The sequence below is a fragment of the Melitaea cinxia genome, chromosome 14 (assembly GCF_905220565.1).
Source record: "Melitaea cinxia chromosome 14, ilMelCinx1.1, whole genome shotgun sequence".
Taxonomy (NCBI): Eukaryota; Metazoa; Arthropoda; class Insecta; order Lepidoptera; family Nymphalidae; genus Melitaea; species Melitaea cinxia.
Genome location: NC_059407.1, coordinates 11597860 through 11881777, shown reverse-complemented (window position 1 = coordinate 11881777; position 283918 = coordinate 11597860). Strand labels below are relative to the sequence as shown.

General features: G+C 32.8%; 11 protein-coding genes, 1 long non-coding RNA gene and 1 other non-coding gene across 13 annotated transcripts; 7 read left to right on the top strand and 6 right to left on the bottom strand.

The window, feature by feature from the left end:
- The first annotated feature begins 18473 nt into the window (after nucleotides 1-18473).
- Nucleotides 18474-31203, top strand: LOC123659409 (ubiquitin carboxyl-terminal hydrolase 10-like). Its single transcript, XM_045594625.1, is given in 9 exon segments — nucleotides 18474-18616; nucleotides 19036-21104; nucleotides 21356-21551; nucleotides 22590-22827; nucleotides 23322-23432; nucleotides 24421-24588; nucleotides 25125-25332; nucleotides 25853-25985; nucleotides 26523-31203. Coding segments are annotated over 9 exon segments (3402 nt in total). The 3' UTR covers nucleotides 26659-31203.
- Nucleotides 31204-31231: 28 nt separating this feature from the next.
- On the bottom strand, nucleotides 31232-39315 carry LOC123659482 (sodium-dependent nutrient amino acid transporter 1-like). The gene is made up of 12 exons (XM_045594693.1): nucleotides 39301-39315; nucleotides 39155-39214; nucleotides 38427-38670; nucleotides 37875-38079; nucleotides 37252-37390; nucleotides 36016-36144; nucleotides 34021-34246; nucleotides 33833-33945; nucleotides 33359-33484; nucleotides 32933-33130; nucleotides 32139-32270; nucleotides 31232-31318 (listed from the first exon to the last, which is right to left on the bottom strand). The coding sequence occupies exons 1-12, from the start codon at nucleotides 39313-39315 to the stop codon at nucleotides 31295-31297; spliced, it is 1611 nt and encodes a 536-aa protein (XP_045450649.1). The 3' UTR covers nucleotides 31232-31294.
- Nucleotides 39316-41251: 1936 nt separating this feature from the next.
- On the bottom strand, nucleotides 41252-47312 carry LOC123659530 (regulation of nuclear pre-mRNA domain-containing protein 1B). The gene is made up of 6 exons (XM_045594741.1): nucleotides 47010-47312; nucleotides 46505-46741; nucleotides 44829-45055; nucleotides 43838-43946; nucleotides 42960-43135; nucleotides 41252-42139 (listed from the first exon to the last, which is right to left on the bottom strand). The coding sequence occupies exons 1-6, from the start codon at nucleotides 47158-47160 to the stop codon at nucleotides 41993-41995; spliced, it is 1047 nt and encodes a 348-aa protein (XP_045450697.1). The 5' UTR covers nucleotides 47161-47312; the 3' UTR covers nucleotides 41252-41992.
- Nucleotides 47313-48602: 1290 nt separating this feature from the next.
- Nucleotides 48603-48675, bottom strand: Trnaf-gaa. The gene has a single exon. It is a non-coding gene; the product is annotated as a tRNA-Phe (tRNA).
- A 38728-nt stretch (nucleotides 48676-87403) lies between these two features.
- Nucleotides 87404-88720, bottom strand: LOC123659408 (MATH and LRR domain-containing protein PFE0570w-like). Its single transcript, XM_045594624.1, has 2 exons — nucleotides 87884-88720; nucleotides 87404-87658 (listed from the first exon to the last, which is right to left on the bottom strand). Exons 1-2 carry the CDS (start codon nucleotides 88718-88720, stop codon nucleotides 87404-87406), a joined length of 1092 nt encoding a protein of 363 aa, XP_045450580.1.
- A 16706-nt stretch (nucleotides 88721-105426) lies between these two features.
- LOC123659407 lies at nucleotides 105427-155484 on the top strand. The gene is made up of 6 exons (XM_045594623.1): nucleotides 105427-105483; nucleotides 108286-108799; nucleotides 117664-117720; nucleotides 143263-143366; nucleotides 153642-153750; nucleotides 154518-155484. Exons 1-6 carry the CDS (start codon nucleotides 105427-105429, stop codon nucleotides 154766-154768), a joined length of 1092 nt encoding a protein of 363 aa, XP_045450579.1. The 3' UTR covers nucleotides 154769-155484.
- A 14022-nt stretch (nucleotides 155485-169506) lies between these two features.
- On the top strand, nucleotides 169507-193064 carry LOC123659734 (protein FAM135A). The gene is made up of 17 exons (XM_045594915.1): nucleotides 169507-169583; nucleotides 183765-183982; nucleotides 184892-185138; nucleotides 185561-185590; nucleotides 185935-186078; nucleotides 186264-186435; nucleotides 186718-186878; nucleotides 186975-187181; nucleotides 187256-187326; nucleotides 187648-190593; nucleotides 190681-190809; nucleotides 190904-191029; nucleotides 191155-191343; nucleotides 191432-191597; nucleotides 191832-192040; nucleotides 192330-192577; nucleotides 192669-193064. Exons 1-17 carry the CDS (start codon nucleotides 169507-169509, stop codon nucleotides 192855-192857), a joined length of 5529 nt encoding a protein of 1842 aa, XP_045450871.1. The 3' UTR covers nucleotides 192858-193064.
- A 3639-nt stretch (nucleotides 193065-196703) lies between these two features.
- LOC123659508 (CYFIP-related Rac1 interactor A) lies at nucleotides 196704-223718 on the top strand. The gene is made up of 4 exons (XM_045594720.1): nucleotides 196704-197111; nucleotides 215932-216063; nucleotides 220260-220537; nucleotides 223299-223718. Exons 1-4 carry the CDS (start codon nucleotides 196797-196799, stop codon nucleotides 223561-223563), a joined length of 990 nt encoding a protein of 329 aa, XP_045450676.1. The 5' UTR covers nucleotides 196704-196796; the 3' UTR covers nucleotides 223564-223718.
- A 3337-nt stretch (nucleotides 223719-227055) lies between these two features.
- Nucleotides 227056-229689, bottom strand: LOC123659507 (nuclear envelope phosphatase-regulatory subunit 1 homolog). Its single transcript, XM_045594719.1, has 4 exons — nucleotides 229470-229689; nucleotides 228759-228830; nucleotides 227689-227823; nucleotides 227056-227271 (listed from the first exon to the last, which is right to left on the bottom strand). The coding sequence occupies exons 1-4, from the start codon at nucleotides 229495-229497 to the stop codon at nucleotides 227126-227128; spliced, it is 381 nt and encodes a 126-aa protein (XP_045450675.1). The 5' UTR covers nucleotides 229498-229689; the 3' UTR covers nucleotides 227056-227125.
- A 5284-nt stretch (nucleotides 229690-234973) lies between these two features.
- Nucleotides 234974-241775, top strand: LOC123659492 (enoyl-CoA delta isomerase 1, mitochondrial-like). The gene is made up of 5 exons (XM_045594706.1): nucleotides 234974-235113; nucleotides 235857-236089; nucleotides 236197-236343; nucleotides 237983-238195; nucleotides 241245-241775. The coding sequence occupies exons 2-5, from the start codon at nucleotides 235862-235864 to the stop codon at nucleotides 241503-241505; spliced, it is 849 nt and encodes a 282-aa protein (XP_045450662.1). The 5' UTR covers nucleotides 234974-235113; nucleotides 235857-235861; the 3' UTR covers nucleotides 241506-241775.
- Nucleotides 241776-244656: 2881 nt separating this feature from the next.
- On the bottom strand, nucleotides 244657-252910 carry LOC123659787 (dynein regulatory complex subunit 3-like). Its single transcript, XM_045594960.1, has 9 exons — nucleotides 252811-252910; nucleotides 251322-251689; nucleotides 250288-250460; nucleotides 249819-250028; nucleotides 249568-249708; nucleotides 247814-248015; nucleotides 247078-247263; nucleotides 246606-246745; nucleotides 244657-245019 (listed from the first exon to the last, which is right to left on the bottom strand). The coding sequence occupies exons 1-9, from the start codon at nucleotides 252908-252910 to the stop codon at nucleotides 244875-244877; spliced, it is 1665 nt and encodes a 554-aa protein (XP_045450916.1). The 3' UTR covers nucleotides 244657-244874.
- A 411-nt stretch (nucleotides 252911-253321) lies between these two features.
- LOC123659738 (TOM1-like protein 2) lies at nucleotides 253322-279069 on the top strand. Its single transcript, XM_045594918.1, has 13 exons — nucleotides 253322-253446; nucleotides 253670-253917; nucleotides 256391-256498; nucleotides 258910-259005; nucleotides 259989-260090; nucleotides 260270-260416; nucleotides 260970-261127; nucleotides 262556-262629; nucleotides 262815-262877; nucleotides 263333-263435; nucleotides 263738-263822; nucleotides 267169-267228; nucleotides 278579-279069. Exons 1-13 carry the CDS (start codon nucleotides 253392-253394, stop codon nucleotides 278750-278752), a joined length of 1473 nt encoding a protein of 490 aa, XP_045450874.1. The 5' UTR covers nucleotides 253322-253391; the 3' UTR covers nucleotides 278753-279069.
- A 3061-nt stretch (nucleotides 279070-282130) lies between these two features.
- Nucleotides 282131-282939, top strand: LOC123659988. Its single transcript, XR_006744114.1, has 2 exons — nucleotides 282131-282350; nucleotides 282693-282939. It is a non-coding gene; the product is annotated as an uncharacterized LOC123659988 (long non-coding RNA).
- Nucleotides 282940-283918: the final 979 nt, after the last annotated feature.

Sequence of the window (283918 nt, the reverse complement as noted above, 5' to 3'; positions counted from 1 at the left end):
AAAGCAGTAACATATGGAGAACTGCCTATAATTATTTGGTTTGATTCCTTGTAATTGCAGTAATCTCTAAAGGTCAAAAATCTATACTTCTTGGGAACACTAAAAAGAAAGCGAGATAATAAGTCGAAATTACAGCTTAATGAAGCTCGACGACCAAGGGGCTCCTTGTGCGGTCTTAAGCAAAGATAATACGATACCATATCATGTCCCTAAACAAATAAAGCGGTAATATTAAATGCATCATCAAACCACGTTGCAACCATCGACGAAGCTGAATTATTGTTGTATACCAAATTACCAATTCCAAGTGCGGCATTAATCTCTTAAAGCTCTACCAAAAGTGCGCCTAGTACTCGTGCAGTTGCAAGACCCGTCATTGACCAATGAAATTTTTTACAGGGTCGTACGTCAGATCTTTCTGGAGTGAATTGCTTTGTTTTGTATCAGAGCTGTCCAGATATCTGACCATCTAAGGAAATGAATTCCTTCTGTCATTGACCTGGGCCTTAGTTCGAATGATCCTGCATGATAGAACGAATTTCAAATACAAAATTCTCAAATGCTTCCACTGAGTAACAATATGAATGATAAAGATACGTATCCTTTTTTTATAAACGGATATGAAAATATATTTTAAAAAAATACCTCCAGACTTTATTGTGAAGGCCTTATAAAACATAGTTTATTGCTTTGAGAAATAAAAAAAAAAACAAAGATATCAAATGAAAAAAAAAATTGAAATAGGAATGATACGTATCCTTTTTTTAAAAGGTATATAAAAATATTTAAAAAAAAATACCTCCAGACTTTATTGTAAATGCCTTATAAATCATAGTTTATTGCTTTGAGATAAGAAAAAGATATCAATATGAAAAAAAATTGAAATCTGAATGGTATTGTTAAATTCGTTGCAACCAATAATTGTTAACTTCTTACCCCCACCCCTAGTCGAAATATACTTTCGGGTTTACTTGTGTACCTTATTCGTTTCTCAGTCGTGATTTGACAGTGGCGTTCACCGAGTGCCCTTTTAGTTGTGTTGTGCCCAGGGTAGTAGATCTCGAGTATCTCCTTTGCAGCGTGATAGTGTTGTTTGTCTCTACACTTATTTGAAGGTAAGGTTTCATTTTATTCCTGAAAATATAGTCAAATTAAAAAAAAATATTAATATATTAATAATATATCGATATTATTAATATATTAATATTTTTTTTTATATCGATATTATTAGGTTATATTATATCATTCTTTACTAAAGTAATTGTGGCTATGGAGAACCTACTATCAATTCAGTATACCTATAGATTATGCAAAGATGATTCGGCAAATACAAAAACTCCAGAGTTCATCTAAAAAAAGCCTGCCAGTGTAAATTTTATCAAATCTGACAGGATAAACAGCGCTATTAAACTCACGCATCTTTGTTATTAATAATTATTATCTTGAACCGAATAATATGTTCTAGTTGTTTGTCGGTATATGTTTATTTTAAAATTATTTTCTGGCAATAGAGAAGAATAGAATCATCTAGAATCGTTTCTGGGATGGAGCTTGTATTATATATGCGAATAGCACTGTCTAAAAAGAAAACTGTTACTTTATATTCTCAGAAAAATGAATAAAAAATATTAAATGTCCATAAATTGTTAGTTATTACCATAGATCAAGTAAAAAGAATAGATAACGCACTTAGAACAAAAAAGTGAAGCCACTTTTTTAAATATGTGTGAGTGAGTGAAGTGTTGACACTTTTTAAAAAAAGTCCCTGAAAATTTTATTAAATAGGATTAAACACAATTAATTTATTATAGGTAAAATGGGTATGCGAAAATAAAAATCTGTTTATAGTTTTAAATATATTTACTCCTTTTTTGCTTCAAATTGTTAAATAAATCTATTGCAGTCATGTTTTGATTTAATGAATTATATAAATCTGTGTCAATGAAAAAAGCGTTTTTAAGTAATTGATGATTCCTCTGAAGGGCAAGTTCCTGTTTTAAAGACGTCTAACTCTTTGCTGTAATGATTTAATTTTTTTACATTTTTTTTTAAATAAAGTTCCTGTTTTTTTAACTTTTCTCTTAGTTTATGTTTTCTAGGTTTATCAAAGATTGAATCTTGGTTAACGACTTTAAGACTCATCCGGTAGGTCCTAGAACAAAAAATTCAACATTAAAATACCTAGTAGTAAGTAGTAGTATATACGTGATGGTACTCTGCGAAGTCCACGTTTCGTACCGTACATGTCAGCTTTATCAAAATGGTTTGAACAAACCACACTAGATGAGGATGGCTGTCGTTGTAGTTCATTTCAGCTCAGTCGCACAGCAGCTACCTATTCTATCTATCTCCTTTTAAAATATTCGTTGGAAACCTAAAATCATGATATTTAGTAGTAAAATATGAGTAGTTAATTCACAAATTTAAACAGACAAAAACGAGTTAAAAATTCATATTGACTTCAATTTAGGTAAAACATAAAATCACACGATAAAAAAAAAGCAATAATGATGTCCACTTTCTAGTTAAATATTTTTCTATGATTGCTTACAATTTACTTACCCGCATTTTGGGCTAATGGAAATAAAAATTACTGGTAACACTCCCTCGGTACGTCATTTCGGGGCATAGAAATTATAAGTTCCGAATAACCTCAATATTATTTTGGAATAACAAAAAATATAAAGTTTTGTATATATTTACGTGTGAAACGATATTTCTTCAGACTTTTTGTTCACTTTGGTATTGTTTTTGCACCATTTAATTACAAAAGAACGGCATTTTATAGGCAAAGTTACTGTACGAGGCCTCGTGAGATACTAACGAAAATGAGCGTAGTTTGATGCATATGTGTGCGTGAGCGCGTGTGTTTACTTGAAGGAGCCGAGTTTTGTGGCTTCACTAACAACAAAGGCCGCGCATTATCTACTTTTTTTTACTTCATCTATGGTTATTACACTGTGCAAATAGCTAAATATAGGTAGGTAGGTACTAATCGAGCAGTAATGATGTCGGTCACTTGATGAACTTTTCTAACCGTAGGTATTGCGAATCCGAGTGTTCCAGTCATTTTTAAATTTATTCCTAAGAAAATTTCGGTGTCACTAACAATGACGCTTTCGTTGTTTAGTGTCAGATTATTATTATGACATGTAGTAACATTCAATGCGAACATATTCGGTTTATTGGTGTTTAAAACCAAGTTAGTTGTTTTGAATCAGTCCCGTATTCGCATACCATCATCGGTGTTTTTCATTAAAAAAGTGATACATTCAAAGAAAGATGTACAAAGGCGGTCTTATCGCTAAGAGCGGTTTTTTCCAGAGAACATGTGGACATTGGACAGGGCGTAGAAAAAAAAAGTTGTATTTTTCACTAAAAAAAATACTTTTAATGTAAATTGGAATTCAACAATAAATTGAAAAAGAAAGAAAACGGCCTAGATGTGATCCATGTGCAACACCAATTTTTCACAAAGACAAAAATATGAGTTCTGCTTATTGCTATGTATTTTACTCGTGTTCAAAAGAGAAAAAAATATATAATACATCACTGTTTATACTAACCAGAATTGACAATGCCATTTGAGAGATTTGCAAAGGGTTTTTACTAACTTTTAAAATGTTTTTCTTTTTTAATCTATTTTTTGCTAAGGCTTTCTCACAAAGCTGACTTTTGGTGTTATAGGTAATAAAACTTCATTATTTTGCTATCGAAACAGGTCCCTTGTAGCAATAAAATTTTGTAGTACCTGAATATAATACAAAAAATAACTATCGATATAAAGCAATGCCAATAACAATAACATTGAATGCGAACACATTCGGTTTTTTGGTGTTTAAAACCAAGTTACTTGTTTTGAGTCATTCCCGTATTCGCATACCATCACCAGTGTTGTCTACGTCGTAATAGTTGTGTTTTACACCATGAAATTTAAAAATTAGTTATGTGTCATAAATTATCAGAAAACAACACAATGTCACAATTACTTTTAACTAAAAATAGACAGTCAAGAATAGATTTAAAAAATAAAGAAAAAGGTCCTAGAATTGTTCCATGCGCTACGCCAATATTTAACACAACCAAAAAATTTATTTCCGTTTATTACTAAGTATTGTACTCGTAATCAAAAGAGAAAATATACATATAATGCATCGATGTTTATACTAACGGAGAATTAAGGAGTGCAGCAATAAAATAATAACAATTAAGTTTGCAATACATGAATATAATACAAAAAAATAGCATTGTCACTTACGTATTGTATTATTTTTTATGTTGACCTCAGCTTATAGTCCAGTACTTTTAGCTTTTGAAACTAGAAAAGTATAGTAGGATGAAACCCATTATACAACGGAACACAACGCAAAAGAAAGGAAAAATAAATTACGGGCGATCTGAGGTCGAGAAGTGGTAGGTGTTGTTAAGGATAAAAAAAAAACGTTTTATCTCGATTTCTGGCTAAACTACAAGTCCTGTGGAAAAAAGATTAGCAATAAAGTTGTAGGTACTAAAAAGATCTACAACTTTTGTATTAACACTTATTTCACATACCCTTAAAATTCATGTGAAAAATTCAAAAACCAAGATTTTGGTTTTGTATTGTTATCTTTTACAAAATTCTTTTTTCTTTTTCAAAATTTAGTGAAAAATTTCCTCTTTATGTTCCAAACAAACAGTAATTTCTTTGGTTTAAAATATTTATATTTTCCCCTTATTTTGACCTCAATATCGAAAAAGCACCCTCATTTTCATTAAAAAATTCTCACGTCAAAATATCAGTTTTTTTTAAAAAAGTCAGTGGTCTTTTTTTTATAAGAAATCTCTATTTTCTGATGGCATCAAAAATATATACATTTTGACTTATTGATTTTCTGATGGTTTCAATATATATATGTTGACACCATCAGAAAATAGAGATTTCAACAAACAAAAATACCAACGACTTTTAAAAAAAAACTGATATTAGAGACTATGGTAAATGGTCCCCAAAAATGCAAAGAAATGCTCAGAAAATGAAAAGAATATTTAATCAGAGATCTACAATCTACACAAAATAAATATCTGTAAATTATGTGGTGACATGGGACACCAGGTATACCTATAGGACCGAAGTTCCGTCGTAAATATAGAAGCAACACAATTTGCAAAAAAAAAATTGTTTAATATTACCTATATTTTCTGGTTCTTGATTTTTTATTTTATTTTGTTGATTACTTTTTATTATATATAGATTTAGTACTTTAGAAAATAACAAATAACGTAAAATAAAAATAATAATAATAATAATAATTCAAATTAATAAGTGAAATAAAAACATGCGTCTTTATTTATTTTTTTCGACAGTATAAAATTACATAGATAATTTTAAAAAAAGTTTTTTTTTACCACAGGTGTTTGTCATGTGGGACCACATGACAAACACCTGCTTGCTCTGTTAAATCAGTTGAAAATGTGTAGAGAAAATTATATTTTTATGTTGGATCAAAGAAAACAAAGAGGCTATAAAAGCAAAAGTATCTAAAAACACTGCGATGTCATTTAGAGTATTTTGTGACGTATCCACATTTATAGACTTTTTATATTATGGTAATAATAATTAAACTACATTTCTCGTTTTTATCTTATATATAAAATTCTCGTGTCACAATGTTAATTAACATACTTCTCCGAAACGGCTAGACAGATTTGTATGAAATTTTGTGTGCATATCGGGTAGTTCTGAGAATCGGTCAACATCTTTTTTTCATACTCCTAAGTTATAAGGACTAAATTCGCGGCGCTTGAACAGTGTATTAACTCCTCAGCGAGAGCTATTGACGTAATAATACTAACTGAGGTTAATGTTCACATACTGCATGCAATCTTTATCAGCTTCACGGATATAAAATGCACGCGCGGTTGCGGGCGGGCCGACGGGGTAGTGGTATAATAATTAATATAAAAAATGAACATTAATTTTATATCCACGAGCATGATATAAAACACAGTGAAATCTTAATGGGATGTATAACTACACCTTCTGGCTATACGGCATCTTTGTGCTGCATATATCGCCCACAAGTAATAGTAAGCACCTGTTTTTAAAAGAACTAAACTCATTGTTGTCCGGTATGAATCGTCATCACGATCTTTATGTCTTGGGAGATATAAACATAAATCTTCGCAATGATTGTCCTGTAAAACATACGTATAAAACCGCTATGTACAATTACGGCTTAGCCTGCGGGATAACTGAATATACACGCATTGAACTGACAAAAAATGGACTTAGTTGTACTTGTATAGATCACATTTACGCGCGGTCCCGCTCACTAGGCCTGCTGCTTGATCGATCGCGCAGTGTCTGGTGCACCAAGTCGAGACACGGGTGAAAGATGAACACATTACGAGATACGACTACGACATACTTAATATAAACCTCAAAAATATAGATTGGCAACCCGTAAAAGAAATGTGTCCTTTAAAAATTTATAAAATTATAATAAATTATATTCACAATTGTCATGATAGAGTAGCAATAAAATTCAAAATCCATACTAATAAAAATAGGTTTAACAATGACTGCAATCGCATTAAATAAGGACATCACTTGTGAAAATAAGGACCAATAATTGTTCAAACAATGGTTCTCAGATCCAACAAATAAAGTATTAAAACAAAAGTACAACTTGTCTAGAAACTATGCAAATAAATTAATTAATAAAACTAAACATCAATTAATTCAAGAACACTATGGAAAATGCTAAACGAAATCGCTGGTAGATCAAAAAGTATTGCCGATATAATAATTTTAAAGGCGTTTCTAAGTAATGATTGCATAACTGATAATATTGCCAATATATTTGCAGAAAATTTGTCGACAGTGTAAAAAAAAATTGTTCCAAAGTATAATATTAGACTACTAGATAAAAATTCATATGTCTTGTCTAAAAATATATGTGACATAGATACCAAAAAGTAGCAGCTGAATCAGTTTTGAAAGAAATAAAATCATTAAACAACCACAAAGCACCAGGTAAGATAAAATCAAAGCACAAGATTATAAATACTGAAATTACAGAATCACTGTCACATTTCACGTTTAAAACAACTGTCAAACAAGGTATTTATCCTCATGAACTAAAAACTGGATTAGTAAGGCCAATACATAAAAAAAGGAAGCCAGGGTGTCACAACTATCGCCTAATTATATACTTTCTACAATAGATAAAATAGTTGAAAAAGTTATTTCAAAACCAATTCACTCCTATAAAGATCTCAATATAATAACAAATAAACAATTTAGATTTCAATCAGATAAGTTCAACCAAATTACTCTCAAATTTTACGGATAATATTTAAAATACCTCAACGCTAAAAAACACGTTCTGGTAGTGTTTATTGACTATAGTAAAGCCTTTGACACGCTAAAACATAACATTCTTATCGAGAAACTTAATCACTGTGGCATAGAGAGCCCATCAAACAATTGGTGTCAAGACTATCTTAATAATAGATCATACGTGGTAAAATTTGGCAATATCACCAGTAAAAACTTACGAGTATTAGATGGAACAGCGCAGGGATCTATACTTGGCCCATTGCATTATATAACTTATGTAAATGATGTCGTCAATCTAATATCTAACTGTGAAATTTACCAGTTTACTGACGACACCTGTCTTATAGCAGCAAATAACGATCAAGATACAGCTCTGAGAGACTTACAAACAGATTTCACCCTGTTGTCAAAGTGGTCTCATGATGTAGGACTCGTTCTAAATGCCGATAAAAAGAAACTAATGTACATCAGTTCTTCGCAAAATAGAAAATTACATAGTAATTTTAGGCTAATAGCACACAGTCACCAATGTCTACATGCTAATCTTCACAACTGTTCTTGTAAGGCGGTTGAAATAGTCAATAAGCAAAATGATCTAGGACTTTTAATTGACGATCGACCAATGGACTGAACATATTAATCACGTATGTGATAAGCTGCGTACTATATTGGCAAAAATAAATTGAATCAAAAGAAAAATCCCACATAAAATTCTATTAAACCTATATAAAGGTTTAGGCGAAACAGCTATATTTTACGGTCTGAGTAGCTGTGGTAGAACGTGTAAATCAAACCTTGATACAATATATAATTTGCAAATAAGAATTATGAAAGCTAAATACCTAAAAAATTAAAAACTTACGAAAATTATTATCACGAGCGCTTTTATTATTGTTACATAATACCAATACAAGATCAGGTTAAATACATATTACTGCTTGAGAGGTTTCATAGTGGTGAACACCAACATGTCATCAGGTGTACCTACGAAACACGTAGTGCGTCTCAAGTTGATTTAAAAGTACCGAGTTGCAATAATCTATATGGCAAACAATTACTACAATATCAAATACCAAAATTAATAAACAAAAATTAATAACGACCTACCAGCTTTACTGAAAAATGAGATTACAAAAACAAATATAAAATATAAATAAAAACAATATTTCTTATCGTTAATAAAAATAAACATTAGATAATATCGGTCAATGTAAATCACCCCGTGTGTATCTACAAGCTACTGCGACTGTATTATTTTGTGATTGATTGATTTGTAAAACTTGAAGGGTAGTTGTATAAAAATGTTGATCGTATTGTTATTGTTAAGTTGTTATAATTAATACTGTGAGCGTACGATGTCGAATGCCGGTATGCGGATAAATCAACGATGATTTTTGTCACACCGTTGAATGCTAATGTTTTTAGTTAAGATTCTTTGTATTTTAAATAAATAAATTTAAAATAAATAAATAAATAAAACACACAAATACCGCGGAACAACAACGCAACCTCGGTGACATGATGCGCCGTGCCACAGATGAAAGAAAAATTTGGGGCAATAGAATATAAGTTTCACTTTAAAAAATGTTAAAGGAAGAATCGTTTTTCTGTGGATTATCAGAAAAAATAGATCTTTTAAAGTTGAATACAAAAGGATATTTTTTAGTTTATTTTTGTTGAGTTGAATGATTTGATTTGATTTCATTTAACATCATTAAACGGGGTTAGGTTTGATTGAACTAAGTATGCCTGTGATTGCTGGGGGCGGTCACACGTAAAGATAAATGTGAAGCGGGGGTTGACCCGCTGAGATGAGGATGAGAGCCTGAGAGGTGTTGAAGGGCTGATAAGGATGATGGGCAAATGGACTTACTTGATATGCAGATGAGCGGATGATGGGGACGCAGCGGCCACACGAGTGCACTTGTTGGTACTGAGCGGATGGTATGCTCCTGGGTTGATATGCCTCTCGCGCGTATACAAGGCCACAAAGGGCTTGGGACCACACAATCTTCACTTCCACTTAATGTTGATATTTAATATCACCCGATTAGGCACCGGCCGGCAATATATTAACGATAACGAGACTAATGATCGAGAACGAGTGGAAGATCGCAAGTGCGCAACGAAAAATCTACTCACGCGTCAACGTCTTGTCGCGAATAGGGTTCGTGAGGTGGCGCTCGCGTCGAATGATTGAGCGAGCGAGTGAGCGACTTAACGAATCGATCGTCGCGCCTGAGTGGCGCGTACAATGCCGCATCCATATTTTGCGCAGCGGCATGTTTAAATATACCTTATCTATACTTTTATTCACAAAGTGACAAGGTGAAATGTTTAACAAGATCGTGGAATTAAAAAAAATATTGTTCAGTTCGTAGAGTAACAAATAATAAATTTCTAAAATAAAAGTTAAGCCTTATTACAACAGCTATCTGCTAGTGAAAGTCCCATCAAAATCGGTGCAGCCGTTTCAAAGATTAGCCGGAACAAACAGACGGACAGACAACATTTTTTAAAAAATGTAATTTTGGTATATGTACCGTGTATACATCCATATGCATTTAGTAAAAAGCGGTTATTTTAATATTACAAACAGACACTCCATATTTATTTATTTGTATAGATTAATTAAAATTTAAGGTGCAATGATTCAACGGTGACAATATATAGTGATACTTGCTCAGGTATTGAAGCCGAAACCTCCACAAATGCATTATATTTTAATGTATCACCATCTCGATACACTTCTACCACATTGGCCTCTCGGCGAATCGGAATAAATACACCTGAGAAAAACTAGGTGTACGAAAGACAAATATAGCCTAAATAATGTAATATGCTGACTGTTCTGTGTGTCGAAGACTTATTATAGCAACGAATTCACTATAAGTACCTTTTTGAACATATTTGTAAATATGTTCATCTTATTCATGGTAGTGTCAGTGTCAAGATAAGCCAAAGGAAGCCCAAAAGCACTACCTACCTTTTCTCGAAGTGCTTTATCGTTTTTATAAACTTGCATATCTTGTAGATTACAATACAATTGCTTTTTATGGCTGACCAAAAAATATTACAAGTTTAGAATAACAATATTTACAACAGGAATGTACATAATGCTCGCAAATTAAAAAAACCGACTTCAATTATATCGACAAGTAACAGAACGTAGATAGATGAAAAAATAGACAAGCAAATACGCGTTATCAAACATTACTCAGAAAGTAGTTGTCTCGATCAAATTTTAATAAAAATACAACAAGACAAGACAAGACAAACAACACCAGCAAGCGATTAAAACAAGAATCATCAAAATTGATGCACTCAGTAAAAAGTTATACCGTATCATCAGGTACTATAATATAACGTAGGTTGACGAAAAAATTTAAAAGTAAATACGCATTATTAGATATACTTCAAAATGCACTCGTCAGGTTTCAATCAAATTTGAATGGGAAATAAATGACACGCGCACCACCTTTCGAGTAAAAAAAAAAATCATCGAAATCGGCCCAGAAAAGAAACCCAGTCAAAAGTTCTAAGTTAAAATACATAAAAAAATACAATCGAATTAAGAACCTCCTCCTTTTTTGGAAGTCGATTAAAAAAGCGGCCTTAGTGCTAAAGCAGCACTCTCTTCCAGGCAACCTTTGGTAGAGGAAATTAACAAAAGGGTAGGCACACAACAGTTAATATACAAATGTAACAAATCGATACATATCAGAATGAACGAATATTTTTGTAAACCAGAGTCAAGTAGACAACAACACTCAACACGAATATTAATAACAGTAAAGAATAAATTAAGAGCTTAAGACATCAACAAACAGGGTATATTGAAAAAAAAAATATGTACACAATTATATGTGACTATCGTATAATAATAGTAATCTTTGTTGCCAATAAAGTATAAGTAGGTACAACGAAACCTATTATTCTATAGGCCTCTGCAACAAGCACAGCTTGTATCGCAGATGACCAAGCAAATAGCTATTAATAAACTAAACTATACCTACTAAACTTAAACTATAAATTTGAATCAAAAAGATATTGACGCCGTTGTTCAGACATTTTGTTCGCGAATAAAAACGAATATCTCGACGACACAATCATGAACACAACACTACGCCGCTATAGTACAGTTCCACCGAACCTACCCGCTGATTTCGAAAATGGGTCTGCGTTGCCCGCCACGCTCCTGCGCCGCCGCCGCTGCCGCCCCGCAGCCCGCAAGTTTCGAGGCAGCAGCCTTACTCATGATACTGATAGCTTTGAAGTCATCAATCCACCTTTGAATTATATCGTTTTGTCTATTCGCTATCAACGGCTACGTTCCACTTAAAGTCCGCAACGCCATCGACCACGACCGATGAAATTGCCGTTCGTAAAAACGCCGCGGGCGTTGTATGCGAATTTTATAGGTGGAGCATGGGTGAAACGCATATTTGAGCGCTGTTTGTTCGCAATAAGGCGGAACGCTAAAAGCATGCAACTGTGGGAGATTTGAGTAAATATTTCGCATAGATTGGAGTAAAATTTAATTAAACGTGGATTCCCGTGAATTCATTGTTGCGTTTTTTGACGAAAATTCATCAAGTTTTGATGACAGTCACACATGACAGTGACAGTTTTTTCGAATTCCCTCCACTTTTTGGCTAAAGCCCACTTAGCCCACCAATATTTTGTGGCCGAAGCTTGTACGATGTGGTCGAGAATAGTGATGTCATCTATAACGTCGAACGATCGCTCGCGATGACAACAGACCTTAGGTGGAACGATCCTGTCGATTTACATAGCCTAATAGTCGAATTCATTGCATAATATTTTGTTGATCGCAGAAAAAAAATTATACAACTTTAACACAAAACCTAAGACATTTTAATATAAATTGTTTAGTATAAATAACGATGACAATACAAAATTTAAAATTTAATCTACAAAATAATTTAGAAACTAAAATAAACAATTTTCTTTATGAGTTGGTTACAATTTACATATTGATGATCCGTATTACTATGGCAACATTAAAATTAAATGTAATAATTTATTGTCTATGAATCGAAATCAGCGATATTATTGGCCGCCTCGCCGTAAATTTAATGGTTCGGATTTCGTCACATCCTGTTATGTGTTGGTGACTGCACGGTCTCGACGTAGATCCAGTTCTAAGATTTTTTTATTCCACGACGCTACAGTACCTTTGCATATGTAATATTTACCAAGATATTATTCGTAATGGTGTTCTGTAAAAGGCCATGGATTTGATGAAAACGGTAAGGATTACATAGTAGCAGTATTATCCTTAAAAAAATTGTTTGGCTTTTGTTTCTTGTTTTGGTGATATTGAAACTGGCCATTACATTAGAAAAAATGTCTCTTTCCAGAATTTGTGTGCACGTGGGAGGTAAGTGTTAATAAATTTCATTATGTAGATGGGGTTCCAATATGAGTTTATACCATAAGACTCGAAAGTTTGTTGATTTGTCAATACATGGCACCCGGCAACCGAGCGTTGTTACGCCATCTTATAGTCCTCCAAATGTTCCGCACATTTGTCGGCTTTGATTTTTAACGAGAAAAAATTTAGACGCTGGTAATGCTTTAGAAGGATTGAGATGGAAGCGAATTAATAAACATTGGTTCTAGGTATGTCAATTTCACTTTTGCATTGCATCGTATTACATGACTTGACAAACCACATGTGCATAGATGGACTTGTTGTTGTTATTTAGTCGGCATCGACCCAATTGCATAATATATTTATGCTGGACAGAATGTTGCTTTTCTTTTATATATTTATAATGTCATATACGCTTTATATGTAGCTGTACGTATCTTTGAATGTATATAACCTATAAATTTGACAAATGTGATGAGGTCCAATGTTCAGTAGATTGTCATTAACGTCCTTTTTGTATAAAGTATCAAGGTTATTTTTCATAAGTTAATATATGTATAATTTATGTGTATATTATATCTATAATATAGAAATCGTCGGCTTAACTGTTTGTAAACTTGCTAACTTCTTTGTAGGTAAATTGTCAGGAGACAGAAAAAAACATCAAAAATAGTATATAACTTTAGTTTACTGAAATTTTTTTCCAAACACATAAATTCCTTTTAATGTACTTAAAATTATTTTTGATATTTTTTCACTAATCTTATTAAGAATTTTCTTAGTTTATAAAAAGCATAGTCTTACATTTTTTCATGAAATTTGCAGAAAAACTTATGTTGCCGGTTTTGTGCCTAAAGCTAACATAAAATACATCAAGATCTTGTGTTGATGACCACTCAGGCAACAACTACTGATTTTGCATATTGATGCAATAGTGCAATTCCATTGCTTTCCAGTATTCTAAAAACCTTTTAAGTAATATGTTCTAATTGATATGATTCTATTGATATTTGACTAGCTTGATGGTGCATTTTGCAGTGGCCGTCGACTTTCTACTTTAGGGGTTGTACGGTTTATTCTCACCCTGAGTCTAGATTTATAATTATATATATATATATATGTATACCTCGACAAGCTAAAACTCAAGGGAAACACGAAATATTTTAAGTTATGCAGTTTTTAATTCATCGAGGGTTTATGTTAGAAATGACACATATGCGCGTAGTTCCTGGTTTTACCCGAATACACTAAACAGAATGGTGAAATAAAATACACTTTTTGGACTCATTTTACTTATCACACAGCACTAATGTTTCATGGACTGTGATCAAAAAGTAAGGTTCAAAGTAGGTAGTTGTGCTAATTGATGCAAGTATAGTTTTGAGGGATTTCAAAGAATCAATAGGTGAATGTTATTTTATTGATTGATTTTTTTATGTAACAGTTCAACTGGTGAACATGCAAATAATAAATTTTGAAAAACTTATGTTTTGCACAATTATTTCAAGACTTATTGGCTGACAGTTTATTATAGATTCTGTAAAAACATTTTGTTAGGAATCTGAGGACCTATACAATTTTTTTGATTAAAGTTACATGTGTATGTGTGTGTGTGTGTGTGTTATAGGTAAGAGATTTTTTTTAATACTAGAGGGTTTTATATTATTGAGGTTTGAGTTATCACGGTTCTACTGTAATTAAAAAAAAAATTGTATCGATATCAGTCGGCTGCACCTTTAACACAAGCTTTAAGTTTTCCTTTTCCTAGAATCAGATGACTGTATGTCTATTAAAGATGGTTAGATAGAATAAGAATGAGAGTAGTTTATGTCAAGGCTTAGAAGTAGCATTGTTTGTTTGAAATCAAACCCCTTATTTCTTTAAAAAAGCAGCCTCCCTTTATGTTTTCAATTCAATAAAGTTTATCATATGTATGTTTATCATTATTCTTGGGTCATCATTTCCCCTTTTTTTTAAAGGCATTTCTCAATTTGATCATTTTTTAATTTTCCTACGTACTTAACAGTTAGTGCTCTCAAGATTATCAACACTTTGTTACAATTGTCTATATCATCTGTCTACTTGTAGACAATATTACCAGGTTTACCCGGTAATATTAACTTTTTAAAATATTGGTCCTACTTCTCTCCATGAACACACAATTTTTATTCCTTTTTTCTGCAATGCTTTTTCTCTAGACTCCCTTTTTCAGCTGTCCAGACTATTTTTCAATCTGAACTCCATTGTTTTGTTGTTTTTCATTAAACTTTTTTTTATTCAAAATCACAAATAATTTTACTTGACACTAAGCTATCCTGTATACTTCTACTGGATGTTAGATTATCTTTTTAGTTAATTTCAAGTTTAAACGGAAATACTTACATCATGCTGTTGTCGTTAAATTTAAAAAAAAGAAAAAAAACGTTCTACTCAAAATCTCTTCCTACTAACTTAAAATGTTAACAACCTATTGTGACATAGGCCTCCGAGTTTCCACTAAATGTTAAAAATTAAAGGAGATTTTAATAACATAAAGATTTATTAAAGAGATTGGATAGTGATTATTCTTGAATATGTATTTCATTATTTAGTATAATTAAAAAAATGGAATTAGCAGTTCACACTAATGAAAAACGGATAAGTAGTTGAGATTCCTTATAAATTTAATATGGTTTTAATGTACTCAGTGAATGTTTCAATTTTAAATTTAAAATATTTTACCATAAGCAAATTAAACCGGGATATTTTCATTTATATGTAAATGGATTATAGTTATACTTACATATTTCTTCTTAATATAAACAATATTATTAAAGTTTTAAAAAAAAACAGTAATCTAAGTATGTTAATTAATGAATAAAATATAGATTTTAGTGTAACCTAGCATATATATAATATTTTTTGTTATAGATAAATATTTGAGGATGATAAAAAACTTAAGAAAAAACTAAAGAACAGAATTCTTTTATTATAAATGTTGTTAAAAATTCAGATGATTCTGACTATATTTTAAATAATTCACCTGTGTTGTATGTAATGCTATATAATTAAATTTATTTTCTTAACACAAATAGGCGTCATGTTTTATAGTTAATTGCCAAAATCTATAAGTATAGTTCAATACAAGGATTAAAAATTAAAAAATGGATTTTAAAATTGGTTTACCTAACCAATATAAATTTTAATAAAACTCACAATTTTGATACCTTTTCTAATTTTAGAATTTACTAAATTAAGATGATTATGTTAAAAAGTATAAACGCTTGTCTTGGTGTTTTTTTTTTTTTTGTGAAATCCAACTACTCGTCTAAACTTTATATCGATTGAAATAATTCATCACATGTATTTATTATTATAACTCATATATGTGATATATTTGCACAACTATTTATGCTTTCAAAAATTTTATTTGATTTATTTATCATAATTATATATAAAGCTTTATTTATTTGAAAATCTACTTGGACAAATATAAAACCAATAGTTCAATAGCTTTATAGTGAAAAAACCTTTGAAACTTGCTTTTATGGCAAAAATAATCAAAAACCATCATATGAAGATTGAGTTATTGGTTTTTCTTTTTTAAATTTAAGTTGTGGGTGTTGTGAATGGATGTATCTTTTTCTCATATATATATATATTACAGTTGGTCTCAGTAACTAACATCGAATTTCTCTTACACAAGATCAGCTTCTGAAAATTTCTATGAAGGTTTTGGTAAATTTAAATTGTACAGATTAATGAAACTGACTGTAATATTATGCTTTAAATGTTAAATATAAACATCTAAGTGCTTTCTATCATTTGTGTTTACAAAACAAGCCTATTAAGAAGACAAAATCTTAAACAATTACCTAATTAAGGCTATAGGTCCAATTAATTAATGAATAACAATATTTAAAGTTAATTGAACAGCTGCTGTTAATGTTTATTACTAAATTAGGCTAATGATAGGTTAACATACATCATTCTACATCTTTATTAGGACAGTAAAACAGACCTCAAGTCAAATTATATTTAAATAAGTGACGTTTTTTCGTTTCACAGACTGCAAATAGAAATATCTGACAGATGAAGGAAGGAGAAATATCATATTCAAAACCTATCTATTAAATACCATTATTTTAGTCTAAGTTGTAGCCATGACATTGCCAAAAATTTAATAATTATGTAATTATTGTTCAAAAAATTATTTCATAATAAAATATAGTATATGTCCTTTCAAGATACAATAACTTATAAACACTAAATATTAGATTTTTTTTTTTAATTTAAAAATTAATAAATAATCGGTATTCTTATATTATACTAATATGTAATTTTCTCACTATTATCTTTAAAATATGTTATATTTGCAGTCATATCTCAATCTTCTTAAGAATTTAATTATCTGAAGTATATTGTTAACCAGCTAACTATATGATCTAGGAGTAATAGAGAAAAATATAGAGCAGAAAGTAGCAAATGGAAGTGTTTTAGTTGTAGTAATAATTGGCCATATTTTGGAGACATTTGATAAATAAAAGAATAATTATAACCTACCTTATACATTTATTATAAATTGTTCAGTAAAAATGAACTGTCATTTTTAAAATTAATAATTAGACCTTAAAGCTACTTCAACTAAAGTATCATATAAAATAACATATAATACATCACATCCTTAGCCATTAAAATGTTACTAGTATTTTCATTGACATAAAAATAAACAAAATTATAACAATAGCAAGCTCTAAACCGTTTGATATTTATTTTCTATATATATATATATATATATATATATATATATACATATATATATATATATATATACATATATATATATATATATATATATATATACAACTAGTTCGGTAACAAGCATGGGTCACCTGATGGTTAGCATTTACAGTATAAGCGCGTTGCCGACTCTACCCCTAATCTCCACAGGAGTCTGGTCACCTTCCTCACTCCGGGAATACAAGACTGCTTAAAAGCAATATTATTTAGGTCGAGGTACTTCCTGGGCTGCCCCAGATTTTGAACAAATACAAGAATGCTGTGCCCTACCTCAGTTGTTATGTCTAGCTTAATTACCAGGTTTTGTTCTGCAAACTCGAACCACTTTGATGTATATTTCTTAGGTTCCTTACTATAACTTACAAATCGCAGATTCAATTTATGGACTTTATAGAACATTTTATAACTCATTAAATTACTATATAGTGTCTTCTAATTTTAATAAATATGTACACTATGAAATAGATGAGACGATTAGCTCACAATATATATATATATTTGACCATGTATAAATGTTATAAGATATTAATTTATTTGAATATATTTTTGAACTTGTAATGAACACTACTTGTTGTTAATATTTTTTTCAAAGCTAATTCGTTATATAAATTTTTTTTGACATTTTTTTTTAATTTAATTTTTGAGGCTCTAACACAACCAGACCAACAATATAAATAATAAAAACACTTAAAACCTGTTGTCTATTTTATATTCTTCCATGTTGCTTTAAAACCAAATATATAAAAAAAGTAAGTAAAACTTGTGGAGTAACAATATACTCGTTCCTAAAAATAAATCAATTTATTCTATTTTATATATGTACATGGACGTTAGATGCTTTGTCTTGTATGTAAATGTATGTTGTCAGTTTATGTGAAGAAGAAAAAATATCAATCTCTGTTTCTTATTCATAAAGAAAAGTGGTATTGAAAGGGAATATTAGATATAAGAGCACTTTTGAATATATGTGCCATGTTGCAGGAATATGAGTTCCTAGACTTGTCAGATGTGAAAGAAGCGGAACTGAGCAGTTTGCAGTGTGCGCTCTTTGAGAAAAAACCTGGGACTGCATCTACAATCGCAAACGTCCGTTGGACTGATCCTGCTGTAGGCAAGTATTAAATTTAATCCTGTTAGAATTAAAAGGTCTTACAAATAACGTGAAACTCAACCAGCCACAGAGTCACATATTTGAACAAGTAAATATTAGCATTGATCCAGTATTTTAAAAAGTTAAGTGACAAGCATGTACCAGAGAATATAAATTCTACAAGAAAAACTAAAATATAGTATTCAAAGTATTTTTTTTTTTTTTAATGTAATAAATATCAAGAAGTTTGTCATTTTGTTAAGTTAGAAATTTCTTATTCTAAATGCGCAATAAAGTATTAAATAATCAAATACGTTTTTACTTATTGTCTTATAAATTTATGACATTATAATGTTGACATGTAAAAATTTTACACCTTAAATTCGGCTCTCGTGGATCAATCAGGGTTTATAAAACATCTTAGTTGTCTTTTATCCTAACAAGTTAAATGTTGGTAGATATATCATCTTGTTCATCGAGCACGGCGGGGCCACCGACCGTGTCGAGCAGCCTGGACAGCCTGTCGGGCGGCGAGTGCGAGATGGCGCCCCACTCGCCGCAGCGGAGCGCGGGAGGGCCGCCGCCCTACGTACAGCCCACCTACCCCCCGCCGCCCCCCCATCAATGGCCTGTCGCCCCTCCCAACGTGTACGTTAGCCAAGTAACAGCCAATGTTAACGTACACGGGTACATGGGGCAGTACTACCAGCCACCGCAGCCGCAATACGTTCCACAACCGCCACAACAAGTAGAAAGAAATTCGAGGAATCATAGAAGAGACCGTCGTAACAAAAGAGCTCCGTCACCGCCTCCGCCTCAACCGCCTCCGTACTATGTTCCATATTCACAGTACTATCCAGCGGCCCAAGCACAAGGTGCACCGTTGTACCATCTTCCTATGTATCAGCCCTTAGTGTATGGACCATACGCCTACCCACCATATTATCAAGAATATCCAATACCGGTCGAGGGTGACGCAGGTGATAAAGGACCCGATGAATATCAACAAGAAGTTGTCATGGAGCAAGAAGCGGTAGATGCTTATTATGCAAGTGCACATTATGCCGCTCCACAGTACGGTGCGCCAGTTGAAGGCGCCGTAGAATACATACCCCCTATGTACATACCCCCTCCGCACCCTCCGGCACCTATGCCTATTCAGCAACAACCTCCCCATCAATCCACACCACATCAATTTAATGTACACGCTAAGAATTTTGTTTTGGGACAAAATCACAACAAAACCTATACACCTGAAAAAACCCAGGAACAAAAACCTCCGTCGACAGCGACAGTAACAACGAGTGCCGCTACTAGTACTGTTGATGCGATCCCTGTTAAAGATCTTAAAATCTCTAAAGGACCAGGTAGTCCAAAACAAGAAAAACCTGTTGAAGCTACTGCATCAAAACCTGCTACTCCCTCTGAGAAAACTTCATCGACTGTAAAGAATGATGCTACTAAACCAGCTTGGGTCCCAGATAATAAACCTCAAGAGCCTCCTACCCAGATTATAAGTACAGCAAATAAAACATTACCACAGACACCTGCACCAAATACTCAAGCGATGAGTGCAAAAATACCACCTGTGCCTGGAAAAGCATTAAAAGGACCCACAGCTACAGCACCTTTTTCGACTGGCAAGCAACCACCTAAACCTGCCGTCCCTACTTCTGTCCCTTTACAACAGTCGATTTCCACTTCAAAAGCACCTTTTGGAAACAGACAAAAACGTGAAGGCAATACAAATCGATCTCCGTCAAACGAAAATGCTGAGCACGAAAAAGTAGTGCCAGTAGAACATACTAAACGAGATCCGCCATTGCCTCCCAGCAAAGCGCCAATGCCGATTTCCATTACACTGCACGCTCAGGGGCCCCCAGTTATTGTTACAAATAAATCGCCATTTGCTCACTCAAGAAAGGCCGCGGCAGCGGCAGCGGCAGTGCCTGAACCTGCCCCTGCACCTCAACTGCCTCCACCGGCTCCCACTGCATCAGATTTCCCCCCTCCCCCGACTCCAAGAAACAGAGGGGAACCAATACCCACCCCGGTTGTACAGCCTCAACCACAACCGGCGCCTGGAAAATCGTGGGCTAGTCTTTTTTCTAACAAAACAAGCAGTATAACTACAACGACTTCTTCCACCATTTCAATAGAAGAACCGTCCAGTCCTACAACTCTTTCGCCACCGGCAGTTACTAATGTCCAAAAACCGGTAGCCAAAGTACCTCCGTTTGATGCGTCCCCGTTACAAAATACTGCGGTTGAAAAGGCTCCATTACCTGCATCAAGGCCTGTTACTACAGCTGCGCCTACCGTTTCGTATTCCGAGAAAACGTCAGTAAATGCTGTGAGCAATGCTAGCCCAGCAACTCAGGCAATAAAATCGCCGTCTTCTACACCTACTAATACGGAAGTCAGAGAAGTACCTATACAAAAAGAGAGTTCACCTACAGCTCCCGTTCAACCATCGCCTTTCAGTGACGACCCAAATTCATACCGAATGGGAGGTAAATATTACACATATTTTTTTATTAAAAGTTTGTAATACAAACTAGCATAACTAATTTTAAACAAGTAAAAATGACCACTGATTATATCTTAATGATAATGGCAATATAAACTAATGTTATTAATTGGATTAATTTTTTTTATAAAAATAATATTTTTGTATATGACGTTTTCGCTAATAAATGTTATTTTTCGTCGTCTTATTTTTCAACATAATTATCTATTTATCTTTTTAAATTTCGTTTTTCAGAATTTCTCTCAAAATATCAGTTGGAGAATCGTCCTGTTTCTCTATTGCCTCGCGGCCTTACTAATCGCTCCAACTACTGTTATGTGAATGCCATCCTGCAAGCATTGATCGCTTGCCCGCCATTCTATAATATGCTGAAAGCGCTCCCGTATCAAACGCGGCGCGGAAAATCGAGCACACCTGTTATTGATTCAATGTAAGTACGATGATTTGTTCTGAATGATGTTGGTTTTGTTTAAAAAATATAAACTAAAAAATCAATTAATTACTTTTACAGTTTATTGATTACAAGCAAATTAGACCAGTACTTTAGCTTTTGAAAATTGAAAAAAGTAAAAAAAAATATAGTTGGTGAAGTTGTAAACGTGTAAAAAAAAACAGTTTATCTCGATTTCCGGCTAAACTAAAAGTCCTATGGAAAAAAAGTTCAATGGTAAAGTTGTAGGTACTGAAAAGACCTACAACTTTTGTATTTACACTTTTATTGCATAACCTTAAAATTCATGTGAAAGATTAAAAAAAAAACCTTTATGGTTTTTTATTTTTCTTTTTTTTTTGTTTACAAAATTTGGTATGAAAAATCTTTCTTTTATAATGGGTTTTATCCTACTATAAGTTTTTTTGCTTTCAAAAGCTATCTTCACTGGTTTAAATGTGAATTATTAAAAAAAATCTTTTTAACAGACAAATTTTTTTTTGGGTTGTCCCTCATAACTTTTGACCGGATGTACCAATTTTGATGATTTTTTTAAACGAAATCTGATGCTTCTCACATGACACCTGGACCACATCGTCACCTTTTATATTTGATGGAGAGATCTGACGGGTCCTTGTTGATTTAATTGAATTAAATGATTTTCTCTAATAATTTTAAATACGTTTAAATGACTATTTTTTTCGGTTATCTACATTGTATAACTTGTTGATGTAATTAAAGTAGATTTATGAAGTGAAACTTCTTTAGAATCATTGTGGTTTGTAACTCGATAAAACGAAATCGCGTCACGATAAAGAAACAAACACATAAGTGCATAGGAAAGAATGGTTACATTACACAGTAATTTATATTCTCAGTAAAAAAAAAAATCTCTCATAGGCTAATTTTCAGTAGTTTCACTTCTGCCGTGTATGAATTGCATACTCTTTTTTTTTTGTTTGTGAGCAAACACGGCTATGATTATATTATTATAAGAGCCCCGGTAGTTTCATTGGTTATATGTTGGTAACATTTCAGGGTGGAACTTTGCTACGAGTTCAGTCCCCTAGCAAGTTCAGCGCGTCGTGGACGAGGGGAGGCGGGCCCTTCAGGGACTGCGCCCGCGGTGCCAGCGGGACCCCCACTAGACGGCTCGGCAGGTCTCCGAGTATTAAGAGCCCTACGGCCCTTCCCCGGCTCACAGGAAGGCAGACAAGAGGATGCAGAAGAATTTCTCGGATGTCTCCTCAACTCACTTAATGATGAAATGCTCGAAGTAAGAAACACACCTTAATGCTTATTGAGAAATAAAATCCTAGATCCCTGACTCATATTTCAAATTTTTTCCAATATATATATAAATTAATATGAGTTGGTAATGTATTCCTCCTGGGCATAGGCCTTTTTCCATGTAGGAGAAGGGCCGGCTTAATGCAATGCTGCTGAATAACGATTGCTATCAGTCAGTCAGTTCAGCCTATTGCAGTCTACTGCTGGACATAGGCCTTCCCATTAGCGCATTTAAGAAAACAAACTCTTCTACTTTATAGTATTTGTGTAGATTTTATCATTATTGTTTATTTTTTAAAGATAAATAGTGTGATAACCATAAAGTTGTTTTTTTTTTTTTCAATAAAATTTAGCTATCTGTACAAAAGATAGTCATTTAAATGTCTAGAACAAACAGATCAGGGATAATGTTGCAGATTGAGTTATGTTTTTTCTTCTGTGTTATTAAATTTCTAAATATATGGTTTTCTTTTTTTTTAGCTTATAAAATTAGTAGAACCTGAAGAACCTAAAGACAATTACGGGAAAACAAATGGTGTTATCGCTCAAGAACAGCCTACAGAAGAAGATGATGATGATGATGAATGGAAGGTTAGTGATCATATTCAGTTATATCTTGGCTATAATTATTTTGCTTAATATAGCAAAATCTATTTTGTACGAATTTTAAAACGAAGTAATCATACATTGACATCATCAATCATACATGACTTGTCCATTACTGTGTAAAAGTTGAATCTTTATACAACTATTAAACTTAAAAGCTCTATAATTTAAATAATAATTATAAATTTTTAAGTCTTTAACAGAAGTAGTTTAAAAGAAGCAGTAAATATAGTTGCGTTCTAGTATGAAGACAAGTTTCAATCAAATTACTCAACGTAATAAAATTAGATTTAGCAGTTGTCGTCCAAGACTTTAATTCTCACTGCCGCGATCGCCTTCCACTATGAACCCGACGAATTTTGGTTTGAAAATGACAAGTTGATATTGTTAATATTAAAATGTGGTCAAAGTCGATAATATATTAATAGAGCTCTTAAATTGTGGGATTTCTATAAATTTAAATTATATTCCATTATTTCAGTATGTATTTCAGGAACTGTATGGGTCAAATTGTCTAAATTAGATATTGAGCCTTAAGAGTTTCAAAATATATAATATTACAATCATGATTCAGCATGTAATATTTCAATGCTGGGCATAGGTCTCTTTCTCTATGTAGAAGAAAGATCGTATATAATATTGATGCCTAATAGCCAAAAAGGGTTAAGCGTATAGTTGTATTCGATTCTAACTATATATATAACTCAGTTTCTCAAAAAATGTCGCTTAACCCTTTTTGGCTGTTAGGCATCGATATGTATTGTGAACGGCTTACTATCTGGCGGGTCGAACGATTGTTTGCCAATCTAATTGAATAAGAATCCTAAGAATAATGTATCCTGATGACGATCGTCACTCGTAGTAGGGAATATATCCTCCAATCCGACACAAAAAGAGAGGCCTAGGGCCAGCGGTGACACGTCGCAGTAGCAGCAGTCCTCGTATTCCGCCCACTGAACCGCCCCGTGCGCAGGTGATGGGCCCGCGCAACCGCGGCGCGGTGGAGCGGCGCTGGGCGGCGCGCCGCACGCCGCTGGCCGACATCTTCCGCGGCCGCACGCGCCTGCGCCTGCACCGCGCGCCGCACCACGACGTCACGGACGCCGTGCAGCCCTTCTTCACGCTGCAGCTCGACATCGAGGTGAGTCAACTTGAACGATCCTTATACAACAATATGATTACCCGGCAACCTGTATCTGATTTCCTTTCAATCATTCGATCAATCATTACAGCCAATACAGTCCACTGCTGCACATAGGCGTCCACAAGTTTACGCCAAAAATAACGTGAACTCATGTGTTTGCCCATAGTCACCACGCTGGGCAGGCGGGTTGGTGACCGCAGTACTGGCTTTGTCGCACCGAAGACGCTGCTGCCCGTCTTCGGCCTGTGTATTTGAAAACCAGCAGTTGGATGGTTATCCCGCCACCGGTCGGCTTTTTAAGTTCCAAGGTGGTAGCGGAACTGAGTTATCCCTTAGTCGCCTCTTACGACACCCACGGGAAGAGAGGGGGTGGCTATATTCTTTAGTACCGTAGCCACACAGTACAGTACCATAGGCACACAGTACAATACCGTAACCACACAGTACATACTGATTCCTACTGATTTCCTTTATTCGACTGAGAGTAAACAATATTCAAAGTGAAACTAAAATTTATTTTATTTTTTTAACAGCGTTCCAACACTGTGAAGGACGCTTTGGAACTTTTAGCTGGGAAGGATACACTAGAAGGCGTGTCTGATGCTTGGCAACAGCTTTCACTAGAACAGCTGCCTGTGGTATTGCTGTTACATCTCAAGTGTTTCCAGCTCGATGCCGAAGGTCACACTGCTAAAATTGTCAAGAATATCGACTTCCCGATTGATCTTAAGATTGATCCAAGTACGTATATCTCTCATAATTTAATTTATACTTTTAAATCTTAAACCTCCAATATAAGCAGAGCTAAAAATTTTGAGCTAGCTTAAATTTTAATTTAACAAGCTCGATCTGAATGACTTGATATGTATCTCAAAGTTTTAGAATCTTGATTCTTAAAAAAAATAATGAACAATTTGCAATTTTTTTGATAAAACTTAATAAAACATTTTCAGTAATAATCAAAAGAACCGATAATTTTCATCTTTGATACAATGAGATTCACAGAACTTTATTTCTACTTTTATACTCAAGTTCCTTACCAAAATATTTATAATATTTTAACTGGATTTATCATACTGGATACATTCATTCATTAAATATATGAAATAATAAATTTTACAATGATGTCACATTTATTTTTCGTCTCTGAAGTAACAACAAATTGTTACATTGTAGACAAATGAAACTGAGCAATTCTGATATTACATTTATTACACATATTAATTGACACAAAACCTAAAAATATATTTTACAATTACAGAAATAATGTCATCAAAACACACTACAAAGCAACGGCTTTATAAACTTTTTGCTGTTGTGTATCATGAAGGTGTAGAGGCTGTGAAGGGACATTACCTTACAGATACCTTCCATGGTCAAGCCGGTTGGATAAGGTAAGATTACTTTTTATTAGTATAATTAGTCATTTAGTCCAGTCAGAAAAGTGTTTTAAGCCTTTCTTCATAAACGGGTCTTCTAAAACAAGTAATTCTAAGTAAAATTTACATATTTTACAACATTTACTGCTTTGGGGTCGTCCTTTAATCACGTGATATTAATTAGCAACAAGATGACAATGCCTAAAAATCAAGTGTATTTTTATGCTATATAGATTGAAATTTTCAGTATATCTTTATTACAGGTACAATCTACTTAAATTTTGTAAAATTAAATGATGAATAATTAATGATGGTTTATATTTTTCATCTCTGCAAGTGATAAACTTTAATCACAATATATATCTTTATAAAATCTGTATAAACCCTCTAAGAAATTCTTAATGATATGATGTTTTATATTTTTCGTCTCTGAAAGTGATAAACTTTAATCACAATGTATGTGGACAATCATGACTGAGTAACCAATACAAGTTTATATGAAGTATGAATTATAGAATAAACCTACTAATTATTAATTAATTATAATTTAAGGTATGATGACTCTACTGTGACACAAGTGACGGATGCTCAAGTGTTAAAGCCGAAACCTCCGAGAATGCCTTATCTTTTAATGTATCGCAGGCACGATACACTTGTACCACATCGGCCACCTGGCAAACCGGAGTAAACAAAGAAAAACTGAGTGTAATATATGAAGTGACTTTTAAGTGAGTGTAAATAATAAGCTGACTGTGCCTGTCAATGACTTTACTGCACAACGAATTCACTATATTTAATATTAAGTACACTGTAAAATTTAATTCGAGGTTTATCTTTGTATTTTTTTAATTTTTTTTTTCTTCTAGTTTTATGCACAAATTCTTGTTTACTTTTTATTTCACGCAGCTAATGCTTTTGCCATCTCTCCTTCCTTAGTTATGTATTTTTTCCACTTTTGTGAAACTTATTTAAATTTAGTGTACATAAGGTAAGATGTATATAAATCTTTTGTATATAGTACAAAATGGATAATATTCTTTCATTCATATTTCATCACAAAATACATTGAAAAAAATTATTTCTGTCGAGTCATATAAATTTTAGAAGAGTAATGTCTGTAAATATTGTTCATGTATAGAGGTATATGTTTGAAAGTCTTGATGATTAAATTACCGGTTGATCATCATTGAAAAAAAAATGTGAAATTCAAAATTTTCTAGTTTTAAATGTATATAAGATTTGTAAATTAATAATTCTATAGAATATATTTCATGTTGCTATGTTTATCAGACTTTTAGATTTAAGGTCTTGACAATATGGAATTGTGTTATAAATTTATAAAAAAATGTAAAAAAAAAAATTAGTGTAATTTAATTTCATACATGATTATGTATACATTATCACTCTCTCAATAATACATCAAAGATTCAATGTAGATGTAAAGTACAAAGATTAAATATTGTTGTGATGGTAAAAAAGTGCACTTTTTGCTTTTATTTGACAATTATCATCGAATATTTTTTGCATTACTTTGTGCTAAAATTATAAATATATATTTTCGTGTACTGCTAATGCATGTTAATTTTATGTTAATGAATGTCAATAAGAACAAAATGTGCATTCTATACCAGATTGCATTTTAAATTATATGGAACTGTGTGAAACTGTTGGCCTAATTATCAGAGTTAGTAACTCTAGTCTTATGTTGTCTGGTGCATATTTATAGTAAAAAAAAAACTTATTACAGGTAAATTAAAAACAACGCTACATAGTTGAACTACAAAAGAAAAATACATGTTGTGTTTAACTACTAGTAGCTTATACTTATTCTGCTAATTAGGCAGACGAAACGAGCATTCGAATTAAATATTTCGTCCTAGAATAATTTATACAAATAAAGGTCAGAGTGGATTGTTCTGTTAGTGGTTATGGAATCGGTGCTTCGACGGACTGAAAGTAAGGCAGTGAGAGATGTGCCCTTGGTTTTGTGATATGGATTGTGAATGGACGATTCTACAGATTGTTTAGTTGTAAAAATAATATTGTTATATGGTGTTAAATTTAAATAGATTATATGTTATCTCGCCATTGGCCACTGAACATCTGTTTTTAATATTATTTGTAATCAACTCATAATCTTATCATTTCTTTTGGTAAAGAAACCATTTGTATTGTGTGACTGCCTAATTTTCGTTTGGGGTGTATGGAAAATAAAATATGGTTAATAATTTTAGTTTCTTTTTGTGTGATTAGTTTGGAGCAGTGCTACGTTTACGATCAAAAATCGACTTGTGTCGATTATGTTCTGGTAATGGCTGATCTCAGATAAATGTTGTTGGAATCACATTTTAATGTGTGTCGTAATTTTACTCACTAGAATATGAAGGCAATATATCCAGGCCTTGAAAATAATACTATTTTGCTAGAATCAAATTAATAATCTAATCGTGATTAATTGAGTTTGCTAATAAAATAGAGCTTTTTTACTTAAGTGTTAAAAAATGATCTAAAAAACAATTTGGCACAAGCCCAATTGTAATAAAAAATATTTAGTCTTAAACTTAGTCAATTTAAACTATTATAATAATGAAGATCGATGGAGGTATAGTTTGTAATTTTCTGGTAAAGAGTTGTTTACAACTAACGCTTTTATATGTATAATTTTGGTTGTTGTTATTCGTTTATTTGGATTTTGGGTAGCTCATAGTATAAGTTAGTGATGTAGTGGCATTATTAATATAAAAAAATCACCATTATATAAATTTTTGGAAAATGTGAAATGAAGGAAATGTGGGCCAAAACTGTATTTTAAAACAATCTATATTAAATTTTGGATTTCACAAAGTTACAGAAATGCTCTTCAATTTGTTAAAAGGAGCTCTTTTTAGAATGGAGGTAAAATATAAATTTGGTTTTGGCTTGTATCCTCTTAACTTCAATTTATTGTATTTGGTTTTAACTACCCAACGGTTCTGTGGTATGAACTGAAATGAATTATGAATTAAAATACAAATATCTAGTATTAGTTCGTTATATTTGCACAAATCGATTTTTAGTTAACATATTGTTCCTTGATATGATGCTGGCTTGTTTGCATGAATTGAATGATTGTGGAGCAAACACCAACAATAAATACAATCGCTGTTTAGACTTTGTGATATTTGATTAATCAATGCAATTTCTGTACTTCTAGATTATAGAAGTATAATATCACTGGGATTAGCAAAATAATTAAAATTGTAAATACCATGTTATGGTATAGTGAAAGTTGTAAAAATTAGTCGTTTTGCTGAAGTAAAACGGACTAAATACAAAGAATGCAAAAATATATTTATATATATTTGTAAATAATGATTAAAAATGTAGTCCATTTTGCGTAATTGCTCCTTTTGTGTGTAAGACTGAGCGAAGAGGCCCATGTTATATGTTTTAATTCCTATAAAATATTAATAAGATTTATAATAACTACAGCTGCCTTTTAGTTTTATCTGTGTTGCATATTTATTGTTACATATGTACTGGAGTTGGAATGTACCGAATTATAACCATCATATGCTTAGGGTCTATTACTGTCTTATGATTTGAAATCATACTTTAACGCAGTTTATAAGGATATTGTGTGATTATTTTTATTTACACATTGAAATAAATGTCTTAGAATTTAACTAGGTTGGACCAAAAAAGTAATTGCTTAAAACCATGAAAACTGGTTGCACAAATTTGTATCCTTCAAAAATCTTACGAATATTAAATGTTACGTAATTATATTCTGACATTCATTTTTGCAATGATCAGCGCTTGGCTGTGACATTACTTAGATTTTTTCAATATTTTAAATATGAAACAATAATGCAAAGGTATATGAATCCTGTGACTTAATTTCTTATAATTCAGTACTCGAATTAAAGCTTATATTTCTGAATTTAAGGAGACCTTTCCCCGTCATTTCAAATAGATTTTATGTAAAAATTGCTGTAAATTTTTTCCAATTTCAGTGTAGATATAATACTGTTGAAATGTAAATTAGTTTGTCATATATGAATAGTAAACGTTCCTGATATTGTTATTATTGTTTGAACTGTGAGTGAATATGAGATGATTTTATTACTAATTTTAGAATGCAGCTTTTTGTGTATTTCCTTGTGCCAATAATGGATCATAAAAAATAATGAATTTTTCATACAAAAAAAAGTAAGTGTTTATCTGTTAGTGTTACTACTATTATTGTGGATTGAATCTGATAAGGTATGGTTCTAAAATTTAAATTCTAATTTATTTTTTAAGCCTTACACTGTTTTTAAAAATGAGTGTTTAGAAACGGAAGCATATTTTTTTTTTCTATTAAACCATTGAGTAATTCTCGAGATATTTTTATGATAGATCTATTTTGATTAGTTTACGCTTATAATTTTCGAACACATGAGTTTTTCATGACAACGCTACACCGTAGCGTCTTTATATGCTAATGATAGTAAAACCATTAGAATATACATCATAGTATTCAGTAGCGACATTGAAACATCGTTTTCTAGTCTAAAACAAATCATTCGGTGCAATTTAATATATCGAAGAAAAGACTTGCAATTAAATTATACAAAATAGAATTAGAACTCCAACAATATGTAAAATTGTATCAAAATATTCATATACAAAACTGGTTATACTTTCAATGAACATCTGGCGGTCTATCTTAGGTCTTGTACATGCAGTATGCTAATTGATTATAATTATTTTTATATGAGAGGGTCGTTATTTAAGTTATGTTTAATGTTAGTTTTAAGTTCCAAGGCTGTATTAAAAAGTTTCCCAATGACTATAATTATTATAAATACATAGTTCACTATGATAGCTGTAATTTATTATGAGGAATTGTGTCATTTCTGTTATTGTGTATACCGTACAGCAGGGTTGTTAATATGAAAACAGAACAGCGAATATTTCAAATGTAAAATATTTTATGACATAATTGTGTTATCGTTTCCAAGTTACAGCTTTTGTAGAGAATGCTTACTTTCTTTTAACCTATTTGAAATGTATATAAACTACTGGGTTATAATGGATGAGGCAGAAATTAAGATCAAATTAAAATTAAATTTAAAGCATTATCCATTATAATCTGATTCCTAAGTTGTTGAAATGGATGTGTGTATGACTAATAAAATAATCCTTTATTTTGGTAACAAATTGGTGTTATGAAAATTTTGTGAATAAAAATATGGTGTCATTCTAATTATTAATTTTGTTTCAATGAAAAGACCCAAGCTTTTTTAAGTACATTTATTGTCTAGTAGGTATAACATAGTTAACAACATTAACATAAAAAACTATTTTTCGTTACTTACAATATTCTGAAACAAAAATAATTGTGTTTGCTTGCAAACGAAAAAAAAAAAACGAATTCAATTACATCGACGAGTAATACTACGTAGATCGACGAAAAAATAGTCAAGTAACTACGCGTTATCAAAGATTACTCAAAAAGTAGTTAACAGATCTCGATAAAATTTATATGTGATCACATGATGAATATCAGCTTTCGATTAAATTAAAAAAAAAATATATCAAAATCGGTACACCCAGTAAAAAGTTATTGCTGATTTTTGAGAGTTTCCCTCGATTTCTCTGGGATCCCATCATCAGATCCTGGTTTCCTTATCATGGTACCAAACTAGGGATATCCCCTTTCCAACAAAAAAAAGAATTATCAAAATCGGTACATCCAGTAGAAAGTTATGCGGTAATAATACAACGTAAGTCGACGAAAAAAGCGTCAAGTAAAAACGCATTATTAGATATAACTCGAAAAGTAGTTGTTAGATCTCAAATAAATTTAAATGAGACCAATTGACACACACCACGTTTCGATTAAAAAAAAATTGTCGAAATCGGTCTACCCGGTCAAAAGTTCTGATGTAACATACATTAAAAAAAATACAGTCGAATTGAGAACCTCCTCCTTTTTTGGAAGTCGGTTAAAATAATATATAAATAAAAAACCCCACTCAAGACTGCAGCAAATATTTTTATTACTAAGTAGTCATTTATGGTGTTCCGCGTTCATCATCTATCAATCACCTCAGGAATATTTTTGCGACATATTTTAGTTAACATATAAACAATTAGTTTTGGTCACAAATATTCAGTACATATACAATAAAAAGTACTCACCCGAACTCGAAATTTGAAAAACAGGTACAAAATTACGTAAAGGGCCACTGAAACTAAGGTAACTATGACTAGTAACCAACCAGCCATAATATCCGCTAGTGACCAAGATGCCATCCCCGATACGAACATAATCTGTAAAACGAAATGTATTTCAGCTTACTATTATATAATAATTGTGTTTGCTGGCAAACGAAAAATCCAACTTTACTTACATCGACAACTAATACAACGTAGGTAGACGAAAAAATAGTCAAGTAAATACGCAATAACAAAGATTACTCCAAAAGTTATAATCCGATCACATGATAAACATCGGCTTTCGATTAAATTAAAAATCATCAAAATCGGTACACCCAGTAAAAAGTTACTAAGGGTTTTCAAGGGTTTCCCTCGATTTCTCTGGGATCCCATCATCATATCCTTGTTTTCCTTATTATGGTAGGTACCACACTTAAGATATCTTCTTTCCAACAAAATAAGAATTATCAAAATCATACCCGAACATACGATCGAAATGAGTAACCTCCTTTTGTCGGTTGGAGTCGGTTAAAAAAATAGTTTTATTGTTTTAATTCATTAGCTTTGGAGTCTGATCCAATGGACAAAACATTTTGACTTGGTGAACTTGTTGACCCGTTAACAGCATAAAACATACCACGATAATGCATAAGTTTTGATTCAGTTAGTTTGAAATGTTCGCTGTACATGGCTTAAGTATGACTAATAATTTTTTTATTCGTTTGCCATTTGACCAATGATCCAACATTCTGTTACTACTTTATAACACTACTTACCAATAGCACAAAAGGAGTTAAAGCCCAGCAAACTCTTAAGAACACGCAAGGGTATTCTCCTACAGCAAAGTAAACATCTTCACAAAACGTGGTCTGTCCATAAATGTAGGTAATACCTAAAGCGACAAACGCCGCTATAGGCGTACGGGACTTTGAAACCGGCCACATCATTAGAAAATTTAGGATATACATTCCACCCTAAAAAAAAGTCTCGTATCATTTACGTAGGCATTCATAAAGAATTTTAAAAAATAAAATTTTGGCGGCCAAAATTAAACATGAACGCGCTAAGGTTAAATTTATAGGAAGGATCTAATTTTCTTTCATATTATTTTTTTTTGTGCAAAGGCCGAATTTATACGAAACATCTAATTTTCTTTCGTATCAATTTTTTTCTCAATAATTTATAAATGTTATTTTTTTTACCTGTGTACATATAGTAATAATACCAATGAAGCAAAACAACACGCAGATCAGTATCAGGAAAGCCCATGTGATTTTGCGTACTAAGCGTCCAGTAAATGTTGACATTATTGTTTGTACTATTATAGCCTTAAAAATATTTTGGCATGTCATTAAGTTGACAAAGTAGGTACCTATATCACGTTTTGTACTCTATATTAATCATCTCAATTATATCTATCCTTTATCTATAGTAATACCTACAACTGAAATATTTTTCATGCGGTAACGTCAAAATTTACTAAGCCGACTATTTTTTTTTTCCTATTTAATAAGATTGCTTAAGGAAAGGCTATAAAACATATGCTACAACTTTAACGACCCAATAGTAACCGCAGCCGTCAGTCTTGTAGCTATTAAAATTTGCTTTACGTGAACATCGTAACTCGACTAGCTACAATAATTTAATAAAAAATTAACTGGTTGATATTAACTCACAGTTGAGGAAATCGACAGTACGTAAAGTGTAAAAAATATAAGTGTGGACCAAAACTGATTCCCCGGGATCCTTGTTACATAATCAGCCCATAGTGTTATTGACGAAGACGAACCTACAACGAATTTTATTCAGAAATATTACAAATATTAACATTTTCTTTACATTTGTCTTATGATAGTCGAAGTACCTTTCCAAATATTAGTGTTATTATCGTAGTCTCTATACAAAGCCCCATGAGCTGCTCCAAGTGTTAGTGCACTTGCAGTAGAGCTAAGTTTTGATACTGTGAACGCGAAAATCGACGTGTTCGCGAGTCCATGTTTCTGTTTCGGACAATATGACCCGAGCATTACCAAAGTACCTTGAGACAATACCATTTGTACGAAACAATATTCTAAAGCATCGCGCCATAACTAGAATAAAATTTGAAAATTAGTAGGTTCTGGTAAATAAATAATAGCAGTATAAATTTTCATGACTTCAAACGAAACTTATATTTTTTGAGAATTAATTATTAAAAAAAATATATTATTAAACTGGCTTGCAAAATTCCCAACATTAAACTGAAGACAAAAAGAAGAACAGTAGGTATATTTTGACTAAGTCGTCGTTACATTATTTAAAATGTTTTTTGTACTAGCCATACCTACTTTATCTAGACCTTATTTATAATTAGTAACAACTTTAAGCACCGTGTAGGTACAAGCGTAGTAGTTATGTTGCAGTCAAAACTCTTAACCAGTCAAAAGCACTATTGACTAGCAAAATCAGTCAGAAGTACTTTTGACCGTTTGCTTTAGTCAATAATACTTTTGACTAAAATAACAGTTAAAAGTACTTTTGCCCAATGGAGCTGGTTAAAAGTACTTTTGACTAAATGATTCCGTCAAAAGTGGTTTTGACTGGTTGTATCAATCAAAACTCTTAAAAAGTTAAGGTGGTCGATAAAAATAACGATAAACGCACATATAAACTTTTATATTACTCGTTATTAGTGGAGAATGTGCTGATATTAGAACAAAAATGAGTGACTACGAGAGTGAGGCCCTAATGAGTGGCTTTTTGCAAGAATTTTAGCGATGGAAGATATGAAAGATAGTCATTTCAATGTGATGACAAAAAAAAAATTGAAAAGTTTGCAATGGATGTGGAAGACGCGAAATTTAATGAAAAGGAAACACCATTACAGTACAGTAGACTACAACGCTTTAACACATTGAAGTTTGTGGTATAAAAAAATTTGTTACAAACACAGAACCTGTCAAATATTTTTTGCCGGCTGAGGAAATCTACGACATTATTGATGCTGCTTATATTTCTATAGGGCATGTTGGTCGCGATAGACTTAAGAATGAAACGGCAAAAAAAGTACGCTAATGTTACAAAAGAAATGATTAATATATATTTATCAATGTGCGAAGTATGCCAAAGGAAGAAAAGCAAGAAAAGAATGGATCAGTTTTAGAAACTGATCCTGCACACTGAAATGAACAGCCGCTGTCGCCAAGTCGATCTGATTGACATGCAGTCGCAAGAAGATCGCGGGCATAAAATTTATTATGGTTTATCAGGATCATTTGACTAAATTTATTCACATCTAACGAGTTAATAGTGCTTTTGACTGACGCTTTTTTGCAGTTAAAACTACTTTTGACGGAGAGCGTCAGTCAAAAGTATTTTTAACCGCGAATTTGCAGTCAAAAGTACTAATAACCAATAATTTTCAGTCAAAACCACTTTTGACCAACTTGTCCAGTCAAAAGTACTTTTGACTGATTTCGCTAGTCAATAGTACTTTTGACTGGTTAAGAGTTCTGACTGCAACAGTTATAACTACGCTAGTAAGCGAAGTGGGTACTAGTTTTGTAACTGGCTTTTGCGCTTACAATTGCGGATTCGATTCCAGCAATCACTTGAGTTTGTTAACTCAAACTCTGAGCTGTGGCTCAGATTGTTTTTCGAATGGATATTACCTTTGATTTACTGTACGGACCCGCACCACAGGATATATTAGTGACTAGCTGTGCCACGCGGTTTCACTCGTGTTCATTTGAGGAAAAAACGTGCCGACTAAAATATTACATAGGCTTTCCTCGGCTCCTAAGATTAGCGCGTTCAAACTAACTCTTCAGCTTTATAATATTAATATAGATAAGGGTTGAGAATTTATTGAACAAATAACCTGTAAACCGTCATAGAGCACACTCCAGTCGCATTCATAGAACATTCTCGATGATCCCTTCAGTCTAATCACACCTGCGGCGCACGTCACCAGCACGAAGAAAGCAATGAGATCTTTAAACAGCACCAACTAAAAACCATAAATTTATCTTCAATTTTTTGGGTTATCTTAACGATTGTGCTATATTAATTTTTGGAACGAAGTTCCTTACGGCAGACTTGACATTTGGCTGGGCGACCGAACTGAAAAAAATGTGATACTAAAACCGTAAGAAAAATATATAACGGAAGTGACGTAATATCAGTCACACGACTGTATAATATGACGTTTGTAAAACTAAAATATTACTAGTAAACTTTTTTTAAAATTATTTATGTAATTTTATACTGTCGACAAAAATAAAATAAAGACACATGTTTTTTTATTTCACTTTATATATTTTAGTTTTAATTATTATTATTATTACTTTTTTGATTTATTTTATTTTACGGTATTTGTTATTTTCTAAAATACTAAATTTCCTAAATACATTTATGTACTTAATTAAAAACCAATCAATAAAATTAAAAAAAAAATCAAGAACTAGAAAATATATATAAAATTCAACATTTTTTTTAAATTGTGTTGCTTCTATACTATCCGAAGGAACTTCGTTCCTACCTGGTGTCCCATGACACCACATATTAAATTACGTTTTGCCTAGTCATAGTCAACTATTTACTATAATAAATAGTATGACTATATCGCTTCGCTATCGCTTTACCCTGTAAAATTCCACCGTTCTTGGGGTGTAGTGAACTCCACATGTCCTGAACCTCCACAATCTCTTCTTTAGTGGCTCCATGTAGCTGTAGTCACAGCGACCACACCCCGGGAAATCACATAGGGGGCTAAACCTCAAGAAGGGGACTACTTTTACGAACAACTGTTAATTAGTTATCAGATGACTCCCGTACTTAAAAAGTCTGAATCAATACGAGACTCTTTTTTATATTGATGCAGCAGGGTAATGCGGAAAACCCTAAAGCGCCCGTCAGAGTCCATATAGTGACTTACGGCCTTTCTGATTCATCCAGATCTTTGCCAATCGTACTGGTTTACCGGTCCATCGGACTACAAAATTAAGGACGAGTGAAGTGGACTTGCACAAACCGGTGCTGTGATCATTGCGCCAACACGTCGTCGACTATATATATGCTACGTGTGAATTAAATGCATTAAAATGGTATAACGTGCCTTTGAATAACTGTATATCCGTTTGCACGACACGAAGTAAACCAGGACCCATGATATAACGTAGTATATCGTTAGCTCAGATACCACATTACCGAGGCCACCTTGCAATCCATCGCGTTTTAGGTTTAAAATAAAATTGCTGAAATGTTTATTAGTATTTTTCATATTAGAACATAATTGTCACGACCTTAAATATCTTTAGGTTACATTTCAAAGAAGTAACGCATTCAGCCACATACGCATTCAGTAACATACCACTTTTGGGCATAGGCCTCTTTTTCCATATAGGAGAAGGATTGAAGCTTAATCCGCCACGTTGCTACACTGCGGGTTGACGGATATGTTTCCTACTATGAGTAACGATCGCTATCGGGTATTTATGATAACAACCGGGACCGACGGCTTAACGTGCTCTCCGAGACTCACAAGATCAGACATCTAAACCGGAAAGAAATATTTGTAGAAAATACCAATATATCCATCCCATGCGGGAATCGAACCCGCAAACCGTCTGTGTTTTAGCCGACTACTCGCACCACTACACCAGAGCGATTGTTCAAAAAAATAACGAAGATAATGGAAACAAGTACAAGCAATTAGGAAATATATATATATTGACTTACAAAAAGAATGACTGCGCAGGCGTTTCACTTCCTTTAGGAAGTGGTCTATGTCTGGCCGCGCATGGTGGGTAAGCGGACGCAGCGCAGTGAAGCCACGGTAAGAAGGAATGAAAGGAATGTACCACTAGCGCGAGACACCAGGCACTCACTGCCCCTAGCGCTAAGGCAGTGAATGTGCTAATTATTAGCATTGCGATACCAATACCTTAAAAGTTACGAAATTAGTAGCAATTAAAAATTTACAAAAATAATAATTAATTTCTAAAGTTTTAATTTGTAAAATGACGATTCGAAAGTGCTCTTGGAGTCTATTTGAATAAAGCTATTTTTGATTTTGATTTTTTATTGTACTAAAACCGTACATCTTCGCATATTAAGTAATTATATATAGTAATTGAAACCTTGAATGAAAAAAAAAGAAATGATAAGTTTTTAAAGTGAAACTTTTTTTACTGGACTGTGCTCGGCCATATTATTATTATTATTATTTATTTATAAATATGTACTCTGATTTTTTAATGCATTTTACTTCAACAGAAACCATTAAATTACCTCTAGCAACAGGAGCCATGTCCCAACAGTTCAGTACACCTTTCCTTGTAGCAACTCCTAAAGCGAGTTCCAGATAGAATGCGGGATACGCAAAGAATACGCTAAACACATTATATATAAAGAGAAAAGGCACTAGACGCTTGAAATCATGTATGTAAGGGTGCCACCATACTTGAACGATACCAATACAAGAGGAAATGACCAATTGCCTGTAACTTATGTTGTTCGTCCAACGGTCTTGGATCTAAGGAACATAGCACAACATTTAATATAAAAAATTTCAAGCTATTTAATTTTATGTTTGTTGTATGTACTTAATATGTGTAAAAATAAGGGTTATTGCAGGCATAATTTACAACTAACTCGATGTGTGGCTACATAGTAAAGAATATAGCCACCCCATCTCTTTCCATGGGTGTAGTTAGAGGTGACTTAGGGATAACACAGTTCCACTATCACCTCGGAACTTAAAAAGCCGACCGATGGCGGGATAACTATCCAACTGCTGGCTTTGAAATACACAGGCCGAAGACGGGAGAATACGTCTTCGGTGCGACAAAGCCAGCACTGCGGTCATTAACCCGTCTGCCCAGCGTGGTGACTATGGGAAACACATGAGTTCACGCCGTTTTTTTCGTAAGCTTGTGAAGGTTTATGTCCAGCAGTGGACTGTGATAGGCTGAAATGATGAATTCACTACTAAAATTTTATTACTTTATCGAATTTACCAAAGGCTCTTCAGTCGATACAGAATCGATAGACTCTGTCAATGTTTTGGTGTGACTACTCTGCAACGACATTAATTAAATCATTTATATAGTGTAAAAGAGGAAAATACTGTTATAATTGGATACACATAAACATTGTTATATACCAAGCTTTCGCTCATCGTTATGTCGAATCGTTATGTCGATTAATTATATGATAAATATTTTATTTTCAAAAATATTTTGTACAGATGTCAAAATTCAAATGTAGGATAGTTCATCTAATTGACTTATGATGTTGATTATTTATTTTTTGTTATCAAAACTACAGATTAACAATCGGCTAATCAGCCATTGTTTACACAGCTATTATCACTTAAATACTTAAAAAACGAGATATTTTTATAGCAATAAAATAAAAGTCTGGTCTTGTTAATATAACAAAATTTATTTTATATCGCCGATATAATTTATTTATAATAACTATGGTTCATAAGAAAGTGCACGTGCGAAATTTAATTATGATCAATAATTGTAAGTCATCTTTTACGTTTTTTATCATCACTTCATTACATAAAAGTAACAAAATACTAGTATAATTTTTACTTTTTCCGTAAAATTAATTACTTTATATCTCGCAAATAAAAAATAATTAATTTTTACTTCTACTTTTACGGAACTTATGTCAGTACCGTAGTGATAGTGATAGTGACTGTGAAATCTAAAAACCTTATAACATAATTACTTGTAAGCAAGTGCGTACCTATTTTACGATATTATTGCGCCTTTTTTAAAAGCGCAGATTCCATCAAAATTAACTATAGATTAATACACCAAGTATCAACCATCGAAAAAAAAAACCAATTACTCTATTATTTGGCTAACGAAGCTAAATAACTGAACAGAAAATGATACAAACATTTATTTTGTTTTTGACTTTACATTTCAGTCTAAGCCAGTCAGTATTTTAAAACAGTGCTTTTTTATAGCAAAAAATGTGATGAATAGCAAGGTATTACAAAAAATGGTTGAATTACTTTTTGTAAAAGCAAATTTACAAATTTTTCAAGGATGTTTAAAATGTTTTCTTTGTCAATATAAACCATATTCTGGCAGCGCACCTCTATAAACGTATCCATATTTTAAGAAAACAAAAACCAAAACCTAATACCTAAAATAAAACCAAAAAAAAAACTGTTGAGATAATGCTTGTGAGAACCTTAAAGAAAGCACAAACGTTTATTTTTTAACATCATAGTTTTGTAACAATAATTTAGTTTATATAGAGACGATATACATCTTTAAATTTCCTAAAACAACATTCATTCATCATCATCGGGTCATCGGATTCTGTTTCAGATTTTGAAGAAGATATTCGCAACTCTTTTAAAAAAAGAAAGAAAGAGAATGAAATTTTGGATTCATCCAATCAATAGACAAATATATTATTATTTTATATTATAAATAACATTATATTGTCGTATAATTTCAATTAAGTCATCCATTTTTAATTGCCAAATAAACTATTATTTTACAATTTATCTAATTAAACAAGCGATGCTGATGCGTCGTAACACAACACATTAATCTGACGTGTCGTGATGGCGCCGTTTTAGCATCCCCCGCAACCCGCTTATCTACCGCGAATCGAGATCGGTTCTGATGCGACACATCAGAAGACATCACGACATGACACAACATATAAATGTTAACGTTGTCATACAATATGTATGATACCGATTCTGTTCTGATGCGACACGACACGTCAGTCAAATATAAATCCGCCTTTATGAGGATAAATTATACTGTGTATTAAATGTAATAATATACGGATATTTGGAAAGCGTAGTCCATAAATGACTTCTAAATAATAATATGTAAAGATAATAATATTATTTCCTAATAATAAGTCACCTAAATCCTTTGCCTGTCCATTGAATGTATCAAAACCCACCATAGGAACACAACACTGAGAGCAGTACCTATTTTTCAGCTGTGATTTTCTGTAAGGTTGGAGTAATTTTCCAGAAGTACTTAATCTCCAAATTATAAACAAAATATTTCCTGTTGTGCCCCACCTCAGCAAAATATAATATGTAGGTAGGTATAGAAAGTCGATTTTTGAATGCTTTTTTTTAATGTTTAAATACAATTAAAGAATACAACAGATTTAATTTTAATCGGGTAGAAAATACGCTATAAAACTAACACGCAAAAAATATTTTGTAACAATTCTATACAATGTAAGTATGGTTTAACATAAATAATTACGAAATGCATTCCTTGACAATATAATATATTAAATGTATTAAATATTTTACTGTTATTTTTTCATAATATTAGCCTTAGAGTAAACAAAACACGCTTCTAACAATCAGTCATCAAGTTTATGTCGTAATTAGTCTAAACAAAAGACGTACGCTTTGCCATTTCTAATGATTTTTTTTATTCCATTTGTAAATAAATAAAAGTAAATTTCGTATTAGTAGTATGTACTACATAATATTAATTTAGTAAATACCTAATTGAAATAATAAACGTAGATAATGTAATTGAAAAAAAAGTTACAATTTGCTTAGTTATGTTCCATTGGAACCCGTAAACACAACCGATATTTTATTACTGCTAAAATCCTACCTGGTGAAGTCTATAGGTACAAGCTACGTGATATCTAAGCATCGGTTAACGTTTAAAATGCCTGATATTTGATAACATTTCGTACATATTTGGTGCTATAATCCTTTGTGACATTATAACTATATGATTTTAATTAGGTATATGATTATTACAATGCATTAACAAAGTTCCTACGCATATTCTAATGTTATTGCTTTCGTAAATATTTATTTTCTTTGTTACTCAAATACTGAAAAGGTCACCGGCAGAGGGCAGGGGCGCTAGACCTCCGGTGACATCTGGTAATCTTGATACATCCGGTAAATTCTCAATATGAGATTTGACCTCTGTCTTCACTTCGTATATCTTCTGGAGCTTGATGTTGTATTCCTGTAATTAATTTTTGGATGGAAAGAAATCGCTAGATAAACAATTCTATGCAAGATTTGTAATATTTGTTGGTTTTAAATTGCAACAAAAATAATTTAGTTTTAGTTTCTTTTAACAAAAACAGTTTATAAAATATTGCTATATTTTGGTTGCGTTCCACTACACGACCGCAACAATTGTAACGCCCACTCTATCGTTACACCTAAGGCCTTTGGTCGTCGCGAACGATGGATGACGTCACTTTTCGGAACTACTTTGTCCACAAGGTATAGGTGGCTCAAAGTTGGCTTTCATCAAAATGATACGATAAATTCAAATCCATGTTGAATTAAGTTTTACTTCAAGCCATGCGAAATATGTACTCACAACCCTCACAGCTGCATGTTTTTATCATGCCGCCATATTGCGAGCACATAGCGCTCAAATGTGCGTTCCACTTATAAAATTCGCCTACAACGCCTGCGGCGTCTTTACGTTAGTGCAACGGCAATTTCAGTGGTCGTGGTAGATGGCGATGCGGGCCTTTAGTGGAACGCACTCTTTATCTCTTGCGATTTTAATTTAAAATTTAATATTTCGTTATAACTCGGCGTTTAATTTTTTTAATTTACTTTAATGTCTTTTATAATCAAATCAGTAATATTTTTTCAGTATTCCCGAGACCTTGATTGCTGTAAAGTATCTGAAACATTGGGCATTTAAAAAAACTTAATAAACCGCGATAAAATAAGAAAAAGTTGTTTCATCATAATAAGTTCAGTAATTTTAACCTAAAAATAGCACACATTGACGTAATGAAAAGAAAAATTATATTTCTTACCTCTAGCTTAGCCTCAGCCTTCTTCGCAAGCTCACGCTGTGCTTGCTCAAAGTCTCTCAACATAGCGGCAACTTTCCTCCGTTTCTCTAACTCTTCAGAAAGTCTGAGATTATATTCAGCAAGTAATTCAACAGCTGAGTTGACAACGGCGCTTAGACTTACGGCAGATTCTTTGTCTATAAGAAAATTTTACAGGTGATTAAATAACTAAATAAATAATATAAATTTAAAAGTTATTTTTTAGTATTCATATTGTGTAAATATCATCTATTTGCCATAAATTTCTATGTTTTATAAATATCATATTGTTAGAACATTTAAAAGCGCTACGCGTGTATCTAATAAAATTGTTAAATCTTAATTGTAATTATTTATTACTTATTTTTATATTCTATAAAATAATAAAAATGGAGGAATTAGACAAAAAATATATATAACTAAATATGAGTAATAACCATTGTATTACTTGAAATAAAATGACGAGTGTCCTTAAAACTACAATAAAATTGACAAGTACAGATATATTATTTTGAAGTATATTGGTTGTTTGATAAAATTAGACTCACTTTTATTTAAAAATAATAAGGAAATTAATCTTGTACTCTCAGTAACAAAAACTATGAATGACAATAATTCATATATTTTATTTAAAAAAAACAAACACATAATAATAAAACATTATTAGATATAGTATTCGGAAACTACTTAATATACAAAAGATCAGAATTTAGGAAAACATAAGGTATTTATTATTTTTTATAAATGAAACAATGAAGTCGGATAAGTATTTATTATATTTTTTTTATAATGTGGTACATATTCTACAATTGTTCTGTGAATGAGTGCACAATAGGATAATATCTCTATGTACCAATTACCTTCTAACTTAGACAATAATTGCACTTCCGAAACTTCTGGAGGTAATGATGCAATTCTCTCTCTAACTGCTTCATCACTTGAGGCACTCGATTCCAACTCTAGCAATGCCTGAAATAATTATACATATAAGTTAGTCTTTACTATTTATCTATTCATATTGATTCTATATATAAAAATTAATTGTCTCATTTCTTACATGTTATTTTATTACCAAGCTGCTGAGTTCTACGATGAATTTTAGTATAGAAATAGTTGCAAATGTCTACTAGTACGACCACTCTAGAATAGTGGTGCATGTTCCGTGTCGGCGGCGCCTAAACACCGACGGCCGCGGGTTCGATTCCCGCTTATTAGTGAATATTTGTGAGTATACAAATATTTATTTAGGGTCTGGTTGTTAGTCCTTGTGTGTGTTCCCACCGTGCCTCAGAGAGCACGTTAAGCTGTCGGTCCCGGTTGTTATCATGTACACCTGATAGCGATTGTTACTTATAGTAGGGAATATATCCGCCAACCTGCATTGGAGCCGCGTGGTGGATTAGGCTCTGATACTTCTCCTACATGGGGAAAGAGGCCTATGCCCAGCAGTGGGATATAACAGTACTAGTAGTACAAAGGGAAAAAATAGAATTTTCGCAAAAACATAAACTTCAAAATATTTTTTTTAAACTTTCATGGTCATTATGAACTTTTTTTACATCTATGGGACTTAAAGAGTTTGCTATTTTAGATTGTTATTTAGTCACCTGTGACCATGGCGTCTGCAAAGTCGCCGAAGTATCGAGAACTTCAAAATAACAATCAAGGTTCAGTCCCTTACAATCAAGTGTTCATAACTTTAAAAATAAATTTACTGAACTTAATCTGCCCGTAACATTATACTGATGGGCAGACCTCTCTTTCCTTATAGGAAGATCAGAGCTTAATCATATTGCTACATTTCGGACCGTAAGTAATAAACTGAAATCAAAATATTTTAGTTCTTTATACCTTTATAAGTTCCTCGGGCTCAGGAGGGTCACCTGGTGAGGTCTTTGGGCTGACAGATGAATTTCTGTCGTTATGGCTCTCTGAAATTGACTTAGACTCGCTACGCCGTCTCTCTTTCTTTTCTCTCGATTTTTCCTCTAGCTTTGGCTTTTTGTCAGTCTCCTTTATATCTGCATCGGTTGTTTTTCGCTTGGTTGCAGTACTGAGTTCTTCATCATTTGGATCAACTGTAAAGTCGTAAAAGTTTTGTAAGTTTTTCTAGAGACATATGAGGAAATGCATATACAATTTACTACTACACTGTTACTAGTGGAGTTGTACTAGTAAGTAAAAGCTTACTAGTACAACTAAATTAATCATGGTAGTTTAATAACTAAAACCTCTGGAAATTATATTTTTTTAGCAAATAGTAAAGACAATAATTGTGTTTGCAGGCAAATGAAGAAAAACTGACTTCAATTATATCGACAAGTAATACAACGAAGATAGACGAGAAAATTGTCAAGTAAATACGCATTATCAAATGCGTAATTTCGAGAGTTTCCCTCGATTTCTCTGGGATCCCATCATTAGATCCTGGTTTTCTTATTATGGTACCAAACTAGGGATATCTCCTTTCCAACAAAAAAAGAATTATCAAAATGGGTGCATAAACGACGAAGTTATCCCCGAACATATATATATATGTTCGGCGATAGGCTGAATTGTGTGTGTATATATATATATATATATATACACACACACACAATTCAGCCATTAGACAGCATTAGCCATTTACACAGGATTAGAAATGAGACTATCCGCGAGAGAACGAAAGTAACCGACATAGCCCTCAGAATTAGCAAGTTGAAGTGGCAGTGGGCTGGTCATCTGTGTCGCAGGACCGATGGCCGTTAGAGTAGACGGGTCCTAGAGTGGAGACCGTGTCTTGGCAAACGCAGTGTGGGACGTCCTCTGGCCCGTTGGACCGACGATCTACGTAAGATTGCCGGTGTAGGCTGGATGAGAATTGCGGAGGACCGGGATGTGTGGCGCGAACTTGGGGAGGCCTATGTCCAGCAGTGGACTGCGATAGGCTGAATTGTGTGTGTGTGTATATATATATATATATATATATATATATATATATATATATATATATATATATATATATACATACATACACGGTCGAATTCAGTAACCTCCTCCTTTTTTTGAAGTCGGTTAAAAAATATCTTCATCCATTTGTGAGCTACGGAGCCACAGACAGACAAACAGAGAAGTCAAACTTATAACTCCCCTATTTTTGTTTCGGGGTTTAACTAAATATACCAAAAATAAAAATAAAACATAAACTTCTTCAACTTAATGGCTGGAACAAGAATATTATGTTGGGGTCCAGAAACACAACTAGCACATGAGCACAAACGCACCGATCAATCGTGATAAACTGTATTGGCTAAAAAAATGTCTTTTTCATGCACCGGCCAAGACCTGTGACCGCTATCACTTCACTACTACACCATGGAATGACATTATATAGCCTAGGTTACTTCAAAAACTTTTATTTTTGTATAGTGGAGATATTAGGTCACTTGTTTGAGACTTTGATACATAAAAACATCTTATCTTGTTTTTTTATAAAGTTAAAATTTAATAATTATTTTACTTTGCGTAGTGTATAAATATGTACTCACCAATTGTTTTGAACTCTTGTATCCTCTCTGGTTCATACACGCCCCTTTCTTGCCAAATATTTAATATCCTATGCAGGGAATGCTTGGTTTTAGTGTTTATCCCTGTTTTAGCCATGTGTTTCAACGCATCAGTAAGGACATTGCCAAACTCTTTTCCATATTCAGGTCCTTTCTTTTTACTATTTTGTATTACGTCATTCGCCAGGTACATGAATGTAAGTTGCTTGCTATCTTTAGCTAAAATATAGTAATTTAGGTTATGTTTTGTGGATTCCATTTGATGTTACATAATTGGGAATGATGATTCATTTAATAATGTAGTATCAAAATACAAAACAACAGCTTTACTTTTTTTTAATTATATGTATGTACAATTGTTGTAACTAAAACTAACTTAAGACTAAATCTTATTGGACTTTTAACAAAATATTTTTTGGCCATAATAATAAAATTATATTTATTAGTAACACACGTTAATCTAAGTTGTTATATTTATAAAACTGACCTTTTAGCATCTCTTTAAACCATGTTTTAACGATAGCGGCGTGGTGTTTTCTGTGATGAATGAGCCAAAGAGACAATGTTTGTATACTTTGTTGGCTAGGGTTTAACTCTTGCAGTTTGCGTATTAACGCATTTTCAGTAAATCCAGACATTGCCTGACAACAATTAATTCGCTACCTAATTATAGACAGCACCAAGAAACGTACGACTTTTTCGGGTTTGCAATCGCTCCTTGACATTGACGACGACATATGACGTTCGTTAATTTGTTTTTACACCGCCATTTTCGAAACAATGAAGTTGCTAGACTTAAAAATAGCAAAAACAAGGTAACAAAAATCAAAATATTCTTATTTGTGAAGTGAACTCAGTGGGCTAGGTTATCTTGAATTTTCTAAAAGACTTTCTTTCAATACAAATTTAAGGTTTTTTGCTTAATATTTAATTTTAAAGGCAGTTTACGAAATAAACTTTTGAGTTGTATCTTTTTTCACAATTACTAAGTGTTTAACTATGTAATAAATGGTATTTATACAGTTGAATTACTTTTCACCTGTGGCTTCTCTTTGTGTAAACTCCAGAATAATGATCCTAGCGGAATGTTATTTAAATAAAAGTTAAAGATATTTTTTATCACTTTTTCCCCAATTCAAATTATGTGTACAAATTTACCAAAAGTTTGTTGTTGTCGGGATCTTGTATATATACTTAATCACTTTGAAAACTCTGATAGCGCGATGTAGCATACGTCAGTTTTCTCTAATTACGTAGTTTGTAGTCGTTCGTATTTCGCGCGATAGATGTCACCACAGATTAAATTAAGCTCTGATCCTTCTCCTACACGGGGAAAAGAGGCCTATGCCCAGCACTGGGATATTACAGGCTGAAACCTAATAGACACTAAGCAAGTATTAATGATATACTGAGGTGATGTACATACACACAGATACTGGGAATTAAAACGGTCTTGTTGACGTAACGTCTGTTAAAACCCATACCTCATAACACCTCAAAAGTCAGCACTGTGCGAATTTCCGGCCGCTAGTGTCGGGTAACGAAAAGCATTTTAGGAAGATACTGAGCGAGACAGCCCTAAACGATGCCACGTCTAGAAATGGTGACGCTTGGTTTGGTCAGCGGTATCTGACAGACTACCACCTCAGTTGCAGAAGGCATTAGTATCTATTGTGGTAAAATATAGCAAGTATATGTAGCTTAATTTTTCGAATAAGAGGAACAACTTTTTCATAAATATTAACATAATGGTGAAAAAAAAATGTTTTTAATAACTACACAAGAACAATATTAAAATACCAAAAAGGGTTATTCGGTAAAAAAAAAAATCGCAAAATATTTTAAGCCTCTATAATCAAGGTATAATACAGGGGACATAGTTAATTATTAATGTTTTAGCAGATGTACTAGTAAGAGTAGGTTACCAATTGGTTTTGTAATTTATCAAATACGATAGTTAACAAATTTTATGTAATTGATAAAAACCATAAAACACTATAATATTGTTATATATAAATTAGTTACATAAAGGCAAAAAACTAGTTTAATATACTTGTAATATAATAATAAAAAAAGTTTCTGCCGAAACCCGGGATTGAACCGGGGACCTTTAGATCTTCAGTCTAACGCTCTCCCAACTGAGCTATTTCGGCTACATATTACATTACTAAATTACAAATAAGATTCTACAATTTTTTTTTTATTATATATTTATTTTTATGTAATGCTTAAAATTTTCATTATTGTTCGTAAAATAAATTTAAATGAGTAAAATTGAATTATCAACATAATGTATATGTTAAATAAGTTTGAAAAAATTGATTACTAATTATTGTGATAAATAAGGTTGATAAGACATACATCATTAATTAATTAATTGTGCAACATTTTTAAAATATAAAATCCAAATAAAATATTAAAAGGTCTCGTTAACCAATGTACATTTAATATATTTAGGAGAACCGATTTTGGCCAAAGCAAAAAAGATTTTTTCCAAAGCAAAGCAAAAATATTTTTACAATTTTTGTCTGTCTGTTGGTACTTCGTTTCGTTTCCACTAAAATTTGCTAAACTGCTATAGATGCGATTTTACAGAGTAGTTAGTCATCTAACATTAGATAAATTTGTAGGTAATTTTCATCTTGACACATCGTCTAGAAATATAATTATTACTCTAAAAGCAATTGTAGTAACCACAGGAACACAACACTACATTAGGACACTATTTTTTGGCTATGACTTTCTGAACAGGTTAATTGATTATTTCAGTTCATAATTAACAATGTGTTTACTTTAAAGCTAGTGTTAGTACAGAATGTATGTACCTAAAGAAAAGTTTTACAACATACGTCTTTTTTAACAACAACAAATATTAGTTTTCTATTTATTATTCTACCACTCTAAACAGGTACTAAACTAAAAGACTCATCGTCATCATCATTTCAGCCTATTGCAGTCCACTACTCGACATAGGCCTCCACAAATTCACGCCAAAATTGGCGTGAAATCATGTGTTTTGCCCATAGTCACCAAGCTGGGCAGGCGGGTTGACTGTGGGTAAAACACTTAACTAAACTAAGAGACTATTATGCTCTTTTTACGTGTAAAAGGTCCAAAAAATTTATAAATTAAGTTTCTTTTTACTTATCTTTATGTTTTTGATCATTATAAATTAATGTTGTCACCAGGTACCTAACACGTAAAATATTTTATTTGAGATCAATGATCCTACCTATAATCGATATTCATAGACTAATGATCCTGATACTTGAGATACGTTTTATTGTAGACTGCCCAGACGAACTTCGTTCTGTCAAAAGTTAATAGTAAATATTATTTTTCTTTCATTTTTTTAAAATGTATTAAATCCTTCCGTGAGTCATAATGAATATACAAAAAAAAAAAAAAAAAATGAGCCGAATTTATCGAACCATTCTCGAGTTATGCGTTATAGCAACATTCATTTTAATTTATATAGATTTAAAAGAGTATTTATAGATTTTAACTGAGGTAGGGCACAGCAGGAATTTCCTGCTCAAAATACGGAGCAGCCCGACTGGGGTAGTACCTCGACCTTATAGAAGATCACAGTAAAATAATACTGTTTTCAAGCAGTATTGTGTTCCTGTTGGTGAGTAAGGTGACCAGAGCTCCTGGGGGGATTGGGGATTGGGTCGGCAACGCGTTTGCGATGCTTCTGGTATTGCAGGTCTATAAGCTACGGTAATCGCTTACCATCAGGTGAGCCGTACGCTTGTTTGCCGACCTAGTGACATAAAAAAAAAGAAACATACATTCAATTATTTTATTTTTTAAATTTGATTAACTTATTAAAAATTTTAACTTTTTAGAGGCCAATAACACTTTGAGGCTGTACTATAGCAAGTAGTCTTATTAAAAATAATTATAACACAAAAATAATTACACAACAAGATACGAAGAATTTTTTAAATTTTATTAAATAAAATTAAGAAGATATAACAAATAACGACAAAATAAACAAATAAATCTTTACAAAAATATACATAATATACATTAAAAGAATTTGATAAGATCCTTATATAATTTAACTTTCTAATAAGATGTATGAAAAATGAACAGAAATAATAAAACTTTTTATAATACTTTATAAACTTTTACGACAATGACTAGTTTTAATGCATTTAAATACATTACTTATGTAAGTAATAGATGCTTAAAATATTTATCAATTATTAATAACATTCAAAACATTTAACATAATTATTGTGTTTGCTCGCTAATGTAAAAAAAACCGACCTTAATTACCTACATTGACAAGTAATATGACGTAGGTAGTCAATATAACAATGATTTAAATACGCATTATTAGGGATAACTCAGAAAGTATTTACATGTCAAATTTGGATCATATTTGCTACATTACAAGCACCAGCTTTCGAATAAAAAAGAATCATCAAAAACAGTCCAATAATATAGTCGAATTGAGAACGTCCTCCTTTTTTGAAGTCAGTTAAAAATTAATGAAGAGCTCCTAGTGATTATCGCTGACTTGTTTACCCTGTTAACAAAGCGAGAATCAACAAGATCTTTCTCTGCGACCACGCGCCTGCGCCGGCGCAGCCTCATCTCAGTAAGCACACTTTTCAAAGGCCGCACCGCACGCGCCTTCCTACCGCGGCCGCTTGCACGTGAAAATGAAATCGAGCTTCTAAATTAAAATACTTTTTTTGAATTTAATATTTTTCCTTCTAATTTTTCTACGCTAAGTTACTAGTGGCCAGTCCTTTTTAAAATATATATTTTTTAATTATTAGTGAATTCAAAATGATTTTCTTAAATAAAGTACCCAGTGTTTTTATCGTCGTTTCTTTGGTTTTACTTGCCAATGCTCAAAAACAATCGAATAATCTACGAGACGTCGGTAAGTTTAACATAAATTATTTTACATATATATATATATTTTTAATGTTTTGAAATGCTTTGCTTAAAAAGTTTTTTGTATTTTTACGATTCAATGAAAATGCGTAGGATTAAACAATTTTATTTGGATGGTATAAAACTATAAATATGCGTAACAAAATAACTATTAAGTAAAGATGTTAAGGTTGTATATTAATTAATTTGAATATTAAACATTTGAGACATTCCATTTTTTGTATATTAAACATTTTGTAGAGTAATAAATTTAAGAATATCTCGTTAACCAACAGTTAGGTTAATCATTAATAACATCAATGACCTATCTTTAAGATTTCATACGTTAAAACAAAAATAACTTATTTATTTCTGTTAGGTGCATGTATAATTTACGCTTTTGTAAAAACAATATATAATTATTTTCCTAAAAATAATACATGGTTAAAAATATCAATATAACAACATAAGTAAAGGCCCCTAAAAGTTAAACGTACTGATTATTAGTTTTATTGAATATTACTTACATATAAATATAAAATCAATATATGAATACAAACTCCTTCTGTCTACAGCCACAGTAAAAAAAATTATAGTTTAAAAAAACTAAATAACCACGTTTTTATAGCTAATCGAACTAAAGAGTAAAAAAAAAATAATTACAAAGAGTTTATATTACAGTAGTAGAAGATAGAACAATCAATCATAATTAATTACTTCAAAATAAAATTATAAGAAATTTTAAGTTATTAAGAGAATAATTCAATTCAGAGTAAAAAACGTAGGGTGCATTTTACTATATTTTCATAACGTTTTACTGTTTTTATACCTCTCCGCACATAGATAGTTGCAAGTAGAATAATTGTTACATTTAATATATCAAGCACGCCACGCTTTTTAACCGACTTCCAAAAAAGGAGGAGGTTCTCAATAAATCTCAATCAAAATCTCAAAAAAAATATATTTTTTTTGTGTATGTTACATCAGAACTTTTGACTGTGTGGACCGATTTCGACAAATTTTGTTTTAATCGAAAGGTGGTGTGTGTCAATTGGTCCCATTTAAATTTATTTGAGATCTAACAACTACTTTTCGAGTTATATCTAATAATGCGTTTTTACTTGACGCTTTTTTCGTCGACCTACGTTGTATTATACCGCATAACTTTTTACTAGATGTACCGATTATGATATTTCTTTTTTTGTTCGAAAGGGGATATCCCTAGTTTGGTACCGTGATAAGGAAACCAGGATCTGACAATGGGATACCAGAGAAATCGAGGGAAACTCTCGAAAATCCGCAATAACTTTTTATTGGGTGTACCGATTTTGATAATTTTTAATTTTATCGATAGCGAATGTTTATCATGTGGTCACATTTAAATTTTATCGAGATCTGATAACTACTTTTTGAGTAATCTTTGATAACGCGTAGTTACTTGACTATTTTTTCGTCGATCTACGTTGTATTACTCGTCGATGTAATTGAAGTCGGTTTTTTTTTCGTTTGCGAGCAAACACAATTATTACTGTGAATTATTAATCTAAACAATAAAATAATAACTATTCCGCGCGGAGTGAAGCCACGAACTTACTCCACGCGTAGCGGGCGGGAAACAGGTAGTAAGGAATAAACAAGGTAAAAATTAAATAAAAATTATTAAAAATTAAATAAAATAAAATGAAACTAGCCTGAAAAAGTATCTGCCTCCGTTGTTCTGTGCTGAGTGCCCGAGCGAAAGAGTAAGTCCGAAAATGCAGGCATGCGCAGATCGTGTGCAAGCTTTATCTCTCTTACCTACAGAGGATCCACTAAAGAATTTATTAATCCTGGCGGTCCTAATAAGGATATTGGGAAACTATTTGTATTGTATTATTGCATTGTCATACACATACATACATACATACATGCATACATACATACAACCCAAGCTAATAAAAGCGTGGTAATAAAAATGTATAACTTAAAAGACGTTTAATTAAATAAAGAAATAGACAAGAAGTTGAAAATTTCAATTCTGAAACAGGTGTTAAAATATCATGATCGAATAAAACGCAATATTATATAATTCATGGCGGTTATTATGCACATGAACGCATGTTATTATTTTGTTTCGGATTGCTGCCGGCCAATATCACTTTTACTTTTAGTGACACAACTGAAAGTGATTTCTCTCTCGAAAACGAGTTAATGTCTGGTACAAATATGTTTATCTATCTGTATAACAAAATACTGTTATATTTTTATGGTTTTAGATAATTTATTTATTTTATATATTTCAATCTATATATTTTTTTTCGTTGTACGTTTAAATAGCTGTTCTGATTTGGGTTCATATAAAGTAAATATTATTCATAATCGGAAAATTATTTCGTACTTTTGTGATTTTTATCCTTTTAGAAACAAATTAACAAAAAATAATTGTTTCAATAGCGTGTCTTTTTAGAAAACAAAAGCAAATATGGCGGTTTTCAAAACGATATGGAATTTTTAGGTAAATCACTCGTAAAAATATAATATAATTAATTATGAATATCATTATCATTGTAATGTTCCTTAAGATATTAAATGTTAGCTACCAAATATATTCAATGTAATCGTTTAACTTGTTTAGTTACATCATTCAAAGAAAACTAAAAGTTGACAAAAAAATGACAACGACTAGAAGCGGTCACCTTACAAGAAATTTGTTGTTAGTTTACTTCTTTTTGTTATAAAATTATAAAATTTACTTTTTGTTACAAAATTATTAAATATAAAGATACTTGAATAGTTAGTCTAAAGGGAAACATTTAATAAATTATTCATATTATATTAATCATTTACAAAACATTAAATTTATCCCCCATTATAATTTTTCCATTAGGCTTTAAAATTTAATCTATCGTAAACACTTCAAATTGTTAAATATACACATAGTTATAGTTATTATAATACTGTCATTAATAATGAAACTATAAACAAAAAAATATATATAATGGTTGTGAACGACGTGGCGCAGTATTCATGTAATAACTATGTCATATAATAACTAGTTAAAAAACGAATTTAGAGACTAAAAATATATATTTGTCATAGGAAATTTTTCCACGTGTCTAATATCTAACTCTCGTGTCTTTATTAAAAGCGCATTTACACATAAAACTACAGAATTAATTATATATATTAATTAATAGAAACCTTCACAAGGTGAAATGTATCTTTTTATTTTATGGAAGATAGGGTCGTAAATTATTTTGCCAGACATATAATTTTTAACATTTTTACGAAACAGGTAAACTTTTGTATTTTAAGTTTTATTATTATTTTTTTGTTTTAATATACATCATTAGTATAAATCTATCGAATGTATCACCACATTCTGATGATGTTTTTGTGCACATTTTGTTTTGTCATAATTATATTATTGATAAAATGGTTCTGATGTAATAGTAATGAAATTTCAAATAAAAGCCAAGGTTGTGGTGTCGATTCTCATATTTGCACTTATTTATAAATATTAGTTTGTCTTTTTGTCCATGTAGGACTTCTCGCCGTACTTCGGAGATCACGTACAACCTACATTGTTAACGTAAACATAAATTAACCAATTACTAGATAGGGATCGTTTCTCATAGTAGAAATTTACGCCAATTCGCGGTAGAACATCAGCATCATTCAGGTAGCCTTGTTCCACAAGATTTAAATGCAGAAAATCCTGTAATTCAGCAGCTCCACCCACAAATTCTTAATAGTCCTATGCATTATAAATGTTCGTAGTTAGTCTTTCTAGTCGTTATCTTAGAAGTATATTCCGAGAATGCGCTGAAAGCGGCGGTAACGAAGGCAACTCACTTGTGATGCTCCCGGTCTTGTGTCTACAGACTAAGGAAACAATTTTCTTATCAGACGGACAGTACCTTTGTTTCCCAGAGAACAGAAAAAAGTTCGATATGCTTTTTTTATTCTCTTTTTGTTTTGTGAAGAGTTTTTTTTTGTATTTTGTCTTATCTGTGATCAAACGTTCTGATAATAAAAAACGTATCAGCAGAACTCAAATATATACACTAAAAAATATTTCAATGTATTATTTACTCTATGTTTTAATTAAAAAATAACAGTAACAGGACAAAAAAAGGCTGAAAAGGCAAATAATGTTTTTAAGATTTAGTTACAAAGAACTTTAAAATAAATAATGAAGTATACCTACGATATAGGTACTTTTTTAATGTTTTGCTATTAATAGATCGAGAATTTTATTAAAAACTTTTGTTGTATGTTTTACCTGTCATATTGTGGTTAACAAAAAATATCGATTGTTCATTAAGTAATCTATCTATATAAATAAAAATAAAAATTAATGTTGCTAAGCGCATAACTCAAAAACGGCTCGACCAATTCGGCTAATTTTTTTTTGTATGTTCCTAAAGGTTTTAATACTTAAAAAAATATATATATTTTTACTATTAACTTTTGGCACAACGAAGTCTGTTCGGGCAGCTAGTAATGTATTAAAATTAATATTTTTAGCAATGAGATTAAAAAATAACTGCTTACCCTCTTAGCCGATGAAATTTAAAGCTGCTTTGATGTCTGTGATACTCGAGTAGTCTAAACCCTACCAGTTGAGAGTTAGTTTAAAGGATTAGTCTAATTATCCTAATGGCACACATTGTCATTGCATTACATTCGTGAATATCTGACGTGTTAACATATCGTACGCAATACATGTACACTTGAGCGTGGGATTATTATAATTAGGCTACATAGTCAATGGGAATTAATGACATTACAATCACTCTAATAATGCGTCACACGTGTCAAATGTACTATACTAAGTAATAACGGAAACTTCCACAGTACAGGAGATAATTTATAATGCTATTTTTTTATAAAACTGGCTCACCTGGTGGTAACCCATTACCATAGATGCCTGCAATACCAAAAGTATCGCAAGCGCGTTGCCGACTTTACCCCCAATCAAAGAGCTCTACTAACCTTAATACCTTACTCACCAAACTAACACAACACCGCTCGAAAGTAGTATTATTTAGCTGTGATCTTCTGTGAGGTTGAGGTACTTACCTAGTCGGGCTGCTCCAGGTTTTGAGTAGGATTTTTCCTGCTGCGCCCGACCTCAGTTACCTCCTCTTTTTTTTCAAATATTATTCCACTATTACAACAACATTTGAGAGTAAACTAGTTTGTAATATAATATTTACTTGAAAATATTTTTAAAGGAAATTGAATTGGTTCCAATCTTAAGTAGAAGCATTATTTTTTTTTAAATTAATTAAATTTGGACTTGAATACCTTAAAAATTACGCCTAGAACTGACTCTAGACTGCAAAATACTAGTGGGTCACCACATGTTTTTATTAAAAATAATTATAAAATGTAATGGTTGAACGTAATTAACTACGTAGACAAGATATTAAATTTTTATGCTGTTTTTACTGACGAATAATTTGTGTTTCAAAAAAAAAATCGATTTCAATTACATCGACAAGTAATACAACGTAAGTAGATGAATAAAATTAACAAACGCACTAGTCGTCACTACGATTCTAGAGGGTTCTCCTCGATTTTTTTGGGATTCCTTACCATGGTACCAACTTGAGATATCTCCTTACCAACAAAAAAAGAATTATCAAAATCGCTTTATAAACGATAAAGTTATCCTCGAACATACATACATATATATATATATATATATACACACATACATATATATATATATATATATATATATATATAATAAAAATCTGTCCACCCGTTTCGGAGGACTATTTTAACTAACAATGTGACACGAGAATTTTATATAATAGATATATATATATATATACGGTCGAATTGAATAACGCCCTCCTTTTTTAAAGTCGGTTAAAAAGACAACAATTCGCTTTGACTTATAATCTAACATTAATACAGATGACGCTATGAACATAGAATGTGATACATACCAGGCGCATTTTAGCGCAAGAATCAAAACAAATTATTTAAAGATATAGCAAATAATATCCCAATTAAGTTTTGTATTATATATTTTAATAGCGATTAAATTTTACGGCAGAAAATATAGTTGGTCTAATCGGTTTGAAGGTTACTGTTAATCAATAATCGGTAGTAGACTAAGCGTTGATAAAATAGTTACGTGATTGTTAATTCTGAACTGATCGTGAGACATGAAAATGGACATCGCTAATGTAAAACAATATATTCTTAAACCAAATTAATATAGAATAATTCTATTATTTTTATTCATTTTATTTACTGAGACTTACGGGTGTAACAAGCGTTGGAATTTTAAGTTCACATATACTAATTAATAAATTTATTAATCTAACTAATTAATATTATCTTATTTTAAAAAATTCTACTAAATTGTTCTTTATTTAATGTCGTTGAGGCAGTAATTTAAATTTAAATATAGGTGTCTCCAAAATATGTTTCAAATGGATAATATTTTTGTTACCGTTGTTATGCAATAAGATATTTATTTCAAATTGGAATATCATTTAAAAATGTATGTATATTTGTTAATCAGACCATTTAATATTTTGTAAAATAAGTTTAAAAGACAATTATTACACAAGTGAAGACTAAATTGCATCATACAATTATTATTTTATGAAAGTCGCCCTACAACCAGACCGTAACACGATAACAGTCAACTTGGCTCATATGTATGAATACATGACGAAAAACTTTTCCTTTGTTTTAGGTTAAGACTTGCTGTTTAGGCAAAATGTGTGGAAATGTCAAAAAAGTATCACACGATTGTTCGATCAAAAATTATTTTACCGTGTCCTATAATGGGACGCATCAGAGACGAGGGGATAATTTTGATACATTTCAAATAGTCGACAATCGCTAAATAATATCTATTGTCTATGAGCCCGTTCGAATTGCGCATATACGACGTGAAATCACGATTTATAATTCTTATCAACAACTCAGACATGAGACACGACACAAATGTAAAACACAATTCAATCAAGTTAATTAAGCAGGATACCATAGCTTGATTGAAATTAAAAATATAAAAAAAAAACATTATTTACTCGTACCAATATTAGGACTTAAGTGGTGTAGTATTTTATAACGAAATGCTATCAAACCGGTAGAAAGTCAGCCTTAGTTTACACTTTACACACATTGGCAATGATTTGTGATGAGAACAGATATACCAGGTCACGGCCGTTATGTTGGGTAACGTGATTTGTAAGGGACAATTATAGACTCACTATTAAATATATTGTTGGTACTTGGTATCTTCTTCTAAGCCTATTATTAAAAAGATGTTTTTGAGCATGTAGCGTACGAAAGATAGAAATACATACTTGGGATAATCACTGTCTAAAGAATTCCATGCAGCCATACAACATACTGTATTTCTGGAGGAGGTTCTCAATTCAACTGTATTTTTATGTGTGTTTGTTACTTTATAACTTTTTGCTAAGTGTACTATTTTTTAGTCGAAAGCTGGCAATTGTCATGTGGTCCAATATCGAACTCTGACCAGTTATTTGTGAGGTATCCTTAATAATACGTACGTATTTGTTGTTCGAATACCCACGTTGCATTACTTGACGTACATTGAAGTCGGTTTTTGAAGTGAAACTTCAAAAAAATTAATAGCCATAGTTGATTGAGTAAAATTTCTTTAAACTTAAAAAGAACTTAAATAAATGAATAAATCAATAATATAACACAAAAGACGATACGATTAAAATGCTCACAACATCATTGCATAGTATATATATATAAAACCAAGTCACTTCCCGCTGTCTGTATGCTTAGATTTTTTAAACAGCGCAACGATTTTGATGCAGTTTTCTTTATTAAATAGAGTGATTCCAGAGGAAGGTTTATATGTATAAAATATGCATAACATAGTTGAAAAACACTGAGTTTTAGAGGTTTCTAATGTGATGTCGTAAATAAACAATTGTTTTGCGCTCACATTGCAAATATTTATTTTATATTTTATATTTTTGGTATCAGCATTGCACCCGTGCGGAGCCGGGTCGGGTCGCTAGTTGTTTATAGTTTTAAGGAGCTATTTCATCAGTAGTGGACAACGCTATTTGACAGATGACGGTATCCTATTAATACGCTATCCTATTGAGACGATAACGCTATTTGATAGATAAAAGTTTTTAACGTATTATTATTTTTCTCCATCGAATTCCACTGTATATAAATATATGAGATATTTCTATTCGCAAATATGTAACAAAAACTTGTACTTTATTAATTGAGACCAAACAGGTCCTAATGGCCTATTCTACCTCCTGCTATAAAAGTTTAATCGTAACTTATTTGGAGGATAACTTTTATCCACAACTAGTAAAACAGGCCCTAAGCATTATAGGTATATCTTTTGTGTCATAAAAAATATTGTTTTCAATCTAAGAAGATTGTTAAAGTTTCTTTGGTTGAATGAACATATGTTACCATGTGGAGTGAAATATTTAATCCTCTTTAGATAAAAAAGCTTGTAAAATAAGTAGCTTGAATATTGTACTCTTAACAACTCAAGTTGACACTTTAACGGAATTTAAGGAAAAAACTATCTTGCTGACGTAATCGTTCAGATATTATTGTTGAAATAGAGAAAGTCACAGAAATGAGTTGTCATAACGAATAATAAAACTTGCATCTAAAACGTAATATTTTGTATCCACACGTATTTAATTAATTATACCTATATATTTATATCTCATGTTTTTTTTTTGTTTCAATACTTAGTTTTCACTTCTCAGTATAGATCGGAAAAATTTTCATTATCTTGTTAGTAACGTAGATATTTAACTAAAACAAGGAGGCAGGTAATTACAAAATTATTTAGCAATGTGACTGATGTGACTCACGGCTTCATAAGCATTCATTTTAATTTTTAGCAGTTTACAACACTCGTTGATATGATTTTTATAACTCATAAGATGTGGTTTGTAAATATTTTTCATAATTCCTTAGTAAACAGTTTGATTAACATTAAAGTGATAATAACTTAAAAATTAGAACAACAATTAACATCCATATCCGCGTAATAATATCACAGTATCGCGGGACTTAGCACTTCAGACCAACTGTCTATTATACATCAACACTTATTTCTTTAAATTGTTACAATAAAATGGTTTACTCCATCTCCTATTCACATATTTTAAGCAAAAACTTAAAAAAAAAGAGAAAAAAAATTGTTTACGAAGTTTATAATTTTGTGACCCGGAAGATTAAAATAAAAACCGTAATGTGGAGGTACAAGAACTGTATTAATAAAGTCAAACACTCGAAATTATCTTTACATAATACACGAAATGGTATAAATCGATCGGGTCACCGCATGCAGGTATCGTATTCGTTTCCACACAATATCACATGTCAAGGACCTCGCAATGACATTATATTTATGAGGTTTATATTGCAGTATTGTATGACCTTCATACACACGTAAAAATATATATTATAAGCCTTCTCTTCTAGTGTTTACATCTAAAATTATTCATATAAATTCCTGACTAAAAACAAATTTACCTTAGATATAATGAGGTATATGTAACTGTGTTAAATTCTCGATTCAAGTAATTTTAACTTATGTTTTTATTGTTCTTAACGAGAAAAAAGTAAATTGTTAACGTTAAATATTACTGAGAATAGCAGTAAAATATAATTATACCTATAAGTTATTTGTTTAAAAACATATTATAGAAAGATTTAATTACGACTCTACCACCAGATGTGCTATAAATATTCAAAACTAGTGACCGGTTTAATAAAACTTCGATAAAAAAGATAGTCAAAGTTCGAAAGTTTTTTATAAATTACATCAATACTACATAATAGGGATCAATATCCTAAACGGCATGCTACTGAGCATAAAAGTAAAGTGATGAGTTATTGCTGATAGAAATTATAAAGAGTATTGACCGTAAAATATACACGAATAAAATAATTTATTTACGGACTCCACTGGCTTTACAAGTTTCCATTCGCTTTTTATTGCTTAAATGACTTTTTATTTGCTTAATGTCCCGTGGTAAATTAGGATGAAGAAAGCTACCACAGATTAAAAATACGTATTACACAGATACTTTGATGTCCGAATGTTATTAATAAAAATAATGACAGGTAAATATGCATACCTTTTGACATATATATTATATGTCATAAATACATTAATTAAATTACTAACAAAACAAGATGCAACCAAAAATATATACCCACGAAATAAGATTTGTTTTTCAATTTAAAAAAGATAAATGTCAGTTGTAACGAAAAAAGAATATAGAATCAACAACATTTTTACCAATATGTTTAGTAATATGTTCTAGGTAACAGATTTCTACAAAATATCAGTATATATTTAGTTGTTATAAGAAAACAAATCAAAACTGATTGAATAAAAAAATTACAACGGAAAAATAATATAAATAAAACAAAAAATGCGTAAAAATCTTAAAATCAATGAATTGTAAAGATGTTATTAAATGCGGTTGTTTACGATTTAAAAATAATTCTTGTAAAGTTATTTATGCTTATTAACAAATTTGTACAACGCAATTTTTTTTTTATTTCATTAAATCACTTATGAATATAACTTAACTCATTAAGTTATTTTTTATGCCGTCTCATTTACTGATTCTTTTTTTTTGCACTTGAGTTTTAATACTATTAAACGTGATTATATGTGTATATTGTTTGTCAAAAATACTCGAAAATAACGATTATTATATATCCATAAATACTTTTAGAAACTAAAATAACTAAAAATTTCGCTATGGCTAGGGCAAAAATAAAAGACAGAAAAAGTAAAAAACTTCAATGTTATTTATTGACGTTTTTTGGTTGGAATTCATTCTTTCTATGTTAAATTTTAACTCTAATAAGGATTGTAAAATGTATAATGTAAAGAAAAAAAAGAAATGATATTGGACTCTATAAAAAAGACCTCTTAAAATTCACCCTAAAGGAAGTTTAATAAAAAGCGTTTCGATCTTTACTTTATACTAAATAGACAATAATTGATGACACCAAACACTGACATGTGCACGTTATGTGTAGTTTCAAAGTTCTAATGGCTCTACCTTCAAAATGAGATACGCATACGATAATTGGCTTGTTGGTATCGTGATTGTTATCGAACTTTTATCGGGAACATAGCTTTTGCTACAATCGCACATCAATAAAGCGTAGAAAATGTTTGAATATTTAAAACGGTCAACTTAGTAACGAATATTATTTTTTAGTTAAGTAAACTAAAAAGGAAAATACACAAACATGCATAAAAAATTATATGTATAATATATCTATAATATAAAAATGAGTCGCTGAATGTGTTGCTAAGCGCAAAACTCGAGAACGGTTGGACCGATTTCGCTAATTCTTTTTTTAAAATATTCCTTGAAGTACGAGGATGGTTCTTACGGCGAGAAAAATTCTAAAAAAAAAATTTAAATTTCCTGAAAAACTCTAAAAACAACACTTTTCTATACTCCCATACAATAGATTTGTGATAATACTTAAAAGTCAATTTGAACTTTAATACCATACGATAAAGTTTGTGTTAGGCGATACGAAGTTCGCCGGGTCAGCTAGTATAAAATGAAAATGGATCACCCAAATGTAAAACACGCATACCTTTCATATAACTGTACCAAATCGGATACATCATTTTAGTTCGTTATTTGTTCGTAATCGGTTCCGTACAAAATAAAAGGAAATTTAAATAAATCACTCGATCAATTTACGTAAAAAAAATTGTTGTGGTAAGAAATAGGTATAATAAAAAGGTCAGCTAATTTTTTGTAAATATTTTTGATTACGTCGAAGTATACGTACTTATAAGGAAAGTCTGTTTATTAAAAATTAACAAAATAATTAATTTTAATCTAATATTGTATCATTTTTAGCTACAAAAAAATTATTTTGCTACTGTTGCATTGCCAACATTCAATGAATTACCCTTTTTATTAAATAATTTATTCAAAATTGTTGCAACAATATTATAAATCGTTGAGAAATTTGAAGGATATTTTATGCGATCGGAAAGCGAAAGCATGTAACGATTTAGCAAGTACTTGTAACTCAGGTTTGTGGATTGATAGCTAGGGTTCCGTAGATGTCAGTGTGAATTTTACGTATAATGTTATGTAAGTGTGTTTTTTCTCAAACTAAAAAAACCGACTTCAATTTACATCGATATGTAATGCTATATTTAGATATAAACATATATAAAAAAATCTCGTGTCCCAATGTTAGTTACAATACTCCCACGAAACGGTTGGACCGATTTTTATGAACTTTTGTGTGCATATCGGGTTGGTCTGAGAATCAGCCAACATCTATTTTTTGTACCCCTAAGTTATAAGGGGGTTAATAGCATATATGGCAAAACGACGTTTGCGGGGTCAGCTAGTATAATCATCAAAATCAATACATCCAGTAAAAAGTTAGGAGCTAACACCGTAAATAACTAAATCGAATTGAGAACTTTCTCATTTTTTTGAAGTCGGTTAGTAAAATATAGTTATTTTAAGTAGCTCTACTTATATCTGACTAATACAAAAATATAACAAAATCAGGATCCAATAACATATATAGCCATACTTAAGAATTCTAGCTTTGGTCAAGGAACTCTAAACATACGTGTCAACTGTCAACAACACGTTAAAATTAAGAAGGTCGCAGCACGAGTGAAAGTTATAAAGCATCCTACTAAATTTTTTAAACAAAAAATACTATCTATAGATAGGCATCTATGTACAATAAAAATGTTTGCAGTTTTGTTGATAATGTAAACTACACTAGCCACTAGTTTTTTGCAAGTGACTTTTATTTGCATAGAAATTTCCGTATTATCCCATTTGCTATCAAAATGAACGTAATGCCCTTTTTTTGTAACCTTTTGCACAGATAACACGCTCGACGGTTCTATAATTTTACTTCATTTTTTTTTTTAATTAGAACTATAGTAGTTTTCGAGTTCAGCGCGTTAAATTGAATAAAGTTTCATACCATATTTATAATATTAGTATAGTTAATATAATAATTGCTTATTACTATAATAAATTATAGTAATAAAACAATCTATATATAGTAAATATAACAATAAATTGCAAAATAACTTTCGTATGGTAGCAAATTCAGTGAATTGCTGCAGTGCAGTATAGTTTTACATTTTTGCGGAGTAAGCATGCCTACCGTTATTTTTGAGTTAAGTTCAACCTTGCATAGCATCAAAAATATTCGTGAAAATTCTCGAAGTTATATCTTAAAATAACTAGCAATTTATATAGCTTAGCGAGTATCAATGCTACACTAAAATGTGACTATTATCCCTAATATTACTAAGACACATAGGCTTACTATTTCTTATTTAGACATTCTCACTGGATCAGAAATTAGCCGGTAAAACTGCGAGACCCAACTAGTCAAGTTATAATATTTATAAAACTAATTATCAAACTCAATAAAATATTCTTAAACTCAACGTCGACTATTTACGTTGATTACAAATCATTATTAAATAACTTCTGCCAGTGGCGTAGCGTAGTGGGGGCGGGGGGGGCGGCCCGCCCCGGGCGGCACTTTTTAGGGGGCGGCAAAATAGAACAACACTTAAATAATAAAAACAATTAGTAAATACTAGCGGCCCGGTACGTGCTTCGCTACGTATAAAGTGAAATAATAAAAAATATTACATCAAATTCACTTATTAATACAAAAAAAAAAAATTAATTGCTAGGCTATTTTAAAACTTAATCCAAAACATTTGGATAAACAGTATTTTTTGTTTTTCTATTCTGAGAAGCAATAGTCGAAGACTATTTCGTAGTCCACAAATGCCATACACAGCGGCTGATTATATTCTTCTGTCTTTTGTATAATCTACCGAACAGTATGGATGTGGTCTATAGTGCTGTAGTCATTTCGAATCCCCGCTGCTCCGGTAGTTGGAATTCGTCGAGTCTTCTGGCGAGACGATTCGTAACAACACTCGAAAACAGCTTATAGATATGGCTTAGAAGTGAGATCGATGTGTAATTCTTTGACAGAGATTTGTCACCTCTCTTAAAGAACAGCACCAAACATACTACTGGACCACACCTCTGGCGTGGTACCTCGGTGGGTGACAGCGTGAAAGAGTCTCGCCAAGACTTTTAGGGCAGGTCGCCCTGTGGCTTTAAGTAGCTCAGTCGTAACTACGTCATCCCTATTCTGCTCAATCAGAGTAGCAATTTCTCTCGTATTTGAGCAGTGGAGGTATTGGCGTACAAGTTTTCGTATCTTCTTGGAAAGAGCCCTCTGTTCTGGCGAAGCTGCTTGAGCAATGAGCAACTCGCGCCTCCGCCACATTAGATCCAAGGCTTCGGAGAGAGTTGGACTGCTTTGTTGACTTCGTCGGCGGAAAGTGCCTACGACCTAGTGTACACACCGTCTTCACCACGTTGTCGGTCATGTCTTCCACGTTGCCAGTAGTTTCCAGCGAATCGAATCGGTTTTGAAGTTCCCATTGAAACTGCTCGGAGCCACATAGTAATTGGGGCAGCGTACGTCGGAGAGTAGATTTCACTAAGCGGGCCCGCTCTTTTCGGAGGTATATATTTAAAGTGCTCCGCAATAGCCGGTGGTTACTGCCAGTGTTAAACCAATTAACCAAGGAGACATCTCTGAATATATGCCTTTTATCCGCTATGATGAATCTATCTCGTTCCTCATCATAGTGTTGGAGTTTTGCCATGTAGGTACACCGCCTTTGGGGCTTCTTCTCAAAAAATTGAATTCATCAAGAAGAGCCCCTCTGACTCGTAGTAGTTGACGAGCATCTGCCTCCTGCGATTCCTGTGCCCCTACCCGTGTGGTCCGATCCTCGATTCGTCGCGGTCTTGTATTCCCACTTTAGCATTGAAGTCTCCCATAACAACGTTGTAGAAGGCCGAAGTAGTCCCATATGGCCCTAGTAATATCGTCATACAAGGCTTCGACTTCATTGTCAGATTGTGCTGAGGTCGGCGCATAGAGCTGTATCACATCTAGGGAGTACCTGTCAGTGAGTTTAAGTACAAGGTACGCTACCCGGTTCGACACATTGCTGACTTCCACAACGTTGTTAGTGAGAGTTTTGTGGACCAGAAAATCGACGCCACCTTGGGAAAGCCCATCACCTTCACGGAAGCAGAACAAGTGCCCGGAGTCCAGGATCATCGTGTCTTCGCCCTCTCTTCAAACTTCAGACAACCCCAGTATACTTCACTTAAGTTTAAGTTTAAGACTCGATTTTACTTCCAGTTCGGTAAGGTTGTGGTCCAGCCGTAACATGCCTCCATTATACGTAACCGGTACGTAGTACCTGTAGTTTTGAGTGGCAGCCTCCCGTATCCCGGTGATCCTCAGCACCCTCCGCCCCACCGTTACCGCGGCCGCTGCTGTAGCCGGGAATAGTGGGGCTATCGAGAACTGAGGGCCTAAAATTCTACCGCGAACTCATGAGGGTTTTTGCCCATAGTCACTACGCTGGGCAGGCGGGTTAGTGACCGCAGGGCTAGCTTTGTCGCACCGAAGACGCTGCTGCTCGTCTTCGGTTGTGTATTTAAAAAGCTAGCTGTAGGATGGCTATACCGCCATCGGTCGGCTTCACTAGTTCCACAGTGGTATTGGAACTTTGCTATTTCATATTATTAACTAGCTGACCCGGCAAACGTTGTTTTGCCAATAAACTATCTACTATAATATAAGTGTGCGGGGATTTACTTATAAACGAAAGCGTTGTAGACAATGAAAGTATGCTTTATTTAGTGCACAGAAAAATTAAAATAATACGTATAACAGTCACTACTACGATCGGTACACAAATAAAACAAAAAAAAACAATGGCCGAAAACAGTATAGTGAGTAAGACAGGAGACCGGCTTTATTGTCATCCCCGTGATGTTTGCTGGATGAGAGGTGACAACGTAATGTAGACCTCTAGCGGGGATAACTGATCGATTGATAGTTATCGACCGGCGAAGGCAGGAGATCAAATTGAATTGAGAAAAAAATCACAAATAAAGGAAATTATTAAAAATAATAAAAAATAAAAATTGCGATGGAAAAATAGGGCTTGATCGTAGAAAGGTTGAAAATTAAGAGTAATATAATTTTTTTTATTCTAAGTCATGACAAAATAAATATAAAAATCCTGCCAAAAAAAATAAAGTTTAAAGTAAAGTAGAGTAAGTTTAAGTAACCTACGTTTTAAGTAACAAATAAAATATAGGGGTTGATCGTAGAAGGTTGAAAATTTAGGGTTGTATGTATTTTTTAATGATGTATCATAAAAAAATAAAAATATAAATAATTCATCTAAAAATAAAAAAATATAAAAAAATTAGGGGTTGGACTACAGTTAACATTTAGGGGGATGAAAAATAGATGTTGTTCGATTCTCAGACCTACCCAATATGCACACAAAACTTCATGAGAATCGGTCTAGCCTTTCGGAGGAGTTTAACTACAAACACCGACACGAGAATTTTATATATTAGATTAATTTATTTATTTTACATGAAATAGTATGTCTTAATAATGATCACTAATCTAATAAAATCTAATAAGTACTATTAATTATTTTGTATTGTTATTTAATTGATTGAAATTTTGATTTGGGCAAATTGAGATAAGGATTGATGAATTTTGCATGGAATTAAATAAAGCTTTATCATCATTATTATTATTATTGGAACTTTTCTATCCCTTAGTCACCTCTTACGACACCCACGGGATGAAAGGGGGTGGCTAAATTCTATATGTCGTAGCCACTCAGCTAAGTAAGTTTTAGTATACTTTAAATTGAAATACCTAAATAACGGGGCGGCAAAATTTTCTTCCGCCCCGGGCGGCCGACAACCACGCTACGCCACTGACTTCTGCATTCCACACACATAAGTTTAAAAAACGAGCCTATCAAATTTATCAATCGTAAATTAATATCAAGTAACTAACTTCCTGAATTGTATCGAAGATTCCACAATATTAATAGATATTCGTATTTTCTTGAACCAGTCTTAGCATCTTAGGCCATCGTTATTTGTTTGCGATGTTTGTCTGACAGATAACAAATTATAAACTCGTTTGATATAATTAGGGATTCTTCACCGACTTTAACCTTTCGTTAAATGTATTACGAAATCTAACACGCACTTGTACCTAAATTTAATGTGTGGGCATCGAGGTGTTGGTTCACAAATGCGTGTTTATCTATACAAATAAATAAAATTGAAGTGCCTGTTTGTAATATAAAAATAACCGCTTTTTACTAAATGCATTTGGATGTATACACTGTACTTATGTATACCAAGACAATTTTTACAATTCATGTCTGTCTGTCTGTTTGTTCCGGCTAATCTCTGAAACGGCTGGACCGATTTTGACTAAGGCTACTTTTGTTTTAGTTTATTTATTTTGTAACTCTACGATATGAACAATATTTTTTTTTAATTTCACGCATACGAAGTCGCGGGCACAGCTAGTCTATCTATAAAAATGAATAGTATGTACGTGCATAACTCTCGAACGACTGTACCTAATCGAAATTTTTTTTTTTTTTTTTTGTTGTGTGTTGGTATTGTTAGGGCGAGATTTGTATGAAAGAAAATTAGAAATGGTTCTATTCACGAAAACAAAAATATATCGGCGCGCTTAGCTTATTTTAATTACAAAAATATATATGGTTTTTGTGGTCACATTCCGGCATGACCGATTTTTATGAAATTTTTGTGTGAATATTTAATGGGAATTTTTATTTTTTATTTTTATTTTGGTTTGGCTTAAAGGTTTTCCGTGTTTAAATTTACAAATATTTCGACAAGATATAGGCAAACAGTAAGAAATTATAGTTATGCGGACATTTAAGCTAAGGAGATTACTCAAAAATAAGTAAATCGGTATAAAATAAATATAAGATTACGAATAGTAAAATAACAATAAATATGTTCCTTTTACTTAATATACCTACGAATTAATGAACATCGCTGAAAAAAATTAATCAATTTATTAATTAATTATTTAATAGTACTTTGTGCTATTTTAAATGACTAAAAACTGACATTTTGAGTTCAGCATTTGGTATTATCATACTCAACTGAATCATCTAGATGCCGTAGTAGGTATAGTCAAGATGATGTGATCTTAAATAATTAGCGTTTTAAAGTTACAACCTTAATTATAGTTCGATCAGCAGCTTACAATTTTATGACGTAGCGTGTAATTATATAATAGTTTTCATCTCACGATTTTGACATTGACTTTCAAATATAATAAAATAATTGCGACATTTTCATGTAACGCGTCTCTTACAATTTAAAATATGGAATATGATAATATCATCAGAAATAGTAATAGCCAGAAGTAGATAAATTTCATATAATATAAAGACGCAATTAATATGTATTAATTTATCTTAAAGACAATCAGTTTTGATTTATATAATATACAAAAATCTATACATATAATAAAATGGTAGGAAAGTCAAAACTGTACATTGAATATTTTTATAAAAGAATACTTGGGGTGTGATCTACAATCGATACCGAAGCCGAAAATATAGTTTTTAAAATTTTTGTCTGTTTGTCTGTTTGTCTGTATGTATGGCCGGGATAAACTCAAAAACTACTGCATGGATTTACTTCAAATTTATCACGAATATTATTAGGAAGTCGTGTCAATATATAGGCTACATATTATCACGCCATCGCCTACAGGGAACGAGCAGTTCACCTTTATTTCTTCAACGCATTCTGTAACAACGTGTAATCTAACGACGTATATTTTAATGTTGTTATTATTATGTTAATAACCATGCTATAAGCTAGCTTTACACTATAAATAAAGACGTTATGTAGTATATTTAGTATCAGCATTGCACCCATGCGAAGCCGGGCGGGTCGCTAGTATTAAATAAAAACATTACATACACATATCTTTACAATTTACAAATTCTTAAGGCAAGTGCAATACATTTTAATTTATTTAAAATCAACATAATATCAAAGTAAAAAGAAAAGAAAACATTATGAAAGGGTACCTACTGGTCCAACTTAAGATCTATAATGTTAATATCCTTTTTCTTTATAATGCAGATTATTTCTTGAGTTAAATTTAATACAAATAAAAAGTAATTTTTAACTAATAAATTGACTTACAATATTTAAATATTTTCTTATAGTGTTTAATCAAATAAACCACTATGTAATTTTTATTATATTTATTTAAATGATACAAACGAAAAATTTCAATTAATCACATGTTAATAAATAATTAATACCTAAATGTCACGATATTTATTTAATGATACTAATTAAAAAAGGCTAGGCTGTAAGTAAAAAAAAAACTATTTCGCTTTATCATTACATGTCGGACTAATATTAAGGGCCTAAGAGTTCTAGACGAATCGATTACACCTTGATCGGTAGCTAGGCAACCTGGTTCAGTCATACCAAAATCAAATTTAAATTTATGATCGTCATATATGTATGTAGAAGTACCACGGCCAATTTAACTATGATCGAGAATTTTAGAATGGAACTACGTAATTAGCACTTTTTGATAGTAGGTGAAATACTACAACAACTATCTTTCAAAATGTTATAATGAAAAATAATATTCTTTAGTTCCTTTAAAAAAGTATAGAGAAGGTTTGTAATTCACATTTGATGGCAAATATTATACTAGCATAGTAACCTGTTCTGAAACAGTTAATTGCAGAGGAAGCCAAACAGGCATTACGAGTTTTCTTACAGTACTTAGACGGTCATGTTATGATATAAAAATAACAGAACTTTTTAGAAGCTTAATATTTAATGTTAAAGGTTAAATGAAGCGATTTACCGACAGTAGGATTTTTATCTACTTATATGTCAAAAACTTGTAAGCCATGTTTCGGACTAACTATTAATCAAGCATTAAAAATTGTATGTCTCACATAAAATTAGAATTATTTAGAAAAAAAATATTTACAATGTGGCAATTAGTGTAGAATTATAAATTCAAATACAAAATATTACGTTTAAAAATATCACATACATTAACATGTATATTTAGTTAATAAATAAACATGATATTACGAAGTATTAATAATCTTCAAATATTCTTCGTTCCATCATTGTATCATTTTAATGTGTGTATGAAGTTATTACATTATCATTACATGCATTACGATCTCTTTACGAAATCATTTTAAACGAATAGGGTAGATTGAACTAGATGCCCGCTTAATTGCGACTGGCTCGAAATGAAAACGCGATATATAAAATACTAGCTGCTGACAGTGGCTTTGTCCGCATGAAAGTCAATTATAAGAATATTTACCTGAATAAATTTTCATTTGTGGTTCGAGTGATGTTCTTAACTTAAATAACTATGTTTGCTAGCAAACGAAAACGACCTACTTCAATTACATCGAAAATGTACAAATATAACGTAAGTAGACGAAAAAAATCAACAAACACGTAGTCGCCACTACGATTTTCGAAGGTTCACCTCGATTTATCTGGGACTCCATCATCAGATCCTGGTTTCCTTATCATGGTACCACCCTTTGGATATCTCCTTTCCAAAAAAAAAAGAATCATCAAAGTCGGTTCATAAACGACGAAGTTATCCGCGAACACACACACATATTATTATTATTATTATTTATTGCAACAGTCGTCTTTTCATGGCGATAAAAAACGGCATAACAAATTAATAAATTATTTATAGTTAATTTAACTAAGGTTTTAGAGATTGTTATATACGCAGTAGGTACAGGCTTTAAAATGCTGAGTATCCTTTTACATATCTGTTTTACTTGTTAAGCCAAATTTATTGAGAAAATTATATAACTATGGTAATTAGTTATATAAAAACGTTTATTAGCTTAAAACTAACTTTTAATAAAATATTTTTTTTAACATTATTATGATTAAGTTCATAATTACTTACTTAACCTTTCACAAGCTAGTTTTGCTATACTGAAGTATTTGCTCTATTCTGCTCTCAGGAGTAATACATTATGCATAAAACTATTCGAAAATCATTATGCGAAATCATCGAATAAAATTATGCGAAAATCAATATAAAAAAATAACAGAAACTTTTTCGATAAATATGACTAAATAAATAAACATACGTTTTTCCTCTTTTGTTATTATTTTTATCATTGCGGTATTTGTGAGATGATTATTATGTGGGGGAGATTTGTAAGTATATTTTACATAACTTTTTGAAAAATATATAAAAATAATGTGGTTCTACGTTCATCACTGGGCTTATATAATTGTTACTTACTTAAACCATTTTTACCTCGTAATACCTCCCGCTATTTGTTTATATAATTTTGTAATAAGCAGTACAACTCAACATCACCTCTTACATACATCAGTAGTTCACAATTTACAACCTTGACAAATGTCAATTATTTGATCATTATCATAAAAAAAATCGATACAATATTTTGAAGATTATTTGCAACCACTATTTTTAAGTAATTCTTCTGATAATTTTGCAATTACTGTAATTAAAATTAACTTTTATCACACTAATATTATAAACATTAATGGCTTGTCGAATAAGAAAAACGAACGTGCGAAATAAATGCCATAATATTACGAATGCCTCGACAATTTAGGATCATTGATATGTCGTTATAAACGTTTTAGTTTGAATTTAATTGTTAATATTAATTTTTTTCTAGCAATATCTAAGTATAATAATCGTTGGTATAGTCATAACATTGATTTGCAAATCCGTTAAAACCGTTTATATTACTATTAATATAAACGATTTTTGTATGATATTATTTAAATTTATTTTTTACTATATATAGTTATAGAGTAAAATATATATGTATGTATAAGTATATTTTATAAAATATTTGCAAATTTTTTTAACGATTTCTGATTGCATTTTGTATCTACTTAATTATATTTGTACGTTTTTTAGTGTAGTGTAGTGTCTTAGTGTAAGTGTTTATCTGGTCATGATTATATTATAGTAAGTATATAAATATTTTATTTCAATGAAAAAAAAAAAACAAATATCAATAAATATAATATAATATATATAATAAATTTTACTTTTTGTTAGCAAACAAAAAATGAAGATTTTAGTGCCTATTTGCTTGATCTTGTTCAAACATCTTTTAGAAGCTATATCATGTATTTAACTAAAGCCTGATTGCAAAACTTAAATAAGAAAACGTGATAGTTATGTAATTCTTAAAGACATAAGTGTGACCTATATTTAACGAATAAAATAAATAAATTTCGTTCTTCTTCGTATTTCTTAAAAATACTCGGTAATTATTTGATTGCAAAAGTAAATATGGTAACCAGTTTGCAGATTTTACGTAAGTCAAATACTATCAAATTAGTGGTAAACGAATCTAGACCACGTTCACAGCGAACATTGCTTTCAATTACACCCTGACTGAGGCAGATTATCAGTGTCTACACTGTATTTTGAAAGCAGAATAATATATTTTGAAATTAGCTAAATTGGGTTTTAGGTGAAACTATCTGAAATATTTTAATAGGTGTTTCTGTTCTGCTTGATATTCCACTGATATCCGTTTGCTTGCCTCACACCATCTCTACACTCCGCGCCAACTTGTACTCGACTACTATAGAGTATATTCAGTACTCTCAACCATGTTATGGTACACAGGTGATTATTGCAATTTGTGAGTAACGCTAGCTTACTTACAAATTGCAATAATTAAATAATTAATTTACTTTTACTAGCTTCTGACTTTTTTACTCACACTCTATATATACCTATCTCTTTGTACAAGATAAAATAGTTGTTTAAACAGTAAATTAGACACCTTAATATCATACAACTAATAAAGAATTTTTGAAGTACAATATTGAAAGATTTTATTCGTTCCAGTAATTAGAGGTCAAATGAATTTTTGAATGAACCATTTTCTTGGTAACATACCTACTATAAACATCATATATCCATCATTGCTACGACCAAGGTTTGAACCTGTTAGTCTAGTTATTGTGTGTTGTGACGACTGCACCAGCTCATCTTGAAAATGATTACATTACGTATTAGTATCATCCCGTTCTTAAAGGAAATTGAGCAATAATATTGCAATGTTTCAACGTGCTTATTAGCCGACATAAACCGTATGTTACACTGCATTATAATGAAAATTATTTCACTATCTTTTGATCTGATCACAAATCTTCATGTAATAATAGCAAACGTTCGAAATGTTAACAAATAAACGAAATTATTTTAGAGTGAAATTATTGTTTATTTCTGTAAAATAATTTGTGTATTTTATGGTAGCAACAAGCAAAAAAGTAAAAGGATAACTTTATAATAAATTATCATCTCGACCCGTATATATATTTACATCAGAAGTGTCAATGGTTTGGTTGCTAAATTAAAGAAGGGAAGTAAGGGATCTAAATATGGAAACAGAAAGTGGGATGATTTACGGCTCACTGACTTTATGAAACACTGATATGCTCGATATTTCTAATTTAGGCTTTTTTGTAACAGTTTAGTCATGGGGTTAGCTATACCTGTGTGGATTGTAGTTAACTACCTGAAGATAGTATCTACGATAATATATACGTAGGTATGTTACCAAGAAAATGGTTCATTCAAAAATTCATTTGACCTCTAATTACTGGAACGAATAAAATCTTTCAATATTGTACTTCAAAAATTCTTTATTAGTTGTATGATATTAAGGTGTCTAATTTACTGTTTAAACAACTATTTTTTCTTGTACAAAGAGATTGGACTGAAAACATACTAAAATTAAACACAAACGCCCGGAGTCCAGACTTATCTGATGATCTGACTAATCTGGACTCCGGGCGTTTGTGTTTAATTTTAGTATGTTTTCAGTCAAATAAGTTTTAATTATATCTTATTAGGTGATAGTTTTAAGGCATTTATTGTTATTAAAACTTTCGTTTTCTGTTTTGATTAATTAATAAATACGTGTATAATATGTGTTTGCTGTGTGGTTACGGCATTAAAGAATATAGCCACACCCTCTCTTCCCGTGGGTGTCGTAAAAGGCGACTAAGGGATAACACAGTTCCACTACCACCTGGAAACTTAAACAGCCGACCAATGACGGGATAACCAATCCAACTGCTGGCTTTGAAATACACGGACGACGACGGGCAGCGTCTTCGGTGCGACAAAGCCAGCCCTGCGGTCACTAATCCGCCTGCCCAGCGTGGTGACTATGGCAAAACGCAAGAGTTCACTCCATTTTTGGTGCGAACTTGTGGAGCCCTATGTCCAGTAGTGGACTGCGAAAGGCTGATGTGATGATGTATAATATGTGTTTATATTCTTTGTTTGGTGGTCATAAAAATTGTTTGAATGGTGAAAGCAGGATAAGCAAAATCACTTTCACATTAATAAAATTAAAAAGTAAAAGGCTTAGAACCAAATCCCAAAAGTAAATGAATTAATCCAACTGTAGATAGGTACAGTCCTAATACGGAAATGCAAATTGACGCTAAATATTGGTGCATAAGTACTCTTAAAACTGCGTATCACTGAGAATAATTATGTAATGATTCACTTTTCGTGTTTGTGTAAAACTTGAATTATTACAAGCGAACAGCAATCGGTACATGTTTAAAAATATGTTATTTTTCATATTATGTTGTTGACGCAAATATTAATAGTCGTAGTCTAGTCACACGGTAAATAGTATGTTCTAAAAACTACTGCGATTTTTGATTAATATATTTAATCGAACTTTTAATGGCACAATATTCACTATGAGCGTTCATTTATTAATAATAATGGATTTCTAAAAGATACCGCGCTTACTCGGATATTTTTTTAAATAATCAAAACGCTTGGTAATATGTCAATCTTATCAGTATCGAATCTTACAAGGATATATATTTTAATAAATTTAATTACACTTTTTTTAACTTTAATTTACAAAAAGATACTGTAGTCTTCTAATAATTCCGCCAATGCGCATTTCAGTAGTTAGAGTAGGTACGTAGCGTTGCAAATTACAATAATCACTACATAGTGTAAAACAAAGTCGCTTCCCGGTGTCTGTATGCTTAAATCTTTAAAACTGAGTTTCGGATTTTAATGCGGTTTATTTAGTAAGTTCAGTGATTCCAGAGGAAGGTTTATATATGTATAATACATACAGAATATAGTGGAGGAAGACTGATAGTTTTAGAGATTTCTAATGTGATGTCGTAAATGAACACATTTTTTGCGCATATATTATACATTATGTTTATTTTATATTTTATATTTAATATCAACATTGCACCCGTGCAAAGCCAGGATGGGTCGCTAGTAATTACAATAAATTTCTCTTAGTTCATAGTAATAGTCTAAAATAGACAATTGTGTCAAACGAAAGTATTACCTATAAGCGTAATTGCACGCTTTAGTAAAGGACATATACCTATTATGTTAAATGGTTGTTAGAGGTTTATATATATATATATATATATATATATATATATATATATATATATATATATGCATTTTAAATGATGATCTTGTCCTAAGTTTTGCTGTATGCAAATTCTAGGGGACAACTTAGATTCAGTTTGAACGTTTCTACGCCGATATGAACATAGATAACAACTTGTTACGTGCCATAGCTAGCACGGAAAATGGTCTATTCCAGAATAAGGAACATTACACTTTAAATGCTATCAAATAAGGTACAAAATCATATGATATAATATAATATTAAGTTGCACAGAGATTGGGACCAGAGAAACGTTTCGCGCTTACGATGCTTTTGTACATCGGTTGTTTCTATATCGATTTTTATATAGCTCTTTAAGCACGCAGAGGGTAGTCTAATTTGAAATTGTAATGAGTTTGATTGGATTTCTTTTCTGTCATATTAAAGTTAATTTATTCGAGTCTGATAAAATTTAATAACCGAATTGTGAATATAACCTCCAAATTTACCATAAACTGCAAAAGTAATAATTGTTATTGTAAAAAGTATCTACACACATCCTAAAAATATTTAGTTTTACGGGGTCTTTTTTTCTTTTATATATAGCACCTATTTTTTGATAACGTCGAACCCACTGCTGTATTTTTGGTTATTACAATTCATTAGACACCTCTCGAAGTTTTTTTTTTAAATTTTAAGGCTTTCGCTACTAAAATTACACTAGATTGTTATTATTTTAGATTATGACCAAATCACGATATAATTTAAAGAAAAGAAACAATATCTAAAAATGAAATACCGACCAGATGAAACTTTTCTAATAGCTGAATACTAATAGTTGTAACTATTCAATGTTTTTATATAGTAGGTAATACAAGGGGACTATTTTTAGTAACAAATGTATTTACTGACTTTATTTAATGTACTTACGCAAAATTAGGACAACGAACATACAAATCATAATTTAAATGATTGAAAAAAGAATGTCAAATTAATATAGGAATTCGTAATCGAATAACATTTTCGTAAGAATTTGTTAGAATGTACAATACGAGTATAACAAAGTCCATTATGGTGTCATAGTACTGTCAATATATTGCATGGTGAGGGAAAACAATTTTAAGTCAGCCGTAACACGCTTAGTTGTAAACAGAGGGTTTACGCAACTCGGAGTTGTGACCAAAGTAGGACAAGCCAGGAAGCTTGCAGTCCTCTTACCATAATAATTTATCCTATACTATATGATGTTAGTGCATTCCGAAAGTCCTAAGCAGTAGAACTTAGGAATGACGAAATATTACCCATTTTTGATATAACTAGATTTATATATATATATATATATTTTTTTTTTTTTTTTTTTTTTTTCTTTCAGCTGAATATAATTATTTGCCACTTAAGTATAACTTACGATTACACTGTTAATGATGAGATGGAGAGATGTAGTAAGTTTTGATATACATAGAATCGCAGTTTTCTTACAAATATAACGCAGAAAAAGCAAAGTATTCGAATTACGAAATGTTAACGTATACAGAAATCAGATAAACAAACTAAAATCACTTATATTTCTATGTACGGAGTATAAAGAAAGACACGATGAAGGGGTAGAGTTGACACACAATGACACAATGCATCCTTTCTGTGTCAGCTACAGGCACCATAATAACTTGAAATAGCACGCTGCGATGAATCGGCCTGTGCCTCCTATGGATCTTTTTTCTTCCTGTAGTTTTATGCTTTAGACACTGTGTGTGACCTTAAATGATATGATAATGAGTAATAAGATTACAACTTTTAAGTTGTAATTTGTTTCTAAATTAATACCTCTAAAAATCTCCTGTACTGAATGAATGATAAATCGCTTAAAAATGTTTTAGAATTAGAAATCTATAAAATGTGAAGTCAACGTGGATTTTATAAATACTACTAATTAACTTACTAACTTCTTAAAGTGGACGAGAAGCCATAATCGCTAGCTTCACTTAGTATACATATACAAGTGTAGTTTTTAGTTCAAAGAGATATATTATAGAATAAGTATCTATATATATCTAGGCTAAAGATCATCGGTCTGTGTTGTATAGGCTTAGTTGATTATGATAAATTCATAATTAATCATAGTATTGAAATTAACAAATGATTAGTTAAAGTAATCAAGTAATTAGTTTTAATGATTAATTAATATTTTATAATATTAATAAGTTTTCTACTTACATGTTGAAATATTTTATATTCTTGAAGATATGTAGAAAATACTAAATATAATACGAGTATAATTTTTATATAAAACCTCATCAGTTCAGAATTTCTTTCTCGCTTCAGCCTGTTTCCCACTACTGGGCATAGGCCTCTTTCCCCATGTAGGGGAAGGATCAGAGCTTAATCCTTTTTTATTATACTTATTTCTTTCTCATATTTATGATAATAATTTTACTTACAAACCTCTGTTATCAGGTTTTTCAGGTCAGGTTGTTCAGGTCAAGTTTGTTTGTTTGATTAAACGATCTACTAGTTCGAATTGGTAAAATTATATTTGTGTTGGATAGCCCATTTACCGTGGAAATTAGATTTTCGTATCGCTTTTTGGAACTATTTTTAAGTATATGAGAATCTTTATTAAATCAGTTCTTATTATCTTGTATTTTATGTACATTAATGCCTTACCTTAGATTTCCGCAAAATAGATAATTTTATTTCTATTAACTTAATGACAGACGTGTTCATAACTCAAAAAATGTAACAATATGATATTTTGCAATAAAAAGTTCAGACACCTAGATAAATATGTTGCGTTGTTTCTTTTGCACTTCTAACATTTGTTTTTATAATTTAGACAGACATTTAGGCAAGGCGTAATATGCGTAAATCTAAAATTATTTTTAATCTAACATATTATTATCAAATCAGGACGACCTTTTGTTAAGTTGCGTATAAATTTAAGTATTTCAAAAGCATCTATCACATCAATCTTACTAACGTCACTCGAGGCAAACGTTTTCCATTTCAATAACATAAACTGCAATATGCAAATCGTAATAGTTCGCATGTTAAATTCTCAATTTGAACATCTGCCGATCTTTTCGAGCGTTTATTTCCTCTTACGGAATTAGACCTTAAACTTTTCATAACTAAAATTCTTAGTAACAAAATAATATTGCTATTGGGTATACGGCGCGCGTATCGCCTGTATTTAAATTAAACATTAATATAGACGTCAATTTTGTATTTACCAATTATATTTTGTTGTAATTACATCTATAGCACGGCGTACAGCTTTTGCGTATAGTAGTTTAGGAATTTATATACATATATAATACTAGCTTTTACCCGCGGCTTCGCGCAAAACTTTATGAAAGCGTAACAAACAAACAACCAACCAAATATCTACATAGGTGTAGTGGAACTAGGCACAAAATAGCCAGCTTAAAAAAGTAAGTTAAAAATTGGCGTATTATTTTTCATTTTCTAAGGCTTTTTTGATTTAGTTTCCTGGTCATCGAAAATTACAACAAGGTTCGTTATTAAAAGATATTACTGAAAGAGACATATAATAATGACGTAAGCCTAAATGATAAGATACGTCATTACTATACATGAAATTTTAAACTCTATTAGGTATAAATAATATCGTTATCAATAAGCAGATAAAGACGGCAATAGAAGTAGTAAGATCGATCTGCAAGCGAAACTAATCTTTATCACCTTTAAATCTGCAAGCGGCATTCAACCTTAGGGGGGTAGATTTCGCATAATTAGATGTCAATGAAAAAATTACACTTACACGCTGTGTGTAATAAAATACCGACTTCCAATTACATCGACAAGTATTACAACGTAAGTAAACGAAAAAAATAGTTAAGTATATACACGCTATCAAAGATTACTCAAAAAGTAGTCATCAGATCTCGATCAAATTTAAATAGGACCACACGACAAGCAAAAGTTTTCAATTAAAACAAGAATTTTCAGTGAAAAGTTATGCTTTATAATACAATCTAGGTCGACGAAAAAATAGTAAAGTAAAAACGCATTATTACGTATAACTCAGAAAGTTCTTATCAGATCTCAATTAAATTTAATTGGGACCACATGACACACAGCACCTTTTGATTAAAAAAAAATCTTTGAAATCGGTTCATCCAGTCAAAAGTTCTGAGGTATATGATTTTTTACTACTACATCTTAGTGATTCGTTACCACTGACAAACAAATTTTATTTAGGGTAGGTAAAGAAATTTCTCCACCTTGCACAGCTACGTAACTGAGTTTCAAAAGTACTTAAAATGTTAAATACTTATTTATTTTTCAAATATTAAATATCTAAAGTACTATTATAAAACACCATAAATATGTTTCTTAACCATTTAGTACCCACGTAAAACGATAAAAAATGTAATAAAACTGTACAAAAAATCACACATGATGAATAAGCTTCTTTGCTTTACGTTCGCGCAAACAAACAAAAATTTAGTTTTAAGCCAGACATTACACTAAACATAAATTTCGTGTTACATAATATATAAGGTAATCCCGTAGTTATCGTATTTTATGTTACGGACTATACTACAAGCGTTATCAGAATTAACGACACCAGTACACGGTCTACTTACTCCCAACAATGGTCGCAGGCTCAGAGACGGACTCAATATTATATTATACTTTGATAACTTATATTCTATTATATTGCTTATACATCTGGGGTGGCAAACAGGCGTATGGTTGACCTGATGGTAAGCGGTTACCGTAGTTTCTTCTTCAGGAGGTCTGCTACTAATAGACCACTAATAGACTAACTCACAGGATAATAGTAATATAGTACTTTTTTTTACAACTAGGTCGGCAAATAAGCGTACGGCTCACCTGATGGTAAATGATTACCGTACTAGCTCATAGACGCCTTCAACACCAGAAGCATTGCAAGCGCGTTGCCGACCCTGTCCCCAATCGTCCTAATGAGCCCTGGTAACCTTACTCACCACAGGAACAAAACACTGGTTAAAAACAGTATTATTTAGCTGTGATCTTGTGTAAGGTTGGGGTACTTCCCCAGTCGGGCTACTCCAGATTTTAAGCAAGAATATTGCTGCTATTTTCCACCACTGCACACCAAATTTTGAGAGTTACATCTCCTGCTATGCCCCACCTCAATAATATGGCTGATTGACTAAAGAAGAAATAAACTCTTTATTGATGATTCAGCTGCATAAATCATAATTAAACCATTACATAAAATGGCTGGTCGTCTAAATCTTCAATTTTAATATATATCTAAAGCAATAGAATAAACTGTTTAAAGTTACAAACTAATAATTTCGCTCGTGTAACTTGTTATATTTTAAAACTTATTTTTAAGTATAACTCATAAATTAATAAATGTACCTTCGTACATTTACGATGCAAATACTTTAATAAAACTATTAGTGTAAACCTACATGAGCTGACAAATAACGTATTTGATTATTTCATAGTAATCATGTTTGTATATGCGTGTATTTGCCATTGACACGTAGGCATTACTATTGAAAAGTTTTAACATATGCATATTTTGGGTATCTGCTTACCATTATCCGTAATATTTCAAGCACCAATTACGGTCAACACTTGAAAAACTATTAATCTACGTGAAAAAATTGGTTGTCTTTATTTTTGGCTAAATTTGTAAATGCAGTAAAGTTTTTAGTGTAGGAAAGTTGATATTGGATATTTTGAGCAATATGTCACTGTTAGTGATTGCTTAATTGTTATCGAATTCGGTAAGCAACCTAATCGAGGTAAACTTGTTTTATTAATAGTTACTAGAAATAACATTTTGATAGATTCCTTGTGTATTCTATTTGAATATGTTAAAAATACAACGTTAATAACAACCCATACCACCGCCTGTTCCTAAGACAACTAACTTAATGGCGTATGCGTAACACCAGAGTGATATCCTTTTTTTTTTGGAATAAATATACCTATAGATCATAGACATATTAATAAATTATATCAGACTTGGAGCAGGAAGCGAACTAGCCATTTAAATTCAAAAAGGAATTCGATGTAAATATTGCTATTTTCGTACGAGTTACTCAATCGATAACGGAAAAACTGGAGTACATATCAGGGACAAAGTAAAAGTCGCCTTCGTAGTCGTTCAACTCGCACTCAATTTTAAAAGGTCGAAGATTATATTCCGAGTTCCGTTTATTATAAAACTTGTGATTACAAATGAATCGCATTAAGAGCACTACGCTTTCTGAAAGAATGCGATCGAAATTATATCTCATATGCCAAACAAAATTATACTTACTGGTATTTAGGTACTCTATAAAATTTCATAATGTCACTCAACTGTAATCATGAGTATTTATAAAATACATGTTCTACATTCTGAGTGACTTGTAAATTCTAGTAGTAAAAGGGTCTTAGAAATTTTATAAATCGTTATTTAGTGGACAGTAAAATTATAAGTGGCTGAGGATAAAAAAGAAAGATGCTTTATTTTTAACAGAAAGTTAATAAACGTATTTTGCAGTTTGTTCCATAATTGAACCATTTTAAGGTGAAATTAGTTCATTAAAGCGTATAAATATATTATAATATTTCTAAGTAGCTGCAAAAATACTTTTTTTTTTAAAGTTTAAACCGTTTGTAAAATTATACACAAAAAATAATTTTGCCGAATTGGTCGAGCCATTCTCGAGCTTATGCGCTTAGCAACATTCATTTTTATTTATATAGATTCATCATTACAGCCTATACAGTCCACTGCTGGACATAGGCCTCCACAAGTTTACGCCAAAAATAACGTGAACTCATGTGTTTTGCCCATAGTCACCACGCTGGGCAGGCGGGTTGGTGACCCCAGGGCTGGCTTTGTCGCACCAAAGACGCTGCTGCCCGTCTTCGGCCTGTGTATTTCGAAGCCAGCAGTTGGATGGCCATCCCGCCACCGGTTGGCCTTTCAAACTCCTAGGTGGTAGCGGAACTGTGTTATCCCTTAGTCGCCTCTTACGACACCCACGGGAAGAGAGGGGGTGGCTATATTCTTGAGAGTACCGTAGCCACACAGTTTATATAGATTACCTACTATTTGGGTTTTTGACAAGTATGATATACAAACTTTTTTACGGAGTCAGTATTAAGAAATTGTAAAAAAATATTAAGGCCTGCGAGTTTCAAAGCAGTTAGTAGCAAAATCTTAATTGATATATTAAAAAACTGGTCTTTATTATTTAATAGAAAAAGCGTAGGAATGTGCACTTCTTTACAGAACCAGTATTTAAATTGCAGGATAATATGTACATAATTCTTATTTTATTCAGTATCCAACGTACAATTGTCATATCATTGTACCTTCAAGGTCGGCAGTGCATACACAATGTCAAGGACTTGTTTATTAATTGTACAAACAGGATCGACGAGCTATTAGGCTTGAACATTACCTTGGAAGGTTGTTGAGATGAATAGCGCCCCTATTATACTTCAGCCATATAGTAAGTTGTAAAATCATTATAGAATATCACAGCTAAAAGCAGTGTTGTATTTCTATGGTGGGTAGGATGAACAGGGCTCCTGGGGATGGTCAGGAGTAAGGTCGGCAACAAGCTTGCGATGCTTCTGGTGTTACAAGCGTCTATAGGTGAACCGTACGCTTGTTTGCCAACCTAGTAATATAAAAAAATTACTTGCTAGTTTCTAAAATATTTTTTTACTATTGCGTACAGAGCTAATATTAAAGCCTTTTTATAATGTCTATAAAAATATAACATCACATTGTTTTGCCACACACACAACGAAAAGACAGAGAATGAAAAATTCTGCCCAATATTTACAGCGCTCACTGAGCATCTTTGTCAATATCTCAAAATACTTGGTAACGTCATAAAATTCTTTACAACGACGTAAATAATTAAAAATAGTTCTGCAACATTTTATCAACTGCCACAATTTTGAGATGAAAAAAATCTTCAATATAAAACTAAAAAACGTCGTAAGTTCGTTTACTTCAAAGCATCACTAGTCTCAAGAATTATTTAGATCAATTGAAAAAACATTATTACATACGATTACTATGTATTTATTGAGAAAGAATAAAGAATAATAACAAGCTCTGGAAGTGGAAAAGTTACTTTTAATAGTAATGAAACTACGCAAGGTTTCTTCTTTCATAATTAAAAATCATCTTATACTTGAGTAGCTTAATTTGAGCTCATTAATTTGAGGAAATAACGTACTAAAATTTTATAAAGCCTTCGTCGATAAATGGACTATCTGACACAAAAAGATTTTTTTCAATTCGTACCAGTTGAAATAAGTGCGTTCAGACAAACAAACAAACACACTCATCAGCTTTATAATATCAAATATAGATTGACATCAATGAACGCCGTGATTAAATAATTGTAAGGGTCATCACATACCTTTACATTAGCACACTGGTCAGCCGATTTCCTTTCCCCTTCCGGTCTTACCGATCTCGATGTGAATTGACCCTAATTCAGTTAAAGTGGAAAGCTGAGACGGCAAATAGGACGATCGATTCTATTGCAATTTATGCGATTCTCTCCCTCTTTGAATTTAAATACAAGCTTCCACACAACTGGCTCTGAAGCAGAGTAAGCACAATATATACATACTGTATTGTATTGTGACAAATTACATTTTTGCTGTTTATCTATTATCTATAAAACAAGTTTTTTTTTTTAATTTTTACGATATTTAATTGATATGGAACCTATTAAAGATCTTAAAATACACACTCGCCAAAAATTATAGTATCTTATACGACTACTATAACTAGAAATTACAAATGTTAGACTTACATATATTACATACATTTTCGACATTGCAAATCGATTTTTCGATTTATTTTTTCGTATTGTTACTTGTAAATTACTACTCGTTAACGAATGTAATTTTCGCTCTTCATAATAACACGCATTTTAACTACCAGACACTTTCTCCATACGGAAACCGGATCGAGTATCAATAGAATGTTACAAATACCAATTTCGAACAGAATAAGTGCCCTCCCCGACGCGGCACTAGTATCTGACGTACTTTTTAATGCAAATATCATTTGAAAGTAGGCTGTATATAATAACAATTTATAACAATACGAGTATGTTAACAATGTATCAGGAAATAGGCGCATTTAAATATTTAACAAATTATTTAGTTTATTAATGCCAATGTAAAACAAATATGAGTTTTAATTTTAATATATTGCTAAGTAAAAATACAAGTATATTTAAACATATTCAAGTTATGTAATTTTGTATATATGTAAATAAAAACACTTCCTGGATGACATTTCAAATGCAAGTCGCTCAGTATTTACAAGCATAATATTTAGTTATATAAAAACTTTAGCTACTCATATTGCAAATTATATTAAAACAACAGTCGGTGATAAAAAAAGCATGCATATGGCGAATAAAGCAGAAATTTGCAAAACAGTAGTTGTTACAATACTTGCGAATTCTAAAAAAAGATAATTCGTTTACACCTTATAGAATAGATTAGCTGCTCCACCTGCGATTTCATTTATGATTGTCATCCCTTCCTATAAATTGAATTATTTACTTCAGCTTGATATTCCAGGTTATAGTAGAACTACAATCAAATCGTATAAAAGTCAAATTTATTACATTTAATATTATTTCGATATAATCGTTGCTTTTATTATCCGCCTGCTTGTGCCAAGCAACGTTGTTGTGTATAACCAACGTGATGAATCAGGCTCTCTTTTTAAAAATAGGATAAGATGTAAAAACATGTACGCAAATGTGAAACATGTACACATAATTTGAATTCAATCATTTCAATCATTGCATCAATCGTAGATGGAGAGAGCATTAGTAAACATTTAAATATAGAAAAAAAATTGTAAAAATTTTAAACTAAAAATAAATAAAAACATCTTAAATATACAGGAAAGTAAATTGTTTCCATATTACTAAAAAAACAAAGATTTTTAAGGGATTTTAGCTTTGGATTACAAATTTAATAATTATTCTTCATGTATTTAATGGGTATTGATTAAGTATATGCATAATGCGTAAAATCACATTCGAAATCAAAATCTGTCACTGAGTACATTGACAGTACATTTCTCACATATTTTCTTTCTATAAAAACAGAAACACTGCTTTCACTTGTCTATTAAGATGATCCGTGTGATGTATAATTTTAACTATCTATCGACAAACTATTTACACAAGTTGCTAGAAAAAATCAAGTCATCAATATTTTAATAAGTTAACGCTCATTAAATTTTCGACATAATTACTATCGTTTTTTATATGAATAATGGCAATAAAAAAAGGTTAGCTTTGCTTAAAATTTGATTGTTTCTTTTAATAACGTTATTAGGTACTTAACAACACATAATTTTATTGATTTTTTTCGTACTGTACAAAAATTACTTCGAATAATACCATTAAAAATAATAAATTATTTTGTGATATATATTTAAAAACACCGGTCACAAAATAACGAAACTCCGTAATTTAAAACAAAACAAATTTGACAAAAACTATAAAAGTAAATGTGATTTAAATATTATTTACACTTGTAGTGTATTGCTTCACTTTTTCTTGATACATCCGATGTTTTTCTTCTAACGACCTTAAAGCAGTAGAAGGCCTCACACCACTAACATTTACCATAAAATTTATTTGTAACGGAGAAGCTTCTTCATTATGTTTTGAGTCTGTGGTTGACTTTTTTACCTTAGAATTAGGTTTTAGCTTTGAGCTGCGATCTCCAGCAGTTTCTTTCATATAGGGATCTTTTGCTGATTTTGTATTCTTTCGATCCATGGCAACATTAATTTTTAATAGTTTTACTTTTTTACTATTTTCACTATCATTTTTATATTCATTATTTTCTAATGCCTCCTTTTTTTCTCGAGGTTTTTGAACATCAGCCGACTTTGACTTTGTATGGCATATTTTTTTAATAAAAGATGTATTTTCTTGTGCACTTTTTTTGACTAGGTAAGAAGAATTATTTTTATTATCTTTTTGACGTACTTTTGTTGTTGGAAGACGTCTTGTAGTAGAAGCTTCCCTTTCAGGTTTTTCATCTCGAACTTCCTTTTTGTAAATTCTTAAACGATTTTCCATCCTAACTTTTTCAGAATATCTTTGAAGGCTTCTAGCTCTTTCTAATCTAGGTTTTATCGTTTCCATATCCGCTCCTAAGCCGCCTAAATGTACATTTTGGATGGGAGAAATTATCTTAGTTTTTAGTCGCCGACGTGGCGCAGACACTTCTGATACACTTCTTAAGTTGTTATCATTTACACTATCGGGAAATTTCGATACATCTTCTTCAAGGTTTAACACTTCATCAAAAGATTGTTCCAGATATTGTTGAAGCTCCTGTTTCATTAATTTGTCATAATATATTTCGTTATAAGATTCAGTGTTATAAAAATCATTGGAATGATTGTAAGATTCGTTTCCTATACTCTCTCTTTCAGTATCACCAAACTCTGGAGATAATGACCGGATTTCATTATTATTTATTTTATTCTGTGTTTCAGTACAATTCGATGTAAATTGCTTTCGAAAAATGTCTAAATAAGAAGTTCTCCGCGTTCTACGTGAGTCTTTGTTAACCAAATAATTTGCAACTTCATTAACTTCTTTTTGAGATTTGCAATTTTGTTTCATACATTTATCATCGCCTTGATTTTGTTTCTTTTTTCTTTTAGGAACTTTAATAAGTACGTCCCTTTCATAAAGTGGTACCAGTATGGTATCCACATTATCTTCAATCGATTTTTGTTTTAATAATTCCCTTTTGACGTCAAATTCCAGACTGTCTAAAGAAATATTAGAACTGGATCGTGATTTATTATCCATGATTAATGATTTACCCAATTAGCAGTACTCCCCACGGAAATTAATAACAATGACATAATTAAAAGATGATGTTTGACAATGGATCTATCAAAAGTCATATTTTAACTGTTTACGTTAAAAAAAGTTTGTAAATGGATAACAATTTAAAACGAACTTATTCATCAATAGTAGTGTATTTTATAATACGCTATATTACGTAACATTTTTTTTTACAATAACTCTTGTTAAAAAGAAATATATAAGTTAATTAATTCATCGATTTTAATATTAATTATCGTACATTAATTATAAGTTTCCGATACTTAATAAATATTTATACTTTTATTTTATTTTTTACAAATAAAATAACATAGATAAAAACAAATCAATTATTAAATATATAATAATATGATATTCAATCCTAAAATGCAAACTAATTTAAATATTTACATGTTGGTACTAAAATGATACTAAAAGTTAATTGTGTATGTACAATTGTACACTTCCTTTCTAATTTGATCATTATTAATAAGAAATTAAAATTAATTTAAAAAAAAATAATATTAGTCTTCGTATGTATATCTATTATACCACAATTTAACGATATTACAAATTTCATTCCAACTCATTTCGTAGAAGTTTTTTGCCCTTTCTTCTCTAGACTTGCCAGCGCAGTCTTGTCAGCAATGTGCAATGATTATGGATCTAATCTAGTATAATATTTTTAGTAAGATTCGTAATCTTGAAAACGTATTTCTTCATCATCTTTTTCTATTTAGCCTCATTGTCATATGACATCAATCTTTTTGAACGCAAATAATAATAATAATTTGGAATGTTGTGCCTACCATCATTTCGGTACATTTATACTTGCTCGTACATATCAAGAAAATTTTAAAAGACTCTTTTTTACCCCTTAAAATTAATACATTTTTTTTTATTGAACATCATTAGATAACAGCATGTTTTCAGATTTAATGGCGTCATTAGATACTCAAGCTACAATCAGGGCGTGAAGCAAACCAGAGAAGCGAAACGGCGCGTGATCTTGCATTCCAAATGTAATTCCCTTCGTCAATCTATGCAGAGTTAAAGCATTGTTCCGACTTGGACGAAAGCCAGATTCTAAGAACAACAAATCTGCATAAATCTCAAAAGCTCGCAAGCGACTATGACCCTAATTGTCTGCGAATGAAATATTGTTTTTCAATTCTAAATTATTATATTATCTTTACTGTATACATTTCAAGTTCTGACAGGACGATTTATGCTCGCGAGTAAGCGAAAACTTCATAAAAACGGTAGTACAAATGAATCGTTAATTGCTTATCTCGTTAGGGAATGAGCTCAGTTTTTAAGTATCTGCTATGTAATTTTTACCAAAAAAAATGTATGAAAATGTAAATTTAGATAAATTGTTTTCTTTCCTTCATTTAGTCTATGTCGCGACCTTTGTTCAGCTGCTTTTTAAGTATTAAATCAGAACGATAAAAAATTAATCACTATGCTGCTCCATTTTAGGTGTTTTGTATGAAACCATGATTTTTTAATTGTCATTGTCTATAATCCCCCGACACGGAAGATAATCCTGAGTGCAAGGCGCTTACATAAAAAAATGTATGTATTATTTAACACTATTAAAATATTCAGAGCAAATTTGTCAGAAAAATTATACATAAATTCTAGAAACATTATCACAAGGATCTTTAAGAACGTGACATAATTATGGCAAATTTTACTTGACATTTAATAAAAAAAAAATTCCATTTTCCATATTTTAATATAAATATCACATTAGCCTATATGTTAACTGGTCTAGTTTAAAAATACAATGTGATTTATATTATTGACTTTTGATGAATATAAATCAGTCAGATTCTAAGGTCAAATAATCTTTACCGGTGTCGAGACATACTTAAATACCGACATAAATAAATTAATTAAAAATTATATATTTAGTCAAAATCAATAGATATAACTGGAACATTTTAAACTAATTTTGTCTTGAGACAACAAATACTACTAGATATTATTTTAGTTAATTATATTATTATTATAAAAAAAATTATATTGAAATAAATTATAATTTTGTTTGCGTTTCTATCTAATAACAAATAAAGTAATATTAATTAAGAACATTAATTTAACAATTTAAAATGAACTGAAAGAACACTTTTTGCTTAAAATATAAGTGAATACTTTTCCCGGCATACTTATAAATAAATGATTAATTAAAATCAAAAAGAATATAACGTCCACTCCAATTATAATTTTGAAGGGCCATTTAGATTAAGTACTAAGGACTAACTACATTTAGATTACGAGCTTAACGATATACAAAAACGGTCAAATCTTATGTCATTACGAAGTACATGTTCAACATTAGTTTATCTGAATCACTCGCCAACATAGCGATCTATGGCCGCGAAGTCTCTCTGGTTTCACTTTTGAATCTTTTTCCTTTTAAATAAATTTTCATTCGTCACACGTCCATTTTTTTTGCTTAACGATTAAAATTAATATCTACAGTTATAAGCGACAGTAAAATATGTTATTTCCTGCACTGCGAGAAAATGTATCGTCTACATTTCAGCATGCACTTAGCCTAAAGGTAACATACCGATTAACATGATTGTAATTATTACAAGGGTTTCCTGTCTGCCTATCGACCCTAAATACCACCCAAAGGTCAGAAATACAACGCATGAAACGTGAACACGCATCTTGTCACTTGATTGTAATAAATGTTACAATACTGTTACATTGTGTAGGTTTATCGTATACTGTGTGAAAACAACAAAAGTATTAATAATCACAGAAATATGCGTCATTGCGTATTGTAGACATGCGCTTACACAGCCAAAGACTTCCTAAAGCCTGAACGAGGTACTTGTAGAAAGTAGAAGATTTTTTCTTTTTTTTTATTTGATTTTTTCTTATTTTGAATTCAATCAAAAACCACGAAGTACCTAATTTTATATAGTGGTTGTCTTCAAATTTAAAATGTTTTGGAATTAAATTAATGACTTTCAAACCAAATCCGCTATAATTTTAATTCAAAAAAATCATAGTTTTAAATTTGTCTCTATTTTAAAAAGTAGAGTAATGCTAACAATATTTTTTTCATATGTTCGTAGTCTATATAGTTTACGAATATAAGACTGGTGATGAACGGTGACTTATTTAGAAAGTGCCGTATCATGAAATAATATTTTTTTCACTATATATTTTTGTATTACACTAAAAGCTCCAATACGATGTTCTCTTTTCATACTGTAGTTATAGCTTAGTAAACCACGCTATTTCATACAGTGTGGCAGATATGTATATAAATTAAAAAATTTCTTCCGAAATTGTTTTCGAGAATGGAAAGTTCAGAGGTGTGAGGAAGATACAACTTGGACAACTCCAAATGCGACAAAATCACTTAAAATTCAGTAAAAGTTAAATTATCCTAAAAGGTACATACCTTCGAAGTAAATTGCAATAAATTCGTTCCAATCTCATCATAAGTCTGTGCTATTCCACATATAATAATTTTTGACTTCTTCATATATTTATTTCACTTTTTTAACCCTCGTATAAAACTACTTGTTAATAATTGTAAAATAAAAACTACTATGAAGTTAACGTGTGTTCGTGATAAGGTATTGTTTTCTTATAGTCTTCTTTTTTAGTTATTAATATTTGTGAGGTTAAAATATAGAGTGGGCATAACAACGCACTCTTGAACATATTATTAAGATAAGGTTACTAGTTTGCCTCATCCAATTTAAATGATGTAACATCAAGCCTTACTAACCAAACCTATCTGATCATCTATTATTCATTAATTAATTATCATTGATATTTGAAACGATTATAATATTATACAACCGTTTAAAATAAGTCAATTTTTGTTCAAAATCTGCGAAATTAGTATGTAGTACGATAAAATTTATGAATAAATTAGATATCCTTATATATATAACGTCAAATTAACCGTAACAATAGCTTTGTTGCAGAAATATTAAAATTAAAAATCGCGTGTTGTAATTATATAAAGCAATCCATCTAAAATTCAGGAATGGGGATGATATTTTTATATGAAAATTTTAACGACTAATATCATGTTTACTTTATCAGTTGTTACACTTTTCCGTAACAACAATAATTTCAAAGTTAGAAAAACAACAATAATAAAATTACTTTAAGCAAAAAATTATTTATATTAATAGGCACGGATACATGAGTTCACGCCAAAAATGGCGTGAACTCATGTGTTTTGCCCATAGTCACCACGCTGGGCAGGCGGGTTGGTGACCGCAGGGCTGGCTTTGTCGCACTGAAGACGCTGCTGCCCGTCTTCGACCAGTGTATTTCAAAGTCAGCAGTTGAATGGTTATCCCGCCATCGGTCGGCTTTTTAAGTTCCAAGGTAATAGTGGAACTGTGTTACCCCTTAGTCGCCTCTTACGACATCCACGGGAAGAGAGGGGGTGGCTATATTCTTTGATGCCGTAACCGCACAGCAATTATAGATATTATATCTGAGAAATTCGGACAATAAACCGTAGATTTCATGGACAAAATTACGATAAAAACAATTTAATAAATAAGACAAAATATTTCGAGTGCTTATGTATTTATATGCGCCTGTTTTAGGTGACTTTAAATATTACTTTTAAAACGACGCGGAAGAACGGATGATTTATAGCATAAAAAAACGAAGCAGAATTTACGAGGCACGTCCATTTTTATGTACATTTTTATTTTATTTATTTATCATGTCTAGTATAGATAAATTCAGCCAAGCTAACTAATTTAGGGTATGTTATATCTGAACACATTAGGCAACAAATGTAGGTCAAGGTAATAATTGGTGCTAATTTGGTGACAATGCTCCTTGCGTTACGAATGTTGTAGGTCAGAAGATTTTATCAACACTTATATACAAAAAGCATTTGTCAGTAAATTGTAAAGCGTATTTTCAGTCACGTGAAGATATTTAGGTTAGCGTAATTTAATCAATAGGATCGTTTTAAATCTTTAACACTTAACGGGAAGGATTTTTGGAAATTCTAAATAATTCTGGCTTCTTCCCTTTCAATTATCATAAATTGGGGTATGAGTGTTCAGTAATTTTAAAAATTGTAATCATTAAACTATATATTTAGACCTTTATGTAAAAATTGCCTTGGCGATTTTTTATTTTTAAACTATTTTCGTTTACTACTTAGATTTTGTACAAAATTTTATATTTCAAGGGATCCTAAAAGTAAAGAAATCGATATTTGATGATTTGTCACTTAAGTCGGTCAATAATTTTCCTCCTTATTTTATAATTTTCATTTCTCGTTTAAAAACTTAGAATTTAGCTTACATCGTATACAAATTTATTTCAATAGATCTCCCCAATTTTTAAAGGAGGTCAAAAGACGTAGGTTCATGTAATATATTGGAGTGTTTTGGATACACTGCAAGTTCAAGTTCAAGCTATTACTGGTCTGCATGCTCTCATACCATCAAGTACCTAAACACTTGTATCAGTATTTTAAAAAATTCTATCCTACTTTTTGTTTTTGTACGTGGTCTAGGAATATAAAACGTAGTATTAAACAAGCTATATAGGATAGCTTCAGCCTGTAATATACCACCTTTGGGCATAGGCCTCTTGTCCCATGTAGGAGAAGGAACAGAGCTTAATCCACCACACTTCTACACTGCGTGTTGACAGATATAATACTATGAGTAACACGCTATCAGGTGTACATGATAACAACAGGGACCGACAGCTTAATGTGCTCTCCGATGTACGGCGGGGAGACCCACAAGGACTGCACAGACCACGGCAAATATCTGTATGGCCAATAGAAATGTTTGTCCTATGCGGAGATCATACCCGCAACCGACAACGCAACAGCCACAAACCATTACTGTGACCGTTGCGCCAACGCGTCGTCAGCTATGTAGAATAAGACAATATATTTGACCATGTATTGTCTATTCTGAAACAGTTTACAATATTCCAACAAATAGGTACAAGGTTTTACTCCAGTGAACTGAATACCTTACCTTACTAAATAAGATATTAAAAATGTATTCAAATTTTTATTATTTTTATTCACACAGTCTTTCGAAAATGCAATTTTAGTATATTTTTATCGTGTTAATGTCATTTATGCGTGATGGCTTAACATTAAAACTAGTATAATAATTATGTCGTCTATGCGATTACATGACTGTTATAATAATAATGATTAATACTCACGTTGTCCGTTTAAACCGACTACAATTTGCAACAGATGCTACCACCAAAAGTTCAAGTTTGATAACATTTAATCTTGCTTGCACAACTAAAGCTATGAATTGTATTGAGTAACGTAACTAGATTTTAATAGTAGCCTTTTTGAAACTTAATTGTTTTAGCTACTGATACAACAAGAAATATCGTTTTCTTTTCAATAATTAATTAAGAATTAATAAAACCGTAATAAAAGGTAATGTTTTTTATTCTAAAGTAAGGATTTTGTTTGTACTCGTATTATAACATGTATCTTTGGATACAATATACCCATAAATAAATATAATAGGTATATGATTTTTTTAAATTATTAATAAATTAATTAAATCACGCTCCTAAAAACACAAAAATAATAATTATAAGATAAGAAAGATCGTGTCAATAATATTATTTACATAAATGGAGATATTGGATATTTAATATGTGTTAGAATGATAAAAAATGAAAATATATACATGATGCAACTATTTTGGTTCCGTCCTCGCTCTGAATTTATATTTGCATTTTTAAATTTTTTATTTCAAATCTCATTGTTCTGAACAACAATAAAATATTTTCAATTACTTAAAAACAGCAATTTTATATTTTTATTGACAACAATTTTACTATAAATATATAGGTTATTTTTCACAATATTGTTGTATTTATAACACTAATAATATAATTAAGCAAACTTAACTTTTGTTCCTTTTGTTGTTATAATATTAACTTTTACAAATACTATAGTTTGATTGATATGCACATTTATCAGAATAAATTATTAAAAGAATACGATTATAATAACATTTTTAGTCGTCATTATTCAAGCGAGATCTGTATAACTCCAGCCGGCCTAGCATGCATACAACGAGATATCTCTTGACGAGAGAGAGAGATAATGTCTACATCGAGTATTTTCTCGATTACCCTAACATGCGCACTACGAGAGACAAAATTCTCTTCCGAAGACTTCGCCTTGTCGAGTAGAGAAACATTATCAACCATAATCACAACTGAATATCATTCTTATTTCTTATGTCGTAAAGTTGAATTTACAAGGTTATTGACCAATTTCAAACGAGTGACACATGTTTTATTTAACAATGTTCTCGGCCTTTTGGCTAAGATAAAAAGTGTATATCTAATTTAAAAAATCTAATATGGAAAATAAAACGGCGTAAGTAAATGAATTTAATATGTAAAACAATATGCTCGTGTTGTGCTTTATATCTTGTCGCACATTAGATAATTGTAATTCTATCACGCATTGTTTGTTTGTTATTTATTTTTTTTTTGAATTTTTAAAATTTTTTGAATTTTTGAATTTTTTTTTTTGATTATTGATTTTACTTTTATTCTATTTAATTTTATTTTTAGTTATTGATTTTTTTAATATAATTTTGTTTTGTTTTTTATTCTGAATGTTGTCTTGTCTTGTTGTACTAACCCAATATGGACTTATACTTTGGTCTGAAATAAAGTATTATTATTATTATTATTATTTAGAATAAGAAGCAACAGGGCGCAAATACGTTTTTGTGTCATTATATGGCACACTTCACTCGACTTTTCGCATTTCCCGCTCTTCGTATACCGAAATTATATAATTATAATAGGGAAACGCCATGGTATACAAAAAATAGGCACCCGGTTTTATTTATTTTTTATTTATCGTCTTTCTCGTCGATAATATTGAAGACGAGAAGTTTCTCTTCCTAAAACGACAAAATTCGACAAAATTACGATGTCATGTTAGCTTCCGTAGAGATAAATATCACAGATCACTAAAATTTAATGATTATCTCTTCTTGACGTAACGAGAAGAGTATCGCGTGCACGCATGTTAGCTACTGTAGACATAGAGAGATAATACGAGAAAAGGGGTAGACAAAATTTTGTCGTGGCGCGCATGCTAGGCCTGCAGTACATAACGAATTGCAGTCGTTCAAATACAATTTCGATTCGATTTAGCGACTGAACTTGACCTACTATATGCAAACTAAGCTTTATAGAACAATAGTATATGTAAACTTGATACATGTAACTATGTAATTGGGAATATAAACTTAATTTGAATATGCATAAGGTACAAATCTATTTGTTTATGGCATTCTCTGAGGCCTTTGTATGTAATGTTCGTCGTGAGCACGATGATTGGAATCGTAAACTATCAAATAGTAATGATACACGTAGCATGAATTACCCCCATTCATATTTTCATTCATTCAATGTTATCCGATAATGTTAAAAATGATAGTAATTTTTATTTATTTGAATTAATATTTTCCGATTCTTGTCTGCAGAATTAACATTCAATAAAAAAAGTAATAAGTTACATTTGTTAATCTATGATTCAAAAGCACTCGAAGTCTACTTGAATAAAGTAAATTAGTTCGTATTTTAGGTACTCTTATACATATATGATAAATTAATTTCATGTTCTTTAGAAACTATGCCTTGAATAGTATTATTTAATAACACATTTTAAACTTCATTAATCGCTTCAAATCCTTAAATAAAGTTTTTATGGAACCTCATTAGAGAACTATGTGTGCTGGATTGCAGCGCGATTTTCTTCTATTGTGCAATAATAAATTCTTAATCAAAATAAACCAATATCATGTATAATTATATAAATATACATAAAACATATCAAGGATTTATCTTAATTGCTTTATTAGTAGAGGACATTTTTAATATATTCTGTGAAGCGATTTTGCTCAGTTGTATTAATAGGCGCTTATGACGAGAAAGCAAAACGAACGTTATTAAATTCAAGTACATATTAATAGTTTTTAAATTGTTTCTTATATAAAATGGATTTGTGTATGTAATAGCTTCTTAATTGCAACTACTATTTAACATTTAAACAACTACTATTACATATTAAAACCAGTGGACGTACCTAAATCAACATTTCTCAAAATATACAGTTGCGATTATAGTATAAGTTGTCTCATGGTGTTTTTAACCGACTTCCAAAAAATTTATACATCAGAATTATTTATCAGTATTTTACATCAGAACTTTTGACCGGGTAGACCGATTTCGACAAATTTTGTTTTAATCGAAAGGTGGTGTGTGCCAATTGGTCCCATTTAAATTTATTTGAGATCTAACAACTACTTTTCGAGTTATATCTAATAATGCGTTTTTACTTGACGCTTTTTTCGTCGACCTACGTTTTATTATATCACATAACTTTTTACTGGATGTACCGATTTTGATAATTCTTTTTTCGTTGGAAAGGGGATATCTCTAGTTTGGTACCATGATAAGGAAACCAGGATCTGATGATGGAATCCCAGAGAAATCGAGGGAAACTCTCGAAAATCCGCAATAACTTTTTACTGGGTGTACCGATTTTGATAATTTTTAATTTAATCAAAAGCTGATGTTTATCATGTGGTTACATATAAATTTTATCAAGATCTGATAACTACTTTTTGAGTAATCTTTGATAACGCGTAGTTACTTGATTATTTTTTCGTCGATCTACGTTGTATTAATCTTCGATGTAATTGAAGTCGGTTTTTTTTTCGTTTGTGAGCAAACACAATTATTATTATTTATATGTGTAGTTTACATGTGCAGTTATTTCACATATGGACGTGAACTGCACATGTAAACTCAGTCATACTTGGCCATGTTGGAATTGTTTTCATTGATTACAAATTAGGTGTTCCACTGGCCTAACTTCGTCCAGTATCAGTTGTCTGCATAATTGTGTATTACACGTATAAACGATACATGCATATATGCAAAGGTATATGTACAAGTACAGATGATGCATTCATGCATATAATATGTTGGTTTCGAATTATACGTTGTTTATCATCTTTTTTTGTTTTTAAAGATTCGTCTATTTTTGAAAATAATATAACCCTCCTAATTAATTTAGCATTAAGATTATTAAGTCACATCCGAAAAACAACAACAATTTACGGACTAAACACGCGTTCTATTTGATAATTATTTTTATACATATTATAAAATATTTTATAATTTGCATTTCCTATTAATTATCCTGTTATTTGTAACAATTATTCATTTTTAAATTTATGATACTATTTAAGTAAAAATGAAAGTGTAATTTAATGATATTTTTTAGCTTCGTCATTGTAAAAACAGGGTTTGTTGACTACATAATGTTGTATGGCAAGGTTGTATGGCTTTTCTTGAGTAAAAAGAAAATTAAAACAAAACCACATGCATAAACAAAAAAAAAAAATGCTTATAAAAAAATTTCGCCGGGTCGGCTAGTAAAAAAATCTGTATGTTTATTATGTATCATGCGCTGTGTGTATAATAACTTAAGAAACTTATTATACGTGTAGGCTGACTTGTCACCCTTTAAGGTAAGTACTAAATATATGAAGATGTAATTTTTACTTAAAAGGTTTACTTTTAAGCAATCAGGATTAATATTAAATTATTTTAAAGAGTTATTATTAGTTCTGAATATAATTGAAACTTAATACTCGTTATGATATAAAGATCTTAACGAATAGGGTGATAAAATATACTTAAATTGGTAGATATATGTGATTGGAATGTCGGTTAAATTGAATAAATCATTTGCTAAATTTTAATTTTAAAAGTTCTTACTTTGACTGGTTTTGTAAGTAATTTGAAATTTTTTTCATTAATGATGTTGATTCTGAAAAAGGATATTTCGATAGAGAATAAACTTATTTACTTTTTTCGATTCTTTTAATTATTTTAATATAAACATAGCTCGTAATTAATCTATAAACATAAAAAAATTGGTCTGCTCCTAAGATAGGCAACTTAATTTCAGTATTTTAGGTGTCACATTAATTATTACTTACAATAAACTCGGACTCGTAGCGGGAATCATCACTAAAACCCTGGAACAGAAAGTAGGATCACTTCCAAGTATGCCATAGTCACATATTCATAATTGGGAATATTTAATTCTGCGTCGAACAAAATACCTATAGTTAAAATAGATGATCCTTGAACTTGTACCGGAATTTTCTTAACATTCACCATTTCACTCAAAACCCACAAAGTGACATTTCTGTTTATTGCTCGTCTCAAACATGTTATAATACGATGTTTTACAGTTTAAAATAATCCACAGTAAAAAAATACTTTCAATAAAAAAAAGTGAACTTAAAATTAATGTATTCAAACTTAGCACGTCAGCTATCTACATTATGTTATATACTTATATAGATATGAAACATTGTAAGTAATATCATTTACACTTTCAAATTAATATTGTGGGGTGTCGTAAATGTATCTGCTGCATCGCATCAGTGGTCGGCCGATGTTGTTTATAATGTACTCAACGTGAGATATGCGTGAACATGACTGTAATTTGTGTAGGATTGTCTTGAGGGCTTTGTTTTGTGACTAATTTGAAATCGAAATCCATTACGTAAAATAGTAATACAATACATTTAATGTTAACAATAGAAGCAATGAGTGTATTTTTTTATAAAAGAATAAAATAACAATTCAACTTGCGAAAAAATATCCCTTGTGATTAGGCTTTCTTAAAAGATCGTCAATGACACTAAAATCTATATAAATAAATAAAATTGAGTGTCTGTTTGTAATATTAAAATAAACGCTTTTTACTCAATACATATGGATGTATACACGATACATATACCAAAATAACATTTTTTACAATTTTTGTCTGTCTGTCTGTATGTCTGTTTGTTCCGGCTAATCTCTGAATTAGCTGGACCAATTTTGACGGGACGGGACATCTGACGTAGTAAGAAATAACTTAGGCTGCTTTTATTTTAGAAATTTATGTATTTTATAACTCTGCGAACTGAACAATAACTTTTTTGTTTGAATTCCACGCGGACGAAGTCGCGGCGGACACAGCTAGTAAATAATAAAATAAAAATCATATTACGTTACGATTGAATACTAAATTTTTTTTTTTTTTTTTTTCTTTATTAAATCATACAAGTACACAAAATGTTTACAAAAGCATCACTTATTGTTAACATCATATTTATTAATACATTTTTAGGCTAACTCACCTTTACAAACATATACGTTGAACCACAAAAAGTAATTATAACATATTTACACAAAAAACACTTCACATGTATGAGTAGTACAATTAGTACCTAATTTTAGGTATGTGCCGTTTGTAAAACGTTGCACATTTTTAAAATTTACACTTAATACTTATTACACTTAGAAAATGAGTGTAAAAATAAAAAATAAAGAATAGATTTACAAAAATATATGTACTTATTAGTTTACAATTTTATAATAGAAATAAAAATAAATCAATGTGGGTATGTAGAAATATTTACTGAGCTTTGGATCGACATACGCAACGCAAGCCGGTCGCTTGTTGATTCATTTAGTTATGATTCATCAAGAAAGTAGTGATGTGGTAACCTGTACCTGTTGTATGTATCGATATATGGTAATGTTCGAAGTTTGCTACGACAAATCGATGAGACCAGAATATTAGGGTGACCTGGGATTTTATTTTTATAGAAATTGCGAGATATTTTAAGTATATAATTTTTTAAACTTGGATAACTAATATGTTTATGTAATCTTTTGAGGTTAGTCCGAAATGGGGTATTATAGGCAATTTTAATAGCTTTATTTTGAATGGTTTGTAATTTATTGTATTTTGACTCTGGTATACTACACCAAACAGGAGCAGCGTATGTTAAGCATGGTCTTACCAACATTGAGTACATTTTCATCTTAGTGGACGAGCTAATTTTTGTCTTTCTGTTAAATATGGGCCGTAGTGCGTTTATAGCCTTGACACCCTTAAGAACCAGATTATCGGTGTTTTTACTCCAGTTAACTTTGTCGTCAATTATTGTACCAAGATATTTGACTTGACGACTCCAAGGGATGATATGATCATTTATTTTAATTTTCTTAGATGGTACCGAACGTCGTCTAGAGAACATTATACATTCAGTTTTATTGGAGTTTAACTTTAGCTTCCACTTGGTAAAGAAGTCACTGAGTAGATCAATGGAAAGTTGTAGCCGACCGATCACCAAATCACAATCCTCCGATGTTGTATATGATGCTGTGTCATCAGCATAAATAGCGAGTTGTGTATGTGGCTGTTTGGGGATATCGTTTATATACAGTGAAAAGAGGTATGGACCCAAAATTGAGCCCTGAGGTACACCAGCTGGTATATGTTTAAGAGAAGATCTATGATCGCCAATGGCTACCGAAAACGAACGGTTGACCAGATATGACTGAACCAGTTTTACAAGTCCTGTTGGAACATTGTACATTAATAGCTTATGCAATAGTCCTTCATGCCACACCGTATCAAATGCCTTCTCAATATCTAATAAGACCATACCAGTACACTTCTTTTGATTCAAACCATGAGTTATTTGTTCACTTACTCTAGCTAATTGTTGCGTGGTCGAATGATTACGACGAAAACCAAACTGTTCCGATATAAGTAAATGATCCGTGAATTTTCGAAGGTGCATTAGGATTACTGATTCAAACAATTTGCCAAGGCTAGGTAGTAAACTAATGGGTCTATAACTTTTAGGACAGGAATCGCTTTTTGCCGGTTTTTTAATTGGTATCATTTTTGCGGTTTTCCAAGAAGATGGATAACCCAATATTAAACATCCATTAAATATTTTGGTTAGTAAGACAAGACCTTTTTGTGATATATTTTTTAGCAGGTAGTTTGTCAAATCATCTATACCAGGGGCCTTACGAGATTTGAGTTTGCTAAGTAATCTCTTTATTTGTGATGGCGTAACTAGTTTCTCAGGTATAAAGTTAAGGGTAGATTCGAGACCCTTGACGGACTCAGCAACTCTGTGTTCAGTTTCGGAGTCACTGTACCAAGACTTTGTAAGGTTCATGTTTTCCAGGAATACATCTGCCAGCACTTCGCACTGTTCTTGTGTGGTGGAAGTAGTGTGACTATTGCTTATTTTCAATGGAGGTATGACATTTGGTCTAGGGTTAATTGATTTGACAAATCTCCAAAGATCGGATGAGGGATTATCTACGCTTGCTAATTTCCTGTCCCAGAGGCTATCATTAAACTCCTTTATTTTATTGTCGATTATATATTGCAAGTTATTAAATTTAGATAAGAGATATCGTCTTAATCCATTGTTGTCTGCCTTGAGAGAAGCTCTGCGGCAAGCATTCTTGAATTTAATTAGTTTTCGTATGTAACGAGGAAGCGAGATTTTACCGTAAGCTTTAGTTACAGGAATACTAAAATTACGGGCATTGATAAGGGTGTTAGACAAATGTTCTATGTTGTAATCTATTTCAGACACAGATTTGAATGGTAAATTATCAAGAGTGATATTTTGATTGATATAATTTCTATAATTATTCCAATTAGCCTTAGTATAGTTAAATGCGAGGTGAGATTTGCGAGTGTAGTTACTATTAATCATAAAGAAGACAGGAAGATGGTTCGATGATAAGGAGGTGTAGGCTTTTACTTCAGATATATCTTGAACGCCTTTAACCACGATTACGTCTGGTGTTGATTGGCTGTATAAAGCATTATAATGAACTAAAGTTGGAGTGTTAGGTGCAAAGATGTCATATTCATTGTTAATCATATGATTAAATAAAATATCGCCATGCAAATTCGCCGCAGAACAGTTCCAGTAAGGATGCTTTGTATTTAAATCACCCATTAGAACCACTGAAGTATAAGAATTCATTATAGCATCCAGGTCACTACACAACAACGGGAGGTTCGGAGACTGATAAGCAGCAATAAAGGTCACCTGGCCACAAGAAAGCTGTAACTGTAGTCCTATGCACTCTAGATTGTTTATTTGGGGGATTTTTATTGGAGTATGAGGAATATCGGTCTTTATTAAAATGGCCACCCCCTGCCCCCTCCCTTCGTCTGTCTTGTCCTGTCGGTAACAATGAAACCCAGGTGTTTTAAGATTAACATTGGGTGATATTCTGGTCTCGCATAAGGCAATAATGTCTATTTTAAGAGTACTTACCAAATCCCAGAGCTCAGTAATCTTTCTACGAATGCCATCAGCATTCCAAACTAGTAGGCGTAATGTATTCGCACTAAACATATTGACCTAGATGGGTTAGGATAAGAATAACCTTATCCATCATGTTCGTACATGCGACAAATTCATTTTTAATTGATTTAATTGCCTTAAAAATTATTAGCATATCTAAGGTTGCTTGATCATCTTTATTGGAGAATTGAGTACCAGTGGGATGTTTTTGGTTCTTTAAGGCTGCTACTTCATTCCAGGGGCGACCATCAACGTGTCCACCTATCAATGATTTAGGTAAAATTTTGGTAGTTTGAGATTTTAAATTTTTCTCCTGGATAAATCGAAGGTAGTTCATTCGTACACTGCACTGTCGATAATTTGCAGGATGACTTTCTCCACAATTACAACACTGAGCTGGTTGTGTGCGATCCTTTTTTGGGCAGTCATTAGTAAGATGTTGTTCCTTACATTTGACACACCGGGGAGTAAGATTGCAGTTCTTCGATGAGTGTCCAAATCCCTGGCAACGAAAACATTGAGTTCCGTATAGGTTTTTAGATTGGTATTTACGTATTTGAATTACACAATTGCTAATGTATTTTATTTGCTTGAAGCGCTTAATATCACTACCAGGAGGGAGTTGAACAAAATAAGGTGGACATGTGGTATTACTTCCATTCGGTGTTTTCATTTTGCGAACAATGACATCAGCAAACCCAAGAGCGTTGAGCTCTTCCTGTAAGTACGGCTCAACGTAAGCTGGTAGTCCAAAAATCACTGCTTTAGAAGTTCTCTCATCTTTGCGTGAGAAAGTGTGGTAGGGAACATTTTCCGACTTGAGACCCTTTTTAACGGCTTCGTGACTTTCTGGGGAGTAACAACAAACTGCAACTCTGTTATTGCCTCTATATTGTAAATGAAAGGTTGTGCTATATCTACTGATAAGAACCCGAATATCTTCGTGACTCCATTCTTTTTTGAGTTCTATTACAATAGGTGGGGTCTTATGTATATTCTTACGGGCAGTAGTAGCATCTTGAAGTCGTTTGTTTGGGTTATCTGCCGATGAGTTATTGGTTTCCAAAGGGGTGAACCGATTTGTGGTGTTTGTTGGGACCGATGCATTTGCTTCCGCCGGACGTGCAGGTCTCTTTGGTATTTCTCAATGCGAGGTGTCACTGGGAAAATCGTTAGGTCGTTTCCCAAGTGAATTCGATCTTTGCAGAAAACGCTCCATGATAACAATAACCTAATCAAAAGTATCGATATCGAGGAGCGTGTTTCCCATCACTAAATTTTTGTCATGTCATTTTTGTTTTTCACTAAATTGTTTTTGTGAAAAATAAAACACAAGTTCTTTAAATTCGAATTGCCTATTTCTAAATGACAATTAACATATTTTTGTAATTTTTGTCATAACCGTTATTTTATTCGCATAATTTTATATTTCGCAAAATGCGTGTTTTTGCGAACATGATGGATGTCGATAGGCTTACTGTACAACACCTATTAGTAAGCCTAACAACTTTCCCATGCGGTTTTCTCTCCACGATTCCCAAACCCGTAGTCAGTCAGTCAGTCAGTCAGTTCAGCCTATTGCAGTCCACTGCTGAACTATGTGCCTTCCCAAGTTCGCCGTAAACCCGTACTAATCTTGTCTATATATAAAAATGAATGTTTGTCTGTTTATCCTTTACAGAATCGTAAACTATGTATTTTATTATGTCATGATCTTCAGCAAAGTGTTGTGCATGAGCCCACACAGGTTTCTGAGTTGGTACGACCAAAAAAAAAGAGTAGCAACGCGCAGGGTACATCTAGTTCAAAATAAAAACTAACCTATTTTCTAGTCTAAATTTCCAGTTATCTATGTATCAACTCTGGTTGTTATTAACTTAGTTACTTTCGGCAGAAAGAGTACGTAACGAATTTTCATCCTTACATACAACTATTAATAGATTCAGCTAATATTTTTTTTAAAGAAACACACATTTCTTGATTTTTAATCAATCAAATAAACATTTTTCTTTTTAGTTTGTTCTTTAACTTTTTTAACATACATGTTTAACCAGAACTGCAAAATAATAATTATTACTTATTATTAATTAACGAAATATTTGAGATATGTGTGAACCTTCATTATACGTATGTCTTCGAAAAACACTTTAAATTAATTGAGAAAGTCAAACTAGTAATTAAAATAGGTTTAGCTATTTTGCAGTATATCAGTTTAAAAAAAATCATACAAATATTAGTATTGATATAGAAAATTCCTCGCGTTGTATTACATTTTTTTTAAATTAATTTTATGATTTTTTTAATTAATTAATATTCTTTTATGAGGTTTCGTTTTGCTGTTTTCATTTGCATTTTGTTATAAATATACAATAAAAACGCTTTATAGATATTCATGCATGTGTGTGCGTGCGTGCGTGCGTGTGTGTGTGTGTGTGTGTGTGTGTGTGTGTGTGTGTGTGTGTGTGTGTGTGTGTGTGTGTGTGTGTGTGTGTGTTGAGTGTATTTTTATAGTTGTACGCCAGGTGCCATTCAAGAAAAAAATTGCGATATATATCGAGAAGGATGTCGCATATCCTATGTGATTGCGATAAGATATCGCTGTGTTGTTCAGCGGAAATTGATCTTGACATTTTCATGCAGTTTTTATATGATCTTAAATTTTACAAAATAAGTAATTTACATTCAATATTAAGACAACCGCTCTGGTATAGTCGTGAGTGTGCCGTGTCGGCGTCGCCTAAACACCGACGGTCGCGGGTTCGAGTCCCACTCGGATATTTGTGTTTATACAAATATCTATTACCGGTCTAGTTGTTTGTCCTCTACAATCTCCCCAGCGTGCCTCGGAGAGCACGTTAAGCTGTCGGTCCCGGTAGTTGTCATATATATATATATATATATATATATATATATATATATATATATATATATATATAATATCCTACATATTACAGGCTGGAGCGATTCAATTAAAATTTAATTATACACAAGTTTGACCCTTAAAACGGAGGTATGTACTATAAATGTCACGATATTGTCAAAAAAATGTACACATGATCTATAAAACAACATTCTCGCGGTAAGGTACATTCAATATCTATTTTACATTAACACAAAACAAAAAAAAACACTTCACACTCAACGGCCCCGGTAAGATTTTCTCCCATGTCGGGGGTTCAGAAACATACAAGGCATAAACTCAAACGCCCAGACCACGACAAACATCTATATGGCCAATACAAATGTCTGTCGTGAGCGGGGATCGAACCAGCTGTGAGCACTGCGCCGACGCGTCATCAACTTAAAATCTTTCATTAATAAGCCTCTGTTTTAAACTAAAAATAATGTCTAACTAAATTTATCAAACAAATTATGAACCCAAAAGATATCTAACACCAATTTGCAAAATATTTCGATTTATTTTGTCTCTTGAAACGACTCAAAATAGCGGGATACAACGGTTTGCGCGATGACTAATTGGAACATTAGCTCGTCTCAATAACTATAAATTAGATTTAAAGACAGACTAATAACAGCCAATGTATCTATTTCATAAATCTTAAAGAGCACACGATGCTTTAATTTCGCATTGTGAAGCAATATAGAAGTTTAATTTATTTCTATCATAAGATCACAATTTTTTATTTGATTGCCGATTTATAATGAAAATGAATTTTTAAACGTGTTCTGCAAATCTGTACATCAATATGCGTTGCTCGTAATAATTAATTACATAGATTATCAAAATTGATAGAGCTGTTAGTGCTAAATTTTTATTAAAATGTCTATTGCTATAATGTATCTACATCTGTATAGTAGCAGCAACCTTCAATTTTATTTTTATTCAACGGTTAAGGGCGGATGATTTCGGACAATATGATGTACAAAACTTAAATGTATTAAGCACTTCCTTACATGCCTATTATTATTCGGATTACTTAAACACTAGCTTCCATACATTCAATATGCTATAACAAGCAATCTGATAAGCCACTATTGTTCTTGTTATACAGTTGTAACAATGGCATTGTAGCATTCTTTTTGGAGCAGTACAACATATGACAAAGCAAGAGTTATGATGTTGGCCTATAATTGGAAAGTCGCCGCAACTTCTTTATCTGAATAGAATATCAATGTTCAGTTCAGTTCTGCGTATTATAAATAGACATTGTACGGAGGTGAAATTTAACGAAATGAAAATCTTAAATAATTTTTTAATATTTTTTTAACTACTGTATTATTTTGGTTAGTTTTTATCTCAAAAAGACAAGCTTTCAAAACCCCTTGCGAATGTAGGGAGAATACGGGGAAGCAGATAAAAATGACGTCAAACTCGTTTTAAAATTTAACCTCCGAACGATATACTTGATTGGTTTTCGCGCTGTCATTTTTATCTGTTATTCTCCTTTCTCCACAGACCCTCACGAGCTGGCGAGGCAGAACGTTATCACCAAGCAGATCTTAGAAGCTTTTATTCAGAAGAAGCTGGGACTAGCTAGCACTAATGTTAAAGCACCTTCAATCTTTGATATTCTACCAGTAAAAAAGATAGAAGACAGACCAATAAGACAGTCAAACAATCGTAACCTAAAAAAAATACCATCAGAAATAGTAGAGGATATACCTGAAGATGAAGAAATACCAGAAGAGTCAGAAATGTCAGATGATTCAGAGCTACCAGAAGATATGGCAGAAAATTCAGACGTTCCAGAGAATTTCGAATTGCCGGAAATATCCGTCCAAGATTATGGAGAGGACGACAACTTGCAAAGCGTCGAGAGTGAACAAGTAGACTCCGTTTACTCCGAAGGTAATCTATTATTTGAGCATGCTACTTATTCAAGTTGAAACCTTTTCCTTTCAATATTATTAGATCCTTAGTTATGACAAAGAAATTTGCTCAAATGGATCGTGGCTACTTTTTAAATAAACTTAAACACACATAATAAGGTGAACGATGAATTTTTGTTATGAAATAGTAAATTACGTATAAATTCAAACAATGCTTATGTATAAAAGCACATGTTTGGTGTGTTTATGAATATATTTATTAAGATTGTAAACAACACAAACCTCAAGTGTTACGCCAAATTAGTGTTCTAAAAACTAAGATAAATATTAATTACTGGCAAATATTTGTCTGATGGTGTCTAATATTACTCAAGTGCTAATCGAGAGTTGACCCATGGTGTTTATCTAATTGCGCATATGCACGCTTGTCATTTTAATAAATACTTACAAAGCGCGGATTCAGTTTGGTAACGTTGCAAAATACTAATTATAGTACAACGAATATTAAATGCGACGAAACCGAAAAACGAGGTTTTGATTGTAGTATTTCAAAATCAGAATATTAACTTATGTATTATTTATTTTCTATAAATAAATTACTATTATTCAATAATAAGTAGGTACTCTGTGGTACAACATAAGGTTCAATTTCCGACTTAAGTCTAAACCCGATTTATATTTATTAATATTTATAATTACTAAATACTTCTGTTACAAAAATATGTATATTAGTCTTAGGATGAACGACCGTGTATGTTAAAGATATTCATGTAGTTCATATAAACGGATAATTTTAAATATTAATAACCAACTACAAATTAAAATAAAAAAATTGTAGTGTATGCAATTTACTGGAAGAGACAAATTAAGCAGCTGACATTTCTCGCTTTTATAATCTGACGTTAACTTTACGCCTATTGAACCACCTTCGTAGTACAAATTACAAGATTCCATCTTCTACTTTATATTTTTCAAATGAAAGTTTTAATTATCTATTTCCTCGGTAATTCTGTTACGAAAACATATCAATCAATTTTACTTATATGTATTTATTATTAACTGTTAATTCTAGTATTATAAAGAGATAAAAAATAGTCAATAAAATTTGCTGTCTACTCTCTAGGAATCAAACGGTACAAAAACTAGGCTATAAAACATCCGGCTATAACTCATGTAGACATCAATAACAATAAATATCAAGGTAACATCGTGTGAAACATTATGAATTTGACGATATCACATAATGAATGCCCAAATACGTACATTATCTACATTTAACAGAAGAGTACCTGGGTGACCGAGCTTAGCTCGGTATTTTTTAGTCACTTCAGCCTATCGCAGTCCACTGCTGGACATAGGCCTCCCCAAGTTCGCGCCACACATCCCGGTCTTCCGCAATCCTCATCCAGCCTACACCGGCAATCTTACGTAGATCGTCGGTCCAACGGGCCGGAGGACGTCCCACACTGCGTTTGCCAAGACGCGGTCTCCACTCTAGGACCCGTCTACTCCAACGGCCATCGGTCCTGCGACACAGATGACCAGCCCACTGCCACTTCAACTTGCTAATTCTGTGGGCTATGTCGGTTACCTTCGTTCTCTCGCGGATAGTCTCATTTCTAATCCTGTCTTTGAGAGAGACCCCAAGCATAGCCCGTTCCATTGCACGTTGAGCGACTTTAAACTTGTGGACCAGTCCCTTGGTCAGTGTCCACGTCTCGGCTCCGTATGTTAACACAGGCAGGACGCATTGCTCGAAAACTTTTGTCTTCAAGCATTGCGGAATCTTCGAAGTGAAGACTCGACGGAGTCTGCCAAACGCCGCCCAGCCCAACCGAATCCTCCTATCGGCCTCCTTCTCGAAGTTGTTGCGGCCTAGTTGGATAGTATGGCCTAGGTAAATATAATCCTGAACAACCTCGAGAAGGGTACCATCGACCGATACCGGTATCGGTATGACTTGGTTGTTAAACATAACTTTCGTCTTATCCAAGTTCATACAGAGACCGAACCGTCGGGAGGACTCGTTTAGGCCGGCCAGCATTTGGCCTAACTCATCCAGCGTCTCCGCAAAGATGACAATATCGTCGGCGAAACGAAGGTGAGAGATGAATTCACCGTTGACGTTGATGCCCCGTTCCCCCCAATCCAAGGTCTTAAAAACATCCTCTAGCGCAGTGGTAAACAGTTTCGGTTATATTACATCCCCCTGTCTTACCCCGCGCCGGAGGGAAATAGGTCTTGTTCTTTGGTCATTGACATGAACGGTCATCGTCGCCGCGTCGTACATAGATTTTAGTACCTCGATATATCGCCAGTCGATATGACATCTCCGCAGAGAGTCCAGGACAGCCCAGGTCTCGACGGAGTCGAAGGCTTTCTCGTAGTCCACAAATGCCATACACAGCGGTTGATTATATTCTTCCGTCTTTTGGATAATCTGCCGAACAGTATGGATGTGGTCCACGGTGCTGTAGCCATTTCGAAACCCAGCCTGCTCTGGTGGTTGGAATTCGTCGAGTCTTCTGGCGAGACGATTCGTAACAACCCTCGAAAACAGCTTATAGACGTGGCTCAGAAGTGAGATCGGTCTGTAATTTTTTAACAGAGACTTATCGCCTCTCTTAAAGAACAGCACCACCACACTCCTGGACCACGCCTCCGGCGTGGTACCTCGGTGGATGACGGCGTTAAATAGTCTTGCCAAGGCTTTCAGGACAGGTCGCCCTGCGGCTTTAAGGAGTTCAGTGGTAACTCCGTCATCCCCCGGGGCCCTCCCGTTTTTAAGCTGCCCGAGCGCTGCACCAATCTCATCCTCTTCGAAGTCCGGGATACACTCCGAATAATGGCGCAACAATGGTGCCCGTGGATCTTCGGTGTCCCAAGTCGCAGGCTTGCGTGCGCTCGACGAGTACAGCTGTCCATAAAAATTCTTAACCTCTTCTCGGACCTGAGGGCGAGAGCAGACGGTTCTGCCATCTGCTGTTTTAAGCTTCGCAAGAAGGCTTCTCCCCAATGGTCTTTGGAAAACTTTGGACCCCCTATTCTGCTCAATCAGAGTAGCAACCTCTCTCGTATTTGAGCAGCGGAGGTCTCGGCGAATAATTTTCCGTACCCTCTTGGAAAGAGCCCTCTGTTCTGGCGAAGCAGCCGGCAACTCGCGCCTCTGCCGCATCAGATCCAAGGCTTCGGGAGAAAGTTTGGACTGCTTCGTTGGCTTTGTTGGTGGAAAGTGCCTGCGACCCAGTGTACACACCGTCTTCACCACGTTGTCGGTTATCTCGTCCACGTCGCTAGTAGTTTCCAGCGAATCGAATCGGTTTTGGAGTTCCAACTGAAACTGCTCGGAGCCACATAGTATTTGGGGCAGCGTAGGTCGGAGAGTAGATTTCATCAAGCGGGTCCGCTCCTTTCGGAGACATATATTCAGAGTGCCCCGTACTAGCCGGTGGTCGCTGCCGGTGTTAAACCTGTTAACCACTGAGACATCTCTGAATATATGCCGGTATTTTTTAGTAAGTCGTGTTTTTTGGAAATCATATTTAAATACGAATTACATATTTATAAAATATGAATAATATTTTTTTACCGACAATAATAAAAAATACAAATAAATATAAAAGATCAAAAATAAAAAAATAATTAAAAAATAATAATGACAAAATATGAATAATATTTTTCGATTTTACCGAGATGATAATAAAAAATAAGAACTTGCTATTTAAATAAAAAATAATGAGTGCAATTAGAAAAAAAAAGAAAAAATGATAACCGATCTGGAAATTTGAAGATTTGAACCGTGGTCTTTTCGGTTGATCGCGACTGGCCGATTTTCCACCTGAGCTATTACAACTTAATCCTCGTTCTCCTTAGTATCTATGGGACCGCTTTTCTTTCTCTTACGATGATGATTCTCCGTGCAGATCTCTTAAGCGTTCTCTTCTTCAGATGCCCACCCACCGTACCGATTTTATTCTTACTCCTTTACTGTACATTCCATTAGACTTTGGAATTTCCTACCATATGAAATTTGCGATTGCAAAACACTATCGCTATTTAAGAAAAGAGTGAGAAAATTCAACCTTAATCAATCCTAGTCTAAAATCAATTTAGTTTAGTGTACGGATTTGAATATATTATCGTATGTATTAGTTATGTATCGTATATGTGTATGCGTGTATGTATAAGTATAAGTATCGTATTATTTGTATCTACGTGTGTATACATTATTATGTATTTGTGCATTTATATATTGTATAATTATGTATTTATTATATATTATATTTTTATTCTCAATATGTTTAGATTGTACACGCTAATTTTGCGACTGTTTTATAAGTTTCCTGTGGTAGGACTACTGGAAGAGATTCCATCATGGGATAAGTAGTGCCTTTGTACCAGTATTGTTTATAAGAGCTATATCCTTTTGCTATCCTAGTGTAAATAAATTGTTAAATAAATAAAAAAGATATTGTAGCCATTTTTTACTGTCTAAAAACTGGGATAAAACGACATTTTTTAAAAATAAATCCTATCTAAATTTATTTATCTTCCCCGAAATCCCCTGCATACTAAATTATATATATATTCAAGAATTGCTCGTTTAATAGTATTAGATATAAATTTGTTATAGAAATCTAAATTAGATATTACCATAATATTTAATTTATTGCGAGATTACACGTGAACCGTATAATTGAAACGTAATTCTTATATTTTTAAACGTAATTCTTATAATTTACATAATTATTCGTCTAATTTAGTTTGAACCTTGACACTATGTCAAATTAGCTATAAATCAAGAATATTATTATGACATTAATTTATTTTTGACATATCTAAAATTATATTATTATTAAAGAACATGCGTACGTACTTAGCACATCCACGGACAAGGATCAGTAGCAAGAAATATTTACCTAAAACTTTTAATAAGTATTCTATACTATATTAAATAGGATTTTGTTCGTTTACGGTTTAAAATTTCGTGTATTGTGGTATATATATCATAGACGGGCTTTTTTTTTTCGAAGTGTAGAGTTCTGTTGGCCCTAGCGGCCTTTACAGCGTCACCGGTGAGAGGGGCCGGGTACTATAGACACCGGCCGCGAAGGAAGAAGGGGAGCCCTCTGGGAGGGCTCGGGGAAAAACGCACGCCCTAAGGGTGTCTCCTAGCGAGATCGCACCTCGGCTTAGAGCGTCGTCGGAGTGGAGGAGGCGCTATACGGAGCGCTGAGACGGCTTACAGACGGTCTGCTACGCGCCTAGGCGCGTGCGAGCCGTCAGAACGCAGGGACCTCGCCCTCGCCAGCGGAGGCGGTGTGTGTGTGTCCTTTGTGTAGTGGTGTATATGGTGTTAAGCGCCGTGATCCTATCGTCAGGGTCGGTTAAGACGTGCATGGGACGTCTTTGTATTGTCTGAAAGTTACCTTTACCTACGTATTTGCAAGCCTCTGCTACAAGAGAGTTTAGGTGACTGCGCGCCTTCTCAAAATACGCCGTAGCGAGTATTTTGAGGTGCTTAGCGATCGAATCAATCTTAAGGTCGCGATGTAAGTCGACGTTACGCACGTACCGCGGCGAGTACGTGGCAGTGCGCAGAAACTTGTTCTGTATGATTAGACGCAATAACGCTCATCCATAGGCTCCAGCCTATGGATGAGTGTCGGCTCCATAAGAGCGAAGACAAGGCACGTGTAGGTCATAAAAGGTCGTACGCAGGCCTTGTATAATGTCGTCTTATTTCTAAGAGACATTTTACTCCTCCCGCATAACAGCGTGAGCAATCGACCTAGTACGAACGCTACCTTGTTTCGGACCCGGTTAATGTGGACTGTGAACGAAAGTTTACTGTCGAGAATGACGCCTAGGTACTTTGTTTCCTTTAGTCAAGGAATCGGAGTGCCTCATAGGGTTATGGTCCCGGGTCGACCTTTTGTCCAGAAGACGCGCCTGGTGTATTTAACAAAGTGCACTGCTGCACTCTTTTCGGGATTTACTTCGATTCTCCATTTCCTAAACCACTCGCCGAGGGCGGTGGCCGCGCATTGGAGTCGAGAAGTTGCCGGTCGCGAAGATGGCCGTGTCATCGGCGAATATGGCCAGCTTGGTGGCTTTATTTTTAGGAATCGGGATGTCATTCGTGTACAACGAATTTAGAAGTGGTCAGAGCACCGAGCCCTGAGGAACTCCGGCGCGGATAGGACGGGGCGAAGACAGAGTGCCATCGACCCGATATCGAAAAGTGCGCTTTGACAAGAAGTCTCGTATGATGCGCACGAGATTATCGGGCAGTTCTAATGGATAGAGCCGTATATACGGCTTCTCACTTCTACGGCTTCTAATCATATATTATTATAATCATTTTGCACGGTGAAAAGCAATGATTGTTCTCTTGATAAAGCTCCAGTCAGGTGTAAGAGGAAACGTGGATACTGGGAGTGTGTTTTACACTTCTAGCGGTTTCTATCAGAACGTCGATGAAACTGGTATTGAAAGTGGGTTCGATGTCAGCCGTGTTAATTATTACTTATTAGTTATTGTTAAATAAGCTGAAAAATTATTATAACTGCGTGAATATTTTTTTTAATTAATAAATACGTATTTTTTTACCTTGCTCTATTTTTCTATAAGAATAATAATAATCAATTACATATAAAAACGATAATGAACCATTATATAAATATTTAAATAAATAACGAACAAATCTTGTATTTTGATAAATGTCACGGAATAATGGGTCACTAAAATAATCCAGAAACATACTTAATTCTACTCATGTATATTAAAATTTAATTCCTATTAAAAATTGCCGATTCCTATTTAAATATTACGAAACATTTCCTTTAATATCTATTCAGAATATTCAAAATACAATTAATTATCATTTCTCTGATAAGTATGGAAATATAAGATAAGGAATATTTTTTTTTACAAATACATAAAGATTAATTAAAATTATTCATTAATTATAAAACGGGATATTAACCGTGTTTTTTTATTTTCATTTTGCGGAGCTCGATATTTCGATATTAGCTACGAATGTCTTGTTCACGATACTGAGTCCGTAAAGAGAATATGGACAGTAAGTAGCTTTGAAATTGAAGACAAACAAAAATAAGCTAAAAGAAAAACAAAAAAAATCCAAAACAAGTAAAGATTGTTTTAATAGATAGTTCTATTGATGAAATTTAAAAAAAAGGAAATTTCGTGCTTGAAATGTGGAGCATCCCGACTGGGATAATACATCGATCAATAACATATATAGCAAAACAACGTTTATGGGGTCAGCTTGTATATATATATTAGTTTATATGTAGTAGATAGTATATACATTTATAAAGAAATCAAGTATTAAGTATCTAATAACGTTTTAGTTATTTGAAAACATTATAGAAAAGTCTAAACAACGATTTAAAATATTTGATCGTTGTTACTAATAAATGCCGCAAACGTCACGAAAAATCACACTTCATGGAATATCTCCTGATTTCCCGACGGGTAAAAAAATTCTCATAATGGCGACAGCTTTCAACAAACTCGACTTGTGCGGCTTGGAAGTGAAAAAATGTAAAAAAGGAGCATCGTTAGAGCTTTGACCCGTTTTCGAGCTGCCTCAGATATTCCGCTACAAAAATTTTCCTCAAAGATTTCTTTGAATTTATCCACCTAACAATATCACAGCTTAATTTTGTATGCGACGAAAACGTCATTGAAAAATTACGTTCAGAAATATTTGAGGCTAAATTTAATTATAATTTAATTAATCTTCTGATGACATTTCATAACGTGAAATAAGAATAAATTTTCGCTTCGAAGAAAAATTCGCTACAAGTAGAAAATAGCTTTAATAGTTTAAATAATAGCTTTAATAATAGTGTTTTTAATAAGCGTACATTTATAATACTTTCTTCTTTATTATTTTATTATTCCAGTGGAAACACATAACGAAAATAAAATTTAAAATTTCAGTCAAATTATAATTAGACTAATATTAAACACAATGATAATGAGAACTTTTTTCATCAAATATTTTCTTTAAAAAGATTGTCAAAGAAAAGGGATTTGTGTTTGTGATCGGTGTGTATGCATGTGTGTCCGTTTCTACGATCCCTTAAAATTACTAAACAGACAACGCCGACTACAGATCTCCCTGCATCCTACATTTCAGTTTATTTAACGCTTACATCCCGCTAACTAGCTTATATCCGCGGCTTCGCCCGCATTGATTTTTTTAATAAAAATATCGTATATTACTTCTAATACCTCTAAGAATATGTGTACAAAGTTTCATGATGATCGATTTAGTAGTTTTCGCGTGAAAGAGTAACAAACAAACTTACATTCACATTTATAATATTAGTAGAGATATAAAGACAGAAAAAAATAACAAAAAATATAGGAAAATTCCAAACAGCTGAAACTATAGTCAATTGGATTGGATATTGACGTGGCCGTCGATAATACAATGCATCGGTATTACAGTACTCAGGGTTGGGACTTCATTACTGGACTGCTAGATGACGTTCAAGTAGCTAGATTTTGAGATTTTTTGACAAACAATTTTTTTATTTTTCGTTAAATATATTTTTTGTTTCATAAAAAGTAACCTATGTTATTTCTAATACCTCCAAGAATATGTGTACAAAGTTTTATGAAGATCGGTTGAGTAGTTTTCGCGTGAAAGCGTAACAAAAAACTTACGTTCACATTTACAATATTGTAGGGAAGTAGGGATTTTAATTTTTTACAACTAAAAATTACATAAACTTTAGGTTTTATTGTCCGCAGTCAGTTCTTTTTTCTATTTTTATTGTGAATTTTTATTAATAATTTCTAACTATACCAGCCTTATTATTTAACATTTTTGTCTTGTTGTTTCAGGTAGGAGCAAAAAGTATACAAGTCAGTTAATTGAAGGCGAATCGGAACCTTATAATCGTAAGAAAATTATACTAAAACCTCCTTCGATTGGCAATCTGTACCATCATTTTATTTTTCATATTTTTATGTCAACACACTTTTTGATGCACTTTTCTTTTTTTCATCAACATCTTGTTCACCATCCTCGTTACTTCTTTTAAGTTTTCCTTCACCATTCGATTAAAACAAAAAAATTGAAAAAAAAAACATTAGGGAAGTTTTAAGATCTTCTTTTTAATTTGATTTCGTCTAAAGCATCTCCGATAGCTCACCTCAACTCGACAAATTAATGCGTACTCTAGTAATATTTTGGTCTAGTAGAAAACCTTAGACTGTATAGACCAATACTGTCTACAAAATAATAAATAAATATAGTTTGAGAGTACCTACGCATTACTGTGTCAAAATTAAGTGTAATAAACTGACACATCAGTCATAACTATATCACATTTGTTATATGTGACATTTTAACTTATAACCACAAAATACACAATAAATAGCAGAGCATTTAAGTGATTAGTTTATTTATAGAAGCATATTATGTTACACGCAATTTATTAATGTTAAAGTTGCAGCTACTGTTTTTTATACAAGTTTTTTTACCGTTTTTGTCAATTTGTTATATCTAATATATAAAATTCTCGTGTCGCAGTATTTGTAGTTAAACTCCTACGAAATGGCTAGAGCGATTCTCATGAAATTTTGTGTGCATATTGGGTAGGTCTGAGAATCGAACAACATCTATTTTTCATCCCCCTAAATGTTAAGGGTAGTCAACCCCTAATTTTTTTTTTAATTTTTAGATAAATTATTTATTCTTTATTTTATTATGATTTGGCGTTGAAAAATACATACAACCCTAAATTTTCACGCTTCTACCACCCTTCTACCCTATTTTTAAATAGCGTTTAGCGGCAAGACAATGTTGGCCGAGTCAGGTATTACTATATTAAAAAAATAAGTGCGTGGAGAAAAGCATAGTAAGTTTAATTATAATTATAGACAAAAGGAATGTATTTTAAAACACATGTTTAATAATAATATATTAATTTCCTACGTTTGAAATAATTGTGTTTGCTCGCAAACGAATACACCGAAACGCACCGTAGATCGACGAAAAAATAGTCAAGTAACTACGCGTTATCAAAGATTACTCACAAAGTAGTTATCAGATCTCGATAAAATTTAAATGTGACCACATGAAAAACATCAGATTTCGATTAAATTAAAAATTATCAAAATCAGTACACCCAGTAAAAAGTTATTGCGGATTTTCGAGAGTTTCCCTCGGTTTCTCTAGGATCCCATCATCAGATCCTAGTTTCCTAGTTAGTACCAAACTAGGGATATCTACTTTCCAACAAGAAAAGAATTATCGAAATCAGTACATCCAGTAGAAAGTTATGCGGTATAATACAACGTAGGTCGACGAAAAAAGCGTCAAGTAAAAACGCATTATTAGATATAACTCGAAAAGTAGTTGTTAGATCTCAACTAAATTTAAATGAGATCAAATGACATACACCACCTTTCGATTGAAAAAAAATTGTCGAATTCAGTCCACCCAGTCAAAAGTTCTGAAGTAACATACATTAAAAAAAATACAGTCGAATTGAGAACCTCCTCCTTTTTTGGAAGTCGGTAAATAAGTACATTTTTATGTAGATAAGTATAATCGTAGAAAAAAAATTTAGAATTATTATAACATGTATATCAATTTTTTTTAATATTATATATTAATATATTTATATTTAAATGAGGACATTTACTTATTGATCCATTTACACACTAAACCACATATTAAATTTATTTCCACAAAAAAAAATATAAATAAATTATTTGCGACTTTTACATCATATAATATGTTAAATACGTACAATATGGTACGAATAATTAATAAGATAAGCAAAAAATAATTTAATATTGATGAGTGACACATCCTGTTCTAAATGTTTTAAAAGCAATCTGATAAATACATCAAATATTAACAGACATAAATCTCGTCTAAAAATAATAATTAACGGCGCATCTTTATTATAATTAGCTAAGTTAATATGTAGATTGGAATCATATTTAATGAGATGTTTTGGATTTAATAAGTATTAATAGCTTTTATTGACAATCATATCCGCTTGTTCAGTGTCATGTCAAGTTAAATAGTTACACTTAAACTAAGAATCAAATATCACATGTTTCCATATAATTTTTGGTAAATTCATCTCCTGAATAATTTTAATTAATAAACTATTTAATAATATTGCATGTAGTAATGACTAACAAGTCAATATGTCTTGAATGTTAATTTAAAGCTATGTAGAATATTATTCTATTCATTATTGTGGTAAATATGTTTTGATCTTTCATGTAGATGGTCTTAATAGAAACGTCAAATTCATTAATATGCTTATCACTAATGGCCTAGAAAGATACATATATAAGAAATCAAACAATGCCGACACATTATATATTTATTTATTTATTAATTCCTTGTTGCATCCCAATAAAATACAATATTGTAATAGAAACAAAACAAGTAATTTAGGAATGAAACGCACAGAATTGCATTAAAACACGCTATTATAGTGAAGTGTCGCTGTGGCTATAGCAGTTAGAATATAGCCTCTCCCTCTCTTCCCGTGGGCGTCGTAAGAGGAGATTAAGGGACAACACAGTTCCACTACCTTGAAACTTAAAATGCCAACCGCGATGGCGGGATAACCATCCAATTGCGACTTTGAAATACACAGGCCGAAGACGGGCAGCAGCGTTTTCGACAAAGCCAGCCCTGCGGTCACCAACCCGCCTGCCCAGCGTGTTCACGCCATTTTTAGCACGAACTTATGGCGGCCTATGTCCAGCAGTGGACTGCGATAGGCTGAAATGATGATGATGATGATGATGATGACTTTAACAGCGTATATAATTAAGCTATAATTCATTTCCTGGAGATAAATAAAAAAAAATGAACTCACGCGTGATTTTCTTTTAAGTTCGTTGGAAATAAAATCGAAATATTCAACGGGTATTCTTTGAAGACAACGTCTGTAATTCAAAGTTCATTAAAGGTACTCTATAGAACATGGCGAAATTAACTAACCAGTTCTAGTTGGGTCGTCAGTGACATTTGCGCCGGACCATTTAACCCAAGGTTATAGATCCACGCATTTTGCATTTGATTGCACCATATCGGACTATTTCGTGAAGCTATAAGTATATAGATTAGCTATGGAAAGGTCATAACCTTTACTACTGTATTATAGTACACATTAACAAATTTTTAATAATAATAGCCGATTAAAAATATTAAGTTTTGTATCAAGTTGTGTTTTGTGTTGTATGTTAGCGAAATAGTTCAAATGATCTAAAATTGATTATATTTATTGTCAATAGTGGATAGCAACACTGAATAATATCTTAGTATGTAATAAGGTAATTCTAGTTCTTTTCGTATTTTATTTAAAAAAAAGTAACAGTATTGACTACAGGAAACACTTGTACTGTGCACTTTTTTTTCATCGATAAATGGATGAGGGTTGGATGGATGGACCTATGTTACCCTTGCATATCATGTATACAAATAAATGGAATTGGAATGTCTCTTTGTAATATTAAAAAACCCACTTTTACTAAAAGTGTTGATCTTGTACGGTACATATACCAATATAGGTAACAATTTTTTACAGTTTTTGTCTGTCTGTCTGTCTGTTTGTTCCGGCTAATCTCTGCAAGGACTGGACCGACATTGATGGGACTTTCACTGATAGATAGCTGATGTAATAAGGAGTAACTTAAGCTTTTATATTAGAAACTAGCCGACCCGTGCCCTTCGTTGGGCGTTAATTATTATTATATTAACCAAATAACATACTTTAAAGAACAAATTTTATAGCACTTAAATAAATAATATGTTGCTCCCGTGTACTTATTATTTTAAATTACAGAACCAAATAACATATTTTAAAGAACACATTTTATAGCACTTAAATAAATAATATGTTGCTCCAACGCCATTTATCAAAAATCGAGAAAACGTCGTCGATAGACTAAAATAAGACTAAACTAATAACGTCGAAAGACTAACAAATTGTTTTCTAATAGCGATAGATGGCTCTAGTTTATTTACCATTTTGATATTATATTTTAATCTTTTTCTTCTTTACTGATTTTTTTGTTCAATTACAATTTAATATACCCTATGTCACTCCTGAATAGTGTAGCTTTCTGTTAGTGAAAGAATTTTCATGATCGGATCAGTATTTGCGAAGATTACCCCCTACATACTCGTACAAACAAAGTTATAAACTTTATCTCTTTATAATATTAGTATAGATATATTTATTTTATAACTGCGGTATTTTGTTCTATTCCATTCTGTTCTAGTCTGTTCTATTCTGTTCTATTCTGTTCTATCCTGTTCTATCCTGTTCTATTCTGTTCTATTCTGTTCTGTTCTGTTCTGCTCTGTTCTATTCTGCTCTGTTCTATTCTGCTCTATTCTGTTCTGATCTATTCTGTTATATTCTGTTCTATTCTGTTCTATTCTATTCTATTCTGTTCTATTCTGTTCTATTCTGTTCTATTCTGTTCTATTCTGTTCTATTCTGTTCTATTCTGTTCTATTCTGTTCTATTCTGTTCAATTCTGTTCTATTCTGTTCTATTCTGTTCTATTCTGTTCTATTCTGTTCAATTCTGTTCTATTCTGTTCTATTCTGTTCTATTCTGTTCTATTCAGTTCTATTCTATTCTGTTCTATTCTGTTCTATTCTGTTCTATTCTGTTCTATTCTGTTCTATTCTGTTCTATTCTGTTCTATTCTGTTCGATTCTACTCGATTCTACTCGAATCTACTTGAATCTATCTTATTCTATTAATTAATCTAGACCAATAAATAAAATTGGAGTATTTTATTTAATACATATGGATGTATACACGGCAAAAATACCCGAATGTTTTTTTACAATTTTTGTCCGTCTATCTGTCTGTCTATTTGTTCCGGTTAATCTCTGAAACGGCTGAACCGATTTTGATGGGACTATCACTGGTAGACAGCGGATGTAATAAGGAGTAACTTAAACTACTTTTATTTTAGAAATTTATTTATTTTACAACACAGCGAACTTAACAATAACTTTTTGTTACATTCCACGTGGACAAAGTTGCGGGCACTAGCTGTGCCCGCAACTGAGCTGTGCTGTTTTTATAATATTATATTAAAAATAATGAAAAGATTAATTAAATATACATCTAATTTAATTGATTATTTAAAAAAAAATAAATAACATTGAGTATTTTTTCTATGTTACTATGATCAATTGGGTTTATCAATCATGACATAAAAAAAACACTTCAAGACAACACGATTTTAGTATTAAGTCTATTATTTATTTGTATTTAAATACAATGTTTTTCTATTTCGATTGTTTTAACTATCTTAGAACTTTAGACAAAAAAATATATTAGGTATTTGTTAGTTGTATTGTCTTGATTATATTTCATAAACATCAAGGCAGCTTTATTCAATGTTATTTTATTAGACGTTGTTATATTTGAGTTGTAAAGACTCATTGATGACTCCTTGATATAGTATAATTGATGTTGAAGTCAACTTCAACCGTCTTTAACAAGTATCATCCTCATATATTTTATAAGTGGTACTTATGAACAAAAAATTGTTCGGTAGACCTTAAGCTTAATAGAGCTATGGAAACAGAAAATTAGACATCTTCATATAATGAAAAGAAAGTTTTTTTTACTGGTTGTCTAAGATCCGAACTTTAGTATTTTAAAGGTAAATTGTGAAAGGGTTGAAAAGAAGATTCCTGGCCAGGCTTATATTTGGCAACCGTCATTCAAACCAGACTTTTAGCATGCAGCCCTATGTCATCGTATTTGTAATGAAACAGTGCTCATTTTTATATTAGACTTATTTATCAAACATTAGGGTGAAAGTAACTAGAACAATATAATACATTAATATACCCGCTTATATCTGCCACAAAGTAGTTATGTCGCGAATTCATGGCGGTTTTCATGGTCTCAGTAGTTATGACAGGAAACTAATACTGGTAGACAACCTAACGTTTGCATTTTTACAGGCTTGACGCTGTCGGTAGGTATTAAAACTATTGTTTAAACTCGTAAATATACCTGCCTGGCCAGGATTTTTTCAGTCAACCCTTTCGCTTTTTTTTCTAATATATTCAAATAAATAAAAAATAATTTTCATCCGTCAAGCAGATGGGTGAAGTGCTGGTTCAGATTTCTTACTATGGGTATAACATTTTCATTATTGTTCTGTTAACGTTTGTCAAAACTTGTTCTTGTCAATTGATAGCTTATATCAGACTATTGCAAATTATTTCTATATGTTACAAAAGGTTTGTCAACGGGTACAAAAGGCAGTTGCATTTCCGTTGAAATCGTAACGATTACCATAAAAGATACAACGTTTACAAACTGTATTGCCATTTCAAGGTTGGTAACTACTGGTACATTTGTAGTTTTATTTTTTAACCAAGACTCGTTGAAAATACAAACACCGAGCGTGCATACTAAAAAACGATAAATAAATAAAATATTGGTTTAACAGCTCCTAGACTCGAGACCTTGTACTTTATAAATGGTGAGCAGAACATTGCTCTTAGTGGAATGCTTTAAGAACACTAAACTATACAACTGACCGGATAAATTACGTACGATGTGAATTTATTTATAGAAACAGGCGATTAAACTGCACACCCGCTTTATGCTCGTAAAAAACAGTCGTTCAGTCGTTGTCCTAGCCGTTGAAAATTAAAAAAAATAAAAGATAGAACAAAAATAACCTTTTTTTGAATTAGCTGAAGCGAACTGTAAAACCCCGTCCTAATATTACAAAAACGATACGTTTTATTTACGAACCGTTTACGTGCTCTACAGAATAAAGTTTAGAAATCTATAAATACTAGACCCGACACAAATACTTGTTTAAACGCAGATATCCTTTCTGAGTGGGAAATACCAGAGCGCTGTAATTGTACAAAATAAGTGAGAAAATGTTACTAAAATTAATTGAAATAATATAAGCATTTTATATAAATTTACTGAGATACGGCACAGTAGGATATAATATACTGCTTAAAATCTGGAGCAGCCCATCTGGAGATGCACTCTAACCTTGCAGAAGATAACAGCTAAAAATACTGCTCACAAGTATTCCTGTGATGAGTAAGGTGACCAGAACTCTTAGAGAGGAGGGTCAGGGTTAGAGTTGGCAATGCGATCTAAGGAGCTAAGCGTCTAAAGGATACGGTGGCCGAACATCAGGTATTAATTTCGCCGTTTTGGCGACCTAGTTGTATAAAAAAGGCATTTTATCCAAGTTTCCGTACATTGCAAATTCCTTATACCTACTAAAAATGTTTAAATGTAGCCGCTATGATATTTCACAAAAAGTGTAATTTGTAATTAAGTAAATTATGAAGTTGTTACAATGGGATGATAAAATGTAAAAATAATACCGATGAACCTGAAACTGTTCCTTATAATTTTATTATTTTACATAGCAAAATTATGAATATTAAGACTAATTAATTACGTATTTGCTTCAGCTGCTATATTAAAAAAAATCGTATTACTACAAAAACCAATGTATTCGATATGATTCAAAAAACGAATCTAAGTGAATCTTGTAAAATTCCTTAATTATATTCTTAATAAGTGTCCATATTTTCTTCTCTAATTTGCGTTATAAAATCATGAACAGTTGTAAATATACTTAGTATTTTTTTCATTCTTTTTTTTTCGTAAAGCATCGTAATAAAATAAAAGCGCCTAACTTTTTTCTGTTGCAATATTTAAAGGTTTTTTATAGTTTATTTATGGCATGTATATTTGCAGTCAACTTTTTATAAATTAACGTATGTGTATGGGTAAATTGAGCCGTTTGTTGCGGTGAAGTCCTTGAATATACTAGAACTCTCAATGTATACGGGTTACGGAGTGGTTTTGAAGTTTTTTTCTTCCAGACTGAATATAAACAGGTTAGCAACTTAATAAGTCAAAGAGAGTACCTATACTTGTAGGATGATAAAAAGTTCAAGCTTCATGTATGAACATGACAAATTCAAATATTTTTGTTTGAAATAAATTACTATAATGGTTTGAATAAAATACTCTAATGAATAAAATGTCACTTTTATAAAGTACTAGCTGTGCCCGCGAGTTCGTTCGGGTGGAGTTTAACAAAAAATTTATTGCTCAGGTAACAGAGTTATAAAATAAATAAATTTCTAAAATAAAAGTGGCCTAAGTTATTACTTATTACATCAGCTATCTGCCAGTGAAAATCCAGTTAAAATCGGTCCAGCCGTTTCAGAGATTAGCCGGATCAAACAGACAGACAGACAGACAAAAATTGTAACGTACCGCGTATATATACATGTATTGACGCCGCGTTGGCGCAACGGTTACGGCCATTGATTGTACCTGTTGCGCTGGCGGTTGCGGGTTCGATCCCTGCACATGACAAACATTTGTATTGGCCATACAGGTGTTTGTGCAGACTCGTCTCGGGTCTCCCCACCGTGCCTCGGAGGGCACGTTAAGCCGTCGGTCCCAATTGTTAACATGTACACCTGATAGCGATCGTTACTCATAGTAGGGAATATATCCGCCAACCCGCATTGGAACAGTGTGGTGGATTAAGCTCTGATCCTTCTCTTGGGGATAGAGGCCTATGCTCAGTAGTGGGATATTACAGGCTGAAGCGTGAAGCGTATATATACATATGCATATAATAGTAAAAAGCGGTTACTTTAATATTACAAACAGACACTCCAATTTTATTTACTTGTATAGATTATACGATTAGTCACGATTGATATTACGAACATAAAATAAATAAATATTATAGAAACTTGTTATACTCAAATATGATCGTTTTCTGTCGTACGAACTCATAGACTTGAAGATCATTATCGAGGCTTATAAAATAAGATCTCTCTATCTATTTTGTAGTAAGCCTTTTAAGACACAGACAATACTATTTTGTCATTGGATAAAATACTTTTGAATAGCTTAAACTAGGCCATACAAATTTTTTACAAATTTATTAATGTAAACAAGTATTTATTAATGTAAACAAAGATTTGCCGTGGGTTACGGCAGTAAGAATATAGCCACCCCCTCTCTTCTCGTAGGTGTCGAAAGAGGCGACTAAGGGATAACACAGTTCCACTACCACCTTGGAACTTAAAAAGCCAACCGATGGCGAGATAACTGTTGGCTTTGAAATACACAGCCCGAAGACGGGTAGCAGCGTCTATATATAATACTGCAAAATAATTAATATACTATTAACTTTTGACAGAACGAAGTTTGTCCGGGCGGCTAGTATCGAATATTTTCATAAATCGAATATATTATATACCAATTCTTATATATCTACTTCTTATATAAATACTTGGTTATAAATTACGCACCTAACGTACGTATAGCTTCCGAACATCTGCACAATTACATTATTATTTACCTAGTTTTTTTTTGTTTTTTTTTTAGTTTACCTTATTGTTATAAATTTCTGTAAAAGAAAATTTAGAAAAATATTCAAATATTCACGAAAACTATGGCGGTATGAAGTTCGCCAGGTCAGCTAGTTTTATATATAAAGAATCATTCTTAGTGCTATGTCTTAGCTAATGTTTCGAAACGCATTGTTGCCTTCGACACGATTACGCATGTCTGGAATCCGATTACGATTCCGGAAACGGAAAAATGTTTTATCATACACGAATACCACCATAAATTCCATAAAGCTTATTGTTATATGACCTTAAGAAACAAAGGAATAAGTCTACAAAGGTCAAAAATACATATGACAGAAAATGTATCTCAAAATTTATCGCTTACCTCGTTCGACAATTGAAATATTTTTCTTTTATACGATTTCCGGGGATAATAAGTTAAAAATAAACTTTTTGCCTTAAAAGGAACGAAGTATTAAAAGAAATACATTATTTCATCGAACGAGATTGTCTTTTTATATTGCACTATATATTTTTGCTTGGCATTTTTTACCTTTAGTAGTTTAGTAGTAAGTAGTATAATAATCAGTAATTGTTTTATCAACTTTCTCCTTTTCTCCATGATGTAATGATTGTTGTACCGTCAAATAAGAGTTTCACAATAATTTTTTCTCGTAGAACATGAAGATGAAAAGGATTTTTTTTAATAAAAAATAAATGATGTCAAATTTATAATTCCCTACCACACCGAAGCGTGTATCGCGTTCATACGTACATTAAAGCGTATAATATACATCCTCTTGCCCATCTATGTACTGCACAGATGGCAAGCGTTCAGATTTTACGTCCAGTACGTATTATTATTTTTAAAAACAATAGATGAGACGTAAGAGTGGAATCTTAACATAACCTTTCTCTTTTGATTATTACTTAAGCAATATTTTTCACACAAGGCATAAAATTTTTCTATTGACTATTTTAATATGCGTAAAAACGTAATTTTACAGATTTGTCATACACATGAAACACTCATTAGAATCTGCGCATACGCATGTAAAAAACTAAGCAATAACAACCTTGAAAAGGTCAGTAGGAATGAAACATTTATGTGAAGATTTGCGTTTGCGACATCTTCACTATAAACCGCTTGACCGCAAAAATGCGGCTTTCAAACTGAAGGTTACATAAAAGCTTTGCTTATTTTATCATTATTAATGCTTAGTAGAACCGCAACCAACGCGGCGCACACGCGTACAACGTAGCGCGCTCGTTCGCGTCTTAAATTATATTATATATATAATTTTTTATATACAATTTTTATTTGTGTTTACAATTTCACCGCTGTCTCTGTGTCTAATGAGGTTGACTGTGTACATTTGACCCATTTTTCATATTTTAGTTTTATGTTTGTAAGTTACTTTGCTTTTTTTAAATTACTTAAGGACGAAACTTACTAAATATAAATTTTTTGACTTGGCCTTGATTTAAGTGACAGGAGCAGATATTGTTATGTTACATATTTAGTGACGTCATCAAATTGATTAAACTCTGGTAGGAATTTCTTTCAACTTGAAATTTTTGAAGATACATTTACAAGTATATTTTTGATATATTTTTTTTTTAATTAAAACATGAAAACTGATGTACTGTTTACAGTTATTCTAATGATAGTAACATGTTGTTATTAAAATAGTCTTACTTAAGTATAAATTAACAGACTTGTCAGGACATTACATAACATTTAGCTTACAACACCAACGTCTGATTGAACATAATTCCTATGAGATTAAATTGTATATACTATTTACTGCATATAACGAAATCTAAATCATAAAATTTTCCCTAGCTACAGAGATTCATCAAATCTTTTTGTTTATTTTATAAATTTCTAAAATCAAAATCTATTTGTGTCTAAAATTTTTTAAAATTACTACAAATTTATTTCAAGGTATAAAATACTAGACGAATTGAGTGATTTCACCTGTATTTAAACTGATTGTTCCATGTATTGCTACCGTAAACTAGGTAATGGTTTATACAACTTGTCCACTAAAGTGATATGCTATCATGTGGGATGGGTCGTAACCTATTTTAACTAACAGTCTTTTACGCCAAAGCAGAGCAAAAAGCTGAAGGTCTATAAATACATAGAGATTTAATATCCTTAAGAGATTCCAGCAAAAAAGTATCAATAAAATATGAACGAATCTTTTAAGCTGTTAACATATATATTTGCAAGACAGCATAACAAAGTTGCTTTTAGAGTAAATCTTAGTTGTGATATCTACATGTTATTTTATGATATCTGTATATTTAGAACGTAAAATTGATACAAATAAAAGGATGTTCCACACAAATATGAATATAAACCAACCTTGGACAGAGGTTAATTAATGTAAACTAAAATGTCACAAAGGTATATAATTAACATTGCCGGTTTTTTTACAAATAATTTTTATGTCGTTAAGAGGAAATTTTATTGAACTCAGATTTCGGAATGGTATTTTTTATTCATTATTTTTTATTATAATTTAAAATGTCACAAAAATAAACCATAACGTTAATAATTAAATAATTTACATGAGTGCTGAAACATTTATTAATTGGTAATAACTTAAACTTTTTTGTTAATTGTTTGTATTTATTTTAATTATGTTCTCGTGTAAGTGATGTAATTGTCTTTATGAGAATAAATAATGTTTATACCTAAACATTTAAAGAACATAATTATAGTAAAATTGAGGAATTAACAAATAAAAAAAAAAGAATGAAACCAAAACGGTAATATTTTATCTGTTTTCAAAACTTATTATGATTAATTTTTTTATAAAATATCAACAAAGGTCACAGAGTAATCTTGACAATATAAAAGTAAAAGGATTATTGGTACACGCTGCATTGAAACATACATTGAACTTAATATTTTCAATGAAATTTTAGAATTTGTTGTATGTTTGTAAATGCATCTTTTTATGTAAAAATTTCCAGGTAGTTTTTTTTGTACAAAAATAAGTTACTACCTGCTTAAGATAGGTCAAGGTCATAAGATGATTATTAGCATGTCTTTTAAGACAATCCTTTTTTTATAACCCAGTAGTAACAAGTTTATTAGGAATAATAAATACATTGAAACCTTACTTATTATTCTGTTTTGTTTAAAACATGAAATTTATTTATTTATTTAATTTATATAATCGTCGTCTGTAAAATACCTATTGTGCGCCTTCTAGGATGCTGTGATTTATTTTAAACTAATTTTATTTACGTTTTCATATAATAATAAAAATATCAATTATATTAATACCCGTTATGCTATGTTATGCCATGCCATGCTACCAACATTTTTTATAGACATGAGTTATGTGTAAAAAAAACACTATCAGTAGCTCATTTCATGTATATTTAAAATGTGCAATATAGCTAAAAAGAAAAATTTATACATATTATTAGATTCACAAAAGAATAGCCTGGATAGCCTTTTTATTCAGTGATTATATAAAATAAATGTACATTACGACTTGTGGAATAGTTTTTACTAACGTCACTCCGATAAACTATTAGTCGCCTGGGCATTGTCGTAAATTTCTCTCTAACTCGTTCAAGTTTTTAATAATAAAATGTTGATGTTTCTTGACTGCTAACTTTTTATTCTACTGTTTTGCCTCATTAAACTTTTAGCATGTATATTTTATTCTGGTATCTGTTACACATATATACATAGATACATATTGTACTCAAACAGGTACGTTAGCAAATAACAATATGAAAATATTTTAAAGGTAAAATAATTATATATCAAACTTAAATAATTTAATAACATAGATTTATTAAAGTTCTGATCATATAGATAGATACATTCCTGAACTAGATGGCCCGCGTGTTTACTTGTTATTAGTTACTCCTCCACTCCCACCTAGTTGTAGTGAAATTATTTCTATGCATATTACATCAAACTAACTCTTAAAATTTATTCAAAATTTCAAACCGCATCAGTACATTTTAAGATTGATAGTTCACTTATTGTAACATGAAAAAGTCGACCTTATGTAATTGAATAATGTGCAGAAGATCTTTATGATATTAAAGAGTTCAATAGACTTTGACGTAGGTAAGTGTTAACACAGAATTTTCGAGCCCACATTCCTGAATACTAAGTACTAACACTTCCAATCTATGAAGGCGTGTCAGGTATCAGGCAGCGCAAGAACTTGAATGTTTTCATACTAATAACGTATTCATACGTGGCTATGAGGCCATGATTGGCATTAATGTTACGTAACAAGCACGTTTGAGGTCTATACGAAGTAAATTCGTGAGAAATCCCAATTTCCTCTGGAACCGATACAAGCGCCGCGTCGGTTGGTCGACGGGAAATTAATATAACTAGATAAGTTAGACGCATGAACCTAGAAATAGTTCATTGCCCATTTTCCCTACCCATCTCTTGGGCATAAAATAAACAATTTTTTTCATATAACATAATCATGTAAACTCTTACATTTTGATTTTTATTAATTAGAATAACTATATTAATACAGTGACATAATAATTTAATTCTAATAATTTAACAACTCAAATATGTATTGAAAACAATATAATACGTTAACTTTTAGTCCTAAACTAATAGCTTTGGTGTCTTTGGGGATTTTGTCTAATTTCTTTTCATCATCATCATTACAGCCTATACAGTCCACTGCTGGACATAGGCCTCCACAAGTTTACGCCACAAATAACGTGAACTCATGTGTTTTGCCCATAGTCACCACGCTGGGCAGGCGGGTTGGTGACCGCAGTACTGGCTTTGTCACACCGAAGACGCTGCTGCCCGAATTCGGCCTGTGTATTTCGAAGCCAGCAGTTGGATGGTTATCCCGCCATCGGTCGGCTTCTTAAGTTCCAAGGTGGTTGTGGAACCTTGTTATCCCTTAGTCGCCTCTTACGACACCCACGGGAAGAGAGGGGGTGGCTAAATTCTTTAGTGCCGTAGCCACACAGCACCTAATTTCTTTTATTCCATTATAAATACGTGTAGAGCGAATAAAAAAAAGGATAAGAGCTGTCTTAAACTTTCGACTAGACTAAGTAATATAGTATTTACATGTAGTGCAGTATTAGAGCATGAATAATACTGCAAATAAATTGCACAGGTGGTACAGATAAAATAAGAACATACATATATTTTAAAAGAATTCTTTTTGTCATGAGAATAATTGACATACCTTCAAAACTTTCGTATACGTTAGGTATTATAAAGAAAAAAGCTATCCTACATTATACTATAAGAAATTTAAAAAATGCCTAGCAAATAAATCAAGGCCCTTTATAAATCATATGTTTCTTTCGCGTTAACAACGTTTATCATACTTACTTTATGAAACAGATGGACCTTCAATAAGAACGAAACCTTAAGATTTTACGGTTTTGATAAAAGCTGACCGGAATCACGGATTACTTATGGACCGAAACAGAGATTACTCGGAAGAACAAAACACCGATTACAAAATAGATTACAAAGATTACATTTTGTTTACAATGTTTAACATAATTATAATACATTAAACTTTAATAAGTACCAATTAAGTTACAGATTATATAATCTTAATTCTTTTGAAATTAAATTTAAAAAATCATCATCATCATCATCATCATGATAATGAACGTTTATCGTACCTACTTTATGAAACAGATGGACCTTCAATAAGAACAAAACCTTAAGATTTTACGGTTTTGATAAAGCTGACCGGAATCACGGATTACTTATGGACCGAAACAAAGATTACTCGGAAGAACAAAACACCGATTACAAGATAGATTACAAAGATTACATTTTGTTACAATGTTTAGCATAGTTATAATACATTAAACTTTAATAAGTACCAATTAAGTTACAGATTATATAATATTAATTCTTTTGGAATTCATTTTAAAAAATAATCTTTTTTAATTTAAAATAATTGTGTTCAAAAACATCTTTCGTATACTATAAAATCCTCCAGATTATTAAAGAATAAAAACACAAAGAATTAAATTTATCGTATTATGATATTTATAGCTTTATAAAGTAAAAAATATTATAATAAAATTTATTAAGTTTCTAATTACATTAATGTCACTTGGAGTATTCTATTAAAGTAAAAACCATTAAAGACAGGAAAATTATATAATGTGAATAAAATTTAATACATTTCGTTTGTCTGAGATCGACAGCCTAATAAGAGTTTAAGAAACAATTACTTTTATTGTGTAAAATTAACTATGTCGTTCAATAACTGTCTTGAAATAAAATGTAGACGCAATTAATAATAAATAATCTGTATACGCAATTGGCCGAGTCATAAAAATACATAAATTTTTATACGATTACCATTACGCACGACATCGAAGACAGATATATACTCATAAAGAATCAAAATTAATAAATATAGTAGGTGCTGCCTATATTTACCGAGATGAGCTCGCGAAGATTTTACTAAAGATACTTTATAATAAATGTAAGGCCGTCATCATCCACTGAGAGCAACAGAAAGCAGATATTTATCTCTTTATATTTTATGTCAGTCAGATATCGATAAAGCTTAATCACACGTTGTGATTGTATTCGCACTTTATTTACGCCAATTTTAAACTGATATAATAAAAAGGTCAATATATTTTTATCGATTTTACGTTCCGTCCACTCGTTAAATTTAAGTATACGGTTACGCGACGTTTAAAAACTATTAAATGATTTTGCAAAACAATTACAGTGTTATTAATTGGTATTTATCGCATGAGGACGCTGGAGGGAAGACACTGCTGCCTGTCTTAGGCCTGTATATGTCAAAGCCAGCAGTTAGATGGTTATCTCGCAACTGTTCGGCTTTTTAAGTTACAAGGTGGTAGTGGAACTGTGTTATCCCTTAGTCGCCTCTTTCGACACCCACGGGAAGAGAGGGAATGGCTATATTCTTTAATGCCATAACCACACAGCAGTTTTAGAAATGCTGGTCTGAAGTTAAACTATTGTAAAAAAGGCACGCCGTATAGTAATAAAAAAATTATGCAGTACAAATAGCATTAGCAACTTAGAGCCTGTGGATGTTGTTAATATAATTAAAAAAAAAAAAACAGAAGTTAATATTGTATCCGCTAACTAGGAATGTAGTAGTGTGGCATAATAAGGCTTAACATATATTTTATTTGTATAATAAAGTTCATCAATGCCGTTTAGATTATATTTCAAACTTCTGAAAATATAAGACTATTAGAATACTATTTTATATTTATAGATGTACTACGCTGTGTAGTACGAAATCACAAAAAAGCGAATAATATTTGAACGATGAAAATATTCACGGCTCCAAATTGTTTGGTAAATAATGTGGCGTCATCTTTCGCGCGACATACAAACTACGAACTAAGAACTGACGTATCCTACATCACGATATCAAAGTTATCAGTGCGATGGAGTATATAATATACAAGAACCCAACAAAATCCATCGGGGGCAGTAGCCCACCAGACAACACCCGTCTGGTATGAGGATCCTCCCTTTGCGATGATGGACGAGGAACACTTCACACTCTGTTCCTTGCACCCTCAAAATAAAAATAAAAACCTTTGCACCAGTAAGATTTTTAAAAGCCATTAATTTAAGTTTTAACTTTCAAGATCCTGCAAGAATTTTATTTACTGAATGAATTAGTAATACGTAATTACCAAAAAGTTAAAAATTTTAGCAATTAAAATATTAACTGCTCTAAATACAAGTGTTAAATGTATGCAATAATGTTAATGTAAAACGTAACTAAGGAAATGAAAGCAGTTGAGCGATGATGTCATTCGATACAAAGTTATTGCAATAGTAAATATACCGCGTTTGATATTGTAAGAATTAATAAATAAGTGTTTCTCTCTTATAGTAATAATAATTAGTAGACATTGCCTTCTAAAATTAATTCTGATAAACTTTATATACATAACTGTGTTACGTATAGCTATCATAAGGATTACCAATGGTCAATTGTTTGATGACGTAAAATTGCTATACAAACCAGTAGTTATACCATTTTCTATGCAGAGTTTATAGCAATATCATAGATATCTTAAAGGGGCTGATAGACGTACGAACTTAAAGAACGCGGTTTTTAAGATCGCGAACTTACTCGGCTCACCATCGATGACACACGTGAAGCTTACTCATTCTGTATTGCGATGTCGTCGACAGAAGAAGCTTTGTGTTATTTAGGAATTGTATCGTATTACATTTTAAAAACCAAAGAAAAGACGAAGTTCGGAAATAATTCATTTTGAGTAATTTCTCAATCAAAAGTAATACAATAAAAGTATTACAAATTCACTACGAGCGTTGTGCATCCACGGACTGGCGATACATAATTGTGTTTGCTCGCAAGCGAAGAAAAAAAACGACTTCAATTACATCGACCGGTAACACATCCTAGGTAGACGAAAAAACAGTCGAGTAAATACGCAATTATTAGAAATAGCTCAAAAATTACTTCTTAGATCGCAATCAAATTGACCACACGACCCACCACCTTTCGATTAAAAAAAATCATGGAAATCGGTCCACCGAGTCAAAACTTCTGAGATAACATACACAAAAAAGTACAATCGAATTGAGAACCTCCTCTCTTTTTTGAAAGTCGGTTAAAAATGGTGGCTTGTGGCTCGCAGTGCTGCCACACGTACGAGCGGAGGCGGGTTACGAGCAAAAATTCAAAATTGTTGGATCGCCAACGAACTTACTCAGCGGTTTTAAAGTACGCGTACTTAGGGTGACACACTAGCGAAAAAGGTCGTCGAGCCACAAGCTCGCGAACTTACACGTCTATCACCCCCTTAAGGTATCCACACTAATATTATAAAGAGGTAAAGTATCTAACTTTGTTTGGTTGTAGGGAGCAATATTCGCAAATACTAATCCGATCACGAAAATTCTTTCACTAACAAAAAGTTACATTATTCAGAAGTAACATGTGCTATATTTTATTATGATTGAATAAAAACTTTAGTGAATAATCTTATACACAAAATTCTCGTGTGACACGAGAATTTTTATTAAGAAATTTTATTATTAGTTACAATACTCCTCCGAAACGGCTGGACTGATTTTTATGAAATTTTGTGTGCATATCGGGTAGGTCTAAGAATCGGCCAACATCTATTTTTATACACCTAAGTTATAAGAGGGGGGGGGGGGGAAGAATTACTAACATATAGGGCAAAACAACGTTTGCGGGATCAGCTAGTTTTGAAATAAAAAAACAGCATTCAAAAACTTTATATGTGACCCTTGTTATTTATTTCTATTCATCATTACAGCCTATACAGTCCACTGCTGGACATAGGCCTCCACAAGTTTACGCCAAAAATAACGTGAACTCATGTGTTTTGCCCATAGTCACCACGCTGGGCAGGCGGGTTGGTGACCGAAGTACTCTGGCTTTGTCGGACCAAAGACGCTATTTCTATTGTTGTGTCAAATTTAGTTAGTATTATACATATTTTTATTTAGCATGCCTGCATTTTTTACTCTTTGATCCCATAACAAATCTCAATTCTTCTATTGCGTGTCATCTTTACGAAATGTTCATCAAATTACGTTCATCGTGTTGTAAATAAAACAAGATTGTACAATATACAATTATGGTAATAAAAAACAAACTAAAAATTAACATTTTAGAAAGGTTGCAAAAATTAAGAAATGTTGATCTATTTTATCATATGCAGAAATGAAACACAAATAACTTACGTCGTGTGTTACCGTATCTAAGATTCCTAGGAAAATCTTTATTATTTAGTTAGGATTTGTAAGAATAATGAGCTTTAATTTCCAGCGACAAAGTAAAAAAAGCCCCTAATTAAAAAAACCCTAAGCCCAAATGATATCACTACAATTTTTAGATGCCGAATGAGATCTAAGTATTTTTTTCGTTGATTGATTTATGCGAGATATACCAGTAAAAGAGACATGCCCATATGCAATTTGATGTATATCAAACGACGTCTACATAAAACTAGTGAACATATCAAAATTGAATAGTTTGTCACTGTAATTATATTATATTATAATTAAATCTAACTAGACTGCTACCGTGACCACACTGATTAGTTTTCTTCATGTCTTCTTAAATGGCATACGAGTCACATCAATGTATTTACTTGGTCACAACTAAGAGCCATCAAACAAAATTGAGTTTAATTTAACAACTATAACATATTTTTTGCAACTTTAAAACTTTAAAGTAATTTCTTCTTAGAAATAATATTCTTTTTATTTAGGTCAACCATATTAGCAAATAAATAGTGCTAAAAGTGCGCCCGGAACAATTTAACAGTTAACAAAAATAGTTCTATAGTGAAGTGTAAAGTGTACAAATAAAATGTTCCAACGACAATATATACCCGTTCTATTACTCGTGATGAGCTACATAGCCGACACCAAGACTGTTAACTACCAGCCACCTCTCAACAATTTCGTTGGGAAATCAGGTAAGCAATATGAATTAACGGCTATTTTCTACAGTATTATTTGCTTAATCAAACATAAACAATTTCTGTCAAGATTACCTATAGTAATCGCTATTAAATTTTAAAACTATTCAGAACATAGTTATTGTATTATGATATCATTGGATCGTCTGATACACACCGTTTTTCCTTGTGACTCCATAGCCCTAAAAAGAACAACTACACAGTTTTGCATCCGTAACTCGTATTTTAATATTTTCATCTTAGCTTTACTCAAACGAAATATTCCTATTCTTGAAATAGCCCCGGAGTTCATCAGACTACCGCAACAAACAAACAACCTTGCCCACTCTATTACATTTTTTTTTATTCGAGATCGGTAAGCGATTACCGTAGCTTATAGACGTCTGCAATACCAAAAGCATCGCAAGTGCGTTGCGGACTTTATACCCCATTCCCCACAGGAGCTCTGGTCACATTACTCACCAACAGGAACATAAAACTGCTTGAAAACAGTATTATTTAGCTGTGATTTTCTGCAAGGTCGCGGTACTACCCTAGTCGAGCTGTTCCATATTTTGGACAGAAAATTTCATGCTGTGCCCTCAGTTAATTATATGAGTGATAAACATATAAAGTCGTATCAATTTTGAGTAGTTGAGAATTTTTACAACTACTTTTAATCATGAAATGTTTAATTACTTAATCTTGCATAATAATTATTATATAACTAGCAATACCCGTGCGAATTCGCACTAAATAAGTAAAAAAATTACCGACCGTCAATCATGTTGATGTTGTTTCGAAATTGAAGCCGTTATGTATATAATTTTAATAATTAATTAATTTACAAAAACAAAAGCAATAAATATTTTTTTTGTTGATTTGTGTGTTTTTTTAGTGTTGGAGCAAGCAATTATCTATAAAATGATATATAATTTATGTGGAGTAATTGTGAGGTTATTTTCTGAAAAAGGAGGCAAACATCTTGAACCTTAGCGTATTAATATATATGATTATGATTTATCATATAACTGTCACGTCAAGACATTTTTTGTTTTATGTTCTAAAACTATTAAACGAAATATAATTTAAGTAAATAAAAAATGTAAAATAAAGTATATTTATACTTAATACATATTTGACATTACAAAACATTAAAGGATACTAAAATTTAAAAATTACATGCACTTATGATAAATGAGCGAATTAAAGACAATAAGTGAATGCACGGTAATGGACAATGTACTTCAAAATCAATTTAAAGAAAAGTTTTAATGGGTACCAAATTACATCGATTTGCATTAAAAGACACGTTTAAAACAATGAATACGGAAAACGGTTATACCTTTGGATTAATAATGACATGCTATACTTGTACTTAAAGATTATATTTACTTTTTTAATATGGTATTATATTACAGTCAGTAGGTGGAGTAGAATTATATGATGTCAGTAAGTACTCTTTTCGTTATCGATTTAAAAATGATTATTCCAACCTATTTTAGGTTCACCAATTTTATTTAAACTTACTTATGGTAACGCTTAAATTATGAGACAATCTTGACATAGTACCTATCAGTTTTGTTTTCTTTATAAACAACACAAAATTTTACGCGTCCGTAATTGTTGTGTAAATAAAATAAGTTATCTTACATAAGCACCTTGAGCTCCTAAGTCTACTAATTTCTTGCAAAGGTTTAAGTAAATAATGAAGTAACAATGTTATATAAACTTGGAGTACAGAGCCACGCTCAGATTGAGACACGTGACCACGTATTTGGACAAATAGCACATGTTAATACGATCGTGTCTACCTCATTGACAACATACTTAACTTTTACGCAATGCAATATTTAACCTTCTGTTATATTGACCTTACACGGCTATCAAGGTTAGGTCAAATAATTTCAAAAATTTCTTCCTATAAAGTAAAATTTATGATAAACAAGATTGAATAAAATACATTTTGGTAAATTATTTATTTGTTTTCATTTTTGTACTGTATATGTATTCTTTGACATAAATAAAAAATATTTCGTGTCAACAGATATCAATGTCATAATGTTTATGAGGTACTATATAATACAGACAGCTTTAAAAAGTTACACAAGTACAGCTCATTTGAGTCGAAATGTGATATTTTATAGCCTATAGTCTTATATATATATATATATATATATATATATATATATATATATATATATATATATATATATATATATATATATATATGTATATATATGTACGGTCGAATTGAGTAACCTCCTCCTTTTTTTTGAAGTCGGTTAATAAAGGTTTCGAATCGACAAGATATATCCACAATATTCTGATAATGGCGTATTTTAGATTTTAGAACTGTAGGATATTGTCAGTAATGAAAAAGGTTTGATATATATCATCTCTTTAGCCTATCGCAGTCCACTGCTGGACATAGGTCTCCACAAGTTCGCGCCACTAATGTCGGGAACTCGTGTGTGTTGCCCATAGTCACCACGCTGTGCAGGCGGGTTAGTGACCGTAGGGCTGACTTTGTCGCACCGAAGACGCTGCTGCCCGTCTTCGGCCTGTGTATTTCAAAGCCATCAAAGTTATTCCGCCATCGGTCAGCTTTATTCGTACCAAGATGGTAGTGGAACTGTGTTATCCCTTAGTCGCCTTTTACGACACCCACGGGAAGAGAAGGGGTAGCTATATTCTTTACTGTCGTAGCCACAGAGCAGAGGAAGACTATAGTCTATATAATATTTTAGTACCTCTTTTCTCAAATTAACGCGGGTGAAACCGCGGGTCACAGTTAGTGTTAATGTAAATCGTAATTGTATATATACAATTGAATACAGGCAACACACATACGACAACATTGAAAATCTGTACACATAGGTATACAAACACATTTCGTAGTACCTTTGCTCATAATATTATAACGTTTATTTCAAATCGCGGTTATTTTAAACAAATAATTGTGTTTGCTCACAAACGAAAAAAAAACCGACTTCAATTACATCGACGAGTAATACAACGTAGATCGACGAAAAAATAGTCAAGTAACTACGCGTTATCAAAGATTACTCAAAAAGTAGTTATCAGATTTCGATAAAATTTATATGTGACCACATGATAAATATCAGCTTTCGATTAAATTAAAAATTATCAAAATCGGTACACCCAGTAAAAAGTTATTCCGGATTTTCGAGAGTTTCCCTCGATTTCTCTGGGATCTCAATATCAGATCCTGGTTTCCTTATCATGGTACCAAACTAGGGATATCTCCTTTCCAACAAAAAAAGAATGATCAAAATCGGTAGTCCAGTAGAAAGTTATGCGGTATAATACAACGTAGGTCGACGAAAAAAGCGTCAAGTAAAAACGCATTATTAGATATAGCTCGAAAAGTAGTTGTTAGATCTCAAATAAATTTAAATGGGACTAATTGGCACACACCACCTTTCGATTAAAACAAAATTTGTCGAAATCGGTCTACCCGGTCAAAAGTTCTGATGTAACAAACATAAAAAAAAAAAAAAAAAATACAGTCGAATTGAGAACCTCCTCCTTTTTTGGAAGTCGGTTAAAAACAATAAAATAAGTAGGAGTGTTTAAGTATAAATATATATTACTATTATAGGAACTGTTACACAACAATATAAATAAATTGAACTTTATTGATATTTAAATATGTAAATACGAGTATTCATTCTATTCGTATGATTTGTGATTGTTGATGTGACTTTAGGCTTCGGCCTTTTCTCATTGAATCCTCATTACTCAATCATACCACCCGATTGACCAACCTCCAATATAGGTACGGTGAAATTCTCAGATGTCATAAAAATACTTTTGTTTTCTTTTTCGTCATGTCACGTTTATTATGTAATATACAATTAAATCAATACGTGAATGAAAAGAAGAAACACCAGTTACTCATTCACGTAATCTACCCAAGATTTAATCTTAAAATTTTTAAGGTAATCTGATACTCATTCTGAGATGAAACATCGAAAAACGCTTTTACAAACATAAAAATTAAATTAAGGATAACTGAACTCGTAGAAAATAAGACGGATATAATTATGAAATATTAGTAGGAACAACAATGTGACTTTCCCTTGTTTGATTCATAACTGCTTTATTGTCATCTGGTAGTTGACACACTTCGATTCACCAAAATTCGGTTCTCATCTTAGTCATTTTAGTAGAATACGTATTTCGTCATTTTTCTAGAACTATCGATCCGGTTTCATCAACTATTCAAAAAAAAAAGTATTTTTCCGAATTCCATAAATTAATATAATAGTAATTGTTTACAGTGTTAGTTTATAGATACAATCAATATCTATACGGTGGCTGGCACCTAGTGCAATATATTATGTATTTCATCCCACCGACTTAAGAAATGAAGGATAGCAGAGGGTACTAAGAGCTCACACCCTTCAATAAACTTTTCAATATAATACGTTTGAACGAGTATATACGTAAATATAGAGGTTTGACTACCCGCACATAAAGCTTCTTTACTTTTTAAATTTTTTGTTTTATTAAAAAAAAGAGTAGTTATTTTTTGAGATGGAAATTTAATTTAATTTAGCGACAAATGCTAATTAATGGCTTAAGGCTACCAAAGTTTTCACTGAAAATGCTTAATACATTGATTACCAATAACGTCACCGTAACGTCCGCTTCTAAAACACAAGTGTCTACTGTGTGTAATAATAGATATTTAATTGCAAGTTTAACTTCTTACAATATATTCGAAACCCTCATATTTCACCAGACAAGCGACATCACTAGATTATTTCTCAAAATGATCTTCGCGTTACTTAAAATAATCTGTAGTAATCTACTTCTTTTCTTTTTTTGGATCTGATGATACTTTAATACTTTTGTAGCTTTGGCATTCAATTACAATAAAAGCAGCAACGTAGGCCGCAAGTCGCTTATGTGTCTAAGTCGACTAAAAACTACGTCGGCATCTTCAGCCTCTAGTTTTTCTTTATTTATTCATATAATTATATTAACTCCGATTTTGATACATTTTATAGGGAGACAAAAAATGTACGTGTTAATTTTATTGCTGATAATTATGTGTGTCATAATATCTATCATATTCTAAATTTGCTTGGAACACCTTAATTTAACGCACTATTACATTTGAGTTAGACTAAAAAAGTAGACTCTGTACTCTGAGTTTAATTAGAAAACGTACTATACACTTTAGTAAAAGAACTGGTATCTCGAATATGTGAAATTTCACGAGAACTTGAAGAAGCGTATGTCCAGCAGTGTATTTTGATAGGAGAGAGCAAGGGAGCGTCATTGAGTACTATTTTTTAAATTAAGAACTGTATGCATATTAACTTCTGACATTTGCGTTGAAATTTCTGCCGTAATGTGACTAAAGATAATCATTCTAACGCCATAACAGCACCACAATGTTACTAACCTTTGACGTATTATATTTGGAAATATTTTGACATAATAGATACTATTTCATTATCATCGCACATGTAACATTTCTAATTAATATCACGAATGTAAATAAATTACGACACCTGTTTAATGCATGATATTTTACTTTCCAGAATGTTCAAGTTGCGGCGATGGCGACGAGCTAGGCGTAACGCGGTGGACGATGCCTCTTCTTAAATCTGGAGAAAAAAGATATTACCTAGGAATATTCTTTAAGGTAAACATTTTTTAATATCATATCAAAAATCGACCGTTCTAGCACGGATCGAACCTGCATCTCCGACTGACCGTGTCGGTGCTCTAGCCAATTAAGTTATGGAACGATGTATCCGCTAGATCGAAATTTTTGATCCGATGATTTTATATTCGCTTAGCGACCTTTATGGTAGAGGTAAAGGCGATTCTTTAAGGTGATTTCATTTAATATTATGATACGTAATGCAAATATGAATTATGTTTATTAACAGGCAAGAAAATTGCAAGAATGTCGCAATTGACAATCACAAATATATCGTTGACAACATAATGGTTACTTTGTCTACTAATTCAATCGTGACATTGTACAGATAATACGGCCCTGAAAGTCTCTTTATATATTGAAATCAATATCTACGTAGATAAAAGTTAATAAAGTTAAAATTTAATTAATATTGTAATCTATATAAATAAGTGGTTAGTCAAAGGCTAATTTTGATAGTTTTAAAAAATCTAAATAGAATTTGATAAAACACAATTGAAAAATATATTAAACTTGAGGAAAACCATTACAAGCTTAGCATGTAGTAGACATGCTAGTAGGCTATTCCTAACTTTTCTTAATTTTTTATTAATTCATTCCTTTAGTAGATATTTACTAAAAGCGATGCGAATTAAACCCTAAATATAATCAATTTACAAATGTGTTTTGCGTTCAAATATTTTTTCCTTTAGCTAATACGGAACTAAAAATACAGTCGATATATTAAAATTTCATTACAAATTTTCGACTTGTATATTTGGTTCGAAACTACGTATATGACCTGATCATAAATAAAAGAAAAATACATTGACATTTGAAATAATGCTAGTCCGAAGCCAGTGCTGTGTGGCTACGGCACTAAAGAATTTAGCCACCCCCTCTCTTCCCGTGGGTGTCGTAAGAGGCGACTAAGGGATAACAAGGTTCCACAACCACCTTGGAACTTAAGAAGCCGACCGATGGCGGGATAACCATCCAACTGCTGGCTTTGAAATACACAGGCCGAAGACGGGCAGCAGCGTCTTCGGTGCGACAAAGCCAGTACTGCGGTCACCAACCCGCCTGCCCAGCGTGGTGACTATGGGCAAAACACATGAGTTCACGTTATTTTTGGCGTAAACTAGTGGAGGCCTATGTCCAGCAGTGGACTGTATAGGCTGTAATGATAGTCCGAAGCCTCCGAGTTGTAACTCATCTTAAGTGTTGTAATCGTTAGTAGTAGATAAATTTAAAAGATTACAGTTTTCATTGTTCATACATTCTCATATATTTGGCCCGGAAGTTTTTTGACCTCGTTTTCTTAACGTCCTGTATTAAATAATAACGTGGCCATTGTACAAATTTTATGACGTACTTTGTAATGATTCACTAAAAACTTAAACTTATTTTAATGTTGATCAAATACATATTGCCAAAGCGTTTATTTATGCTACTAAGTTTTAAAAAATTAGTATGTTTAGGCTTTTTGATTTTTTGGTTTATTTTTCCCTCTTACTGTTCATAATCGATTTATTCGGCTTTCTTGCGTATTAGTGTAGCTAAAAATTGTGATATTTGGGTTAAAAGATTCATAAGAATATAACACTCAATAACCATAAAAATTAATAACACGCGTGTAATGTCATTGAGTAAGACGTCACAAGTTATGCATTGCGCGTACACATCACAAGTCGCGTGTTTTGATCGATTAGCAGCTTTCTCTTTTGAACGAAACATTTCGAACGAAAAATGCTTCTGGTCCTACAACAATGGATAGATGACTTTTGTAATATCACTATAATGTAATCTAAATTTATAATCTCTTATTTACTGACAGGTAATAAATAAAATATTATTGATTTCATTGACGCTAATTGATATTTTAATAAATATTTTAATGCATGTTACGATTAATAGTTCTATTTTTATAGCATATGCAACAATTGAATTATATCTCCAATAAATTATATTATTCATACTATGAGAAGAATTATTCTCATTAACAAAAATTTTTCATTGGTTCTTAATTACGAAACTTTTATAATTAAAGGGAAAGTTTTATCAAAAACATACTTTGTACGTTTTATTTTTTTATTATATATTTCTTAACTTAATTATTAAAAAATTGAAAATATTATGTTCCGGAGAATGAGAATATATACACGAAAATATATGTGTGGGACACGAAAAAGTTCTTGTTACATATGCACTTTAAATTATAATTTTAGAAATAATAATACATATTAAAATATTGCGTCTCTACGAGTATAGACAATTAATGCTAAAGATTAAAAATGTAATCTTCAGGCTCTTAAAACGTAAATATTTCCGCCCTTACAAATCATAAATTTTCATACAACACAAAATTAGCTTCTCTCGTTGAATCGGATGTAATTTGATGCTGGAAAATGTTACGGAAACTATAGACACAAAATTGAATACCTCTACACTTGTAAATTTAAATTAATCTATGGTATTATATTATAGTTATTTATTTTAACGGGAAAGGATATTAAGTATGGCAACTTTTCATTTCTTTTTTATTGTATTTATTACAGTTGGCAGTACTTACGGCCCTTAAATGGACGGATCGATGGAAGTCAAGTGATGGTTAATAATTAAAACAATTGATTAGCATAACTAGTTTACAACTAGTGCTTATCTTATAGCTTGAATATTTGCTTATAAATATATAAATGTCCTAGAGATGGGCATAACAAATAAAAAGAGGTTTTATTATAAGAGAAAGTGTAGATCTAAATCGGATTATAACTAAAAAATCTAAAATCTAACGTTACTTTATAATTACCAGATCATTTGTAGCCTATAGTAGGTAACGATCGCTATCAAGTATTTATGATAACAAAGCCAGTAAAATGGTTTACGAAATCTGCAAAGCACGAAGGGAAAACCTGCTAGAAATTTCTCTTTACCAGACCAAAAACATATAATTGTAGAGGTAACAAATATATGTTCTGAATGCGAGTCAAACCTGCGACCGCCCGCGTTAATAGAACTTTTGCTACTACTTACGATCATCTCTATATTTAGAACCCATTTTAAAACTTTCCATCGTTTCTTTTAGCTTTCACACTCTGATAAAAAGTACATACACACTACAACATCTTGGTATCTTTATTATATAACACTAATAATAACTTTAAAAACCTGACACTATCTGATATACGTGAATCATACCGCTAACGTGGTTTGATAAGCTCTGAAGAATGAAGACAAAGTAGAACTTGTGTCGCTTTTCTTACGACAAAATAAATGATCAAACAAACCACATTTCATAGTAACGAAAATGTTAAAAAACTAGATTTATAAAAATATTTCGTTGTATGCTAACTTTCACCACGTCCGTCCACTATGCCTCGAAGATTTCTTAAAGCCTACGGTCCTTGTTAACAATAACATCTGATAGCGAACGTTACTCTCTGTAGTAGTGTCTCTGTAATGTAGTGGATTAAGTTTCAACCTATCTCTTATCTTCAAGAACTCTTTGTCTAACAGCGGACAACTTTCGGGTTGTATCATTTACGCTTTACTCGAAAGTATATTGAATGCTGTCTTTGTTCGCAACACATAAGATACGTTGAATATCGATATATAATGAATAAAATATATTTTAATGATACTAATTTTCGTTTTCTTTTATTAAAAATATATTTGTGAGCAAAATACTAAATGGTAAGTCGGTTGGAATAACAATCATAACGAAACAAGCAAAAAGGCGATAGTGCATGTAAAATACTTAATACATTATTAACAACGAAATAATAAAAATACGACCAGTTAATGGTCACAGAACAAATTAGGATTCGCACGCCTCGCGTATGATCAAAACATACAATACTTACAAGTATGTCTTATTTTCTTTATGCTATTTTAAAATATTTCCCTAAATTGACGTATTATTGAACCGCCTATATTGACGTAATTAACGTAATATTGACGTAATTTACCTATTAAATACATATATATATATATATATATATATATATATATATATATATATATATATATATATATATATATATATATATTGTTATTAAATATGTGCAATTACATAAGTTTTCATTCTTTGTAATGCAGTAAATACTGAGATAAGGTCGTTTATACAAACAAAAAACTATTCTATATTTGTTATATTATTACAACACTCTATTCTCACATACTCAGTGATACGACTAAGTATTTATTAAATATATACTATATGAATATGTATAAAAATCCTTAATATATAATTTTCACATGAGAATACGATGTTTAGTTTTGATGTTGAAAAAAACGGCATTGTTTCTAATTCATATTCCATAAATATATTTTTCCGTATAAAATTACATTGACATGCATATTACAGAAGTAAATGATATTTATTTACTGGAATTGAACATTACATTTCATAACAGAAAGCCAACGCAATCAGTGGGTAATCTTGAGGACCCGAGAAAATTGTTCTTACTCTAATCGGTTGATCTCAAAGAAGTTGTACTGCAGGAGAATATTACAGAATTTTCATTAATGATGGAGCTTAATTTTGGTTTCAACTTGTAATTATAATTACTTTTGTTTATAGATTGAATTGCTAGCGTTAAAATTAGGTCTTATTGGAATAGTTTATTTAATTAAACGTTAAAAGGTCTTTCAAATAAATAAAATATGAAAAAATATTCTATGCACAATCACATAATGCGTCTTGGCAAATGCAGCGTGGGACGTTCTTCGGCCCGTTGGACCGACGATCTACTTAAAATTGCCGCTGTAGGCTGGATGAGGATTGCGGAAAACCGGGATGTCTGGCGCGAACTTGGGGAGGCCTATATGTCCAGCAGTGGACTGCAATAGGCTGAACTAACTGAGTGACTGACTGACTGACAATCACATAAATCTAATCTACTTTAAAAAGTCAGAAGAGCAAGATCACACAGTAAATGATAAGATAGGTGAGATAGTGGAACACCTAGTGCATTTATTTCTAACCCCTAACTTTAATAGGAAAAGAGGCTTTTGTCAAGCAATAGAACATATACACTGTGGTACATACGTATTGACATTATTTTAAAGAAATTACGAAATAAAATTACGTAAGACGTTAAACATTAAGTAACAATAGTGTTCAATTACGTCGTTTATTATTTAAACGTAATTAATGAAGTTATGAAAATACACCACTTCATGCACTGTGTAAGATTTTATTAGTATTTTTATTCTCTTTTTATTCTCATTATTCTGTTTACTTTGAACCAGTTGCAAGTAATGTTATCATAAATCAGTATGTAAAGCTATTTCGAAACTAAATTTGCAATACAATTAGCTTTGTTTTCGAAATACATCATCTAGACAATGAATTTCCTAATTCCTATCGCAATAGATTCTAAGACTTTTATTTATGTTATCCATCTACATACGAAAATATAATTTAAAACATTTTTGAGGATGTTTGTGGATTGTAAATTTTATAGAATGGAGTAATTAATTCAGTAGCCTATAGCAATTCAGTAACGAGTTAATGCTTTGCATCTTTATCGAAAAGTTCCCACTAACAGCCGGAGTTTATCTATTGGAAAGACTTCTATAGTTCACAAACAAGTATAATTCTACACTAAATTTACATATTTTAATGTCATTTCTTATTGTTTTGTATGTATTACATATTTTTGCCATTTAAATAACATCATATCGTGTGATAATGAAGTGTATGCCTTTCACTGTGGTTACTGCTTCTGCAACTCTCAATTGTAAAACCTTTTGTCTTTCTCGTTTGGAATGTTAAGATTCCTTTTATATTTTGTGATAATCATATAGGACCTCTATCTTTTTTTTAATTTTGAATGAGCCTTAAAGAATTCTCGTATGAACCCTTTTCTACAAAATGTTCATTAAAACCCGTTTAAAATTTCACACCGCTATTTTAACGAGTTTAATTTATGTCAAATCATTATTTCTTTCAGTACAAAGTAAGTCGACAATCTAATTCCCATAAATACTTAAGCAATTTTTATATAAAACATTCTTCCAACCTATAAATAAATGTAAAACAATGCTTAAAATAAGTGAGTAGGTACTATTCCGTCATCGACCAAAACCGTGGCATGCCATGACTGACCGACAACTATGAAAATAATTAGCGCGTAACAAATTTAATACAGAAGAATAAAAATATGAAAATATAAAACTAATAAGCAATATTTAAGTAAATGTATATTTTTGTATTGTCATTATAGCCGCATAACGGGCCAAAGTTGAAGTGGTAAATATGCAAATTTTTGTTAAAGTTGGCACACTGTACGATCACGATACAATTATCGTGATCGTCAAGTTGCTTCGAAAGTTGTCATTTTACACTTGATAACTCATAAATATTATACAATATAACTCATGTATAATACCTTCATGCAAGTTTTAATCGAAAAACTTTTAAATTATCATATAATCGTGTTTTAATTACTGACGCTTTTTCGATATTTTCATATAAAGTTTTAGTTACATTAGTTAATAATAGAAAACTATTATGAATACGTATGACACGAGTGCCTTAGAATTAGACAAACATTTGAAAAACAATCACCACTACAACAACAGATACAAAGAAATGTTGACCACTGATCTACCATGGTAGGTACTCACATAAAAACGCGAATAATATGAGGGTGCTTTAATATTATTTCCTTTTTTTAAATTTCGAACGTAAATAAAAAAAAAGTTATTTTTGTATTACTTAAAACAATTAAAGTCGTTATAGATCCAAAACTGTGAGAAATGTGTGTAGCGCGTAAACCTGTGACGTATGTATAAATCTAAGAAAAAGAATATCGTATTTAAACTTTAAGAGAGATAAGAGTTTTGGATTACGCAGTGTTTGTAACTTGATTCATTCCAATTGAATTCAATAAATGTTGACTATCATCAATGGGTATGTAAATGTCAAAGTTAATTATGACGTGTCTACGTTTTTGTAAATTTACTGAAAGAACCCTTGTTTTATTCATATTCAGGGCATTAATACATGATCAGTTGAGAATCTACTTTCATTGATTTTTTTATCTCCCGACACCACACATCTCATAGGTATTACACCAACTGAAACAGTGTACACGATATGTTCACAGATATCACCTAACACTGCATTATAATTACCGGTATAAATGTAAAAAAAAAAACTTTTGCCTTAAATATAAAAACAAAGTTTTCTAATTGCAGAAAGCGGATGTCAAAGTGTAAAAAAAAACCATTGTGAGTTCAAATAACTTTCATTTTCGTCACTGTGATCGCGTAATTGCGAAATTTTAATGACATGAGAAATGAGGATTGTATTAAATATTTCAAATTATTTTAAACGTCTGTACCTACTGCTGCGATTAATCATGTAATAAATATTTTAATATGTCTTTATATTATTTTAATATCTCTTATATATAAAATTCTCGTGTCACAATGTTAGTTACAATACTCCTCCAGGAGCGATTTTTATGAAATTTAGTATACATATCGGGTAGGCCTAAGAATCGGCCACCATCTATTTTTCATCCACCTAAGTAGAGGGGGATTAAGGGGGTTAATAACATATATGGCAAAACAACGTTTGCGGGGTCAGCTACTAATATATATTCATATTATTACACAGAAAATGCGTGGTTTTGATCAAAGAAGCGATTATGATGACTTCTACTTTAAACATGCCACATATGCATCAACAAGGGTACAAGCCTCTTATGTCTTTGATACTGTTGGTTTCTTAATTTTTTAATTATCGGAAGGCTTACTCTATAGAATTAACACAGACACATGTCTGGTGTTATTAAGTATTCAATAAATAATTTAATACATGATAAATATCCATGTTCATTTTATTAAGTAGAGAGAATTTTTGTCTTCTTACTTTTGTTACTTCATTCATCATAAGAACGCTTAATTCTGTAGAAGAAACATATACAGATATAACATATAATGTAATTAATTAATATTTAAGTAAAAACGCTTCACACTCAACGGCTCCCAGTAGGATTTGCTCCTGTGTCGGGGGTCCGGAAACACACACAATACACAAGCACAAACACCCAGACCACGACAAGCATCTATATGACCAATACTAATGTTTGTAATTAGCGGGGATCGTCCCCGCGATGATAGCCAGCGCAACACGTCGTCAAAAAATTAAAACAAATATTATAGCGTGTGAACCCAGGATTTTCGTCTACTTAAAAATACTATCGTTTCATCAAGTCGGTTTAATCAATCAAAACAAAGAACACAACTATAAATAATAAATATTATATATACCTAGATCTATATATGTATATATAAATAATGTAACCATGAACAATATCAAACAAACGTTTACTATTTTTAAGCTATTAAACGTTTTCAATGAAGATTGATGATTCATAAGTACATTCGTGAAAATGACTGTTAGTTTCTACCTTGAATCGTAATGAATACGTATGGTATTTGACCTTTATATTTAGATATATTTTCGGAGAAGAATGCAGAACTTTGCTTCGTACGAAAACGTGACAATTCAATCGTGTGAAGTTAATTAATTCATAAAACAAACAACGCGTAATATTCTGTTGCCTAATTTAAAACACTAAATATTGTTTTATTTAATGTAAACTATTAACTTAATTGCACCGTAACATTATATATAATAATTAAGAGTAAAATATTTAAAAAATATAATTATTTTTAAATATGGGCAAAATATGTTTATATTTATTTTTTGGTAACGAACAACATAAGTACACTTTATATCACAAGCTATAATTAAGCTAAAGCTGGTTTTCCTTCTATAAAATTTATACTTATTTAGGGCTAAGCTGAAAATAATTTTACCGATAAATTAGGAACTTAATTTCTTAAACGAAATAAAAAACATGAGATTTATCTATAATTCAGAATATAAGTAGTTATATAATAAGTAGTCATCGTTCGACGGTTATTTCATCTTATTAAATATTATTATTACACTTCTATCCATTTGTAAATGTAATTTGTAAAAATCTAGAAAGTGGTAACAAATTACTCGAAAATTATTTTAGTTTTTAAAATATTACAGTATTATTATTTACGTAAAAATTATCATAAATAATAAATCATAACTGTTCATTCTTTTAAGTTTAATACATAAGTCTCCCCTTCTAATCTGCATGTGTTTGTCATTACTTAATCATTTATTTTTATGCACATTTTAAAAATTATGTAGTGTAATTAATACAGCACCGTATTTTATGCAACTAATAAGTACATTCTTTGCGAAGTATTTTAGATAATCTATACCACTTCAACTTGATGAAATTCTATAGCCAATCAACTTGCAATAAGTCTAGTGTCTAAAACAGGTTGCACACTACACGTGTTATCTTTCACACTAATATAGTTGTTAAAACGATGCACTAGAGCGTATTATGGCACGATATGGTTATATCAGCTGACAACATTAGTCGCACATATTAAGCACTCGTTGAAACATGAGACCCACTTTCCCAGCCTGTGACAGGAGACGATTTGATATTTATTAAAATACAAGCAAAATGCTACGACTTTACCCTGTATATTTATGCTATTTGGACAATTATTCTTAACGTTTATATTAGTAGACTAATAACGTAGCGCTTAGTAACTAATTTTATTATACTGTATGGAACTAAAAACTTAGAAATACTTACACTTACACGGCACTTACTGGGTATAGTTTACTCAAATTATTTATTTTAAATTTTATTTTAAATTAAATTTAGTAACAAAGATAACATATTTGTATACCAAATGACTTGACCAAGAAATAAATAAAAATAATGTAATAAAGTAATTAAATTTGTTGAGTAAAATTATCTCGTCGATCTCGCAACCAGAACTATTTATCGCATATACGATACTAGTATACGATGCTTTAATGCGATGTCTTTCGCAAGGAAAAATTCTTACCTCTAATTAATCTGTTTTATATCGATTGAAATAACATACTTAAACAAGTAGGGGTTACCTTTCTTGATGTATGTCGACATATTTGGCACACTCTGTACCTGTAGCGTAAACAGGCTAAATGAATCCATAATATGTGACATAAATTAACAAAGTAACATCAACGATTAGATGATGTAATTATCAAATAATGTCGTACAGTTTTAAAGTTTAATTATAAAGCCTATAAATCAATAGGGAAGAATAGTTCTACCGATTTTTCCAGGCAAATTCCTTTCATTAATATATCAGCCAAATTATAAAAAAAAAAATTAAACTATTTTCAAAACAAACTATTCTTTTTTCCAGGCAAATTGGTTCAAAGCTCAACAATACTGCAGATTCCACGGCATGCACCTGGCTTCGGTCTCGACACAAGAAGAAAACGACCGGCTAGAGAAATACGTCAGAGAGTCGGGTATTAACCAATAACTATTATAGCGAACTTCGTACCACCTTGTATTTTTTAAATATAATAATTATATATGTATATCGAAATAAAATATAGCCTATATTTTAAAATGGACAAAATTACATATCTGTGCAAAATTGAATTTAAATTGGTTAAGTAGCTTAGGAGTCCATCGCGGACAAATAACGTGACGTGTTGTGTATTTATATACATATAAAAATCTTTTTAATGTTTCCCCGATAAAGCATTACCTCTTATACTATTAAGAGGACGATATGAACACACTGCTTTGCGCTGCTGCTGCATATACATAAGTTAAATTTGAAAGTCCATCAATAAAAAACACCCCAATCACGAATGAAACAAATAAAATTTGTTTCCAAAAATCTCAATACATATCAATTCCAATATAAATGCTATTTAATAAAGCTTTCAATAACTTGCAACTTTGTGTAATAAACAACCTTTGGATCAAGGAGAAAAATACTAAAGTTCCGTAAAAGATTTTATTTCATTTTATAACAACCAATTAATTATATGTATTTTCCGTTGGTTATTTATTTATAATTAATATATATTACAAATAAACATTATAATTAATATTATAAATAAATAACCGATGGCACAGTAGCCATTTAAGATCTTTTTTTATTCTATTTGTTAAAATTTATTCTAAAATCTTTTGAACGATATAGCCAAAAAATTGTTAAAGGGACTTAAAATAACTTTTGGACTGTTGATAAAATATATTATTTATTTTTTTCAAATTCCAGGTTACGGTCGCGAACACTTTTGGACATCAGGTACAGACTTGGCTGAAGAAGGCAACTTTTTCTGGATGGCCAACGGCAGGCCCCTCACCTTCGTCAATTGGAACGCCGGCGAGCCCAACAACTTCAGATACGAGAACGGTGAAGAAGAAAACTGCCTAGAATTATGGAACAGAGACGACAAGGGTCTGAAATGGAACGACTCACCTTGCTCCTTCGAAACATACTTTATTTGCGAAGTTCGAACTGATTAATGAACAAATTTAACATTGCATCAAAGGCACAATTTAAATTTTATTTCGAAAGCCTTTAGTACTAAATGAAGGTCACAATTAATGCAATAAAATATCTACAATTCTTTATATAAAATATTTTTATGATGTGCAATCAATACTTATCTGTACAATCTTATAAATAGTACATACGGATATCGTTAGTACAATTCCGTCGATATTTTAGATTCATTGAATTCTCATATTCGTGTCGAATGCAATGTTATGCTAGTAAACGCTTGCTTTGTTGTGATACCGACATAGTGTGCTAGAATTTCGATTTCTTTATTTTTATATAATAATATTTAATTTTCTAACAAAAGGAAAAATTCTACAAAGAATTTGGTCAGTAGACGTTAAAAAAATCGCTTGTTAATTATTTTCAATATTGGAAATTATCTGGAAGGTTGCGTCAATAAAATAAACTTATTTATTTTATAATATTTACTATGTACGAAATTAAGTTGAAGTACAATATAATTATGTTATGTTAGAAAAAAATTGGAATCAAAAAAATGTTATTTCGTTCATATGAAACGATCACTGCCTAATGATCTATAAGAATAAATCTCTAAACCTAGAGTTCAACGGGATGCGTATGTGTCCATAGTCAAACGTAGTAGGTTAAATACAATAGTTACCTTAGAAATATTTGTATAAATAGACGTAAGTACCAACAATAAATAAGATTACTGTTATATTGTCTTTTGATTTTATCCTTCAAGCAATTAAATCTACAGTGAAAGTAAGTTTACAAAAACTTTTAACTACTTGCAGTGAATAAAAGGACAAACAAAAAATATTATGCAGGCCTTAAAAGTCCCTTCCTACTTTGAGTGACTAATAATCCTAAACCTAGCCTAATTAGGACTACATAATTTTGACACTATTTTCATTGTTATATTTATTTTCTCTTTGTTTAAAACAACGTTAAGATTAGTTTAACACAAATACTTAAAAATCTGTGCCACTCCCTCTCTTCCCGTGGGTGTCATAAGAGGCGATTAAGGGATAACACAGTTCCACTACCACCTTGGAACTTAAAAAGCCGACCGATGGCGGGATAACCATCCTGCTGCTGGCTTTGAAATACACAGGCCGAAGGTGGGCGGCAGCGTCTTCGGTGCGACAAAGGCCCTGCGGTCACCAACCCGCCTGCCCAACGTGGTGACTATAGGCAAAATACACGAGTTCACGTCATTTTTGCCGCGGACCCGAGGATGCCTGTGTCCAGCAGTGGACTGCGATAGGCTGAAGCGAAGTGAAATGACTTAAAAATCAAATTAAATTTTTTTAAAGATCACTTCCTAATCGAGATTTCACGAATTGAACCTAGCTATCTTAGTCTTTAAAAATTTTAGTTATTGTTAATATGTAGCTACTACATATTTGAAAATAGAAATTGCAAAAAAGAATCCCAAAGAAACTCACAATCAGTAGGTACTCTTCTTATTTAAAAAAAAAAACTGTCTAGCACTATAAACTTTTAGTCACGTTTCACTTTAAACATAGCTCCACAAAAATAGCATAATTATCAAAAATATAATCTTGAACCGAAAAATATAACTGAGATTCCAAAAATTTCACATCCTCGTTCTATTAACACATTGCACCTAAGGAAACCTCCTGACGCTTTCCTAGTCAAGTAAACAGACCTGCGTGAGCCTCAGGCGGTCACTTTGGAATGCAGCAAAGCACACATGATAATACAGTTCCGCTTTTGGAAGATGTATAATAAAGAGCTGTAGTCCCAGTGTCGCTTTGACCTTTTATTTTCATCTAACACTTGCAGGTTCGTCACGAGTGCTACTTTACATCATCAAGAACCCTCGACCTATCTAATCTTTAGACATTAATCTAGATACTCTCCATCCAAGAGCACTTCGGTCCCAAATAAATTTCTCATTCTTCTTAGCATCAAAAAAATTAAGTAGTTGGAATTTTAAATATATTAAATTAATATATATATATATATATATATATATATACATATTTAATTGTTTGCGAATTACTTTATAATAAAAACGAAGTTTAATGAAATATATGTTTTAAATTGAAAGATTTTTGTATATAATATACCTTAGTATAATATAGCAACTATAAACCTATCTAAATATTTGAATTCTCATTAGGCATAGTCAATTAACTGAGTATTTGTTAAAATAACCTGCTAAATTAATTTTAGTACTTTCAAGAAATGAATTAAAAATGTAAAATCTAAATGATATGAACGCAGTGCCCCATAAGAGAAAGCTACGTACGAAGCTATACAATTTTATTTGAATTGGATTCAATCCAGAAAGTAATCTTCTTTTAGTTATTTTTCGAAGAGAAATAGTGAAGGCAAGATTAATTTAATTATAGGAAGTCTTTTTTTCTCGTTTTATAAAAATAAAAGTCTTGTAGTTTTAAAAACAATCTCAAATGCTTCTCTTTATATGCATTGAAGTGTCGTCGAGATCTTAGCTTTAAGTAAATTACATTTATTCAAAAATGTTTAAATTACATTTTTTTAATTATTATTATTATTATAACATTATATATATTTATAATTCACAAGTAATAAAGAGACAACACTTTTTATAATAATACTAGCTGCACCCTGCTTTATGCCGAACTTCAGAACCTTGGAAATTGGAAGAATAAATTATTCTTCTTTCTTTGCACGTAAATAAATATCAGAAGAAAATCAGTGTCTAATAATTTAGACCTAAATGTTAGTCCTACAGTAAAAAAAAGTTAGACTTAGGGGATACTGAAACTGTGAAAACTTTAACCAATTTCGGTCAGTTTTTGCGTAACTTATATACGGAAATACAGTACTATTCTCCTGGCTTCCACTCCTATATTTATCAAGATGTCTGCTATTAGTTTTTCTTTCTTATGTACTTTTTTTTATACAGACATCACTTTTTATAATTTAATTGTGTTTTACACACAGCGCGAAGTATTTTTAATACACTTTAATAAGACAAAACATGACTGAAATTTTGTGGAAACCTTCTGAAACACAATTTAAGATATTTTAAAAATAGACACTTAATAAATTAAAAAAAAATTGTTTTCGATATTTTCTTATAAACGTCATAACGTTTGTTTTAAATATCTCTTACCTCTGTAACGTCATCCAGTTACAATTTATAATGTACTTGTAAGAAAAGCATAAAATAATAATGTTACATTACCTTGTAACTTATTACATTAAGGGTAACGTAAATCTCCATTGTAAGTGATTTTAATTTAAGATAATCATATTGTAGACAAAATTTAAAGTAAGAATGATGATAATTTTTATTCGAAATCCTTAAACAACAAGTATCGTTAGCCAGACATTATATTTTTCTTTTATTATGTTATAGTTCCAGAAAAATATAGTCTTCATCAATTAAGTAGGTATACAACCATAGATCATTAATTATACGAATAAATAAATTATAAATGCAACTTACATACATTTCATAATGAAAAAAATGGACGGCATTTTTCCTAGCAATTACTTCCTATTATAAAGAGTTAGTGACTAACTACTTTTTTATTCAAGTTTAATATTCAGTTATTTCATTATGATCATCAAAATTAAAACCAGCATTTGAAAAAATGAATAGTGTACCACCTTTTCAAACATAATAAAATCCTTTCATTACGTATTCTTTAGAACTAGTTATAACAGAGTTATTAAACGTTAAAACCTAGATAATATTGATTAAGCTCTCTGCTCCCAACTTATTACACAGGTTGTTGGAGCGTGAAATGTAGCATCACACTGCACTTTGGTTTAGCTTTTAATTACTATATTCCTGTCTTATAATATTACAAAGTAATCCAATTTATATACCTATATATGCATTGCTATTTCCACTAGACAATATTAAATTACTAAAAGATAAAAAGATAGAGGATTAAAACTATAGAAAACTATTGTTGTCTAACAAGAAAATTCAATAAAATGTTAAGCTTTAAAAATGTAAACATTAAATAAAATAAAACAATCTGTTACCGAAACTAAAATGTATGTAGTCCTATGGTAATGGTACAAAGTTATAATATAAAGTATTATGTTCTCAAATTAAAGCAATTGATACATCCTCAAGATCAGTTACAAACCGCACTTCCCAATATCTGCATTTCAATCAAACTCACAAGTTGGTACTTTTAATATCGCCTCGACATACCGCATTCATTCTAAAGCCACTCCATGAGCCCTAAATGCGACATTTTATAAAAAAAGTATTATCTTTATAGTAAATAACATGAATGGAACACACTCTATTTTATGATATTTAAAGATATTTTTGAGTATATTCTGCATCTATATTTTGTATTATAGTTTCTATATCGTCTATTGTAAAAGTTAATTGTATCTTATGCGTATTTTTATTGTAGCCAGAAACGAAAACCATTTTATTTATGTAATAGCTGACCCAACAAACGTTGTTTTGCCATATATATTATTAGCTGCTACCCGCGATTTCGTCTACGCAGGATTAGTAAGTACTTCGAGTAGATTATTATCTTCTTAATATCTATCTTTATACCAAATTCATCAAAATTGGTTCTGCGACATAAAAATCAATTTGTTACTACCAAATGTGCATTAGAAATATATTATCAATTTTTATTGTATTTATGGTTCACTTTTTTTTGCGATAATTGCTTACTCATAAAAGATAGATATATGCTATGAGGACTTTTTTTAGGACTAATTAATCTAAACATTTCTCTTCCACATTATATGGTAAAACCGGGAGAGATGCCGCAGTGGGATAGATGCTTCATGTTCTAAAAACCTAACATCCCGAACTCACAAATAAAAATTAATCGCATAAGTAGGAGTCGAAGTCACCCCGTACCTCAGATATCCACAGATATTCGTGTGGCAAGGACACGTTTGGATCGTGTGTGTAAATGTCTCCGTGGCGAAATTTACAAACACGTCAAAGTTTTAAAGGTTAGTATTTAAGGTTGTATAATTTTATAAATAGTAATAAATTCCGTTATATTTTTTATCACGTCTATATACTGGGTCATTGAGTCTGCATATAGTTGTAAATAGATGCTATTTTGTTTATAATTTATTTAAAAAATACGTGGGCATCTATCCCAATCACAAAGGATAGTTGCCCTGATTTTTTGAGGTATAGGTTAGGGTGCCCTTAGGGCATCTATCCCTTCATTCACCATATACAGAGTAAGTTTATATGTATAATTATTATGTTCTTGGACTATAGAAAACCTTACAGTCAGCTTTCGATGAGAAAGTATGATTGTGCAATGTGCATGTTGACACTTGATATGAATATTTTAGACCAACAATTAAGAATTTATACTTTTGTTGAATAAATGCTTGTAAAATTTAATTAAATTTATATATATATATATATATATATATATATATCATGTTGAAACTTAAGAATTTATATTTTAGTTAAACAAAAGCTCTAAAAATTTAATTAGGTATAGTAATCTGTGTGATTTAAAAATTATATTCTAATTATAACAATTAAAAGATATAAAAAACACAAATTTTTTTTCATTACTATGGCCCATGTTTCTTGGAGACATTCGATGTTTTAGGAGTAGAACTACCTTACATTTGGTTTGGGTTTTTCGTTTACACGGTTTAAAGGGCATCTATCCTACTCACTATTTTCATGGTGGGGCAACTATCCATATAGGTAGGCATCTATCCTCAAAAAAAAGGGTTCACGAAAAGCTAATTTCTGCTTAATCTGCATTGGCTAGGTTGAAAAAAAATAGTCATAATTCAACATAAAGGATTGAGCTAGCTACATTAATAAAAATTATTCGTATAAAAATCATATTTTTAAAATTAAGTTGCTATTTCAAAAAGTGAGGCATCTATCCCGGTTTTACCCTATACGTGTAAACTCTACAGTTTTTGCAGTGCACGCTAGAATAGCTCGCAGTTGGCAGATTTTTTCCGACTTACTTGACAATTATCGTTATATTTTGGTTAATTCACACACAATCTTTAAAAATTATAGCCTATGTGTCATTCTAATGTATAAGATATTGTTATAGTAAACTTTCATTAAAATCCATTCGGTAGTTTTTGCATGAAAGAGGAACAAGCATCCATACATCCATACATACAAACTTTCGCGTTTATAATATTAGTAGGATTTTTACAATAAAACTATAACGGGTAAAACTATGGACATTGAACATAAATTATATATTATTGATTAATTGAAATAATTTTGTAGAGCTACCATATTTACCAATAATTGATTGCATATATAAATTCATATTATGGGCTAGAGAATATTGGATATTCTTAATCCCGAAATCTAGCACAGTTCCTTTGGGAGTAGAAAATTGAAATGTTTCCTCAGATGTAATTTATCAACTTTAAAGTAATATTTAAAAAATTGTCCTGTAAATATTTTACGGTTATGGCTGTGCCAGAAATTATAAACATCGTGACCCACATTATTGACTCGAAAACCGGAGTATAAAGAAACATTCAGGTAGAGATTTAGAAAATGTAGTACGTAATTTTATTTTGATGTGTTTTTGGGAATAGAGAACGAAGTCGTGCATAAAAGTAGTAAAATAATAAAAACCACACAAAGGTATGTTTAAATAAATTTCATAACATCCTGTTGGTATTTTATCAATGTTTAACTTAAACGCAAGCCCTGATAGTGTAATAAATTCATTGAAGTAAATGTAGTTTCAAAGTCCAATAACGGTTACGACGTACTCCTAATATTCGAAATGTATTTATAGACAATTTCCTGAAACCGAATTCAATCCGATACTAAATTCAGGCGGCCACGGCAAGGCTAAGTTAGAGTTTAAATTATGGTAGCAAAGTTGTTGATTCACAACTTCGTGGATTTATTGCTAATTGTTTTTTCTTTGGTGGTCTTATATAATATAAAATTCTCGTGTCACTATGCTAGTTAAAATACTCCTTCGAAACGGCTGGCCCGATTTTTATGAAATTTTGTGTGCATATCGGGTAGGTCTAAAAATCGGCCAACATCTATTCCTCCTTCTTCATACTCCTAATTTATAAGTGAGGGGGGTTAAGGGGATTAATAACATATATGTCAAAATAACGTTTTCGAGGTCAACTAGTAATTAAATAAAAACACTTTTTGTCAATGATTTGTCAAAATTTTCTAAAGAAACTTAAAATGAAGTATTTCACATAAATCGGAGTCGATACGTGTCGAATTCAGTAAACCAGATTAACCGACATAGCTCAAGATGCCATGCAGCTCACGTGATAATAGATGGAGAACATGTACTTCAAAGAAAGTCACAGAAATTTTAAGATGTGACATGACAATAAGGCAATACATACTGGCATGCCAAGAAGCGCAGCATCAGCTGATTAAGTCTGTCAGCATTAAGTTTCGAAAAATTGGAATATTCGAAATTTATTCAATGTTAGACTTAGGTTTTCTGTTCAAACCAGGGTTCAACGGTAAAAGAAAAAAATATATATGACAACGAATAAATCTGCTGACCACGATAACGTCGCAAAATAATAATCAATATTTTTTTGTGTTGTAAATATGTAGTTACAATATTGTAAAATTTCATTTTTTTTTAAATATTTTGAGTAATTTGATTTACAGAATCTTGATACTAATGAACGAGATGTGTAAAAAACCGTGTTAAAATATCATGTTGTTAAAATCTTATCAACGCTAATCTATTTCCGAAATTCGTTCCAACGACATTACGTTTAAAGTGTTAGCTAAATTCTAATTTCGTTCTTAATACGCCTAAATGTAGTATTAAAAAACATTTAACGTTTTATATTTTGTAGTCATATTATTTTTTCAGTATAAAGCTATTGAGTTGAAAGCTATTGAGTTGAAAGCTATTATTATAAGTAATGAGCTTATTTATTTTATTTTATTAAAACTTTATCATATACAAAAAAAGAAGATACAATTTAGAACCATTAGATACAAAAACAAATACATAAGTATGCAAAGGCAGCCTTATAACTCATAGCGATCTCTTCCATGAAAATAGTATAGGAGAAATGTGTCGGCAATAGTGCGCAATCAATAACGTAAATTTATGACACATAATGAAATCAATAATAAATAATAAGCTTTTTTAAATTTAATTAATTTTTAAATAAATTTAATTTTTTTATTAAAATTTTCACTCTTTTGCAGAGTATAAGTATATAAATAATTTGTGCAAAAGGGTGAAAATGTTTAAAACTCTGAAATAAAAATGATTATTCTGTTACTGCTCCATTACTGGCAAGCTTAAAGCGAGTAGCTATAAAAAATAAACGATGCTGTAAATACAAACATTTTTTATACCTGAAAAATGTTATAGCGCTTGTTATATATTTAAAGCTACATACAATGGTGGTGGTTAAATTCAAGCATCTGCATAGTAATTTTTACGACATAGTTTCGTACTCGTGACTCTTTAACTCGAAATGACGCAGAGTAATACAGCGTTCTCAATCACCGTTCATTTACGAGAAAACTTAATTTTTTCATTTGTTAGCATTTTGTATTTTTAAAAACACTCAAAATGTGTTTTTTTTAAAGTCTCACTGTTTTAAAAATTTATAATATAACATAATTTGTCACGTTACTCACGTTACTCACTGCGCTCCTAATTTTTCCCGCTTCTCATTTTAAAATTATTATTTAACAAATGGACACAAAATTTCGACCAGAGAACCTTGAATTTTATTGTATGAACACGTACTTAATTTTAACCTGAACAAACTCAGTCTATCTATCGACTGCATGGTTGTTACTTTAAAAAGGCATGTTCGCTTCAATTTCAGTGTACATTTTGTTCTCATACCCTTTTTAGCTCTTCACGAACGCAACGTCAATGCATCGTTTTCAGTGCGCTTTGAGATGCATTGTAATGTCGGGTTGCATGACCTACTAGCAAAGATTGCAAGTTGAACGAAAATTGTATCCAAGTCCTATATTACTGAAGTCTGTTGAAAATATTAAAATATTGATACACTCAATCCTACTTCATAGCTAGATACAATATTTGATCGGTTTCAAAATATTGATTTAAAAAACCGAAAAAATATGTTATAACAATCCAATTTCTTCTTTTTTATAATATCTTACTTCCGGTATAATTCATTTCTATTTTATAAAAATAAGACAAATAATAATAGATCAAGCGGACTCTGCATTTTATAGATTTTAGAGGAATTTTTTGCCGCTTAATATCTAAATTAGTATCTCGATACGAAATCTGCACGTTAAGAACCAAGTAAAAACAACACACAGATTACAAATCATTAACATCCACTTTTAGAGGCGCTACTAAAAGTTGATGTTAATAATATCTTTACTAATTTCTTAAATAGAGCAACAAAGTTCCTTAAAAAAAATCTCATCAAATTCTCTGAAATTCAATATGCAATTACAATTAATCAACTTTTTTGTAGTTACAGAGTTTTTCAAGTACTAACGCTCACTTTTTAGCCTATACAACCTGTTATTTTAAATGAAAAGCTTAAAATTGTAACAAAGAGCCGTATAGGTAAAGATTACAAAGAGAAGAAGACTACAATAGTCCTATAATTATGACAGTAAGAAAACCTAAAGAAGTACAATAAAATATATCAAATCTGAACTTACAATTAATACGATTAAACAGATACATAAAATGTGAACGACCTGAACATAGCTTTCTCCGTGGTAATATGGTAAGAATCCAATAAAATAAATTTCATTTACATTAATAATTAATTATAGGTAAATGTGTATAATTTTTATTTGAAATGGTTTTATAAATTGACTATAAAATATCTAAATTTTTAAAATAAAAATTATAAATCGTCTAAAATTATAATGTAATATAACTATAAAAATACGTAATATAAACGCTTAGCACTACTTACAAAAATAAAAAATAAGCTTAAGTATAAAGTATTACGAGTAGTATAATAGTAGTTTGTGGAAAATGTAATAATGTCGTATATAAAAGTGTAAAGTGTCACTTCCGCAAAGGCTTATGGCGATAAGAGGATTCTACCGTAAGCGGTCATGTCACTGCAGTAAGTCGTGAGCTAATTTATATTCAAGTAAGAATAAAACTTTATCGATTTAACTTTATTGTTAAAGCCTTTATAGTTACTGCTTTAAGGACTCCCGACTACCTTTGAAACAATAAGACCAATGCATCCGCAAGCTTATCTGTTCCCGCTCGGGTAACAAGAATAAAATAAATAAAAAATACACTAAATTAACAATTGAAAATTTTAATATGCTTTGACAATATTGCACACAATTAATAATCACAAATTGATATATAATATAAAAAATCTTCTTTTTTAAACATAGATTTCTCTATAACGTTCTTAAATATTATTTTCTTCGTAAATCAAAAACTATCTATTAGGTTTTTACCTATGAAATTGCCGTTTCGTCGTACTGGCTATTTCAAAACTAAAAAAAATCGCTAAGAACTCGAATTTCAAATTATTTTTATTTTTAAAATATAGTTCTATTTTTATAATTAGTCATTTGTTTAGTGGTTAGCGTTCTGTTTACATCTCATTTGTACGTTTTTCGTCATCATGGATATGTTAAAAATTCGAGTGATTATTGAGTACAAGTTTCGTCGTGGTAGCAAAGCGACAGAAGCAGCACGCAACAGCAACGACGTTTACGATGCGAACACTACTAACGATCGTACCACCCGTTATTGGTTTGCTCATATCGTTCCGGAAATTTTGACCTAAGAAATGAACCACGTGGTCGGCCGAAAATGTTGGTCGACAATGACAAATTAAAGGCGATTGTGGAGACAGCTGAATTGAATAAAAACAATATTGGTCCGCCGACGCCGCGTTGGCGCAACGGTCACAGCCATGGATTGTGCCGGTTGCGCTGGCGGTTGCGGGTTCGATCCCCGCACATGACATTTGTATTGGCCATACAGGTGTTTGCTGTGGTCTGGGAGTCTGTGCAGTCCTTGTGGGCCTCCCCACCATGCTTCGGAGAGCACGTTCCCGGAGAGCCGTTGGTCCCGTTTGTTATCATGTACACCTGATAGCGATCATTACTCATAGTAGGGAATATATCCGCCAACCCGCATTGGAGCAGCGTGGTGTATTAAGCTCTTATCCTTCCCTAAATTGGGAAAGAGGCCTATACCCAGTAGTGGGATATTACAGGCTGAAGCGAATATTAGTCTATTTGCGTCAAATTGGCAAGGTAAAGAAGCTCGACAAATGGGTGTCTCACGAATTGAATGAACGCCAGCGCGAAATACATATCGAGACGTGCCTTGCACTACTCAAAAGACACACAAACGAAGGCATATTGAATCGCATTTTTACTTGTGACAAAAAATGGATTCTATTCGACATTCACAACCGTTCAGCTAGTTGGTTAGATTCTGGTTCAGTACCTAAACAATGCTCTAAACGAAAAATGACCCCTAAAAAAGTTATAGTGACTGTTTGATGGTCTAGCGCCAGTGTAATTCATCACAGCTTCTTACCAAATGGCATGAGCACTACTGCAGATGTTTACTGTGAAGAACTAAGCACAATAATGAGGAAGCTCACACGTCTCCAACCAGCTTTGGTCAATCGCTCGGCTCCGCTACTCCTGCACAACAACGCGCGACCTTATAATGCACAACAGACGGTCTCCAAGTTACAAGAGCTGAGTATGGAAGTTCTCCGTCATCCACCGTACTCACCAGTACTCTAGTTATGTACTCTAAATTTATCTACTCTATGGATATTTTACACATAAGCATGAAAACCAAGACTTGCTGGCTGCAAGTAAGTGCCAGTAACAAAACAAAATTATTATTTCGGAGTAAATCGGACTAATTTAACAAGAATGGCAGCGGACACTGTATTTATATGTAGTCCTAGCTTGGAAATTTATTCTCGTTAAGAGTGATAGTTATGTCATATTCATTAGTACACAAATATATGTGCAATTGTGCATGATATCACTTTATTAAATATAGGCATCATTGATTACTATCCACTGACGCACAGTGGACAGCATGGCAGAATTAGGTCTTATCTTCTACTACTGAAGCACTACTAAGGACGCATTGGTGATGAAGGTGATGAAGGACGCATTGGTGGTGAAGGAGATCTGGGGTGAGCAAATTTATTTGTAGAAGGTCGCAAAATTTTGAAAAATTGATATTCGGGCCAAAAACACAGAATGATGGAAAATAATAAGATTTGATGGTACAACTGCATGCGCTAAATTAAAAAATATATAAGTATATCTCGTACTTCATTAAGTATTTTTAGTAAAACATAAACAAATATAAAAGTTTAACACGAAATCATAAGGTACATTTCAAGAATTTTTAAGAACATAACAATTTTCTTTTTTTTTTTTAGATTACAACACTTCGTATTGTCAATAAAATATTCTTTAGTGGGAATTGAGTTTACTATCTTACAATATGCAAGGCTGTTTTCTAACTTCAAGATTTCCACTAACTACGTCATCAAGCATTTGTTCTAGTTTAACTATTTGTCACATTAACACAAATTTAATAAGGAGCTTAACATTAGTTATTTAGAGAAAACTTTGTATTATTCTATCTTTAAAAGAAAATTACCTACATAAAATAAATATTTTTTTATACTCGTATTTTCTATCAAATGTAAATCATCTTTGAGTTAAAAACAAATATCATGAAAACAAAATAATAGATATAACAAATTCGACTAATTAAACATTGTCAAACATTAAAATACTTTAAATCTTAGGATGTAAATCATACAATAGATGCGATATGAGGCGTTATCATTTGCAACGGTAGCAATATGCTGAGTGGTAGTTCCTATTGTCATTCGAGGAACGAGCGCCATTGTCGCTTTGGCGTCTTGCAAACGATGTACATACTCACATTATTGTGCTCCCGCTAACCTACTTGCTATTCGACAACCCATTTTGACTTCCTCGAATGAAAGAGTAAGTATTGTTGTAACAAAATTTTCGTATTCTGATCAAATGAGAAATTTTGTCACTATGTGTTTAGAGTAGTTTTATTTGTGGACGTATAAGGTGACACGCTAAGACGTAGCTTTTGAGTAGTTAGTTGCTCCAACTAAACGAAAAGATGTATACGATCCAAGATCCTAATCAGATCTCAATCAATCTAGGATCAGTACTATTTCCAGTGGCGAATTTTTTCATGGTTGATGATGATGACAAATATCATTAATATCATCTACATCTGCCTAGAAGCAACATGTTCAAATATTTATCTGCCTTTTTAAAAGAAGATTACCCAATAATTGGACATTTAGAGAATAGTACTCATAATACAGACAAGGTGCAAGAAGATTAAGCAAATCAAACAACTAAAATAAAACCAACGAGTAAATACCTAACAATATGGAGATTCAAATATAAACAATATTATAAAGCGAGACATGCTTGTAATATTATTATAATGAATGCATATTAAGCTCTTAATGGATATTTATCAAGAGCTGGTAAATGATGCTCCGAAAAGTCAAACGTGCGTTAATTCTAAATAATACTTCAGGCATATTTTACATAACTGAATTGTTAATATGCGTGACGTAAGTTAAATAATTTACGAATAAATTTGTGGTTCAATATAGCAATGTGTATCTATAATAAATACAAACATAGTCTGATATAGTTTCGTTTTTATAATTTAGATCAAGACTGAAGGAAACATTTCAATAGTATGAGATTACGCGTACGTTTTAATATAAGTAGTATATATAAGATTTATCTTGATTCGGAATCCCTCAACGTTCCTTGAACCCACGAATATCGATCAACTAAATATTGACCTATGACCTTTACAACGATTGAAATCTTTCGTCCCGAATCCGGCTTGTATTTGCCTCGTTGCTGGATATTTCTAATCGGAGCCAGTACATAGTAAGTATCATGATATATATTTATCACGATACTTTCTAAGTTATCGCCAGTAAATATTTTAATTTTTCTATTTTTTACACTGAAACAGCTGCTATGCTGCATATGATTAAAAGACGAATTTAACGTTTCATGTATTTTTCTTTCTCGTATTAAAACATTGCGATTTAATACAAAATAAATAAAATTATGCTTTGCAGTTATTTTATTCCTTGCTTCTTTATATATTGCACGTGAAAAAAAAATAACTGGCTTATTTTTTCTACTGACTATCAGCAAGTGCGGCAAAGGTTAACGTCGTCAGGTACCGTGGCGCACGCGGCCGCCCCCTGACCTTTAAAGCCTCCTCCCGCGGGAGGTAATCCCTCCGCATTACCACGCGACATATCTCGGAAAGTGTTTCATAGCATCGTCGAGTGTGGATTAGCTTATATTGCGAGCGCACCTGTCCTAGGTAGGCAGGCGGCGCGCACTACTGCAGGCCGGTTCGACGCCGCGACACGGCGCCGCGCGACGTCGCTCAGCGGCGCGCATGCGCTCTCGCGCCCACTGAAAAATGAATTCCCTTTTCCCGCACTGTAGACCGCACGCTCGCCATCGCCGCCGTGTGTCGCTATTTTCGCGGCGATATTTGGACCGCGCCCGGGCCGCGACCGTTTGCGGGGTGTGGTCTTGTGTCGCTGTGCTGTGCGAAAGCCGATGCGGTGAATTGTGCAAAGAATGCGCCCCGAGAGCCCCGTAGGGCTCCGGCCGGTGCGTTCGGGCTGCTAGCGGCCGCGGCATGGCGCGCCGCGCCGCCCGCGCCCGCGCCTCCACACTCGAACCATGAGCGACCTGCAGGCCACCTTCGAGTTCTCCGTGGAACTTTACAAGTTCTACAATGTCGATCTCTTTCAAAGAGGGTAAGTTTTACTTACTGAATTAAACGTACTTGACATTAACAGCTGAACATAGGACCCTTGGCTTAGATAATAATTGATAAGAACCTTATTTGATTTTCCACTATGCTATCCACTGCTATTTTATGTATAGAACTTATAATCAAAATTAATCCTTTATATCAAGACATTTATTTTATTATGTTACTAGTTGTAAACTGAAAATTTAAAGAGAAATTTACTATAATATATAACATCCAATGTATAAGGAAGCTTTTCTATATTTTGTATTTTTATTTTAATCTTACTTTATTCAACTTGTGAAACTCTGATTTGTAATAACATTTTATTGTAAAACCAAAACGCAATAAAAAATTTAAACCATTGTGATTAGTTTCAAAAGACTGAAGATTTAATTAAGTATTAAGAACACCTTCCAGAAAGTCTTATCTAAATCCAATATATAAAGTAAAATAATAGATCATCCCAGTGATGTACGAGTGACGTCAACCTAGTTGCAGGTTACATAATGAAGTACGAAGTACATAGCTCCGTAGTAAAAACTATTGATACAACAGTGGAAAACCTTCGAAGATTTTGATGAAAATAAGACAAGTTATATTATATTTCTACAAAACTTGCTAATTAGTTATAACTAAAATTATAAAACTTAATAAATCACAATTGCTTCTGAACCTATTTCTTAAAAAATATTTGAAATAATAATATGGCAGATTTTTTCTTTAAAATGGGACACAATAAATATATACGACATAATTATATAAGGTTATTTTTCTGTGATTTCGTTAAGAATACATTTTTTTATTAATTAAACAATTTTGAACATTGAATTATAAAGTTACAACAGAGTTAATTTTTGTTTACTCAAAAGAATAAGTTCAGCTAATGTTGGTTTGTCGTCTACTTTAACAGTATAAAAAGTTCAGGATTTATATATAGCGAAAAGTGAAATAAAAAAAAAAAACTTAACCAAACATAGTCGTATTAACTTTTAACTACTTTCCCTGAGTTGCAGTTATCAACAGTTATGACGTGAACTGGCACAACTAGTTAGATCTATCCGTTGAGAATCACTCAACTTATAAGTTTATTAGTTTTAACGACATCACGTTTAGATGGTATTAACACAGTCATTAGTATCAAAAGAAATAAGCTTATAATAAACTAATAGGAAAATTGTCTTTTCCCTTGACTGTACACTTATTATTTTGAGGAAAAAGAATATTATTATATCAGTCGGCTGTTACCAATTACCTATTAAACATAGTTTGCCCTAAATATTGTTACAAAGAAAAAAATTTTTTTTTTCTCTTGCACGTAACATTTATTACTATTACATTGTGTTAGTTAACATTAATACAAAACTATTAAAAATATATAAAGCTTAATCGAAGTGGTCTCCATTGGCTGCCATACAGTCCTTTAAACGTTGAGGCCAGTTATGGATAGAAGCACGCACTCTTTCTATGGGAAAACTCTTGACTGCCAATCGTATGGATTGTTTTAGGGACTCCATATTATCATGGCATTTAAATCAAGCCATACTCTCTGAAACTAACCATAAATCATAATCCAACAGATTCAAATCGGAACTAGATGACAGACAGTCTTTAGCTCTTTTGGACTTAGGAACGTTGCTTTAACCAAGATCGGGTGGTTCAAGCTTTATGACCCGGAGCCGAGTCTGGCTGAAAGAACCATTCTAGTTTATTGAACATAGTGTTGTTAAGGGGCTTAATTACCTTCTCAAGAATGGAATCTTGATACACTTGTGCCGATGTTTTGATATGTTTTTCTCAAAAATATGGCTCATTCACTCCTTAATAGCTAACACCCCACCAAACCATCACTGAAGTCGAATAATGCCTACGTTGTACTCTGTTGACTAATCGGAAAGCATCCTTAGAGATTTGACCATAAATACGGTCATTTTATTTGTTAAAATATTGCTCAATTGTAAAAGAAAATTTCTCATGCGTAAACAAAATTTTTCTGTGACCTCCCTTTAAAGACCGCTTGAGCAGTTGTTTTGATTTTACCACCCTATTTTTTTATATATTATCTGTTAAAAAATGATCAGTGCGTCTCTTATAGGCTGCAAGTCCCAAGTCATCTTTTAAAACAAATACGTGACATAATTCTAGGTGCTATCTTCATCTCCCGAGATAAAATCTTTTGCTTTCGGACAGGATTTCTTCGAATTCTTTTCCTTAGTGCTTTGATCGCCTTTATCGTACGAACACTAACATGGACGGCCAGATTTTTTTCTGTCACAGACAGGGAGACTTCATTGTACACAAACATTTGACTAATACCAAGCATATGGAGAGTTTTAAAAATTGTATTTGGCTCCATACCTACTTGTAATAATGTGTAATGCAACGTGTAAAGAGATTCGGTTCTCTTTATCACCCTATTCCATTTTAGTATCACAAAATATTTTACAATGTACTGGCGCGAAAATCAGTAAACACAATGAACAATCATATAAAAATGACAGATTCCAAATTCAAGTGTAATATTTTGTTTATTTTTAATTGTAACATTATGTGTGGCCAGACTATGAATGTATGTGTAATTTATTTATATGTATGTTTATCGAAAAAAAAAAATATATATACAGCTATACCAGTCGGCTGTTAACTATAACACAAGCATTAATTTGTTTACTTTAGGAACAGACAACCGTACCGTGCTGTAGATATTTATTATTATTATTATATCGCGAAAGTATAACATATTTCATTACTCTAATGGATATTCAAAATTACATCGAAAAATACATCTTATTTCCCAACTTTATTTACTATATCGATAACATTACTAAGATTTTCACAAAAATTCTATTATACCCGTGATTTGAGTACATTTTCCTACGATCATAAATAATTCATGGCGGTGAAACGGGGTTGCCGATTGCAGTTATCAAGCTTCAGGGAAGCATTTTATTATGTTATGGGAAGAATATTATAAAAGACACATAAAAATGTGACAATGTGTAATATATATACATAATGGTTGTGAAAAACCCTGAACAAAACAAAGATTAACATAACATATTATGATAACATCATCGTAATCTAAAATATAACCTTTCAGTTTCGGGATTCATTTTATACAATTTTTGTATTTTATCCTTCTTCGCGTCATCTTCACATCTATCACATCTTCACTTTTCAACCAACTTTATGCGAAATTGAGGCAAATACCTAAACTGAAACCGCTCAGTTGTAAAATATAATCTAACATAATCATATGTAACAGATGGCTGCAAGCCACATCGTAGCTAGCACGGCTGAGTTTTTAAGTCATAAAAATCTTTAAAATTCATCTTGTAATAAGGAATAAAAAGGAAAATTTATTAAAGTAGTTGTAAAAAAAATATTCTCCCTTATTTCTAGTTTTGGTTCAAAGTGACTTCCATATTCTTCTCTTTTATTAATGGAAATATACATCTTTTTAAAAAGAATTCCATTTTTCCATTTTAGTAATTTATATACAGTGACATTATTTGCCAGTTTTTTGCCGACGACGTTGTTCTTGTCGGAGATAATGACCTTGAGGTACAGAGCAAACTGGGAAAATGGCAGGAAAGACTGGAGGGCGCGGGATTGAGAATGAGTAGATCTAAAACCGAGAACTTATTCTGCAATTTCAGCGGCTTGTCCGGTTTTTCTCATATTGCCTTGGATGGTATATCCCTACCAGTCTGCTCCGACTTCCGGTACCTTGGGTCATTCATACAAAATGACGGCAATGTAGACCGTGACGTGAAAAATAGAATAAATGCGGGATGGATGAAATGGCGACAGGTCTCTGGAACAGCTTGTGATCCACGAATGCCCCTTAAACTTAAGGGGAAAATCTATAAAACGATCATAAGACCTGTCGTAATGTATGGATCAGAATGTTGGGCAATAAAAGTGACGGATAAAAGAAGAGTGCACGCAGCCGAGATGAGAATTCTAAGATGGATGTGTGGAGTGACGAGGAAAGATCGGATTAGAAATGAGTATATAAGGGCATATTTGAAAGTAGCACCCGTAACGGAGAAAATGAGGAGCAATAGGTTAGCGTGGCATATAATGAGGAGGGATGAATGCTATGTTGGTAAAAGAATGTTAGGGTTGAATGTCGAAGGACGAAGAGCGATCGACAAACCAAAAAAGCGATGGATGGATTGTGTGAGAGAAGATATGAGAAAGAAAGGAGTAAGCGCTGAAGTGACAAATTATAGAGAGGAATGGAAGAGGAAAACATGTTGTGCCGACCCTAATTAAATGGGATAAGGGCAGGAAGATGATGATGATACAGTGACATAATGGAAATAATATCAAAAACTAAAAATGGAATCGTCACATTTAAAAACATTCTTTTAGCAGCACTGCAATATACAAAAAAGGTAGTCCTCATTTATTTAGTTATAAAACAGACCTCTCTCACTCGATACTCGTTAATTTTGTTTTACGGTGTTAAACTTCTAACTTGAGCTTAAAAACTATTTCATTTCATTATTATTTCCAGTTTAAAAGCTTGTTTAATATGTACTCAATAATTATTTTCGGAAAAGCAATAATTCATTTTCGATCCCGCACTCTCCCTGGTTAGCTGTTCAGGTTTGTAGCGCCTAATTGGTTACACCCACCTATTGATTAACACGACCCCGATATTATAACTAACAACAGGTTGTATACTGTGGTTACTTTAAAGCTATATTAAGATTAGGTTTATGTTATTGTGTAATTAGTGTTAACAATTACTGGTGATCCTAAATAAATAAATAAAAAAAAATAAAAAAAATAAAGTAAATACTTAGCAAATCGGATCTGAACTAAAGAAATTAAACATATTTTCTTTTTTAACCGAGTTCAAAAAAAGGAGGAGGTTACTCAATTCGACCGTATATATATTTTTTTATGTATGTTCGGGGATAACTCTGTCATTTATGAACCAATTTTGATAATTCTTGTTTTGTTGGAAAGGAGATATCCCTAGTTTAGTATCACGATAAGGAAACCAGTATCTGATGATGGAATCCCAGAGAAATCGAGGGAAACTCTCGAAAAGCCGCATAACTTTTTACTGCACCGATTTTGATGATTTTTAATTTAATCGAAAGCCGATGCTTATCATGTGGTCACATTTAAATTTCATTGCGATCTGATTACAACTTTTGGAGTAATCTTTGATAATGCGTATTTACTCGACAATTTTTTTTCTTCCTACGTTGTTAATTGGAGGCGGTTTTTCTTCGTTTGCCTGCAAACACAATTATAGAGCATATATACCCGATAATTAATAATACTCCATAATCAATAATTTTATTCAAAACAAACCCTGCATTCTTTTATAAAATTAGTACCTAGTTAAATAAATAGTTAGTATGAGTAGTATTAGGTGCTTCGTATATCTGTGGTTATATTTTTCTATCAAAGAAAAGTGTTTTACCAGATAGATGACTTATAATAATTGTGTTTGATGTCCCACAAAAAAAAAAAAAAAAACAATCAACTTACATCGACGACTATACTAGAATACACATTAATAGGGATAACTAAAAAACTAATTAAAATCACTAATCACGATCTCTCACGATCTAGATCACGCTTAAATTTAAATGGGACCACACGACAAGTACCAGCTTTTAAATAACAAAGAATCATCAAAATCGATACACCTAGTAAAAAGTTATCAGTCAGTCAGTCAGTCAGCTCAGCCTATTGCAGTCCACTGCGGGACATAGGCCTCCCCAAATACGCGCCAAATATCCCGGTTTTCCGCAATCCTTTTTTTTACGTGGGGAAAATCCATCATGGACACCCTCCAGCGTGGGGTCGCCAGAAGGTTATTTCAGACTCCTACTGACTAAAAACCACCACGTGTGAGCAGTCGTCCGCCTGGGTGGGGCGAGATGGGGTCGCGCTAGCATTCGCCACCTCGCCCCGGGGTTTTCCGCAATCCTCATCCAGCCTACACCGGCAATCTTACGCAGATCGTCAGTCCAAAGGGCCGGAGGACGTCCCATACTGCGTTTGCCAAGACGTGGTCTCCACTCCAGGACTCGTCTGCTCCAACGACCATCGATCCTGCGGCACAGATGGCCAGCCCACTGCCACTTTAACGTGCTAAGTCTGTGGCTGTAAAAAGTTATAATATAAATAATAAAGCAAAAAGCAACGCACATAAAAAAAACAATCGAACTGAAAACCACCACCTTTTTGAATACGGTTATGAAATAAAACATTCACAGGTTATTATGAAATCATATTAATTTACACCAAAAATGCTTAATCAGGTCGAGTAGTACAGTAACTATATTCTGACTTCATCTACGCAAATTATTAAACTTGTCTTACTGACCGACCTGAAAAAGATTAAAAGGCTAAAGTACCCTCTAGGTCATAGGTTCAGCGTGGCTGATCTGAGGCTAGACGTCTCGACCAATTTCAACGAATTATTTATCGAACTGTGGAAGTCATTAAATTCATTAGTAGACATGTAATAGGCACAATAATAGCTTATTACGAGTAACAAACACGTTATTTATTTATTTCCAAACAAATTAAAAATAGAAAGTGTCAGAGTTTTAACTTGAGAACTAAGGTTTTTTCATACAAAGGTTCAACTACATAAACCAATGCAATGCAAAAGGTAAAAAAAAAATATTTTTTTTATAAAAAAAAAGATTTTTAACACAACCAAATAAAGAGGCAATACGTTAGTTACGTAAATGAACGTTACATTAAGTTATATCACATTTCCTCGAGTTATTATCCTAATTAGTTAAATTGGCGAGGTGAAACAGGGTTTTCGCACAATTTGCGACGAAGGGTTTATTAGTGAAATGTTTTCATTGACGGTTGGTGACTCACTTTGTACGAGGGCACCGGAAACAGGGACTAGATTGGTCTGTATTGCTTAGGGAAAGAGTGTTCTGTACAAATCATATTCGCCCCTGCATTTAATATTAATGAACTTCCTGTTGCTATTACTATCAAGACCCTAAGTCTACGGGGGATATAGTGTCCTCTATAAATATTACATATCACACTGTGGCACCATAGTGAAGCTATTATGACCATCGAATCAGTAAAATTTTAAAACTATCTAAGGGAGCAATTATGATGTCAACGACTACGATTGATACTTATCGATCATTGACACAATTGAGCTCGTACACTAAAGCTCCTTAACGAGGAATAACCTACTTCCTATGAGTTCTTAGAATTCCTAGCATAAGCGTAGTAGACATCATATTTGTAACTATTAAATTATTAAAAAATATTTTATCACTATTTATGTCGTTGTAGCTTAGAAATCATAAACTTTTATATTTGAATAAGAATATTTATTTGATTCATCATTTCAGCCTATTGCAATGAACTGCTGGACATGGGCCTCCACAAGTTTGTGCCAATAATGGCGCGAACTCATTTGTGTTGCCCATAGTTACCACGCTGGGCAGGCGGGTTGGTGACCGCATAGCTGGCTTTGTCGCACCGAAGACGCTGCTAGCCTGCTAGCTGCGGCCTGTGTATTTCAAAGCCAGCAGTTGGATGGTTATTCCGCCATCGGTCGGTTTTATAAGTTCCAAGGTGGTAGTGGAACTGTGTTGTCCCTTAGTCGCCTCTTACGACACCCACAGGAAGAAAGGGGGTGGCTATATTCTTTAATGCCCTAGCCACACAGCGCATTAATTATTTGATTATGTAACGGTATTTAACTTTAAAATTTTCGTTATTAGTAATTTTGTACACATCTCACCTACGCATATTATCGTTCATTTAATTAACCTAAATTAAATTAATGCGTATGAAAGCTCACTATTGTCATCCTATGGACTTAATAATAATTTTGAGGACGTATAATATTAATTTCATTGAGCATTAAACGTTGCGTACGAATCGCGACCATTAATAAAATAGAACCTAAGAAAACAAACGCGTCTCTTTCTTTTTATAACACCAGTGGGAAACTAAAATGAATAAAACATTTTAATAGTATATTTACTCGTATGCATTTCTGTTTTCATAAAAGAGAGGAATTCAATAAAGCTGAAAACAATGGTTTAAGTTTTTTGTTGCTATCAAAAAAATATTTTTAAACTAACCTTTCGAATGTGATCCGTTAGCTAGTAAAATACCTAACCAAAAATAAACATTGGTAATCGTGAATAACAATGAGATCGTACAGCCTCTATAGAGATAGGGTGCTAGATAAAAACTGGCAAAACTACAAACACAAATCTAACCGCATTGACGCATGTTCTAAGCTTGTGAGGATAACAAATAATAGCGGTTACGTACGTTTCAGTCACATTGAAGGTAAGGATTACGGAGTTAAAATAGATCTATGCTCATTGACTTATCTTTGACAACATACTAATACGAGAATGAAAATGATGATGAATGAATAATGAATGTCTGTATTAACTAGTATTTATATCACTCAAATTTGAAAAAGATTAATATAACAAAATCTTACCGATTGAAACTAAAATAGATAATATTCATGTTTTATAATCATTTTTGTTGATTTATTTTGTATCTACTTGTATTAGATAACAATTACTTTGTATTTATATTACTATATATATTCTAATAAATAACCAAAATTGTTTTAAAAATATTATAGAAAAACATATGCAATGTAATGTGTGTGTGTAACAAATTAAGTATAAATTAAATATTTAGATGTAATAACCTAAATAACAAGCTCAATAAAATTTATTTCAACAGCTCTTTCCAGAATCACAAAATAATCACTTTCTTGTAATTTTATATTGAGAATTTTAGTTTCTTTTAACATTATACATATTTACAATACACAACTTAAGAACTAAATATTACAGATAGTTTTGGTACAAATCATGTCCACGAGAATAGCATAGACCAGGTATACATATATAGCATAAGTATACATATATATCATAAGTATACATATACTCCGACAAAGCCCACATGATTAGCAAGTTGAAGTGGTAGTGGGCTGGTCATCTGTGTCGCAAGACCGATGGCCGTTGGAGCAGACGGGACATGGAGTGGAAACTGCGTCTTGGCAAACGCAGTGTGGGAAGTCCTCCAGCCCGTTGGACCGACGATCTACGTAAGATTGCCGGTGTAGGCTGGATGAGGATTGCGCAAAATCGAGATGTTTGGCGCGAACTTTGGGAGGCCTATGTCCAGCAGTGGACTGCAATAGGCTGAACTGATGATGATGATGTAGGCGTGGAATTGTGCCAAGAATGCTGGCAGTATTTTCCCGTTGAATCGATATGCCGATTCTCTGGGCAAAAAATGCACCAGCCCTCTTGTCACCAGTGGAGACAATAAGGCGAGGAATTATCTCGTGTAAACATTTTTTTTTGCTTATTTTTGATGCAACCCCCACGCCCCTCGGAGCTTACGTAATACTTGAAAGACCCTTAATAAACTAATCATCAAATTATATCAACAAAGTCTCTACAAGCTATCCAAAGAAGAAATAGTTTCCGCATATCCTTCTGTATTTGGTATACAGATAAAACACGCCCAAAACGCATACCTACACTTTCTCTAAAATTAAATATTTCATGAGAGCTAGTTTCAGCAGGAATTATTCTTTTCTTTTGGGACCATTAAATATTACATCTCACAAAATACTGCGATACACTTACCCACTCCTTATAAAAATATTTTCTTTAAACAAATATTAAAATATTTCGGTCTTCTCGTCGTATTATTCTGACATATATTTTACGTTTTATATCAAATCTTTGTATGAAGTTAACTTGAGATTGTCACTTTCTTTAGTCTCGTGTCTTCATGTCTCATGTTGCAAGATACCTTGAACTATATACGTAAATAAACCGTTTAAAATATAAGTGATTTTTTAGTTATGTGTAGGTGCCAATGAACGCTCGCTCACTGAACCTTAATACATCAGGCTGCCAACAGATTTGTTACTCTTGCCGACATGTGGTTTTAAATATTTAGCTCAGACGTGGAGATCAACTACCTACGATATATACATTAACGATTAGTTTGTTATTGGTTTTCGCGTTAAAGCTATTCAATTCTGGTAAAAAAATAAACGCTTCATAACGCTTAACACTCAACGGCCCCCAGTAGGATTTACTCCTGTGTCGGGGGTCCGGATTTTTTTTTAAATTTATTTATCAAATAAACAATACTATACTTATTCATTATAAATAACATTAAAAAACCACGCAGGTTTATGACAATGCTATTTAGTAATAACCAATGAACCAATATATATATATATATATATATATATATAATAATTACATATTTACCCACCCTCCTATTAGAAGCAAGCTGAAAACTCAAATAAAAAGATGCGCACAACCAAATATATCAAGTCACAGTAGTATCAAGAAAATAATTTTTAAGTTTATTTTTTAAATTAATTGGTGTACCTAATACTTTCAATCAATTTTGAATAAGCTGTTGTTCGCTCACCATATGTGTTGTGTATGCGCCTAGTAATCTATAACCGGGTTTTAAATACACATTATATACAAGCGCAAACGCCCAAACCACGACAAATATCTAAACAGCCTATACAAATATCTGTCGTGGGCGGGGATCGAACCCGCGACCGCCAGCGCAACAGCCAGTGTTGTGACTGCAGCGATAACGCGTCGTCAAAAAATACTCGATATACGCTAAAATTCCAAAAATTTAGAACACTGCACGATGCTTTCTGGTCTAGTCAATTCAAGTATCTTATTGATTTATTCCTAAGATGCATGTTTTGGAAAACATTCAAAACGACAAACTACAACTCTCCTCCTGTTTGAATCTCTTTATCTCTATACTCCACAATTACGTTTACAAGCTAGTACAATGCAATATATTTTATTATGGTTATTTAAAGTTACGTATTAATAATATTCCTATAAAAAGTAATAACAGCAGAAAACTACCTAGTTTAAGAAAAAAAAAACTGAAAATTTTATGTATCTCAAAACTTATTCCTTTTAGATTGAAATAAATGTACCCCACGATGGAATATGTTTTTTTTTTACATTATAAAAGATGAATAATATCTCACATAGTAAAAATCAAAAATATATTCATCTAAGAATCTGAAAAGTCATAATAAAAATATATAAATAAACATTCAGAAAATATTGAGGAAACTAAATTATTAGGTTTAGTTATTCGAAATATTTCTTTAGCAATTTAGCTTTCCAAGTCTATTAACTCAAATAATGTCACATGCCAAAAAAGAAGAGCATACAAACATTCCACGACATATTTAACCTATTAAATATTATGTCTTAGTTGTGAACCATCAAATTGACTACTTCCGGAAGTTATTTACCTGTTTTGGGTCGGTGCCAATTCAACAATTCCATGCATTATGTATTGCTTAATATATGAATAGAATAAGGAAGTGGCGTGCAGTATTACATAGCTTTGGAGCCGCAGCAAAATTAATTCGTTTCATGATGATATCGTTTAATCTAATAAAGGTAACCGTAATTGTCAAACTGTCAACCATTATTATATCAATGATCGACCATTACCAATGTATTGTCAAACTAAACTTGGATTCCTATTCCTTGTAGGTTCTGTTTCATCCAGAATTTTATTTATAGGACTGCTTTTATTCTACCACTCTACCACCGCCATCTATATTACCATTAATCATATAAAGTTGTTATCTTTTTACCCATGTATAAACATGTAAGTAGTCAAAAATATCCACCAACCCGCCAATGCGGATGAACAGCGTGATGGATTAACTTTCGATCAGCTGTGGGATATTACAGATTAAGGATTATCGTAGGTAAGAAAGAACATAAAATACCAATAAAACAAATGATGAAGCAGTTTTATAGTCCTCTTGAATATAGATATAACGGGGGTCGGCAACGCGTTTACGATGCTCCTGGTGTTGGGTCTTGTAGGCGTCTACAGGCTATGGTAACCTTACTTACTTACTATCAGGTGAGCCATACGCTTGTTTGCCGACCTAGATGTATAAAAAAATGTAAGGTTTTACAAATATTATTTTTTTTTATAAGGATACACATCTTGTATGAAATGTAAATAAATGTTACCATTTTAAATACAATACAATAATTTATTGTCTTTTTTATTATAGCGTCTCGTATTATTTTCTCCAAACGATTACGGGAACCAACGCGGGTACACGTCAAACATCTATCACGTCATCTATCACGTCGTCACGTGTGGATTGATCGAAATACATATTTGTTTATATATATATATATATATATATATATATATATATATATATATATATATAGTTACATATCTGTACATTCTTAAAGACCCTTAATTCCCTGAAACTAAACGAATTCAACTATTGACACATGCTTTACCAGTAATACACCGACTCATTAATAGTTTCTAATACAAGAAATTTATGACTTCGAAAAATTCCAGGCTACACGCATCGCTACGTCTTTTTAACTTAATGACAAATTGTAAGAGCGCAATAGCCTCAAGCGAACTGTTCGGTATTATAGCAATACCGGACACTTAGGTAGATTTATAGGATCAGGTCTAAGGCGAATCCAGGGGGTCATGGGGGTCATGACCTCCCCCTGGGCTGGGTAGATGGACCACTAATTAAAATTCTTTAAACAATATTTTTATATATTTTTTGTCACAATATAGATATTTTTAAGTACTTACATACATTAATAAAATTCCTACTTTTTACCTGTATCTATTATTATCAAAATTAAATTCTAACTTCGTCGGTCGGTCCGTACAGCCGTGATTTCATTAACGTTTGATTATATTCAGACTGGTTTACGTTCATATGTACCTTTGAACGATGTAATAGAATAAAATATTCAAAGGGGTAAGTGGAGAAAGCTTGCGCACACACTTTCAAAATATGGGGTGTACAGAATTAAAATTAAAGAAAACAGTAAGAAAACCAAATATAGACCCATACATACATACATATATATACCTAATCTAAATCTCTGAAACGGCTCCAACGATTTCATAAAACTTAATATGCGGGGGATTTCGGGGGCGATAAATCGATATAGCTAGGATTCATTTTTAGAAAATGTCGTTTTATCACTGTTTTTAGAACGAACGAAATTGATAAAGTTGTAATAGCTCAGGTGGGAAATTGGCCGGTCGGGATCGATCGAAAAGACCACGGTTCAAATCCCCATGTCTCCAGATCGATTATTTTTTCTTTTTTTTTTTGTCTAATTGCACTCATTCATGATTTTTTATTTAAATAATGAGTTCATATTTTTTTTATTATGATGTCGGTAAAATCGGAAAACATTATTCATATTTTATCAATATGTAATTCATATTTATTATGATTTCCAAAAAACACGATTTACCATTTACCTACTAAAAATACCGAGCGTATTACATAAAAAGATATTAATACACTACATATAATATCAAATGTACCTACAAATAGTAGTGATCGGTGACGAAGTGGACGACAGTAATTTCAGTCTTAAGTAGTAATTCCTAATCTTCTTTTTGGAACGAAGTTCCTTACGGCAGACTTGACATTTGGCTGGGCGAGCGAATTGAAAAAAATGTGATAGTAAAACCGTAAGAAAAATATATAACGGAAGTAAGACGTAATATCAGTCAAACGACTGTATAATGTGACGTTTGTAAAACTAAAATATTACTAGTAAACTTTTTTAAAATTATTTATGTAATTTTATACTGTCAACAAAAATAAATAAAGCTATGTTTTTTTATTTCACTTAATAGTTTGAATTATTATTATTATTTTGTTTGATTTATTTTATTTTACGGTATTTGTTATTTTCTAAAATACTAAATTTCCTAAATCCTTTTATGTACTTCATTAAAAACCAATCAACAAAATTTTAAAAAAAATCAAGAACTAGAAAATATATATAAAATTCAAATTTTTTTTTCAATTTGTGTTGCTTCTATACTATCCGAAGGAACTTCGTTCCTACCTGGTGTACCATGACACCACATAATTTTTAAAAGATTCCAGTTATGTTTCCACCATAACCGTACAGCCTCAATGCAAAAAGACTTGCTATAGACGTCAGTAGAGTGATCACAGACTTTCAAAGTGAGATTTTCACTAGAACGGATGATAGAGGGACAGAAAATCAAGATTTTTAATTTCATGTGCTATGATTTCATGTGTCAGACTTTTTTTTTTCTTCTTTCAAAGACTATACCAAGTGCGCGTGGGATTACGCGTGTCACCTAAGGTGCCGGTAAACATCGAGGCGACGGTGTCGAGTGGCAATGGTGCCGCTAGGACCGGCAGACCTGCTGCTAATTCATCCCTCATCGGTGGCCTCGCTGCTTCTCGAGCCTTCCAAATTATGTACAGAAATGAAGAAGTCACATTACGAGACATCGTGCATTTTAGAGCTCATCTGCTAGGTAAAGCATATTAGTGTTATAAGCATTCATTTTAAGTACCTAATAATTAATTTACTAGAAAAATTGAATCAAAATATGTCTTATCTATAAAAAATTGCTGTCGCTAACTTAATAAAACGGTTTTAACACGAACAATATTGTCACAGTTTTTCAACCTATATTAGAATTTGTAAAAGTTGTTTGATATTTAATCATGTTAGGTAGAAAAAAAAAACATGAGAGTATTTAGGTGTTGTTGGAAAAATCATAAAATGGAATCGGTTAAAGGATTAAAACATACGATCTACTCTTGCAAGACTTTTTGGTGAATTATGTGAAATATAATATTAAAACTTTGGCAGAGTTAACTATATGATTTCTCAACATGTAACCTAGGCTCCACGTTTAAAAAATATATCTACAATCAAAAAACGTTTAAAAACAAATCAAAACTCTTTAAAGTCTTCACAAAATCGACCTTAGTACCTTAAAGATAAACTAAAATACAAAATATTTTAGAAACAAATCGGTAAATTTGGTAAATTAGATTTTAAAATATTGACAACACATCAGATTTTATCATTTTTTTTATAAAAATATACTAACTATATTGCTCTTGTATATAAAAAGATATTTAGCAAAATTAGAGATGAAACCAAGACAACTTATAGCATCGTTGGAAGTTTGCCAAGATACTGACCCAATATGCAGTAAATGTTCTAATTTCTAAGTTTTACTGGTATTAAAGAACTTTTTTCTAAGGTATGATATAGATCAAGCATCAGACTTAAATTTAGTTCTATACTCGAATTACTTATTCAATTCACTTAAAATTGTATCACTTAAAACAATTAATTAATTTAGCGCTAGCATTGTGATAAATTTATTTGATTAATGTAAATTATAACGTTTTAATGTATTTGGTTTTAGTTGATAGCCGTAACCTAAAAGAGTCCCTGGAACGGGCAGAATGGAGCCTTGGCGTGGAGCTGTGGTGCAGCGAGGGAGCACAATCGAGTACACTCTCGCCTGTATCCTGTCGCGTACTAAAGCTACACTTTCAGCCATCACAAGGCCTGCACTACCACCTGCCAGTGCTTTTCGACTACTTTCACCTATCTGCCGTTTCCGTTACCATCCACGCAAGCTTAGTAGCCCTACATCAACCATATATCAAGTAAGTTACATCAAATTTTACTAATGTAGTACGGCTATAATTTATCATATGTATGTATAACTTTAATTTTTGTATGACTCTTTCCTTAATAATTTAAAATTTCAAATAAGCACAGATAATTGCACTGCCTTTGCGCAGGACAATGTTAGCTGGCCATCCTAAACCTGTTTTTTCCCCGTGCCATTAAAATAAACATTAAATGCAAAACAAAAAACACAATGAAATCTCAGGTGACGCCTATACAGTTTTACATGTGCGACGCGTGAAACAACAGTCTCAAATTACAGTAGAACGCAATCTTAAGTGGATTTCTGCTACAGTAACTTCACTACCTTGGAGTGGTCTTTTGACATATATTATAACATTTGACATAAACTCTTCTCAGACAAAACAAAATTCATTTGTTACATGTCTTTATTTAGGAAAAGCATCATGCATTACGTACAAAGTTGGTAAGTAGTAGATTTTATAAATTAATGCACTTGTTCCTCACAGCACTATTTTGTCCAGCTTAGATCTTCCTACAAATAACCAATAATTTTAGTAAGTTTGAAGAACAGAACATTTTGTACGTGAACCTACCTGACGTAAAAATTGTTACCGTTTTAATGTAATTCACTAAACTTGACTAATTTTAGTTATAATATAATACATCATATTAGATAGATCTCTAGAATAGTTTGAATGATATAAATATAGATACAGAATTAGATCAGCTCATTTGTAATGCTTAGTTCATAAAGTTAATAGCAGAAGCCACTTTTAATACGAGAACAAGTTGTTATTTTGATTCCAGCACACCCCGTTCTAGCAAACAATGGGGCAAATTGATGAAAAGTGCAGGATCAAATTTTAACGCTTCGGGAAGCTTAGAAAATATTCTCTTCGGATCGAGTGGGAAATGTACCGGCGGGAATTCTAGCAAAATAGCACATGCCAGGTATCGTATTACAGTCAGATGTGGTGAAAAATTTATAACTTGTTTTAAGGTAGACTCTAGAATTTATTGAAAATTAAAATTAACTAAACATTTTTACATATTAGATCTTAAGAACACCACCACATTTTGATAATTTTCTAAAAAAATTATTTACAAATAATTTTCATAACGTAACACAATTTCAGACAAGTGCATGCAGAAGTTTGTGGTATTCTGCTTGGGTCCCTTGAGGGCTTGCAAAGTGCGTTAACTGTATGCGGCTCGACCGGAGTGTTATTGACTCCTGAAGAATCTTCGTCCAATTCCATTGTTGGTGAAGTCGCACAAAGGATAAAAGATTTAAGCGACATAGGCAAGGTAGATTGTGTTATATTTATCGAAATCCAATTTTAAAATGTAGAATTAACATGTTATGTTGATTCGTTGAATAAAATATAATAATTAAATTGTGTTAAAAACATATGATAGTCGTTTTTATTTCATATATAAAAATAAGTAATCGGAAAGAGCGGATACTGTGATTAGAGATTACATTTAAATGATCTTTTACAGCAATAAAATATTAGTAATATCACTAAAAAAAATTAAAAGTTTAAATAGTCCTATAATTTATGAAAGGAAATATAAAATTATTTTCAGAAATCAGAAGCCGGGGAAGAAGAAGAATGGGCAATGGGAGCGGCACATGACATTGCAAGACTTTGTGCTGAGGTGACGCTTAGATGGCGAGCTTTTTTACATCACACCTCAGACCGCCCTCATGTTCACCACGCCCTAGCCGCAAGACATCATGCATTACGGTATAACTTCAATCTTATTACTATTTCGAAACACTTAAAAAAGATTATTTAGTAAGCGTCGTAAAAACTCTTATTATACTTTCATTTTTTTTTTAGAATCAAACGGTTCTCAGAATGCTTCTTTGTACTAGACAATCCTCGCCATTCGCTTGCTGGCTGTTATGACAGTAATTACCAGTCATATCAAAGCGTAGGAGAAGCTGTAAGAAGGTCACGCTATCTTGCGTTACTGCCTCCACTGCCAGTACACTGTATTGCGCTTGATGGTGACCCTCACATCATGCCCATTATATTTGAAGACAGGTAAATAAATGTTATGATGAATATAAATATTTCCTTAAATTCATCATGAGTTTAAAAATTTTTTAATCGCGCAGATATCAAGACACTGCTGAATTTGCAAGAAGACGTTCATTTTTAAATTCTAACGCCAATAAGTCTGGTAGTGGTAAGTACACAATCTAATATGATTTAGTAATTTTAATTTGATTCGATCATTAAAAAAAATATTAGATAATTTGAACAATATTAAGGTACTATATATACTATAAGGCATAGTAGTACTATTTGGCATTAGACAGTAGAATCACACTTGGTGCACAAGTTCTAATATTAACAGATGTGTTACATATGACTTCATGACTATGACTACTAGATTTCAAAGTTTAGCTAAACATCAGTAGCTAACCAACTACTTTTTTTTTTTGCTCGTCTATTATTACAGAAGTATAAATTGTTTCAATCATCAAACATTTTTTTTTTATTTCAGATCCCTTTCTTTGTCCAGATCCGACTGGAGAAGACTGCGCTTGTAGTGTAAGTTCAATAATGGATTCGAGAAGACCTTCATCTGAAGCTTCCAGAGTAACGCTTACACTGCCTAAAACAATTATAGATGTGCTTGACCCTCAGTTTAAGAGTCCCAAAGCGGGTACCAGTGTAGTTCAAGCTACATTAACTTTAGCTCCTCAAAAATCTGCCCGAGGCTCTCCAAAACGAACGTTAGTAAAACAAAACGTGGTGGAAATGAACAAAGCGCATAACAAGCAATTAGAATTAACTGGAAGAAACAGGTACATAGTACAGAATAACCAAATAAGTGAAATTCAGTTACCGCCTAATAATGTATTTGCATCATGTTCAATTCAGCAAGGTCAACAAATGTCTAGATACTCAGCTTCTACATTATTGGATTTAAATTCAAACAAAGGTAATGTTAATATTTCTCAATCAGGAAAAGACAAAGCTGACTCTGATCAAGTTTTTGTACAAAAGCATGAAATTAGAAGTGGTGTTAGTACTTTACCAGCAAGACATAGCAAATCTTTAGATCAATTGAAAGTTTCACAAATGGCACCACTAAGTGTACAACCATTAACAAAAAATGTTAAAAATAGTTCTAATACATCAGTAAATTATCAAAAAACATATAAATCTCCACAATCTATAAAACCTACAACTCTACCTAGAAGCGTTACTACTACAGCTTATCCTACAAACACGACAACCCGATGTGGATCTAAAGGAGATGATTACAGAAGAAACATAAATGAATTTAGAGAAAAATATAAAAATCCATGTAATTCAAATGTTCCCGGAAACAATGAAGTATTTCATAATGTACTTAAGTATGATAGTACAATTAAAGGAAATACGAACCAAATTTATGGTTACGCTTTCGGTAATCAGGGTAATTTGCAAGCGAATAACGTTATTCGTAATCCTTTAGAATTTCAAAGAGGCTATAGTGTAAATTTGCCCCGTCCTATGTTGCCTCCTCGTAATTCTTATCCACCAGTTAGTGGAAAGACTCAAGTGACTGATCAAAGTAATCTAGTTTCTAATAAACACGTTCATAGATCTAACTCTACGCATGTATTTCAACAAAATATTGATAGCCAGCAAATGGATATTGAAGCAGCTCGAAATCAATTAAGGCATGAGCTAAACTATTATTTACAAAAAGGTGACTGGAGTTACGACTTTAATACTGGTAGTCTTATTCAAAACTACCAGAAGAAATCTAGTAAAAGTAGTGATGATAGTGGTTTTGTAATGACTTTAGATAGAAGTAGTGATGGAACATCGAAATCAACTTACTCAAAGACACCACCATCAACTCCTCATTCTAGTTTACCTTCCGTAAGGCATAAAAAGAGTCGATCTAAAGATACAAAACTTAATAATAGTGGGAAAGAAAGTGCAAAAATTAATTCCAGTCGAGATTCATTAAGTAGCCACCAATCAATTAAATCAAGAGATAGTAAATCCGATCGACATACGCCAAAATCTGATCGTAGTACCCCTAAATCAGATAGAGGTACTCCTAAATCTGGCAAAACGACGCCAAAATCTGGGGGAATTACGCCAAGATCTGGTTTAGCAACTCCAAAATCAGGTAGAGCTACCCCTAAATCTGGAGGTACTACACCCAAGAGTGGAAGATCTAGCGGTAAACCAGAAAAACGTACCAAACATAAAGCTTCCGAAAAAATGACACAGCTTATGTCAGAAGCTGCATCATCTTCAAGCGATGAAAGTGTACCATTCGAACTAAGAAGATTGGAATCATCAACGAGCGTTCCATATAGTTTAGATCATGGATCAGAATTAAGACATTGCAGAAGTGCTGCATCAATTATAGAGGAACCTAACCTAAATAATACTTTTGGTTCTGAGTCATTGCCAAATTTGGCTCCACCACCTGCTTTCGAATCTCCGCCATTAGATATTACTGATAAAGATTTTAAAATATTGCCTCCCGAAAATTTTCTTAACAAAGAAGATAAACAAAGCAGAAGTTCTACATCAAGTTTGAGTGAACAAAGTGGTTGGGTCTCAAGTGGTAGAAGTTCAGGTCCATCTTCTCCAGACAATGTTAGCTGTCAATTGACTCAAAATTACCCTCCTTCTAGTAGCACGAATGTTTCAAAAGTTCCTGGTAAAAAATATGAAGATACTGATGAAACGCGTAAAAAACACGGTGAAAAAATAAGCGATTTTAAAAGAACCATTCTTAACGGTGAACAGCTACGAGAGCGCTTACTCAAATTAGCAGTCAAAGCCGTTCAAAGTAGTTCTACGGAAAAGATTGAATGCTGTGATAAAGAAATTTGCGAAGAATGTACGATTTGTAGCGATTCCATTTGTACTGATAGCCAATGTGAATATAACAAAATGATACACAGAGACGGAATCGATGCAGGTTGTAATTCAGATACTTGTACAGCAAGTTGTTTCCAACAGTATTCTGACTCTAATGCAGCCAAAATCAATCAAAGGCACAATTCATTTAGTGCCATTCAAGGCAGTACATACAGTTCCGTTAATAAAAGTTCTAATGAAGGTACTGTTAAAAAATCTCAGACAGTCAGCGATAACTTACATCCTTATATTCGGAAAGAAATTCCACCAAAAGCGCAACCTCCTCAACCAATTGCTGAAAAATCTAATCCCATAGATAAGATTAAATTAAGAGATAGAATAGAATATACGGAAAAATTAATAGCGGCAGAAATACTTAGTCTTGCGGTAGATCGTTCATGCAAAAGTCACAAAACTGTTGGTCCTGCCACAGCTGCGCAAAAATACCAAGGTAAAGCAAAATCAGAAGTAGACTTAAGCCAACATAGTGGTGAAAACGATTACGACCACTTACCTCCACCGAAGCAGTTTAGAGATGCACCTCCACCACCCGACGAATTTAAGGTAAACATTAAATCATTTTTAGTTTTTATATTTGTTACAAATTAAAACAGATATTTTCATTTCAGGAATTCATAACTTTGTTACTTGTAATTACAGGATCCACCTTCAAAATCTCCAATGTTGAGCAGACAAAGTAGTAAGTCCTCAACACCGTCAAAAAAAAGAACATCTGGCCAACCTACGACGTTGCAACTAGATAATCCTCTTTATCACGTATGCGAAGGTGTTTATTTTATTTTTTATTTTTTTATCTTTCAGTGATTCAATAAACTTATGCTTATTTTGTGACTTAAACTAACCCATGGCTGTTGATCCAGGAATTTTAGAGAGGCGAAAATTAAGACCCCATCAATCCATGAATACTACTACTACATCTACTACCAGTACACTGAATAAAAGTCAGAGTACTGGTGAATTAGCTAGCAGAAACGAAAATGGTAAAGGTAGGAAGTAATACAAGATAAAGCAAATATCAAATATATTAATACTAACAAAAGTATTTACGTACTATTTGTCTGAGTTATTTCTATAAATAAAACGTTAAATTTAACACAATTGTTTGTTTCAGAACAACGTCAGAGCAATTTCATTAGCATTTTTGGGTTAGCTGAATCGGAACGACTATTCGTTAAATGTAGGGAAGAATTTAGACAAAGTGTTAAGTACCCAGGAGCAATATATTCCGATTTTCCACCGGTTGAAAATTCCCTACCCTATTTCCACATTAGTGACGAATATAGGATGTTTAATCCAGAAGGTTCATGTCACTTTTTATTAACTATAAAAATTATCAGTTGTGATTATCTAGTCGAAAGTTATTTATAATTGTAATATTTATATTTCAGGTTTACACCTTATTATATGCGTGCATGGATTGGATGGCAATGCCGCAGATTTACGATTGGTCAAAACATATTTGGAATTAGGCTTACCGGGAGCTCGTTTAGATTTTCTCATGTCTGAGAGGAATCAAGGTGACACATTTTCGGACTTTGATACAATGACAGACAGGTTTGACTTATTTTTTAATATTTCTAATAATCATTTTGAGATAATAATTACTAATATTGGGTTGTCTGGAAAAAATGGCTAAATAATATAAGGAATGGCTAATAGTAATAGTTCACCCATTGTACTTCGCAGTCTGTAAATGATTTTAAATGTTTATTGTTTAAAATGTAGTTGTGATGTTCAATAAAGTATAAATAAATAAATATATAAAATAAATATTTTTTTGTTTTAAAGGTTGGTCCAAGAAATCATGACACACATACAAAATTCAAGCGAGCCAGCTAGGATAAGTTTTGTAGGTCATTCCTTGGGCACTATAATTATAAGATCAGCTCTAGCAAGACCACAAATGAAACCATTCTTGGGAAAATTACACACATTCCTATCCCTTAGTGGTCCTCACTTGGGAACATTATATAATTCTAGTGGCCTTGTTAATGCAGGCAAGTATTCTAAAACTTTTCTAGAATGATATAAATTATTGGAATATATTAAAATACATACATTCATGCATATAATCACGTCTCTTTCCCGTAGGCAGGGACCACTTCTTTCCCCTTGCTACGATCCTTACGTACTTGTTTCGTTTCGGCCACTTTCATTATTCCCTTCATACATGATCTAATTGGATTTAATGCAATGAATAATAATAAAAATAAATTATAATTTAAATATAATTTATTTAAATTTGATTATTTTTAATATTTTATTACATTTTGCTACATGTTCTAGGTATGTGGTTTATGCAAAAGTGGAAGAAATCCGGTTCTTTACTCCAACTCTCTCTTCGTGATGCTTCGGATCCTAGAAGATCGTTCCTGTACCGACTGAGTGAACGAAGTCAACTACATCAGTTCAAACACATTTTACTATGCGGTTCAGGACAGGATAGATACGTACCGCTACATTCTGCAAGGCTTGAACTTTGTAAGGCTGCTGCAAAAGATACTTCATTGTTGGGACAAGCTTATAGGGAAATGGTATGAAACAAATTAGAATATTTTGGTTTAGCTCATTATTGGTTATCTTGTAATTAATTCAATTTTGTAATGTGGGTTTAATTTACTTCAGGTACACAACATGGTTTCACCACTAGCAGCTCGAGCATCGTCTGTCTCCGTTGTCCGTTATGATGTGCAACATGCTCTCCCTCACACCGCTAGCGCACTGGTCGGTCGCGCGGCACACATCGCGGCATTGGATTCTGATCTCTTTATAGAAAAGTTCCTCCTTGTCTCAGCTCTTAAGTATTTTCGATAAATAACAGGACGAAATTATAATTAACACTTCAAGCACCTACATCCTAACAACATATGGAAGATGCCTTCAACTCATAATCTGATGGCAAAAAAGAAAAATCTGTTCTTGAAATTCTTTTATAATCATTATAATAATCAAGTCTTATTGTAGATACTAATTTTTGGATTCAAATTGCAACAATATAATAAAGACTAACATTGAATTGGCTATAAAATATTTTCATGAACCAATTTTCTTTTACATGACTATACAATTTTATAGACGAGTGTACAGCCGTTACATACCTACCATTTTTATTTAAGCTTGAATACTTTAAGATGTTAATTCTTCGTTTATAATCGCTATTGGTGCTACTACCAGTGCACAGCATTTAAATTTACTACCAGCAGTAAACCTAGACTATGAGGCATTTTTATGCATTACTTTCGATTAACAAAAGTACGCGTATCGCAGAAATTTTATTTTACAATTATTGGACACATCGATCCAAGAGTAACTCCCATATATTGATAAACTTTAGATATTTTATTGCTTGACTTCTATTCAACACGTATTACAAAAACATGCTATTCAGGCTTTCGCATTTCACTAGCATTTACTTAAAAAATAATATTAAAAAACAACATTTGACACTTTATAAATTTCAAAACTCAACACATTTTCAGCTCATAACTCGTACGTTAACTTTATCTAGTAAAATATATTTGAGAATTATCACCTACTAAGAACGATAAATTGAATTGATCTCCTGATTAAAAACGCTTATGTACGGTTACTTGTATTTGGTAAAAGTGTGATAAGAGACCGTGTTACTGCAATTCGTAAACTATACAGAAGATAAAAATAATTGCAGTTTTAATATTATATTAGGTTAAGACGGATCTTTACACCAATTAATTAAGACTTTCGATTTAGCAAATGTAGATAACGTAGATGTTATTTGTATTAGAAATTTACTAATTGTTGTACATGAACACTGAACAGTGCCCGTATGTTTCATAAGAATGTTGTGTGCTTCTGGAATGCTAAGCCCGCGAACTTGTTTTACGTTTGCTATTTCACGTTTTTTTTTTTTTTTCATCACTAAGTATATATGCTTTCAGAACAATTTTTTCCTTGAATAAGTTCAACGAATGGAAAAAAGATCACAAATAACTAATTTGCTGTTTCTATATATTTCAAAATATCAAGAATAACTATTTTATAGACTCTAGTAGCTACGTTTTATTTACGTACATTTCACGCAGGTCCTAGTTATGGTAAAAGTTACTTTCAGAAATATTGTTCCTATCAATTTATTGAAAAGATTATCCGCAAACATCTCATTCATTATTATAATTTTTCACAGCCTTAAACCAACAATTATATTCGATAACCACTCATAAATAACTTAGACATATATTGTGTTATAACTTGCACAAACAGACACTGGGTTGTGTCAGTGTGAGTTAAGTTTTGAACTCGGAAGGAATTTATTGGATTTTTAAGCACTTTTGTAAGTATTTTTTTTTTTTATGTATTAAGCTAATTTTACTTGGAATATTAATTAAGAGAATAATCTGGCAGGGCCTTATTACAATATAAGGACAGGCCGTAGCCTTAAGTCAGGAAGTAAATTAGAATAAAGGTGTAAATTATCGAATGTTAGACTGATCTTTAAAAATATACGGTAATGATAAGTTTAATAGATTATCTTCTGTTATTTATAGAAATCATGATTTGATAAAACTGTTGTTAATATCTTGCTCTGTCCATTTTTTTCTATTTATTAATCTGTAGGTAAAGTTTTATACAGGGGCTTGAAATTCTAGTTTCGAATTTGTTTTTAATTATAGATTAGTACGACAACGACATGATCAAAATTATTATATTTCTTTTTTATATATAAATATCCAAGTCCCCTAAATATATCAGTTGATTAATACAATTATAACCTTCACTCTACATTTAATTACGTCAGAATTTTGAATGTGTTGTTGTTGCACATAAATCAATAATACTGAATAATGAATATATTATAGAGTAATACCTCAATATTGCTCATGGGCATGCTTGAAAAAAAATATTGATCTAATGTAGTAGAAGTATCAGAACGAGAGTAAATTTTGTAAATAGGAAATCTAAATTTTATTTGTAAAATACATTAATATGTTTGATGGCAATGTGTCGATGTTATACAATTATGATAAAATAAATAAATAATGCCTGAAACCTCACTGCACTTTATTATTTTTTTTAAGACTCATATAATTATTTAAAAAAAAGCTTAATTTGTCTTGTAACCAGATGACATATCGATCGACATGGTATTGTAATAATCACTTCAATATATTAAAGAAATAGCACGGACGCGGAGCACGAAGAATTTCGTACAATGACCTTTTTGCCTACTGTTCTCAAAATTTTACATAAAGTACGAAACTTTAAAAAATCGGTAGAGTTTAGAATTGGAATATCTTAGAACTCGTTGTTTACACACTACACTAAATCTATGCTGTCTGTCCGTGGATCGGTCTAGTCACAGAATATTTTTTGTTTAATCATAGAAAATAACTTAAATATAAGTTATAAGTATATATACATATATATAAATAAAAGTTAGTGTATATATTACTATGTGTACAATTTGGTGGCTATACTTTGTATATGCAAAAAAATCATAGATCTGTTGCTGTGTGAAAAAAGACACCAATAAGCACACATTCGCATTTAATATAAGTATTGTTAACTTTTGACTTAAATTAAAAATGAAAAACGATGAATCTTGTGACTTAAATTTGGTAAAAAAAAAGTAAAAAGGTTGACAAACTGTGAATACGACTGTCTTACACCTATGTGAGCGCAACGGCAATATGTTTATACGCGAGCGACAAACGAAACTCGTTCGTTACCTATAACACAATCATTAAGTTGCTTACCTTAGGAACAGGCGATCGTGTGTGTATTTTGTAAGATAAGATATAATATTCTTGAGATTATCACCAGTTTTATAAGTACTGGTCAGCAATACAGACATATATAATATAATTTTATATAATTATATAAAAATAACCGTAAGTATTCGAATAATTATAAGCTGTCGCTTAAACGTAACAGGCTTCAGTTATTTTTGTCGTTTGGCTTAACTAAGAATTCATTTCAATTTATATATTATAAAACTGCCATGGAGTTATTGTCTTTATAATGTTTAAATATTTATGATACACGTATCTAATAATAAAGGTTTAACTTACCCGAATATAAATCAATACATCATTTATGTCAAGACTTATATAGAAGAGACAAGAGACAAAAAAGTATGTAGTTAACAATTGATTTTGTTATTATTATGAATTTTTAATTAAACGTTCAACAAAAAATTTTCTTCTAAACAAATCTCGCGCCAAACAATTTAACAGATAATGCAATCACATCAGAACTACCAACTTAATGCAAAGAAAAAATCATAAGAATATAAATACACATGGGGCACATATATCGTTTACTAATGATTGTTAATATAAAATGTTAAATAGACCTTGATAAACAGATTTCAAGTTTCGCATTTAGAAAATAAATAAAACGAATAAAATTCTAATGGCGTGGTGATTTCTTAATCAAAAAATTACGGTAAATAACTATCACAACACTATTGTGGGCGAGTGGTATTCCTTTGCATCCGTCAATGTCAATTCAGTTGGTTGGGCTTTATCTGTGTCGAACGTTGGTAGTGTATTAGGCGAGTTGTATTTTAATTTAAAAAAAAATATATTAACAACTGAAACTGAAATGAAATAAAGTGTGAGTGTACATAACAAATAATTAGGTGGTCTTGTTCATTATTTTTACATATAAATAATACCGTTTATTTATAATCCGAAATTACTAGGCAATGCAGTCGATGCTATCCGGGAGGTATTTATAATAAATAAATTTAAATTGTGATTGAAATCAATCGAAATGGGAAAGCTTCTGAGTCTGTTGGCCCGGGACGATTCAAACTGTTGTTCTTCGCCGCGATACGACATATTCTTAGATTTTGAGAATGCTGCTCCCACGGACACGGAACGCGATGTTTATGAGGAGGTACAGAGAGTTCTTTTGGATTCAGACAAAATTTTAGAAGAAATACAGTGTTATAAAGGAGCTGGTAAGGAAATACGAGAAGCGATTGCTGATCCCTCGACCATTACCCAAGAAAGGGCTTGGCGCGCTGTAAAGCCTCTAGTGGACAAACTGCTCAGATTTTATAATCATTCGTTAGAATTGAAGCGGGTAAGCTATTTTATTTTTCAGTTTTATATAGTTTTTCTGAATTTTTTTTTTACGGTACAATCTACCTATCTACATTTTTTTTCTGATATCTATTTAATCTCGTTATTATTATGATTGTACTCCGTTTTAATTGCTTCTAAATTTAATTAATTTTGTTAATCCATTTCATCTCTGGAATAAAAAAAAATTAATAAATATATGTAAAAAAAAATGTTTATAAACTGATATGTAAAGTGCTATTACTGCTTACTGCTATTTTAAGTTTATCCTTATCAGTTGTGATTAATGAAGTCACAAACATAGATAACACTTTCCAAAAGATATTTGTGCTATCAAGTAGGTGACAACTTCCTGATGCACATACGTAAAACAATATTACTATTTTATTTAAATAAAAAATAAGTATGCTAAGAAGGTTTTACTTTAAAAATACCTAGCTTGCAGTGGTACAATAATATTTATTATAATTTTTATGCAAGTATTTTTACATAACATTTTATTTAATGAACAGTTTTATATACATAAGTAACATTTTTATGTCTAAACTAATATTATAAATTTGTTTTTTATTTCTTTATTTTTTTTGTAAAGGTATAAATCTAAAAAACCACTGAACTAATTTTTATGGAAAAATTCTCTGTCATACACTACGTTATCACTGAGTGATGTAGGGTAAACCTTAAGGGAGACAATGGAACAGCCAAAATGAATAATAATTTCTATTTTACTAGTTTAGAAAAGAATAAACAAAAGTAAAAAGCATTAGTACATTTATTTTTAAGATGATGTTTCAAATACTAGTAGAGATGAGGGGTGTTAACTCATCCGCTACTGAATGGCACTAGAATGTAATGTTGGAAAATAGCAAAAGGTTACCACACACACTTGTATGCGAGAGAATCACCATCTTAGTGCATGTAATGATAATATATAAATAAAAATTAATGTTGCTAAGCGCATAACTTGAAAATGGCTAATTATTATTTTATATGTTCCTTAAGGCCATGGAAGGTTTTAGTATTAACTAAAAAAATAAAAATTAAAGAAAAAAAATTTTAAAAAAATTAATTTTTACTATTAACTTTTGACACAACGAAGACTGTCTGGGCAGCTAGTATTAAATAATTTCATAAATTTTCTATTTTAACTACTGCACATGTAATGTAGAATTTCTTTTATAATACCGCTTTATTTCATTTTATGATAAGTCAAAAATACAAACAGAAAGATATCATAAAAAGCACAGTTGAGATCCTTTAAGATTTTCTTGTTAGATGACTCTTATTAGATGTGACATTGATAGTGTACATTTATTTATTATTTAGGCATAATTAAATTTATTATTATGTACTGAACGTGCTATATATTATATATATTACACTTTAAATTTTAAAACTAAAATATTTTGCAGTAATGTAGTATATCAGTAGGGAGTGTAATGGTACTATAGTACAGATAAGCGGAGTACTTATTTCCCAGACTATCTTTATTCTAAATTCTTATAATCGTAATAGATAGACAGTTGAAATTGTGTATGTAATGTAAATTATTAAAGCTATTTTTATGTCGAACAATATCAATAAATAGTATGTTTGTAAAAAATATCTTTATCGACGTTTTGCACTGCATTCTTCACAAACTAGTGTTGCCATACATTATTAAACACTGACATGGTACCCCCATTTAGAAGGCATAAATTTTTATACTATATTTCGTAAAAAATAAGAAATACAATAAACATTTGTACCTAAACTTTCAATACCTAACTACAAACTATGATTCGTATAATTTACCTACATTACTTCGGTAAATATGTAAATAATAGATTGAAAAATAATACTTAGTTATTTAATTTTGAAGAAAATCATCATCAACGATGAAATCTCTAAAGATGTCTGAAATAAATACCTAAATAAAAAATCGAAGTATTTACATTCGGTTCTCGAATTTCATATTCTCTACCAATGCTAATATTATCGAAAATAAAACACAGCTGTGGTAAAAAGGGTATCATAATCGCAGTATTAAAATTTATTTACCGATAGGTACTCGTATTAAATACAGTCGGAAATTGCCCGCAACCGAGGACGCATTGCAGTACAATAGACGATGTTACGCTAAACAATGAAACTTTAAAATGTTTTGAACCTGACACCCGAATGCATTACCTATTATTTTACCTTTACATGTCTGAATCGATTATTATATTATTTTGAATTCGTCTGCAATTATTTCTATTTATTTAAAAGTTTTCATACGCTCCTTAAACGTATTACGAGTTATGATATTCGGTATATTTAATACATATCGTTTTATATAGTACACTTACTAATAAATACATTTTCAATAACTTTATATAATAAATATGGAAATGTTTAAATTGCCTCGTTTTATTGTTGTTACTAAATGATACATTCACCTTTTAAAAATACTGTTTCGTCCTCAATTTTTACATTTAAATGTTATAACATGTACTTCCATTGCAAGTAAGTGCTTTACATCTACACACACATGTTTTAGATAAAAAAACGGGGACAGAAATAAAACAAGCAGCCAAAAGTTGTAGTGTGGTAAAGCCCCAATCCTGCCCAGTGTTAAAATGTGAACATTTCGAGTTAGTCAATATTCGTTACTATCATAGTAATAAGTATAACGAAAGTATCTAGTATCTACTATCTCTAGTACGAAGAGTAGAGTTAGCCAGTTAATTTAATCTCACTAATCCAGAATAATCTCTACTCATAACTCAATTTCATGATGACTTACAGCAACAATGTTTTCCATTAGATAAGCTGTTTATAGGCTATAGGCTATAAAAGATCACGATATGAGTGATCGTGATAGTGCAATAAACGTGAAAGCGGGAGTAACTGAGAGTCACACAAAATATCTGTAATACGTTTTTTTTTTGGTCATCGCCCTAATGTTGTACTTACTGCTGACTACTTGTATAACATTCTTACAAATCCCTTCTTTTACGACTTTCATATAACTAAGCAAAAAATACCTTAAATTGGTAGTTCTGATGTTTCCAAAATTGATCTTATTTTCCTTCATATATGAATGTGAAACCTGTTATTAGAGGGTGTGCACTGTCGCTATAGAATGCACGACTGTATCCCATGTTTAACTATATGGCAATCATTCAATCAAACACAACGTATGGAAGCCGCGTGAGAATTTAAATAACGCGCATCGTAGCCTTTGTGGATAGTGGAATATTTCGTTTTCCTACAACAAATGACGCAGAAAATTACCGCCTCCGACATATGGGTGTCACATTACAGCGATAGGATATATACGAGAGAGATGTGTACAATAATATCTATTATATTTTTAAATAGTTGTGTTAAATATTTGTTTAAGAGCCTAACTAAAGATGTATTATATATATTTTTTTTTTAATATCTTTATTTTGGCTCCATAACATACAAATGGTACTGGTTTTCATTACTGTTTCTATATAATAATATTTTTTCATATTGACTTTCGTTTCCGTGGATATTTGGGGACAAAAACTAGCCTAAATGAATCTCTATCTGTGCCTAATTTTACCCAAAGAATTTAGCCATTTTGATTGAACACAAACACATCCATCCCAACTGTTCGCATTTATAATAATAGTAACATAAACAATTTTGTGTTTATATATTGACAATAACTATTTCTAATGGATGAATTTTATGAGGTCAGCTTATTTTATAATTTTATTACAAAATGTAACCTCCGTTGTAAATAACAGAACATAATCTTATCTCGGGTATTCACTTATAAATATACAATGACTTGATAACTATTGTATACATTTTATCACGGACGATTGAACATTGAGATATTTTCGTAATGCTCAAAAATATAACGAGTACCTACGTCTTCGTGAAACATGCGTGGATATAGAAAATATACAACTTGCTCGTATACAGTAATAAAATATGTGTTAATAAACAACAATTGCTGTAGGCATAGTTATTTCCCTGATATAAACGGCAATTATCATGTTAATTATTGTCGTCTTACTAAGCGGTCTCAATCTTGCACTCGGCTAATAAGAATGAATAAGTAAATGATTAGAGATGTACCGACTAGTCGGTAAAGCCACCATCCAGCGACTATCATACACGGCGACTATTCGGCAAAGAGCGCCAACTTTCTGCTTCTTACTTTGTATATATTTCTCAGTACGTAGAGGGAATTACATTAAATAAAATGCTTGATTGTTTATTAATATTTCTATTTTATAATAAGTCTTACACATTTTGAAATGTAAAGCAAAGCAAGATTTCCTTAAGTAAACAGGTTTCGAAAATTACTTGCTTGTAAAGAAGCTGTGTGGCTACGGCACTAAAGAATTTAGCCACCCCCTCTCTTCCCGTGGGTGTCGTAAGAGGCGACTAAGGGATAACAAGGTTCCACAACCACCTTGGAACTTAAGAAGCCGACCGATGGCGGGATAACCATCCAACTGCTGGCTTTGAAATACACAGGCCGAAGACGGGCAGCAGCGTCTTCGGTGCGACAAAGCCAGTACTGCGGTCACCAACCCGCCTGCCCAGCGTGGTGACTATGGGCAAAACACATGAGTTCACGTTATTTTTGACGTAAACTTGTGGAGGCCTATTTCCAGCAGTGGACTGTATAGGCTGTAATGATGAAAGAAAACTTAATTAGTATCATAAATTAATAAACAAAAGAACATAATATCTTCTTATATTCAGTAAACATTTATAATTATTTATGTTATTTGTCTCGAAAAGCTGTTGTTTATATCTTGAATTCAACAATGTAGCCAGAGTAAAGACTTTGTTATGGTCCACGTCGAACCTACTCCTTAAATCATTTCCCAGCAGTAATTTCACGTCCATGACTTCTTTGTTTTCATAATTTTTTTTTTTTTGACTTCTCTAACATACTGACCTCTGATGACACTGAAGTTTACGGAGTAGGCACTGTTGTAGGTAGTTCTACTTGGGTTTCGACTGAAACGAGTCGTCTTTGATCGTTGATAGCGAACCACCTAAGTGAGGTATCAGGATTGGATGTCGGTATTTAAAATGGTTGTTCATACTTGTAGTTTTTGCTATTTTTCTTGCCTACCATGACAAATTATCATTTGGCATTGGTTACACTTAACTTTACGGACACTACTTTCCAATAGTACAAAAAACGTCCACTCATGAGATTTTCTTTTTGACAGTTGAATTAAATTTTAATTGAGCTATTTCACTTTAATGAACAATAACAATATTATATATTATATATTTATCTCTACAAATGATAAATGCTATATATTAGTTGACAGGTATTTGAACGTGAGTGACTGTATTCGATCTTTTTTATCTTAAAGTACGGTTTTATCTTAATGATACAACAAAATTTAAGGAAATCTGATTGATCTTTATTGAAAAATAGGTTATATAACATATTACTTAGCATATAGTTTTTCTCGTGTAAATTCGTCTTCTACAAATAAATAAAAACGTAGAAATAGACGCTTCTCCTACATAAGGGAATAGGCCTATGCCTAGCATTGGGATATTAATGGGGGCTGAAACGTAGCGCGTCTAAGGCAACAATCAATTAAGTACTCAAAAATTTATTTATTGAATTAGAAATTTAATAATGTTTTTTGAAAGTACTGGCGGACATAAAAATTCTTAGATACTATTATTAAATTAAATTTATTGTTATTAATTTTGTCATTTCTTGTATGAAATACCTATCACAATGTCATACTAATATTATGAAGTCTAATTTTAACTAGTTATGCACTAGAAACTTTATTTATTGAAGTACGTTAAAGATACGATATCATACTGTGAGTCAAAATGACAGACGAGTAACCACAAATGTTAAGGCGCTCTAAACCGCTCGTGACATCTAGTGTTACGACTTACGAGTAATAATTAATACTTGACAAGGTTTCAAAGTGGCCTTTATACAATCTTCCAACTACTTTTCTTATGTTTCATATAGTAATAGACAGGGTAAGTTATTTTTCTATTTATAGTAATATTGTCAGCCAGTCAGTCAGTCAGTTAGTTCAGCCTATTTTACAGTCCACTGCTGGACATAGGCCTCCCTAAGTTCGCGCCAGACATCCCGGTCTTCCGCAATCCTCATCCAGCCTACACCAGCAATCTTCCGTAGATCGTCGGTCCAACGGGCCGGAGGACGTCCCACACATCGTTTGCCAAGACGCAGTCTCCACTCGAGAACTCATCTGCTCCAGCGGCCATCGGTCCTGCGACACAGATGACCAGCCGTCTATGTCCGTTACTTTCGTTCTCTCGCGAATAGTTTCATTTCTAATCCTATCTTTGAGAGAAACAATAGTAATATTGTGATATAAGTAATTAGCTCTTATTCTTTATATTACTAATCTATTCATTGATTTGGATTCAATGGGTTTTAATAGTGCCAAAAAGTGAAGTAATTTCGCGAATGTCACGTAGAATGGAGAAGACTTAATATTAGTTTATCTAGCTCAATTACAGCATTTAAAAATCACACAAAAATTACGTCAGAATGATGGCCGTTAATATAGTAGATGAAGTTCATTTCAAATATTTCTTTTATTTTACCCAACAATATCATAGTGTTAGAGAATTTTTAACTTGCCACTATTTTTAATTGTGTTAGAAAACAATGGTCCGCATAAATGCACCTTGTTTTATTCAAAATTTAGTCACATCAAAAGCTCGCATCCATTACGGATCGCAAGATAATAAACGTCACATAAATTGATATAGGTTTGCAGGCTTTAATTAAAATCTATTCGAATGTTTTGTTTCAACTCATTGCATTGATAAAGAAAGAGACATGGAGACCGATTTCGAAGTATAGAGCTCAACAATACCAAGCATGAACGTTGAATAAAGTAACCTTATTAGTCGAGTTATTCCAATGACTTCGACCACGTGCAATTTATAAACATGAAATCATTATGGGTCAGAGCGTTTTTGAAATGTCAGAATGTACAAGTATCTTTACAAAAATGCATTTTAATATTTCTTAATTTAAAGTTTGGATTTACAAATATGTAAAATTCTCGGTACCTTAACATTTTTTTTAAGATCTAGTAAAATATGCTGAAAAAATACATTAATTGATTTAAGACCTTTTCTAAATGTAAGATTTATTTGTATCTATTAATTTTTGTTTAAAAAATGGTAGTATAATTATGTTCTATAATTTATTGTGACATAATAAATACTATATACCTACTCGTATAAGAATTTTACTCAAACCTGTGACGTGTCTACCACACAACAGAGTCATTGTAATAGTATTCCTTTAGCACCGATTAGGGACCGCCCTAAAACCGAACAGCTTATTGACTCACCAAGTAGTCCAATTGTTGTAGACGTATTTCTTGAAGTTTATTTTTAAGATTTACGTCAACTGGTCATAGTTACGTCCATCTTCCTACCAACCGTGCGTCCTTAATTTGTATATATATATATCCCCGTTTTTTGAGGCTTTGCATAGATACTAATTATTGCTCTATGCACTCAAAACAAAGATAATATACAAAACTAAATAATGGTAACTTTTTTATGTTCTAAAACGACACAAAATGACACATTTCTTTGTGGATGGGCGATTAGGGTCTACATCAATGTTTAGGATAATATGTATCCACTATTATAAATCGTGTAATTTTTTTTAAGTCCTTAAGTACATAATTATACCGCATCCATATCTACCTTAGCACACCTTGGGATCGATCGTTTGACAGATATTAACATGTGAGGTGTTATAAGTTTTGATATTTAACACTGAAAAATACTCTGCTATTTTTAATGGGATAATCTGCAATCACTTATTTTATATTGTCACCTACATATTAAAGGCAAGAAACAAGAAAAATAACGCTCACAATAACAAGAGATAGCAAAATTCTTGCAAATTGATTAGATATCGATCACATAAGAATACCACTGTTCACGCTGTACTGCCGTTCTAGGATAGAAAGTACTGTTACACGTGTATTGTATTTAGCACAATGTAAATTATTGTGTTGTAAAATTAAAAGCGATATGTCTTCCAAGACATTTTTTACAACAACAAAAATAAATTAGTTCTTTATAATACTAGGAGACTCAGAAGACAGTTCAACAAGATAATCTGTCGCGCAATTTAACTTTTAAGTTTTAATTTAAAAAATATTTAAAAAGAAAATTTATAAATTGTAAAACTTTAAAACTTACTTTTAATTTAACTTGTACTATCTGCCTTTAAAGTCTATTTATTTATTAAAACAACCAATAGTTTGTTTCCAATCTTTACGCCTACAATTTCCTACAGTTATTATAACAAATGGTAAATAATAGTAATTATAATATAAAACATGCAACATGATATGTCTTTTGACATATCGTTATTTCATAGGTAACTAAACTAGTAAGACACCATTTCCGAATACCGCAACTCTTATTTTTGTTTAAACTTGCACTTGTCATCAAATGTCAAAAGAGTTAATCCGAATGCCAGCTGGTCTCAAGAATCCCATTCAGTTTGTAAAAAAGGCAGGTGCGCGTATACACCTTGACAATTGTAGATAGCAACTTTTAATAAAATAAAACTGGTTCTTGTAGCATCTGTTTCTATGACTTAAGCTGTTACAAGCTGCTTCTTTTTTTTTTTTTATGTCACTAGGTCGGCAAACAAGCGTACGGCTCACCTGATGGTAAGCGATTACCGTAGCTTATAGACGCCTGCAACACCACAAGCATCGCAAGCGCGTTGCCGACCCAATCCCCAATCCCCCCAGGAGCTCTGGTCACCTTACTCACCAACAGGAACACAATACTGCTTGAAAACAGTATTATTTAGCTGTGGTCTTCTGTAAGGTCGAGGTACTTCCCCAGTCGGGCTGATCCATATTTTGAGCAGGAAATTCCTGCTGTGCCCTACCTCAGTTAAAAGCTTCGCTCGAGTATTTGTCACAACCGAAATACAAAAAACCTACATATATGCATTTTCAGAATTCCTATATCCAAAATCCATTCCTATATGTAAACAATGCTGCACAACTTGCTTCCAAATCCAATTCCAGTTTTGGTTAGCCTTTATTAGTCAGTCCTTAAAATATATAAATTATTGATTAAAACAAGACTCCTAGTAGTAGTAATCGTATTTGACTGCGGAGTTTCTTACCGATTCTTCTCTGCAGAATCTACATTCCGAATCGGTGGTAGCTTCACTTTTAAAAAATAATAATTTATTTTTAAAGTTTTAATTTGTAAAATGACGATTCGAAAGTGCTCTTGGAGCCTATTTGAATAAAGCTATTTTTTTATTTTGATTTTGATTTTGACTTTTTCCGTTTTTCGTAACTGAAAACAATTAATACCTAATTTGTAGTAATTCGTTAAACGTTTTATTTTAGGTATATGCCTTCTATATGATTATGTGTGTTTATGTTATTTATATATAGTTTTAGATTTTTAACAAATTTCGGCGACAAATGGTACAGGGTAATGTTTTCTTAAAGGTATCTACAACATAAGTTTATTTGGTGTACCAACATTCTAATTGTTCAATAAATAAATAAATAATAACCTTCAAAAGCTTAGACACAAAAATATTATTGTTATTTATTATTTATCGTTTTAGGTATACAAATAGATAATGGAAGTTTAAAAACGAATAATTTAAAAGGCCTCAAAAGTCGTATTAATTTTTTTTTTATAATTTTCGCGTCACATCGTATAGGAACGACTATACGTCGTATATGAACGACTATTAGTCAAACGTACGCTTCAGCCTGTAATATTCCACTGTTATAGTTATAGGCCTGTTTCTCCATGTAGGAGAAGGATCTGAGCTTAATCCACCACGCTGCTTCAATGCGGGTTGGCGGATATATTCCCTACTATGAGTAACGATCGCTATCTGATGTACGTAATAACAAGCGGGACCGACGGCTTAACGTACACTCCGAGGCACAGTGGGGAGACCCACAAGGACAAGGACAAACACCCAGACCACGGCAAACATCTGTATAGTCAAAACAAATCTTTGTCATGTGCGGGGTTCGAACCCGCAACCGCCAGCGCAACAACCACAAACCAGTGTCACACCGCTGCACCAACGCGGCAATCAGTCAAACGTAATAATGATTAATTAGAATGGAAGGTTTTTACTTTGTTTGACGTATGATATTTTTATTATTATAGTTTCAGAAGAAAACTAAAAGATATTCAAAAAGTATTGTTTATTTCGAAAACTTTGTCACTTTTTCGTGTTTGTATTACTAAAACTTTAGCAAATATTTCACATTACTAATTGTTTACTTGGTCATACGAAACTTCATCGATAATAATAGCGCTTATTCACAATATTACTGTTATTAAGTTGGATTATTAAAATAAACACAAGTTGTTACATAAATATGATAAACTGAAAACAGTCGAATGACCTCAATTTCATATGTAACGTAAATAAATCGTAGACCGCATATCATTATTGAGTTTATTAAATGTAGTCTTAAACTAGACAACGCCGGTGTTCTAGTGCATCTAACCGCGCCACAATGGATATCAAATTGAAACCCGCTTCTATTATGACGTGCGACCTTTCAAAGCTATCATATGCAACTTGAAATTCAACTTGGGACAACACATTTTTCTCTAAACGAGATTTAGGTCAACACTGTTATCTTCATTAAACGCGAATGATGATGAAACGTTTATTTCGTAACCTTTTTAATTAAAATTTTATACAAACTACGGGTTTGAAATATAACTATTATGTATTTTATGTCCACTAGCTGTACGCTGCGCGCGTTGCTACGTTTTTTTGTTTTTTGGTCGTACCAACTGAGAAACCTTTCTGTGCTCATGCACAACACAGTGCTGAAGATCGTGACATGATCAAATGCAAAGCTTACGATTCTATAAAGGACATACAGACAAACATTCATTTTTATATATGTAGATTATTTACATACATAAATGAGTGAGACGCTTATTACTAATAAAAATGTATCTCAAATTTAAACTGAGTTGAGAATTATAGTTATTGATATGTTTTTGGAATTCATTTCATTATAATTTATAGCTTAAAATGCCCTTAATAAACAGACTAATCAAATGAGAACTGAGGTTTGTATTTTTATTTCAACTGGAACGATAACCTAAAAAATATGAGATATGTTCATTCAAAGGTACAAACTGTTACACTTCATATTATTGATAAAATTATTATGTATATTCAAGTACTAAGGTACCTCGTTGCATGCACTAACACAAATTATTATTATTATTGTTGCCATTTTTCCTTCATATACCGTAGGTATATTTTCGTATCAGAAATTTATATTCGTATGCAAATTTTCTTGCACCTTTTCTAGACTTTCGTTCGTTCTTATCGTTATAATATGATTGGCGCTCTTTTGTCTTTCAAATAAAGGACTGTATATCCGAGACAATCCCCTCTCTTGCCGTGGGTGTCGTAAGAGGCAACTAAGGGTAACGCAGTTCCACTACCTCCTTGGAACTTAAAAAGCCGACCGATGGCGGGATAACCATCCAACTGTTGGCTTTGAAACACATAGACCAAAAACGGGCAGCAGCATCTTCGGTGCGACAAAGCCAGCCCTGCGGTCACCAACCCGCCTGCCCAGCGTGCTGACTATGGGCAAAAGTTCACGCCATTTTTGGCGCAAGCTTGTGGAGGCCTATGTCCAGCAGTGGACTGCAATAGACTGATGTGTATCGCACGACATAATATTATGAATGAAAGAATTATTATAAATTATTATTTATTTGTTATTATTTTTTTATTGTATAGGTATTTAAGTATGTATATCTAAAATTAATTAAATACTTCCCTTTAGGATAAAACTTTGAATTCCTGTACGAAATTATAATAAAAACGAATTCGAAACGAATTTCATTTTATTTTAAAATTTTCCTCGTGAATGTTATTATTCCTTAATAGCAACGTGGATTACATATAAACGCGAGTATAGCTCAGACATGTTTGATAAAAAGCATATCGGTACAAAAAGATATTCCTCACTCGTTGAGCACTGGATCGTGAGGTGGAACCAAATTAATGGTGCATGCGGTACGTTGCACTCAGTATACTTTCTGCCCGTTCAATAATTGCATTCTGTCGCAAACCTTGCACTTACTTAAATTAAGTAAGTGGTTTAAGTAGTGACTTATATGCAACTTCAAATAATCGCCCTGTTCGATGTAGTACATAAAAATCACCGGTTTCGTTAAAAGAAAATTCTTTGTTTCTTTTCAGTCGACTTCAAAATCTATCTACTATCTACGGCTATCAATTCGACTGTATGTTTTATGTGTGTTACCTCAGAAGTTATTAATGCTTTTTACTGGGTGGACTGATTTAGATGATACTTTTTTTAATCGATCGCTAGTGCTTGTCATGTGGTCCCATTTAAATTAAATTGAGTTGTTACAAGTATTTTTTGAGTAATCTCTAATAATTCGTATTTACTTGACTAGTTTTTCGTCTACCTACGTTGAATTGCTTGATTTTTGTTCACAATTATAAATCTACCGTATGTATATTTTCGCCTGATTTGAACTTTTTACTTTATATAAAAATCTACGTAAAAAATAAAGCTACGTAAAGAATTTTTAAAAAAAAATCGATATATGGATAAAAAAAATGTATATATGTAGGTACCAAGTTCACGAGGTCTTCTAATTAGTATACTTATAAATAAAATTGTAACGGCATTGTACCATCAGCCAAAAGTTGAAATCGAATTTAAGGTAACATTTATCCTGAAAATGCACTAAACTTGGAACATAAATTATGAAATACCAAAGAAGGAAAGAAGGAAACGATATAAAAATATATTATTATAATACATCACAATATAAGTAAACATTATTTCAATTATTGCGACAAAGGAACAGGCATGAGTTATCATCTTACATCTAAATTATAGCACAAATCTTGTAATTGAACGACAAATGGTGTTAATTTAATAAGCGAGTGCAATATAGCTCGGGAGCCAACCGAATTTATCTTCCTTTCAATTTCATAGTAATTAACTGATGTGCTTTATTGAGGTCGTAATAGTTTGAGACTAAATAAAAAAGAGCAAATTTTCTCATAACTCCATCAACAGTTTTTAACTGACTTCAAAAAAGGAAGGGGTAATCGGTTCGTCTGTATTTGCTTGTTTTATTTCATATTTGTTAATGAGTATATCGATTATGTTGTTTTTTTTAACCAAAACCTGGTGCTTGTCGTGTGGTTTCATTTAAATTTGATCGTGATTAAGGAGTACTTTTTGAGATATCCCTAAAACTACTATTACGTTGTATTGCTGTCGATATAAATTAAAGTGATGTTTTTTTTCGTTTGCAAGCCAAATATAAGATTATTTGTATTATAGTTTTTAATACAGTTCAAATAGTTTAAAAAATCAAACACTAATTAACAGTTAGCGCCTGGTCTATACAATCTTATCAGTTCAGTTGCACATGCATAACGCTTTTTATAGCGCAGTTAATTAATACATTATGTTAATTTAACTGTAAACTTGGCCGCATAATCTATGAAGCGCCTAATGTAATCAATGTAACACAACACCTACTATAAATTAAATCACGATACTCATGTATGTTTTAAATGCGCGAACAGTCACATTATCAAGTAATGGGTATGCCTTTTCGTAAATAATTTATTGCGTTAATAACGAATTTTGGGTAGTCTTTAACTATCCCAAAAGTAGGTATATGGACAAAGGACTCTATTGTACTCACTCCACTGAGAATCATATCACTATATGTCTCAATTATCTTTAAAAATACATATAAAGCACTCCAATGTAATTCTACGTGTGGGAGCAAAGTATACACACATTAAGAGGTAAGTAAAGTATAATTCGATAAGTAACAATGAGTCCTAATCAAACAAGTCGCCCCCAAAAGCAAGCAACTTACAGTAATATCCCAACTTTATTTTGTCGGACACGTGTTCGCCTCGCCTTGATACCATTTACGGAATATTACGTCATCTGAAACGAATCCCACTTTATCCTTTACTGTGTTTAGGGTTACGAGACCAATAAAAACCTACTTCGACGTACAATATGACTTACAAGAAAAAGACTACCGTAACATAGAAAGCGTTTACGTTACTGAATACTGAATGAGTAATGAAAGTTGAAATTTTTCAAGATAATTATTTTATTGTAAAATTTTATTTCAAACCAATACATTGATTACGAAATTTAAAATGTGTTTAACCTTACTCGAATACAAAATCGCTTATAAATCCCTCACAAAATGTTGAAATCTCTCTAATTTGCAAGCCCTGATGGCTTTGGGATGTCAGTACGAAAACAACCGCAGACACGTGACTCACTTCGGTTTGTGATTCACCACATTTTATATAAAGCATACAATCGTTGCGGGAACTACATTGTATGCGTAAATAATATCACCAACTTCAGGTAAACAAATACACAACAAAGTTATGCTTTCGATATTATGATATTATTTATTGGATTTTATACCATTCAAAGCAGATAAATTTTTTATCGGAAAATATTTATTTCATTTTATCAGTGTTAGTAATTTTAGATTTATCTTTGTATCAAGACGTGACAAAAGAACTGAGTTTTGTTCCCTTTTTATGACACACATAATTCTGTATAAATAATAAAAAAAGGATTTCATATTTCACAAATTAATATTCTTCTTTAGATTTTTTTTTTTTTTATGATATTTATAACAATGGAATATTATTATTAAAAAACAGTACCCAGACCCGGGAACATAATTAAAGGAGGTCCTTTGGTTTTTTTTTCAACCAATGTTAATAACGCGGCACGTCTCGTACAGGCAAAATTATTAAAATCTTTTTAATTAGACGAAGTCATAATCCGCGGAGATACCTAAAGTCCCTTTTGTGCCTTACAATGGTTTGCGTCTCATCTTATCGTTAGTCTTCTACTAAAACTAGATGTCTCACGTCAGACTTTTTCTAGGTCCAAATAATAGGTCGATAAGAGTGATGAATTTATCTTCAACTTATCGACACAACGACTATGAAGACTTAATAAAGAAGTCTGTCACTTTTATACTGATTTGTTTTTCAAAAAATATATATTATTGATAGATATTTAAAGAATGAAAGAAAAGTGAGATTTCTGATATGATTCCAAAACGTTCTAGTTTTTATGAATTGGATCAGATCGCCATCAAAATATGTATTTTAACTTTTAATAGGACTTGGAACTTTAATATTAAAGGTAAAGTTTTAAATAATTATATTTCCTACGTCATAACATTCTTGTTTTAATTTACTTACCTTGTACCTGCTAATTAATGTACTATTGTACTGCAACGACTAAAAATCGCTTGGCAAAAGCGTGTATTCTGATGATAAAGCTTAATCCTCCTACCGCGGTTTGTTTAATATATGTAATAAAACTTTTTTAATACCTTATTGAGTATCTTTATAACATAACAACAGTTTACAATATGGCACTTTATAATTCTTATTTTTATTTTTTTTTTTGCATATATATGTTTTACGAATCTTTGTCTATAAATGTCTGAATAGCAAATGAAATCCGATTCAGGATATGGAAGAGAGCTAATAGAAATAATTGCTTATCCGCGCTCCTGTTGCAATTGGAACCTAATCGACTAAACAACGGCTACTTCCTATGCAGAGGTTATGCAAACGGTTCTGATTCCACAAACGTTTTACATTCATGCCACTAGAACTTCATTTAAGTCTTCGATACATTATTCCACTAGCCAACGAAGAGGCCAATAAATTTGTTTAAATCAAGTTCAATACATTTAAAAAAAATATTTTAAGCTTTATCCAACGTTTAAAGTTTATTGTAAAAACATGGCCCAGTAATGAGAATATATTTCGCTGACAGCGAATTGGCAATCGACCAAACAAAATCTTTTAGTACTCCCAAGTTGTTAAAATCTACTTCGCTTCCGGCTTCCGGTGGTTTTGTCCGGATCGAATACGTACCAGCGCACAAAAGAATCGAAATAAACTCAATTCGCAGCGACGTACAAGGAAGCAAGAAAATTAGTTTTTTTTATAAAACAAAATAGACAAATCAATTGGTTAACCTTAACACTTAAAATTTCATGCATCAAATAAAACTAGTGGTCACCTAGTGGTCGAAATTCGACCATAATTAATTTAATATGTGCGTGTGTGTGTCAAATACATGGTAGTGTGTGTTTTGTGTAATGTTTTTTTTATGTTATTGATTTAATATATTTTATGTATAATTTAAAAAAAAAATAGGATTCTGTACTCCTCTATATAAACTATAAGGGTGCGAAATTTAATACTCCTCCGTCCGTGCAATTTTCGTAAAAATGGTATAACAAAGTTTTTGCTTCACGTATTAATATACATTCACGTGATGACGTTTAATGTTCACACTCAAAATAAGTACCTAGCTACCATCAATCAATTGGGTGTAAACACCCTTTTTTTTTCAAGAATTTTATATTAGTGTGAATAATTTCTTTGCATTAGCGAATTTTAAACAAAACGTGGTTTTGGTGAACGACATGAAACAGACGTTATGATAGTGTATCGCTCTTCAAATCAAAAACCAGTTAAACGAGACCTCTAACCGCAAACCTTGTAAAATTTTAAAAAGTATTGATCATTCTTATTATCATGTTAAGTACCTAATACCTACGATCTTCTGATAGATTCTTTTATTTACTTACTTAGTGACAACGAATATTTACATATATATATAAAATATTGTATACAATTATGGGTCATATAAAACCCAACAGGAAAATAACAATAAATTCAATATGGGCATTTATTGCTGATTAGGTTCATATTTTATTTAGTTTCGTGACGTTCCTCTTAAAATGTGGGGCATTTTTGTTATTATTTATTTAATAAAATCTTAGTATTAGCTAACAACTGTTTCCGTTCGTCAGTTCATTCAACCGTCACCAGAAATTACCGAACGGCCTCACGTCACAGTTCGCGTACTTTATTGAAATAACACCTACCACCTACCTGGTACACCACGAACAATATGTCATTTGGCGAAGCCGTCTCAAATATTAATTTGGTTCCGACAGAACTTTGCTTAATCCGAAGCGTATTGAATTTGACACCTAACGGAGTGAAACGTGTATTCTTACTTGATGGTCGTAGGTATTATAATTTGAAAATTCACTATTTTTGGACGAATTTTGTTTTGTTTGTAGTAATGTTTCTCGCCTTTTTGGACGTTTGTAATGTAATCACTTTGTTTACAATGACTCGTAGAAAATTGGTTCTCACTTTAGATACTCGTATTGTGTAGGGCAATCGAGAGCCCAAGTGCACATACACTTGATTCGGGATCACAGGCAGAATTTGTCTAAAAAAAAATAAAAATTAGTTTCAATTAAATAAACTTCATGTTAATTCTATAAATATTGTGTACTTTGGTTATTTCCTAATTTCAACGTAAATACGAAAAATATTTAAAATTCAATTGTGTTTTATTTCCATCAGAATATAAAAATATAACATTTTATTATTGTTATCATCGTCTTAAAACAGCTATGGAGTAACAATCAGATACATCCACCAAAAAAAAAAATGGAAGTGATGGTCGGTAATTTCAATATATTTGTTTTTTCAAGTGCTTGTAGTTATTTACACGAAACTAAAACACAAACAAATAATTTTAAAAATGTTGTCTTTTTGTTTTTCTGGGCTAATCTCCTGAACGCTGAACCGATTTTTATGGGACTTTCTCTGGAAAATGTAGGTTGTGGAGCAATAAATTTAAATTTAATTGTTGGATAGCCCATATACCGCGGGAGGCTTTAGATTATTTTTTCTTAAATTAACGCGGGTGAAATCGCGGGGCACAGCTAGTGCCAAAATTATTCCTGTTACCCGAGGAAGCGTAACAAAAAAGTAATTTTGGACAGAGTAGGTATAAAAAATTAAAAACGACATACTGCGGCAATGACATAAAGCGGTCATTCGAAACTCAAAGCTATTAGACCACCGACCGTATATTTTTACGTTGCGCTAATGATATATTTATTGTTTGCCCTCAGACGTAATATATTACGACAAATCAGATTGATTTTAATTACTAATATTCCCATTTTATATGTTTTTAATTTGACAATTTTGTAAAATAAGTTTATCCTCGTAATTTGCTTTATTTATACATTGCTATGGGATTTTTGATGTTTTGTATCAAAACTTTGCTTTTTATAAATTTTACATATAAACACAGAACGTGAGAGGTAAGAAGTTTAATACCGAACTAGATGATATTCAAGCTGACCGAATCCCGAGCATGAATATTAAAATTTCCATCTTGTCTGAACACAGCTTGTTATACTGTCTCTGCTTATTATCTTCTGCCGACAACAATGTTTTTAATTATTTGCATGACTTTATCCTTGACAAATGTAAAAAGGGAAGGATATTAGAATATGAAAGGGATAATAGATATAATACGTATTACATACTGAATAGAATAGAAAAACAAAATCATGAATAGTTTCGTCTGTCTGAATAAGTTTTCGTCCTAGATGAAATTAAGAAGAAAGAAATATAGTACAGAAATTATGTATAAAATTAACCTCAATTAAACTTTAGGAATCTGTAAAACAAAATGTAGGGTATAAATTATTTGTGAGTGATTAATTTAATTTATAATAAACTTTTAGACAATCTTTTTGGACAATTCATAATGTTCGCAGGCAAAGTCGCGTAAAAATTTGTCTAATGGAAACTTCTATTTTGATGTAAAAAACTTGAAAGCGTATGTAATAGTTAAATTATATTTACCTTACAGGTAGTACCTCGCCTTCTGGGCTCATTAGTGGGAGGATCGATGAGTCCCACACAACATCTGGAACAGCAACAGGCTTTAGTTAAACAATTCGCAGAGATATTAGAATTTGTGCTGAAATTCGACGAACACAAAGTAAGTACCATAATCCAAAACGTTATTCGACCGAAATCAACAACAAAGAAAACAATTGGGTGGTAAAAATTTGACCCAATTTTTGTCCGACATACTCGTATGGAGAGTTTTCGAAGGCGAGACAATGTCTAGCCTAGATCTAAAGAACTATAAACATACATTTATACTATGTTTGCTAAAAAAAAAAACGCTTTCTTTAATAATATTACTAATGCAAATAATTGTGTTTGCTTGCAAAAGAAAATAAAACGAAATAACCACTCAAATAAGAATTTTTACGGATAACTCAAAAAGAACCTACGTGTCAGATCTCGATCACGTTTAAAAGGGACCACATGGACAGCACCAGCTTTCAATTAAAAAAAGAATCATCAAAATCGGTACACCCAGTAAAATTTTATGACACATAAACTCCATAAAGGCCTTTCTGATTATCATTCGAACTATGTACCGCCGATTAATAGTTAGTATTATTATTATTTGGTATAGAAAGTCTTGGAAGTCTCAAAAGTACGTATCAGTATTTTTCTTTCAAATTATAAAAGGAGTGAATATAAAGTTGCAAGCAATTTATGTCTTACACAATGTCTTTTAAAATATGCCGCCAATTAAGATCCTCCTCTAAAAAGTACAGAGTTGGTGTAATATTGCTTTGAAATGTTGAGAATGGATATTTATATGTTTTCTTTGATCAAAGTATAAATAAAAGGAGTAATAAATTATAAAGACGCAAAGAATTTGCCTTACACACACTCAATGGTCTTTTTAAAGATATAAATAAAATAATCGATAAGGTACCTATTATTATTATGTGATGAAAGGTGACCTTTTATGGTAAGCAGTAAGTCTAGCTATCCGTGAATCAGTTGAAGGAATCTAAAGCCTTTTCCAATTCAGTCTCGGACTTGAACAGACAATGGACTATTGGATTGAATCGATAACAGGATCGAATCCCGCCTGACCTTTGACTACACCCAGTTGTTTTGATCATATTTATTAAAATAATAGTATTTATATGCTTGACGTGACTTAATTCAATAAACTTTGTGTAAAAGTAATTAAGTTTTTTTAAGTAATTTAGTTTCCTGTTTGAAGAACAAGATTATTAGAGTTGTTAATACTATTAAAAGTGTAATTACACGCTACAATTGTGTATTAATTACAATATCAATTAATAAGTTGCCATTTATGTTCAAAAATTAAATGTTCTCTACCCTCCTTGACGATGTTAGATTTCGTAATATGCTAGTATTAATATGTCTATATGAAATGTATGTACGCGTATAACTTCCGTGCGACTACACCAAATCGGATAAAACTTTTTTTCGTCTTCGTTATGATCAGGGCAAAGTTTGTAAAGGAAATTTTAAAAAATAATTGATGTTTACGAAAATAATATGGTGGTGTCTACAGTGTTTGCCGAGTCAGCTAGTATTCAATACTAATGATATTATGAAAGTAATGTCATAAATATGACGATTAATATAACGTCATCCATCGCATGCTATGACAGATCAAAAACAATTGCGCTACGCTAAGTAATGCATGGATAAATAAATAAAAAATCCCTAGTAGTTTAGTCATCAACTAGACTTAATTATATACATATACTTTATATGTATTACATAATATGCCTGCCCAACGTGGTGACTATGGATAAAACACATGAGTTCGTGCCATTTTTTGGCGCAACCTTGTGGAGGCTTATGTTCAGCAGTGGACTGCGATAGGCTGCAGTGAATATGTCTATTTTATATTTGTTTATTTAAATAAAACTGGCACTGTTTCTTTGATAATAGTTGTGACTTTTTCTGCCCATCCCAAATCTACAATTTATCTGACAGATAAGGAAGGACTCGACATTGACAAATTAATAGGTACATAGAAGCATTGCAAAGTGGCTTTCCACACACGTAATATTTTGAACGTAGTACTTATTTACAACCCATACGATAGAAATTTGCAAGATTTTATTCTACTATTTTATCGAACTTATTCTTGTAACATCTAAACATAGCAGATTACATTTTTGTAATACTATTTGTAATACTGTTTGTTTTAATTATGTAAACCGCGATCGAGAAACCCAAGGTACTACTACCTGACTATTACCTACCTACTAGATAAAACCTATGGAACTCTAAAAACGTCTAATAGTACCTAAATTTATCTTTAATTGCCACAACACGAACTAAAGTGAACAACAAAATAAATTAATTAATTAATTTTCATTATTTTAAACTCTCTTTACGTAACAAAATTAACTGTTTGTTAATATTACTCATAATCTGCTGTTAGTCATCTATCAGATCGCTGACGTTGAGAATTCCGTATCTATACTAATATAACATAAAAAAAGAGAAAAATATATTTGTTAATTATATCGACTTAATTATAAAGAGTAAATATTAGATTTTTTTGTTGGTTTATAATGGATATACTCAAAAAATACTGAACTGATTTTAAAAATTCTTTCACCACGATAACGTTGTCACTGAAAGGCTATTTTTAACAAGAGAAAAACTACATCCAAAATTGTATAATCCACGCGATCAAAGTCGCTATCTAGTAATTTTGAAAAGGTTTATATTATGGAACACCTGAACCGATTCAAATATCTACTATTAGAAAGTAACATAAGCTTTGGAACCACTACTACCACGCCACTACTGATAGTAACAGTTGCAATTAATTTTCAAGTGCGTGAAACCGGGAGGGAAGTCCAATATTCAATATTATAGTAGAAAGCTAGCTTTGACCTCGGCCCACTGAGCTGACTCATTCCTCTTCATAGGATTGTTTATTTACTTTATTTAAGTGATAAATTAGTACGTTACAAAATTAGCCTCGTTTTTTTGAATTATAATAGCGATTTGTTTGGGGATTGAAATTATAAATACAGTTTTTAGCTTTAAATACAGATTAAAGCTTAATTCACCACGCTGCTCCACTGCGGGTTGGCAGATAGGTTCCCTACTATAAAATATATATATATATATATATATATATATATATATATATATATATATATATATATATATATATTTAGAAAAGCGTTCACATAACATGATACCTTTGTTGGAAAGTAAGTGTTTTACCTGTGTCAAGATGTCCCACTCTTTCACATACTTATTAAATAAAAAAAACTTAACATTATCATAATTTAATCACAAAAGACAAAAAAAAGAGTTTATTTATGCATGTTTCTGTGTGTGTATAAGTGTGTGGGTGTGTGCGTGTGCGTGGGCGTGGTCATGGGCGCGCGCGCGTGTGTATGTGTGTGTGTGTGTGTGTGTGTTTGGTATATTTTTAGCATAGCTCTTTTGTAGGGAATCGGTAAGATTTACCGTACATAACCTTTAACAACGCCCTTTGACTACGTACTATGAGTAACGATCGCTATCAGATATTTATGGTAACAAATGGGACCGACGCCTTAACGTGCTCTCCGAGGCACGTTGAGGAGATCCACAAGGACAGATATCCAAATTTACAGTTGTACAACGTGTACAAATACAAATATCGAACCTACAAACCGTCGATGTCTTAGGCGACTACACGCACCACTACACCACAGCGGTTGTACGAAGTATAGAATAGCGTGCATTGCTGGACCTTCTCGGTAAAATGTACCTAATCGATAAGGATATCGATGATAAATGAGATGAGATGTTTATAGTGATCCTGCTTTCTGCTCCGAAAGTTGTGGGTTCGATTCCCACCCCGAGTCTGGGTGTAATTTAAATATTTATTTATATATGTATTATTTATAAGTATGTTTATGGAAAAAAATGTATGTAGCTACACCAGTCGGCTGTAGTCTATAACACAAGCATTAAGTTGCTTACTTTAGGAACAGACGACAGTGTGTTTATTGTGTAGATATTTATTTAATTTAATTATTATGGTATGATAATAATTTAAATTTGCTTATAATGCTTACTAGGAATACGGATAACCAGTAAATATAAATCCACTTTAAATTTAATTTGAGGTTTTAATAAAAATTCTAAAATTTATTATATAAAAATACTATTTGGCTATGAATTGTATTATATGCTTAATTTTTGTCTATATAGTCAAGACTCGGTATTAAAATATACAATTAAAGGGTTTTTTAAAAGAAAACATTCGCGTACTCATAAAGTATAACATACATTTTTCACAAACCGTCATAAATATTTTCCTTTGTTCAGATGAAGACGCCTGCCATTCAAAACGACTTCAGCTATTACAGAAGAATCGTATCCCGCAGTGGTCTCATAAACGCGGAATTACCGCCCGGCGAGGAACCTCACATAGGCGCTGAGGTCGCAAACCGGATGTCGCTATTCTATGCACAAGCGACGCCCATGTTGAAAGTACTATCTGAAGCTACGAGCCAGTTCGTCAACGACAATCAACAAGACTTAGAAAATACTACAGAAACCCTTAGCACTATGGCAAAAGTCTGTCTGAGAATGTTAGAAAATCCGTGAGTATTTTTTTCGTATTTATATTTTGAAATCAAAATCATACATTATCAAGACAGGTTGATTAAGTTGACAGTCACTTTAAAATTTATTTATTTCGAAATGTTATAATATATAATATTTTATAATATATATAGTCTGGCTAACGAAAGTAGATACTCGATTTTTTTGTCTATTTTTTTTAAATGGCTACACTGTAGGGTCTGTAGGCTTTCCACCATCGGGTATATTACCTCTTTAATTTGGGAATATCTAGCGGAAACCTACTGAGATTTAAATATAAATATAAAACCAATTCAAAACCTTACTTAACCCAATTACTACGTCTGAAAACACAATTAGAATTTAGGACTATAAATACTCGGCAACATAAATCTTGTTATAAAAATTGACACATTTCGGCGATTTTAACAGATTGGGAAGAATCGGAATCAGAGTATGGTAATAGCTTCGAAAAAAAAGAAAAAAAAACACAAATAAACAAGATAGCGCGTCTTTAAAGTTGCCAGGATGTGGTTTTTTTTTAAAATGCCGCGTTTTTTCAGTATCTACTTTTATTAGCCAGAACTATACCTATGTTTACAGTTTACAACGTACACGAAAAAAACACCTAAAACAAAAAAAGTAAAACAGAAGTTAAATGGAATTATTTGTGTTTATTAAATTGTGCTAATACATAACATATTTTATAAGTGATAAATTACGGAACTATCTCTATTACTAATATGAGTATTACTAAATTCTTAATATAATGATTCAAGGTTAAGATTTTAATAAAAAAGTTTTATGAAAATGCACAGAATGCACGTGAATATTATTCGTCGTCATTGCGACAAGGGCGAATTCATTATATTAGTCGATTATTCCTGGGGTCGTTCGACACATGATACCAGCTCGCACCCGACGAACGCTAATGAAATAATGATAAATCAAATGTCACTCACATCGCACTTAATGTCTCCCCTTTCGATTTACGTCTATTTACTTCCTTATTACCGATGTTGTTTGTGACATCATACATTTTATTGTGTAAAGTTACCACGTTTTATTCTATTGTTATCTTTGTCTAAGTATAATTCTAATATTTCCTAATTAGTGCAAATTATTCCTAAAACGCTCAATTTATTTCTAAGCTACTCTATTTTTATAATTTTATCGGATTATATTTTTGACTTATATTTAATTATGGTCTCATATAATTATGTATATGTAGTATATGATACTAGAATTGAAATTTCTCTTCCTAATTCCATTGAAGCCGTGATATATTGTATTTTCAAATTCTAACGGAATCATTGGTAGAATTAAATTTGATTTGCAAATATACAACCGTAGCACTCATTCATAAAGTCTTATATCGGGTAGCTTTGTTTATCGTAAACCGATCCTAAGTTTTAGGACGTAATGCACTGGTCATTCTCTGACGTACGACCGCTATCCGCTTCCTTATCAGACGTATTCGGTTGATATTATGCGACACATGCTAACATCATTCACAGAAAGTCCAAGCTAATGTAACATCTATTGGCTCACAACAAAACACATAAATGCCTGCATATTTTTATTCACTTAGCCCGTTTAATGCCCAGAGTAGCCCAATATATCGACCGCGCCATTGAAAGTGACAATAGCATCATGTGCCTTGAATGATAAAGACATTGTTAGGATTTTAGAACACATTTATTAAAATATAATGTTCAGTTAGTTTTTTAGTGACTCATATTAAATCTTTACTGATCAGAGAAATGTTAAATAGATTTATTTGGCACATGTTTCTTATTTCATAAAAAACATATTATTAAATTTTCTAAAAATTTTGTAAAATTTGTCATCCTAATTATTTGTGAACCGAAAATTGTTTATTTAATGCAATATTTTGTATTGTAGGTTGTTGAATATAACACTACGTATTCTATATTCTGGTAAATAAAGATTTTTTTTTTTATTTACATTAATTATGATGTAGAAAAATATTTCTAGATATTCACACATAACACTCCATCACGGAGAAAGAGGCCCAGCAGTGGGATGTTACAGGCTGAATCGTAAATACACACAATATTACTATGAAGCGAGATATAATAAAATCAACGCAATTTGTCGCTAGTTCTTGACTATTTATTTATCTGTATGAATACGAAATACTTCAACTGGAATATTTAGAGCACCGTTGAGTGAACATTGAGTTCCTTATATAATTGAAGTGGAATACTCTATACAACTGTTTTATGAATAACATTCTATTTCAAATAAAAGATTTTCCGACAGTCTTATAGAAATATCGTGAAGGTCCTTTTGAGGTTAAATCATTAATATTAAAATGATATCAAAACACATACATACAAAATATGCACAAAACGTGCTCTTTACATACATCAAAGACATGGTTTATGCATTTATTCCGTGGACGGTCTCTGACGACCCAAACGCGCGTTTATACATAGTTTTATTGTGCAGTAAACTCAAATACTTGTTTGTTCAACGTAACACGGGAACCCATTACTATTTATTTATTTACATCAGGTACGCGAACTTTATCTGGAAATACGTTCGCTACAGTAAGTTCGTAAGGAAGTACGGATATAATTACCACTATTCGGGTCGTCATAACAAATGGAAGCATTACGCGATTTTAGATTAATAAAATAGGTTAATGTAACCCGTAAACCTGTTTTTTATCTAATGTTCCTCGTACTCATTGTAGGAAATAGATAACAAACGCCAGAACAGAAATATAATTAACATTTAAACTATTATTTTCAGAAAACTTGTTGCCCAATTCAGTCGTGAAGAGACATCGCTATTGGTCCTTCGAGTCATGGTAGGGTTAATCATACTTTACGACTGGGTGCACCCATCGGGGGCATTTTGCCGTTCGTCATCAGTAGACGTCAAGGGTTGCGTGAAGTTCCTTCAACAGCAACCCCCTCCCAAAGCGGAGCCTCTTTTAAACGCCCTGAGATACACAACCAAGCATCTAAACAGTCAGTCGACGCCTAAGAACATACGGGCCCTTCTGGCTGCGTGAGGACACCACTCAAGCCTTGCATGTTGCTGTGGGGAATGATGTGACAATAAAAACGTGGGGATTTCTCATCGGCATTTATTTTGCTTGTTTATTATCGTGTTGGTTGTAGCGTGGTCTTGGAAAAGAAATAAACTATCTAAAGGATTGTTTTGTAATACGTGTTTCGATATTCGCCAAATATACTAAAAATATTTATAATAGACGTAGCTAAGGTAAATAAAAACTTTTTATACTACAAATTTTTGAAGTGCATTAAATAGGTTAAAATTTATTCAAATTTAAGATTTTTGTCTATTGCTAAATGAAAATAATATTAATAATAATGACAGAAAAATAGCTACGTCTTTTATATTTATAGATAAAAATCAAGTCATCTGAAATAAAATAAAAACCCACCCCAAAAGGAACGTATATTATAGAGATCAAGTTACAACAAACTGCGTTACTATGTAAGTAGTAGTTAGATTTGAATGTTGTAGTTAATGTAATGATTAATGTAAGATATATTCTATGAATACATTTTATTAAATAGGTGTTCGACTCTAAACTTTAAAAAAAATCCTAGCTTTTTAAATTTTAATTTCTCTTTATATACGAGCTACTCTGGCAACGTACTTCTGCATAACCGTCCAATACTAATTTTCTTAGTCCTAAAAAACGTCGATAAATTGAAACATTAATACTGACTGTCGCATACGACTAAATAATCAATCGCATATGAAAACGAAGTGTCTTTCTCGTAGAATTTTTTTCATCGTAAATTATAGCTGTGGCGCACGTGAAACGATCATACAGAACAAGTCTGTCAAAGAAGCTCGTCTCTTAAAAAATTTAAAAATGGCTAAGTTCTTTTACGTGGAACGTGATCTATAACACCTATAGAACCACCCATTTAAAGAAACGCAGTTAGGAGTCGAACACTATATGATTTTATGAAATTTTAAGGCCCAAAAATATATCAGTGAAAATTTCGTGATGTACATAGATTACCTCAAAACGATAAATGCGTAAAATGATTTTCAGAAATATTTAACTAGTGTCTCTTCATAAACTATTATAACTAATATAAAAAGTGATGAAAAATATTATAATATGTGTATTTACGTGGTAAATAGAAGCACTCTATTAGATAAATCCAGTTAGGAAAAGCTTTAAAAGCGAACTGCATTACAATTATTTTTGAGAAATCTTTCCCTTACCCCACACATGTGCAAGGTTAGTTACGTAGATATATGTGTATGTATGTCACAACAAAAACAGAATTTATAAACTCACTTGTAAGTTAGATAATAAACCTTAAAACTAAACAAAGATTTACATTCAATGAAAAGAAACTGCCTTGAAATTAAGAACATTGTTTAACATAAAAAATAGTGATTAGGTCCGTTTGACTTTTCAATACATATTTTTGAAAATCGAACACCAAGTAAAACATTGATTATGACCACAGAATTGACAGACAAACTTATAAAGTTTTAGCCACAGATATAAAATTTAATTATAAAGTAAAGCAAATGAAAATATAGTAACAACACTAAAATTTTAAGTAGGTACCCTGCCATCAACGAGAAATATTATAACAGCTTTTAAACAGAAATCAACAAAAAATGTATCAGATGAAATATGTCTTCTAGACTGGAAAAGACTGAAATTCTACACTGACTCAAATACTCCATGAAAAAAATATTGCTTGATAAAAAATTTGTACTACATACAATGTAAACATAATTGTATAAACAGTAACGCATGTTAGTTACGAAGTAATGATATAGAACAGTAATCTTGTCCGAGTCAAGAAAAAATATAATTTAAATAACGCCTTTCAAGATTTAATTTTAAGACTATTGTTAAGAAATAGATTTATGCATGTACCATGTACCACTGCCTTGATGTTATGTATCAAAGTACTTTTAAAAGGAATTTTATATATGTTTTACTATTATGTAAAAATTGGCATAAGAGATAACTATTAAGCATACCATTTTTAGGAGTAATTACATTTTTAAAAAACATATACAACATATAATTATACGGATTACAATTTCTAAATAATAACGTAAATTGTCTGTAAAACAATACAAAGTTACAAAATGCTACTCACGCTCAAATATTAAAGTGTGGACATGTCTGTTATATTCTTTAGTATGTGTTGAAATTTCCTTTGCGAGTCTTCCACGCTATTCCTAACTTATATTGCACAATTTACTACATTTAACTAAAGAGATATTTCTAAATACTTACATATACAATTTTACTCTAAGTAGTTTTATTTAAGAAAACGTAGGTAAAAGCTTTAACGCACATTTACGGTGAACTCATGCTGTGGTGAGTTCTTACAAAATTATTTGATTTCTGTGTGTTCTTTTGGAAAAGCTCATTAATGTTGCAATTTTCGAATTTAATTTTCACATTGGTGCAAGAGAGAATTGTCGGGACGGGCCATATAGCGTAGATATTTATATATAATATATAACTTTTCTTATGGTATTATAACGTTCATTTATTTTCTTCAGTATCTGCGCTCAAGTGACGTACGTAAAGGCCTTACATAAATGAGTTCAATGTACTATAACGCGCAAAATGACCCAACGCTACGTTTCAACTCTGAACCAATGTGAACAGAACCTTATACTTTAAAATGCATATTAAATTAGTGTAGGACATTAAGTATTAAAATATTCTTAATTATATACTATTAGAAGAATTAGTTATATTAATTGCACAGTTAGCACAATATTGTTATTTATGTAATATTGATAGTATTGTTGAGATAATTATCTTCGTGGTTCGTTATTTAATGTTGTAATACCTATGCCTTTCTGCGTTCGCATTTATAAGGAATTGATTTGAAACCCTTACTGATTTAATGACTATAACCACTGCCCACGTTAAATACTTTCATTTTTCAAATATCTTAATGATTTTTTATAACTATTCGTAATACTAGTATGTAGATTAGAAGTAAAAAAATTGAGGCGAAAATGTTGGTTTTTCGAAATTAGCAAAATATGTATAGATAAATGAAATAGATTAAATATATTTTAATCAGTTGTTGTATTTCAAGGCTATTTATAATTATGAAGAAAGAGTTCCTCGCCTCTATTAATATATCTCTGTTTTGCATCTAACTCATATTTCAATATTTTCAAAGTTGCTATTTGTCTGTAAAGAGTAAAATGATAAAACAAAAACTAATTATTAATTATTCATATATATCGCGTACGATTGAATAGTTATTTCTGAAATGTTGCTTAATAATGTGATCTGTTAAAATTTGAATTAATTTATCTTTTAGCAGAATATATCTAGGAAAATATGTAGAAGCATTATGTAGTCTAACTGTTATTCTTTATTAATGAATGGATTAAGTCAATTGTGTTTAACTAATAATTGTTTAGGATGTGTATGATAAACCTATTTTCTTAGTTATCATTTATTTATAATATAAATACACCAAAGTTATAAAATTATAAATAATAAACAATTAGTCCCTCATATTGTGTTTTATTTATAAACAATTTTTGTTAACAGTAATAATATTTACAAGAAAATTATATTTAAATTAATTATTAGCGGGTCTAGGCTTTAGGATAAGTTTCCCAGTTTCATCGCAAGACATGTTGAAATCATTGAGAACTGATCTTGTCCGCGCTGTTATAATGCTTGGTGCTATCACTCTCCTATGTACTCCCATCATAAACAATAGAACTGAAAAAAAATATATAAAAAAAATTACACCATGGATCATTTCTCACAAGACCAAATACATCAAATTTTATTTATTTAAATCAAGATAACGTACTGTACTAAAACTAAATTTGTTATCAACTTTGCACACTAGTTTTACAAAAAATTAAAAGTATCTATAATATGTATAAGACATGATACATAATTTATTGGTTAATTTGACACAATAGAACCACGCATGTTCCTAAAATTTTCCAATAACTGTGGAATTAAGCTTCATATGAAGAAAAACTCTATAATTTTTTCAGATTAATGAATTCCAACAGCGTCAGAGTAGCATGGATAATTTTAAGTAAAACTTGTGCAGGCTACTTTATAGTAAGATATGGTAGCTCAAGAAATAGTATAACTATTATTACATATTTACGTAAAGCTTACCTAAAAATGTAGAAGTTAAAGCAAAGAACGGATGGTTCCACAGCGATTGTGTTAAAGATACAACTGGTGTGAGAGGGTCAGTTAGCCAGTGCCATGCGGCAATCGCTGTGCACACAGACACAACAGCCAGGAGAACTAAACAAAATATACAGAATTTATTTAAATTATTAATATACACGTATTTCATATACAGTCAACCGGGGTAACATTGACAGATCATGACTACATTTTTTTAGCTAACTTTGAGAATGTTAAATATGAGACAAGAGTTAATTTAATATGTGCTCTCAGGTTGGTTTTCATACTCTCAAGTTATTTAACGGCTATACAAATCATAATATGTATCAAAACTGGCCATTTTGTTATCTGTCAAAGTTATTACCCCTTTATGGGTAACTTTGACACAGATGAGATTTTAAGATAGTAGCAAAATTTTCGAGTTATCTAAAAAGTTTACCACTGAATAAAAAACACAAAAATTGCTTGCAGAACGTTTAGCAAAGTTTTTGACATTAACTTCGTTTGATAGCTTTTTTTTTCAGAGTTCATTTAAAAAGTTTGTTATGTAAAAAAAAATTATAAATTTAATTTTACGCACTAAATGTGGACCACGTAAAAAATTAAAAATAATTTTGCAATTTGACTGTCAAAGTTACCCCTGTCAATCAAAGTTATCCCGAGTGACCATACTTTCATTATGCATATTAAGGTTGAATATAAGATAACGTTATAAGGCTTTAAATTGGCCTTTTGCCTTATCTAAATAGTTGTACAAAAAAGCTTCAGAGAATATTTTTTTTTATACAATATCTGTTCCTAAGATAAGCAAAATAGTGCTTACTGTGTTTTAGGTACAGCTGACAAATATAGCTAATTTTTTTACACATGTACATTTATGAAATACATTATATAAATAAATACTTATATTACACCCAGACGTGGGGTAGAAATTGAATCCGTACCCTCTGAGCAGAAAGCAGGATCACTGCAAACTGCACAAATGGGCTTGTTAAAATTCATACAAACATCTTAAAAATTGAAATTATTAAATAATATTATTTATAACTTACTTCTCCACCTCATAGTAGCTGGCTGAAGACATGCTATTACTTCTGTCAAACGCCGTTCAAAAGCCTTCAAGTCTGTAAGAATGGCTTGTAATATTAGAAATAACACATTAGTATATACATGACAATCTTTAAATAAATATCATAACATTATCCATGATTACGATATAATGCTAAAATGTAAATATTTAAAATTACATATTTGTTAATATTTATTAAGAAATTAAAGGGACTGATTTAAAAGTCGAAAAAATAGCCTACAAATTTTATACAAATTGATAAATGAAATCTATATATATAAGAATTTTTACATGCAGTGTGTAAAAATTTCCTCTGTTATCGAAATTAAAATAACAAATAATATTAAAAAAATTAAGTCAGTTGCTACTTAGGAAATTACTTTCATTTAAAACTACAATTTAGTAACTAATTATTATTTGAAAAACAAAGATAAAAAAACAAAGATGTATAATATTGTTATATATAGGGAGAAAGTGAACTAATAGTAGATACTGAAAAAAAAAGAAACAAAAGAAAAGGTAATTCTTTTTAATAAAATAGCTATGCAATTGTAAAATCTTTTTATTAATGATCAAACATTCATTATATTTATTTATTATGTTTCTTACAAATAATCATAAAACGAAACACGAATTACTTTTATGACCAAATTTTTGTTATTTGCACATTTTATAAATGCAAAATAATACTTACCATCACAAGCTGTTTGTTCTAAAGACATTTTGCATTATCTCTAAAAATCTATGTATAATTCGTCATATCATATTACTTATTTAACTAAATTAATACATATTATTTATAACATAATACATTATTATAGCTATTAGATACCCGCATACAAATTCTATTATAATTTAACATTGAATGATTGAAGTATGAAGTCGCGTCACAGACGGTATACTTACTGTACTCTGTGGTCACAGACATGTCACAGATATGTATATAGGTGACAGAACTAGGCATGTCGATCTGAAATCGATTCCTCGGACCAAATAAATCGATTTTTAATCGATTTATTTGGTCCGCTTTTGTTTGAAAAAAAAATAAGAATCAATGTTCAATAAATCAATATAACTATGTTTTCTTTTTTTTTTGTTGTTAATGATACGACGTTAGACATCGTGCATTCGTTCCAGTTCCAGATTTGCAAAATGTTGATAATTCGGATACTGAAATAGTTGCTTCTTCTACTTTCTCTACATCAGTCTTAAAACAGCAAACATTGACTTCTTGCTTAACAAATAGAAAACCATTTGGAGGTAAGGCATGAAATCGAAATCTTTTTTGAATTCATTTTCATTAAAGTGAGATGCATACAAGATCGATTATTATGATTTTTTTATTAATTTTCAGATAATGGTGTTCAGTAACCAATGCAATAGTCTTCATGATAGCAAAGGAGCCCTTGCCTCTGAATACTATGAAAAAACAGGATTTAATTATTTAATGAAAGTAGTAACACCGCTATAAAAAGTTCCGCCACAAAAACAATTACCCACATGATTAACGATAAATATGAAATTCTTTCGACACAACTTAAATTAAAAATACAAGAAGTAGAAGCACTGTCTTTAACTGCAGGTGTTCACTTCAGCAAATCGCAGTAAACTGCTGGACATAGGCCTCCACAAGTTCGCGTCAAACATGGCGTGAACTAATGTGTGTTTCCCATAGTCACCACGCTGGGAAGGCGGGTTGGTGACCGTAATAAAAAAAAAAATAAAAAAAAATATCAATATATATCGTATCGATATTTTAAAAAAGTATCGATATATACTGAATAAAAATATCGATATTTCGATATATCATTGTATATCTGAATTGTATATATATTGTTACGAATACGCAAGGAAACTAGCGCCATCTAGTGGCAACCATTGAAACCACACAAAGACAGCGATAGCATGAAACTCTCTACTCAATACTAGATGGCGTTAGAGGAACTACTGTGGAACTATATAGAAGTATAGTCTCGAAAACCGGGTACGAGGTGAGCGAGTACAGTTCAGTTTGAGCGGTCTTCGAGGCGACTTCAAGAGTGAAAACTAGTGATCAAGAGTGGTACTAGCGAAACCTACGACATTGGCTATGACATAGGATATTGTTAGTGCTTAGTGTTTGAACCTAGTGCTTTGTGTTGGACCTAGAGCTTGTGAATAAAGTCTTGAAAAGAGTCAGCAGGTCTTTCTCTCCAAATCATTCGAACCCTAACACGTAACAACTGGTGTCGGAAGTGAGATTTGGAGATGCCATTGACAAGACTTTAACAAGACTTCAAGGACGTCAAGGGCGTCAGGACAAGGGCGCAACGAGCTGCGGAGGCCACACCTACTGGGGACCAAGCTCCGCCCACCGTGGACCAAGCCCCACTGACCCCGCCTATCATGCCCCGCCCACTGACCACGCCCACCAGGCCCCGCCCACTCGGGCTCAAGCCCCGCCCACCCAGAGTCAGGCCCCGCCCACTCAGAGTCAGGCCCCGCCCACTCGGAGTCAGGCACCGCCCACTCGGACTCGGGCCCCGCCCACTCGGGTTCAGGCCCCGCCCACTTTGTCTCAAGCCCCGCCCACCGGGCCCGCCCACCTTACCACGCCCACCAGTGACACCGTAACTTCTACAGACTCTCAAGTGGCTCTTCAATTAGGAAGTTTAATTAAATTAATGGAACTGCAAAGGGCTGAAATTCGTGCTTTGCAAGAATCACAAGAGCAACAAAGGGTTGAAATTCGTAATGCTTTGCAAGAATCACAAGAGCAAACAAGTTTCAAATTGCAAGAATCACAAGAGCAGCAAAGGGTTGAAATTCGTAGTGCTTTGCAAGAATCACAAGAGCAAACAAGTTTCAAATTGCAAGAATTACAAGAGCAACAAAAAGAGCTCCAAGAAAAAACGCTTTGGGCTGTAAAAGATGTTAGTGACGCGGTGACTAAGCTTCGAAAAGATGTCGACGTAGTGGAAGAACGAGTTACCGGGTTAGGATTGGATGTTGAAAATGTGAAAACCGGCCTCACTGAATTACAGAAGAAAGTAGTGCGCCTTGAAACCACGGGAGCCGCGGTGTCTAGTGGAAGTGCCGGAGTGGCGCAAGGACCAAAAGTGAAAGTGCCTCCATACGATGGCACTACTTCGTGGAACGCTTATCGTCGACAATTCCAGACTGGTGCTACTGCCAACGGATGGACGGAAGAACAATGCCTGACCGCTCTCACTGTTGCGCTCAGGGGGCAAGCTTTGTCGGTTCTGGAAGCACTGCCACATACGGAAAATGGGTTCCAAGACTTGATGGAGGCACTTGAATCCCGATACGGGGATCGACATCTGGAGCACGTGTTCCGTGCCCAACTGCATGACAGAGTTCAACGCCCAGGAGAAGGACTACAACAATGGGCGTCGGAAATCGAAAAACTCGTCAGGAAGTCATACCCAGGAGCCGACGCCAAGATAGTAAACACGAATATTGTTCAAGCATTTGTCGACGGAATCAAAGACCTGGAGGTCAGAGCTGCAGTGAGGCTTCGTCACCACACCTCGTTAAAGGAAGCATTGGCGCATGCTTTGGAGGTCGAGGCTGTTCGCCTTGACATACGGCAGACCCCTAAGATCCGCGAGGTCTCTGAGGAAGTCAAGGTAGTTAAGGCTCCTAAGAAGAAAAGTTCTGGAGTCATGTGCTACAAATGCGGCGAGAGGGGCCATCTTCAGCTCAACTGTCCGCAAAAGAAGACCCAGATAGCAAGGATGAAAAGGATCGAGGAACAAATAGAGGAGCTGACGAAGCAAAGGGCTTCGCCTCCTGCCCGGGATCAAGAGTATGACTTCAAGGCGGAACACCGCAGCGGAAAAATGCATGGGAATGCCGACGCACTCTCACGAAGGCCGTGTTCGGAAGACTGCAAACATTGTGTTAAGCAAGAATCTAATGAAGTAACATTAAAGCTAACAAGAACAATTCCTTTGGGTATCTGGGAGAGTGATGCTATGAGGGAAGCTCAAGAAAGAGATGACGACCTTCGGCACATCATTACATGGAAGAAACGGGGTGACGTAAAACCAATCTGGAGTGAGGTTGCACCCACTGGTGCTGTCACTAAGGCGTACTGGGCTCAATGGGACAGTCTGATACTTCAAAACGGAATACTCTACCGGAAATGGGAGAAAACTAACGGCAGAGAGTTCCACTTTCAGATAATTGTCCCAAGAACGAGAGTACCAGATGTTCTCCGTGAAATACATGATGGCGTATCAGGAGGTCATCTAGGTGTCAAGAGGACGTTAACAAAAGTGCGAGAACGATTCTACTGGTTGCATTGTCGAGATGATGTACAGGATTGGTGCCGCAAATGTACTACTTGCGCTGCTGTAAAAGGACCACAGACCAGGAGCCGTGGAAATCTGCGGTTGTATAACGTCGGTGCACCGTGGGAACGAATTGCAGTTGACGTAGCGGGGCCATTTCCTGTAACAGAATCGGGAAACAAGTATTTTATGGTCGTCATGGACTACTTCACCAAATGGCCCGAAGTGTTCGCCATACCAAACCAAGAAGCTACAACAGTCGCTTCTAAGTTAGTCGAAGAAGTGATATGTCGCTTTGGCGTGCCTCTAGAAATTCATTCCGATCAGGGCAGGAACTTCGAATCGCAAGTATTCCAGGAAGTGTGCAGAATTTTGGGCATGCATAAGACGAGGACCACCGCGTACCATCCACAGTCTGATGGAATGGTTGAGAGATTTAACCAGACCCTTGAGAGGTATTTAGCGGAATTGGTAGACGACAAACAAAAAGATTGGGACAAGTATATACCGCTCTTCCTTCTGTCGTACCGAACCGCCGAGGAACCAAATACCGTACAAGACTATGTCAGTGATTTAAGGGAAAAAATGCGCTATATACACGCCTTGGTTCGGGAAAATGGTTTACAGTCAAGTGAGAACATGAAAACCCGATACGACCGGAAATCGAACACGAGCGGCTTCAAGGAAGGGTCACTGGTGTGGCTGCATAACCCAACCCGCCGGAAAGGGAAATCTCCAAAGTTGCAGACCAAGTGGGACGGTCCATACAAAGTGGTTACCCGACTGAATGATGTGACTTACAAGATTCAAAAGCAACCAAGAGGGACATTCAAAGTGGTACACATAGACCGTCTGGCGCGTTACCATGGCAGTAACAACGATGCTCGGGACGAGCATCTCTAAGAGGGGAGTAGTGTTACGAATACGCAAGGAAACTAGCGCCATCTAGCGGCAACCATTGAAACCACACAAAGACAGCGATAGCATGAAACTCTCTACTCAATACTAGATGGCGTTAGAGGAACTACTGTGGAACTATATAGAAGTATAGTCTCGAAAACCGGGTACGTGCGCGAACTTTCCAGAATAATCTGGGCCTCGTCTCGGCCGATATAAATAGCCGCATGGAGGCGAGCGAGTACAGTTCAGTTTGAGCGATCTTCGAGGCGACTTCAAGAGTGAAAACTAGTGATCAAGAGTGGTACTAGCGAAACCTACGACATTGGCTACGACATAGGACATTGTTAGTGCTTAGTGTTTGAGCCTAGTGCTTTGTGTTGGACCTAGTGCTTGTGAATAAAGTCTTGAAAAGAGTCAGCAGGTCTTTCTCTCCAAATCCTTCGAACCCTAACACGTAACAATATTATTGTATATATGAATTATATATTATTACTAGCTGCTGTGCCCGCGACTTCGTCCGCGTGGAATTTAACAAAAAAGTTATTGTTCAGTTCGCAGTTATAAAAAAAAAAATCTAAAATAAAAGTAGCCTAAGTTACACCTTATTACACCAGCTATCTGCTAGTGAAAGTCCCGTCAAAATCGGTCCAGCTTAATGAACATGTACGCACACGTTACACCATAGATTAGCATTAGATTCACACTTTGGTATTTGATCACACTTAAATTAAGTCTAAAGAAACTACCCATAGACATGTTTTTTGGTTGCGTTCACAAACTACACTACTGTTACAGTTATTCATTTACAGATAAAACGGACCATATGTTGAAATAAAAGTAGAATACATAATTCATTTAAAATATAATATAATTAAAAAAATATATATACTTCGATATTCAAAAATAAATATCGATTATCGATATTTTGAAATTAAAAATATCGCCAATATTTATCGATATTTTTTTTTAAAAATATCGATATTTCGATATATAGATATTTGGTGCCCTTCCCTAAAACACTGACACTGTGTCAAAGTCCAACTTTTTTACTCATAAATTTGTTATAAATTGTTAAGCAGTTTACTAAATTAATAATTAATATTTTAAATTCACACATTCAACTTGGTGGTATAATAAATAAAGGTATTGTAGAAATGATTAATACTTTTGTCACTGCTTATCTTTTTTTTTAATATATACAAACAATTCTTAATGATCGTATTAAAAAAAATAAGTATGTGAATAATAGAAAACCAAATATATATATATATATATATATATATATATATATATATATATATATATATATATATATATATATGTGTGTGTGTGTGTGTTTTGTATTGTATTTTTATTGTATTTATTATTTACGAAGTAATATGAATATTAAATGGTGTGTTGGTAATGAGTAAAGTGCGTTGTTTTTAAAATATATAATATTTGTATGACCTAATTAAAACCTTTTATTTTGTTTTTTGTAGTTATTTCTATCATTTATTAATTTTTTTCCAATTCATTCTATATTAAAATGCTAATTATTACCAACAAATAATCTCACTGTCAATCTTCACTTTCTTTTTTTATTTTCCATCTATATTATTTGCCTAGTAGGTATTGTTTTAATTTATATTAAAGCTTGGTTTAATATTTCTTATAATAATAAACATCTATAGACATTGTATAATAAAGTTATGGGACTTTGATGTCAAGACCACACAGTGATAAAACTTTGTGGATATTTTTGTTTAGCTTTTACAACATATCTATTATTGATAAAAAATATAATAATGCTGATGTCAAATATTTTTTTCATCTTAAAATTCACTCCTCATATCTTAATATTTAAAAGAGTTAAATAATTATTATGTATTGATTTCTAATTTTAGATAAAATGTTTTTACGTACAATTGTCAACAATGCCAAGCGCTTGGCTCCTAACATCAGAGGCATGGCTAGTCAAGGTCCATTAGTTGATTTAACAGTTGACAACGATGGAGTAGCCATCTTGACAATGCAGAGACCACCAGTCAACAGTCTCAACCTAGATTTGCTTAAAGAATTAAGTAACTCTCTCGATGAAGTCGCAAGAAATAAGAATACAGGATTAATTTTAACATCAGTAAGTATCTATAGATAGCGATTTGATACAAACTGACGTCATTGTACACAGATTAAATTAATATCTATATAATTAAAGATATTTTAAAACTATATTTAAATTTTTAGTCATCATCAACAGTATTTTCAGCAGGACTCGACATTATGGAAATGTATAAACCTGATATGAAAAGAGCAGAACAATTCTGGACAACATTGCAAGACGTTTGGCTTAAACTATTTGGTTCAAATTTTGTGACTGCAGCAGCTATTAATGTGAGTATGTTTTGTTAATATTTTTATCATGCAATCGGCTGGTTGGCCATGAGCAAATGTGGTGTCGGTCCATCTTGTGTAGGCACTCACATTGAAGTTCAGCCCTTTAGTGTGTTACAGCTAATCATCTTCATTGTCAAATATGTCCCGTCGCTTTTTCAGAAGGTGATTACTTTCAGGTATCGTCAGCTAACCCTAGGTGTTTCTGCAGTCTTGTTTTATAACTAAGACAAGAGAAAACTACTTTACTACAGTTCATGGAGTTCCGAGGTTTTGAGGAATCATGGCGCGTTCGACATCTTCCATAGTATGCCATTGTGCACTCTTTGTAGTACCATCCAATTAGACTCCCCACAATTGTATGCCATAGGTCCAAATCGACTTCAGAACGGTTTTATAGATGAGCAGCTAGTTGTCGATGCTCAGCTTTTATTTTCGACCCATAAGTCAATGGAGATCCTTAACCTTTGTCTTAAGATTGCATATCCCTTTTTGTTAGTATATGTTGGTGAGCCTTCAATCTAGATGCATGCTTCTTCCACACTGTGACCTGGCAGTGTCACAGTGTAGAAGCTGTGTCCCATTTATGGTGTCCGGTTGACAGTTCTTCTTGGGAAGAGTGAATGTAACCCGTATGGATTTGGTGGCGCTAGCAGACGTTCTCCACCTGTCTAATTGTTGTTCTAGCTCTTTAAGAGAGTTCTGGATTATAGAAGACGACTCGATCGGACTTTCACTCAACGCTAATACAGATGAAACATCCGCGAAGGTTGCAACAGTAATGCCTGTGCCCTGTAGTAACTCCGATGTTTATATCGTTTACAAAACTGGTCCTAGGAGCCGGAGCCTTACAGTACGCCTGCAGATAATTCGTAGAATTTGGATTTGGGATCGTTCTCTCTCACCTGAAATATCCTATCTGAAATGTATGATTTCAGTACTCCAAAGAAAGGGTGAGGCATCAATGATATTCTTTTGCACAGCAGCCCCTTGTGCCAAACTCTATCAAAGGCCTGTTGATTAAAAAGTGATTTAAATATGATTTAAGACAAACGTGTAGAGAGTCAACTATTCCATACCCACATAATTTTTCTGACAATGTATTATGACATACTCTGTCGAAGACATTCAAGAAGTCTGTGTAGATACCATCTACTTGCATTTGTTTGTCCATTGTCATCGTAATAGAACGATCACTAAACTATTTATTAATCTCATCCAGCGAACTTCGTGCCGTAATATTTATATATGGGTATTTAAAAAAAATTATACACATTTGTTCTGACACTAAAATACAATAAAAAAGCATTATCCAATTCAATGCAGTCGTTCGAAAGTTACGCGCGTTCATACATTTTTGCAATTCATTTTTATATAGATAGAAACACTAAATACTTGTCAAAAACACTAGATATTTGTCAGAATGCCTAGATTTTATTAGTTTTTTTCTGCAGTTCCAGATATAGAGATAATATATAGATATATATATTTTATGGCCTATGACATTCTGCAATGAACGATCCCTCGAAGCGAACACGAAGCACGAAGAATGCTACAACGGTTCTATGAACACATTTAAGGAGCAAGCAAAATCTATTTTTTTCACATTTTAATTAAATTCAAATCACTTTTGTTTCAGGGACATGCTCCTGCAGGTGGATGTTTATTGGCTATGTCATGTGAATACCGTGTAATGGTTAGCGGAAAATTCACTATCGGACTCAATGAAACAGCTTTAGGTATCGTTGCTCCAACATGGTTTATGGACACCATGTGTCACACCATACCCGTGCGGGAGGCGGAGTATGCGCTCACAACTGCCCGGATGTTTACAGTAGATGAGGCTCTAAAGGTATTAACTTATATTTTAATATACAAGCTGATTCTGCCGACTGCATACCACCATATTGTAAGTCGATTCAGTAGTATAAACTCGATACTGATACTCGAATACTGTTCGCAGATTTGGGCTATAATGTACAATATAGGTAGATTTTTTTATCGGACGTTAAATTTTTGTTATTTCTGACTTTACCTTAATTCTGATGCTGCGGTAAGTGTACTCATGCTCCGTACTGCGACTATCACGCGTTATTTTCGAACAAATTTACGTAAAAACGATCTTTACTGCAAGATCAAAATACGATACGAACTGACCTTTAACGGCTGACAAATCGACACTTTGAAACAAAATAACGCGTCAGACATAATATTTTAATAAAATTAGTAGCTAGCTAGCATTGCGTGCTAGAATATAGGTTTAGAAATTCGAAAAATACCCAAAACCGAATTGGAGCACCCCACTGTCCACGTGGTCTTGGTCTGCCCTACCCCTAGAGTGTTTTTTTTTAAGCCGGAGGCGCGGAGGAAGGGCAGCCCTCGCCCGCCGTGCGAAAGCGCGCGAACGAATGCGTAGTCTCCGCTGCGCAACGGAACATGAGTGAGCGTGCTTTCGCACGGCGGCGGGCGGAAGGGCTGCACTTCCCGCAGCGCCGGAGCCAAGCGTTACTCTAACCTCAAAGGTTACAGTGAGGTTTAACAAAAATTTAATCTCCGATAAAAAATCTACCTATATTGTATATAATAACCCAGATTTGGAATCCTCAATGTGTTGTATATATCAATAGGTTAGAAACAATCCAGCGTAAATTTATGAGATATCTTCAGTTCAAGTCTAACAAGTATGACGAATGTTATGAACATAGATGCAAATCATTATCATCATCATTACAGCCTATACAGTCCACTGCTGGACATAGGCCTCCACAAGTTTACGTCAAAAATAACGTGAACTCATGTGTTTTGCCCATAGTCACCACGCTGGGCAGGCGGGTTGGTGACCGCAGTACTGGCTTTGTCGCACCAAAGACGCTGCTGCCCGTCTTCGGCCTGTGTATTTCAAAGCCAGCAGTTGGATGGTTATCCCGCCATCGGTCGGCTTCTTAAGTTCCAAGATAGTTGTGGAACCTTGTTATCCCTTAGTCGCCTCTTACGACACCCACGGGAAGAGAGGGGGTGGCTAAATTCTTTAGTGCCGTAGCCACACAGCACATAGATCCAAAAGACATCATATATTACCGCTGCATGAAAGGCGTAAAATAGCAGACATTACATCATTGACCAGGATAGTTCAAAATGAATTAAATCCTCCCGATCTTCTTAGTAAAATTTACGTAAAAGTGCCTAAACGATCCTTAAGACATTTCCTCAACTACTTACATGCGCCGCGTTGGCGCAACGGTCACAGCCATGGATTCTGCCTATTGCGCTGGCGGTTGCGGGTTCGATCCCCGCACATGACAAACATTTGTATTGGCCATACAGGTGTTTTCCATGGTCTGGGTGTTTGTGTAGTCCTTGTGGGTCTCCCCACCGTGCCTCGGAGAGCACGTTAAGCAGTCGGTCCCAGTTGTTATCATGTACCCCTGATAGCGATCGTAACCCATAGTAGGGAATATATCCGCCAACCCGCATTGGAGCAGCGTGGTGGATTAAGCTCTGATCCTTCTCCTACATGGAGAAAGAGGCCTATGCCCAGTAGTGGGATATTACAGGCTGAAGTGAATTTACATGTGCCTAATGGCTCGGCAATTTATAGGCAAAACTCCTTTCTTTTGACGTCCGCAGATCAAATGAATAAGCTGAATGACTTCCCCGACTTTGACCTATTTAACACTTCTGTCAAAACAATTAGAACGAAACTGGCAAGACACTGGTTCGATATGATATCATAAACCTCTTTTCCTTATTTTAAGTTCATGTATTGTGTGTATAGTTAATTTCATGATGGATTTTTTTAAAATCGTCTTAATCAAATAATAGATTTTTCCTTGCGAAAGCAACTAAATGGTGCTTAGATATTTCCTTTTTTTTTAAGCAATTGTTAAAATGTATCACTGTATGCTTTCCTGATAAAATAAATAAATGAAGAGCTCTTTTCCAAATTAATGCAAGGCATTTTGGGCACAAAATTACTAATAACTGTGTTTGCAGGCAAACGAAGAAAAACCCACTTCAATTATATCGACAAGTAATACAACGTAGGTAGACGAAAAAATAGTCAAGTAAATACGCATTATCAAAGATTACTCCAAAAGTTGTAATCAGATCTCGATGAAATTTAAATATGACCACATGATAAACATCGGCTTTCGATTAAATTAAAAATCGTCAAAATCGGTAAGCCAGTAAAAAGTTACGCGGATTTTCGAGAGTTTCCCTCGATTTCTCTGAGATCCCATCATCAGATCCTGGTTTCCTTATCATGGTACCAAACTAGGAATATCTCCTTTAAAAAAAAACAATTATCAAAATCGGTTCATAAACAACGGAGTTATCCCCGAACATACATAAAAAAATAAAAAAATATACATTCGAAATTGAGTAACCTCCTCCGTTTTTTGAAGTCGGATAAAAATAAGCAAGGATTTTTTTATTAATTTTTAATTTAATATTCGTTATATAAGTATTGGTTCCCTTTTTTGGTTCACCTTAGTCGATTTAAAAGCAAGAACTTACAGCATAATTTGAATCTCGAAAATACCAAGAAGAAATTTAAATCTTTGTCGGATCGCATTATTTTTTATGGCTATTGTTATAGCTTTATATTGGGATTAATAAAGTATTTTTTATATTGAAAGCCACTAATTCAAAAAAAGAAAAAGAAAGTATCACTGTTCTCCAAAATATTTAAGTTTTTATTATGTCACCTGATAAACATTTTTGAATATCATATCAAAATCGTACATATGTCACCTGATTTTGATATATTCGGAAACATGATTATATCTCATTGTCTCTAATAAAATTAACGTTTTTGTTTTCATGAAACGGCAAACATAATGTATTTAAGTAAAAGATACCTATTATTTGACAATCTAATTATAAATATTTTATTTCAGGTTGGGCTCGTTGATGAGGTTGCGACTGACAAAGCCGATGCCATTTCGAAGTGTAAAGATTTTATTGAGAAGTTTGACAATATTCCATCATTAGCTAGAGCCGTAACAAAACAGAGAATACGGCAGGGAGCGATTGAGAGACTTCAAAAAAATCGCAAAGCTGATCTCGAAGATTTCTTACATTACCTCAATCAACCTAAAATTCAACAAAGTCTCGAAATGTATATCCAGATGCTGAAAATGAAATCGTCAAAAAATTAAGGATTTAATAAATTTAAGAAAAAATACGGTGTCAATTATGTCTGTGTAATAATCGTCTTAATAGAAGTCAAAGTTTAAAAAAAAGCGGCAGCTAATTTAATGAAAATTGTATAGTTTCTAAAGCAATGACCCTTCTCCTACATGGAGAAAGAGGCCGATGCTCAGCGAAGAATGTTACAGGCTGAATTGTGTGAATTGTACAGTGCATTTTCATACTAAGATAATTATTGTGGTTTTTCCTAAAAAAGAAAAAGTAAAAAGAAGAATGGATGTAATTTCTTATAATTTTGGGATGAGTGCATCAAATGTTCATCATAAGTACATCAAAGTGTTCATCACTTCAGCCTATTGCAGTCTCCACAAATTCCCGCCAAAAACGGTGTGAACTCATGTGTTTTGCCCATAGTCACCACGCTGGGCAGGCGGGTTGGTGATCGCAGGCCTGCCTTATTCCAGACGCTGCTACCCGTCTTCGGCCTGTGTAAGAAAAGATTATTAATATAAAGTAATTTTACAAAAAAGAACTGTTATTTTCCTTATTAATAACTAGCTTTTACCCGCGGCTTCGCTCGCATTGAATTTATACATATATATTATAAAAAGTATCCTCTATATATACTTCTAATCAGAGGCGGCTCGTCCTAAAGAGCGCTGGTGCTGTGCACTCCCACTCCAGAAAACCTATATTTCTTTTATATTAAATAGGGGAACACCGGGCAAGATGGGGTAGTTAAGGTTTAAAGCTCCAGAAATCGTAGGGGTTCATGGTTTCATAATCATATTTATTCTTAATCAGGCTTGTAGTTATCAATCTTACATATTAAATTGAAATCAGGAACACAGCACCACAGAATTGTTAATAATATAACAAAATGTAAAATATGACATATCACCCCATCATGCCCGATAGGTCGGGTAAGATGGGGTGGGCCTAATGGGCAAGATGGGGTATAGCCATTCTCTCGACTATTCAGGAGTGCAAAACTCGCAAATGAATGTTGCTTCGGCATCATTATCATCCACCCCTGCGCAGCCATAATGTAACCATTTACCACAAGAAGAATAAGCAATCCAACCTTTCTTGGAGTCGAAATATAACCTTGTAGAATATAGGCATGGAGTGTTTTCGGTTTCAACATCACTCTTTTCAGAAGACGACTCTATAATACGTTTCTTTGGATTATATTTCTTTGCGGCTTTAGTCTTGAAATAGGTTTTGTTTCTCTTGCTTTTTCTGTTTTCGCTCCTTTTTTCTCTGTCTGATTTCCTTGTTTTGCTTTTTTAACTTTTCTGTCACATTTTTTTTTAAATAAATTCTTCTAACTTAACTCTAACTACTTCTGTTTATAGGAAGAGGTTATTATAGTAGTTTTACCGCGATTTTCATCACTTTTAATGTCTTCTTGGTCACTAGAAGAGGCAATAGTTGCTTTAGGCTGGCTAATGCACTAAATTAGGCCAATAAGAAAATCTAGGGGAAGGACTCAAATTTAAATATGTGTTAATTTCAGTTGTACTAGGTGTCACAACTGTTTCAACAGTAGCGGGATCTGTAACAACAACTGCAGTGCTCGTTGCTGTTGTTGTAAGAGGTGCTGCCACAGTATCTACAGTTAAAAAAACCCGCTTTCTATGTCTAGTAAATAATCCATCAAGCTCATCCTCTTCTTCTTCTTTTTGCGAGAATACTGGTACCGAAAGGTACCTTTACATTCTTTTTTAGCCTTTTTTACCTTTCATTCCAATGTAAGTTGTGGGACTAAGAAAGACTTTGCAGCCAACATATATCCCATTTCTCGCTTCAAAACAACTTCTATCGCCTTATTCAGTGCTTCCCTTGACCGTTTTCCTCTTCCTGAATTTTTTTTATAAGCATATATGACTTTTTTTTAAATATAAACCATCCTAAAACAATATATAAAAAAATATAAATAGTCAAAATCGTGTTAGGCGAGATAGGGTATCAGACACCCCATCTTGCCCGTTGATTCGTTTCAAAACTGGCTGGAACTGGAGTACTCGTGTGACTAAAAGCTGACGTGGCGGCCAGTAGCGAGATGGCAGAGTGAATGAGATTGATCAATTTAAATCACCTGAAAAGCCTGATGCCCCGTCTTGCCCACCACCCCGTCTTGCCCACCACCCCGTCTTGCCCACCACCCCGTCTTGCCCGGTGTTCCCCTACTATACTACATTATTTCTATTTAAATATGCCTATACAATAGTGTATTATTATATTACGTAGATTTGGCATGAAATGGCAATCAAAGGAAGTTAAGCGTAACAAACAAACTTTTAATCACATTTGTAATAATAATTAATATATCAGGGATAAGGATATACAAGATGTTCGACCCCTAATTGCTCTCTTTCTAATGGTTAAGTTTCTGGAAACGAACTTTTTCTCGTAGAATGTTTTTTATTGTAAATTATAGTCGTACGCTCACAAAAGATATTATGCGGATCCAATATCCGAACGACATATCAAAGTAGCTCTTTTAGTTTTATTAAAAACAAAGTCAAATTTAAAAATGGGCTAGCTTTTTTTTGTCACGTGTGACGTGGTCTATTACACCTAAAGTAATCTTCATTTGAAGAAACGCAGTTAGAAGTCGAACGTCTTATATTAAAACTCATCACCCAAGAGAGCCGCAGTTTTCGGATCAACAGTGTCAGTCATACTCATCTGCATATTCTGTTCCTGTTTCTTTTAATTTCGTTGCTGAAAATTAATTCCTCATTCAGACAAACGTTTTTTTTTTTTTTTAATGTAACTAGGTCGGCAAACAAGCGTACGGCTCACCTGATAGTAAGCGATTACCTCAGCTTGTCCGCAACACCAGAAGCATCGCAAACGCGTTGCCAATCCAATTTCCCCCAGGAGCTCTGGTGACCTTACTCACCAACAGGAACACAACACTGCTTGAAAACAGCTTTATTTAGCTGTGGTCTTCTGTAAGGTCGAGGTACTATCTCAGTCGGGCTGCTCCATATTTTGAATAATGTGAAATACTAATTAATTTAAAAATAGACAAGAAAAATAAATGATAAAAAAAAAAATAAGAAGTAATTTAAATGCTGAGCGATAATGATTTATATGGTAAGTGTATTTTTTATTTATCTTTCTTAGTTCTAAAAAAATACACACATGTATGCTAATTTAGTTCAAAACTAAATTTAATTTTTGTTCAATACATATTTCGTACTACATTCGATGAACAATTATTAATTTAAAAGTTAACGAAAATAAGTAGAAACCGTTTTTTCTAGAAATAATTTCCTAAGGTATGTATACATGTTTGTAGAAAGTATTTTCACAAAATAAAAAAGAACGTTATCAGGTATCTTTTTAAATAATGTATATTAATACTAAAAGTCGTCGCCCAAGAGAGCCGCTGTTTCTGGATCAACGGTCTCAGTCATACTCATCTGCATATCCGTCCATTCTTCACGTTGGTTGTCTATGTAGTAATATATTTCTAATATTCTGTCTCTGTTTCTTTTAATTTCATTGCTGAAAAATAGTTCTTCATTAAAAAAACGTGGAATATTCATTTTAAAATAGATAAGAAAATGCATATAACATATTATCATCATCATTCCAGCCTATTGCTGTCCACTGCTGGACATAGGCCTCCACAAGTTCGCACCAAAAATGCGTGAACTCATGTGTTCTGCCCATAGTCACCACGCTGGGCAGGCGGGTATATAACATAAGATTTAAGAATTAATTTGAATGACGAACTAGGAAACGAAACATTAGCGCCACTGTCGCAACACAGGCTGTTGTGCTAGCAGTCACAGCTTCGATCCCCGCACATGGCATACATTTGTATTTGCCAACCAGATATTTACCGTGATCTGGGTGTTTGTGCTTGTGTTTTCTGGACCTCGACACTGGAGTAAATCCTAGTATCACATCCACTGAGGCATTATTTATTATTATTTTTTCATTCATCATAGAAATAAATAACTAAAAATTAGCAAATATGAATTCTTAATGAATATTCACAAGTACCTATTTTTGCTATATTCGCTAAATTTTAATCGTTGTTTGAATGTAGAACAAATTTAACTTTAAATTTAAGCACAGGCCTTTCGTTTGAAAATAGATAAGAAAAAACTGGTTTTTAAAGAAATAGGTAGATAATTGAAATTTACGAACAATTAGATAAGCAAAGTTTTTGACAAAATTAATTGTCTTTAAGAACCAATTGTACTTACTAACGCCAGTTTGGATTCAAATTAGTATCACAATCGCTTAAATGCCACTTGACTGAAAATTATCAATAAATAATAATGACTGGAGCTTAATCCAACTCTGCTCAAGTACCTACTTATTGTCAATTATACACGTCGCAGTAATTCTCCCAAGGCCAATATATTCCTCTTTACAGCCACCACAAGACATTTTTTTTAACTAATTTATTCACTAATGAGGTAAAACACAGCAGATATAACCCGCTTAAAATCTGGAGCAACCCGTCTGGAAAGGTACCTCAAGCTTGCAGAAGGTTGCAGGCAAATAATACTGCTCTCAAGTAGTGTTGTGTTCTTGTGGTGAGTAAGAAAGGTTACTAGATCTCCTGGAGAGGATCGGTAGTAGGGTCGGCAACGCGCATGCAATGCTTCAGACATTGCAGGCGTCTATAGGCCACGGTAAGCGATTACCATCAGGTGGGCCGTACGCTTGTTTGTCGACCTAGTCGTATCATCACTTCAGCCTATCGCAATCCACTACTGGACATAGGCCTCCACATGTTCATGCCAAAAACGGCGTGAACATATGTGTTTTGCCCATAGTCACCACGCTGGGCAGGTGGGTTGGTGACCACAGGGCTGGCTTTGTCGCACTGAAGACGCTGCACGTCTTCTGTGCCCGTCTTCGGCCTGTGTATTTCAAAGCCAGCATTTGTATGGTTGTCCCGCCATTGATCGGCTTTTTATGTGGCAAGGTGGAAGTAGAACTGTGTTATCCCTTAGTCGTCTCTTACGACACCCACGGGAAGAGAGGGGGTGGCTATATTCTTTATTGCAATAACCACACATCAGTTGTATAAAAAATATTACTGATAACAGTTTAAACATTTGATTACTTACTCATTAGTGCTTTTAATAAGTTCATCACGCCAGTTATTTGCACGAGTCATAAGCAGGTCTTCCCGCGCGTCGATAAATCGCATGTGGTTGTCTGATGATTGCGCAACTAAGTTCATCATTTGATCCCTGTCCATCATCACCTATTAGGTATGAGACAGAAAAATTAAATTTTTATGAATTGGGCTCTATATAAAAAGGTTAATTTCATACATTTCCATGTCATAATGATATTGTGAGATTCCAGTATTTTTACTTTTGGTGTACCTACTATTCATTTTAGAATTAATTTAGGTTCCAAAACATTCGTAAAGTTACTTAAAATAATATTATATGTAGGTACTTATTTTAACGGTAAAATAGTATATTAAAATTCTCCTGGCAAAGCTAAATCTTTAAACACTAAATAAAATATTTTTCGAAATCGAACCTCTTATCCGACGTTTCAGAAAATTTTAATATCATTATCAATTACCTCGAAAAGTTCGGGGGGTACATCCCCTAACATTATTTTATTGCCAAGTAGCTTCGAAAGAGCTTCAAACTGTCGCATAGACCACATGCCTTCATGCTCGCGCCACGCACCGAATGCGTTCCGCGATACTTCTAGAAGCTTCGTTATCATTTCTGTCATATTCACTGCAAATTGTACTCGAGATTCCTACGAGTAAAATGTAATATTTAATTGGCGTAAATATCTACAAGAATATCATTTGTTTTAAAAAATGATAAAAAGTGAGATCTCTCTCTCTATCTAGCAGCTCATAAATAAACATTATTTTTAAAAAACTTCAAATTGTTTTTAATAATTAAGAAGATACTTAATAACATAGTTATTTAATGTGAACAAACGAATTCACTAAAGGTCTTGCTAATGAATTATCAAAGCAAGGAATAACACGTATATTTTTGTCAAATGCTTACTCTAAAGAAAGAGCGTTCAAAAGATTCTATATATCTTCATCCCATGTGTCACTACTTACACTTACACACTCATCATCATTATTTCAGCCTATTGCAGTCCATTGCTGGACATAGGCCTCCACAAGTTCGCGCCAAAAATGGCATGAACTCATGTGTGTTGCCCATAGTCACCACGCTGTGCAGGCGGGTTGGTTACCGCAGGGCTGGCTTTGTCGCACCTAAGACGCTGCTGCCCCTCTATGGCCTATGTAATTCAAAGCACTACTTACTATTAACTAAACACTCACCTCGCACTGCTCATACAACTGCATCTCGATGGTCATCAATTTTTTCCATAAGTCATAGATGATGTCGTTAAAAGCTTCGCCCGCGTCTAAGATGTCCGGCTCCAGTTGTTCTAAAGTTACTTGCTTACTCATGAATTTACTTATTATTTCGTTCATTTGGGAAATCAACGGTTTTTTCTTTTGCTCAAACTCCTCCACAACACTAATTGTAAAATACATACTTTTGAGGTTAGTGGAAAAGGTGTAGGAGACTGTTGTGTGGACGATCGCGATTTCGATCCCCGCTCATGACAAATGTTTGTACCTCATGCAAATATTTTTGTAATCTGGGCGCTGATATTTGTATTTGTTTCAAGATCATCGATACAACATCTTGTCCTTTTATTTTGTTACATTTTGTGGAATACTTACAATACATGTTTTAATATAGATATGTATGTAAGTAGGTATTAACAAAAATGCATAAGTAAATTGTGTAGCATTATTGTAAATAACAAGGTGATAAATTTTTAACTCGAGTAACAAATTACACCAAACCGGACTAAAAATCAAATAATAATATCTACCAAATAAAAATTAAAAAAGGAACAAATAAGGATTTGTTAAAACCTTAATTATAAACGCAAACAAATCTCATCAATTCTGTTGGATCACAATAAAATTGTTAAGCAACAAATCGTCAATTTATGTAATACTAGCTGTGCCCGCGGCTTCGCCCGCGTTGAAATCAGTGTGTCACAAAGTTTTCCCGGCAAAGTTCCAGTGAAACTCTCATCAAAATCGGCTTAGCCGTTCCGTAAACCTTCCTCTTGAAGCCCTCTCTCCATTGGTGAAACCGTAAACCGTTCAGTAGATTTTGAGGGAATCGATTACATACACTTTTGGGAACTTTGTTTTATAATTCACTAACTGTTGCCCACGATCAAGTCCGCGTGAAGCGCGCGTCGCGTCGAACAAAATGGTTCGTTGAAGTCGTCAGAATTGTGGTATGAAATAATGTAGTAATAATATAGTATTGTAGTGTAAATATGTTTAAAATATTGCATGTAATTTAGTTTTTAATATGGCTCTACGTAAATATATGCCAACGAATAAATTCAAATCACTCAAAAATATAGGACTTTCATACAAAATTCCAACCCCCGTTTTACCCCCTTAGGAGTCGAGTTTCGTAAAATCCATTCTTAGCGGTAGTTTACGCCCTATAAGGAGTCTACCTGCTAAATTTAAATTTTTTAGGTGTTATAGTCTCAGATATTTCGTGATCAGTGGGTTAACCTACTATCCCCCGTTTTAACCCCAAAAAGAGTAGATTTCTAAAGATACATTATTTGGACACCTTCTCACCATCTATAGAGCATATATTTTAAATTTCAAGTCTCTTACTTCAAAAACATAGGACTTTCATATAAACTTCCAACCCCCGTTTTACCCCCTTAGGGGTCAAATTTCGTAAAATCCGTTCTTAGCGGATGCCTACGTCTTATAAGGAACCTACCTGCCAAATTTCAAGTTTGTAGGTGTTATAGTTTCGGAGATTTCGTGATGAGTGAGTGACTTTTCGCTTTTATATATATTATAGATTATAGATATAGATTATAGATATAGATTATAGATATAGATTATAGATTATAGATATAGATAGATTATAACAGGATACGAAAGCTTTTTACTAAATTTTAATGTTCAACAAATTCAAAAAACGATTGATTTTTGTATTGTCTAAACAATATTTATATTGAACCTATACATACTTTTTACTTTTCATAACGCTTTCTTCTAAAGCATTATCTACTAAATCTTTAAACAGCCTGATTTCATTCTGCCTCAAATTGTATGCCTCTTGCGCAAATTCTACCAGACCAGCCATCGTCTCAACGTATTGCTCTTTGTACCTAGCAAAAATATTTCTACTATGTCAATTTATAAATATTAGCTTTTGCAAAACTTATTAAAATATTTTATTTTCAAATTTTAATAGAATTATTAAATCAGTAAGGCGTACTGTTCATAAAAACCCAGCAATTCTCCACCGACTTTAAGCAACAATGATCCATCTGGATCTTTCTCGAACATGGAATCCAACAGCTCAGGACCACTCAAATATTCCACAAAAGACATCGCATAGAATCTGACTTTTGCTTCATAATCCTCTTTCGCTAATCTTTCTTTTTCAGCACTTTCATCTGCTTCATCCAACTTACGCAGTAATCCTCTAGAAAAGAGCATGCAACGAATGCCGGTTAGTAAAATTTCGGTACGTTTGGTTTAATCTAGGCACAGCAATAATTATTTATTATAATTATTGTAAGAATTTGCTCTTATGCCTATTGGTTGCACACTACAGTTCCACATTAGAGCAAATAATGTGTAGAACGGAGTAACTAAAAATGAGCTACTTGATAATATATGTTAGTAGTCTTACATTTTCTGTGAAAAAATATAAAATATACATTATTCTGTTGAAAAAATACCGGAATAATGCTCTTCCTTTCTCCCGTTCCTCTTCTGTGACTAATTTATAATCAAGAAAGGTGACACGAGTGAGAGCTGATTTTAAAAACTCATTTGTCATTGGATCATCGCAACAAGGATTGCCCTTAAAACTCACAGAACGTAGTTTACGAAATCTTCTCATATAAGCCATCTAAAATTTAATTTTTTTTAAATTCATTTGATAAATTGATAACTAATATACACCATGCTATTTAACTTCTGTTTATATAGAAATACATTTGGGCATACCATAGCCGAAATTGTAAGTGAAGAAAATGAAAATGAGGAAATTACATTTCATTACTAACTTATTTTAAAATCGACAAAGGCAGCTTCCATAAGCTATGTAGACTGGTCCAAGGGGGGGGAGGTTAGGTTTGAATGCTACGCTGAGTTACATAACGGGGGGGGAGGGGTCGGTAGGAGGTTAGCTACGTAGGTTTTTTCACATGATTTTTTTTGTAAAATAAAGTAACTGTTCAATAATTTTGTTCGAAACATGGATATTCACGGATGAACAAGAGTGACTAAGCCCACCAGTTAGAGTGCTTATAAATATAAAAAATATATAAATATGTTAAGCTAAAATTATTATTATTTCTTTAAAATTACTTTTTTTTTTATTTAATGTAAAGTAAAAATCAGAAAACCTTGCGAAAAAAACACGTTCCCGGGGCAGGAAGGGTCGGAAAGGAAAAGCTAGGTTAGGCTACATGAGCGGAAGGACGTGTCTAAGAAGGGCTGAAATACGACCACGTGGTTTATGGACACTCCTAAACTTAAAAACAAAACGTTTGATGATTTATAGGTAAAAAGGATATAAATAATCAACTTAACTATAAAATTCAGGAGACTCTGTCACTGATTCGGCATTCAAACTAGGCTATTTCGAAAAATTAAAAAAAAAAACTATTTTATAGCTAAGTCACTGAAATTTTATTTTTGTATTTTTGCTTATATTTATAGTAGGTAAACAAATTAAGTTACTCATACAAATAGTATTGTTCTGTACCTCTTTGTAATCTTCAATTAAATTATCACCAATACTAAACACCAAAAGGTTTTCTAGTGTTTCCATGTTTTCGAGTTTCCTAATCTTATTATGAAACAATGTCAATACTTCGAGGTTTACTAGATTATCTATATTTTCAATTTTTTCAATTTTATTAAAGGATAAGTCTAATTCATTCAGTCCGGTTAACTGTTCTAGATTTTCAATTTTTTCAATTAAATTGTGTGCCAAAGTTAACTTTCTTAGCGATTTTAACATCCAAAGATGGTCAATTCTTAAAATATGCTGAAATTCAAGTCTAACAACTTGAGCTTCGTCTAAATGAACACCTTCCTCGGCGAACAAGCGTCCTGCCTCCTCTTTCGGACCTTAAATATAAAAAAAATATGTATGCACAGAAAACTTAAAATCTCTCTAAAGTCGGAGAGGTCAATGCTTACTGCTTATTCTGCTTGGCAAAAGCCAAAAATTGGGGACTAATTCACCAGACGCCACTTAGGTACCACTTACCTATTTACTTTAATTGTTGAACTTACTTTGAATTTTCCCGCGATTTACTATAAATTTTTTAAGCAAGGGTCGTGTTCGTGGGTATAGTGTAAATCTCATAAACTTCATAAAAAACATTAGAATAATGCAGACTAAATTCTCATGCCGAGGTATGAGAGGCAAGGTTTATTAAAAGAATAGCTAGCCCAGTAATAAGTCTGCAAAATTAAAGAACCAAACATTTTATGAACTTGCCATCATCGTGAATCATATAGGTAAATATTGAGTGGGGTACGTATGATAAATACACACACAAAAAATCTTAATAAATTAAAGATAAAAAATATTTTAAAAAACAACATCTTTTTTATATGCCCTAAAAATAATAAAATAAACTTTTCCTTTAATGTTTTTACTACCAACATAATTATAACGTTTTTATACAGTTTATATGATATAAAAACTTGAGAGAATGTGTGTGTTAGAGAAAAATGATGAGTAAATTTTTACGATGCGCTAAATACACTATTATTTTAAAAACGCAAAATGTTTTGAAAATTTAACCAATATATCGATAGATATATCGATATTTATCTTCGAATATCGATATCGATATTGATATTTTAATAAATATCGATACATCGATAATTTTTTTACTTTTACATCCCTAATTCATCCCTATATAGTTTGACACTTACATACTAACATACATTGCAAATTAAATAAAAGTTTTTAATTATGAACAACCATAATATGTTTCTCTGTGATTACATTATCGTGATTTTTTATTTTTTATTTTTTTTTTACATTACAATTTAAACAGAAAATACATTTAGTATTTTATACAGACAACAACTTAAAATTGTTGTTTAACTTAAAATATAGGCTATATTTTATTTCGATTAATGACCGTGAGTAACCACGGGGCACAGCTAGTATTGAATAAAAATATAGTTTACTAAATAATTATGACATATAAATATATTCAATATATCCATACCATATTCCAAAATACATCGCGTTAACATAGCATTATCAATAACGCCGGGCTCAATATCAGGATGAATTATGAGACTATTCAGTGATTTCTTCTCAGACATTTCAATTTTATTACTTTTTAATTAAAATGGTATCTTAATTACTTTTTAACGTATGGTTAATAAGATCTAAGGAATCTTATAACTATTCAGATTTTTGAGTGCTTTGTTTTAGAGTTGCTAAGATACAAAGTGTATTTTTGTTTGAATTTTAGCTGTACCTATGTATCTTAATATAAGCAATTATTTATGTCCTCATTTAACCTTTTTCTTAATGTATACGTAATTTGTACTTAAAATGATTTGATTAATTAAATGACCTTAATGTTATGTTTTACGTCGTATCAACCTTAATTATTCATTCGAGTTTTTGTTGCATAATATTAAATAATGCGTATCGCTTTGTAATATTGCTGCGTAAAGCCAAACGTCTATTTTGACTTTTGACAGTACAGACTTTCACAGATTACGTTTTTTTACTACTATCTGGGTGACAAGTGAAATCGGTGTAATTATTTATTTATAATAGGATTACTTTACAAAAATGTCGTTTTTCGGAGTAGGGAATCCTTTTGCTACGCCGGTTGGGCAAAAAATAGGTAATTCAGATTCAAATATCTATAAATGCAAAGATGTTAGGGTTTTACTCTTACTTGTGACTTATTTCCTTTCGTTTTGTTGCGCATTAAGAAACAAAATTTCTCTTTGTCATCAAAGAATTGTCTGTGTTGGATCCAGTATTAGTCTTAAAATTTTTATTTTGTGTTCAAATGTTCAATCAATATTAAGTTGTTATTTCCAAAGTGCTTTAAAATATTTCAGAACAAGCTACAGATGGATCACTCCCGTCGGAAAATTGGGCTCTTAACATGGAAATATGTGATATTATTAATAGTAGTACAGATGGGCCTAAGGATGCCATAAAGGCTATTCGTAAAAGATTAACCCAAAGCGCTGGAAAGAACTACACCATAGTTATGTACACATTAACTGTGCTCGAAACCTGTGTGAAAAATTGTGGAAAGAGTTTTCACGTGCTAGTTTGCAGCAAGGAATTCATTTCTGAACTGGTAAGTTAATTAAGTTCATCTTATAACAATTCGTTTATTAATTAATAATACATGAATCACAATGAAAAGTCGAAAACAGACAACTGTTTGTTAATGTTCAAATGCTAAAAATTAGGGAATACATGATAAAAAGTTTGTATTAAAAGTAGTATAATTTTGTAGTGGATTGTAGCAATTTTCTTACTTTATTAACCTTGTAATGTCATTGGAACAGAACAAGACTTATAGAAAGTTATTATTGTTTTTTTTGTTTTTTTTTTTTTTTATTATATCTGTATATTTTATAGTACATTATGTTTCCTTGTAATTATGTTATTAATTTACTACAATACATACAAGTAAAATTTAAATTATGTATATTATATTTTTCATCTTATTTATAACTCATAAATATGAAAACAGTGCCAAATCCTTTTCATATCATTTATCATACCAAGGTAGTTACTTATCTGACAATGTGTCATTCACACGATAGTTTCATTGTCTGACTATATTGAAGTATTGGGCTGTGAAATATTAAAATTTAATGATAGTTATGTTTCTTAATATATGTCTGTGCCTCCTGTGATGAGTGATATAAGTCAAGTTATACCCCTTTTGTGATTTTAACTTGGGCATTATTAGACAAAAATAATGAATTTTGTTGTCTAATTTAAAAATAATAATTTCAGTTTAGTTTTCTATATAACAGGTACACTGCGCTATGGTTATTGCCTGCTTTAATTATAAAATTTGTTGTTATAAATAAAATATATTTAATTTCATAAATTACTTTATGTACACTAATGTTGTAACATTCTACTTATGTTTCCAATACTTGACATAATTACTACTGTTATAGCACAGACAACAAAACACTCAATTTAAGCAATTTCACATGATGGTATAATATCCACATCGATATTGTAAAATCTCATTATAACATCGCGCGCATGCGCGCAGCTGCGCTCTCATTGGTTAGATTTTAATGGCGGCAAAATCACTGTGACAATACACTTATGCGTGAATTTAATTTAATAAATTAAAAGTTAAAAATGGATAGCGACGATGATATTTGTACGCCTCCGGATATTCTAGAATTGGCAACAAAATTAACTCACAATCTTTTGCCAGAAAAATCTAGAAAATTATATGAAAATTAACATTAACTTTCAGAATTGTACCATCCAAAATTTGAACAATTATTATAAACAAACTATTGTCAGCTTTTACTCTTGTTGTTTGATTAATTGCATTAGTGAAGATAAAGTAGTGTATGCAACTGCATATAACACGGGTATTAAAACACTCGTTACTATTATGAAACTCGCTGCGCTCGTTTCATAAACTCACACTCGTGTTTTAATACCCTTCATTATATGACAGTTGCATAAACTACTATTATAACATTTTTTTTTAAATATAAATATGAATAAAATACAATAACCAAATGTCAAATAAATTGAATAAAATTAAAAGAATATTTTTTATATGAAATATTTATTTATACAAGTGTAAAAGTAAATGAATATACAAAATAATATTAAAGATGTTGAACAACATATATTAAGGTGTTTCGTATTATTGTAAGAATGATGTCAACATTTATAGTGCTATTTAATACATTGGACTTGTTTTAAAAATGCTAATTCAGATATTAACATAGCACTGTCCATGAAGTGATTGTATTAATTAATACAAATGTTTATAGGCAAATAAATTTAGTTAAAAATGTATTGTGCAGTAAGATTTGTTACTTTTATTGCTTTGAATATCACAATATATAAAATACATATCAGTCTAATTTAAGAAATTATTTTGCGTTACTAAACTTGTTTATCAAGGAAGACTGTTAAATATAATATAAATTATATAACACATAAATGTCAGTGAAACTGTATAGGTCATCACAAAAAGTTATAAGTACTGGCCATTTGTCATCTGTTTTTTTTAACCATCCTACAATAGTAAAAATAATAATAATAAGCAGTAGATGGATCACTGGAGCCACACTGTATATGTCCTACAATAGATCTACCAAAAGTAAAAAGTTCTGATTGCAGATAATTGCATATTAAAAAAAAAATCTTTTATAAACAACCAGTACACCTGGCAAACTTTTGTACTGCCTTATTTTTTTTTAGTTTATGAGTCCATCACGGACAAACAACGTGACGTGTAATTTATATATTTTACGATTAATAAAATACAATAATGAAAACATTTAATAAGTTACTATTAACTTTACACAAACATTTCTTTGTTAGGGAGTCAGAGTACAATTTTTTTTTATTTTTCTTTATAGTTCAAAGCCAATAATATTTAATATTGCATATTTTAATAATACTAGAGATTTTACTGTGAATATTTTCATACTAGAATGAATAACAAACAATCACTCTACTGCTTTTAAAATAAAGCAAGGCTATAGAAGTCATCTTTTTTTAAATGAAAAAATAAATACAATCTACATTATAACTTTTTTGTGATTCAGGTAAAACTTATTGGGCCTAAAAACGATCCACCGACAGTGGTACAAGAGAAGGTGCTTAGTCTCATCCAATGCTGGGCTGACGCATTCCAAAACCAACCTGAATTACAAGTAAGCGATATTTTATAATAGCTTTTAATATCAAAAGATATTTGCATAGCTGGCACTTTTACAGACCGTTAGAAAATTGTATGGTACAAAAGATACAGTATAATAATTATTTCAACATCTAGTATAATTAACACAATTTCTATGTGTAATACTGATATTGTAGAAATGTAGCCAAACTTGATCTACTAGTTTTGCTGAACAGTATATGATTTTAATAATTGTATGCTGGATGATATGTCATGAATATAATTATAATATACATATAGTTGTAGTAGTCGTTAAAAATATTTCATAAAAATAATTTTAAAATAGTGTTGTAGTAATACCTACCAACAGAATTGTTAGTGGCAATCAAAATGAAAATTTCGATAAGATAACTGGAGTAAAGAGGTAAAAGTATCAAAATAAAAATATTGTTTTACTTAATTATATTATGAATGTGATTAGTAATAACATTTTGAGTTATTTGTACATAATCACATTGTTGTCTGAATTTTATTTAATGGCAATCACTAAATTTTTACCAGTTTTTTAACCGACTTCAAAAAAGGAGAATGTTACTTAATTCGACCGTATATATATATATATTTATTTATTTTATGTATGTTTGGGGATAACTTCGTCGTCTATGAACCGATTTTAATAAATTCTTTTTTCGTTGTAAAAATAAATTAGGATTTTTTAAAAATTTTTTTTTATTTATGAAGAAAACAAACAGCTTGTAATTACACATATGATTCTTACAAACTAGAAAATTCGTAAGCCAATTAGGTTTTCACTTATTACGTCTGACAAATATTAATTGGGCAAACTTTAAAATTGTACAAAAAATACAAATTTATTTTTTTTATTTTTTGAACACATCATTATATTCGATACAAAAATTACAGTAACAGTATTTTGTGACAATCACAGTTCATTTTAATTGCTTGATGACAATTTTAAATATATTAGGTTTTAAATAAAAAATGTTTAGCATATTATAATTATCATTATAGTCTACAGGCCCTAACGACAAATCGATTCAAAGCATAATTGGTTCTGCAGAATGGAATAGCAAATGTATAAGTTCGGTTTGATCGCGGATTATATTCAAAACAATTGAAGGATATTTCATTTAATAAATATGGTGAATCAATTTGGTTATTATCTTATACAGAAAAATGATATCACGGTGTTCACGTCAAGGGCTATTAATGTTCTAGGTGGAGATGTCTTAAACTTATATTTGAGTAGCTTACAGATAGGATCTGAAATCCCTCGAAAATCGTAGTGACGACTAGTGCGTTTGTTAATTTTTTTCGTCTACTTACATTGTATTACTTGTCGATGTAATTGAAGTCGGTTTTTTTTTTCGTTTGCGAGCAAACACAATTATAAGGTATTTTTTTTCCACCTTAGTAATAAGCTTACTAATGTTGTGATGTAATACTTATATTACATCAATTACAATAAAAAATGTCCCATTTATAACATTATGGTTATTATGTTAAATATTGGTCGAAGGGATTAATGAGCCCTATTAAATGCCGTCCATAGATGGCGATAATGACAATTAACACTGAGTGACTAATTTAGGTTATTTATAACAAACGTATCCTTGACTTTAGAGGTCAAAAGTAAGTTGATCTGTAAGGTCCTGTTACACCACAGAAGACGGTTCCTAACGGATAAAAGTTTATTATATATTCTTTTTCATCATCTAGTTCCACTGTGTTTATGACATATTTTTAATCACAATTGTTAATCTACCGCCAAGTTGCACGAAACAAAATTAAAATTTAAGTAGAGATTAAACTAATTTAATCACAAGAATTTCATACAATTCGTGCAATTAAATTAGTTTAATCACTACTTAAATTTTAATTTCTTTTCGTGCAACTCGGCGTAAAAGTTGTAGTTTCTTAACTGAGACGAAACAGGTCCTAATGTCCATTCTACCTCCGGCTGTTAAAGTCTATTCGTAACTTATGTGAAGGATAAACTTTATCCATAACTAATAAAACAGGCCGTAAGAGTCACTCTTTATGTCCACACTGCGGTGCCATCTCGCTCGGTCTTGGGCTATCAGCTTAATCTCAAGCCAGGAAAGCCTGATATTCTTCATCTCCGTGGTGACGGAGCGATACCACGTTTGCTTGGGGCGGCGACGTTTCCTTTTTCCTTGAGGAGTCCACTCTAAGGCCTGCTCGGTATGTGAGAGTCCCTTTGGAGGGTGTGACCGATCCATACCCATTTACGTCGCTTTATCTGGTGGCCGATTGGAGTCTCTTTGCAAAGTTTCACTACGTGGTCGTTTAATATTTTTTCGGGCCACCAGATGCCAATGATCTGTAGGCCGTATATATACTAGGTTTTAATTGTATATTGTGTAAGTACTGTTGGAAGTTAAATGTTAATTTTATTTTCAGGGAGTAGGTCAAGTGTACAATGAGTTACGTACCAAAGGTGTCGAGTTCCCCATGACCGATTTAGACGCTATGGCGCCTATTTTTACGCCTCAAAGGGTAAGAGTTATTAAAAATACTATACTAATATTATAAAGTTGAAAAGTTTGTTTACTTGTTATTTAAACAAGCTAATCTCGGGATCTGCTCGTTAGAATTGAAAAAATATTTTTGTGTTGCATATGACGCTTCGACGAGTTTGAGCTGAGCTATAATAAAAAAAATGTTACGAAAACGGGAAAAAATATTCTTTTTTGAGAGCTTTCATTTCGTGCGATGCGTAAACGGTGAAAGCTACCCAAAAATTATGTGCGACGGAGTCGATCGCAACTCAAAATTCTAAAAAAGAGGTGATTTGTGAATTACATTATTGTTACCCAAACATGTGAATCCTTATGAAAAATACTCCATCAACAAGGCAATTATATGAAGATAAACTTTGTCTTTCATAGAATTTAATTTGGTCGCAGAATTTAGGCAATAATGTAATATCAAAAGAAACGACACGGCGTCGCGCCGCGCGCTTTGTAAAGTCGCCCGAGTTGTACAGCAATGGTTTATAAATAATTAGTACAAAACCGAAGAGCACAGCTAGTTTTAAATAAAAATAAATTTTATTGTTTTTATTACTTAGGTGTTTTAATTTAAGCCTTCATCGCGAATGACTTTGTCAATGTGTTTGTTGCTTGTTGGTGTAGTTGGCAATGACCCTGATTTCCGTTCTAGCGTTGTGTATATTACATAAAATACTGGAATAAGTTGGAAAATATATGTATTGTTATTATTTTTTTCAATTGTTAATGTTACGAAAATAAAAAGAATATCGTTATTTGTCTGAACTGGATGTGACAAGAGACATTCGTTTTTGAAGAAAGTTGTTACACAACACATATCTATGAATTTCTTTCTTTTTGGCTGCTGCCAATCAAAATAAAAAGATAGTGTAATAAGTAGGTTGGTGTGTAAAAGATAGTAAAAGAAAGAAACCGTTTCTTATGTTTTTTTTTTCATGATTAGAAATATAGATATAATTTAACTAACAGAGTGTACCAGACGGAGGTGAAGCCATTGTTGGATCACCTCAGCGCGCTGCCAACCTGCAGAACTCGCCCAGTCGGCCCACGCAGGAACAGATTACTGGCACGGTAATATTTTTTTTGAAGTAAAACTTTTTTACGCACGCTTGACTTGGTGTGTAAGCTACTGAGCTACTGAGCGAGAGGTGCGAGCAAACATTTTCTTTCTCTCTTTCTCTCATAGCCAGTTACCATGCGTATGTCTAAGACACAGTGCAGGCCTAAAGCACACTGATTTTTTCTTCAAGGTGACGCTCTCAGAGAGTCAGACTAGCAAGCTACGCGCCGACCTGTCAGTGGTGGAGGGCAACATGGCGGTCATGAACGACATGCTCACCGAGCTCACGGCTCAGCCCTACCATAAGCACCATGACGCAGACGTCGAGCTACTTAATGTAAGTGCTCACCATTACTATACTTGTTTTATATAACTAGGTCGGCAAACAACCGTATGGCTCACCGGATAGTAAGAGACGTATATAAGCATCGCAAGTGCGTTGTCGACCCAACCCTCGACCCTACCCAGGAGCTCTGGCCACCTTACTGACTATAGGAACACTGCACTGCACACTGCTTGAATATAGTATTATTAAGCTGTGATTTTCTGTTAGATTGAGTTACTTTCTCAATCGAGCTGCTTCAGATTTTGACCAGAATATATCCTGTTCTCAATAAAAATTTTAAACTACTTTTATTTCTTATCTCTGATATTTTTTTTAAACCTGAAGATCCTAAAAGTTTATTGTTGTGTTCCTGTGGTGCGTAACGCAGAGCTCCCAGGGATTGGCGTTGGGGTTTGGCACCTCGCTTGCGATGCTCCTGGTATTGCAGACACCGATAACCGCTTACCATCATTTGGGCCACACGCCGACCTACTTATTTGAAAAAAAAACCTAGCGTGAAAGTTTTCACTCGTATTTAACAACATTGTGTTGTGGTCGTGTTCAGGAGCTGGCGGACACCCTGAAGGCCATGCAGACCCGCGTGGCGGAGCTGGTGGCGCGGCTGGCGGGCGAGAGCGCGCTCACCGCCGAGCTGCTGCTCACCAACGACCGCCTGCACAACCTGCTGCTGCGCCACTCGCGCTTCCTCAACAACAGGTACGCGTCACTGCGGCTGGCGGGCGAGAGCGCGCTCACCGCCGAGCTGCTGCTCACCAACGACCGCCTGCACAACCTGCTGCTGCGCCACTCGCGCTTCCTCAACAACAGGTACGCGTCACTGCGGCTGGCGGGCGAGAGCGCGCTCACCGCCGAGCTGCTGCTCACCAACGACCGCCTGCACAACCTGCTGCTGCGCCACTCGCGCTTCCTCAACAACAGGTACGCGTCACTGCGGCTGGCGGGCGAGAGCGCGCTCACCGCCGAGCTGCTGCTCACCAACGACCGCCTGCACAACCTGCTGCTGCGCCACTCGCGCTTCCTCAACAACAGGTACGCGTCACTGCGGCTGGCGGGCGAGAGCGCGCTCACCGCCGAGCTGCTGCTCACCAACGACCGCCTGCACAACCTGCTGCTGCGCCACTCGCGCTTCCTCAACAACAGGTACGCGTCACTGCGGCTGGCGGGCGAGAGCGCGCTCACCGCCGAGCTGCTGCTCACCAACGACCGCCTGCACAACCTGCTGCTGCGCCACTCGCGCTTCCTCAACAACAGGTACGCGTCACTGCGGCTGGCGGGCGAGAGCGCGCTCACCGCCGAGCTGCTGCTCACCAACGACCGCCTGCACAACCTGCTGCTGCGCCACTCGCGCTTCCTCAACAACAGGTACGCGTCACTGCGGCTGGCGGGCGAGAGCGCGCTCACCGCCGAGCTGCTGCTCACCAACGACCGCCTGCACAACCTGCTGCTGCGCCACTCGCGCTTCCTCAACAACAGGTACGCGTCACTGCGGCTGGCGGGCGAGAGCGCGCTCACCGCCGAGCTGCTGCTCACCAACGACCGCCTGCACAACCTGCTGCTGCGCCACTCGCGCTTCCTCAACAACAGGTACGCGTCACTGCGGCTGGCGGGCGAGAGCGCGCTCACCGCCGAGCTGCTGCTCACCAACGACCGCCTGCACAACCTGCTGCTGCGCCACTCGCGCTTCCTCAACAACAGGTACGTGTCACTGCGCCACTCGCGCTTGCTCAACAACAGGTACGTGCCACTGCGCCACTCGCGCTTCCTCAACAACAGGTACGTGTCACTGCGCCACTCGCGCTTGCTCAACAACAGGTACGTGTCACTGCGCCACTCGCGCTTGCTCAACAACAGGTACGTGTCACTGCGCCACTCGCGCTTGCTCAACAACAGGTACGTGCCACTGCGCCACTCGCGCTTCCTCAACAACAGGTACGTGTCACTGCGCCACTCGCGCTTGCTCAACAACAGGTACGTGCCACTGCGCCACTCGCGCTTCCTCAACAACCGGTACGTGTCACTGCGCCACTCGCGCTTCCTCAACAACAGGTACGTGTCACTGCGCCACTCGCGCTTATTTATGTATGTTTTTATTTACAAAATCGTGTAGTTGTTGCTATAAACTGTTTTCAGAATTGCCGCAACAGGCGGAGCAACTCCGTCCGCCATCTTGGGAGCTGCTATGGGTGTTCCGGGTACTACTTCGCGTAAGATTCTGATTTTTTTATTTCATATTAAAATAATTTACATAGAAATAATGTCATCTGATCAGATTCTAATTAAAATTAAATTTCATAAAAAATTATGTAATAACAACACCATTGTCTAGAAGTCATGATAGTGTTTTTTTTTTTTTTGTATACGAGTTTTATTTAAAAACTTATAATTTTAGCTAAGAAAGAAGATGATGCTCTCATCGATCTAAGTGACGACGTACCAGATGTAGCTAAACTCTGTAAGTATACAACAATGTACACGAAGTAATAAAATTATATGTTACACCGGTAATCTAAGTTTTAACTTTAAAAAAATATATCTTAAAAGTTAAAATAAGTAAATTTTAATAAGTATTTGTGTTTGTACTCAAACAAAAAAATACTGACTTCAAATAGGTATTATAAAACTTCAAATAGGTATGGTAAATTAAAAATCTCCTTGTCAAGTGATGCTCAAATTTAAATGTAATTATATAAAGTATCAAAATCAGAACACCCAGTAACTATTGGGAGTTAAAATAAAAATAGTTCGGAAATAAAACGAGAACCTTTTTTTAAGTCTTTTTTCAGTATGAAAATTGGTTTAAATAGTAAATAACATAATTTATACATATCATAATGTTTATATATTAACTACATTATTATTTTGGGTTAAAAATTTACTTATTATACTCATGCTTATTTGAATTTTTAGCTGTGAAAGACGAGCAGGCAGACAAATCTCCGAGCAGTTCCAAGGACGAATTCGACATGTTCGCGCAGTCGCGGAACGTCACCTATGAGAGCGCTAAGTCTGGGTACGTTGAAAAATAATTTAAAATTAATACAGTACTATGTTAAAAATTACTTGTTCCTTAATATAGTTTAAAAGCCAAAAAAAATTGTCTGTCTGTATCTGTATTGTTAATTTTCTTTATAAAATTAATATATTTTGTATGTAATATTTTGTCCTTTGAAAAAACATTACATTTGAAATATTCAAGGAATTAACCAGTGGACAGCGGAGTCTTAGTAATACTTGAAATGTAGATATTATTCTACAAATTGCTGTCGGTCGTACAATTATATGATATCATTGGTGTATACGAATGTTACGCAGAGGTAGCAGCTACGCCGACAACGCGGAAGAGCCGGCCAGCGGCGGACTGGCGGCCGCCGTGCAGCTGCGCCCCACCGCCGCGCTCGTGAGTACCGCCCGCACGCGCGCCACACACCACACGCCACACACCACACGCCACACACCACACGCCACACACCACACGCCACACGCCACACGCCACACGCCACACGCCACACGCCACACACCACACGCCACACGCCACACGCCACACGCCACACACCACACGCCACACGCCACACACCACACGCCACACATTACACCACACACAACACATCACACCACACACAACACATCACACCACAACACCACACATCACACCACCACACCACACGCCAACACACCACACGCCACCACACCACACGCCACCACACCACACGCCACACATCACACACCACACACCACACATCACACCACACACAACACATCGCACACCACACACAACACACCATACACCACACACAACACACACACACATATATACACATCGCTGGGCAGCTGCGCCCCACCGCCGCGCTTTGTACATAATGGTTTCCCCGACCAAATACCCCACGCAAACATGCAGCTTGTCAAACACATTAAATATAATATTTCTTGTACAATTATATTATATTATAATTATATTATATACTCGTAGTAAAATAGTATGGACATACGAAAAAAGAACTTGATTAAACGGTGAAAGATTAAAAAATATTATACATTATCTCTGATTAATTCATTGTCGTTACAACCAGTACTTTCACAATGAGGATCCGTAAGGTTTTTAGGTGAGAATGCAGATTTATAGAGCCAAGAAATCCTTACAACAGGACAAAAATTTTTGTTCTATGACAAAAAATGACGAAGTTATAATCAAATTACTAGCGGAGTTCACTAACCGACCGGTGCGGTAGCTGTGACGTCACTGTGACGGTCCATGCCAGTTAGCCGTAAGGCGCGCAGGTTTTTTCATTTAATTTTATCTTTAAATCAAATTAAGTGTCCAATTTGTTTCTAATTCACCTTTCTAACTATCTATAAGTAGTGTATAGTACCTAAAAGTACAAATACCTCTTTTAAAAAGCCCGAAAAAGTCATTTTTATGTGCCGAAGGACCCAAAATCACGTAAAAAAAATTATGTCGTTGTGAAAAGAGATGATAAAACTAAAACTTTTGCCCAGACTACAGGGCATTTCGATGTAAATATCTATATAACTATACCTACGTATTATTTAGTTGATATGAAAAAAAATGGTACCTAGTATTACGTTTAGTGTAATTAAGTATTCTATGATTTATAAGCTTGCTGTATTAATAAAAACATAACTACTTACTTTTTTTGAGTTTTATGGATAAATCTACTCACCTATTCGCCCGTTCCGATTTCTACATAATATTCCAAAGTCAAAACAATGACAGGGACGTACTCAAGTAAAATAAGCAAAAAAGCATAAGATGATATTTTTTAATTATTAACACAACCAACCAAGAAGACATGAAAAATTTCATAAAGTTTAAGTTGGTTGTAACGTCAAAAAAATAAAATTAACAGGTCCGATTTTAAGTAAAGACAAGATATAGAATATTTTGAAAGAGTTTTAAGACAAGATATTATACACGAATACCTGTCGTTGCATCCTCATAAAACACAAGCAGTGCAGCTTAATATGAAACTAAAAATGAGAACTAAATCTAATAATACGCCAATCAAATGGAAACAACGCATAGTAAAAAAGAAAGAAATCCCTATAAATCTTGATACAAACGTTAGCTTTACAATCAGCAACTCAAACTCCAGTGACATTTCTCGTTATTTTGGTGTTCAATCTAGTGATAACAATTAGGTTAAAATGTCATACACGACCTGATTACGTAAAAATGAACGAAAACAACATAGGCCTCCATGAGTTCGCGCCAAAAATGGCGTGAACTCATGTGTTTTCATGTGGGCAGGCGGGTTGGTGACCGCAGGGCTGGCTTTATCTGTTAGGCTCAGCCTGTGTATTTCAAAGCCAGCAGTTGGATGGCTATCCCGCCATCGGTCGGCTTTTTAAGTTCCAAGGTGGTAAGGGAACTGTGTTACCCCTTAGTCGCCTCTTACGACACCCACGGGAAGAGAGGGGGTGGTTATATTCTTACTGTCGTAACCACACAGCAAACAAACAATATACTATAGACATTTTATTCATAAGTTTTGAATACCTCCCTGTAGCTATACTTTACATGAATGTATTGGTAAAGTACAAGAATGAATTATTCTTACACCTACCTACTACACACGGCTTAGATTATGTAGATCTAAAGATTACTAATAAGTACATACTTTAAAACGTTGGTGCATTGGAGCAGCGTGGTGGATTAGGCTCTGATCCTTCTCCTACATGGGGAAAGAGGCTTATTTCCCAGCAGTGGGATATTACAGGCCGAAGCGTTATACACGTTTGACGTTATTTATGAGTTCTGAATACCACCGTGCTATATTTTACGATCATTTTTTCTTACACCTGCCTACTGCTAACGTCTTAGACCTAAAGATTACTAATAAGTATCTACGTACGTAGATAAATAAGATTTCTAACCACGGATTTCAGCGCTGGTAAACTTACAATGATTACTTTAGGTAATCAAGTACCATGAAAGAATCTACTTTTGAGCTTGCACAAAACCAGCTTCTACTTTATAAGTACTCATATTAGGTACGTTTTACACTTAAATATCACAAAATTTCAAGCTATTTATTTATAACAACAGTTTTTTTTAAATAAATTGCAAATAAAATGACCAACCACCGCTCCGCCGACTGCGCTCGGACCGACAAAGTGACGTCACACGCATTCCGCGTAAACAGACTTGGCGGCAGGAACTGCACAATGTTTATTACTTAATAATTTGTATCTTGGTAAGTAATAGTCCGATTTGGATGATTCAAAAAGAAATATCATTCTTATGTCATAGAGAAAAACGTGGATACTAGTTCTATTGAATTTGCTATAACTTTACTGATCCTCATTACATATTTTTTTCTCCTAACCACCGTAAAACTGGGTTGTCTGGAAGAAATGGCTAATTAGCCGTAGTCCGCCCATTGTACTTCACTGTCTGTAACTATCTTTATGCTTTGTTTGTAATATATTTGTGGTGTACAATAAAGTATAAAATAAAATAAATAAATAAAACTGATTATTCACTAAGCGTAAAGATTTATAAAAAATAATAGAAAGAAGTTTTACTTCCGAGTGTCAGATATGCGAATTGGTGCTACTGCTGTCTACTCTTAGCTTCGTACGGCAAAAAATGACAATAAGTAATAAGAATCGATTGTGTTTATGACCTATGATGATATTTATTTATTTTTTTATAGATGCTTTATTTGTTCCCGATTTATTTATATATGTATATGTATTTATTTTTATTTATTTGGTGTTGACAGCCGACTGGAATGGATCAGAGAGAGTTCGATGAGATATCAGCTTGGTTAGCGCAGGAGAAGGTGACTTTTGTTTTATTTCACTTTATTTTGACCCCTATTTGCACCATTTTTTTGTTTGTATTTTTATCTTTTTTTTTCAAACAGAATAAGTTGCAGTCACAGTCTAGTTTATGTAAAACAAAGGATGTGAATATGTAAAAATATTTAATATTTTCTAGGTAATGTTGAAAGTAAATACTTGCTATAAATAATAAGCTTTGAAGTACGTTACGTAGCACTGGCTCTCGCTACTTAGCACATATTGTGTTGTGGCTCTTAAATATTTGCTTTTATTTAATTCTGACTTGGGGTAATTTTTTTAAAACAAATCACTTCTGGCGAAGTTAATTTCTTGTCAAGCTTTATTGGTCTATAATACAAACAAATTATTGTATGTTATGAAAAAAGTTGAAACACCCAAAGTTGAGGTAATAAAACACTGCATTTTTATGATTGTTGTTATTCAAACTGTAGTATTCGACTACTGGCCATAAGGTAAAAATGATTGATCTAGGCTTGACTGATTTTGTGGTCATTTATACAAAATTTATGGAATTAAAACATATACAAAAGTCAATATGCCTTTTGTATTTCTTAAATCATTCTAGTTTGTTTTTTTTTTTTTTCTTTTGATTTGGTGCGATAATCAAATCTTCTATTTACACAGAATTTTATTATTAAATTTTAAACTTACCTAGGCTCACATGAATTTTCATTTTCTAAATGTATATGCTGTCGTAATCTATGCATATAATAAAATGGTAAGAAAGTCAAAACTGTACATTGAATATTTTTTAAAAGAATACTTGGGGTGTGATCTACAATCGATACCGAAGCCAAAAATATAGTTTTTAGAATTTTTGTCTGTTTGTCTGTATGTATGTTCAGGATAAACTTAAAAAGTACCACATGGATTTACTTCAAATTTGGCACGAATATTATTAAGAAGTCGGGTCAACATATAGGCTACATATTATCACGCTATCACCTATGGGGAACGAGCGGTGAACCTTTATTTCTTCAACGCATTCTGTAACAACGCGTAATCTAACGACGCATATTTGAACGTTGTTATTATGTTAATAACCATGCTATAAGCTAGCTTCATACTATAAATAAAGACATTCTGTAGTATATTTAGTATCAGCGTTGCACACGTGCGAAGCCGGGGCGTGTCGCTAGTATATTCTAAATGTAAAATAACATCAGTTTGAATTGCTGTGTGGCTACGGCACTAAAGAATTTAGCCACTCCCTCTCTTCCCGTGGGTGTCGTAAGAGGCGACTAAGGGATAAACAAGGTTCCACAACCATCTTGGAACTTGTGCTGTGTGGCTACGGCACCAAAGAATATAGCCTCCCCCCTCTCTTCCCGTGGGTGTCGTAAGAGGCGACTAAGGGAAAGCACAGTTCCACTACCACCTTGGAACTCAGCCCAAGCTAAGGTGTAAAGACAATCGTGCCGATAGCTGAATGGCAGCAGGGCGTAAGATGTTGTCGCAAACGATTTCCCTTGGAGCACCAGGCGCCACTTCATTGTACAGTTTTAAAGTCGCCTTACCTCACATGCCGGCTCTGTGTTGGTGGACTTCTATTTCCGAGCATTCTCGTGGGATTCAAATGGATGTTTTAACTAAAATTAATAAAAAAGTAGAAGAGATAGAAGAAGTTTACAAAGCAGCAGATGTACCAATGGATACACCATTGTCTGGTGCAGCTGCTGAAAATGTAGAAGGAACAAAATTGGGGTTGGCAGAGACTGCTAGCTTCATCACAGAACGTGACGAAATGATAGCCAGGGAGGACCTGATGATCGAGGAGATTCGCGACATTTTGAAGTCTACACTCGACTTGATAAAGATCAAAAGAACAGTACCGACCGAAGTTACTAATAAAGTTAAAGGGACTTACACATTGCTTCTTACTTCCTTAGTACATCGAAAGGAGTGGAAAAGTGCTCAACGGAGGATTGCGCTAGAGGAACGGAAGATGAGAACAAATCTTCAAGAGCAAATACAAGAGAAAGAACTCCTACTACAACAAGCTGCGAAAAGGACTCCAACGAGGATAACAAATCAAAAGAAGCGGCCAGCGACGAGCCCTCCCGAGGGACCAGAAGAGGACGTCTCTATTGATCAGGAGGGGAACTTTAGTCTTGTTACGCGTAAGAAAAGGAAAAAATTACGCCTCACCCCAGGTCTGGTTCAGACGCAAGAGAATGAACAAGAGCCGCAAAATCAGAGGGTTAGCTTAGACAAAGTTAAGAGAAAGAAGAAAAGGAAAAAGAAGAAGGAAAACAGCGACGGAGATGAAGCTGTAACAGTGGAACGAGCAGGACTAGGAAACAGCATATCAGGAGGACCAGGGTCTACATGGACAACGGTAACCAAAAAGACCAAAAAGTCCAAGATGCGACATCGACCGGAGGCGGTACTGATCACTCCTGATGAATCAAGATCATCTGGCGAAGTTTTGAAGGCTCTACGGTCGAATCTCTGCCTGGAGGATCACGCCATATGTGTTAGATCAGTTAGAACAGCGAGGAGGGGTGGACTTCTTATCGAGTTTGAGGGATCTGTTAAAGATCGCTCTACTCTTGGTAAGAGGATCACTGAGGCAGCCGGCGGAAGTGTTGAGGTGCGACATCTCATCCCAACCACTACACAGTTGTAATTGACGGGTTAGACGCCGCGACGACAGTGGACGAGGTGAAGGCGTCCCTGGCACAAGCTCTTGGCACCGAAGTTGAACAGCTCAAAGTTAATATAACTAAACCAAATAAATGGGGAGGTGTTCGCGCTTTCATCGAGGCGGGACTCACGGATGCTTCCACTTTGGAAACGTTGGGAAAGGTCAAGGTGGGTTGGTTGATCTGCCGAATTCGGCGCTGGGAGCGCCTGGACCGGTGTTACCGTTGCCATGGACCAGGCCATATGGCTGGCACATGTAAGGCGGAAGTTGATAGGAGTGGACTCTGCTGGCGCTGTGGGCAGGCGGACCACCAGTCGAGGGCTTGTACTAACCCACCGAGCTGTCATCTCTGTGCTGCGTTAGGAGACGGGCGCTCAACAGATCACATGACGGGCTCTGGACGTTGTGCGTCGTATCGTGAGGTATTAAAAAAGAAAAATGGCTAAGGTGTTGCAGATTAATTTACAACGATGCAGACTGGCTCTTGATCTGCTTCTGGCGTGGAATTGTGAGTTTCGAGCGGATATTGTTCTGGTTTCAGAACAATACCACGCTGTATCTGGACCAAATTGGTTATGTGACCCCTCGGGGACGGCAGCTAACTGGATTCCGGAGCTAGAGCGTTTTTCAACCAAAGACAACGGCTCGAGAGACGGCATTGTATGGGTGGTTACGCCAGTGGCGACCTTTGTGTCATGTTATTTCACCCCCAACGAGCCTATCACTGATTTCCGAAAGAGAGTTGATGATCTCGAACGAGTTGTCCGTCACCTTGAGGGAGAAATCGTGATAGGTGGTGACTTCAATGCAAAATCGGTTGCATGGGGCATGGATTACAGTGATACTCGAGGAAATGAACTCCTGGACATGATGGCGGGTCTTGATCTTGTCATTGTTAATAGGGGAATTGTTCTTACTTTCCGGAGATATGGTGTACGTGGGTCAATTTTAGATCTTACTTTCGCTACTCAACGGATGGCTGGAATGATCTCGGATTGGGCTGTTCTGGAAGAGTATACAGCAAGCGATCATCAATACATTTCCTATTTGGTCCATAATCAGAAGGGGAAATCCTCGATTGTGCCGGAGCGTCGAGTGAAGCGGAATGGATGGAGAATATATATATTCTTTATTGCACTTAAAATTTTTGTACAGATATTAATATACAAATTTTGTTAGCAACGGTGGACTTATCTCTAAAAGAGATCTCTTCCAGCCAACCTGTGATAGTGAGAACTAATGTTATATAGCAGGCCAAGAAAGTGCAGTAATGTAGATATATACAGATTCTTAAAAATAAAAATAAAAAGCTAATTAAATAATATTCTAACAGCATACAATATATGTATATATATTATTTATATATACGCTACATTTACATACTATATACATATACACACTACTACTTATAAAGATCATACACATAAATATTACATATATATCTACATAAAATACACATATAATATACATATTATACAATACACAATAAAAGTAAACATTAATGAAAAGATATTTATGGATTCATTTGAGCGAGGAAGTATTGTTTTAGCTTCTTTTTGAAGGTATAGATAGAAGGACTAAGCTGGATATATTTAGGAAGTTTGTTCCAGAGCGATGCACCATATACCGAAAAAGAATGCAAGCGAAATTTTGTGTTGCTTTTCGGTATGTCGAGCATTGTAGTGATGCAAGACCGCCTAGAACGTGTGGGAGAAGGGAGAATTTGGAAACGAGAACGCAGGTATGCAGGAGAATTAGGATCGTGGAGTATTCTGTAGAGGAACGTCATGATGTGCATATCACGGCGAAGGCGGATTGGGAGCCATTTAAGTTGAGCACGAAAGTTAGATATGTGGTCATACTTACGTAAGCCAAAAATAAAGCGAATAGCAAGGTTTTGAAGACGCTCTAGTTTGTTCAGTTGCTCCGCAGTCGCATCTAAGTAGCACACATCAGCGTAGTCAAGTATAGGGAGAAGAAGCGATTGCGCAAGCATAACTTTGGTTGAAAAAGGGAGAAAGAATTGAAGGCGTTTGAGAGAGTGGAAAGCGTGATGCATACGTTTGCTGACTTCATTGATATGAGCCACCCAGGTCATGTTACAATCCATTATTAGACCCAAATTTTTCACTTTATTAGAATAAGGGATTGTAACACTAGATAGCTGAACCTTAGGTATTGAATTCCAGTCAATTTTGCATGTCAGTCTGCTACTGCCAAAAATTATACTTTGAGATTTGAGAGGATTGATGATAAGGCCGAAAGTATTAGCCCACGACTGAATTTCAACTAGGTCCGAATTTAGAGCACCAATAGCTTCATGCAACTCAGTCAGCTCAAAGTGTCGATATAACTGTAAATCATCCGCATACAGATGGTAGGGAGAAGAAATTACTTTGGATATATTATTAATGAAGATTGAGAAAAGTAGAGGGGAAAGTACGCCGCCTTGGGGTACACCAGCAGTGAGATCTATCCAATCCGATGATGTATCGTTGGTTTTCACGCACTGCTGGCGTCCGAAAAGGTAAGAATGAAACCAGTCTAAAACAGTAGGAGAAATGTTGACCGCTCGGAGAGTTCCAATTAGTATATCTGGGTCAACAGAGTTGAAAGCACTGCTAAAGTCAAGAAGGACCATTGCAGTGAGCTTGGTGTTATCCATTGCACCACGAATATCCTCCGCGACATTCAGCAGCGCTCCAACTGTGCTGTGTGAGGAACGGAAGCCAGACTGATAGGGGCATAGCAGATTATTACTAGTTAAATAGGAGTATAGTTGTTGGTGTACCAATGATTCTATGACTTTTGATAGTATAGGAAGGATCGATATAGGGCGATATTGGGAAAGACTATTAGGATTAGAGGTTTTTGGCAGTGGAATGACAAATGCTTTCTTCCATAACAACGGGAAGACACTGCTCGTAAGTGAGAAATTTATTATGTGAGTGATCACAGGAGCAATGTCATCCAGTATGGGAAGAAGCATGTCAAGACTGAGGTGATCACTCCCAATGGCTTTCGTGGAAATCGAGCGGACACATTTCTTTATATCATCTACAGCGACTGATTTGAAGACGAATGGAGGTAGGTTAGGGGTAGCAAGATTTAATAAGAATGAAAGAGTAGCAGATTTTATGTTAGAATCTAAAGTTATGGGTGGAGTGGTAAAATGAGAATTTAAAGCATTAAGATCCACAGAACTTTGACAAGCTTCTGTGGCCTTGCCCACACCCAGTAACCGGAGGAATCTCCAAACTTGCGTTTGATTGAGATCCTGAATCGAGGAGTGAATATAGCGACGTTTGGCATCCCTACACATTCTGTTGCAGACGTTACGTAATTTTTTATACGCATCAAGGTTTTTGGCCGTTGGTTCCCTTTTGTTCCTAGATTTGGCCTTATCCCGTTTAACCATGACCCTTTTGATCTCAGGTGAAAGCCATGGAGCGGGACCATGTTTCATGCGCACCGGCCTAACGGGAGCGTGCTTGTCGTACAATCTAATCAGTTCAGCAGTTAAGGAGTTTACCATGCTATCGATGTTATTTAACATCAATATTGCTGTCCAATCGATGTTTTTAACATCTTCTCTCAAACGTTCCAGGTCCATATGCTTGAAATTGCGTTGAAGCAAGACCTTGCCTCTAACCTTTGGAGGACGCACTTTGTAAGCGAGGTAAATTAGGTCATGATACGAGAAGGGTGCAGTCATTTGACCATACGAAACAGAAAGAGCAGGTTGAGAGACAGAGATCAAGTCAATAAGAGAAGGCCGACTGTTAGGAAAGTAGTGAGTAGGTAATTGCATGGGAAGAATATGCATGTTCACTGAAGATGTCAAATTATTTAACGCTTGTGTTCTGGAGTCATTTTTTAATAGACATGTATTTAGGTCACCCATACAAATTATATCACTGTATTTAGGAGCCAGACTCATTAGAATATCTTCCAACTCCGAGAAATAATTGACTTTGTCGCTAGGGCAGTACAAAACCCCAAGAAGTACCCTTTTATGGCGTATAACTAATTCCAGAAAAAGGTATTCAAGGGTACCGGATGTAATTGAGTTGGAATAGGAAACAACACTGGCCTGAATGTTGCTGCGAAGGTAAATACCCACGCCACCTCCACCCTGACCAATGCGATCGTTACGAAAAAGTTGAAATCCGGGCAGTGAGCAGCTAGTCGAAGGGAGGGAAGGTTTAAGCCAGGTTTCAGATATAAGTATACAGTCGACCACGCCGGTGCCAAAAGATGCGAGAAAGTCTGAGTAATGAGCATGAATGCTCTGCGCGTTAATATGCACTACGCTGAGAAGGTTAGAATTTTTTGGAAAAACCTTAAAAAGTTTACCCTCAAGAGTATCTTGGTCCGAAAGTGAATAGTTTAAGCTATTACCAGTACTTTCAAAGTCATCCGAAGAGGAACAAGAAAAGTATTCATCATAATCCATAACACTATAATTATCTCAAATATATAATAATATAACCTATAAATAAATATATAATAATGAAATGTAACAATAAAATATAATAGCAAGATATAACAAAAAATAAATTATACTAAATCAATACTAAAATAATAATAATAAATAAAAATAACAGCAATAATAAGAAATTGCACTATTTAAACAAAAATATATACATCATTCCCATGCACAAATTGACTGCAAAAGAAAACCAGTTACATTTTTTAAAATACAAAGAAAAAAAAAGGATAAGAATTATTAAATCATTAAAAGAACACAGATTACCAGTTGATATGTACGCAGGGTAGTAAATAAAATAGTGTTCTTAACATACGTCAATAAGCAGAGTATAACATCGCTATATATGTTAAATATTTTATAAGCACAAGTTGAATCTGTGCATAGAAAGCATTGACATTACCTCAATGACAGTAGTAATCAAAACACTAACTTTTTGACAATTGACATTTGACACAATATTAAATTAAGTTTATGAAAAAAGAGAAACAACTGATTATAAGTACAGAATCAAATGAAAAAGTTATAATTTAGTTTGAAGCTACCCTGCAAACGTAATTATTATTCGATACGTATACACTATAAACCGATCAAATCAAAAAGATGTAAACAAAGATAAATATGATAGTTTTAATCAGTTTTAGCGAATTGTGTCATCAGCTGTTTGAGTTCCGACTGCGAAGTTACCTTAGCTCGGGACTTATTTGGGAGAAGAATGATCACGACACCGTCTGCAGACCAGCATTTCCTCATTCCAAAGTGACTACGAGCAGCAGTGAATAGATCTTGTCGGGACTTTGTCAAAAATTCCGTTATAGTTATTTTGGTGCCCTTTAAGAAAGTCTTTGCCCTCCACACCATGGAGCGTGCTTGCATATTCGTGAATCGCACAAGAATAGGCCTGGCAGATTCTCTCTTTACACCCAATCTGTGACAGGTCTCAATTGTGTCAGGATTTAAATCTGATAGCGTCATTTGTTTAGTTAAGACCTGTACAATCTTCTCGGAGATATTTTCATCCTTCTCCTCCTTGATGCCATGAAAGAGAAGAATCTTCCTACGGGAATGAGTCTCCAATCGGTCCACTCCACTCGCAACCAGCTCCAATTGAGACTTCAACAAACCAAGTGACTTCCAAATAAAAGTCTTGAATGTGTAGAACTCCGCAGCTAAAGCCTTTACAGTTGGATTAGGAGCACTTGAACTAGAAGGAAGGAGGTTTTTTTCAAACTCAGCCATTCTGGCATCAAACATAGAGGACATCTCTTCAAAGTTCTTCGCTAGTTGTTCAACTGAGGAATCCATAATGTGTTAAGGAAATATTGTTTGTGAGTAAGTACACAGTCAACTTAAGCACTGGATAAGTAAACCTTAGTACATCTGAGGCATAAATATTTTAAAATTTAATAAAAACCGAGGAGCCACTTAAACACGTCTGTACGCTTTTATGTCTACCCGCCGAAAAAAAAGATATAGAATATCGAGAATGGACGAAGGTGCTTTCCAACAAGCAGTCTCTGACAGGATCAAGACCTATCCAGAGCTACCCACAGAGTCGCAGGAGGGGGTAGAGAAGTACGTCGGTCGATCGATGGATGTTATCGTTGCAGGGTGCGATGCTGCGATGCCTCGCCGTTCCACATGCCCACACAGGAAGCCAGTTTACTGGTGGACCGCTGAAATCGCGCTGATTAGGACTGAGTGCTTGCGTCTTCGGAGACAAGCTCAGAGATCGCGAAGACGAGGTACTGGTCAACAGAAGAACGACGAGTACAATGCGGCGAAAAAGCGGCTCGTCATTGCTATAAAGGAGAGCAAGGGGAGGTGCTGGAAGGCAATTTGCAAAGAAGTGGATGACGACCTGTGGGGAAATGGCTACCGTATTGTCACTCAAAAATTTATGGGTCGCAGACCCGTAGCACCCATGGAACCCCAGGCGATGAAGGAAATAGTAGAAGCTCTATTTCCTGACCGCGATGACCGGGTTTACGTTCAGACTGTGATACCTGATGACGAGTGCCCACCTTTTTCAGCAGTGGAGCTGCGGGAGGTGGTTAGGTGCCTTAAGGGAGGTAAGGCCCCGGGTCCAGACGGTGTTCCCGTTGAAGCATATAAGGTTCTTATGAAGCGGCATGAAAAATTGCTTCTTGATACCTACAACGCCTGCATCACGGCTGGGGTCTTCCCGAAAAGATGGAAGCTGCAGCGATTAGTCTTATTGGACAAAGGAAAAGGTTCTCCCTACACACCTTCATCATATAGACCACTTTGCATGCTTGATGTCGCAGGAAAGATTTTTGAGAGCCTCATAAGAAATCGACTGAGGAGGGAAGTGGCTGATGTGGGGGGACTAGCTGAAAACCAGCACGGCTTTCGACCGAATCGCAGCACCATTGGTGCCATTTCTGAAGCGCTTTCATTCGCCAGACGGGCTTGGACAGGTAACCATCGGACCCGCCCAGTGTGTATAATGATGACGTTCGACGTCAAAAATGCTTTTAATTCGGCAAGATGGCCAGATATAATGAAAGCGCTTCACAAATTAGGTTTTTCAAATTACCTCATTAGGATCTTAGACGATTATCTACGTGATCGTTTTTTGATATATGAGACTACGATGGGAGAAATGAGGATGAAGCTGAGAGGGGGAGCGGCTCAGGGTTCGGTCCTAGGACCAGAACTTTGGATCATCCTTTATGATGCTCTCCTCCGCCTAAAGTTACCAGATGAGGTGATTCTGGAGGGGTTTGCTGACGATGTGGCAGCACTGATACTTGCACGTTCATATGAGACCGCGCAAAAATTGGCCAGCCTAGTCGCTACGGAAGTAAACGCGTGGTTAAATGAACACGGTATGGCTTTGGCCAAAGCGAAGACTGAGGTGGTAGTACTTACAGCTCAGAGGTGGTTTCCGACTCCCTTTCGCGCACTTGTCGTGGATCAGCACATTGAAAGCAGAGGGTCCCTGAAATACCTCGGAGTTACGATCGACTCGAAACTTACGTTTAGAGATCAGGTTGTTCGTGCTGCCACCAAAGCGGCAAAGGCGGTGGCAAGCCTCTCCCGACTAATGCCAAATATCGGGGGACCAAGAAGTAGCCGTAGAAAATTGCTTATGAGTGTTTCAAGCTCAATAATGCTCTACGGAGCAGAAGTCTGGTCTGAGGCACTCAAAGTTGAGAAAAACCGTAGACAACTTTCATCTGTACAACGTAGAGGAGCGCTAAGGATAGCCTGTGCCTATCGAACGGTTTCTGAGGATGCAGCCCTAGTCATTGCGGGTGTGATTCCAATTGACCTTTTGGTGTTCGAGAGGAGACGCATTTGGGATGCTCGGAGGGATGGCCGCGGACCTTTATTAGATGTTAGGACCCGGGAACGCGAGGAAACGCTGAATTTTTGGCAGGAGCGTTGGGACGCCAGTGAAAAGGGAAGGTGGACGTACCGTATTATTAAACGGGTCCGTGACTGGATGCTGCGTAGGCAGGGGGAACTGGATTACTACTTAACCCAGTTTCTTATCAGGACATGGACAGTTTAACGAGTACTTGCATCGTATGGGGATCCGAAGCGATCCATACTGTCAGTACTGTCCGGGACACATAGATTCCGCCGAGCACACCTTCTTTGACTGTCGCCGCTGGTCTGAAATGCGGCTACGTTATCAGAATGAGAAGGAAATGCCTGATAGGGCAGAAGTAGTCATTCCATGGATGATGGCGACGAGTGACAATTGGCAAAGAATGTCGGAGTATGTGAGAGTGGTCCTGCAGGAGAAGAAAAAAGAGGAGAAATAGGAATCGGGGGACATGCCGTTATAAAACCGGCAGGGTGGAGTACCAAACACCTCGAAGTAATGCTAACGCGGTTCCGGGGTGTTGGTTACTAAAGCAAGAGAGGAGGGTTTTAGTGGGTAAAAATCCTACACTACCTACCAACAATAGCCAAAAGGTGTCTTTTGAAGATTTACCTCCTCTCATTATAAAAAAAAAAAAAAAAAAATCAGTTTGAATTATTATTTAACTATATGTCTCTTGAAACGCCTTTAAGAAACATAACTTTACAATCGTAGATGTGAGCGAGAAAATAAAGTACTTCTGGTAGTAAATCTGGTTTTTTTTAAATCAAAAACTCATTAAATTTTAACATATTATCTTAAGTCTATCTATTAAATATATGTATAATTTTTCAGGCGGCTTCAGAAGCAAATGGAGCTCAGGAAAGCGTCACAAGCAGCGATTTTGATAAATTCCTGGCAGAGCGAGCCGCCGCCGCTGATAGCCTGCCCAGTGCTGAGAGGGGCGAAAGGGGCGCCCCTCGACACCGACAGATCAAGAAGGATGATGACTCCATGTTCGCGCTCTGATGGGCCTCCCATACTCACACACGCACTTCCCCGCTAATATTTGTTTGAGACCAACCACGCAACACACGGGCGTAGCAAGATCCATACAAAAGAAATCGACTTTTCTCTTACTATATATAAAAATATAGGGTTGCCATCATCAGCAGGAACCAGATAAACATTTTGATATCTCGGATATTTGAATTAATTTATTTCGAAAACTTCAAAAAATGACTAAGTTCAATTATTGCAATTCAATATTGGAGTTTTTAAAATAGTTTTTAAATTATCTTTTATTCTATTTAATAGAATTATTTAAACCAGAAATTTTAAAACTAGTTCCAATATTTATTGCAAAATTAATCAAACCGCAAAAAAAAACCAGCCAAGTGCGAGTCGGATACGCGCACCGACGGTTCCGTACAAAAAAAAAATATTAAAAATATTTTTAGTGTATGATGTAACTAAAAATTTATGCTTTTCGAAATTTTTTCTTTCTCTGTGCTTATAAGACGGTGCTTCGTAACAAATTTCAAGATTCTGAGTTCACGGGAAGTAGGTTTTGAGTCCCTTGCGAGTGTCGAAAATTTGCAACATAAATAGCTGTATATTTTGATTGCTTTGGCTTAGAAGTTTGTTTTTTTTTTTTTTTACAGCTCCAAGGGACCTGATTATTTTATATGAATTTCAGTATGATACTTGCACGCGTTCTTGAGAAAAAGGGGCTTGACAGACAGACGGACAACAAAGTGATCCTATAAGAGTTACGTTTTTTCTTTTTGAGGTACGGAATCCTAAAAAAGATGAAAACAGGTCTAAATAAGTAGAAACTAAATGTCAAATGCTAGTTTGCGGTAGGTTTTTTTTTTTTTTCAGATAAAGGTAAAAGAAAATTTTGCTACGCCAATGTATTAAAATCTGTATGAACTTAAAGAAACATGTGATTGATACATTGACAAAAAATAATACTTATCATATGTCCAAATAATATTTGTCAAAATTGATATCAACGGGTAGTATTCAAATAAATATTGCAGTCAAAAGCTGCGCACGGGCGTCAGTCATGAAGTTAAGATTAAATGTTGTTTTTCGCATCGAATTATGCATCTATCGTAATTTCCATTATTTATATTGATGATAATTACGGTTCTATACAGTAAGCACGATGTACCGAAGCCGAATGGTGCCTGGCTTTTATAATGAAATATTTTAAGTAAAAAAAGTTTTATTTACTTAGGGGGCGTCCATAAATTACGTGAGGTGTTTTTTTTTTAAATTTTCTGTCCCTCCCTCCCTCGTGGTGAGATGTCGCGAGATTTTATTCAACCCCCTCCCCCAACCCCCAATCTCACGTGAGATTTTTCAAAATGTGGGTTTCTTACGTAAACGCGTTGGATGTTATTTAAAAAAAAATGCTTCGTGCTTTTATTTACGACTAGTTAAGCCTAGTAATCAGACACAATCAACAAATCAGACAGTCAGTAGATGTATAACGTCTGTGTATTAGTGAATGATCTTCGTATTACGATTACGCTTAAGATTAAATCATGTACAATCTGGATTAAATGGACTAAAATAGTATATTTTTTTTGTTACAATCAGAAAAAAAATTGCGTGATATTTGCCGAGGCCCCCCCTCTCTCCAACGTAAGATTAGGTGAGATTTGACTCGACCCCCTCCCCCTTAACATCTCACGTATTTTATGAACGCCCCCTTATGTATTACGAGAAAATTATGTGTACCAGGTATTTATTAAGATTTGTGTTACAATAATTAATGTGTACTTTGTTTATTAAATCAATTTTTGTTAATAATGTTGAGATTAATTTTAAACAACAATTTTCATTAAATAATTTTAAATGCATTTTATGTAACTGCTATACAAAAGTATATGCATTATGCTTGTATCTATATAAATAATTATTCTTAGTATATATATAATTACATATGTATATATAAAAATTTGACCGAGGGAGCATTTAATATGAAACAATGGTTTTACCATAACTTTTATTAATCATATGAGTATTTGACAAAAAATATAAAATTAATAAAAGTCATAACTTTTCTATGTACTCTTTTTAAAATACATTTAATTAATTCGTTTTTAATATTTAGTTTTACTAATATTTAATTTCAATAAAATCTTGCCATTTATAATCAAAATACAAACAAAAATGTCAAATACTCATATATAACGGCATTGTATTCATTTAAAAATGACTTATGTGATAGATTTACACATATATATGTACAATCATTTTTACATAATATAATATTATGGTATTAATTTTTATATGCGCAGTAAAGTGTGCAATAATTTTTATAGATATACGTATACATGTATTGAGTATCATTGATTGGATTACGATTTATTTTCGTAATTTTGTTATTATTAATAAATTACTCTATTTGTATTTAGTAAGGTATCGATTTTATTAAAACTTTAAATTATACCCGCCTCCATAGTTGCTCGTAACCAATACTTGTCCAATGCTGTAGAGTGTAGACGAATAAAGAACCATGTTACCTTAATGTTAACCCTATTTGTACCAAAGTAGCACGCTTTCAAATTCACGCTTTTGACTCGTCTACCATTAAAATATCTATTTCATTCGTTAGATCTGAATGTAGATACATTAATTTATCATTTATCTTGCACAAAACCATGATTGTATATTAACAATAGTTTGTCAAAGGATGGCGTAAGATCGATATTTTTTTTTTTATTTTTTACAATTTGTACCATAATCCTAAATTGAGTAAAAAATAAACTAAAAAAAAAAAACATTAAAATGAATTTTTAAATAATTGGCTCATTTCTTTTTTTTAATTCGAGAATTTAGCATATTTGTAAATCAAGTGTTTTTGAGTTATATACAAATTTAATTTTACAACTTTTAATTAAATAAATTTACCATATATGAGAAACTTCGCTCTTATGCCATATATTTAAACAATTCAGTTGTTTATATTCCCGCTAGATCACGTCTGTCTCATTATATTTATAAAATTTAAACCATTCCACTTGTCTCGATCCAATTAACTTTAGTGTCATGTGATAATTTATAAAGAACAAGCTTAATGTTAATAATTTAAAGAGTTATTTTATGTTTAATCGTTGTAATTAAGATAATAAAATAAAATATCGTAATATTTGTTTCAATTCAGACTGTGTTAAAAAACCTTTATTTTTAATACAAACTCTTGAGACAAACTCATTTAAAATCACTTAAATGATTAAATTTTTGCTTGCAAACTGGGACTTGGTTCGCTAATACGCTAGGATGAAGTATGCTCTGGATTTGCTACGCAATTATTATTACCGTGTGTGAACGAAACCACAACATACGAAAAGTATAAAGAATGAAAAGGACGAAAACAAAATTTTCTGTCCTTGTCATAGTTTCTGTTGGTCACAACTAAAGTTGCGACCAACAAATCAGTTGAGTCCGATATTTACTTCGTGAATTTATATGATTTAAGTGACTTACGGTAATTTAAGTGGTGAAACTAAGACGTAGTTGAGTGTTGTATGATACTTATCATGGTAATATGTTATAAAATCGGCTGTAAAAGCCGTATTGAGCAGAAATTACGAGACATAACCTTTCATACGTAAGTACAATTTTTTTGATAAAAATATACCTTCTTAGGCTAAAATATTGATAGAATGAGAGTCGTAGCATGTTAAAAAGTTATTATAAATAGAAATAATGTATGAAAACGGCATTTATCGTCATAATAATAAATATATTAACCAACCAAATTAAGTGGTAAGGCTAATTTATCATCCTCGATGTAATCTCAGACTAGTCCGCCATTTTTAACTACTTTATAATTTGATCAGGTTATAGATAATTTAGGGATACTAGCTATGTTACTGATAAATTACCCTAAAATTGTGGTATTTTTGTATTCAATTTTAAATTTCATATACTAATGAAACTGCTGTTACAGATTTCCAAAGGACTCTGCAATTCGCCAATTATGAATTCGTGCCACTGGGCGACAAAACTGGCAACCAACCAAACATACTCGGATATGCTGTAGGCATTTTAAACAAAGTTGTTAAATCAATAAATTAAAAATATTTTAATGTTCGTATTCATTATGCAACAAAATCTTTTACAAACAAAATCGACAACATAAGAAATATGTACCCAAATTAATTATATTCAAAGGACAATAAAAACTTAAATTTGGAGTTACTTGTTTCATTTTTTTTTTTTTCATGAAATCATACTAAAGAGGTTCCGTTTCAACTCCCAAGTTCAACTAAGACTTGAACAGAACAGTTTTCAGGCCACATCGTACAAAATATTACTGACGTATTTCATGCGAACATCAAAACTCAAAAGCAGAATAAAATAAAATAATTAAAAAATTGAAAAACCCACATGCGTTAAAACTGAAGAGAAAAACAAGGGCGATTTTAATAGTCGGGATCGATTATTACTATTAGAAAGAATATAGATTGATTTTAAATATGGGTCCTGACCTGCCCGGAGTGTTAAAATCAAACTTTTTTTTTTCTTCAGTATTTACGTAGGCGTGTTTTTATATTTTTTCAATTAATTTATTTTATTTAAAACTTTTGAGGGCGCACTAAGAGCGTTTGCACAATGTAACTGAATAATCGCATTGTCGTGGCAGTTATTATTACTGACTTATTATAATAATATAATTGTTATTATTACTGCGTTATCGAAAATTCATGAAAAATGTAGGGTAATTTTGGTAAAGGCTGGCAACCCTTCTATCTTATGTACTTTATGTCTGTCCCTTACGGGTGTACGCGCATAGCAAATCCAGAGTATACTTGATCCATGGCTATTACGTGTTTGATTTCATTATTTGGGTGTTCTAATAGATGATAAGCTTGGCTGGCGGCAGCATATTGAATTATTAACAACGCGTATTCGCAAGCTCATCTGGATTTTCAAGAAACTCAGAGATGTAGTTGACCTCGATACTTTGCATAGCGTTTATTATGCTTTAGTTCAATCTATTTTGAGCTATTGCGTGGTTGTTTGGGGGGGTGCCTCTAAATCACATATGATATTGGTTGAGAGAGCTCAAAGGTCACTGCTTAAAACTATGACATACAGCCCTTACAGATTTCCTACTGTGGAATTGTATAAGAAATGCTCAGTATTAACTGTTAGTCAACTGTTCATAATGCA

Bases quoted from the DNA above. Each gene is read 5' to 3' on its own strand.
- LOC123659482 (XM_045594693.1), bottom strand. The intron at 37,391-37,874 runs GTAAGTCAATAT...TAAACATTTCAG, and splicing joins CCTGCGCAGTCATTCTTTTT to CAATTTTATTTTAAACCTAA. The intron at 33,131-33,358 runs GTAAAAAAAATA...ACTTTTTTTTAG, and splicing joins TTATTACTATATGTACACAG to GGTGGAATGTATATCCTAAA.
- LOC123659507 (XM_045594719.1), bottom strand. From the start codon at position 229,497: ATGTCTTTAGAACAAACAGCTTGTGATG. The intron at 227,824-228,758 runs GTAAGTTATAAA...TATTTTGTTTAG, and splicing joins AGCTACTATGAGGTGGAGAA to TTCTCCTGGCTGTTGTGTCT. The intron at 227,272-227,688 runs GTAAGCTTTACG...ATTTTTTTTCAG, and splicing joins TTTAACTTCTACATTTTTAG to TTCTATTGTTTATGATGGGA.
- LOC123659408 (XM_045594624.1), bottom strand. From the start codon at position 88,720: ATGGATAATAAATCACGATCCAGTTCTAATATTTCTTTAGACAGTCTG. The intron at 87,659-87,883 runs GTACGTCAAAAA...ATGGATCGAAAG, and splicing joins GACGTCTTCCAACAACAAAA to AATACAAAATCAGCAAAAGA.
- LOC123659508 (XM_045594720.1), top strand. From the start codon at position 196,797: ATGGGAAAGCTTCTGAGTCTGTTGGCCCGGGACGATTCAAACTGTTGT. The intron at 216,064-220,259 runs GTAAGTACCATA...TCCTTTGTTCAG, and splicing joins TGAAATTCGACGAACACAAA to ATGAAGACGCCTGCCATTCA. The intron at 220,538-223,298 runs GTGAGTATTTTT...TATTATTTTCAG, and splicing joins CTGAGAATGTTAGAAAATCC to AAAACTTGTTGCCCAATTCA.
- LOC123659530 (XM_045594741.1), bottom strand. From the start codon at position 47,160: ATGTCTGGATTTACTGAAAATGCGTTAATACGCAAACTGCAAGAGTTA. The intron at 46,742-47,009 runs GTCAGTTTTATA...ACTATATTTTAG, and splicing joins GTTTAAAGAGATGCTAAAAG to CTAAAGATAGCAAGCAACTT. The intron at 43,947-44,828 runs GTATAAAGAACT...TAATTATTTCAG, and splicing joins AGCCCGAGGAACTTATAAAG to GCATTGCTAGAGTTGGAATC.
- LOC123659407 (XM_045594623.1), top strand. From the start codon at position 105,427: ATGCGTGTTTTTGCGAACATGATGGATGTCGATAGGCTTACTGTACAA. The intron at 105,484-108,285 runs GTAAGCCTAACA...TTGCGAATGTAG, and splicing joins TTACTGTACAACACCTATTA to GGAGAATACGGGGAAGCAGA. The intron at 143,367-153,641 runs GTAAACATTTTT...TCTTTTTTCCAG, and splicing joins ACCTAGGAATATTCTTTAAG to GCAAATTGGTTCAAAGCTCA.
- LOC123659734 (XM_045594915.1), top strand. From the start codon at position 169,507: ATGAGCGACCTGCAGGCCACCTTCGAGTTCTCCGTGGAACTTTACAAG. The intron at 186,879-186,974 runs GTATAACTTCAA...TTTTTTTTTTAG, and splicing joins GCAAGACATCATGCATTACG to AATCAAACGGTTCTCAGAAT. The intron at 191,598-191,831 runs GTTTGACTTATT...TTTGTTTTAAAG, and splicing joins TTTGATACAATGACAGACAG to GTTGGTCCAAGAAATCATGA.
- LOC123659738 (XM_045594918.1), top strand. From the start codon at position 253,392: ATGTCGTTTTTCGGAGTAGGGAATCCTTTTGCTACGCCGGTTGGGCAA. The intron at 253,447-253,669 runs GTAATTCAGATT...AAAATATTTCAG, and splicing joins GCCGGTTGGGCAAAAAATAG to AACAAGCTACAGATGGATCA. The intron at 256,499-258,909 runs GTAAGCGATATT...TTTTATTTTCAG, and splicing joins AAAACCAACCTGAATTACAA to GGAGTAGGTCAAGTGTACAA.
- LOC123659492 (XM_045594706.1), top strand. From the start codon at position 235,862: ATGTTTTTACGTACAATTGTCAACAATGCCAAGCGCTTGGCTCCTAAC. The intron at 236,090-236,196 runs GTAAGTATCTAT...TTAAATTTTTAG, and splicing joins CAGGATTAATTTTAACATCA to TCATCATCAACAGTATTTTC. The intron at 238,196-241,244 runs GTATTAACTTAT...ATTTTATTTCAG, and splicing joins CAGTAGATGAGGCTCTAAAG to GTTGGGCTCGTTGATGAGGT.
- LOC123659787 (XM_045594960.1), bottom strand. From the start codon at position 252,910: ATGTCTGAGAAGAAATCACTGAATAGTCTCATAATTCATCCTGATATT. The intron at 251,690-252,810 runs GTATGGATATAT...TTTATATTTAAG, and splicing joins GCGATGTATTTTGGAATATG to GTCCGAAAGAGGAGGCAGGA. The intron at 250,461-251,321 runs GTACAGAACAAT...ATTAAATTTTAG, and splicing joins TAATTGAAGATTACAAAGAG to ATGGCTTATATGAGAAGATT.